Below are 249,803 nucleotides of genomic sequence, written 5' to 3' on the forward strand. Positions count from 1 at the left end.
GCAAAAATGAAGCTTATAAAATAACGTAGAGATTGGTTTTTTATTTTATTATTTTTTTCTGTATATGCATACGAACCGCGTTATGCCTCATTGAAGGGAACTTTTTGTTCACCAGAAATTAAAGTTGAACCTTTCAACGTTAAATAACGGAAAATTTTTCGAGGAAAACTAGTAGAATATTTTTCAAAGTATTTGAAAAAACATTTAAAATTAGCTTTAGTAAAATACATTAGCATGAAAACAAATGGAGTTATGATGGAAATAAAATGGTTGTCTCAATTTTTCGGAGAAAAATCAACAATGAAACAAATGAATTTTCCGCAAAAATTGGGATTGAACGTAATCCTTTTACGATTTACTTTAAGTACTAACAATATATTCTAAAAGTTTGACCGGTTTGGTATGCTAGATTTGAAAAAAATGTTAATTCAAATTTGAAAAATGTTTTGAGATTTCTTAAAAAACTTTTTTTTTCACAATAATTCAAAAACTAAAGAAAGTATGTAACAAATGCTAGAGTACAAAAATTTTGTATTTTTTTATTACTGTAGAATAAAAATTGATTGAGATATCACCGTTAGAAGTTTGAATTTGAGTGCGAGGACCACCTTCCCCAAGCCCTTTAAAGTCAAAAAACGAAGGGCTCAAGGAATCAGAACCTTACATGCCTTGTAGCTCTCAAAATTCCTTGCAAAATGGTTTTTTGAGCAATTGGATAGCTTAAAAGTTAAGGAAGTTATTATTGAAAAACCAATTTCATTTTTTCGGTGAAATTTTCGGAGCATGTAAATTTTAATCATGAGGCTGGTTTCCAAGGTTTGGGACATTGCAATAAATAATAAATTACAATAACAGCAGTAAAAAGTTTATAATTCTATATAAATGCACCGTTAAAAGATTTTAAGCTGTTGAAAACCAAGTTTTTTTTCATCATTAGGATGGATTCTAAGGGTTGCAACTTTGTAACACATTATAAATTATGTTTCAGAATATGGAACAATGTTTATTCTACACATTTAAATGATTTTGAGCTACAAAACACTTACCTCTATAATTTTAACAATCTTTTTCATACGGGGTGGTTATTAAGGGTTCAAACGTTAAAATAGATCATAAATTATATTATAAATAGTAAAGGGATTTTAATTCATTATAAATGTTTATTTCAAACTTGAAAACTAATTTTTTTTTAATTTCATCGTAAGGAGTGGTTTCTAACGGTTGAAACGTAGTAAAGCATTGTAAATTATATTCTACAACATAAAAGAGTGTTTATTCTACATATTTAAACACAATTTAATTCTGAAACGTTTAAATCTATGATTTTTGAACTTTTTTAACAAGGGGTAGTTTTTACCCCCAAAAAACAAAAAGCACACATCAGGAACATATAACTTTTGAAGTAGAGAGTTAGATAAGCTTAATTACAAATTTTCATGAAAATTATGTTGTCCGAAAGAATTCTGAGGTAATACTCTATTTTTACTGTCAAACACTGGATTACCAAAGTCATTGTATTCAAATAAAAAACCTGATGTGAACATCACATGACTTCCTTGTTAACATTTTTATTTTAATTTATATAAAAGCTCATTTTTAGTTATGTTAATCTAATTTTATTAAGTGAATTAAAATTTAACAGTAAAATTAATTATAAAGTTTGCTTTTTGAAGCTTTTTTCATTTAGATTTTGCAGATTAGTTTATTTAACTGGTAGTTAGAAAATAATTAAAAAATTAGTGTAATTAATGAAAATTATTTAATCTCTTTTTTCTTTTAATATATATTTTCAATAAAGGGGGTAAAGTCCACCCTGGTCCTTATTATCCTCTCACCGATCTTCAGTCATCATCTGCGTACTTCAGCAACATTATTATGTTTTTATTATGTATTTTGTTTGAATCAGGGCAAGCTCAAAATAGGTGAATTGAATTTGTAAATAAGATATTAAAATGTTTTAAAAATATATAATAATTTTTTTATAATTCTTTTCTTTTTCTTTAAATAAGATTATTATAAGTTGAAATAATTTCAATTTGAATTATTTGAATAAGTTCGGAATAAATCTGTTATATTTTGATACGTCTTAATTATTTTCATGTTGTTTCATGAAAATGGATTGCTTATGATCGTAAAAAAAAGAGCAAATCCTGATTTGAACTTTTAGTTTTAAGAAGGCATCATTATCCAGTTCGGCCGTACAGTGGTCTTCTTTGCAGTTCTTCAGCTTCGTATCCACCACTGCAAGTCTATATTGGTGGATACCTGGTAGTTTATCCCTTGATGTCCGGATGGTTCATAAAAGAGCTGGTCGATCATGTTTGTATAATTAGAAGAAAGAAGACGAATCAACCTGGTTGTTATCGTGAGCTGCAATTGAAGGCCTCTACCACCAGAGGGCAATAAAATTAAGGTAATTTATATTACTATTATAATTTAGGGGAAGGGGTAAGGCTGAGAAACATAATGGTATGTCAGTTAACCATAATTTTTTTTTCTATGTGAAGTTTTATCATTTTTAAACTAATTAGATTTTATATCTGGATATCTTATTTGTCAATTTATTCTAACATATATATATATATATATATATATATATATATATATAAGTAAAAGAATAAAAATATTTTGATCTCTACAGAGATTTAATTCAATAAACCTGACTTACATGTTTATGTTTCTAAGCATTTTATACGTAATATGAACTTTATTAATACTAAAACTCATGATTATCATCATCATATCAAAATATTTGCTACATCTGGTAAATTTTTATGATTTTTCTTTTTCTTATAAAATTGATCTATAATTTTTGAATTAATGCTATAAATTTTTATTATATTATATAAATATTTTCCAGTTTAACAATCATTCAGATTAATATATTATTATAATATATAATCATCAGTGGCGGATTGCATATAGGCACTGTGGAACTGCAACACCCCTATTTCCATGTGACAACATTTATATAAAAAGTTACTAATAAATATAATTAAATATTAAAACATGAAAATTCTATTCTGTTCGATTCAAAACAATAAACATAACATGACGTCATAAAGAATATTATTTTATTTCTTTTCATTAAAAAATGTCCATTTTAATATTCATTCTTCTTTCCTTTGCTCATCAGATGGTAGATTATTCATTATACTAATTTTTGTAGCGTTGATAATCTATTTTTAAAAATGTATGGCCAATCGCAAATCTTCAAAATAAATCTATTAATAATCCAACTTTCTTTTTAAATTTGGAATTTAGCCTGTAGATTTCAACAATGGAGTATGCTAAAATATTTCTTTCTTTAAATAGTTTATTACACTCGATTCATGTATTATTTTTCCTAATTTTTTTGGTCAGTCCATCTTTCTTAGTTTAATATCAATCTGAGTGAATGGAAAGTCTTTATCAGTTGTGATTTAAACAGTTTTTATACGACCATCTTCATGTTTTGTAATAGTATTTTCACTGGCATCCATTTTCAAAAAATCATAGTTGCGTGTGCTCATAAAAATTTGTTATCTTGTCTAGTACCTGTTACCTATTACCGCTTTGTAACAGTACTCTGAATGAGCTTAGGTGTTCTTGTGTCACGGCTGTATGACAGAAATTAGAACTATTAAGATACTGTGAAGGACAACATACTGTGAACTTAAAGGTCAGTTGTCACTTCCATACTTCTTTTCAGTTGTCGACAAAACTTCTTTTTGTTTCTCTTTTGTTCTGTACATGTATTGTTGAAGATAACCAATCTTTTTATTTGGCAAGTTTTATACAACTGGATTCCTTCTTGATTATTATTTTCTTGTTTCCTAACTACAATCTGTTCTATCTGTAATGTCCTCATGAAATGATGAATTTGATTTCTGGGTGTGATTTCTCTCTCTTCTTGTACTTGGAACAAATTTGTATAATCTCAAACAAAACTTAAGACCAAATGGCAAAATTTTGCTGTTACACCTGCACTGCTATTATTCAAATTAAAATGCAATATTGACAGCTCAATAAAAAATGAACATCATTGTTACTGTACTACATATTTTAAACTCGATAGAAATAATTGTGGTAATCTTTTAGACTCATTGACTTAATGAAAATCTAAAAAACCTACAGCAGGAAGCAGCTACATTACATATTGCTTCATCAGTATTTTTTTAAAGGAAAAAAGTGTTCAAATTATGAATCATAAATTCTTCACGCTTTGATTATTAATTTCTTATTTATAATGATTTGTGTTGTCCCTGCTGCCCTGCTTGAACAGAAAGCAACAAAATTTAATGTAGCTGAATAGCAAACCATTAATAACACAATAAATTAAACTGCAACATTAGTTCAGCGGTACTTGGAATATGCTACCTCTGTGTAAATGGCAGTTCACTAATACTTGTACTGAGTTTTTTCTAATGGGATTTTCATGTATTTCTTTCATGTTAGTTGCATTTGCTAAAGGTACAGAAGGAAACTTTTGGCCGTTGTGCAGAAGGACAGATTTTCAACTAATTTTGAATGAATCTATGAACAATCTTCTTTCTGTAAATTTATGTTCATTATACAGTGCATCCATCGTACAAATATTGTTACAGAACACTAAACTATTTTTTTCAGAATGTGAGTCTTGAAACTCTTCCTGACAGTAATGAAAGAAACACATTTCATGTCGGTTTGGAGAAGATTCCAGTCTTTTAGCCTAAATCCCAAAAACTTGGCTTATTTCTTTGACAAATTCAAATCCTGTATAAGGTGATATAATTCACTTTGAGTTATCTAATGAGATTCAGGGGAAGAAGATTCTAATTCAAAAGTAGGATCTTGTTGCTCCTCTTGTCAGACTTCAGTGACTACTTCATTTTCCGATTTGTCTTCTAAAGTTGAACGTATTGGAAGATGCTGTGCTGGCATATCCTCACCATGAGACGCACTCCTAATAGCAGACATTGTATGTTTGAGTTTACTAGCTCTTCTTTTATTTTTGTAATACAGAAATAAGAGTCCAAAGATCTTTTAGTTCATGCCACACATTGATATGGCAAAACTCGTGCGCCTATTATCCCTAGCACAGACTGTAAAATCTGTTCCACATAGGTTGAACAGTAGATGTGATGTGATCAATTGATCTCAAACTTTAACGCCAGAATTTATTTTGTAACCTTTTTTATTTAGTGTAGTCAAACTTAATAGTTGTTCTTCAAATGTTGAATCCCCACACTTGTAACAGAAGTTTTGGTCATTTACGCCCTTTCTTGGAATATTTATTCTCTTAACGCAACACACTTGACACAGTAACTGTAAATCACAAAACGTTCATGAATCCACTGTACGTGCATACACAGTGAATATTCAAACAATATTGGTATGATAATTGAATCGCTCTGAAGACTGCTCTGTACTGACATGTTAGAACCTACTGTACATGAATCATCATGCAAATGCAGCTGTTACTTTCATAATGTTATATTTGTATCTACCCTCGATTAGAAATCATTTAAAATATTTTTTTATATAAACAAGTTATCCCAAAAAAAATACATAGAATTCCCCTTAAAAATATTTAGAAATATATTATTTAGAAATACATAAAAAATGTACTTCAAAAAATGTTATCACATGCATATGATGGAAAAATTCTGATCGCATTTTTTCCATTCAGCATAAAAAGTTACATCAGAAAAACAATAAAACTTTTATTAACGAAAACTGTGTTTATTAGTGTAATTAGATCATGATAAACCTAACGCAATATTTGATTTTTTATTAATCATTCCGGCAAAGCTTCTTAAACCATACATCATACTACTACATTACTGTATAAGTTGTCAACATATTTATCCTACGATGCATATCTCTTACCTTCTGTATGGTAAGATATCATTAACCATATGCAGTGTTCTGACACATTATTTAATTCTAATCCACTTTTACTTAGGCATTCATGGGCTGCTTATAAATCTTTCTCATAGTATTTAGCGAGCAAATGTAAACTTTTGTCTCAAAATTTATTTGTTAATTTTCTCAATAAGTTAGTTTGAGTTTTTTATATAATGAGTTTCTTGAACTGTTTAACTATTCTATTATAATGATAAAAATGTTCTAATGAAGTATTTTGGATAAATGGTCGTGTTTTCTTAGAACAATAAATAAATAGAAACACCAGCTCTTTTTAGTCACTCTTATTCGCTCTTTTAAATCATAAAATTCCATTATAACATTGTTTTAGAATAGTTATCAATTAGGTAGTATGGTTTTTCTTAATGTTACTAAATAACTAAATTTTTGTTACTAATGGTACATATATAATACTAACATCATTTATTTTATCTTTTGTTGCAGGTACGACAACGATTACTTACATAGGTTAAGAGTGAATAGCGTTAATGTGGCTTAACTATTTAGTTTTATAATAACGATTAAAGGGAGGACTACTTACTTCGTAACTGGTGCTCCTTTTCCAGTAGGATTAAGTTTCTTTTTCAGGTAATTATATATTCTTGTTTTGTTTTGTAAACATGTGCATGTTAGAGTAAATTTGCATGTTAGAATTAAGGAAAAATTGCGTTTCCCCAGTAGGTTGTAATTGTTTTATAATTATATTATATGTGTTGTGTTTTTTTACAGGTTCATTGTACTTTAAGGTAGAATTAATTATGATAAGTCGTGTTCGCGTTCCATATCCCAATCCACAGTAGGCCCAATTATGAAGTGAAATACTATTTAAAAAATGTTTTGTTATGTTTATTTAAGGTTAGATTAAGTGCATGCTGTTAAGCCATGTTAACCTGAAGGGAATTAGCTAAGTACTGTTATATTTATTATGTATGATATATATAATTCAAGTACATCAAACTATTTTTATCAATCGCCTTGATATTTTTACTAATTTTGTTTCAGAAATTTAAGTTTGTTTCAGGAATAGATGATTGTAATATTTACACTAATCAGTGATAAAGAATAAAAAATGAAAAATAGATTCCAAAAGAATTAAAATATTGATAACTTGTTAATTTGTATTAATTTATTTTATACTAATTTTTCTCTGGAGTGTTTCAAGTTTGTTTCAGGTTCAGAAAATTGGGTTATTTTAACTAATTAATGCTGGAACAACTCGCTAAAGTGATGCTTAGAAAATTGTACATGTGATCATGATGTTTAATAAAAAATAAGATGAATAGGTTAATTTCAAAAGAGTCAAAATGATGATAATATAAAGATTAACACAATCAACATCTAAATGACATAAGTGAGTATAACTTTACATTTAATTAGATTGTAGGAAAACAGTGTAAAACCCCATGATCGCATTTCTTTCACAAAATAAGTAAAGGGTTTTTTTTTATGACAGTTTTTAATTTTTGACATCATAAATGATAATTAACCTCGTGGAACACTGCATTTGAGTTTAAATAGTTTTAAGTAAAAATAAACAAGTATAATTAATTAACCTTATTTATTAATAACACGGACTTGTGAACATTTTTACTACATGGAACATTTTATGTTTCTGAAGATGAATCAACGGTACTAGTTTTGAATTGAATTTTTTCAGTAATCATTTGTAAAGATTTTGAACAATACTATATTTTAGATGTTGTTGCTGATATCCTAATTTTAGTACTAAAAGAGTTGCTGCATTCGCCATAGACACATTATATTAATCATGTAACCATTTTAAATTTGCATTTGCCATATTCTAGTACAAGTTTTATTTTATGTCACATTAAAGATCTCTCTTTTTCTGTTTAGCTTTTGGATCTACCATAAGGTATTACTTCAGAGGATGAATGAGGATGATATGTATCAATGTAAATGAAGTGAAGTGTAGTCTAGTACAGTCTCAGGTCGACCATTTCTGAGATATATGGTTAATTGAGACCCAACCGCTAAAGAAAACCGGTATCCACAATCTCTAGTATTCAAATCCGAATAAAAGTAACTTTGTTTACTTGGCTTTGAACCTTAGAACTGCCAACTTTGAAATCGGCTGATTTGTGATGACGAGTTAACCAACTGACCAGCTTGGTAACTGTTTTCCATCAACAGCACTGCTAACCTGGTAAGTTAACAATTATTTAGCAAACTCAATGAACTCCCTCTTATAAGTAATTGTTTTCGGTTTGCATTCTGTTACACGAGTTTTTTTTGTATGGCATTAAAAATTGCTAATCTGAACAGAAGCTGAGCAAATACTTTGGACAGTGTAACAAACTTATTCCAAACAGTATGGTTGCTAACGAGGTAAAGCAACAAGAAAAAAAAACATTGTCCCTCTTATTATGAATTTTTGATCAGCATATTTTAAAATGAACTTAGGAAATAAAGAAAAATCATTGGCTCTGCGTGTCTTCTGTATATCTTGTGCAGAAAATTTAATACAGTAATACAAAGGGATTCATTCATATATGCTGTTTGGTTCAAGTGGCATATGTGTGAAAAACAAAATCATTTCAATTTTTTGTTTGAAAAATATCTGTAGTTAAAAAAAGATGCTATTCAGTTCATTAATCTGCAATTGATAATAAAACCTTTGCTTCATGGACAGGATACAAGTGTTTTAAGAATTCAATCTGTATTACCAGACAATAAAATTTCATCCCCCTAGCGTAAAGAAAAAGTTGATACAATTTCTGCAATGGCCTTTGAAGATTAGAATCTATAGCCCCCCAAAGATGAAGAATTTTGTACACAATTTGGGTCTTATTAAACAAATTAATAAACTTTTAGAATCAATATTAAAATAATATTCTAGTTTCTGGGTGAATACAGAGATAACAGGAAAAATTCTAATCGTTCAGCAGATCCTTGTCTTGATCGGTTGGTCATCTAGAAAAACTTATGACCAACACATTAATATTCTTACGGATATTCTCCTGATGAAAACAGACTTACTTCAGTATCAACTGTGCATTCAGTATCCATTAAATAAATTTACCTTAACTCTCTTACCCCACATTGACTTGGACAATCTTCTGGATTGTTAGATTCCCCTGGCAAAAATTAGTTTTGTGTTTTCCTCTCTCCAATTTTTGTACTAAATTAGTTCAAATCTTCTGATACCAGAATAATAATTAACAAACTTTGAATTCTACAGAGATTATTTATTACTGTAATTTATTTAAAAAAAATTAATAATATACTAAGAAATTCTTCTTTTTTTTGCAGGATTTTAGTTAACTGGATTATAATATTTTATACAATCAATTCAGTATTTCTGTATGAAGTTTATTTAAACTTATCAAAGAATTCTTTTGTAAATTGATAAAATATACTACTGATGGTAAAATACAATATATGTAATGAAGAACAAAGATCATATGAGAAAAAAAAGAATAATGTGAACAAACAAAACTTAGGAAGAAGCAGCCAAACATTAATATTTTTTGTTATTGACATCGAACTTGGTATAAATATTATAAATAAAGAATAAGAAATATAATGTATTATAAAAAAGAATCGTCAATACCAGTATATAGAGACAAACATCTTTAGTTAAAAATATGTCTAAATAGATCTGTGTTCATAGTTGAGGTCAGGTGGACTATATTGGCCGGTGACCAGTGGGGATGGCAAGCGGACAGCCTGTACAAGGAGGTAGTTGGGGGCCCCCCTGGGTCTTCACTACTGTCAAGGTGTGCAAGACTCTCCAACCCATCAGCTTGTGGCCGATGATGACCTCTGCGTCTTTTGGTCTGCCACTGGTGATACGAGTAGAACTCCAACACCGCCCTGTGTGTCTCACATGAGAAACATCATATCCTGAGTAATGCCAACAGTCGGGTATCGGGGCGTGTTGCCCTAGGTGGAGGTTGTTTAGTGAGTCCTCATCTCTGATGGAAATCTTCACACACCCAGTGGTGTGGGTTGCTGCATGTCTGGTCTCAGATTTTTCCTCCTGTGAAAAAAAAGTATAAACTGGTAATCAAGAGGATTTCTTTTTAAAATTCATAAAAATTTTATTTATATTTGTGAAATTCATATAAAACAAGACTATTGTTTTATATGAGTACACATTGATTCTTACTACAATATACTTGTGTCTAAATTAAGGTGGGGTACAGAAAACAAAGAAAAAATAGGATAATATAGACAAAAAAATGAAATAAAAATTGGGACAAGCATAGGATCATAATTATTACAAGAAACAAAATTTTGCAAAAAATGTATGGATAAAATTAAGAGGAGCTTTAAGCGATTTAATTTTAAGCAAGAAAGTGACTTCAAATAAATATTTCTGAACAGAATTACATATTTTACATTCACGTTTGAAATTTTTTAGCAATGTAACTGATAAACACGATGAACACTTTCCTCAACATATGTTAGAGATGGAAACATACTTCCAGGAAAAATGGTGCCTAAAGATGCTTGTCGATTACTGCTGGAGAATGAATAGGGATATTCCTGAGGATGATTCAGAAGAAAACTAAAAGAAAACAGATATTAGGTAAGGCAATATCATACTTTAGGCTATATAATTCATTAATCAGGTTTTCTTTAAATTTGTGGTACTAAATACCCTGCCTCCAATTTAGTTTTGGTTTGCAGATTTGAAATCCCACAAAAAGTACTATTCACCTTTTAAATACGTGTAATTGGAATGTTATTTGTTTTTAGAACTGTGGGAATCTGCAAGTTGTTGATGGTTATTTGGTTGTAATTTGTGCCATCTTCAAAAAGATTTTGGGGGTGAATATTAAATAACAATTCTTTGTAATTTCTCATATCGATTAAAATAAGTTTCAACTTTTGTAAGAACATTTTTGTTAAAGTGCCTCAGTAAAAATTTGACATTTTATTTCGGCCAAAACACCCTGATCATTTTTTCAAGTTTTTTTGCAAACATTTAATACATTCCCCTTCTCGAAGGTATAGCCTGTTGTCTACCATTTTAAAAAAAAATCGGTTCACAGGTTCCAGAGTTATGAGACCAAACACAAGCCAACATACATGTGCACAAATATCCGACTGACAAAAATAAATTTTGGACTTGGGACCATTGGAATAAAAAAATATTCGCAGATTATTATTTATAATTTATTTAAACGGTTTTTTTTTGTGGGGGGGAGTTAATTTTTTTTTAATGTCACCTTAAGGCACAAAACTTAAAAAAAATACTAATTTTTTTGACCGATCTACTTGTAATTTCCCGTTACAGCTGTAGCTGTTGTAGCAGCATATATATGCTGTTGCTGTAAACGTAAAAATAAAAAAGTTATAAATTGGGGAAAAAAGTTATACTTTTTTCCGAAAAAAGATTATTGTATTTTATTCCGAAATTAGATAGGGAATCTTGGAGAGCTGCATCAAACCAGTCAAATGACTGAAGACAAAAAAAAAAAAAAAAAAAAAAAAAAAAATTCCGAAATTCCGTTATATCTACGAGACGTATGACCAATTTTAAAAATTCAAACGGCTTATTTTTTACCACGTTGACTGCCAACGTTTGCATAAAAAAGATGTACACTGGTTCATTCGGTTATCCGTTATTTTTCCAAAATTTACTTATATCTCCGGAGTGGTACGACCAATTTAAAAAATTCAAACGGCGTATTTGATAGCAGTACATATCCAACGTTTAAATGATGAAATAGAAGTAGAAATCGAAATGAATAAAGTACCTGACAAACAGATAGTAAAGATATTTTAATACAGTAATTTTTCGTAATACGCCTTTAATGTGGCGCGAAAAAATTTTCAAGACTATTAAATAAAACGCACATTTGGCTTTACTTCATGAAGTGTGTGGAAAACAGTAAACAATTATTTTGTAAAATTTTAGTGAATTTTATAAAAGTTTAGTTATGTATTTTTACACGATTACGATAAATAAATCGGTTTTCAAAAACCGAATCTCTTTTTACGCCCCAAAGAGAAGAGCGAAAGGGAAATTTTTACCCACCGATTGGCTGTAATGAAATGCCTAGGTTGAAGTGTCTGTTACACAGTCTTCCTAATTGTTAATTAAATATATACAGAGTACATCACGAAGTCCTCCCGGAACTTTAATAACCAACTGTGAAAGAGGTATTCCATTTTAATTCAACAAATTTTCAAAAATGTTATCGCATCACTATTTCTGATTTTGATGATATTTGGTATATGATAACTACAAAGGTTATGCTGAGTTAGCTCTCGGATTCGCTAGGGCTAACCTGAGCCCCAAGGGTACACGTTTTGGCTAGATGGCCCGGCTGGTCTAATATATAACAGTAGAATTCCATACTTTAATGAAATTTAAAATTACAAAATGTCTTATTAACACAAAAACCAAAACTTGAATCGAACTAAAACTGTAACTACAAAAAAATTGCATCAAAACAATAAAATATTAGTCTTATTTTGACTAAATGCAGTGAAAAATATTAAACTACATAAAAAAGTATTAGAAATAAACTTTTTAGTTTGGAAATCAAATCAAAATACTGTAATAAGTTTATGAAAAATGTATATACTAATCTTGGTAACCGAGGAAGACTGATTCCCAGCTGCCTGGGTGGGGCCTTGTGCTCTTCCGAGGTAGTTTGAGAGAATGGCACCCCTTGGAGCTGAGCTTATGCTTGGTCGTGAATCCGGCTCCAAGAGGTGGGGAAATCGACACAGAAAAAAAAATCCTTGTTTATATCATTAAAAAATCCATTTCTTTTTGTGTCCTTTCAATCAGTACATGGATTTGTCAGCCTCCATGTGGATGTACTTTACCTATGGACCTATGGGTAGTTATGTAAAATATAAAAGAAGCACATCACAGCAGTCGTATTTTTGTTTACTCAAAACAGTTATCAGAACATAAAGTTATATACTCAGTGGTCGAGTTGGGAATGTTGTGATAAGCTGATCACAACATTCCCAACTCAAGAATATATTATGTTATTTAAATATAGATTATGTTATTTAAAAAATAACTAAAGCTATTTCATTCCTTCTACGTCATTTCTTAATTTCATCCCACATCATACAAAATTTGATCCCACTTAAACTATCATATATTGTGTAGTTAAAATGTCCACAACTTTCTTTTATAAAAGCTTGCTATTAAGTTAACTTGCTGTTCCTACAAATCAGCAGTCAGTACTTTGTGAGGCTGGCTGTTTTTTGCAGCCTGTATATCAATAGAATTCACTGTATATCTTTGTTCTGCATCAGAAAGGTGGTAGTCATAACTTTTTGATTCCTTTTATAACTAACTGATTCCTTCTCAACTGTATTTAACTCTGCATTCAGTTTTGCCACATAGGAATCGCAAACATCACACTTGTCTGTATTTAGCTGCTTAAATAACTTGAATTTTGTGTTAAAAATATTAGTATAAAGCCACTTTGTTCCACAATTCTTTTATCTATTTCATTTTCATCATAAAACTGAACTTAAAAACTCTTTGCTTGTCTTTACCCATCAGTAATGACTTAAATTTGGAAAAAATTTATGTACTATATCACATTCTGAATTACCAGGTCTGGAGATTTGTTACTTTGTATGTTTCATCTTCATTGATCCATTTCAATTAATCCACCAGTTTATTGTTTTTTAATCACATTAAAAAACAAGTATTAGATATGAACAGTGTTCAAAAAACATAACGTAACAAACATTTTGCCTCATTAATTTTAAAAGTATAAAGAATGGATTTTTTCTTTGGCAATGTAGCAACATTCATGCTACTTCATTCTTAGTTTTATTTTGATACTTGACAATATAGATTGCCTTTTCAGGTCATGGATCTTATTGGAACACCAGTATGAATAAATAATTCCTTTCCTTTCATTATCTAAAATTTTATTGTAGTGTTTCATTCTACACAAGCGTGAAGGTTTCATTTCTTTTGCTGGAACATTTTATCCTTTTTACTTATGTAGCTTTCACCAGCTAAGTGCCTTGTTTTTCATATATTACAAACACAACCCATTTTCCAAAATTTCTCAGTTTTTTTGCCTTGCAGTTTGATTAAAAGTTCTGTTTAATAATTTTTGTTGAAGTTTATCATATTCTGTTTTTGAACTACTGCCAGAAAGCGATTTATTTTTTTTAAATATAAAAAGTCAAGAATTATTAATATCAACTAAAATTGAGTAAAACAAAAATATTTTACTATTTGATCAAATTTTTTAGAAATTAATTAGACTAACAGTACAAGAAGTTCTAAAATACTTGATATGCGAATACGCACTAAATAACATTATAGTAGCTTAATATTAAAAACGTAAAAATGTTTTTTTGACTACTACTACAACTACTAATGTGTCGCAATGCATGTTTAAAGGTGTCTGTAAAAAATTTCATAATTTGGCTTACTTTTTAGAATAGTTACCAAATCCAAGCCATAATAATATTAATCTAAAGCACACAACATTATATGCATATGATGTGCAATATATTATTCTGTTTAGAAATAAAAATATATGAATATACTGCTGTTTATCTGTATAAAAATAGTACATGGTTCCAGTCATTTTAGCAATTATATTTATTATTATTAAACAATATTGTTTTTAACATTTAGTTAACGTTACATTCATAAAACTTACAATTTGTTTGTTTCCCGCATAGACTTTAAAAATCAAAATGTCGGCTGAATGAGGATTTTCCGGTTTATTAGTGATTTAAAAGAAACATATAATAATCTACATATTCTTATTTTGACCCCAACAGTTATCAGACCACTAAGTAATTTCATCAATGGTAGAATTTGGTATATTTGCATCAGCCCATTTTAATAATCCAATAATCCCAATGCCAACTCATTGCCTCTTTGGCCTGCCATAGATTCATCCCACTTAATACATAATGCAGATTTATCTGAACTGTGTCATATATCACATAGTTAAAAGTCCACAGCTTTCCACAACTAATCGAATTTGTAATAAGAGGAGTTCCCAGACATTTCTGTAAATCTACTGTTATTATGATTTTTATTAACTTTGGCTGCAGCTGTTTCACTTGATTTCATGTCATACCTCAGTTTTGCTTCTGCAAGGTGCATATCATGTTCACTTTGGAGTCACTCTTTCTCTAAGGAGGACATCTCGCCCTTAATTTTTGCAGCATATGAGTCACATGTATCTGAGAGGGTAGGGTATTTTAAAAGATAAATTAAATTTTGAGTTAAATATATTTTTGTATAGCCGTTTCTTAGCTCAGTACTCCAAATATGTGTATAATATATAAATAATATATATATGTAAGCATACATTTTTTCTAAATTTAGATCGTGGTTCAGATATTTTCTTTTGAGTTTTTTCACATGTATAGTGTGATTCATACGCTGGGAAAGAGGCAGTGTGCTCCACAACATTCTCTACTACAGCGTCAGGTGTTTTTGTGATTGGAGTGTGTTTTCCTCTTTCATCAGGATTTATAACACCGCCTGGTTCTTTCATTTTTAAGAACATTTTCAACAATAGTATTTGATATGCACAAGATATTAATAATCATTACTTTACACACTTTTATGATAATACCATTAACCCTAAAACTATAAATTATTGTATTTTCTTTTTGCTTTGTTCCATTCCTAGTTCTAGATCTTTCAACTGGTTTAACTTCTAGACAAGACCTTATATATTGCCGTTTAACATCATGCGATTTATTTGAAATCCCAGTATGAATTAAATATGGCTACTCTTATCATTTTCAGAAATTTTTTCTGAACATTTCATTCTACATAAACAAGGTGGCTTAAGGCCTCTAGCTGGTACATTTTTCCCCCTCTTGCTAACTTATGCATCTCCTGACAAATGGTTAATATGACACTCATTGCATAACCATTTGTCGGTATGCCTTTGGCGTTTTCTATCTGGCGGTAAAATTTGTTGTTTATTATGCACCTTCCTTTTTCTGTTGTGGCTTCTATGTCAGATGATGACTCTGTATTTGCATTTGTAGGTGGATTATAATCTTTATCATCATCTGTGTTATCAATTTCACTACTTGAACTTAAAAACAAATCCTTCTGTACCGAATGTGTTTGAATATTCAGTTTAGTAGAGATGTGTAGAAAATGTGGGCTGTTGCATTTGAAATTGACCTGCGGAACAGGTTGGTTCTTCATTACTTTTCGGTACATTAATTTGGAGAGTGTTATTTTCAGAAATTATTTCATTTTTATTCTGTTGCTTTTCAAATGAAGCAATGTCAGAACAACAACAAAAATGTGACAAAAACTAAAAAAACTGTAATTCAGTAAATAATTTACTATAGCAGCTATATTTGTTCATTTGTTATAAAGTTACCCGTAGTGTAGTGTTGTTATATTTTTGATTAACTGTTATAAATAAATAATTAATTAAACGATGTCATTGTCATTGAGAAATTACTGAGGATGAAGACTGTGGCTGTGGCGACATCTGCCTATACCGGATGGGGAGGCTGCAACTCCAGAAGCCAAAGCAATAGCGACCAAAATTACAAAAAATCAAGTGAGAGTTGCCCCAGCTCAATGTAACTTCCGATTCGGCAACCACAGAAGATGCCGCTACAAACCCAGAGTATTTAAAAATAGTTCGAGTTATAGAAAACTAAAGTTTTAATTAAAGAAATATTTGTCTCTTAGGGGTAGGCACAACGAATCAAACCAGACTTCATCTCCTTTTTTTAATTTAAATATATTAATTTATTCAACATCGTTAACCTCATTGTAAAAAGATTTTTACAATGAATTATAATTCAATAATTGTTATAATTGAATAATTATTCAATTGTTATAATTCAATAATAACAAAAAAATATCAGAAGTTTTTAATTAAATAAAATTTTATGTACTTTTCATTTTTTTTAAATGTGTAAATGTAATTTAATAGGCGTACAAGGACGTCATGTGTGTCCACATCAAATTGTTTCTTTTTTGGCGCGATTAAGCTAATGTGCACAGAGATAATGTACTGTTATTTCGTTTGGCAGCCAATTGATTTTACATTTTAAAAGCAAACAAACAGTAGTCGCTTTTTCATTTAATCATAATGGGTAAAAACATCCTAATTGAATAGTCTTACATTTTGCACTTGTTTAAAAACTATTGTACAAAATATTATGATAGTTAAAAAATGTTATACATCATTTAAACAACTTTCGGCATTCTACTTATAAAATTGTAATATTTTGTAACAGACAAATGGTACGTAGTGAGTATGAATCATTATGCAGTAACTGCTATAATTTTGTTAATGTTTTGTAAAAGTGAGGTTAGATTTTTCTCGTAGTTTTGTGGTACGTAATTCTTTGATATCAGTGATTGAATTTACCATCTTATTTGAACTAAAAGATGCTTCTTTTTTGTGAAAAAATATGATCATCTTTTATTAATTGTTTTGATAAGTGTAAACATTAAGTGATGATATTTTGGATGAGCTAATTAATACAAATTTTGAAATGACCGGTAGACAGTGACTGTATAATTAGGTTTGCGAAACAACTTCTGTTTCAGTAAGTAAACTTTGAGAGTATTAAGACAGTTAATAGTCAAAATGAGGTAACACCTAGTTTTAGTAATGTGAATTTACCAGAAGTTTTCGAAAATAAAAATAGTGAGGTTAAGTTTGAGAATCAAACAACTTGTTTTTAAAAAATGTAAACCAACAGGTTTGCAATACCGACAATATTATAAATAATACAGACATTTATGAAAAGCCACTTAGTAACAAATCCTCTAATATCCAGGTTAGACCTATCTTTTCTGTTTACCCTCTGGAACCACTGTTAGGTATTAAATTTCAGAGGAAGATATGTATGAATGTGAATGAAGTGTAGTTTTGTACAGTCTCAAGTCGCTGAGATGTGTGGCTAATTGAAACCCAACCACCAAAGCACACTGATATCCACTATCTAGTACTCAAATCCTTATAAAAGTAACTGCCTTTACTAGGATTTGAACATTACAACTCTTGATAGGTTAGACCTATCTGGAAAAACCAAAGTGTTTGAGCGACTGACTGACATCGATTTTTGTGGTTTTCCATACTTATATAATTTTAATGATTTAGACACACCTTATCAAGTCTTTTCATACTTTTTTGATAAATTTGATTACAGAAGATACACATAGGTACAGTGTACAAATTAAACCAAATAAACTGTTTATACTTTCTGACCCAGCATTGCATAAATTATTAAGTATGTTGATTGTTAAATTAGAAAATACCAGATCATATTGGTATGCTAATGTAGATAACCAATTAATAATGGAAAGAATGGGTGTAAATAAGTTTGAAGAAGTGTGAAGGTTTTTATACTTCATTAACAACACAAAAATAGTTAGATCATGATAGTCATGACAGGCTTTTCTGTTAAGAGACCTATTATTGAATTTTTAAACAAAGATTTTAGAAGTGCAGCTATGGGACCAAAATTGCCAATGATGAACAAATATGCCATGAATGTTAAGTACTAATGAAGTACAACTGTATGAAACCCCTTAAGTGGTGTTTTAAAATATTTACTAAGTGGTACCTCTGGATCACATAAAATTTTGAATCCATTCTGGTCAAGAAAATAGCCAGATGCTACCTGATGAAACCAATAGGCTTTGGTGCCAATTTTGTAGTAAGATTAGCGTATTTTGATAACTATTATACTATGCTCCCTTTCCTAGTTTATCTAGATTCATGTCATTGGTAAGAACAAATTCAAAACAACATATTTTTTGGATTGAAATTTCATTCAGAAAAAGAAATCAAAAAATCCCCTAGAGGAACATTTTTTGAAAATGTGGGAGGGGTCAATCCGTTTGAAGTAACCCATGGGTGGTTGCTTGACCAATTCAAAAAAAATTAAAACTTACCCACTTGTTTCCTAGATGTTTCAGAACCTTAACACCCTTTTTTTTTATTTAAGCAATTTACCTGTGGCGGCTATTTTTGTTATGGTGAGCACACCTATTTTTGTGATTGTAAGGGTTTATGGAAAACACCACAACTAAAAAACAGTTGATCCTGGAAGGATGAAACAAAAAGCAATTTAATCATATTTTCTCAATGTAAAAGATTGGTCCAATGGTTTATTTATCTACTCTCTTCTTTCTATGAGAAAGTTACCAATAATTACCATGAAAAATTGTGAAATTCACTTTTGGTAATTTTTTTCAAGAGGCAGGGGTGGCAAGCACAGTTTGAATTATTTTTTTATATGTAGATATATGTTACTGGTTTAACCATAAATAATTTAATGGTGATATACTTACCCTTAAATTTTTATGAGTTTTTGAAAAATAATTTTGTTTTAAAAATTCAAATTTTGGTAACTCTGGTGATAAAAATCCCAAATTTGCACAGCTTGCAGTTTTTGTAGATGTTTATGGCAAAAAAAAGTTTCTTGTGTATTGTTTAACAAAAAAAGTTAGAACTTCTCAAAAATATCAAAAAACCTGTTAAAAGTGATGCCATTTTGACTCATCAAATAAGTGCTCCAAGGGGGTTTCTTGTCTTCTTTTCACTTTACATTTTTTGTATTAGCCCCCATGTTGTTGAAATTGACGTTTTCAATATTTTTAAAATAGTTTTTTTTTAAATTATTAATGTAAGTCCTAATTTAATGATAAATTAACCAATAACAGTAGCCTAATACAATTTTGATTCAAAAATGCTTGTAATAATACTTACCCAAACTGATATTTCAATGAGTAGCCTACATCGTTTTTATAGAATTCATTTTTATTTTTGTAAACACTATAGAAGAAAAAAATAAATTGTAGCAAAATTTTAATTATTCTTCAATGATATAGCCGAATATTGTAGCAATGAAAGTTTATTATTTAGTGTGGTTAACCAACAGCTGTGATATCTCTTCTGATCATTCTCTTAAAATTGTGCGAGAATGACCCACCACTGTAGTTAGTTCAAGTGATGTCAACTTTCACAGGACTTTGCAGATTGGTACCCACACTGGTTGAGACTTTTGAAATGATGATGGTCTAGCTGGGTGGAAAAAATGTCCCTGGATAACATCATTTTTGAGGCCAATATCTACCACTTCTCCTACCCACCACTGATGGTCATATACAGAAACAATAGTATTTTTCCTTAAGTGAATGTGGTACAATACTTGGCACAGCATGGTCTTCATAGTCCTTGGAGTTTGAAGTAAAGTAACATCTTACAATACCTTCTTATGGTAGGCATTGAACATACTTATGGTAGCTTCTAGTACCAAAAACTCTTTCACAGCAGTCAAAAAGGGTTTTTTAGAGTTTCTGAAATCTTGGATATCTCACCTGATTTAATAAAAAAAATACTTTATGTTTTTCAGCTTCTGATTACAAAATGAATACATTTCATCAACGTTTAGTATCTGACTGTTTAATGGCCTTTGCAGGCTTGCCTTTGCTATCTTTTTGTTTGGGACCATTAATTATAAGATGTTCTGGTGGTGGGTGCAGACACAAAGTGTATTAGTGCCAGATTGCACTACCAAGATACATCATTTTGGATGGAGTTCGCTGAACTCTGATCTTCCAATTTTTTCCTCAGGGTTTTCACTTTTAAAGGAGAAATAAAATTCATTTAAATTTATCAAAGCAAGGCACTTTTGCTTATGCACTTTGACACCAATAACACATGTGCTAACACAGTCTTTTTTACCAGGACACAACCTGCTATTATTATCATCTTCATAAGATAACACAACTTTTTTAATTTTGTTGTTACTAATTCCTGTTTTATGTATTTTACCTAACTCTGGTAGAATGCTGTGTCATTAACTAATTCTCTAGTAACGAAACGCTCAGACACATTGAACTCTGATATTGTTTTAGATATGGTCCAAGATTGGGGAAATAAACTGATAATTTTAACCTTATCTTCTTTAGAATCAAGATTACATCTTTCTTTTGGTTTAAAATAAGACTATCATATTCGTGTGAAGAAGATTTAAGCATTTTCAGAAACTTTTGAGTCACAACACAGTACAAAATTCTTTTTTAATTTTTCAGATAGCTTATTTATTTTAAATTTTATGCTGTTGGCCTTTGTTCTTTGCTTAATTTTTTCAATTTTGATGGAGGTGGTACACCCAAAATGCCTGAAGCAGCATCCAAATGTTCAATATTGTGATGTAGAGCAATGTATCTCTTGGTCTTTGCATTCGTATAGTTCATTGTTCTGTTGAGAAAAAATATTTTTGAAACTGTTAACACAATGAGACTTTCAAATTTAAATTTAGAAAAATGTGTTCTTTTTGAGTTTGTTCCAATGTTATGTCTTAAGTTTCTCTTAACTGTTTTTTTTTTTTATGAATTCTCATAGGGTCATACTGAACTGTGCATAGATGTAACAAAATTTGTTAAAAAGTTTTTTTCATGATATGTACAAACACTAGTGACATCTGAATTAATACAAAAAAATAAATTGTTGGTTTTCATCACTAAATTCACAAATTTTAATGGGTCTTTTGGCACTGTACCACACAATGTTTTATGACATTCTTCAGTCACATATGGAACATTGTTTATTCATTGATTTATTTGAAATTACTTTAAAAAAATGTAAAAATTTAACAGATTTTAAGATTTGCTGGTGTAATACTAAGTAAAGCTTATTTATTTAATAAACACTTCCAAATACAGGATGAAATTTCACTTCACACTTAGTAAAGATGGGACACTTAGTAAAGATGGGAACAGGTCACTGACTAATGTCAGACTGACCAGTTTGTAACTGCAAAGCTAAATGATGCAACATGAATCTTCCTGACAGCTGGAAATGACTTCAAGCGCCTGTTATAACATGAACACTGCAGTTGATTGGTTCAGACAAGTCTGTTTCGACTGTAGTAATAAGTATAAAAATATTAAAGTGCCAAAAAGACAAGAAACCCCCTTGGAGCACTTATTTGGTGAGTCTAAATGGTATTACTTTCAACAGGTTTTTCATGATTTTTGAGAGGTAGTGATTTTTTTATTAGTGCAATGCACAAGAAACTTCTTTATTTGCCATAAACATCTACAAAAACACTGCAAGTTTTGCAAATTTGGGATTTTTTATCACCAGGGTTACTTGAAGCCAAAATTTGAATTTTTAAAACAAAATTATTTTTCAAAAATTCATAAAAATTTTAGGGATAAGTATATCACCATTAAAATTATTTATGGTAAAACCACTAACATATACCTACATATAAAAAAATAATTCAAACTGTATATGCCATCCCTGCCTCTTGAAAAAAATAAAAAAAAATAAAAGTGAAATTTCACCATTTTTCACGTTCAAACGTATTGGTAATTTTCTCAGAGAAAGAAGAGAGATAGGCAAATAAACCACTGGACCAATCTTTTACCTTGAGAAAATATGATTAAATTGCTTTTTGTTTCATCCTTCCAGGACCAATAGTTTTTTAGTTATGATGTTTTCTGTAAACCCTTACGATCACAAAAGTAGATGTACTCCCCACAACAAAAATGGCAGCACAGGTAAATTGCTTAAAAAAAAAGGTTGAAAGTTTAACCTTAAAGTTTAGGGTTCTGAGATATGTAGAAAACAAGTGGGTAAGTTTCAATTTTTTTGAATTGGTCAAGCAACCACCCTTGGGTCACTTCAAATGGATTGTCCCTTCTGTGTCTATCTGTACATTACAAGAAATAAATCAATTAAAATTTTTTGTAAACACTGAACCAGTGGAATTTCCAATAAGTTTTGTTGTTATTGCAAATGATCAGTGACATTCTTATTCTATACCATAACAGTGTTATACTGTACATTGTGTACACAATTTAACGTACGTTCAGTTTTATATTCACTTTCATTTTGTGAGTTTTTTGTAATGTACTGTACTTAATGTAACAGAGAATATAAATTCTACATGTTTTTCTGATTTGTATACATTCCAATTTAATGTAGAATGAGTTAAAAAAAAATAAACTATCTGTTTTGCTGATAGTAAGTAGGTAGATAAAAATGAACCACGTAAGTTATTGGCCAAAATCTCGGAATATATTCAGTAACTGTAAGGGACTGGAGACAGTTAAACTAAAGACTATTCTAAGCGTGAGATTACATTCTCTGAAGTGAAGAAATATGTATAATTTTTTTACTTTTAAGTTTTCTGATTAAAAAAAATTTAAATATCTTCACATCAAGTTTAAGACATGTTCTACTGAGTTATGCAAAATAAACTTAAAATAGGACTACCGGAGAAACTTATAAAAAAAAACTTTTAAATAATTGTCTACGTCAGTATTCAGTAAAGAAGAGTCTTTAACAAATACAAAAAATATAAATATGAGTAAAATTAAAAATCACTTCCTTTTTTAATTTGATTCATAACATTAGTTCTTCACATCTATAGATTTTATCAAAAGATACATTTTTCAAAATTCCTAAATGTAATTCCAAACACATAATAATATTAATATTAGTTTTGGAGAAATGTCTGTGTTGATTAACTGTGAAGAGATGATAAGGACATTTATCCAAGGTTATTTAAATTGATAACAATGTACTCCAGAAAGGATTTTACATTTTCAAAGATTCAAGAGAGATTCATGGGATCAATGAAATACTGCTTCAATTCCTCATCAGATCAGAATATAGCCAGAATTTCAGGAAACTTTGGCTTCCTGATTTGCATGAAGAAATTACCACTTCACTTCTCATTTTTCTAGGTATACCTTGGATGAGAAGCTTGTTCTTTTTAAAATCACTGTACCATTTTTTTTATGAGTTGTGTATCATGTCTTGTTCCATATAAACCACCACAATTTTAAATTCAGACGAGAATTAACTTTTAAATAATATTGATAGAATGGGAATTACCTGCTCTCAGTATTTAACTGAACTTGTAATTTACACTAACAAAATAAATTTTTTCTAATTTTCAGACTTTATTTAAATTTTTCATCGTCTATGTTTGCCAAACGCTTTTACAACCTTAAAAAAGAGTTATCCACTTAACTATTGTGATTATTAAAATTTTTAACTATTATACTTATTTAAATCTTTATAAGCTAATGTTTAAGTTTCTTGTTTAATTTTTATTTTTCTGAACTCGTAAAATCAAGTTACAATATGAATATGACACCAGCAATTTAAAGTTAAAATTATTAAATTAATTAATTAAAAATCCTGCCTTGATTGTAATTAATGAATGAATGAAATCCATCGGGCTTATATTCATGTAATATTTTTTACAGACCTTCACAAATTTTTTTTTATGTAAAACCTACATTTTTTTTATACTCTATTTGCTTACAACTTATAATTTCATAAGAAGGTACTAAAATATAAGGAGGTATATATGGTACATAAGAAGGTCATAAATTATAATTAATCTCATATTATCAAACAAACTTTCAGTGTGATTAGGAAAAACTACCATTTCACGGTCGTTAGAAAATATTTTAAATTCTGTAGTTGGCAAAAAGATTATAATTTCTCAATTTTTTGCCATCTCAGTAAAGTATTCAACTTAGTTCTGTATTTTTTGTCGGTGAAAACTTAATAGTTATCTTATCAGAGGAACTGCTTACTTTTGGTTAAAATCATACCTTACTAATTGTTAACAGGTAGTGAAATTTCAAATTTCAATGTCACTTGAAGATGTCTAACTCAAAGGGAAGCATCCTCGGTCATTCTTTTATATAATGATCTTCCTCAAAATCTTGAACTATTCATTATTACAGTCTTCGTAAATGATAGACCTCTATTAATATCTGAAGACAGTTATTAAAAAATAAAAAATTGAAAATAGGAGTGAAAAAGAATTATTCTGTGGATGGATATCTAAAGTATAATGTCATCACTTCCCTCAAAGTCAGAACAAATTTTTAAGATTAAAAAAAGGCTGTCTGATCAATGTCATCAGGGCTAGGAACAGGAGGGTGGTGTGGCGATCGGAAGCGTCACAAGGTGGGTGTCTTCCCCTATGGGGTTGGGATGTCTGATCAATGTTTGGCACCATAAGTATGAATTATGTGGACTAATATTTAGAAAATTAAAAATTTTATCCTTCTTTTTGTGGTAATGAAAGAGCTATCTTTTATAAACAGAAAAGTTTATTATTTTAAAAAAAAGAGAAATATTTTTAAAAATACATCTGTTCCAAACGAAGTAAAAGAACCATTTCTTTTGTAAATTAATACAGTGCTTTAATGTTCTTATTAATGTTTATATGTTTTTATTTTTTAATAAAATACCAAACAGTTTAAAAAAATCTTATAACAAATGTATTTAAAATATAATTAAAAGATTTTATTTTACAGAAAATATTAATCTGTCAATGAATTTTAAAATAAACTAATCAAACATTTTTTTTAAACTCTTGAATTTTCTGTATCCCATTCAATGTATGAGGACGGTCCAGAAAGTAACTTACGTTTGTGCCTAGCATGGAGATAGGTGGGGATAGAGTCGCCATTTTGGTGTCAAAACGTTTCTATACTCAGTACACATCAAGTTGTTGTAGTGTGTGGACTGTGAGCTTTCTACTTTGTTCATTGTGAATTATTGAAATGTGTGCTTCAATAGAAAATCCTACAATTTGAATAGAAAAACCTCATACCGATTGAAATTCATTGGCGACTTTGTGAGGTGTACGGAGATAGAATAATTAGTGAAGGTGGAGTGAGGCAGTGGTGCATTCAGTTTAAAAATGGCCGCACCAGTGTTCATGAAGAGAACCGCAGTGGTTGGCCTAGCCTTGTGACTGATGAACCGATGATGAAAATCAACTATAAAATTTGTGAAAATTACCACATTATGATTGCATAACTCTCACTTCATTTCCCCAAAATTTTACGAAGTTTATTGCATGAAATTTAATCGGGTCAAGCTTGGTTATCAGAAGTTTTGTGCAAAATGGGTTGGAAAAAATCGAAGGCAGCAGATTTCTACAGAGAAGGAACTGAAAAGCTTGTGCATGATCGTTATAAGTGCCTCAATTTAGATGGCGACTGTGTAGAAAAATATTTAAGATTATCCCGTTTAAATGTGTATATAATAAAATTTATTTTTTTTTATTTGGTTGGTTTTTTATTTCAAAACATAAGTTACTTTCCGGACAGCCCTTTTATATATAAACATGTGATTGAATAATTTTCATTGATGTCTAATGAATTGCGAATTATTTTGTAGTTAATTTTGTAATTACTATCTTCATGTAAATACATGAAGAAAAAAGAATTTAATTTTAAGATAAAGAATAATTGTATAGCCTGCGATACTACTCTGATCTAGACTTTACTGTGGTTTTCTTTTATCCATCCATGTAAATGCTAGAGCAGTTTTTTTTATTCATGTATCATGTTTACCCATCTCTGACTTGATATATGTAATGTATTGTTATGTAAACGTAAAATATGAAATATTTGTAGCAATACTAAGCCTGAGCAAGATTTGAACTAAGAACTTTCTAAATCAGAATTGAGTAATATATGACCGATTATCGATCCATGATGTATTTTATGAACTTTTATTTTGCAAATAATGTAATAAATATATGTATGCATTTCGAGATATGTTATGTTAAACCATAACATAAAAAAAAATGAACTACATTAATAATTATGACACTTAATATGATATTAAATAATCCACTGCCTGTGCATGTATTAAGGACTGAATTATATCAGTTGCATCATTCTGACTAAAGTACTGCTTGGCTGTTTTTAACCACTGATTGCAACGCATTAATAAGTCATTTAACAAACCCTGAACTTAGTATTGAACTTTGCATTAATATACATTTTAATATTTCTCACTAAAATTTTAATGAGAATGATGTAATAAAATAAACGTGTATAAAAAAATTTACTTTACTAAAAATCCTAAATCCATTATATATAAGCCAGCTGGTTCTAATTTCAGTGGCTTTTGTGTGCAGTTAATAACATTCTTATACCATGTTTGAACCATATAATGGTTTATTCTCCCATGAACATGAAGAAACTGCTTTCCATAAATCTTCACTCTACCATACAATTTCAACTTCAAAGAGTCATAATTAAAATATTTTTAATTCTTTTCTAATGATATGTAATTAATTGAAATTAAAAACAGGTGATCTTAACATTAATACGATAAAACTCATATCAGAGTTTAATTGTATAAATTTACAGTTTAATTTACTTCTCATGCACATCAGGTTACATCATTTCCCCCAAAAATTAAAAAAAACAAAACTTTTAAACATATCTCCTGATTATAATTTATTACCTTAATTATAATATAAATAACAAATCTATTGTCTTTATAAAAAGTCAGATTTTATAGTTAATAATTTGTTTAAAATTGATAACATGATACAAACTGAATTATCAGCAACTCATGCTATGTACAGCAATAATCATTTAAGTATCATGAAGTCAATAATCATTTCTAAATTACGTAAGTTTAATAATGAGAATAGATAACCTGTTTTTCCATAATTGATTGATCTGGTTTTAAGAAATATTTGCAATAATCCATCCTACATTCATGTATTGCCAATTTATTAATGATGCAACCAAAAGGGATAATCTTCATAAATCATTGGTAAAGGATCACATTATGTAGGTTTGAGAATAAGAAAGCCTGCAAAATTTGTAACATCTGGAGCTGTCAAGTCTGACTGGGATTCGAACCTGGGACCTCCGGATGATAGGCTGAGATGCTCCACCATGGAGATCAGCTTAGTTTGTAGGCATGCAGTTTACCATCTTACCTAAGATAAAATAAATTTCCTAATGTCGGTGGGTTTGAGATTTACTTCTACAAGACAATTTGTAAATATTTATTCTATATTGCTATGGAGTGCCTTTTTGGTGTTCATTGTATTATTTTCAACCTACATTCTGCTTGTTCACTTTCAAACATTTGCAGTTAGAGAAGTTTAGTTTTTTGATCTAGCAGGATTATGTTTATTTGGTTACTGTGTTTTAACTGTGCGGTTCCTTTAATGGAGTTTATTGTATAACAACAGTAGATCCCAAGGTGAAAAACAGTAACATCAATTACTGAAGATGGCCACAAAAGCAGTTGAGTACATTATGATAAGAAATTTAATGTTATTAAATGTTATATTAAAAAAAATTGGTTCAGTTTATCACTAAAAATTATGTTTTGTTAATTTTCACTTATAACCATCATGTAGCAAAAAAAACATCACTTATATCACATGGATATGATTGCTGATATATGTTAATGTTATAACCACATTGAAGAATTGTGCTGTACTTATTTTAATGGCTAACAATCGAAGTGTTCAGCTTATATTAAAAGTGTATTTTTTCTTTAAATAAATTAATCAAATGGTTATCACCATGTGACTGTCACTATAGTCTGCTCTTAATTATTATCTAACTAGAGCCATTTTCCTACAAGCATTGATGATAATTGCATTACAAAGCAATAATGATATTTATAATAATAATCCCAGTGATGATAATTAATTGAGTGAAAACAGCTATTGAGTCAATAATTGGCAATTTAAAATAGCACTCTGAGATATGTTCAAATTGAATGTTTAATGAAATTAAATATCAAATTTATTTTTTTTATTTAATTTTATTTTTTTATGTGGTTTGTCTTTTAAAACTGTAGAGCAATATATTTCCCAGATTTGCTGTAGTGTTGGTTTGTCCTTGTCACAAATATCCTCTTGATGACAAACAGCTTTTGCTTGATTTAGATTCAGTTATGAAATAACTGTCCATTTACAAGCAAAAGTGAATTATATTGTATTTGTTTTTGTTACTTCTAGCACATATCTTATTTAAATTTTATTCATTCAAATATTTAAGTCGGTAACTAATTTTGATCATTTTAACTGAGCTACTGTTTAACCTATTGAGCTTAGTAATTATGCACTAACTTTTAATTTTTATTAAAATTCTTTAAATTACTTTTTAATCATATCTTGGCCCTAAGCAATAAATTCTACAGTGATAATTTAATTTATTGTAAAAACTCTTTGGTGGTTGGGTTTCAATTAACCACACATCTCAGGAATGGTCGACTTGAGACTGTACAAGACTGCACTTTATGTACATTCATACATATCAACCTCATTCAGCCTTCAAAGAAATACCTTATGTTGGTTTCAGAGGCTAAACAAAAAAAGAAAGAAACAACTTGAAATACTTTCTGCATCGATGCATTTACTCACAGTTACTGACTATCTTGTTTTAATTGTGCAAATAAAAAGCCAACAATAATTATTACCAGCAAAACCAGCTTTGAATAAAATCTTTACTTTCAGAGTAGCCAGCCAGTTAGTAATTCACCTACAACTCCTCACTGATATGAAAGTACTGTGCTCATCATAAGACTCCCACTTTTCAAAACATATCCTTTATGAGCATTACACACCAAATTTTTGGGTTGATATATCACTCCAAATCTTATTTGATATTTTACAATAAATTTATGATATCACACACATAATGTAATTTTCCTAAAGGATCACAGAAATACTGTGCCTCTCTGCTCACAAAAATTAATTATATCGTGCACTTCACAGATGGTATGACCAGTGGGCACAAGCATTTAACAGAATGGACAGTTAATGAATGTTTAATGAAATAATAGATCACAAATGATTATTGTCTATGTGCTGTGTTGTGGTGAAAAATGATTTATTTTTAATAATGTATGGTAAGTTAATGGTACCTGAGTAATCTTCATTCATGTGTTAGATGACCTTCTTAACAGAGCTAATTAAGGACGTAATCAATTAATGATACTGAAAACTTCAAATAGTAGTGAACTTGATCTTCAATCATAACACTTTATAAAATCAGAAAACACTTTGTTTTTAGATCATTAATTAATTCTAAGTTATTTTGAATTATATTTGAAGAAACACGATAATAATAATAATAATTGAGATTTACAAATCTTTACATGAAGTATTTTTGTTCTTAAATGCGTATTTAAGAAACAGTATTCAGACAATACATCTTATAATGGTGTTTATGTTTTAATGATTTATCATTTCATAATTATTTTTTATATTAAGTTTTTTACGTTAATTTCAATGATAATCAATTGCAACATGATCTATAAAGGACAAAACTTAAGAAAACATAAAAACATTGAATAAAAAAAAAATTAAAATTAAAATCATTTTTTTAAATGATCTTCCATCATATGATATTACATAAAACAATCAGTAACGAACATTAAATATAACTACATGCTAGTAACAGTAATTATTTAAGTTTATTTTAATTGTTTATTAATGAATTAAGTTAAAAAAAAAATACAAACTAAGGTATATTACACTGCATAGTACATTTTTTATAAAAAATTACTTAATTTTGAATCTGTCAAAGACTAGTAAAGTCTAAACCTGACCTTATCTGTTCTTACATTAGTAGTACACATCATAAGGTTAGCAGTTTAGTTAAGGTAATCTCCAGTGATGTACATTTCCTACTGTAAAATAGATTTTCCCACTTGCTTCTTACATAAATGTCATCGCATCTGTTAACCTACTGTGTTCACCTTTAATAAGCAAACTTTTTAAATTTCTTTTCAACCAAAAAATATAAATATATCTTACACTTCATTCTCTTTAGAAGCATACAAATTATGATGCATGAAAAAATTTAATTTTTCTCTGTACACAAGTTTATGCATAAAAATTATTATAACAGAAATAAAACCATAAGAAAAACCAAATAAAGTAAAGAAAAAGTATGCCTGAGCTGTATGTTAATATCATACACATAAAGGCTTATAAATGCATTATACAAGATCGGTTACCAATCCCAAGAATTAAAGCTCAACTTTTTCATTTACTTAATGAATGTTATCAAAAAGATAAAAAATAAAAATAACTAAAGCAGTTAAAAAACCCCAAGAATGTGCTGCCAACGCTAGTTGCAATCAGTTAAATGAATTCACAAAATAGTGAAAGTTCACTAGCCTAAACCATCACAAAATATCCGTAAAAACATTAATATGAAAATAATATTCAGTCAACATAAGTAATTGTTCATTAAAAAAATTATTATGTTCCAAGTTTGTATCAACAGTTCCAGTTAAGTATACCTAATTGGAATGGGTAATAAACAAAGGATTTTCCATGTAAATGTGGAGTTTACATTTTATTTTCATGAAAATTACAAGTTTTTAAAATGTGATATAGATAGGAAATTTTATTAATGAATTATAAAATTCCATTAAAGAATAAGTTTTCCACCCACTGATGTTAGAGGGAAAAAAAGAAACAAAAGACTATTGTTTCAAGTACTTTACTTAAATTAATTTTATTATAATTAATCTTATTAAAAAAAAAAAAAAAAAAAAAAAAAAAAACGGAATAAAAAGACTATAAATTTAAAAGTAAATAGATATTACATAATAAAATAAATTATATAAAAGACTAGCATTTATACTTTTATGCTGTTACCAAATAAGTTAATTTTTAATAATATAAATCTTATCAGTACTCTGGTAACCCCAAAATATGACAAAATAAAAAGCTGTTAAATGAAGCAGGAGTTGTATAGTTTCTGTTTAGTTGAAAGTAAATGATGGTATATAACGTTTTCTCATATGACTTAAATAGATTAAACATGATCAAATACTTTTGTCATCCACACAAATCAATAAAGAAATAACCGTAATCAGGTTTTAAATATTCTTTACTTACAAAACTGAACAATTTCTACTTTTCTTACTCAAAAACTATTAATCAAAATACTACTTGTGAGCTAGCTACAAAATGGTACTATTTACAACAAGGATAGACCATAAATTCACCAGCATAGCTGAAGAAGCAACTGTTCTGTAGATAATATTAAAGATCACTGCATAAAAAATAATAGAAAATGAATTATTTAGATATTTAAAATTTACATTAAAATTTTTATCATCATTAAATGTATACATTTTAATTGTAATTTTTTTTTTTTTACTTTGTGTTGTCAAGGGTAAAATTTAATATCAAAATTAAAATTGTTCAAAAAAGACTATTAATGAACATTATGACAGATCACAAAGTGGTTTTGTGTGTATGTGTGTGAGTTGTTGCAATGAAGTTACTGAAAAAAATTTTTGTAGCAGAATTGGTGCTTTAAAGTACAGTTAAAATAAAATTAAGATGATTAGAAAAGTGAATGTTTTTATTTCTAATAGAGTTAATTTAGTACCAGACTAATCATATTTCTTAGTGACTTTTATTAATAATTAATGTACAAAGTGTGTTCAGTGAATGAAACTATACCTTCATATCTAGTGCCAAAGAAGTGTTTAATATCTGCATTAATATCAAAGTTGTTAACAAAATTACAGTTTTGCTAAAATAATAATTTTAATTATATAAAGGATGATAAAATCACAAATTTCAGTAGTTTTAAGTTTTGTTGTTGATTTGTATTATTCTGTAACTAATCTGTGAAGGGGATTTTTTCAGTTATAGTACATCTATTGTTTACTATCTTAAAACCCTCACATTATGTTGTATTATTGTTTGGAAATAAAGTGTATTGATTTTATTTGTATTTAAATATTTATACTTAATTGTACAACTTATTTTGATGTTTAGTTAACTACAGTTTTTTTTCTTTAAACAGACTAAAATTTACATTAACTTCCAATTTTTAGTATAGAATCACAGTAATTTTTACCTGCAGTATATATCTTTTCAGAGTTATAAGTTGGATATTTGAAGTAAGTGAAGAAATTGTGTAATAGTATAAATGCGTACCTACATCACCAATGTAAGATAAGAGACAAACCAGAAGTTGTAGAATTAATTCAACTTTAATTAATAGAGTTGGTAATTAGAGTAGGTTTTCTTTGTTATTTTATGTTATATTTATTTTTTCTAATCCTGTATATTATATATGAAGAAAGAGCTGAACTAAATGATATATGAAATAAATTTAAAAAACATAAAACGCAAAACCATTTGCAAAAAATGAATAATGTTTGTCAACTGAAATGCCCAACACATTTAACATTTAAGTGTTTTTTATAACAAAAGGAAGTTTTTCCCAGTTTTCAAATTAACTCAATACTGTATGACTAATAGTAAAATAAAGGAAAGTGTTGTAGAAAAAATCAACTAAACACATTTATTGATCTAGAAGTGGTTCATAACAACATTAAAAACACAAGACTGTTTTAATTAATTAAAATCACATAGTGCATTCTAATGAATGATCTAATGCAACATTAATGAATGATCATTAATGCAACATATGCTATATTAATGTCATGAAACACTGGTTACCTGAATTACTGAAACGCTGAATTATGAAACACTGGTTACCTTAATTCTTCCTGATTTATTACAGTCAGAAACTCTTAAGTTTCTGTTATCATTTATGACTACAGAGTCAGTAGAAAGAGTTTTACTGCTCTATGTCTACTACTATGTTTAAATAAATAAAAACTAGTAAACCAAACAGGTCCAGATTTGAGATTGTATCTTACATCAATTGAATCCGATTTCAAAAACTTAGTGTTTCATAATAGCCTTACAGCTTGTGCTGAATATGTGTAAATGTTATATAAAAAATTATTTTAAGATTAAAAGAAATGTCAAAATTAAACATTTCTATTAACAAAACTGAATTTGTTTCTTTTTTCTGCATATTTTTTAGTTTTTAATTTAAAAATATATGCACTGTGTTAATTTATTTATCCATTTGTTTTTAATCACATTATTGTCTGTCTTCTACCAATACAAAGAATAAACCTGATAAATCAGTAATTACATTTATCAGACATTTTGTAAATATGAAGTGAACTGTAAATTTATGGAAATTTTTATTAAAATAATTTATAATAATTACATTAAAATTAATCCCTATTGTCACCCACCTTCTTCAGTGGAGATTCTGGTAACACTGTCCGATAAAATTAGTATGATTTGAATTACATCGATAAAAATGTTTGTCATTCCCAAGCTAAAGAGAAATATATAATGATTAACAACAAAACTGCAAAGAAACTGACTTCCAGCTTGGAAATTATATCCAATTAATAGAAGCATTTATGAATAAAGCAAAGACCTATTTAAGCACTTTGATCAGTCACCTGTTTTAGAAGAGTCATCCCAATTATTTAATAAAAAATAAACAAAAGACTATTTAGTAAATTCAAAATCAATGACAAAAGGGCGGTCAATTCAGGTTGGGGAAGAAACTTTATACTCTTCACAACTTCTATGGATTACATCACTTTAATAATTTTAACAGTTGTAAAGGAAAAAATGTCTAGTAACACTGCTAGTAATCACTGGTTTTTGTAAAAGAGGAATGTAGTCAACTCTCACTTCACTGTGAAATAGTTTCACAGATAAATACAACACTGTCTGTACTTAATCCTAATAATCTTTTAAGGTTTTCATTGGTTTCAATTGATTTCCTTTTGCTTTCCTTCCTTTACAACCTTTTTTTCATTTCCATTGTTGAAATTATGTTTACAACATGATGGTGTAGTTAAAGCAACTGTTACGTATAAAAAAATTCTTACTTTCAAAGAAAGCTGAAAAAAGTTTATTTTACGATTGCCATATTAGAACTAACAATAAGAGAATGAAAAAAGGAACCTTAAATAACTGATAAGGTTCTGTTTGTAATCATAGTTTATATTAAATCTATTTACAAAATTATTGAAAATCGAAATTCAATGACAACAAATATGTACGTAATAATGTATGCCTAATTTTCTGTAATTCCTACAAATTTTCTTTAAATAAATTTAAACCCATGAATAACATAATAAAGACTACTACCTTCTTAAAACATATTAAATGTAGGCTGTGTAAAAACTGAGTTTTTTATCATCTAGTGGTTCCAAGATATAACTCATAAAAGACAAGCTATCTTTTTATAACAACCACCATGATCACCGGCTACAATATACTTCTGAATCATCTTAAATAGAGCTAAATGCTACAATTGAATTTAGGATGATATGTGCTTTATGTTTTTTATTTTCTATTTGTGTTTTATTATTTGTGTTTGTCATTTTACTTCTCTTTTATCTAATCAAATTGCAAATGATTGATAATTATAACTAATTATTAGTAATAGTGAATACCATATGTGTTCCATTTAAGTAATTAGAATGGTTAACTCTAACTCAAGTGTTATTGTTTTTTTATCTTTTATTAATACTTGATGGACCCAAGTATAAATATGACACTCTGTAGCATTGCTAATCTTAAAAATCTGGAAGTGGAATTTAACTGCACAGTTAGAGTATTTTGTATAATTAGTAATAAGGATCATCATTGCAGTGGCACCAACCAGGGTGACTGTTGCCTCAGTACAATTGAATAAGTATAGGGACTGGGTTAGTAGATTTCTGAAGTGGTTATCTCTCAAGACTTAAGATGTAGCTTTGATCTGTAAACTGTGGGGGCACCTAGAGTAATATATGCAAGGATAGCATCACACTCCAAATCTTGAGTTAATTAACTAAATTTTTCAAAAATATATTGATTGAATGGACACAATTAGCCATTAAATTTTTATTCTTTATCTTTACCTAAGTTACATAATAAAAGGAATAAATTCTAGAATTAGGAATATCACCATACTGAAGAAAATTTTTTAGCTGATTAGAACAAAAATGAATATATTTATTGAAAACTTTGAGCCACTCTCAATTAATTCCTGTTTTTATCTATCAGTTTTATTTGCAGGTTTGTACGTTCGTGATATTCATCTAATTAAACACAAAACAAATTATTTAGAATCAAGTAGTTAGTTCCGACTCCAATGCCAGTCAAGCATTGAATGTCTGTTTGGAAGTTGATAAAAAAAAATTATTCAGCTAGTAACAATATATTACATTACAGTTTAATAGTAAAATTTATTTTCTTTAGTTGTAGTACTTATTTCAATACAATCATTTATAAATGAAATTTTTTATAATTGTATTAGTAATTAGCTCTTAACATTCTGTTTAATCCAGTTGTAGTAATAATGTATGCTACTGATATGGTAAGAGGATTCAGATTTAAATCTGATTTTGTTTGAAAACATGTACATGCAAAATAATTCTTGATAGTCCTCCATTGCACACAAGTGGGCCACCAGAATCACCCTGTTATAAAAGAAGGCTGTATCAGTAATTGACAGTTATCCTTAAAATTATTTTTTTCTATTTACCACCAGCAGGCGTAAATTAGTAGAGCATTTAACATCTATTGACACTAATCTGGGTCATAAAACTGATACTGATATATACGAATCATTAATAAAATTAAGTTTGCAAAAATGTTTATGGAAATAACATTAATTTCTGCCAAGACTAAAAAAAAAAAAAATTGCTACTTGCATTTTTAAATTGACTGTTAGTGTCATTTAATTTCAATACCAGACGTACTCAAATTTTTTTTTCAATTTTTATATTTTACATTTGATGACAGACTTATATCATTTACATTACCTACCATCTTCATCGGTTCAAAACAAGAAAAACTACACATGAAAATATTGTTAAATTGTCAGTTAATTATAAAAGCAGATATATACATCAACTAGCGGTATGTAAACTTGACTAACAGCTGCCCCTTGCCGGCTGCTTTTTCCAATCCTAATACACATTGAGGTTATTAGTGTTGTACTGTCTGCTGTGCATGTGATTTACTTTGTGTTGTATTATAATCAAACAGTAGTATTCAACTTCTTAACAAAAATGTTTAGAAGTTATAATTTGGTATATTCAAAATGTTTAAAAGTTACAATTTGGTGTATTCAAAATGTTTAAAAGTTATAATTTGGTTTATCCAGTATCACCTTGCCCACAGATCAAGTTTATTATAAACGTTTTTAGTATTGAAAAGCAAATAAAAATTATGATATCATAGATCCCACAAAAATAACAATATTTTGAGTATGGAACTATGTAATTCTATTAATTAATTATATAATAATTTCCACTTACCAACTATTTTTATTTTTATGTCCAAACGCTTTTGGATATTAATCCATCAGCAGGAACATTTATGTGTTATGTAATATAATTTTTCCTTTAGAAATTAATATTATTAAATGAATTTTGAATTTTAAAACAAAAATTATAAATACAACAAATGATCGTCAAAAGATAGAAATAATGTTGACATTGTCTGTCATGTTAGTATGAAGTTCTCAATTGTTTTGTTGATGTATTAATATCCGAAAGCACTCGGACATAAAAATAAAAATAGTTAGCAAGTGGAAATTATTATATAATTAATTTATATCAATACCAATTCGCCATGATTAACAATAAAAGTTCTATTAGTAGAGAAATTTTTAAACTAGAAAAGTACACTTCGCAAAGTATATCATTCTTCCATTGAATGGCAATTTCAATTTAATCCAGCGAAGAATATTTTTTAAAAAAAACTGGACAGTAATGTTATAATACAAGGTGAAGTGCATCAACATTCTGAATTGGCGCAATTTAAATTGTATGTAAAGAGGGAAAGATAATTGTAATTCTTACCCATTAAAGGGAAGATATTTGAGACAAAATGCTTATCAAACTATTTTTCATTTACCATATTTTACAAAAAAGAAAATAATGATTTTGTAAATAATAAAATGTTTACAACTTCTACATTTAACAGATTTTTTCTGGTATACTGGTACTTTTTCAATAATAATTAAATTTATATTGAGTTACAAGTTCTTGACGTACATCAGTTTAGTAGTATTGACTAAAATTGTCATGTAATGAAAATAAGTAATTTTTAACAAATTTTCTTTAAAAGTTTCCATAACACTCATCTAGCTGAGGTTTGATAAAAAAAAATATGTCATTTTCTTCACAATGAATTGCTTAAGTGAGCAAATAAACAATTTCTGCTTATCATTAACAGTTCTTATACTCTCATGAGATGAAAAATTAAGATGGCTACTGTTTTTAAATTTACAAACATAAAATTACAAATCTGTTTATTTTGTAGGGAATCTGGTTTAAGATACATTACAAATTGCATTAAAATACCTCAATCCATCCTCAAGATATAAATTTCTATTTAAAAAACACAAATTTCTGGACAGAGGTAAAAAGAAGGTATTTCCATATGTATGTTTAAAGGACTTTTCTTCTTGCCCTGATGTTAGGAATTAACTACCAAAATATTTGTCAATTCTTTTTTTATAATTCTTGAATAATTCTGAATTATGGGACTAATTTTTGTAGAATTCTATGCTCAGTTAACAAATCGTGAAAAGGGGACGGCTTCTTCCAACAAGACGGAGAAACATGTGGCACATAAAAAAATTCACTCACTAGCACGCCTTCGTGCGGTTTTTTTTTTGTAGAAGAACAAACTGTCAGTCGAGGACGATGACTTCTGTGTTTCCCAGATTCTCTTCAGATTTTTGTTTGGGGTTATTTCGAGGAAAGCGTTTACGAATCAAATCCTCCACATTATCAATAAACTGAAGACGAATATTCAACAATGTTTTGTGTCAGGCGTCTCTCTCAATGTGCTCACTCAAACAAAAAAATGCATCCCTCCCTTGGGGAATGAAGTATTTCCCCGTTACCTTCTTCGCTGAACTGAATTTATTTTTACATATCAGCATGAAAACCCCGTTGAAAAGTAGATGATGTAATCAGCGCTACATGGGCTGGGTATGTAAGTGAACATTACTACTCTTAAAGAAAGCGATTCAAGTAGTAAGTAGCATTTGTACACCAGATGTTTTACATATGCCACAATCATAAGAAAGACTATGAAAGCAACACTAAATGGACACTTTTCAACGAGTTATACAATGAATCTCTACTAAGTTGGGAAACAAAATTAATTAAGTATAACAAACATATTAATTTAAGATAAATATATTAATAAAAAAAAAAGATGTTTTAGAAAATAATTTTTTCAGGAAAAAATTTTTTTAAATTTATTATTCTTTTTCTTACCATTTTTAAAGATACCCTAATTTACACAATAAAAACAAAATTTACGTTTTTTTTCTTTTGTTTTTTTAAATTATCTTCGTAGGTACAATTAATAACTAAGTTTTGTACTGATTAATCTTTAAGGAGTATTTTCAATCCCAAAACCATCTACCAGAAAAGTACTATGAAACTTTTCCCAAATCCCAGTACATTTTTCAGATTGTCTATAGATCAGTTATGAATGCAATTTAAGATAAAAAAATGCAATTTTTTTTCAATAAAAATAAATTTTTGAAATAACATTTTATTAGAACTTCTTGTGCAGTATCTTTTGTTTAAAATAAATTATACTAATAATGTTAACAAATTTTTAACAAAAGACTTTAATATTATTTAATTACTTTTTTAAATCTGTATCTTTTTCTTTTCAAATACATATGTCCTATATAAAATAAACATCTATATTGCATTTGTAACATTTTATATCGATGTGTATCTATTTGCAAGGATTGTAATATTTTTCTCTAAAAACATAAGTTGAACGTAAGCTATTTACTGCAAGTTAAGCGACAATAACCATGTGTGAAATTCTCTTTTCGTTTATTCATTTTGACATGATACCTAAAATTATTTGAAGTTGTTTCCACTAAATCTTTTCTTCTTTTGCACAAACATTGATGGGGGGGGGGGAGGTTATTTCCTACTCCCAGTACTCAGGTAAATACGTTAATATTATTAAAATCAAATTTTGTGTTTCGGTTTCAATTCGTTATTTGATGAACAATCATTTTTATTTAGGCTTATAATATTATGTCATATCGACAATATCGTCAGTAGCCATTTTATAGTTAAACTGAAATATTAATGCATTTTATCAGCTCTTTAAAAATAAAAATAAATTATTAAGATTTTTAAAAAATTACTATCTTAATTATTATTTGTACCTATCAGAATAATAGAGGTACAATTTTCTGAATCGTTAAGAATCTTTAATTAAATTCTTAATGAAACTCTTTCTTTAAATTTTAGAAACTAGTTTTCTAAGATATTTAGTAGTAGTTAATTAAACTTAAATTTAAGTTTAATTAACTACAATCACAAGAATAAGGAATACTTAGTAAGGTCATGTATCTATAAAAAACAAAGTAGACTACAGAAGAAAATACAATAATGAGTTATAAAGAAAATACAATAACAAAGAAAAAAAATATCAGATGTTATCAAACAAAGAAGAATCACCTTCTCCAATCACGAACAAATAATAAATTCTAATGTGCTGTCAAATAGGCTATTGACAAATTTTAAAAATGTAAAAAAGCGACAACAGATAGTTAGAGAACCTGAAAGATACGTAGAATAATTGAAAATAACACAATAAAATACCAAAGAAAGTTCACTATCGAGAAAGAAATTGCCAAAACATCTCAGATTTCCAGAAAAAACAAAAAGACAGAAGAAAAATACCTGGACAGAAAAAACAAAAATACTGGGAAATGATGAAAGAAATGACATATATATTTATATAACCAATGACACTCCCGGTAACATAAGGATTCCAACATGGGATCATACATATAAATCGGTTCAGCTGTTGAGCTGTTATGATGGTACAAACAAATAATGTACATATATTAAAAGCCTGATTTTATACCTGGTTTTAGTTTGTCGTTGCTAACGCTAAGCAGTATTTCCAGCTGCACCTTGCTACAGCAACTTATTTGTATGCTGTGAAATAAGTATAAAAGTTTTGAACACTTACTTCTATGATCTTATGTACTTTACTTAGACTTAGAACTGTATAGAAACTACCCCACTTCGCTACCCAAGTAAATATTCTATTCAACTGATATAAAACATGTTTATAGTTTTATTTTTATTTTCATAAGGTTCTTTTTATTGAATTCTTCAGAAAAAACTGGATAAATACTATGAAAAAGCAAGATTTCATAGATGAAGAATTCAGGGCTGCTAGTTTATATACATATATAAACTAAAAACTTGGCACAGTGGTCAGTATTTTGAATTTTGTAAAAATTTAAAAAATTATATTTATATATATAAAATATACAATATTTCAGAAGAAGGTAACACAATTGTAGATAAATTTAATTTTTTTTAGTCTAGGAGGAAGGAGTTAATAAGAGTATAATAAAGTGGGATAAATAAAATTGCTACAATGAATAATTTATAACTAAGATTGCATTTTATATAACATTTTGATGAATAGATAGAATTACCTGAAAGCTCATTTTAATTTATAACTTTATAATAAAATGAAAGAAATGCATTAAACTTATAGTATACACAAAATAATATATTGGATAAAAGAATGGTTTTAATTAAGTTTCCCATTTCAGTGTCCCAGTCTGATAGCTAAAAAGTTACTTCACCTCACAATAAAATGTATGAAATATAAACTTGACCATTAATCTAATGAACCGTTAATCTAATTATAATGTTTTACATAGTAATTTGAAATTAAATAAAATATATTCGTTGATAAAGTAACTTTTAATGGTTTATTTATTTTTTTTTTTATAATTACAAATAAAATTTACAATATTATTCAAATTTCAAATATACATGTTGTTTATAAAATAACAGATTGTTATATAAAATTTTGTTGAAGCTTATGATTTCAAGTTTTGATTTTATTTAGTAACAATATGAAAATCTAAATAATCCAAAAAGATTCTCACTTTCTTGTATTTTAAAATTACAAATACAAAACCTGATTAAAATGTATTTAAAATCTATGATTAAATCAAAAGTTAGCAAATATTTTAATTAATTTTTTAACTTGATCATGTTCTTAACTCAACTTATATCATGTCCTAAAAGAAACTTTTTTTCAGCCCCTCAAAATGTTGCATATAATATGAATTATAGATCATTATTAATGTATAACTGTTTAAATTTTAATCTAAATTGTTACAACCATCTTCAAAGAAAACTAGTTAGTGGTCTAAAAATCCTACTGCTAATTGAACCAAAACATTTAGAGTCTAGGTTGATAATCAATACATTATGGAGAGACAATCACATAGTTAAAATTTAAACTACACGAATAGTTTATCATCCATACATGAGAGGAAACAAACAATAATGTAACGAGGTGCAAATAATTCTTATTCTATACATTACACTACATTTTAGAATGCAGAAGAAATTATGAATTAGTAAATTATAAAAAAATTTTAATTAAAAATTAAAAAATATTCTTTTGTATAGCCAAAATGATAAAAATTATCATTAAACTACAACTCTTGACAATTCCCTACAGCTTTTAGAGGAGCTGTGCAATAGAGATGTAACCCGATTATATATCTTTACTTCTGTGATAATCTACAAAAGTCTTCAAGGATACCTATTTTGGTTATTAAAATACTCTTTGAATGTGTGAAAAACTGCACTTACTTCAGTAAATCATAGCACAAAATATTCAAATGTAATTCATTTAAAACTAGATAGGAAATAATCTCAATGAGAGAAACAACTAACCATTGAAGCACAGTATGACAAAATCAACTTTTTCATGTTAAAATTTCACGTCTATCATTTCCTACTAGAGATATTAGCAAAGGAGAGCATTGGTTACTTTTTAACCAGAGGTGGAGCAAAAAACTAACAAACAGTGTGTCTTAAGTTTTGTTAAATTCAATCAATGATGTTTTCTTATAAATAGATTTTTCATATATATTTACTTGTAATCGATGTTCAATATAGTCGTAGCAGTAAAACCTTTCATAAATAAAATTTAATTATTTTATTCTTTGTATCTTAAAGATGATTTACTGTGTTATGCATAATTCAATGTTTGTTGTTTAATTATAGTCATCAACTCATATAATCAGAATGATTGGGCATAAAACTTATTAGATTTGTTTTGTAGGCACTAATTCATTGAATTTTTTATTTAATTCTTAATTTCAGTTTTTAGTGAGTTTTTATTTATTTGTTCTTTGCAAAAGTTTCACTATTCTAAATGAAAGATAGATAAAGCATCTATACAAAAGTTTTCATGGAGAACTTCTTTTATTTTACACTAGCTAACCCGACAATGCTTCCCTATTGCTAGATTTGAGTGTATATGATTAAATGAACACAATTGAAAATTTGATAAAACATTAAAAAACTGAACATTACGGAACTTCACAAAATTTAACTTTTCACTTTATAAAAGTCAGAATGTGAATAAATCCAATTGTCAAAACAACAGCGCTACCTATCGGATATAATTCAGTAGTTGGTTCAAAATACCCCTTACTTTCTTTCTAATGGTCAGATCGAGGATATCAATACCTTCTCTTGACAATGTGGACCATTTTTCAAAAAACCGTGTGTAAATCAGTCCAGTAGTTTTCTAGTCTATAGCACACACACATATGAACACTACTTTATATATATATATATATTCAGATTTGGCTTAACTTTTTTATTGAAATTTTTAAAGATTTTCTCATAACTAGCAAGAGTAGGTAGTCAGCTTACAACAGAGTTTACTGATGCCCTATTGCAGGACAAAAAGAGGCAGTTTCCCTTGTTTAAATTCAATTTGGCACTATTTTCAAGTTAACTCCATTTAAGCATATTTGATTGGTTCAACTAGCTTATTTGTATATCTACATTCAAAAGCAGCAGCAACAGCCAAATGGCAAGCATTAAATTTGTGTTGTTTCTCTTTTTATTTAATTTTGTTTACATACATGCTAATGCAGATAATTTTTTTATATAGTAATTGTAATAATAATATTTATAAGAATTTATAATATTTATAGAAAAAAATTGCATATCTGTTGATTGTTTTGAATATAACAAATACCAAATTAAAAATTTTTATGGACATGTTGGAATAGGATCACATGGGAAATGAGGGATTAAGAAATGGGAAACAAACAGATACTGTATTATAAAAGTTGTAAAAATGTAAATAAATAAATTTATTTTAGTTTTCAGTATGTCTGTTACATTCGGTAGATTAATTATTTAAAAAAATCCTACATAAAAGAAAACACTTACTAAAATTTCTTAAATTTAAAATAATTTTTAAATGTGATGTGACACCACATGATTGTTAAATTACAATACACATTTTTTGCTGTACTTCATTTAAACTTACTTCATTTGAAAGTGAAATTCGATCCTCCAACTCTTTAATAAAGTGGACAATTACACAATTGTTAAAATATTAGTTATTAAGATCAAATATTTATACAATTATTAATTCAACCATCTTACATGAAATATTAGGATAAAGTAAAAGTCCCTTTATTGCTCTGTAAATAAATCTATGTCTTAAATATGTCTGTATATAAATATATGTCTTATATCTATATAACAGTATAGTTTTTTTAATTATTATGATGTAACCATCAACAAAATGAAAACATAAACGAAAAATCAGCTGTTTCACCAAATCCGATGTGGACACCACATGACTTACTTGTACACCTATTAGATTGAATGCCAAACACGCATTTTTAAAAAATTAAAAGTACATAAAATTTTATTTTATTAATAACTTCTGATTTTTTTTCATATTTTTTTTTTTTTTTATTGTTATTATTGGATTATTATTTATTGTATTTTTTTTTTTTTACAATCAGAGATTAATAATTCATTATCTATAAATCAATACATTTAAATTAAAAAAAAAAAAAACTTTAAAAATAGAAAGGAGATAAATTTCTGATACAAATCAATGTGCCTTCCCCTTATAAGATCCAAATATTTCATTAATTAAAATTTCATTTGGTTACAACTCTGGAACTAATGAGTACCACTTATGATACATTGTTGAAAAGCTTTCAATGAAGGCTTATAAAAAGTCCAAAATCCAAATTATTTTTGATTTTGGGCTTTTTTAGACTTTTTTGATTCAGTCGATTCCAATCAAAAGGGGAAGTGCACAACTAGATGTTACAACAGTCCTAAATCCAAAATTTCAACATCCTATGGCTAATCGTTTTTGAGTCATGCGCGATACGTAAGTACAGACGTCACATCGAAACTAGTGAAAATGGATTCAGGGAAGGTCAAAATGGATATTTCCATTGAAATCTGAAAACTGAAATTTTTCGTGATCACAATACTTCCTTTACTTCATACAAGGAAGTAAAAAAATAATTTTTAATTATAAAAAAAATATTTTTTGGATTGTAACAAGCAGACAATGTAGGAAAATAGATTTATTAACATTTTTTCATGTTTTATAAAACAAGATTTGTTTGTTAACCTAATAATTATTTTATTCAGGTAAAATAATAATCAGCAAACATGAGATTCATTTTATTTTGCTAAATTCTTATTACAAATAATTTAAAATAAAGATTTCATTTGCATTAGGATATGTGTAAGAAAAAAATAACATAGAGACAACATAGAAGTCTCTCTGAGTCTTCATAGAAGTCTCATAGAGGTTTGGTTTTTTTTTTTTAAAAAAACCAAAACCTCTTGATTATGAAAATGAACACTCACAACTTGGTTGCTGTGACTAGTTGTATTAATAGGCTGCTTGAACCAACAAAAAAATTTTAATTAGTTTACTTGGAAATAGGGCCTTGTTGGAAACTGCCATTTTGGATTTAAAGGAGATAGGACGTCCCCTCCTATCATCCTGTAAAAAGACTTTAATAAACTCCATTATAAGCAGACTGCCTGCCCCATGTAAGTCATAGAAATTCCAAATGATGTTTAATAATGACCAAAGTTAGTATTTTTTTATTCAAACTGTATACTCATTATAGGAGCCTGTAGTACCCAACCTTTAAATAGCAAATTTTTAAGCGTTGGACTTGCCTTTCTATCCCTTTAAAAACTGAAGTCAAATTAAATTTATCCTTACTTTTCCTAAAGACTGCTTAGGGAATAACTATGCTATTTATTCAGGAAATGGGAGAATAATTAATAAAGAGTAAGCAGTTTCATTTATATAGTTCATCATGGTTGTTTCTCAATAGACATCATTACTGATTTAAATGTTGCTCACATTCAGAATGAAAAACTGAAACACTAAACCAATTAATTTTACTCTCTAAAAACCTCAAAACACTACAGAACTTCATAATTAATATCCATGCAAAAGTTTAAGTTTCTGTCCATTTTGGAAAAAAAAATCTATTAAGTCTATGCTTATCCTGTTTCACTCTTTTACGGATGAAAACGAGAAGCCCCAATTATCTCTATGTTGTTATTTTCAAAGTTGAAAATAACAAAATAGTGGATATGTAGAAAGTTAATGTTTCACACTGTTACAAGAAGGGCTTTAAGATAGTCAAACAAAAATCATTTTTAATGACTGTAAGGGATTTGATTAAGTAGGAGCTGCCAAGACTGGAAGAGATGGAAACTTTAAACCTGGCAGTTATGTTCACTTATGCACTTACCACTATAAAATTTTTTTTTTCTCTCGCCTCCAAAAAATGTATCCTTCACTGACTCATTTATCACTATCCAACTTTTTCCTGTCATTATAGAATTGAAATTTGATATAGTTATTACAATGGGGCTTAGAAAAAGCAAGCAAAAATTAATATCTTGTGAGAAAATTCAAACACTGGCTAAACATTTGTTTTTGTACAACTCGATCAGTATTTTTGGTTCCCAGCACAAGCACAACTTTGATAATTTTAGTGTACCAACACAATTTCATAGAGAACTCTTCATGAAATTAAAGGAAATTCATTACATAATGATGAAATTAAACCATCTACTCCCATGGACTTCTCAATTAACTCTCTGCACCAGGTCATCAATAATGACACGACAGTTACCTACTCCACGCCACATCATGTATTTTTGTATGGTCCTATTTAAATGTTCTAAACCATTTTCTTACCGTTCCATCTGACATAGTATTATCCTCATACACTTCACTAATGTATCAATGAATTTTGGCCGCTTTCATACATCTTACATTTAAGAAATCAATTACTGCATATATTTCACAATTGGCGTTACTGTCTATACTCATAGATGTTTTAAACATGCACAGGGAACTGTAAACAAATAGTAACAATCACGTAATGGTATCTGTAGCAAGCCAATAAATGTAGTTAATCAATACATATATGGCAACAGCCGTGCTACAGCAGATGTATACCAAAACCATACTTAACTCATATACTGACTTACTAATAAAAATTATCTTCATATTTAACAAGATTATTTACTTAAAAAATGTCTATTGAATTAATGTAGGAAAACTTATGATAAGATATAAGAAGAACTCTATAAAAGAAAAATTTCAAAATTGTTCCATTCAATGAAGAGTAAGGCAAACATACATAAAAGAATACGTACAAATTATTGACTTTAAATTTTTTCAAAAATCAAGACGATTTTTAAGAGGAATTATTATTATGTAATATTACCACCACACCTTCAAGACAGAGCTGTCGTACATCTGACCTTGAAGGTTTCAAGGCTGTCGTACATGAAGGTTTCAGGTTTGATTACCAGTTACGCTGGGAATTCACTTGTTACATTCATAATTTAATTATCTACATATTTTGTATACATAAAATTTTTAATTTTATTAAGCTTATTTCTAAGTACAACATTTCAAGTTTTCTGTGATGAATTAATCATTAAAAAAAAACTTGGATTTTACACTACTACAAAATATTTAAAATATTTTTTCTTTAAATAACGTTTTTGTTCTATGGCCATTGCCTCTAAATTAATGCTAACAGTAATCAAATTATTTTTAAAGTGTTTATGACTAACTTTTAAAATATGTTGAAATATTGCTTCTAAAAGATCTTTCTTAATATTGTATGGCCGGAATATGGCTAGTCATATCATTTATTATTGGCATCTATAAATTTGTGTTACATCCAGGTGTGAATCTACATGAAAAAATTCAGAGATTACATACCTATGATTGTAAAAAACATCATTCTCTTCCTACTCTAGTAAATACACCTGCACACAGTTAGATAAATTAGAGATGTGTTAATTATTGATTTATTTAATATAATAATAATTATTATTACTATAACATATTAATTTAATATATATAATTGTAAGTTTAGTATTTCTTAATAGATTAATTAAATGTTGGGTTCTGTTTATTAAATTTCCTTTCCAGTACTGCTTAATTTTAAGTGTCCTGTATCATCTTGTGTATGGAGATAGAAGGTGTTCGTGTAAGCAGAGTAATTATGGCAAGAGAGGTAGTTTTCACATTTCATGTACAAAAAAACCATTGGCTAATGTATGCAGTACTTATTTCAGAGTAGTAACTCTGTAAAGGCTTTCTGGAATCAATATTTCCACTTATTTTAAAATCTATTGAGTAAATTTTGTAAAGTATTACTGTGTTTCAACATCCTAATCAAATTCCAATAATAAGCAATGAAACTACACCCAACATTCAGTTGTTTATTGACTTCTACAATGTACGCAATTCTATTACCTGAAGTATGAGATTGTAAGGAAAGAGGTTGTATAGTACAGTTGTACAGTTTTATCTAGATTCATTTTATTATTATTTTTTGTTTTTTTACTTATTCATTATATAGGCACCACATCAACATTTACTTCTACTTATTTCAGTAGGGTAAGCAAACTTAGGCGGAATAAGTAGAACTGGCAGGAAACCTTGGGTTTCAGACGATATATTGCAGCTGATGGATGAACGAAGAAAATATAAGAATGCTAGTGATGAAGAAAGGTAAAGGAACTATCGGCAATTAAGAAATGCTATAAACAGGAAGTGCAAACTGGCAAAAGAAGAGTGGATTAAAGAAAAGTGTTCAGAAGTGGAAAGAGAAATGAACATTGGTAAAATAGAAGGAGCATACAGGAAAGTTAAGGAAAATTTTGGGGTACATAAATTAAAATCTAATAATGTGTTAAACAAAGATGGTACACCAATATATAATACGAAAGGTAAAGTCGATAGATGGGTGGAATATATTGAAGAGTTATATGGAGGAAATGAATTAGAAAATGGTGTTATAGAGGAAGAAGAGGAAGTTGAGGAGGATGAAATGGGAGAAACAATACTGAGATCTGAATTTAAGAGAGCATTAAAAGATTTAAATGGCAGAAAGGCTCCTGGAATAGACAGAATACCTGTACAATTTCTGCGCAGTGCAGGTGAGGAAGCGATTGATAGATTATACGAACTGGTGTGTAATATTTATGAAAAAGGGGAATTTCCGTCTGACTTCAAAAAAAGTGTTATAGTCATGATACCAAAGAAAGCAGGGGCAGATAAATGTCAAGAATACAGAACAATTAGTTTAACTAGTCATGCATCAAAAATCTTAACTAGAATTCTATACAGAAGAATTGAGAGGAGAGTGGAGGAAGTTTTAGGAGAAGACCAATTTGGTTTCAGGAAAAGTATAGGGACAAGGGAAGCAATTTTAGGCCTCAGATTAATAGTAGAAGGAAGATTAAAGAAAAACAAACCAACATACTTGGCGTTTATAGACCTAGAAAAGGCATTCGATAACGTAGACTGGAATAAAATGTTCAGCATCAAAAAATTAGGGTTCAAATACAGAGATAGAAGAACAATTGCTAACATGTACAGGAACGAAACAGCAACAGTAACAATTGAAGAACATAAGAAAGAAGCCGTAATAAGAAAGGGAGTTCGACAAGGATGTTCCCTGTCTCCGTTACTTTTTAATCTTTACATGGAACTAGCAGTTAATGATGTTAAAGAACAATTTAGATTCAGAGTAACAGTACAAAGTGAAAAGATAAAGATGCTATGATTTGCTGATGATATAGTAATTCTAGCCGAGAGTAAAAAGGATTTAGAAGAAACAATGAACGACATAAATGAAGTCCTACACAAGAACTATCGCATGAAAATAAACAAGAACAAAACAAAAGTAATGAAATGTAGTAGAAATAACAAAGATGGACTACTGAATGTGAAAATAGGATGAGAAAAGAATATGGAGGTAGAAGAATTTTGTTATTTGGGAAGTAGAATTACTAAAGATGGACGAAGCAGGAGCGATATAAAATACCAAATAGCACAAGCTAAACGAGCCTTCAGTAAGAAATATAATTTGTTTACATCAAAAATTAATTTAAATGTCAGGAAAAGATTTTTGAAAGTGTATGTTTGGAGTGTCGCTTTATATGGAAGTGAAACTTGGCCGATCGGAGTATCTGAAAAGAAAAGATTAGATGCTTTTGAAATGTGGTGCTATAGGAGAATGTTAAAAATCAGATGGGTGGATAAAGTGACAAATGAAGAGGTATTGCGGCAAATAGATGAAGAAAGAAGCATTAGGAAAAATATAGTTAAAAGAAGAGACAGACTTATAGGCCACATACTAAGGCATCCCGGAATAGTCGCTTTAATATTGGAAGGACAGGTAGAAGGAAAAGATTGTGTAGGCAGGCCACGTTTGGAATATGTAAAACAAATTGTTAGGGATGTAGGATGTAGAGGGTATACTGAAATGAAACGACTAGCACTAGATAGGGAATCTTGGAGAGCTGCATCAAACCAATCAAACGACTGAAGACAAAAAAAAAAAAAATTAATGTTTGTTCTTGTGGACTATATGGTGCTGAAATTAATTTTTATGATTTATGACTGAGCTTGAAATTTCATATTGGACACTTGCAACTGTTTATTGTGTATTACTTATTTTGGAGGTTCCTTAAGGACTCCCTTATCACATGTTTTTGTCAGGAAACTTACTTTATGGCTCCGCAAGAGAGCCAATTGTAATTGTTATTGAGAAAAAAAATTAGATAAAGTGAAATGCCCTGGTTTACAACAAAAAAATCTGCTTTATTTTTAGTAAATGTACTTACTCAAAGTAACACTAGGTAGCATTGTTTTCGGATAACCTTTTCTACGAAACAGTTTTGTTTGTTATTTTTTAACCTCCGGGACCACCGTTATGTATTGCTTCAGAGGAGAGGATTAGATGAACGATTTGTAACGTGTATGAGAATGCCATGCCCTGACTGCGACTCGAACCCAGGATCTCTGGATGAAAGGCCGAGACAATACCACTCGTATCAAGGAGGCCGGCTACGAAACAGTTTAGGCGCCAAAAGCGTAACGAATAAATCAAAAACATAACCAATAAATCAACTGTTGGGTTTCACTCTTGTTATTCTATTGGAAATTAAAGTTGAAGTTTAGGTGATTAGTTTTGAAGCCAACATTGTATTATCTGAACATAAGTTAAATTTTTATTATGTTTGGTTTAAATTTTTGACCATGGATGATACTCGCGATTCGTTTGGAATAGTTTCTAGATGTCGTTTTATTTCTAATGGAATTAGATGTTTAAAAATAAAACATCATTTAAGGTTATTTATTGCAGTTCGGCATTCGTGTTATGTTACAATCTTTAATTGTATCGATGAAAAAAATAAAGCGTTGTTTAAAGAACAAACTGTAGAAAAGGTATGTTACAAATAATTAGTGATGTACTTATTTCAGAATGTATATAGAATATAACATGTCTTATTTAAGGGTTCAAAATAAGTTTAATGTTTTACCCAGGTACTTATATGATTCAAATTATTTTGAGTTACTTGGTAGCATGAATTGCAATTCTTGTATTCATAACTATTATAATAGACATAACTTGAGTCATTATCCTAAGAAAATTAATAATAATTAAATTACTAATTCATTTTAATTATATTTATTTTCTTTAGTAACTACATCCACATATTACCAAAAAGGAATTTTGGAGCAAGTAAAAAATTCCATGAACCTTCCAGATTAAAGACATTGTTGATATCCTAATATATCAGTTGCTAAATATCTTAATTATTCTTGTATAAAAGTGTTTTTTTCAAATTTGACATGTTTTTGCTTGACTAATGGCAGATGTAATCTAAATACTTATTTTATAACAACTAAAACAGTGCAGTAGTTTCATTTATTCTGTTACACTTTGCAAACAGGATTTCAATTAATATCTCTGTAGTGTAGTACAAGTGAAGAAGTTTTGCATTCCTATATTGTACTGGTTTACATCAGTTGAAATTTTTTGTTGGTAATATATAAATAAACATACTTGAAAAGAAAGGCCAAACTCTGTGGCAGACCAATAGATTCTTGGCCTTTAATCTGGAAGCCCCGAGTTTGAATCCCAGTTACGCATGACATTTTATTTTTTAATATGCTATAAAAGTATCGATTTTCATGTTCCCATACACATGTTTCTTTGTAAGCATCTGTGATGAATTAATTCATCAATAAAAAAAGGAAATTTTGCCAATGCTTGACTTAATGCAAAACTTGTGCTAATGCAACCAGTCAAAGTAATTTTTTGAATAAATCTCTAAGAAGTTGAAAATGATTTGTTCAATTTTATAACAAATTTGAAATTTCTAAATAACACTGCAATGATCCAAAAGGTAAACTTTAAAAATACACTGAAAGAATGAACATTATTGTAATCTATAGTTTTATCTGTAGGCTCTGAATAAAACTGCAGATGGGATTGCACAGTTTACACATAAGCATTATTACTAATTGACTAACCGTACCTTTCACTTTATTGCAGTGTATTATAATAACCATTTCTTACAAACATTCCATGCTAAGTTAACAAATGCAAAACTGTCATTTTCTACCTAATCTATTTTTCCCAAATCTGACCAATTATTGTGCATCTAAGTTTTTTTTTTTGAATGTAAAGGTTGACATTTGCTGGCATACCAGTAAAACTAAAATGTGTGTGTAAACGCTTGCTGACATCTAAGTTGCATGCAGACATAGATAAAAGCCTTTCTGTTTACTAAAATGTTATTTTATACTTATGTAGTCATATACCAAAACTTTCTGCTGTTAACATCTTATTATTGTCAGAGTTTTCTTCAAACAATTCTAATAGTCTTGTATTCTTCAGATTTTATTTAGTTATTCTGAATGAGAAAAAATGGAATAGCACACAAATTATTAACTTTTGTAGAAGAATGTAAGCATACAAGTGTAGTACTGGTCTTTATGGTAAGATTTCTTAAAAGTGCCTCACATGGCCCCAGGATTTGTCTCCAAGAAATTCATTTTCTCATTCATATAAATTCTTCACCATAATTTATTTTTTATGTTATAGATCAAATTCTTGACTTCCACCTTTACAACAATTCTGCAGCTGTTGCTATCTTCTATTATCATTTTCACACTAGTTGAACATTTAAAAAATGAACTTTCTTTGAAGACCAAGTTGTAATAAAAATATATAAATCTTTAGTGTTTGCAAGTTCCATCTTATATCACTACTGGTCACTTCTAGTCTAATTAGGTGAAAGAACATTTTGAGATGTTTAGTAAAGTTAATTGTAGTTACAATATCTGAAAAGTAAAATTGTATTGATTGAAAGTTTGTAGATTATTGAATAAAATTTACATAATCCCAAACACACTTTAAGTAACAAAACTTGTTGATTGGAAAGAAGTAGCTCTTTAAAAAAAACTGCATTCAACCCATATGTTTTAATTTATTTGTGTAGTTTTGACGACATAAATGATGTAAGATTATGACAAATCACCAATAAAGTAATGATATAGGTAAGGCAAGGTTTACACTTCTTAATACTTTATTGGTCAAATTGGCAATTTTTTTTATTCATTTAATTTATGTGGAAGATTTTTTGTTGTCGCCAAATATTGGATTGTTGTAGCATAATAATTTATAAACCCATGTCATTCTGAAAGCTAACTATTTTTGTCTAAAAATTCAAGAAAATTAATTGGAAACCTTAGAATAAAAAGCAATAAAATTCTGTTATCTTACTAGGTTTTCTCGTAGCGTTTCATCATTATGGCATCTATTACTGCAGGGTAATTCATATTTTAAATAATTATTACTAAAAAAATAATCATAAAATTAAAATCAGTATACCAAGTGGGCCAGAAGTCACTATCCATTGTAAACATTAAGATAATCTTGTTTGTGATCTTCCCATCAATTTTAAATTACCATATTTTGTTTTTATCAGGTAGTTATTGACACCAGAGTGTACTACTATTCAATCAGACATCTGTTGTATACTGCTGTTATGTTCATTGAACATTGTTGATTCTAACTTCTGAAGATGTTTACAACATCTTGTTAGATGTTTACTTAAGAAAGAGTTTTTGCTTTAAAAACCTGGTACAAAGGTGGTTATAATTGAGTGGAATAAACATTTCAACATTGTTCCTCCAACATGGAAGGCTGTCTATAATTTAGTAAAAGGTTTTGAGAGAAATGTATCTCAGCAGACTGTCCCAGGTCAGGTAGGCCATCATTAAGTGATAAAACGAAGCTTAAAATTTTACAAGCAGTTATCCAGAGTTCTAAAAATTCTACTCATAAGCTACCTCTTGAACAGAATATTTCTAGAACAGAGAATTTTACATAAGAACAAATTCAAACATTACATACCTCGTCTCATGCATAGCCTACTGTAAGACGATGGTGATCGTAGGCTTCAATTTTGCAAGACAATGTTAAATTAATTAAGAGAAGGTGATGATAATGAATTGTTTTCTAAGATAATTTGGAGTAATAAGGAGGTTTCAAATTAACGGGCCATGTCCACAGACAGCTGTACCTATTGGTATCCTATATTGGTGTACCTATTGAGAACCATGCAGCTGTTTTTAGAGGCAACTAAATGAACCTGGTGTTACTGTTTGGGGTGGTATTTCGTGTTGTGGAGTAATTGGGCCTTGATTTTTTTTTGTTGAATGGAATAGTAATTGGGAGAGGTGCACCTGAAAATATTGGCAACCTATGGCATTCTGGAGCTATAAATGAACTACGACTTCAACTTTACTTTCAAGCTGATGGAGCCTTGACCCATTATGCAACATCTGTGTGAAACATTGTGAGTTATTTGTTGGGAAAGTTACTGGATGGCGAGGAGCAATAGAAATGCTACTCAAATCTTCAGACATTACACCCATGGAGTTTTTCTTTTGGGGAATTGTTAGAGATAAAGTCTATGTACAAAACCATAAATAATTGAGGACTTGAAAGATGCTATTCAAAATATTTTTGAAGAAATAGATTCCAATACATGACTCTGCAAATAACTATGAGTGTCCCAAGTCATCTGCAGAAATGTATTGACAAAATGGGAAACAGTGTAATAAGTAATCATGTAGCTTCAATAAAGTGCTAGTTATGAATTCAATATGTTTTTGTTTTGTATTCAATGACCTTTACGAGAGTAATGAGTTGGCCCATCTGGTATAAATCCATATAAAAAGTAGAAAGACATACTTTTCCAATTTCTTTATTTAATATATTTGTTACTTAGCATCAAGTTATGGGTTTTATGAGTTTGTTAATTAGATGTCAACTTCTGAAAAATCAAAATGTTAAATTAAGAATTGAAAAAATATTATTTTATATTTTTTAGTGTGGGTTTTAAGTAAACTTAACATTCCTCTAGTATCTAAGTATACTTCAGTATCACAGTATGTGACTTACAAACTTGCATGACCTTTCTTTAACTTTATTGAATAGTTTATGCAACTCTTCTCTTACATTTACTATGTTACTTCCTCTTCTCCAAGTCTATCTAGCCGTCGTTCACCATAAATTTTGAATGCCACAATCCTCTTTCCTTTTGGGTTATTTGTACAGTCTTTGTCCGAATTTATCATTTTTCATCTCACATTCTTTGCTAATATTTTTTCTTTTAGTTAGCTATTCTTATTTAGTTGTTTATGGATTAACAGTTAGATTTTGATTTATTTTGGTGATTTAGGATGATTTAAAATTTTCACATCCTATTATCAATATATTTATGACAAATCATTGTATATATGCTGCTGATTCAATTGGTACAATTTATGACTTGCATTATAGAGTCCATCATTTGGATGAAGCTAAAAACAGGTTAGTAAAAAATATTTCATTAGTTTTATAGTCTGTTATACAGTTAATATAACCTGCTTTTACATTGTAAAACTTATTTTTAATTATAAATTAAGTAAGAATGTTTATGTCAAAGGTAATTAGTAAAAAGATTTTTGAGATACCAGAAATCTCTTGTAATATGGAGAGAGATTGATCTCAAGTATGATGAATTGAATTATAAAAATTGTCTTTATACGTTCAGTTATTTTATATAAAATAAAAAAGATCTTTTAAAACAGTTAAATAGTTTAATATAATTTTAACATTATTGTTGATCTAAAGTAAAAGTTATGAGTGGCCTATTTTTTCTGTCAAAAACTGTTTTTTTGTGTAAGCAGTGTGCATTGTTATATGTGCAACACATTTCAGTTTTTCATATCACATCTTTCAACATCTCAAAAACCATAATTCTAGATAAAAAAACGTTTTTGTAAATAGTCCGTATGAGATCACAGAACTCATAATCAAAATTCACTTAGAATCTGCTCCACCCTATTTGGTCTTGCCAATTTTAGGTTCTTAAACTTCTGTGACTGATGCATTCTCTCAGCTTTTTCCTGTTAACCTAACTTTTATCACACATTATGATAGAGATGAAATTTTGATCATAGTTATCTGTAGATTCTGTCAAACATCAATACATGGTTGTTGTTGAATGGGGGACAAATTTTGCAGCAATACAGTGTACATTCAAGTTCTCAGTTAAAGTTCTTATCAGACCCTAAACTAATTCCAGCTATTTTATAACTTTGACCTACCGGGTTGGTCTAGTGGTAAACGCGCCTTCCGAAATCAGCTGATTTGGAAGTCAAGAGTTCCAGCGTTCAAGTCCTAATAAAGCCAGTTATTTTTACACGGATTTGAATACTAGATCGTGGATACCGGTGTTCTTTGGTGATTGGGTTTCAATTAACCACACATCTCAGGAATGGTTGAACTGAGAATGTACAAGACTACACTTCATTTATACTCATACATATCCTCATTCATCCTTTGAAGTATTATCTGAACGGTAGTTACCGGAGGCAAAACAGGAAAAAGAAAGAAGCTTTTTATAACTTATGAATTGTTCAATGTTAGTCCCCATTTATGAGTGAACTTATAAATTTTTTCCATCAATTGCTTGGGTTTTTTTTTTTTTGGTTGGCTTCTTTGAGCAGTTGTCATTTTCAACTGATATTCTACGATCCTCAAAACTTTCATGTAGCTTAAAAACTTGTGTTGGAGCTGAAAAATGCCTTTTAAAACTTTACAGAATCATACAAGGTTAAGTGTTTCAAAGGTTTCGGTTGTCCTGTTTCAAGAAAAGCTGGATCACCTACAATTAATTTTTATTACATTTACCTGTAATTCTTTATCTATAATTACCCGTATTTATGATCGTTATCCAATGGAACATTCGAGGTTCTTTGGTCCCACATTGAAGATGTTAGAGTACTGACTTGCACACTTGAATCACTAATAATGTACTTCCAAGAAATGCATCTTCTCCAACAAGGTGCAGTAACGTTCAGAAACTACTTCTGCGAGAGACAGCTGTCATTTAGAGAGAATGGAAGAGTTGCTGTTTTCATGCAGAATGAGGTATCTGCTACGAATATCACTAGATATCCTCAATCCTGCGGTTGCAGTAAACATCTTTATCCCTTCAAATCGCATATCTGCAATTTTTATTTCTCGCCAAACTCTGAGTTCACTGCTCTTGATATATTAAATCTCCTTACACAAATCCTATCACCATCATTAATAGTAGGCAGGAGACTTCAGTGCCCATCATTTCCTGGGGCTCATCTTTCTGCTCCTCTTGAGGAAATATGATAAACAGAGGGAGACAAGACTTGGACCTTTGTCTACTGATTGATGGGTCATACACATTCACTTCCCTATTAGCTAGTACATTGCCCAACATCAACCTCTCCTTATGCTGACTGAGTTTACTCTAGTTTTATTTGATCTGTTTGTGATGACTTTTGCAGCAGTGACCGCAGGCCAATTATTACTGCTTTTGGTGTCGACCCCAAGGTGAACAGGAAGCCATGGAGATGGATTGTTGAAAAGGCAGATTGGAATGATTACCATAAAGCCTTCCCATCACAGTATGATTGTGCAGACGCTCTTGATCAACTTACCTCTTTTACGTTCCTGATACTTGAGAATGCTAATAGATATATCCCACAATCCTAGATGTTCTGTTCCTTGTTGGAATGATTGCCAAAATGCTATTAGCAAACTACAGCAGGCGCTGCACAAATTTAACTGCAGGCCTACAACTGAACATCTGAGTTTGTACCGAGAGGCTAGAGCAGTATGTCATCTGGTATTCTTAGACACTAAGAGGAAGTCATGGATGAAATACGTGGACACTATCTCGCACATTACTGCCACGTCTGCTGTGGAAAAAGATTCATGCAATTTGTGGATAACCAAAACAAACTATTCTTGGGCTTATTCATGAAGGAGAACTCCTTTCGTCACTTTCTGCAGTGGCTAATATCTTGGCAGATTGTTACCGTTCGGTGTTTCTCACTTCATCAAACATGTATGAATTTCAGAAGTACAAGATACAGATGGAAGTATTATTGTTAAACATTGGTGATTCGTCTGGTGAATTAAATGCTCCATTTGCATTTAATGAATTGTCACACACTAAAAAACTCATGTGACATCTCTCCTGGACCTGACAACATTTGTCTTTGTATGCTGTCACACCTTCCTAATTCAGCGCTACAACACCTATTGAATATTTATGTTTTTATTGTCCACACAAGTCTTCCCACCTGTCTGTCAGAAACCATAATTGTACCAGTACTTAAACCTGGTAAAGACAAAACATGCCCCTCAATCTACTGCCCTATTTTCTTGACAGCATTTTATTCAAAGTAACAGAGGGAATGGTGAACCACAGGCTTACATGGTACTTATAGAGACATGAACTTTTCTCTCCAGAACAGTGTGGTTTCCAACAAGGACGATCTTCCATTGACCATTTAGTGTCATTGGAAGCAGCTACTCAAAATGCTTTCCTACTCCACCAGCGCCTCATTACTATCTTCTTTGATATCAGAAAGAATACAACACAGCCTGGCCATGTGGTATTCTAAACATCCTCAAAAAATGGGGAGTCAAGGACAATATGCTTGGTTTTATTAGGGGTTTCTTAAATAACCAAACTTTCTGTGTTTCTGTTGTAGATAACTTTATAACTAAACGTCATCTTGGAAAATGGAGTGCCTCAAGGAAGTGTATTAAGTCCCACCTTATTTTCTATAACTATCAACTGTATTACTAAATATGTACAGCCACCTGTTTCATGTTCTTTATTTATTGATGATTTTGCTATATATATTACAACCCGTTCCAACAGCCACAGCAGATAGTCTACTGCAAATAACTACATCTCACTTTGAAGCTTGGTCTAGGGTTACTGACTTCACCTTTTCACCTAAGAAAACAAACTGTTTAGTTTTTCTAGCCTGCAGGACCCTTTTGCTCTGCAAGTTTCTCTCAATTGTTATTTCTCCTGAGGTCAAGTTTTTAGGTTTGTTTTTGATAGCTGCCTTATGTGGGTCAAACACATCAAACAATTAAAAACAAAATGTTCCAAACTTTGGATATGCTGCAAGTCCTTTGCATCACTAATTGGGGAGCTAATCGGTCACGTATATTGCATTTGTATTATTCATTAGTTCGTTCCCATTTAGATTATGGTTGTGTTGCCTACTCTTCAGCGCATTATACAGAGCTTAAAATACTGGATGATGTACATCATGCTTTCCTTCGGCTTAATACAGGTGCTTTTAGATTGCACTGCCCAACCCAGGTCCTACGGGTGCCATGGCACCCTTCGTTTCATCTTTAGTGCCTGTGTCCATTTACCAATTTTTAATACTAATTCATATTTTAAAGTAACATTATATGTTACATCTTGAAAAAAGGATATAAAAAATATATTTTAGCTGTTATATTTTACAGTAGTTCAACAGAAGTAATTCTGCCAGTCTTTGTAATATGTGTTAATTTCTTTGTCATTGTTGTTGACAAATCCATTTCCTTACAACCATGTTTGTAATGGAATAAGTATCTCTAAGATCCTCCTAACAAGGGGGTCTAGCTTGACAGAACAAGCTATCTAATTGTTACTCATCTGGTGGTCTGCTCTCCACTCAAGCATTCCTTGTAATAAATTTCAAACTGACATTCTTTTGAAACTTATTTTCTAAAAAAACAGTTTTTTTTTCTAGTAATTGTTGCATTATTCACAAAGCCACAGATTTTTCAGACATTAATTAAACTATTGATAGTCATTTCTGGCCAGTTAGTTGTTAATAAATATATACCTAACAGTTTTAAAAGACAGTGAATTTTCTGTTCTTTGGTAAAACTGAGTCCCTTTCATTATTTGTATTTCCTAACATCTATTTTAATAAGTTTTAATGTGATGTTTCTAAAATAGAAACATATGTTTCTCGTGAGAGAGAGTTTTTAAATTAATTTGCTTGTAGGTGTGGCCAGTGAATTTTTGGTTATTTAGGAAAACCAGTGAGTTTCTGTCTTTCAAAGTAATTAAGTCTTCAGCCAATAAGGAGATGAATTTGACCCTGATATGTTATACATTCCACATGTTATCAGTGTTTTTAAAGTGAAGTTCTTTAAATTATGAGATATTATATTAACATAGTATCTAGTGTAGTCTTAACATGGCTAAAAGAACTTACAGCTTTAACAGTGAATGGGAGAATCAATATTGTTTTATTGAATATAGGGGAAAACCTGTGTGTTTATTGTGTAATGCTAGCATGTCTGTTTCTAAAAGAAGTAATATAGAGCAAAATCTTTGACGAACCACAAACTGTTAAATAACAAATTTCCTGTGAATTGTTAACTGATTTAAGTGAAAGACCTTAAATCTAAATTACAATTGCAACAATCTGTGTTCAGGAACCTGTTCAGAACACTAGTTGACAGAAGCTTCTTACAAAATCTGTTACATATTAGCTAAAAGGAAAAAACCGTTTAGTGATTGGGAAGTAATAAAAGAAGTAATGATCACAGCTGCTGAATCTCTGCTCAAAGGTCACAAAGATAAATCTGCACTTATGTCTTCCTTTAAAGGACTACAATTGTCTCATCAAACTGTTGCTAGGTGGGTTAAGTAGATTTCTAATAATTTGTAGTCTCAATGTGAATATTTTTCACTCCAGTTTGATGAAAGTACTGACATGTCTGATATTGTCGAGTTGTATATATTTATTAGAATTATTTTCTATGATTTCAAAATGAAGGAAGCATTTCTCAAACTGTAGCCACTTCATGGTCAAACTAGGGGAGTAAGCATATTTAATGCATTCCTTAAATTTGTCAAAGATAGTAACTTTCAAAGCTTGTTGCTATAACAACAGATGTGGTGTCTTCTGTGATTGGTAGGGGTGATGGATTTCTATCTCTTTGTACTAAGGATGAATCATTTCCAAAATTTATTTCTTATCACTGCATTATCCACTAGGAAGCTTTATGTGCAAAGGTTTTAAAGTTTGATCATGTCATGAAAGTTGTAACTCGTGTGAACTATATCAGATCGTCTTCTACACATTATCGATTGTTTCAAATTATTTTGAATATATCAGATACTTGGTATGGTGACATAATTCTTCATGAAGATGTATGGTGGCTTAGTACGGGTAAAACACTGAAACAATTCTGCTGTCTGCTAGATGAAATAAGAGATTTTTGAAATTATCTCCTGGACCATATTTTCATGAACTTAATGATATATCATGACTACTAGATTTATATGTCCTGGCAGATATCATGTCAAAATTAAACAAGTTAAATCTTGAATTTCAAGAGAAATATCATAATATTTCAGATATAAGTTTTATAAATGCGTTTGTAAAGAAAGTGAAGTTATGGTTTACATATTTAAACAGAGATTCCCTTTCACACTTTCTAAATTTCAAATGAATTCTAGAAACAGTAAATGACAATGAGTCTGATCTATTATATATAATCAGATAATTATATAATAGTATAACTAATATATTATATATATATATATATATATATATATATATATATATATATACACTAAATATTAGTTATTTTTAATATTTTGTCTGTGATAGTAGTTATAAGTAATTTTTTATAGGTAGTTGTGATAGTAGTTGCATATTTTTTTATTTTTAATATTTTTGTTTAAGTTTTTATTTTTGTTATATTTTATATTTTTAATTTTTGTTTACTGGGTGATGACAACATGAAAATATTTTTCACCCCTGAAAAAAAAAAACTTATTCAGATTTATCAGCTACAGCAGATTGGTACTGAGATGAAGTTATAAAATCAAACATTGACTGAACACATCTGCCCATACTGACTCTGCAAACCTGGTAGACTGACTGAGTAGGCTTTAGACCTTAAATGCATTGCACAGCTTCATTGTTGAATATAGTCCAGGAACTTTTTGATACCACCTCATTTGCTTGGTAATATGATTCTTCATACCAGAAAGGGATGAATCTGTTGCATTACACTATCTATATCAGGCTGTTATTCTGTGATTGTGTATGAGTACCACCAAATAGAATAAAATTAAACTGATGAATCAGTCTCTGAATAATTATGATACACTTCTAAATTGAGTAGGGCCTTTTATTAACACAATTAAACTATGACTGACTTCATAGTCAAAAATAAAAACAAAAAATTCTGTTTAATCTCTGTCTTTTTGTGGGTCAATGACAATTTTAATTCACTGTCATAGAGGTTATCAGTAGTCAGTTGCTTCTTAAAATCAACTAGTGTTATATTCCACTGATCTACAAATTTGCTGGTGTCAAAGAAATTCCAACAGAAGATATCTCTGATCTTGATTAAGAGAACATTAATTTCTTCTTTGTTATTTAAGAGAAATTCATGAAAATAAAATCTTAAAAGATTTTTTAGAGTAAATTGCCGTAGTATACTACAGGTACATCACTTAGGTCTAAAGATCACTCTAGATTGTTGAAACCCTCTTTAGTGTGAATCCACAATGCCTTTAGCATCTTAGTAAGGATTTTACAGTTTGAACATGTAGGTAAAATTTTGATAAATTAAATTTACTTTTCTAAAAAAAGGTGTTTACATCTGAAAGACTGAAATCCTAAATATAAACTACTTTATATGACTCTCTATTTTATTTAAGCTTTTGTAATAAGTTCTATGTAAGCTTTCTAGCAAGCTTTTTTGTAATTTATTTTGTTCTCTGCTACTATCGCAGTACCTTAAAAATGAAAGTTTTGTCTTTTAGATTATGTTACTCCACCCAGTTTGTTTAATTTGCATATTTGTTGTTGATGACATTTACAAGAAGTATCTATTAAATAACAAGATTGATACAATAACTCATCCTTATTTATATTTATTAAAATTGTGATGTTTGTTCCCTTCATTATTGCCCCAGTTGCTCTTACATACCAATGAATTCTTGTTTTCCACTGCTTGAAGGCATGGTGCAGACCAGTTTCTGTTTAATGTTTTAACACATCTGCCGTTCTATTGTTTATTTACTGCAACTAACTCAAAATGTGTTCCTTTAAGCATAGATTAGAATAATGCTCTGGGACCATATCCAGTAAACATGGAGGTTGTTTGATTTTAGCAACGTTTGTCGATCAAAAACAGTTTTTCAAAACTGTTTCGATCTCAGAATCTACTGGAAGTTCGAGGTTTCATTAAAAGTTGTTTGGTTTTTTTTGGGTTGGTATCAAGTTGCAGCATGTCAGTGTAGATTTTCTTGTGCATTCTTTTCTCTGGTGTGTGAATCCTTGGGATCATCTTTACACAAAACGTTTTCATGTTGAGATCCTGTCCAAACATTTTCATGCAGTGTCTGTCAATATACAATGTGCGATACTGAATTGAAATATTAAGTTGTGTTACTCAAACACAAGCATGAGATACTTAGTCTGAATAAAATCATTAAACCATCAATAAAGCATTTTCAAATTCTTCAGTTTTATTAAAAATTTCAAATTTTTTAACTTAGCATTTTTCTGTTATGCAACTGTAGTAAACAATGACTCGATCAACTGAATGACCAAAAGGGTTGATGTTTATCATGTAGATTCAGACATGTCCAAGATATCTACCAAAAAGTTCGTAGTCAGTTTTCACTACTCTCTTAAGAGATAGAAACATAATCATCTTATTTAACAGATATCTTTGTGTATTACATTACTGAATTTAAGCATTGTGATACTGTATTGATAGATACCACATATCTTACGAAAGGACTGTCTCCAAAAGGAAATAAAAAATGATTGTTTTTGTAATTTTTACTTGTGTCAAGCATTAATAGCCTGGTGTATTTTTTGGCAAAATGGTTATGACAATCAAAGTCAATGCTGTTACACAAAAAAATAAGATAAGAAATTGTTTTCCAATTAAATTTTACTTAATTTGTTGTGTAAATAAATTTTGTACTTGATTATTGTAAAATCTTTTGTTATTTTTAGGTGTTCCAGTGATGTAGACATGTTTGATTTATCTCCAGGTTGTCTGTTTGGTTGGGTACAATCTAAGACAGGGATTTTTAGTCAGTGTGATACATTACTTGCTATTTCAGCTTTTAAAGAGAAGTTTATTGCCATTTCAGTTTTTTCTGAGAATTTACTAGGACATGTTTACATGCTAGATACATTTTGTTGTTTGTATACTGTTACTCTTTTAGAAGCTGCTGTTGATAAGGTAATTATTATTAATAATATTTTTAAATAAAATAATTTTTAATGAGTTCACTAATTAAAAATATGTTGTTTTTTTTTTTAAATTTACATTTCTGTTTACTTTCATATGATGAAGATAGCAGAGAAGGTAGCTTTAGTAAATTTGTAATGTTTTTGTTCGTGATGGTTGGTTGTGAAAATCATTTGAATCTATACATTTTTAATGATAAACCAAATTTATTTTCATATAACATTTTAAAAGCTCACATCATAATACATTCAGTCATTTTTGTGGCCATTTTTAGTAACTGATGCTACTGTTTTCCACTCTGGTATCAGCTGAACTGATTGATGATAGCTTCTAATATAGAATAACTGAATAATAATTGTAATGAAACAAACGGAAAAAATCATAACTAAAAATATATTGGTGCTGGAAGGATGAAACAAAAACCAATTTATTCATATTTTCTCAAGGTAAAAGATTGGTTCAGTGGTTTATTTACCTATCTCTCTTCTTTCCATGAGAAAATTACCAATAAAGTTGAACACGAAAAATGATGAAATTTCACTTTTGGTAATTTTTTTCAAGAGGCAGGAATGGCATACTCAGTTTGAATTATTTTTTTATATGTAGGTATATGTTAGTAGTTTTACGATAAATAATATTAATAGTGATATACTTTCTCCTAAATATTTATGAATTTTTTAAATTTTTTTTTTTTTTAATTCAAATTTTGAGATTTCAATGAGTAGCATACATATTTTTTCAAGAATTTGTTTTTATATTGGTTTATTTTTATAAACACTATTAAAGAAAAATAAATTGCTGCAAAATTTTAATTATTCTTCTGTGAAAGAGCCTGTTTTTGTAGCAATGGAAGTTTATTATTTTTCAGATACCTTATTTATTTTAAATTTTAATGCTGATGGTCTTTGATCTGTGCTTAATTTTTTGAATTTTGATGGAGGTGATACACCCAAAATGCTGCAAGCAGCATCCAATTGTTCAACATTATGATGTGGGGCAGTGTATTGTATTGCTCTTGGTTTTTGCATTCATATAGTACTTTGTTCTGCTTAGAAAAAATACTTTTGAAATGGTTAACATGAAGAGACTTTCCAGGAACTAAATTTAAATTTGGAAAAATATGTTATTTAAGAGCTTGCTCTAATGTTATTTGCTTTGGTTAGGTTAGGTTAGGAAGTTTTCTTAATTGTTTTTTTTTTTTATGAGTTCTCAAAAGGTCACAGCAGAACTGCCCATACAGGTGACTGAATTTTGACAAAAATGTTTTTTCATGATATTTACAAATAGTGACATTTGAATTAACATGTAAAAAAATAAGTTGGTTTTCATCACTAAATTCACAAATTCAGGTCACTGACTAATGTCAGACTGACCAATCTTTAACTGCAAAGCTAAACGTTGCAACAAGCATAAATGAGCATGTTGCAACATGAATGTTCCGGATGACTGGAAATTACTTAAAGCGCTTGTTATAACATGAACACTGCATTTGAACGGTTCAAATAAGTCTTTTTCAACTATAGTAATAAGTATAAAAATATTAAAATGCCAAGAAGACAAGAAATCCCCTTGGAGCACTTAATTATTTGAGTCAAAATGGTATCGCTTGTAACAGGTTTTTCATGATTCTTGAGAAGTTATTACTTTTTTTTAGTACAATACACAAGGAACTTTTTTATTTGTCATAAACATCTACAAAAACACTGCAAGTTGTGCAAATTTGGGATTTTTATCACCAGCCCTATCAGAGTTATTTGAAGCCAAAATTTGAATTTAAAAAAAAATTAGTTTTCAAAAATTCATAAAACTTAAGGGGTAAGTATATAAAACCAATAATACTATTTATGGTAAAACTGCTAACATACATCTACATATAAACAAATAATTTAAACTGTGTATGCCATCCCTGCCTCTTGAAAAAATTATCTAAAGTGAAATTTCATCGTTTTTCATGTTCAACTTTATTGGTAATTTTCTCATAGAAAGAAAACAGATAGGTAAATAAACCAGTGGACCAATCTTTTACATAGAATAAATTGCTTTTTGTTTCATCCTTCCAGGACCAACAGTTTTCTAGTGATGATTTTTTTCTGTAAACCCTTACAACCACAGAAATAGATGTGCACACCGTAACAAAAATGGTCACCACAGGTAAACTGCATGAATGAAAAATTAAAAAAAATAATTTTAAGGTCCTGAAACATGTAGGAAACAATTGGGTAAGTTAAAATTTTTTATGAATTGATCAAGCAATCAGCTTATGGTTTTTTGGTTCACTTCAAATGGATTGACCCTACATTGAAATGAAGTGACAATAAAAGCTGAGCAACAAACAATAATTTTAGTATATATTCATTATATTTATATATTAATAAAATCTAACAAATGTGTTCATTCTGAGGTAATAAAAAGAAGGAAGATTTGTTGATAAGTATGAAATAAAGCAGTTTTTGTAGTTTACACAAAAGTAATACTGCTATCTGTGGACTGTAGTTTCATTCCGACAGGGCATAGGTTTCATCATAATAAAATTTATCTTCCATTTAAGACTGTAAAGTTGTATTATTTCAGGTTGTGTTTACATGCATTGATGTTCCATTGTCTGAAGAATTAAAACAACAATATTTCCCATTTTTAAATGAGAATGATGTGGAAATTCCTGTTATTGGATTAAATTGTGGACAAGCTTTGGCTTTTTCCATTACACAACAGTCTGATCAGGCTCATACAGTATTTTCTTCATTACAACCTATTGTAGCTATTGATTATAACTTTGGTAATAGGTATATCCTTTTCTTTTTATGTTACTGCATGTTTAGTTTATGGAGTTTATTTTAGTTGAAAAATAAGAGCAATTGTTTCTGTGAATGTGTACTGGAAAGTCCCCTGTGTTCCAAAATTTAAAAAACAAATTATAAAAAAAATATAAAATATGTAGATTATAAAAAAATTGAAAAACATGTGCATATGTGTATGTGTGTGTGTGTTTGTGTGTAATGTAACTGACTTATTCATGACATAATTGTGGGAATTTAACTTTATGAACTTGCTTTCATCAGGAGTGGAATTGAACTGACTGTACAAAGAAACAGGAAACTGGAAGACTAGTGAAAATATAAAGTTTAAAACTATCACATTTGAAGTAAAAATTGCTAAGGTTGAATCAGATAGAGAAATAAAATTACTAAATTTAGAAAAATCCCCTTTTTGAATGATGTAGTGTGCTGATGGTGAACCCCAAGATGAAGTGCAATAATAATAATAATAGCAAAGTATAAAATTGAAATCCTGTCAAGTGATCAGAAAGCTAGATCATTTGGTCTTATGATTGACCCTTCTGATAACGGCCTAAAACATTGATATGACAATAAAAATATATGTTAATATTTTTATCGAATGTAAAAATTTTTCTATATCATACTGCAAAATTGGTTCAGTAAATAAAATCTAAATCATATATATAAATGTATGTATGGAATGAAAAGTTAGTATATTTTAACAAAGTACCTTTTAATTTTTTTCTTTCTTTATTCAGTAAAAAAAATTGAAAACCATAAAATATAATAAATTTGGAAATTTAACTGCATAATTGGCAAGTACACTCACTATCTTATAAGAAGAAGCAAACTTGAATTTCAAAAAAATTAAATCCATGGGTTCCAAGGGTTATAACCATTTAACATTTATAATAGAGATTGAAGAAATCTCTACAAACCTAATTCCTATTGAAAAAAGAATAATGACTTCTGAATTTTTTTAATTGATAGTTAACAGTATATTATTGAAATAAAATCAAAATAGAAGTAAATTTAATAAAAAAGTAATAAAGAGGGAATTCCAGCCAAAGTGAGAGTGTTTATTCCTTCACAGATTACAACCGGACATGAAGAACCAACTACCATTATAGAGGTAACCTGCACAAAATAACCTATTCTAAAACTGTATTTATGTTCTGTGTGCAACAATATAGAAGTATGTGAAATGTACCTCTACGATATTGTAGTGCATAAGGTACATTTGTACAGAGCTGGAGAGAGGATGATGTGTGTAGCATCATTTAGGATTATTGGTCTTTCTGTTATTCGTTGATCAAAAACAGATTATGTATCCACTTTTGTCTGTTTTTTTTTAACAGTACCTACTGATGAACTCGAATGCTGATCTCTTGTTTAAAAATTTTTTTACATAAATAACCAACCCAGGCCACCAAAAATTAAGTTATGATTCTTTTTTAGTATTTATTGATGTATGATAAATTCAAAACTGTCTACAAATATGAAGGTTTTTTTGGATTTTTTGCTCTGAAAGACCACTTAAGAATTTTATGCAGTATAAATTAAACACCTACATTATATCTCAGCTAAGCTGATTGTAGACAAACATTACACATGTATGGTAAGGATTTATTCCAAAGTCTATTCATATGATTGCACCACAAACTGTGATGCTGTATGTGAAATACAGCATCACAGGAAACTGAAATAATCTTGATTTACAAACTGTAATATCTATCAACTGTAATAATACCACTAAAATTATATTATTATTATTAATAATAAAGTATTCTTAATATCTTAGACAAAATGTGTTAAAATGTCTATTTATTACATTTTTTTAATGTTTAATGATACACTAATTTAAATATGTAAAGATGAAGTAAATTTTAAAATAAATATTTCCAAACATTTAATTCTTTTGATCAGAAGGAATATGCTTTTATTTTAGGTTCACTAATTTTAAGCATGTAATTAATTGTGTTGATCTATTACCTTTCTGATTCTCATTATTAGGATAGTTATCAGATTTTAACTCTTTTGCTGCTTACTTGCCGATCTTTAAGGTGGTTCCTACTTACTTTACCTGCAATTCTGTTGTTATTTGATCCTCATTTCTTTTACTTGCTAATAATAGTGATAGTTATCTGTATTAAACACTTAAATATGTACCATACAATTTATATCTCAAAATTATTCTTTTACACAGATAATCCCTCTGGATTTTAGATTGTTTGAGAAATTGTAAAACTTCTAATTAACAAAAGAAAAACAGAATAAGTAAATTGATAATTCGAACAATATTATAAATTAAAACAAAACTAAAAGTTGGCCAACAGCCAATGTTAATTATTAAACTGTTTAATAAAATAAAAGTTCATGTCTTTTTACAATTCATGTCATTTTTACAATACATGTCTTATTTTTAGAATAATTCATGTCTTTTTTACAATATTTAACTAGTTGCTACCAACTATTCCATTTTAGGTAACCCTGCAGCTCATTTTTTCCATTGTCTCTTTCAATACCACAATCTAAATTTTCATAGCTCTGGGCACATCACCAAAAATTCTGTTATATGTTCTTCCCTCACATTACATACTGAACACACTTTAGAATTACTTGTTCATGAATATTTGTTTAAATACAAAATTTCTGTTCTTGCTTTAAAACACAAATTTATTAAACTGTGATTTTAATGGCAATTACTACTATATTTATCACTTGATATAGACCATTAAAATTAGTTATGTTGAAATTGAAGGAAACTTTGATATATTTGTATCTTCATTATTTTTTTTTTTTTTATAATGGGGTAGCTCTTTTCCATCAATTTTACATCTTCTTAAATCCTTATGAGGTAGATAACCTCGTGTTTAATTTCATTATAATTTTATACTTTATATTCTGCCTGCAGAATATAAAGTATATTTTTACACTGCAGAGTGTAAAAAGAACTTACAGGATGTGTAACTCCTGTTTCCCAGAATTGTCAAACTTTTCTTATCCTTTTCTTTAACTGTTATCATTTTTCAAACATTTTCCATTGTTGAAAATGAAGTGAGGTGTAATGTAGGTGTTTTCATTGGAAAGAAAAGTAGCTGTTTTTATCACTCATATTTGTTAACCGTTATAATTGCTTACCAATAGTGGGATATTTTCCAGATAAAGAACTGCAAAAATGTTCTTCAATTCTTGTGCTGGTTTCATCTGGACTTTTAATAATGCTAACTGGAAAAAGTTCTCAACTGTTGTACATATCAGCCCCAGTATATATTGCATTATTTAACAGGAATCAATCAATTCTTGTTTCTTCTGATGGAGCAGATTTTATGTTAACCAAATAAAATTTGATGATACTGGTGTAATTCAAGAATCTAGTATAAAGTCTAAAGTGAAGGGTGAGATTTTTATATTATGTATCTTTTATTTAGCTCATTATTTTTATTCATTTTGTGAGCACCATTTCAATATTTTTTACTTACAATGGTTTTATATTAACAGAAATATGTAAAATGAACTTAAAAAAATAAAACTAACTTTAAATACACTTTTAATTATTTTAACAGTTACTAATTGCTTTAATTAAAAGTAAATATTTGTTAAAATAAAATAATTTATTAATTTTAAGGTATATTTTATCATGAATTAATTTAAATAAATATAAATATAAAATATAAATAATACTAATTTATAGTAGTATTTTTTTTCTTATTTAATTAGTGATATTAAATATTAATAATACTAATTTTAATATAATTTGGTGCTCTAATTTGACATGGATCTCAGAAATAATAAGACTAAAAATATAAAAAGTCTTATTTTCACTTTTATTTTTTAAATGTTAATGTTATTCAAAAATGTTATGTTTAACTTTTATTTAAAATATGAGTAGGGTTACTAAACAACCAACCATTCATATGTAAAAAATCATTCACAAGAAATTTAAAAATTGAGAAACCTATTTGGGTTTTAATAAAAATAAATGCAGAAATGATGTTAACATAAAATTATTTATCCCAACTAATTTTCTTGTAATATTACTGGAAATACTTTTAATATTAAAATTATTTCAGGTTATGTATGTATCATTACACTAAAACAGTCCAGTACTAATTGATTATTTATAACAAAGTATCTTCATGTTACAAGGTCTGTTCAGAAAGTAACTGAACTTCATATCTTAGAGAAATTTTAGAACTAGTAATTAACAAAAGAAAAGCAGAAAAAATGTAAAAGAAAAATTATAATTCCAACAATATTATAAAGTAACAAAACAACGATTTTTTAATTTTTATTGTTAATTTTACAAATTGTTAGTCCTTGTCCCCTTCAAAGTACTCCCATTCCCTATTCACACAATTTTTCCAGCAGTGTTTCCACTTTACGAAGCATTCCTGAAGCCAATTTAATTTTGGAAATAACAAAATATTACAAGGAGGCAGGTCTGGTGAGTAGTGAGGCTGAAGGGGGACAATCATCTCATTTTTGACATAAACTGGTGAATTGACAAAGCTGATTATGTAGGCACATTGTTGCAGTGAAGGAACCATGAGTTGTCTTGCCACAATACTGGTTTCTTTTTGTGAATTTTTTCATGTAACTGTTGTAAACGCCTTGATAGTACGCACAATTCCATTGAAATTGAAAAAACAGAGCATCACTTTGACATTGGATTGAGACGACGTCCTTTCTTGGGGCTTGGAGTTCCTTTGCTAATCCATTGTCACAATTAAACTTTTGTCTCAATTTCATAGCTGTAAACCGAGCTTTTGTCCCCCATTATGACTTTTGCATGAATGTTTCATCATCATTGGCTTGCTCAAGAAGTTGCTGTCTAACATCATCCACTTGATATTCTTTCTGCTACTTGGTCATCAAACAAGGAACAACTTTGCTGCAACTCGGTGCATGTTCAATTTTTCAGTCAAAATGTCACGGCATGATCTAAACAAGATTCTAACCTCTTTTGCAAGTTCTCTGACCATCAATCAACGATTTGCAGGCACCAGATTGTTAATTTTCTGAACAAGGGTGTCATCAGTTAAAGTTGAAGGCCTTCCTGGTTGAGGGTCATCTTCAATTAACTGATAACTTTTAAATTGTGAAAACCATTCATAGCATTGTGTTAAACCTAGAGCATCATCTCCGTAAGCTTGTTTCAAAAAGATGAAACGTTGATGTTTTTGTGAAAGTTTTCCTCAGTTTAACACAAAATTTTTATTTTGTGTCATTGCTTCCAAAAATCACACATTACCAAAATGTGTGATTTTCCTACTCCAATATCTGGAGTAGGTATTCTATATAGTATTTTATATGCTGAATCTGTATATGAATCTGAAACAACCCATCTTGTAACATTCTTAAATCTTAACCCCTTAAATTTATTTGTTCCGTCATTTGTGGAACAAACAATACAAATAAGTTAGTGTCTGTATGTTTACTTATTCACATCTGATTTATGTTGTAATGCATGCTGTAGACCTATATTTGATACATGACAGTTGAATGATATTTCATGTCAAGGCAGACATGTCAGTGAGTCAAGTAATGAGAAATTCAATGTGATGAAATTTTCTTCAGTGTGAGTTCAGCTGTAGGTATGACTTGCTATGTTCTTTAGTTGTGGTAGTGGTTTTATCATAAAGATTGTTTCATAAGTGATGCCATAAATTTAGTGAAAGTTTTTTGTGACCAAACAACTTTTGGCATTATTCTATTGAACATAAAGAATTGTTAAGTTGTGTGTGTGTTTTCCACGTTGTATTTTATTGCGCTCCATGGTGAAACAATTTTATAAAGTATTTTAAGTAATTAAGTATTTATAAATTAAAACTTAATTAATTTTCTAATTAAGTAATTACTTCTGTAATATTTCAGTTTACTTTCATTCATTAAAACATTTTGAATTTTACAGTGAATAAAAATTAGGCTAAAAATTCTCAAAATTTTTTTGTTATGTTTTTTGTAGAATTCACCATAAAAAGTCAATGAAAACCAGTATTGAATCTGCTGAAAACAGCTTTGCAAACATTATTTTAACTGTTCCTTGGGAGACCAAGATAAATCTTGGATTCCACATGTAGCATACATCAAGCGCTACGTTTAAGTAACCCAGTGGTTAAAAGGAAAAAAGGGCATCTGCTCTTTTGGCATACTTATGATTTTGCGAGAGCCTACTAACCATTATGATAACTGCTATTTTTGGTTAACAGATGTTACCAGTTTCAATTCAAACAATAAAAGCATGCGAACATTGTACACCAAATGTTCGTTCAGACACTTCATGGTATTGATTTACCGATTCTGGTTGCTACAATTACTTGGAATGAAATTTCTGATTCCCCAGAAGGCTCAACCGATGAATCCTTAATTTCAGTAAATATTAATTACATTCCAGAAAAACCAAATACTGAACCCTCACCTCATCACAAGCAGAACTGAGCAATCTAATTTGAGACTTGTATTTGTCGAAACAAGTAGCAGAACGTGTTGGTTCACGTCTTAAAGAATGGAATTTATTAAGCAAGGATATTAAAATTTCAGTTTAAAGAAATCGAAATGAAAATTTACTGAAATACTTTAGAAGAGATGGTTTAATTTGTTCCTGCCATGATGTTAGGGGGGCAAATGTCTGAACTGGATATTGAATATATTATTCATGATTGGCATTTATAGACTCATCAAAACGAGCTTGAAGACAGTGCTATTGCATAACTCGTATAAGTTGTCTTCTATACCAGTAGCACATGTTGTAGCAATGAAAGAAACATATGAAAGTATGTCAAAAATTTTAAAAGCTATTAGTATGATGAACACTCATGGCGAATCATTGTTGACCTGAAAGCAATAGGGCTTCTCGCTCTCCAGAGTGGCTTTATGAATTGTATGTGTTTCTTGTGCTTGCGGTATAGTTTGGCTACAGATACTACACAGTCAAAAAGAAATCACTTTACCCAAGGAAAGGAAATTATTTTCAATATTCCCCTTGTCAAAGCAAATCGTATTAATTTACCACCTTTATAAATAAAACTAGGCCTAATGAAGAATTTTGTAAAAGCATTAGATAAAGATGGAGACGGCTTTAAATAATTATCTGAGATTTTTCACAATTAAGTGAACCAAATTAAAAGAGGGAATATTCATTTGGCCAGATATAAGAAAATTAATTCAGGAAAATATATTTGACAGCAAACTGAATCCTAATGAACTAGCAGTATGGAAGTCATTCAAAAATGTTGTTACTGGTTGTTTTGGAAAAAAAAAGCTGAAAATCATGATCAGCTTATAAATGAACTCTTAGAAACTGCAGAATGTCATTGAAAATTCATTTTTACTTTCTCCTTTGTACTTTTTCCCTTTAAACTTGAGTGACATCAATGACAAACAAGGAGATAGGTTCCACCAAGATATATTGCAGAAAGAACAATGTTATCAAGGCAGATGGGATGAATCTATAATGAGTGAATACTGCTGGATGATAAAAAGAGAAGACTTAACTGGTCACAAAAGGAAAGTAAGAAAAAAGAAATTAAGATAAACATAAATGTCTGCAAAATAAAGGTAGGAATTATTATTTTTGTATTCTATTATTTGAGAAATTTCTCAATATTTTAAAGGTCATAAAAAAAAAATCTGAGGGTGAAGAAGAAAAACTGATTTCATTTTAACGTTCAGCATAAAAATTACATTCTAATTCACTTTTACCTCAGTTCCAAATTATTATTTTTTTTTTTTTGTTGACCTGTATTATTAATTAGATAAATATTTTAGGTTAAATATCTTCTATACAAATAAATAAATAAAATTAATTTTTTCTTATAGTTGATGTTATAAATAGTTCTATAAATTTTGAAAAATTACAAATTACACAAATAGAATTTTATTTGTTACAGTTATTATTTTTAAAACAGATTGTAAATTATTATTATTAGTAATAGTAATATTGCAATATTCAGTTTTAACTGTATGGACTAGAATTTGATTCTATATAATGTAATTTTATTTGTATTGTAAGTTACTTATATCATTATTTTTGTTTTTCTATTCATTGTTATTAAATATAAAACTACTTCCTTTGCTTATGTTGTTTAAATTATGAAATTTTTCTATTTTTACAGCTGTACAAAGTGTTTGTACGTTGTCAAGCATGTCTGATATAATTCTAGTTGGAACACAACATTGTTGTGTGTATTGGATGGACTTGTCTGAAATTTTTCTGAATTACAATGAAGATTTTTGTAAGTTTGTTCTGCCAAAAGAACAGATTTTTGATGAATTACTGTTAACTACAAAAAAGTTGGAAGAAGCTAATTTAGCTATGCAAAGAGAAGATTCTATTATGAGAGCTATATCTTTAATTTCAAGAACTACATTTTTAAATAAATATTTTACTATTTTAGTAAAATGTTATTCAGGTAATGGTGTTGATAAAATCTATTAAATTATACTAATTTAATTATATTCTTTTTTTTGTTTTACCAGAAACTGGAAATTGTTTTTCTTCTTCTTTTAAAATATTATGTATTTTGTTAGGTGCTGTTTCTGGTAGTCAAGCATGTTTTTTCCTTATCCTTTCCAGAGAAGTATTATTTCCTTAGAAACCTCATAACTTTTAAAATTACTGCTTTTTGTTATATTTCATTTTGAAATAAAATAATACGAGATATTTTTTACATATATGAGAGTTGTCCCAAAAGTAATGCACTGTTCACATGCACACCAAAGCAAAGACATAGAACAACTTGCGGCAACCAGCAGTTTATAGCCTAAAGTGTCACAAGTCAGACCGTATAGGTTTGGAGTTTATTATGTGCATGGTGATATCAATGCAGTCTGAAGACGAGGCAGAAATGAATTAAAGTTGCATAACAAAATTCAAGCAATGTGCATACATCAAAATCAAAACAAGAGAAAATATTATGCCAATAATTGATCATTTGTTACAGGAAGTGTGTAGTAATGATAATGTAGATCATACCACCGTACAGCATTAGCATAAAAAGTGTAAAGAGGGCAGAAGAAGTACTGCAGATGACCACGCTCTCGATGACCATCTACTGCTGTAGACAACTGAAGCATCACTACTGCTGTAGACAACTGAAGCATCACTACTGTTGGAATGGTGTTCGGGGCAAAGACTGTCACATGATGGTGAAGGAAATTGAAAAAACTATGGTACACCGCATTTTAACAAAACATTTGCACAAAAAAGGTTGCAGTGCAATGGGTACCAGTTCTTAAAATAGCAAACACTTTTAACAAGCATGTACTGTTCTTTAAAGGAAGCAGTTCTTGAATAGAATAATTTTTGTTGGTGAAACATAGATATGTGATTTTGAACCTGAACTGAAGTCACAAAGCAGTGCTTAGAAGTGTCAGTATTCTCTGAGACGAAAGAAATGTCATCACATGCCATAAAAAATAAGGATGTTTGTTTATGATAAAGAGGGTGTTGTTATTGTTATGAACATAATCCAAGTGAAGGGTTAGTGTGACTGCTTCTTACACAGAAATGTCATTTGGAAGGTTTTGCAAATGAAAGATTAAAAACTGTATCCAAAAAAAAAAAATCAGCAGTTGTGTACAAATTTTGCATGATAATGCACACCAATGTATTTTGAGTTCTCTTGTTGGTATTTTCATCATTTATGCTTAGGAAACATGTTGTCATCCACTATACAGCCCTCATTTGAGTCAGTTGGACTTCAGTTTTAACAAACCCAAAAGAACCACTCCAAGATTTGTTTACAGCAGTTTGAAAAAGAGTTAGCTGCCATGACAGGAAATTCTACTTCAACGAAGAATGTTTTTTGACAGGAATCCAAAATCTGCCACCTCATTGGCAAGTATGTTTACACATGGTGAGAAATTATATTACAGGGCTGTAAACTTAGTTCAGTATACAATTAAATTTTATTTGAATCCTGATGATCTGTGCATTATTTTTAGAACAACCTTTGCAAATATATAAAAAATAATTATTAAATACGTACATATTAAGAGTTATTTGTTTTTGATTACTTGCACTGGTTATATATGAATCAGTTGATGTATGTTTACTATTATTTGAATAAACATACAGTTACTGTTGTGGGAAATGATAGAATTAGTGATTACAGTTATATTTTTCATTACCCAAATTCTTTAAATTGTGTTGCATTGTACTTATTAAATTTTAACATTTGATATATGAATTAAATTGTTTTTATTTTAAAAATAAATCTTTCCTAGATTGCATTGTTTGGTTAAGTATGATATAACGAACAACTTCTTATAAGTAACAGCACTAATACATTTTTAATATAATAGGTTTTGCTACTCATATTTTACAAATCACTTAATAGTAACATATATATATATCACGTAATAGTAATATATATATATTTATATATGTAATGTTATTTATTATTGTTTAGGTGCCTTAATTTATAAATTCAGTTGCATTCATCGTCCACAGATATGTAATGCAATGTAAATGTTAAAGATTTCTAGACATCAGTCATCAGTGGAGGCTAAAAGGAAACCTTTTTTTTTTTTACTCAGAATTTCAGTAATTCATACTTATTCAATATGACTTATTCGTTATTAATGCAGATCAGGAAAAGTTTTTATTTAAATTATAATTACTTGGAAGAGTGAGATAATACACACTTAAGTGAAAGTTCAACAATTTTAAATACACATTTTATTTATTAGCTCATAATTTTTATTGCAGATTTCTAGATTTTCCTTTATTTCATCAACTTACATGTAGTTTAAATGCGAAATCTTTGTATTGTTACTTTTGTTTTTGCTTTAATTTGACAAAAGCAATTATCTCCATAGTTGTGTTTCTGGGAGAAATAAAAAAAGGATGTGAGCATATAATCAACATATTGAACAAAAGAATTTGTGTTCATTACTTGTTTACAATTATCAGACTTCTTTGCAGGTTTGAAGAATTTGTAGGCGTAGTTTACCTCTGATAATGGGGAAATAGGGATTGTGGGTACATCTTGAGAGTTTTTTTTTGACATATTAAATGACTTGTAAATTAAACTTAAAAAAGAATTCATTCAATTTTTTTTTACATACAGAAGTGTTATAAATTTTGATACCCTAAGTCTAACTTGACAGAAATTGAATTTTTAAATTAGATTGAAGTTTTTCCTCCACTTGTCTTGAACTTATTTAGTGAAAGTTGGGAATTTTTAATTTACATTTTTTTATTAGTCACTAGAAGTATTTTCCCATTTGTATCAAATTGAATTATTATTATATAAAATTATAAAATCAACCTTCTACTTATAAAGGGCAAATCCACCTAACCGTGGTTTTCTGCAGGTAAGAAAAGAAAGAGAGAAAAAAACATATATATAGACATTTCATTATTAATAAAAATCACTAATAATATATCAAAATTGCAAGCTAAATATAATTTAGTAATTTATATAAAAATTGTTTTGTCTTTTAAACTTTATATTAAGCTTGCTATTTTAGAATCTTCATTAATAATTTTAGTTTTAGTTAAAGCATACTAGACAACATATTTAAAAGAAATTTATATATGTGTATGTAAGTAATAAAAATATGGACATCTAAAATGTAGTAGATAAAAAATTGCCAACTTAGCTCCTTTTACAGTTATGAATAAAGAATGCATTCTTGTTGTTTTTGTCTTCTTCTTCTGTTCTTTAAAACTGTCCCTATTCATTTTTGAATGATAATCTGAAGAATTAACTGCAAATACTTTCTTTAATGAACCCTGTTTTAACCAAAACTGCGTGACATACTATTAAACAACTGCCTTTCTGATGACTACTTTAATTTTAATATCTCATTTTTCTTAATGATTTTCATTAACCCATGTCTAATCCATGACAAACATTTTAATTTTTTAAATGTCTTTAAAAATTCAATTCTTTTTAATACAATTTCAGGTTTCTCAATCAAGAAACATCAACCATCTTCAGTTTTTTTTTACAACAAAAACATCTACTGTGTGGAGAAAAATCCATGCAATTTTCAGGTCGCCAGGGCAATCTATTCTCGGTCTTGTCGATGAGGGAGGACTCCTTACGTCATCTTCGGCTGTAGCAAATACTTTAGCGAAATCTTTCCGATCGGGTTTCTCTCACCTCGTCGTATAGTAACGACTTTCAGAGGTACAAAGCACAGATGGAAGTATTGGAGTTGAATATTGGTGTTTCGGTTGGTGAATTGAACGCTCCATTCTTACTTAAAAAATTGTTGCACGCACTTAGGAACTCATGTGAAACTTCCCCTGGACCGGACAACGTTCGCCTTTGTATGCTTTCGCACCTTCCTGACTCAGCACTACAACATCTTTGAGTATTTACAATGGTTTATTCTCCGGACAAGTCTTTCCGCCCGACTGGTCGTTGGCATTTATTATACCGGTATTAAAGCCTGGCAAAGAGAAAACCGATCCCTTAAGCTACCGCCCTATTTCTTTAACAAGCGTGTTGTGTAAAGTAATGGAAAGGATGGTGAACCGCAGGCTTGTGTGGTACTTAGAGAAACATGGCTTCCTTTCTTCGGAACAGTGTGGTTTCTGACATGGGAGATCTTCCATTGACCATTTGGTGTCGATGGAGACAGCCATACAAAACGCCTTCCTGAACCGCCAACACCTCGTTGCTATCTTTTTCGATATAAAAAAGGCGTATGAAACGGCCTGGCGACGTGACATTCTTAACACCCTTAGGAGGTGGGGGATCACTGGCAACATGCTTGCTTTTATCTGGGTATTCTTGAATCACCAGACATTTCGTGTTCGTGTTGACGATTCGCTTTCAGACAGTGTCGTCTCAGAAAATGGGGTACCGCAAGGTAGTGTATTAAGTGCCACCTTGTTTTCTGTGGCTATAAACAGCATTACCAATTGTGTACAGGCTCCTGTCTCTTGTTGTCTTTTCGTTGATGATTTTGTTATTTACGTTGCTAGCCGCTCTACGCCCACTGTGGAGCGACTGATGCAGAACACTATATTTCGCCTTGAGGCTTGGTCAGGGACTACTGGTTTCACATTTTCACCTGACAAGACGAAATGTGTGGTCTTTTCTCGGCTACGGAACCCTTCTAATCCGCGGGTTTTTCTGAACAGGGAGCTTATTGCTGTCTCTACTTACGTCAGGTTTCTGGGTTTGCTTTTTGATAGCCGTCTTACTTGGGTCACACATATGAGGGATTTGAGGACAAAGTGTTCCAAACTTTTGGATATGATGCGGGTTCTAAGTAACACCAACTGGGGGGCCGATCGGTCGTGTATGTTACGTTTTTACTACTCCCTTGTTCGTTCCCGTTTGGATTATGGTTGTGTTGCCTATTTTTCAGCTCATCAAACCGTACTTAAGATGCTGGACGGTGTGCGTCATGCTTTTCTTCGGCTTGCTACAGGTGCGTTTAGATCGAGCCCTATCGCAAGCTTACTTGTAGACAGTGGCGAGCCATCGCTTTGGGATAGACGAGACCAGCTTTTGTTATCTTATTTTGCCCCTCTCAGCGGACAGCCAAATCACCTAGCTTTTGACCCGGTTCTTAAGAATCCTAATTTGAGGAAGTATGAGGACCATCCACGTTGTACTGTGCCTGTGGGTGTCCGTACACGACGTCTGCTGCAGCGTATGAATGTTGGCATTCCCTCGTTCTTTCCATCATGTCCGTGCTCGAATCCCCCATGGAGAATAAACCATGTAAATTTTACATTTGATCTTACAACGTATGATAAACGATCAATGCCACCTATTGTTTACCAGCAGGTGTTCCAGTTTCTCCTCACCAAGTCGAACCCAGACGTGGTGGTGTACACTGATGGGTCGAAGCATGATGACGGTAACGTTGGTTGTGCTTTTGTTTTCAATGAACAGACTTATATGTTTGGCCTACCCGGTATTACGAGTGTGTTCACCGTGGAACTACTTGCTGTGGATAGGGCTCTAAGTATCGTTGGCCCTAAATATAGGAACATTCTTATTTGCAGTGACTCGTACAATGCTCTCCAGGCGTTGGAAAACCTTTATTCCGGACATCCTGTTGTTGTTGGCATTTATGATAAAATCACTGAGTTAGAAAAACGAAACAAGGGGATAGGTTTTTGCTGGATCCCTAGCCACGTTGGGATTCTTGGTAATGTGAGGGCAGATTCTGCTGCGAAAGATGCGTGTATTCACCCTCTTTCACCACCCGCGTTACTACCTTTGATTTTATCAATCATATGAAACAATCACTGCGAGCAAGGTGGCAAAGTGGGTGGACGGCTGCCGTTGATGGTAAACTTCGACGGATTAAAGACTCAGTGTTGCTGTGGGGCTCCTCTTGCAGGAACTCTCGTCGTGAGGAAGTGGTCCTCTGCCGGTTTCGGTTGGGGCATACTAGGATCACACACGAATATCTAATGTCAGGAGGAGACCCACCCCTGTGCACACGATGCAACTGCCGCATGACTGTGCACCACATTCTTGTGGACTGCGTATGTTATGCGGCATTGCGTCGTCAGTTTAATATACCCAGCAGCATTCGTGATGTCTTGGGAAATGATGGCAGGGTTTTGGAGTGAATGTTTCTCTTTTTGCATAGTACTGGGTTACTGCAAATATACTTATATATGTTTTTCTGTTAGGAGAGTTTTTTAATAATTTTAACCTTTATTTTCGATTTGATTTTTTAGCTCTATGTGTTTAATTTTACTATCCGGGGTGGGGATTTTTGCACAACCCGTCAGAGTTAGGTAAGTTTTTATATTTTCTTTATTCTATTATTTTATCTTTAATATTTTATCAACTTTGTCTGTGATATTAGATTTGGGTTTTATTTTGCTTTGTTGGCTTGTTTTAGTAAATTTTTATTAATATTACGTTTACACCTTGTATAGCTTATTATTTTGGAGTTATATTACTGTTTTAATAATAACAACCGGCGATGATAACGCCCAGGCATTTTTCGCCCACAAACAACAAAAAAAAAAAACAAAAACCAATTTTTTTCACAATACGACGAACGGTTGTAGATGATATTTTTGTATCCAGTTTTTCCCATATTTCTTCTCTGAACTTCTTAACAGTAGGGGTAGTCCTAATATATGAGTCTGCACAATACATGATGGTTGAAATCGTCCAGTAATAGATTTACATTCCGTGTCCTATTTTCCCCTGGCATTTCATACAGAACGCAACTGTCATTACTATTGCATTCCTTACCTGTCCTACATATCCACTGTACTGACCTCCAACTAATGCGGCATGTTTCGGCAATGATTTCATGAACCACTCTTAATTGTATGGCCATGTTGACTGGAAAACTAAGGTGTTTCCATCTCATTCATATTACACTTAAGATAGTTACAGAAAAATTACAAAAAAAAAAAAATATTTAACTTATAACCTGATGAAAAAATATAAATTAACCTACTATTATAAACTGTCTTTTACAATATCTGGCACCATTAAATAAACTTGCTAAAAAACCAGCACAAACTAAACACATGAAATAAAAAATCCATACAATTTATTAGATGTCACAGCTTAAGGCCTTGATGAACCTGTCAGACTGAAGACTGGCATTGCAATTAATTTATACTAATATACAGTGACATAATATCAATATACTGTAATCAATACTGAGAATGTTCCGCTCATTGAGACTGCTTTCTTCAGTTCTTCATATTTTGCTACAATTTTAAATCGATTACTCACCATAAAACGCGAATGTATTAATTCAACTCTACAAATAAAAATTCATAATTAATGCCTGATATTAATGGAAATTTATTTTTTTCTACATCTTTGTTAACTGAAATGTGATGTTGTTACTTGAAACAACCTGTACGCTTAAACAGTAGTAGTTTTTGGCTAAATCTTAATTACAATTATTGAGAAACAATCGTTCATAATCTACTTCCAAAAGTAGAAAATTTTTATCTATTGGTTTGGATTTTATAGTATTTCAAAGTTGACATCTCAAAAAAAGTGCAAAAAATCCACATTTCATGCCTTTAATTTTCAAACAAATGTCAACTAAAATTGGCTGATCCAATTAGCGCAAAAATAATTGCAGTTTCTGATGATACTTTCATTTTTATTGTGCAATTTTAATTTTAACTGTGATGCAGTAGTTTAAACATAAGTGCCATCTTTCATAAAGACTACTGTAATACATAATTGCAATTGCTCAGCAAAAATTTCTACATCATGATCAATATCAAATTCCAGTTAGGCATGGTATTTTTCTTATGCTACAAAATTGCATTTCCAAGTTCCATACACAAGCTTCAAGCTTACATGGTGACGTAAAAATAAATAAATATTATTTAGAATCAAACTCTTGTTCATTAAAACTTAAATCTTACAAAACTTATATTTTTATAATCCGGTATGTTTTGATCAGATATAAGATTAGATTCAAAATCTAATGTTAAATTATCACTATGAAAAATTTGACCAAACAATATTAATACCAATGTTTTTAAGATTAGAAAAAACTGAATCAGGAGAATTTCCGCAACAGTTTAACAAATTATTTGATTGTAAAAGATCACAGTTTATAGAAAATAATCTGTAAGGTGAGTAGCAACATTTTTAACATTTAAATTTGGTTGATAATATTTAACAAAAGAACCTGGCACATTAAAGTCACCTATTAATAATAATAGTAATAATTTAAGTATGCCTTCTCTGTTAATGTGTGTTGAGTGAATTAGAGGTACAATTTATTTTTATTTTATAAATTATGCAAACAAATCATAAACATATTTACTTTGTAACTTTCATTTTTTTTTAAAGTAGATTTAGTACAACTGAAAGAAGAACAGGTAGTTAATGATGATATTGAAAAAGATTATTCAGCAATTGATGAAACCAACTTAGTTAAATCAGAAGATTTAAAAGTTGAATATGAAGTGGTAAGTGCATTAGATTATGCAATCTTACAGTTTAATACCAATTATGCAGATGGACCTTTGGAAGACAAAAGTCGGATAATTGGAAAAGGTAATTTAAAAAAATGTTTATTATATCATTCTTATTGTTTAGGTATCATTTTATTGGACTATCATTCTATTGTTTAACGGGTAACCTACTAAGTAAAAGATTTAAAAAAATATATATCGGTAAAATTAAAAACAAATTGGAATATATGAACAATGTTAGAAAAAAACCAGTAATGTGGTACAAAAAATGCAATATGTAGAAATTTGCTTTTATAATTAGTTTAAGAAAGTCCTAATTATATATATATATATATATGTTTTATCTATATGAATTGCAAAAAAGGTTAGTTAAAAAACCCAGTAAAATAAAGATCGATAAATAGAATTGCTGATGAAGCAGAGATTTGAGTGTACAAGACTACACCTTCTTTAGGTGTCATACATATCATCTTTATCTCATTGGGCCACGGTGGGGTGGCTTTATTATTCACTAGTTGAACAAATTGCAACTTACAAATTAAGAGAATAAAATATATATATTTAATATTTTGAATTTATTATATTTAATAACCTTTGTAATATAATAATCTTTGACAACATTGGAACCACTGCCTTCTTTCCTTTCAATATTACTTACACAGCCTAATTTGTGTTTAGTTGTCAAACACAAAACATCTGGTTTATCTTGCTACTTCAACATCATTTTTTCCTGCCTTATCACACACTGCATGAATTTCATTTTATTTAATTTCTTTTGCAATATATCTTTTGAAATACTTATGCCTCTATTTTCTAACATTACCCATAAGTCAACATTTTGCTCGCTTAAAACCAGAGCAAATTCAGAGGCTAGTTTACAGTAGGTTGCTAGCATCTAAAAAAGTCACGACAGTATTAGTGGTGCAGCCGTGATTAGCATTACAAAGCTTTGTGGTAACATCGTATGTCAACCATTCTAAACCCAATGTTTTGTCTCTTTTTTTTGGCAACAGACATTCGAGGTCTTTTACCTATTTGAACAGGAGGCTGTAAATCCTGTCCCTTATCATGCTCATTATCGGTAATATCCCCAAGAAAATGAGCAACTAACATCAGCCATGTACACAGAACCCTTCTCTAGTTATACTTGTTATAGTGCCAGTAGAGCCTGTCAAACTTTCTGGAGAAATCACGTTGTGGAATCGTCTTCAACTACTCGGTACAAGCCCTTCGGGGGGCCAGAATTTCATCGACAAAGCAGACATCCTATCGTCATCAAAATTTACAATGCAATCGCTGAGTTGAACCATCCCGACACACAAGTGAGTTTCTGTTGGATCTCTAGCCATGAGGGGATTCTGGGTAATGAATGTGCAGATTCCGCTGCTATAAAGACGCATTTAGTCAACCCGCTTTCACTACTAGTGTTAGTACATCCTAATTTATTAACTGTGTAAAACTCACACTTTGCGCAAAGTGGCTAGATGACTGGATTGCTACAGTAGACAACAAACTTTGATATCAAAGATATTGTGTTGCTATGGGACTCCTATCACAGGAAAAGTGTGAGGGCAAAAGTGTTGTTTTTAAACTTCAGTGATATCTGAAATGCATGTATTTTAACTTGTCGATAAGTTGTTTAAGTTTAACTTGTTCTCATTTTAATAAACTCTGGGTAATCGGTCGTTAATTGTATTCACTTGTCATATTTGAATATTTATCAGATTAGTAATTAAAACCTGACCTGATACAGATTAAAGATAGTTGTGACATAATTTTATTAATGAAATGAAATTAATTATGTATTTACATTAGGAAAAGTTAACTAACATATTTACCATATTATTACAAAAGATATTTGAAGTTAGTGCCCTGCAGAGCTGATGCAGCAACGCTAAAGTAATCATACTGAGAAACACCTGATGCAAAATGTTATCAGTGTAAACGTTCGTTTTTAGTTATCGATAGTGCAATTTCAAAAGTATGATAGTGTAGAAGGTTTTATATTTGTATAGTATTATAATGTTATAAAAAGTATATATTCAAAAATAGTAATTTAAACGTTTTTTTAACTTCTGTATAAAATTCCCATATTCTTGTAAGGTAAAAGGATTAATCTATTTTTTCCTCAATGAATATGTTTAATTTACAACTTCACCCACCTTGGGGGCGAAGAAATAATGAATATTTTTAATATCTTAATCTTCGAAGGAGTTACGGCCTCTGTTAATGGCTTAAAACCTTCTCTGAGATAATCTTCCTACAAATTTAAAAGTAATTGGTCAGTTGGTTCTCTGGTTCTTGCATGATGCATTAACAAACAGACAATAACATATATATATATATATATATATATTATTTTTTATTTATTTAATCAACCAAAGTACAGAATAAATAAAGTAGGATGACTTAACTTATTATACTACAGCTGCATTATATATTCATCTCAAATTACATTACAAACTTCGTAAAATATAACATATCATGCATTTATTTATTTTATTTAAAATTTAAAACCTTTAGTCTTTTTTTTAAACTTATTCAGTTAAATTAAAAATTAAAGAAAGTAGTAATTAGTAAAGTAGTTGGTGAAGTAAGTTCAGTTAAATGGACAACATGCATAATTAATTGCTTTACTTAAAATTATTTTTTTTAATTTTAATTTGATTTTTTGCCATGATGTCATATTTTTAGATATATTAAAATGTTTAAATGTTAATTTTAATTTTTCATATTTTAAATTTTGTTTAATTTTTAATTTAACCGAATAAGTTTAAAATAAAAATAAAAGGATTAAAGGTTTTAAATTTGAAATAAAATAAATAAATGCATGATATGTTATTATATTTTACGAAGTTTGTAATATAATTTGAGGTGAATATTTGCATATATAGTGGAATAAGGTAAGTTATTCTACTTTATTTATTCTCTACTTTGGTTAATCTAATAAAATAAATATATTTATATATAGTGCAGAGGAGTATAATTCTTAAAAGAATTGTTTAAAACAAAAAATTTATATATATATACATTTCTAAATAATTGTGTTCTGTTAGATTTTGAGTGTACTTTGTGCATGCAAAAGTTAGCCTTTAACCTTCTAACAAATACCCCATTTGAAAATCAAATGATTGTTTGCAGACATATTATAAGAACACAACTCTGCCCTCCCAAAACAGTACCCCAGGGACATCCCATTTGTTACCGGTTGATGGTAATGATTGGTCTAGCCTCCCACGAGGTGCTCTCATATATCTCACCACTCTAGCCTCACATGCAGTCCCCACGGAAAGCCCATTATTATTGTTAAACAGAAATTTTTGTAATATTATTTAGTTGAATGATACGAATAATTCAGTTCGAACCCAACTCACACAGTGATAGAAACTCACAGTTTAATTAAATTCAAACTCTAATTCAATTCATTAGAGTTTGTGTTTCAACCGGCAAATCATATACTTATATACTCATATATATATATATATATATATTTTTTTTTTTTGAGATTGGTATAATATCTAAAATCTTCTTAATTATGCTGAGAAATGTGGGTAAAAATCTGGTTTCATTGATCGAGTAGTTTTTTTTGTGTATCTCGAACAAACAAAAACCCTCTTCCTTTTTATATAATAGTATATAATAAATCTTTATGACTAAGAATATACTTTGTTCTTAAATAATTTTTGATAATAAGTAGATCCATATTGTTTTTGAAACCTATGGAAGTTTTTCTTATTAAAAATTGTGATAATAAGTTCACTAGAGAACCGCTTTGAAAATTACATATTTTTATGAATATTTTTGGCATGTACCAAAAATATTATAGTCATGTGACTAAAAATATTGAATAGTCATGTGACTATCAACAATATTATTTATTAATACATAGTTGCAATTCCTCAGCAAAGATTTCTATATCATGATCAATATCAAATCTCAGTCAGGTGAGATATTTTTCATATCCTGTAAAATTCCGTTTCTATGTTTCACACATGAGCTTCATGCTTATGTGGCGATATAAAAAATAATTATTATTTACAATCAAACTCTCATTAAGTAAATGCTGTATATTACAAAATGAGTATTTTTATAATTTGGTAAGTATTTATGAGAAATAAGATAGAATTCAAAATCTTAGATAACGTTATCTGTGATGATGTTTGTGATAAATGAAAAATTTCACCATAAGCAATATTAACACTAATGTCAGTAAGATGAGTAGCAGCATTTTTTGATAACGTTTAGCGAAACTTGGCATATTAAAGTCACCGAATAATAATAGTAAGCAAATTAGAGATACAATTTATTTTTATTTAATAAATTTTACAAAAAATCATAAACATATTTACTTTATAACATACATGTTTTGCTTTTTATTACAGCAAGTAAATTTACTACAACTGGAAGAGGAAGTGCTTGATATTAGTAATGGTGATATTGAAAAAGATCCATTAGCAATTGAAGAGACTGACTTAGTTAAATCAGAAAATTGAAAAGATGAAAATAAAGTGGTAAGGGTATTAGATTTTACATACAGTGGAACACCAATTATTCAGATGGACCTTTGCAAGGCCAAATTTGGATAATTGTAAAGGACAATTTAAAAAAGTTTCATCATATATACTGCAGATATCATTTTAATGTTTAATAGATAAGACACTAAGTAAAAAAAATAAAAAAGTAAATGTATTTCTGTAAAATTAAGAAGAAATTTGGAACATATGTACGATGTAAGAAAAAAGAGATATAGTAATACGGTACAATGTGTAGAAATTTGCTTTTATAATTAGTTTTACAGAGGCTGGTATCTATATGTTTTTGCTAAATGAATACAGAAACGTCAATTGAAAAACTCAGTAAAATAAATATCAATAAAAATAATTTACATTGAAGCAAAGATTTATTTTTTCAAATAATGTATTGGTTTTTTTTTTTAAATTGCCTAGTTTGGATTTAAGTAGTCCAGTTAGTTGAACATCTGGAAAATTGGCATCCTACTGTACTTTTCATTGTTATTACTTTATTTGTAAATTGTAAATTTTGGATTACATGCAGTTCATTTCTTAACTCATATATATACACATATATAAAAAATGTTTTTGGGTCCATGGCAATCTTTAATGATATTTTTTATTTAATAAATTCTTCTTTGTTTACATTTACACATTAATTTTAAGCTTTTTACATTTCATTTTTTTAAAATTGTTTGTTAATAAAATTAAAATATTTTAAAACTTTCAGAACAAATATTTTGTTCAGTCAAGAGAATGAAAACGTATTCCAATCTTATGATTAAAATTGATGTATGTATATATACACATTAATCAATTATATAATATATAAATATATTTATTTATTTATTAATATCACATTTGGGTGTAACATTTAAGATCAGACTTTCTAAATTTTCTTCAAAGTAACTTTTACAAAAGTCAGATTTAGCCTCCACAGATTGTTCCACATATGTTGGCTATATGTGGAACAAACATGAGAAAATTGTCTGGTGAACTGAATCTAAACAAACTTCATAGCTTCATTTATCATCAAATCACACCTCACTAGATCACATCTAGAGTTGTAACTCAGGACCTAGTCTCACTACAGGTGACCCCTTGACAGTCAACCATGAAAGGTCTTTTAAGAAATACTCCACCGTCTGAACTAAACAACACCAGAGTTCAGAGAAGGCAGCATTTGGATATGGTGGGCTGCCATTTAGAAGATAACATGCAATCGGAGGACTGGAATGCCTCAACACTACATACACAAATAACAAAAATACAAAGTCCAAAGTCCAAAGTCAAACCAAAGCAAATGACCTACATTTCCATACACAATCTATGCTCACTGATGCAGACTGGTAAACTAAAAATAATAACTGGCCAAATTGACCACCGCAAAATTCTCATCATGGGTCTGCAAGAAGTAAGAAACACTGACAATGGCATGGAATCTCAGTAATTATAGAGTCTACAAAGTGATACCTGGATAGAAGTGGTGAAAAATGTCCCACAGTTTGGAACAGGCTTTTTAGTCAGCCTCAAAGTAATAAACTCCATACAAGGATTCAAGTCGCAGCCCCCAAGAGCCTTACCACTCAACCCAAATAAATGTAATAAAATCGACACTATAGTAAATGCCCATGCATCCACTAATAATAAAAATAACTCTCCAAAAGACCATTAGGAAACAGAAATGTTCTTGGATCTGCTCGACCTAACTATAAATAACATCCTCAAAAATCATCTTAAACAATTAATTGCAGTTTTCAATGCTCAACTAGGCAGAGAAAGAAGATATCATGACGTCATCGGGAAATCCAAAAGAAAACAAAAATGAACAGAGGCTCGTCGATTTCTGCAGAAACTACAACCTTATCTCAAAATCCACATATTTCAAGAGGAAAACTCAAAACATGGAAAGATCTTGACTACACTAAAGGAGATTGGCAACTGGACTATGTCTTCATGGATAAACACCACCTCAAGGAGATCTGCAACATAAAAGTCCTCAGAGGAGTAGACACAGGCTTAGACCACTATGTAGTCAAAATTAAATTTACTTCTCAAAGAAAGCAACAAAACCAAGCCCCTAAAACTAAAAGAAAATTGAATCCTACCCAACTGATCAAGAGTGAAAATGACCAAAAAGCAATAGAAAAAAATAACAGTCACAGGTACACTCGAATATCTAGTTGATAACATTAAACAAATCACAGAAGAATTAGCTCCAATAAAATCCTGTAAAAAACATCAATGGTGACGAACAGTGAAAAAAGACATCGAGCATGGCTATTTTACCAATCCCAAAAATCAGAAATATACTTTTAAAATCTAGTAAAACAAAGAAAAGAAACCATCCGAACCCGAAGGAGAATAAAGAGACAATATAAGGACACACTGAAATCAATAGAAGAATTCAATTAAACACAGTCGAGAGACTAGTACAAAATCTCCAAAAATACCAACCCCAACCCCAAACCCTGCTAATAAAGAATGAAAATGGTAAGCTGGTCCTTAATAATAAAAACTGTTTGGAAATCATAGCTAAATATTTCAACAAACTCCTAAAACTGACAGAATTCCTAAATTTCAACACTAACACCCCAATAACAACACAACCATCATAACATCTACTCTCCCTCAATAAAAGAAATCTACCTAGCACTGGGTGAGATGAAGAATTACAAAGCGGCAGGAGAAGATCAAACTTTTGTAGAGATTTGGAAACTTGCCAGAAGATCAGCAAAAATTGCACTTCATCAATAGCTTGTCAACATGTGGTTCAATGAAGAATTACCAGAACACTGGACGACAACCCTCATCCATCCGCTACACAACAAAGGGGACAAAACGACCCTAACAATTACAGGGGAATGTCACTCGCAACATAAAAAATTCTTTCAAGAATAATCTTCAGCAGGATCGGTCCACAACTCGAGAAAGAACTAGGAGAATACCAGGAAGGTTTCAGAGCCTGGAGGAGTTGTCCAGACCAGATCATGAGTCTCAAGCTAATAATGGATTACAACTGGAAAATAAAAAGAGACGTGGTCATAACATTTAGAGATTTCAAGAAAGCTTGTGACTGCATCCACAGAGAATCCTTACAAAAAATCCTGAGACACCCTGGACTATTTATCAAATTAATAAACATGATAAAACTGACCCTTGCATACATTGAGTCAGAATTAAAATTTAGAGGTGACCTCTCAGAACCTTTTGAGATCAAAACAGGACTATGCCAAGGTGATGGGCTCTCACCGCTATTATTCAACTGTGCTGTAGAAGTTTTAGTGAGGGAAAAACTGTTAAGTGTAATTTTGTATTCAATTTACGGCGCATAAAAATCAAGTCTGTTAAAAAATGTGAAATTCTGTTTAGTTTTGTTTTGAAAAATGTATCTTCACTAATGCCGAATATGCCGACATGATTTTCATCTATGGATTTTGCAATTGAAGTGCCGCAGCAGCGGTTACGGAATATAGGTCTAAAATTATTGTACCGACTAGACACATCTGTTTTCTTTTTTGTAACATTTTCTTCTAAGTTTTCGTTGGTTTTGTTGTTAATTAAAGTCGACATGTTTAAAATTTTATTTCTTTTTTGTTGACATTATTTACATCAATCTTCCTTTAATTAAATTCCCTACAATTTATGTTTAAAAAATGTATGATTTATTGCAATTTAACGTAATTGTACGTCAAACGTAAAAAATGTGTTTTTTGACCCTATTTTTGGCGTTTTACACGGGATATCTTAGAAACTAAGAGAGATACAGTTCTGGGACCTATTTTTTTTGATTTCCCAGCTCAAAACCCATAAGAAACAATTGAATTTGCCCATTAATTGACCTTCCCAGAATTTCAGAAAGCCTTAATTTACCCGGAGGAACTAAAACTCGGGTGAAATGTTTCACCTGTATAACTCGTTAACGAAGCGTTTTAGGACCTATGTTTATATGATTTTTTTCTTACTTTTCAAGAATGAGTTGTCTATATATATATATATATATATATATATATATACACCATCATATGTATATTTACATAACTAATTTACCTCCTTGTTTTTTTCTCTTCAAAACATCCAATATTTAAATCCAGTAATTAAAATTGTAATTAGCTGCTATAATTTTGTTGTGCTCATGAACTAAGTATTGCATTTTCAAGGTTTCTCTTTACTGTATCTACTAGATTTATTACTATAGTTAAATTAATGTTTTTACTAACAACAAGGTCTTAAACCTTTGCTGCTGAAACTAAAATAAATTTGTAAAATAACATTAATATTTTTTTATTTTAAATGAATCAACAAAACTATATTTCTTTTAAAAATGTATAATGCTTGTATTGTATTGAATTTTGTATTATATATTTTAATGTATTTTGTTATTAAATAAATTAATAAATAAAGGTGACAGAAAAGTTAAATATTATTTGTTTATTGCCGACAAAATATACCTACATCTTAATCAACTGTCATTATCAGAAATTAATTTTTTTACAGAAATAACAGGTTGAATGAAGAAACAACGATGAAATAGACCGTTCTACAATTCAAGTAGATATAGAAATTCAGTATTTCCATTAACCTTTTCATTTTTTTAAATATGTTCCCATATAATAAGAGGTGTTGAATTATATGACAAATTGAAAACCATCTCTATTATGACCTTGTATTCTTTTAAATCTTTCATCTATTTGGGAACCAAAGTGAAAATTCATCCAAAGGAACTTGGAGAGAAGTTACATTAGATTCTACATTTTATTAATTTCACCCGGTGTTATAATGTAATTGATTTGGCCAGGTCTTGAAATTTCCTATTTATGACAGCAAGCGCAACCGTTAAGCATCATTACAATTTGTTATTCTCAATTGTGATATAACTTATATACATCACACCCTTTTTGAACTAGCATGAATAAGCTTGGTTCACTGCAAAATGACACACCAATTAGGTTGCTAATGGCAGCTTTAGAATATTATGGGCAGATATAATTTTATGTATATGCATATTATTATAAATGTAATTATGTAAAATGTATAAATAATAATTTACTAATCGAATGTTAAATGTATAAGTGCCCCTGATTTTAATATATATATATATATTTTAATTCTCTGATTGTTTTTTGTTTTTTAACATTATATATATGTTATAATTTTTTTTATTACTGTGAATTGAAACTAATCTCACTGAAGTTCTGGTTTAGTTAGTAAGAAGTAATTATGAAGAAAATAATAATAATAATAATGAAAAGAAATGTGAAGTTTTAATAATTCTTCATCGATTTGGCACAACACCTCATGTGCTACTTTATCCACCCATCTGATTTTTAACGTTCTTCTATAGCATCACCTTTCAAAAGCTTCTAATCTTTTCTTTTCAGGTACTCCAATTGCTCGAGTTTCACTTCCATATAAAGCTACGCTCCAAACATATACTTTCAAAAATACTTTCCGTATGTTTAAATTAATTTTTGATATAAGCAAATTATATTTCTCAATGAAAGTTCATTTCACCTGTGCTAATTGGTATTTTATACTGCTCCTGTTTTCAAAGCATGTGCACATAACCGTATTTAATTCACGCGTGTATGGCGGTTCTATCAGCAACGGTCAGCACTAACTAAACTAATGTAACTTAACAACTTACATAGAATAAATTTTGCTTGTACGGTCAGTAGATTGGTGTAGCCGCGAGGCTTAACACATCAGGTACCGAGTCAATCGGGTGGGTGTTCAAGTTCAAGATCCAGCCAGATCGAGTTACTATTTTACACTTTAAATATTAATCATTTATTTAATTCTACCGCTCACCTGTGACATCACAACATAACAGAGGACTATAACAACATTTTTTGGGGTGGGGGTCCGATTTTGCAAATATTGCTATTTTTTAATTCTTAACAAATTTGCCTAAGAAAAATATGACCTTAATTAGGCAAAATTTCAAAATACTGAGGGTGAGCTTGCTCTATAGGCTTACCTCCTTGACCTTTTAAGTTAAAAATTTAATGGCATCAGTGCCCCATATATAGAAGAATCTGATACAGTTTGGTCAAAATTGGTGCAGTAGTTTCTGAAATATGAGGTGAATTAGAGTAGAGGCCAACACCAAACAGATACATGTACATACAAACATTATCATCTAGAAAATTTCCATCTGGTCTTTTGGGTTCCCAGATGTCAAAACCTCAAGATCCTGTGGAAACCGGTGTATATATATTTAGACTAAAAGAGAAGAGGAACAATTTGGTCATTTAGTTTATCATATATCCTGTTGTATCTCAATGGTATAACTATGTAGGTAAAGACAGAAAAAGGATAGCCAAGAACAGTGTCCCTAAACATCAAAGGGTGACACCATGTTATTAAATCAAAGGAGATTTATTTTTTGGTGGATGATCACACTATCCATACTTCAATTTCTACCATCCCCAGCCCCAATACAATGACCTTCATGAATTCTGACCTTACTATACTCACAACTGGATCATAGATATTAATTACATACAGTGTATCTTAACGTCGATATGAATGAAATAAAAAATTACGCAACAGTATAGAGAGAGACTTTCAAATCACAACTTTGGAGGTGATTTACAACACGTTAAGGAGGACATGGAAGTATATATCATTGTGCATTCATGATGGTGGTGAATACACAGATCCACTCAACAAATAATTTGTAAATACAAATTTATATTAATGCTCATAATATATACTACGTCTGAAACATATATTTCTATAGCGGTATGGAGGCTTCTTGTACTGTGTGTTTGTTAATTTTCAATATTAAATGTACGCAAAAACATTTACGATATGCACGTACATAAATATATTTTTAAGTTGTTTTATTTACTATTGTACTACTAATTAACATTTTACAAGCTTTTTTATATTTTTCTATTATTTCACATCACGTATTATTTCAGCATAAAAGTGATTTTTATTCTTCTGTTCTAACGTTTCTTTAAGCTAAAATATCAATAAAAAAATCTTTCATCAAAAATTATAAAAAAAATAATTTCCCAAAAATATAGAAGTAATTTGTCTATATACAATGTCTGAAAATGGCTTAATTATAGAAAATGTGAGTACATTACCAGAATAAATGTAGCTGATTATTGTATCCAAGAAAGTATTCTGAGTTGTATTTGAAATTATTATCGGCCATCTTGGATCTGCTATATTAAATGCAATTTTTTTTAAATATTGGATTGAACCATTTGAATCCAACCATTTTTTTTAAATGACATGATAATAATCATCTTACACATGATTTCAATATAGATTTGAATTGGAAAACTTCAGTGAAAACTCCACATCCATAGCATCATCAGTGTTTTGATATTGACCACAAAGTGTTCAGAACAGGGTAAAACGGCCATCCCCAACCTCCATTCAAAAAAATATTTTCAGTAGAAATGGGGATAATTACACATTACCCTTGCTGTTGGATCTTTCTTATTAAATGGCAGATATTTAATTTTAGTGAAGTGTATAGATTAAGTTTATGTTGGTTTTAAGTTGAGAGAATCTGCGATTATGTTCCAATCCTTTTTAAACAGTGAGTATGATAAATTTTAACTGGGGTCATTTGTTGGAAACCCACCGGGTTGGTCTAGTGGTGAACGCGTCTTCCCAAATCAGCTGATTTGGAAATCGAGAGTTCCAGCGTTCAAGTCCTAGTAAAACCAGATATTTTTACTCGGATTTGAATACTAGATCGTGGATACCGGTGTTCTTTGGTGGTTGGGTTTCAATTAACCACACATCTCAGGAATGGTCGAACTGAGAATGTACAAGACTACACTTCATTTACACTCATACATATCATCCTCATTCATCCTCTGAAGAATTATCTTAACGGTAGTTACCGGAGGCTAAACAGGAAAAGAGAGAGGGGTCATTTGTTGGAAGTTGCAAAATTTTTGAATGCTTCTTCTGAAACAATTCCCCTTCAGTCTGTTTTCTGAAGATTTTTCTGTAAAAGTACCTTTCTGTCTAGCAAGAAATGCCTGGAGGAGCACTAGTTTGTGGAGAACGTAATGCACTCCCTTTGTAGAGAGCTGCATATATGGTGGCTGAAGGCAGTTGCTTGTTTGTTTTTAACATGAAGAAAGAAAGGGGAATCTGGGTTTTGTAAATCCTTCTTCTGGTGGTATAGGATGTGCTAACTTGGTTTTTGTCATGCTGCCTGTTTCTTTTGTTTCTTTATTCTTCTTTATAATCTTAGTCTCCATGTTTGTTGGTTGTAATTATTTACAACCTCAAGTCCTGCAAAACCCTGAAAAGGGCATCATACTGGAGAGTGCAGGTCTCTTTTTCTTTATGTTGGACAGCTGCTGAATTTTTTCTCAATTTTCTATCCTTTATTTTCCAGTGTTTTCTTCATCAGTAAAGGAATAAGGAATGTAGAAGTATTTATTACTAAATTGTGCATGTGTATGAGGCAGCAGCGATTACAATAATGAAATCTGTCAACCAAATATAAAATTCCATTTTTTTCTTCCATACATACGTATATCTTCAAAGCATTTCAGGGACTGAAAGGTGAAAAAGGTTCCAAAACATTCTATCTTCTAACATTCCACTTCTAACCATTTAACTGTCACCATTTGTATAAGCTGAAGATAAAATTTGAAAATTCTGAAGGCATTACATGTACTTCACATCAGTAAACAATTTGTTACAGAGATGTTGGTAAAGAGTTATCAAAGGTAAAAGCAAGGTTTTCATTTGGCTAGAAATACTCATAATGTAATTCCAAAAGTTTAAGTTTTAAACCAAAGTTGTTTTATCAGCCAATTGAGTTACTTCATACACTTTGTGAAAATTATTTTGACCAAAGGGTGGAATTTTGTGAGGAATTTATTATTTATTTTGTACAGATGTTCAATGACTACTTGTGCTTGTCAATCTGATGAAAATTCTCATATATGTATTAAGAAAAACTTAGCAATGCTAGACTTCTTGTTCGGTATGGGACCTTATTTCTTCCATATAAATGTAACAGGTGATTCGCATCTTATGATACATGAAATGTTAAAGAACCCTGTGTTTGATAACCACCTTCCTTTTGCTTCAAGTAGCAAAATCTTGAAAACTAGCACTTAATGTATGAGCTTTTCACATTAATGAATGTACCTCGATTAAAGTGTTTCTGAAAGGATAGAACACTGAAGAACAATTAAATAGATAAATCTATAAATATTTTATTCTGATCAGAACATAAAAATACATAAATTATACTCTTAAAATTAAATAATAGGATAAAATTTGAATGTGTTTAAAGTCCTTGCTAATTATTTAATACGAACAATGAATGCTAAGGTAAATACATTAAATATAAAAAATTACAACAAAGTAATTCAGAAGTTGCTATTTAAAACTATTTTCAGCACATATTTATGCACATATTGAACAGGATGCAGATAATTTGTGTTTTGGAGAATTTTCCAAATAGTATAGAAAAGAAAGATAACGTTTAGAATAAAAATTGTGCTCTAATTATGTGAAATATCCCAAATCATAGGCAGAAATGTTATTTTATCAACAAGGAGTACCTCCTCACTACAATAATATTATGTATGTGTTTCTGGATAAAGATTTTCAAAGTACTGGGTAGGATGGGTGGGAGGAATGACCATAATGATCATTGAACCTTAAGACTTTTAATTCTAGAATTATAAGCAATGTTTAGTGTGTGTGTTAATATTTGAAAACAAGAATTGCAGAAAATGTTGAATGAGGAGCATGCATTTTATGTATTTGATACATGATGCATTTTATCATGTGTGGTAGATTACTGTCTTAGCTGGCCTCTGTGGCACAAGTGGTAGCGTCTCGGCCTTTCATCCCGAGGTCCCAGGTTCAAATCCTGGTCAGGCATGGCATTTTCACACATGCTACAAATCATTCATCTCATTCTCTGAACCAATACCTAACGGTAGTCCCAAAGATTAAAAAAAAAGAAAAATTACTGTCTAGATGTATGCCGACAACCAACATAAGTCGCAACAAATTACAATAAACATATAAAAAAAAACTTGAGAAAAGTAGCAGTTTCATATAGTATTTATTGAAGTGATTAGTATGAGTTGTGCTCAAAGTATATCTGACTTTGGCTCGTAAAAACAATAATACTTTACCTATTTAAATCAATGATCGTTGAAAGTGAGCCCCTTCTGATGTGAGACAATTATTCAAGCAATGTTTTCATTACTGTAAGTATCTTTCAAAGTTATTTTTATTGAGACTTTTATAAGTCCTCTTACATCTCTTCTCCGTCTTCAATTCTCTTTCCTTTAAGCAGAGTTATAAGAGTCAATATAAGGAAGAGCCAATAATATATAAGGAAAGAGCCAATAATTTCAGCAATCCACGTCTAATGAGTAAGAAGCATGCTTAAGTCATTTGATCCTGTAATTTGCCAAGAATCTATGGATAAGTTGTAATGCATGAGCTGGAGCTTTGTTGAGAAAAGGCTTTATTATGTATCCATTGTCATTTTTAATAAATTGTAATTTGAAAACTTTTCCCACCGATTTATTTAAAGTAAAAAAGTTTTTCTTTTATGGAAACAAAATTACTCTGTTAATGAATTTTTAAATAAAATTATTATTAAAAAATCTGATGTGGACACCAGATGACTTCCTGGTACATGTATTAAATTACATTTACACATTTATTGCCATGTCATTGGAGTGATAAACTAAAAGATAACAATTTTTTGCAATTTATTAAAGATCAGGCACATATGCCTCAGAGTATATATAGTTTTTTTGAGGGTTTATTTTTCAATCACTCTGTAGTTAAATTTAATGCTGATAAAATTAAACAAAAATTTCAGAATAATTAAATAAAATTAAGCAGAAATTAAACTAGAAAATCCAAAAACAATACGATTCTAAATATTGATTTTCAATAAATATTAAATAATCAGATGTTTCACCAAATATTTACATATATACATATGTAATAATGCCTATTAAATTACATATACACATTTTTAAAAGTACATACAATTTTATTTCACTAATAACTTCTGATATTTTTTCAATTTTTTTTTATTTTTATTATTATTATTGAATTATTATTTACTGTAAAACCTTTTTTACAATCCCAGGTTAATAATTATTAAAACAATACATTTAAATTACAAAACAAGTTAAAAAAAAAAATTAAAAAAAAGAGATGGTCTGATTTAAACCGATGTGCCCTAACCTTGTAAGATTCAAATATTTTGTTAATAAGAATTTTATTTGGCTATAACTCTGGAATCACTGAAAATAAGTAGGACTTATGATATATAATTGAAAAGCTCTTAATAAGGGGTTATTACTGCAGTTAAGAAAAAGTCCAAAATTCAAATTTTTTTGGATTACGGGCTTTTTTGGACACTTTTGTTTCAGTCTAATGTAATCAAAAGTGGAGGTGCACAACTAGATGTTACAACATTCCTAAATATAAAATTTCAACATACTACAGCTAATCATTTTTGAGTATGTGAGATACATTCATACGTACATATATACATATGTATGTACATACAGATGTCAAGCTGAAAATGCTAAAGTCAAAATAACTAAAATACTAGTAAAATGCTAGTCAAAATGATTCAAAGATGATCAAAATGGATATTTCTGTTGAAATCTGAAAACCGTAATTTTTTGCAATCACTATACTTTTACTTTGTACAAGGAAGTAAAAAGAAACCAAACCATATGTGCAACCTGTTCAAAAAGTATATAAATGTATAAAATAACTTTAAAAAGAAAATTAAAAAATAACATTCTACGAGTCGGAGCGTGGAATGTTAGAAGCTTGAAAAAGGTTGGTAGGCTAGAAAATTTAAAAAGGGAAATGGGTAGGACAAATGTGGATATAGTAGGAATTAGTGAGGTTCGGTGGGAAGAGGAAGGCGACTTTTGGTCAGGTGATTTTAGAGTAATTAACTCAGCGTCAAATAATGGGCAGGCAGGAGTAGGTTTCGTGATGAACAAGAAGATAGGGAGGAGAGTGGAGTATTTCAAAACGCATAGCGATAGAATCATTGTAATAAGGATAAAATCAAAACCTAAACCGACAACGATTGTTAACGTCTATATGCCTACAAGCGCCCATGATGATGATGAGGTAGAGTGTGTATACGAAGAGATTGATGAAGCAATTAAACACGTAAAAGGAGATGAAAATTTAATAATAGTTGGAGATTGGAATGCAAGCATTGGAAAAGGCAAGGAAGGAAATATAGTGGGTGAATACAGGCTGGGCAAAAGGAATGAAAGAGGGGACCGACTTATAGAATTTTGCACGAAGTAAAATTTAGTAATTGCCAACACCCAATTTAAAAATCATAATAGAAGAATATACACTTGGAAAAAGCCAGGCGATACTGGAAGGTATCAGATAGATTATATCATGGTTAAGCAAAGATTTAGAAATCAACTCGTTGACTGCAAAACTTACCCTGGAGCAGACATTGATAACGACCATAATTTGGTGATAATGAAATGTAGATTGGGGTTTAAAAACCTAAGGAAAAGGTGTCAGATGAATCAGTGGAATTTAGAGAAGCTTGAGGAAGAGGAGGTAAAGAAGATTTTTGAGGAGGACATCGCAAGAGGTCTGAATAAAAAAGATAAGGTAGAAAATGTAGAAGAAGAATGGGAGAATGTTAAAAAGGAAATTCTTAAATCAGCAGAAGCAAACTTAGGCGGAATAAAGAGAACCGGTAGAAAACCTTGGGTTTCAGACGATATATTGCAGCTGATGGATGAACGTAGAAAATATAAGAATGCTAGTGATGAAGAAAGTAAAAGGAACTATTGGAAATTAAGAAATGCTATAAACAGGAAGTGCAAACTGGCAAAAGAAGAGTGGATTAAAGAAAAGTGTTCAGAAGTGGAAAGAGAAATGAACATTGGTAAAATAGACGAAGCATACAGGAAAGTTAAGGAAAATTTTGGGGTACATAAATTAAAATCTAATAATGCGTTAAACAAAGATGGTACACCAATATATAATACGAAAGGTAAAGTCGATAGATGGGTGGAATATATTGAAGAGTTATACGGAGGAAATGAATTAGAAAATGGTGTTATAGAGGAAGAAGAGGAAGTTGAGGAGGATGAAATGGGAGAAACAATACTGAGATCTGAATTTAAGAGAGCATTAAAAGATTTAAATGGCAGAAAGGCTCCTGGAATAGACGGAATACCTGTAGAATTACTGCGCAGTGCAGGTGAGGAAGCGATTGATAGATTATACAAACTGGTGTGTAATATTTATGAAAATGGGGAATTCCCATCAGACTTCAAAAAAAGTGTTATAGTTATGATACCAAAGAAAGCAGGGGCAGATAAATGTGAAGAATACAGAACAATTAGTTTAACTAGTCATGCATCAAAAATCTTAACTAGAATTTTATACAGAAGAATTGAGAGGAGAGTGGAAGAAGTGTTAGGAGAAGACCAATTTGGTTTCAGGAAAAGTGTAGGGACAAGGGAAGCAATTTTAGGCCTCAGATTAATAGTAGAAGGAAGATTAAAGAAAAACAAACCAACATACTTGGTGTTTATAGACCTAGAAAAGGCTTTCGATAACGTAGACTGGAATAAAATGTTCAGCATTTTAAAAAAATTAGGGTTCAAATACAGAGATAGAAGAACAATTGCTAACATGTACAGGAACCAAACAGCAACAATAACAATTGAAGAACATAAGAAAGAAGTCCTAATAAGAAAGGGAGTCCGACAAGGATGTTCCCTTTCTCCGTTACTTTTTAATCTTTACATGGAACTAGCAGTTAATGATGTTAAAGAACAATTTAATTCGGAGTAACAGTACAAGGTGAAAAGATAAAGATGCTACGATTTGCTGATGATATAGTAATTCTAGCCGAGAGTAAAAAGGATTTAGAAGAAACAATGAACGGCATAGATGAAGTCCTACGCAAGAACTATCGCGTGAAAATAAACAAGAACAAAACAAAAGTAATGAAATGTAGTAGAAATAACAAAGATGGACCACTGAATGTGAAAATAGGAGGAGAAAAGATTATGGAGGTAGAAGAATTTTGTTATTTGGGAAGTAAAATTACTAAAGATGGACGAAGCAGGAGCGATATAAAATGCCGAATAGCACAAGCTAAACGAGCCTTCAGTAAGAAATATAATTTGTTTACATCAAAAATTAATTTAAATGTCAGGAAAAGATTTTTGAAAGTGTATGTTTGGAGTGTCGCTTTATATGGAAGTGAAACTTGGACAATCGGAGTATCTGAGAAGAAAAGATTAGAAGCTTTTGAAATGTGGTGCTGTAGGAGAATGTTAAAAATCAGATGGGTGGATAAAGTGACAAATGAAGAGGTATTGCGGCAAATAGATGAAGAAAGAAGCATTTGGAAAAATATAGTTAAAAGAAGAGACAGACTTATAGGCCACATATTAAGGCATCCTGGAATAGTCGCTTTAATATTGGAAGGACAGGTAGAAGGGAAAAATTGTGTAGGCAGGCCACGTTTGGAGTATGTAAAACAAATTGTTGGGGATGTAGGATGTAGAGGGTATACTGAAATGAAACGACTAGCACTAGATAGGGAATCTTGGAGAGCTGCATCAAACCAGTCAAATGACTGAAGGCAAAAAAAAAAAATAAAAAAAAATAACTTTTAATATCTGCTTCTGATTGTGAATTATTTTATAGTAATTTTTTATAATCAATATATTTATTTACCTTAACATTATTTCATGTCTGTATTTAAATAATTAATAGACTTAAAACACATTCATTTTTTATCCGATAATTTAATTTTATATTTATAATTTAATTAATATTTATTTGATCTATATAATGGATTTTTGTGTACTGATCAGAACTACAATTTATTTGTACAAGAATATATGTGACAGAGATTTAATAATTTAGTAATATTCAAAATTAACAATATTCACTTGATCAAATTTGTTGTGCCAAATATTTCACTGAACCTTTTTCCCTGAGCTTTCCGCATCTAAACTGAATGGGAAATTGTTGCATTTCCATAAATCCACCAAAGTCCACTTCACTAATAAAAATTTTTTAAAGTTGATCTTCACTGCAGTTGTGGTGTAATGACTACTACATCTTGTTCAGAATTTTAGGAGTTTAAAGCTAGAACCTATCTTGATGGATTTAATATTTTTCATATTTATGGTAATAAAAACAAATAATTTCATTGATTTTCTTTTTTTCAAAAAATGTTTTATTAAAGTGTAAAAATGAAATAAAATTTTATTACAATAAAATTATGCTTATAGAATAAATAAATAAATAAATAAATACAATGTATAAATTATTATTTAATTATTAAATTTATATACCATAATACGATTATCTTAGATTAAATATCACATTAAATCCTTTCTTAGATTTTAATGTGGTTGTCATTATTACATCAATTTTATCTACGGTACTATGTTCAGGCCCTGGTTGTATATTATATCGTCGCAAAAGTGTAGATAAAACAGTCTTCATTTGTAACATACCATATTTTTGTCCTATACAATTTCTTAAACCTGCTGAAAATGGCATATATCAATATGGATGTCTTGTTCGACAATTTTCTGGAAGAAAATTATCCGGGTTAAATTTACCAGGATCTTTCCAGTGATCTGGATCACGATGTGTTTCATATATAAATATACCTATATCAGTACCTGAAACAACAAGAATGAAACATTACTTGGATTGTTTTTATTAACACTGTGTTGAACACAGTGGTTTTTACCAAATTGTAATACCTTTTTTTTACACCTTTGTACATCTTTAACTAAGAGCTTTCAAAGCTGAAAATTTGAATACTTAACAAAAATATTAATTAGTTATGAATCAAATTAAAATGTAAATAAATAAAAGAAAAAAATATTTTGTCTAGAAATAGAAAATGTGCTCTATAACTAAATTTTAATGTACCTGTTGAAGTTTCAAGGCCAGAAGAGATATGTAGATTTGATGCATATTTCACCTGCTAATGAATTATAAAATGTGAAACTTACAAAAATCTAAATAATTGAAACCTTTAAGAGCTATATATTTATTTTATGAACAATTGGAAAAAAAACATTTCCCCAAAAGAATTGATATCCTTTTGATTTTCAACATAGAGAAAGTGGAAAAACAGATTGCAAAAGAAATAATGAAGTAAATGAATATTTAATACGTTTTAATTTTGAATATGGATGAAAGTTCATCCATATACTCCAGCGAGTTCATTCTATTATTTTTATGTTCCTAAATATATATATCCTAAATACAATTATTTGAAGAGAAAAGTTCAAATGCATAAATTCCAACAGTAATAGAAAGGTAGGAATTAATAAAAGTATTTATTGATTTAAATATCCATACATAGGCATGGATCATGTTAGAAGTTTAATAACGTTTTACTGGATAAATCGATTTTGTTAAAATTTGGTTCAGAGATTCGTGTATATGGGGTAATTTTCTGGTATAATTTTGGAAGCAGAAGAAGAATTATAGCAAAAAAATAGTTCAATTTGATTTTTATAAGTAGGAGTAAATTTTAAAGGTTCATAGAATTACTTGTATATTATTTTCACTTTATTGGGATCATAACTCTGGAGATATGCTGCAAGAAGGAAAGTACAGTAATCAGTCAATAAATGTGGATTAGGTTTTTTCTGCTTCTCTTGACATTTCATGACCCAAAAAATAAAAAAATAAAAAAAAAAAATGTTGGGGATAATGTATATATGTAAGCGTGTTAACATTTTTGAAGTTCAATAACTTTTAACTGGATAAACTGATTTTGATGAAATTTGGTACAGAGATTAGTGTATATGGGATAATTTGTTGATACAATTTTGGGGACAATATCTGCAGGGGAATAAATACTTTTTTAGGGTCAATTGTATCAACATTTTGCAAACATAACCCCACTTTATATTAAGCTCAGTAGTGCGTGCTTATCTTACTGTTCTTTAAAAAAATTTGCCCCAAAATTCCTCCTTCCCCAAAATATAAAAAAAGCTATCTTTTTATTTACATTTTTTTAACAACTTCCTAGACATAGTAGTAGTAGTGCAAGTGACCCAAAAAAATACTTTGAGGACAATATTTGAGGCAGGGCAGTCTATAAAATTTTTAAAATATTGATTTCCTGAAATTTAAAATGTTTCTTGATTTGTTTAAACTTTTCATATTATTAAAACTTTAATTAATAAACTTTTAGTAATAATATTACAATAAAATTTCATTGTAATTCACCCCTACCCATAAAAAAGAGATCTTAGGTAACGTAATATTATACAATTAGAAGTTATACTGTTGTGTCAAAGTTATAATTGTAACTATGTTTTGATTTATATAATTTGCTGCACAGGGGAATGATAAGCCTAATTTTTTTGTCAATTATCATTTTACTTGATATCTTCAGACTGGATTAATTTATATTTATGAAATTTTGAATGATGATTTCTGAATGTCATTGATGTTATTCAGTTGTGGTAGCAATTGCTCAAGGTAGTGGGGAGATAAAGTAACCATCTGTCTCGTATCAAAGAATTTTACTCAAAGAGTAGAATTATTTTTTTATTTATAATTTTGTACTACCTACTTATCTTATTTACTAATTAATTAATTTACTTACTAGCTTACTTACCTTAATGTTCCATTTAACCATCCTTCTATGAAGTAGTCTATCAAAAGCAAAGACATCAGTAGCCAAAGTTGTGTAATTTTCCTGGCTTTAACAGGAAAATCTCTTTCATGGCTTTTACAAATAAATAACAAGATGCGTAAAATTTTATGGTATTATTTATTGCAAATTAAAATTATTTTTTCTAATATGTTTCAATCTTTTATTAACTTCAGCTCAAGAGAGCCAGTATTTTTTTAAAGCGCAACTTTATAATAGTAAACATTAATATTTTATATGATAAGTGTAAAACTGGCAGAATGAATGTATATAATCTATACAAAGTAAGATGAAATACTCAGCATATTTAAACATTGCATTTTTGTAAACTCCAAACGAAACATCCATTATGAACTGAGCAAAAAAATTATTATGATAGTATGGAGAAGTGAGTTAAAGAGACTTTTTTAATAAAATCAATTATACTAAGTCATAATTAATTAAATTTTTTAAATTACTTTATTTGATCATTCATTCATAATGTACCCTACTGAATACTTGTTAATGGAGTTAATGGTCATTCTCGTGCAATTCAATGTATTTTTAAAACTTAGTTTTCTTGTTTACTGTGTATAAATTTATTTCAGTCACATATTTTATTTATAATAGAAAGAAAGATTCATGAAAATCTTAACATTTTTATTCATAAAAGGTTGTATTGCCTTATAATCCCTATTAAAGAATATACTGTTAGATTTCATTATCAAATTCCTCATTCTATTGAAAAATACCATAGAAAGTATAGTTCCTCCTTAAAATATTATAGAAAGTAAAAATACTGCTTGTTCTAATGCAGATAATTGTATCAAATTTAACCCTATGGTAATTACAGTAAACTGTTATACAGTATGCTTTTGCATTAATGGTTTGATGTAATGATAATTATGAGACAGCTAGCAAGTAACGTTGGGTGTTTCATTTACATTTCATTCTTAAATGGAAATATTATGTAAATGCTACTTATATGATCAAAATATTAATCAATAAGTTGGAGGCAACAGGATTTTTACTAATAGAAAGTCATCAGGAGGATGGTTTTTAAATTATAGAATTTTTATTTTATTTTTATTATTTTTTTATTTTTATTTATATATTTTTTGTTCAAATATGAGTCAGGTTTGATTTGTAAGAAGTATTTGTCTGTAAGTAGTTAATGTAAAATATTCTCACTCAAAGAAACTTACATGTTCCTAAGCTAACATGCTTACTTGCTATACACCTGTAAATTACATAAGTTGAGTTACAACTTGTGCAATTATTTTAATAACAATAATTAATCAATTATAAGTTAGTTCAGTTATTATTTGAATATGTATATTTAGTTTATAAAAAGTCAATGCCAGTCCATTTCATTTTTTAAATTCTTAAATAAAACTTAGATTTTATTGTTATTATTATTTTAATTTAAATATTCTATGATAAAAAAAAGTAAAATTTACCTTTAGGAACTACAAAATCGCCCACTTTTACGTCCTCTTCTAATTGTCTACCAATAGCTGGTAATGCTGGAAATAATCTCATAGTCTCTTTTATAACCCGTTCTAAATATTCTAATTTATTAAGATCATATAGGCCTGGTTCTGTATACTTATCATTACCAAATATATAATTTAGCTCTTCATGAACCTGTTCAAAAAAGAACAATGAAAAATTAAAAAGTTTTTAATAATTTAGTCATTAATCCTAACTAAATATTTTACTAGATATAGAAGAATTTTATTTAATGGGCAAAGGCTAATACTAATTACGTATTAGCCTTTGCCCATAAAGAATCTTATTGTATAAGATTCTTTTCTCTAAAGAAAAAATTGATTAGAAAAATACTAAATGATTTATTAAGATGTGCGCTGATTGATTAGAAGGCTCTTCAAGAAAGTATATTTTCAAAGAAAAGGTAGAATGATAGAATAGTTGCTAGGACATTATAACATGAAACTATAGATGCATGACAGGGGAGGTAAAACAATAAACTTGTTAGTAAGTTTATCAGTCACATAACTCCATTAATTATTTTAGAGATAACTTAAAAAGTAGATGGTCATAGAGGATTTTTTAACACATTTGTTCCCATGAAAAATCACTGGTTAGGAAAAATAAGAATTATTTATAATATTTCATGTAGGCTGAGAGGGTACATACTGTGTTATTTTTTATTTGACCACTAGAAGAGGATTTGCAGAGAAAATAATGCTTGTATCAGCGTGCGAGAGAATCTTCGGAAATATAGGTAATATTTAGTATTAGGAAAACAAGAAAGAATTTTACATCTTTTTGTACATCATATGATGAAATGTAGTCAGGAGGTATATAATAAACTGATGCTTTTTTGTAGAATTCTCCAGGTTTATAGATAGTTAGGGTAGTTAATTAGAAACAGGTTCTGGTGTTAACTTTAATGATCGGGAAGTAATGGATTTTTTTTTTATTTTTGTTGTTGCAGATATACGAGGTTTATAAATAAACTAATGAGTATGGTTCAGGAAAAAATTTTTATTTACAGTCCAATTATACATCGACTCTAACACCTTTGAAATAGTTCCCTTGGGAAGCCACGCAATGCTTCAAATGGTTTCCCCATTCTTCACAGCAGTGTTGGAACTCAGAAACTGGAATATCATTCAGATGTTCAGTTACATTTTTTTAATGTTTTCTACTGTTCGAAAATGGTGTCCTTTGGTGTTTTTTTTAAGTCGCAGGGACTCAAGTCAGGTGAATAAGGTGGTTGAGGAACTACAGTAATGTTTTTCTTTGCCAAAAAATTATTAATTGTGAGTGCAGTGTGACAAGGTTCATTGTCGGGATGCAGCATCCAGTTTGGTGGCTGTTCTCATGCAGGCAACTTTTTTCCGCAGTCTTTCAAGAATTTCTCAGTAAACATATTGATTTACAGTCTGTCCTGTAGGCAAAAACTCCTTATGGACAATGTCATTACTGTCAAAGAAACAAATTAGCATGGTTTTGATTTTTGATTTGCTCAGTTTTGCTTTTTTAGGATGTGGGGAGTTTGAAGTGTGCCACTCCTTGCTGTGGCATTTTGTTTCTGGGTCGTACTCAAACATACAAGATTCATCTTCAGTAATAACATTAGTTTTAGAAAATCAGGATTAGTTCAATTCATCCAAAAAGATCACGGCACACTCCCACATTGTTGTTTTTCTGTTCAACATTGAGGTTTTTTGGGACCAATTTTGCACAAACTTTTTTCATATCCAATTCATTTGTAAAAATTTGATGGACAGTGGTATGGTTCAAATTCAATTGTTCTGCAATTATGCTGACAGTTAATCGCTGGTCTTACCATATCAAGTCAAGATTATCAAGCCATATCATATCAAGATTTGTTCAACATTGTCATCACTTTTTGACATTAATGGTCTTCCAGAGCGTGGATCGTTCGCAACTGATTCCTGGCCATTTGAACACACGTTTTAAACCACGTTGAAAATTGGGCTCATGACAGAGCATCATCTCCATACGCCATTTTCAGTAGCGTTCTCACAGAGTTTAACACAAAACTTGATTGCACAATATTGTATATAATTAATATCACTCATTTTTGTAATGCACAACAAAAACCTGTTTCACAAAAAGTTTGTTTACTCTCATGTGGTAACAATAGACTAAAAATATTAATACTGAATATAAATCAGCTGTTCATATAATTGTATGTTTACTTTGGCTGCCAAAAAAACTAGTCTCATTACTTTATTTACAGAATTTGTAAGTTGGTAATCTTATTAATATTTTCATTGATCCATTTCTGTTCTTCTTGGCTTAAAGGAATGTTCTTAATGGCTTAAGGGAATGTTTGGTAAGGCTATGGCTTATTTCTATTTTATTTTATTTTTAGTCTACATGTAATGTATGAACAACATAAATATTGCTTGGAAAAAATATTACCTGCAGTATATATGATGGATAAACCTGGTTTTTTTGTACCATTGATTATATTATAATTGTATTATCATTAATCAATTAATTTGTTATTGATAAATAAATCTATGTAGTGCTTTCTGCAACTTATTTTTGTTACATTAATTAAAATTAAAAAAAAAATCATATCTATGAAGTTGTTAAAATTCAACACTAATGATGCCTTTATTTTTTTCTGGAGGTTACACCATAATCAAAACCATAATTTCAAAATAAACATAAAAAATTAAAATGTAAAAGAAAATAGTGTTTCTTTTTATTTAGATGATTTAAAATTGAGCATATTGATCCACAGAAATTATTATTTTTATCACTATAAATGACAAAAGCAGTCTTAATTAAAATAAAATTTCTTAACTGTTTATATTTAAATTATTAAAATAATACATACCAATTCTTGTACATCTGGATGCATGGCGATTAATAAAAGTGCAAAACTCAATTCAGTAGCTGTAGTTTCTTGGCCACCAATTATAATAGTCATTGTTTCATCTCGCAATTCATTATCAGTCATTCCATTACCTAACATCAAATCTAAGAATGCCAATTTACCACCATCTTCTGTAAACGATAAAGAAAGTTTTACTTAATTACAATCTTTAAAATATCTTTTAATGAAAGGCTTACAATTTATTGTTAAGAAGAATCCTGAATAAATTATCCTGAACATAAGCAGTACCTTGGTCGATTGTCTTCTTTGTCTACTTCTTTCCTGATGAAAGATAGTATATATTGTTAAGACCTCAAACATAATAAGATGTAAATTTTGTTTCTACATAATTGTAGATCTCTATTGAGATTATCTATTGGATAAGTTTTTCACAGTTGTTCCAGTGTTTTTCAGTTGTCAGTTTTTGTCTAGTACAAAGAAAGAAAATTCAGTCATAAAAAAAGAGAAAAAAAACCATCTCTCATATAAGATTTTGAAAATTTTATTTACTTGAAGTTTTCTTCGTAAAATTTTATTTTTTGATAAAATGCCTCCTATACAAGAAACATATAAAAAACTTATGCAAGAGAACTAGAAATCTGTTTAAACTTTCTGTAATTCTTATGGAAAACAGAAATAAACAACAAAATTGCATACAGGCTAATAATACTTTAATTTAAAAAAAAAATTAATTACACTGGTCAACATAAAATTTGGAACCGAACAGGGAGTTCTATATAATAATTTGTATGCTGAATCTGAATATCTATTTTGAAACAAACCATCACGTAACATTCTTAAGTTACAAAACACCTTAAATTTATTTATTCCATTATTCTTGGAACGAACAATACAAATAAGTTAGAATCTCTGTATGTTTGCTCACATCTGATTTATATTGCAATGCATGCTGTAGAACCGTATTTGATACATAACAGTTGAATGCTGTCATTTCATGCCAAGCCAGACATGTATAGAAAAGTCAGAGAGTCAGATAATGAGCAATTCAACATGATGAAATTTTCTTCATGTTGTAGCTCTTGGTATGACTAGATACTAGGTATACTCTTGGTATTCTTTAATTGTGGTAGTGGTTTTATCATACATATATATATATATATTACAAAGATTGTTTCTAACAATCAACAAAATTGTTTATAAGTAATGCTATAGATGTAGTGAAAGATTTTTATGACAGAACAAATTTTGGTATTATTTTATTGAACATCAAGATTTGTTAAGTTGTGTGTGTGTGTGTATGTGTGTTTGTGTTTTATTGCACTCCATGGGAAACAATTTTATGAAGAATTTTGAGTAATTAAGTATTAACAAATTAAAACTTAATTATTTTTATAATTAAGTATTTTTGTAGTATTTCAGTTTACTTTCTTTCATTAAAACATTTTGAATTTTACAATAAATAAAAATCGGTTTTGTAAAAATTCTCCAAATATTTTTTGTTACTTTTGCGGAGAATTCGCCACCAAAAGTTAATAAAAACCACTATCAAATCTGCTGAAAACTGTTTACAGACATTATTTTGACTGTCCCTTGGGAGACCGAGATAAATCCTGGGGTCCACATATAGCATGTATCAAGTGCTACATTAAACTAACACAGTGGTTAAAAGGAAAAAAGAGCATTTGCGTTTTGGCATACCTATGATTTGGTGACAGCTTACTAACAATTATGATGACTGCTATTTTTGCTTAACAAATAATAAAAGCAGTATTGCATACCCAAATGTTCGTTCAGCTATAAGATCAGTACTTCATGGTGTTGATTTACTGATTCCGATTGCTCCAACTTCTTGGAAAGAAATTTCTGATTTCCCAGAAGGCTCAACCAATGAATCCTCTAGTTCAATAGATATTAATTACATTCCAGAAGAATCAAATACCTAACCTCACCTCATCACACAAGCAGAACTGAGCGACCTAATTCGTGACTTGTATTTGTTGAAACAACATACAAAATTCCTAGTTCATGTCCTAAAGAATGGAATTTATTAAACAACAAAACTAAAATTTTAGTATATAGAAATCGAAACAAAAATTTACTGAAATACTTTAGAAGAGATAGTTTAATTTGTTCCTGCCATGACGTTAGGGAGATGTCTGAATTGGACATTGAATATGTTGTTCATGATTGGCGTTTGTGCATAGATTCATCAGAAAGAAGCTTACGGGCACTATTATTGCATAGCTTGAATAAGTTTTCTTCTATACCGGTAGCACATGCTGCAGGAACGAAAGAAACATAGAGAAGTATGTCAAAAATTTTAAAAGCTACTAAGTATGATGATCATGGCAAATCATTGCTGATCTGAAAGTGATAGGGCTTCTTCTTGGTCCCCAGAGCGGCTTTACAAAATATATGTGTGTGGAATAGTTGGGCTACAGATAAACATTATTCAGTTAAAGACTGGCCAAAAAGAAATTAGTTTATCCCAGGAATGGAAAATATTGTCAATATTCCCCTTGTCAAAACAGATTGTATTATTTTACCACCTCTACACATAAAAGTAGGCCTGATGAATTTTGTATAAACATTAGATAAAGATGGAGGTGACTTTAAAAATTTAAGTGAGGTTTTTTCACAATTAAGTGAAGCCAGATCAAAAGAGGAAATATTCATCGGGCCACAAATAAGAAAATTAATTCGTGAAAATATATTTGACAACAAACTGAATCCTCAAGAAGTGGCAGCATAGAAATCATTCAAAAATGTTGTTACTGATTTTCTTGAAAACAAAAAATCATGATCAGCTTATAAATGAACTCTTAGTGAACTACAAAAACTTAGGCTGCAGAATGTCATTGAAATTCATTTTTTACATTCTCATTTGGAGTTTTTCCTTTAAACTTGTGTGACATCAGCGACGAACAAGGAGAAAGGTTCCACCAAGATATATTGCAGATGGAACGTTATCATGGCAGATGGGATGAATCTATAATGAGTGACTGCTGCTGAATGATAAAAAGAGAAGACTTCACTGAAGACAAATGGAAAATAAGAAAAAAGGAATTAAGATAAACATAAATGCCTGCAAAATAAAAGTAGGAATTTTAATTGTAATTATTATTATTTTTGTATTCTATTATTTAAGAAGTTTCTCAATAATTTAAAGGGTTATAACTAAAAATCTGAGGGTGATGAAAAAAATTGATTTCATTTTAAGATTCAGCATAAAAAATACATTTTAATTCATCTACTTTTATCTCAGTTCCAACTTATTTATTTCTTTTTCTGATGACCTGTGTTGTCTGTGTATATGTAAATTTCATATGTCTGTATGAAATTTTCTCAGTAAATCATTGTCTTTTATCCCAGATTTCTCAAAAACTACTAAAAATATAGTTGTGGGACCTATGTTTTTCTTCTATTTTTTAGGTTAGATTTCCTATAAAATCACTGAATTTATCCCTTAATTTGGGTCCCAAGAATACAATCTGGCTTAATTTTACCAAGGGTGCAGAAATCAGGACGAAATCTTAGCCTCGTTAACAAAGGATTTCTAGACCCATGTTTATATAAATATTCTTCTTTGTTTTCACTAGTAGAAAATGTCCTTATAGTTTGTTACATTGTTCATAAATCACCTTTTTCTTTTTCTTTTTTCTGTTTAGCCTTCGAAATCACTGTACGGTATTACTTCAGAGGATGAATGAGGATTATGTAAATGAATTGTAGTCTTGTACAGTCTTAGGCTGATGTGTGGTTAATTGAAACCCAACCACCAAAAAAATACCAGTATCTACAATCTAGTATTCAAATCTATATAAAAGTAATTGCCTTTACTAGGATTTGAACCTAGAAAAGAACTCTCAACTTCGAAATCAGTTGATTGGCGATGATGAGTTCACCACTAGGCAACCCGGTGTAAAATAAATTATACACTATACAGTAAATGTTTGTACAAATAATATAATTGTTGAGCTTTTTAAATATTAAACATTTAGTTTTAATCAAAAGGTTTTTCTACATAGAACTCTACTTCGATTTTAGATCTGATGTAGCATTATTGTCAGTGTCTATATTTGGTTCTATTACAATAAAAATAGCACATTAATCACTCTTGTGTTGATTTTAAATTCATATTATCATCTTAGAATCCATGATATCAACACTTTATTTCTAATTTCACAGGTAAGAGCTTACAGTAGGTCTAGATTTACACTGTGTTGTTGATGTCATTTCTAAGAAATCTCATCAATTAATAATTTTGTGAAAATTTGCTAATAATGTTGGCATAGTATAAGTTTACAATTTATATATTGTCAAAATATTATCTAATCTTCATCCTGGAAAAATTGAAAATTATAAATAATTGAAACTGGTTGTTCATACAATAAAATGTACTCCCATCATGCAATGTCAATTTTCCAGTAACATTTAAAAATTTAAAATTCCAGATCAGTTTTTAACAAAGGTTTTTCAATTTTACTTCTGACAATTTTAGACAATAAAATTATGAAGGAGAAACCATTACTTACCTAATTTTTTATAATACTCATCCTTGCTCATTTCCCATTCTTCATGTTTTTCTTTTATAACTTTTTCTGTGAACTGTAGAGTCGATTTAACTGCTTCATCATGAACTTTTTTTATATTACTTAGTGAAAATAATATTGGTATTTGTAACCATATTTGTACCATTCTTTGTTGCCAAACCTTAAACAAAAAAGTTTTTAAAATCTATTTCTTTAACATTATTACTAAGAGTAGATGACACAAGGGAGATATTAAAAGTAGATTAGCGAAAGAAAGATCCTCCAAGAAAAATAGACGTTTTACTAGTATTAAATTTAGATTTAGAATTTCTTAAAAATATTTTTTAAGTGTATCCTTTATGGTAGTAGAACATGGATGATAATTAATTTAGAAATGAAAAGAATAGATAGGTGGTTTCTGAAGTATGGGTTACAAGCGTACAAGAAAAATTAGATTGGTTGATCAGGAATAATTTCTCTATAACCCAGTAGGCTATTGTCATTAATACACCACTTTCAGGATATCAAATATTTTTAAATTGAATAGTTTTTTATTACTTCTATGTATATTATTTATTAGATTTTACAATTACACTTAATGAAAAAAACTTAATATTCTTTAAAAGAAGTAAAGTACTTCTTGATGCTTGTAATTTGTGAAACTGTCAAATAGCTGAAATGATATGTGAATGTTCTAAATATCAGCAGAATAAATTTGTTTATATATTGGTAGCTCAATATTCTATATTGTTGTGTCATATTCATTCTTAAACCTAATTTCAGAGAAAATGAAGTGATTGTATTAACATATTTTAATTATAAAGAGAACCTATGTAATAACATATCCTGAACTCATTGTGAAAAAAAATTAAATCTTGCTTAGCAAACTACATAGTTATAATTAAATTTATATAAAAATTAAACATTTTTATAAATGGGAATTAAAATTAAAATAAAATTTAAAATTATTATGTTCATAACAGTTGATTGTCAATAGTTAAAATAAGTCAACGTTAAAAGAAAACATCTTGTCAGTAAGATGTTTACAACTGTTATGTATTGATTACATTTATAAAAATTTATATGCACAACTATAAAATTCATAATTTATCAGTAATCCCTGATGATGGAGGAATAATCCGAAAGCGCTTGGATAGTTGATACTCACAATTGTTGGTAAGTGGATTCTCTATTTTTATATAAATTGTATAATACTAACAGTGCCAGATGTTAAGATAATTGGACCTTATAATTAAATGTTTATAAAGATTATAGTTTTTATATTCATCCCCACTAGTGTGATTAAGATTAAATTTACACGCAGAACATTCCAAATCAGGTTGCTCTGGATTGACAAATGTAAATTTCATAAATGTAGTCATCCATCAATCTTTATTACTGTTAGAAACAGCAGGTATCTGATGATGAATGTGTACAGTTTGGAAGTTGTTCTGGTTTCACTGAGGTTATAAAAAGATATCAGTCATTGAATTCACATCCTTTTTATATTTTCAGACATATGTGGTAATTGTAGAATAGTCTTCTGCAATTCTCTTTGCACATAATGGATTTTATTAACATGCTCTCTTTTGATTTTAACGTCTCTATTTTGACATATAATTCAATCAATACTCCGTTTGTTGTTAGGAGATGTATAATTAATAATATGCAGCAACCTTTTTACCTCTAAAAATGTACAGTCTTTAAATACCATATTTGATCTCCTAGAAACAATCTTAAACATTCTTGGAGATGTCTGGTCTAAGGACATTATGGTTTTGAATATATCTTAAGATTAAGGAACAATTTTGATTTAGATTCTGTATTTGTAGTATTAGGAGCACAGTGATAAATAAAAAGGATTCAATCATTTTTATAAAGTACCTTTGTAATTATTAACATGGCTGCAGTATTTTTTTTATGCATATAATTTTTGTGAGTTACAAGTCCCCATTGTCTGGTATTCACTTTTCCACAGGTGCATTATAAGGCACCTGCATCTTGTAAGCATTTTCCTCTTTTAATGCTAACTGTCAGTCACTGATAGAACTATTTGTAAATTTTATATTCAAATGGTGTGGTACCAATCACTCAGCAGCAATACAAATTTAATCCTTCTAATGTCGAAATTTAATCTTTAAAATTACTCATTGAGTAAATCCTGTCCTGTGGACTGGGATCCCTAGCTGTGAGCATTGGTTGTATTTCCAGGTTAAGGGAACAGGTATCAGTATGATGGTTTGCTGAGATTAAGGGGCAACCCGAATAAGCAGTAACAGGCAGCAAGGCCTGAATAAAGCTGCCTGAATAATTAGCAAGGTCTGAAGTGGTGTGGTGAGATACTGTCAAGAAAGAGGGACAGTGCACTTAAAAAATGCAACTAAGCCAAAAACAATCTTGTGAAATGGTGAGTATCAACTACCAGTAAATAATTTGACTCATCCCTCATGTGTGGCGGCAGAATAACGGCTGTGGGCCATAAAATAGCTTCCAGCAGCTTAAAAATGGCTTTGAAACAAAGCGACCTCTTTGTAAGAACAGCTTATGGAAAGTTTGATTAGGAAACAACCACGGTTAGGGCGTTCCCCTGAGGCAATGTGTAGTACTTGGACTTCCAGGGGTGCTATGAGAAATAGGTTACTAGGAAAAATGAAAGATGGGAAACAGCACAGGAAAGGTAACGAGTTAAAGATTGGAATACAAATGTGGGACATTAACTGGGAAGATAGAGGAAGTAATAGACATAGTGATTACTTAAGGTTTGGATATCCTAGGTTGAGTGAGACAAAATGGCATGGAATGGGGAATAAAAAAAAAGCAGATACTATAAATTGGCGTGGAATGGAGGTAAAGAGTGTAAAAATGGAGTAGGAATTATCCTATAAAAGGAGTGGTATAACAGACTAAAGATGTGGAATATGTAAATGATAGAATAATTAAATTAAGCTTTCCTATCAGAGGAGAGGTTAGAGAATTTATCCAACTCTATGGTCCTCAACAGGGAAATAAAGAGAATGATCAAGAAAAATTTCTGGAGGTTGTAGAAGGTTTAATAAGAAAGAATAAGGTATGAGATATGAATGCACAGATTGGTAAGAAGAGGATAGGAATGGAGGAGTTAGTTGGTTCATATGGTTAGAGAAAAAGGAATGAGGAAGGAAATATGTTACATGACTGTCAAAGGAACGAACTTGTAGAAAAGACATGGTTCAGAAAGCAAATGTGAAAGTAAACAAGGTATGGTTGGGATGATCGTTGGGAAGTCATTAATTGACTAATTCCTGATAAAATAGGATGAAAGAGAGAATTAATGGATATAGAGGCTGCCCTGGGAGAAGCATTTGATGTTAAACACAGGTAGTGAAAGTGAGAGTAAGAGGGTTTGTGAGTAATTTTAAGAAAAATACAAAACATATTATTCTAAGGAGTGAGGTAGGAGAAATGGAGAAGGAATAGAAACAGTTTAAAAATACCATGTGGTAAAATGTGCTACAGAACATTACAAATTGCACAGGGAAAGATGGAGATGTTTTGTAAGATACAAAACAGAGAGGGAAAAGAAAAGGGTGTTTCTAGAATGAAAGGTGATGTGATAGCCTAAAGAAACAAAATGTGTCAAGAAGAAAAGAGGAATTGAAAAAGGATAATAAAGGAAGATAAGGAGAGGTGTTGGAGAGAGTTTGTAAATGATTTAGAAGAGAATGTTGGTAGTAGAAAGAAACAATTGTACGGCCTGGTGAAGAAGAGGAAAAATAAAAATGAGATAGCAGCGTTGATAAAAAACAAGGATGGAAAAGATATGGTGAAGAAGAATAATAATAAAGATAGATGGAGAGAGTATTATCATGATCTGGTGAATGTGTATTGGGGTAGCCCAATGGGGAATATAATGGAGAAGTTTAGTTTAAATTTCTCTCTTAAATACGTAACTATTAAAATTTTTTGATTCATATTGATAAATAGGATGAGGATTTTACTCTTGCAGATTTTACATTCTTATTCTACATATAATAACTGGATTTAAATCCATTAAGTCCAATTAATAAATATATTTCAATCTAGTACTGATGCAAAGACAAACTTATTATCAAGATTTATACTGATTATAAAATTGCATATAAATTTACCTTGAACACAGTTTCCAAATTTTTAACAAAATCACACATCCATTTCCATGTTGAGCTTTTCTGATACACCCATTGCTGTTCTACAAATTGCATCTAATGTTACATAATGCTACATATGGATATACATCTGTACATTCACCAACTCTTGAATTGATCTGTGAAATTAGAATTAATTATTCTTAAATCCAGTTTAAAGGATTTTGAAAAAGTAAACCGATAATGAGCGTATTTAAAAAATGAATTGTATTTAGTACCAATTTGCTTAAGTTGAATTTTAAAACTTCAAAGTAAATAAATATGTTTTTCTGATCAGAAAATAATTATATATTATTTACATTATGTTAAGAATGGTGTAAATGTATTATTCCACTGATAACAAAGAACAGCTGCTTTAATATTTCACTGGAAGAGAATAGTGTGACAATGAAAAAACCAATGATCAGTTAAGCATTAAAAAGAATCATAAATGAGAAGAAAGTAAGTGTTTGCAATCCATGTATTCATATATGAATATATCTATTCATATATAAAAATAATAATTACATAAAATAATTTTGAAGAAATTATGCAAAACTTATAAATAAAATTGAAACATACAATATAAAATAACAATTTTGAAGGTTATACGTTCTAATATTGTAATAAGTAAATGTCTGTTAAGAAAGCAGAAAGTTCAAGTTTATCTAATCAGTATTACTTTTTAGGAATGTGTGTTTTATTTTTTACAGAGGAAGGATCTTAATTTAATTTTAAATAAATTATGTGAAGGTTCTTTTGTAGGTTGAAGAATGATTTATTGAAAGTAGAAATTAAGATTAATTAAATCCTTTCTCATTGGCTCAAAGTATTGCACTGCATCACTAAAAGTAATTTTGTTATCTGGTTTGATAAAAGTTAATATTATTATATTTTGTAGGAGTGATATTTAAAAAAAAAATTTGATACAATCATAAATGTAAGCGCAAGAAAATATTAAAATTTTTAATTTAGTAAAAGGTGGTTTATATGATTTTTTTTACTGGCATAAAAGATATGACTGCCCATTTTTCTTCTGATTTTTTTAAAGTAAATGTAATATTATATTTAAGACAGAAATATGTATGGGATTAACAGTTATTTATGACTAGCTTAGGGATTGAGTTAGATGCGTCAAAACAAAACAAGTGGTTTAATATTGAACTAAACAAAATCAATTTAATCATTCTATGAAAATTTACCATCTAACAAGACATCTCAAACATTTTACACAACGGTTCAAAATGTAATTCCATTATGCATTCAAGTGTAAAATGAAGAAGTTTCTAAATTCAATTGTCTCATTTTCTATTTTTATTTTTATTTATTGTAACTTAGAAAGGAGTACTATTGTTGTATATAAAATTTGTTTATAATTAAAAAAATAATAAATGGTGGTGTGGTAAGTTAATGGGGGTGTAGCCTGTAGTTGCTGGAATGAATGATTAAATATAAAAAAAAAAATATAAACAAAATCAGAGGTACTGTAATTATGGTATAACAATTAATATTATTTTAATTTTAAAATAGGACCTAAAGCTTTTATTAGTTGCAATAATAAAATTTTTCTTTATAGCATGATAAATTTCTTTTATAAATTATATTTTATAAATCATTATGTTTATATAAAAGGAACTTCACTCTTTTAAAAATCACATATTGCAAGTAGTTGCATTAAAAGCAATTAAGGGGAATGTCAGTACGGAAAGAATTCTAACATTTGATCTCCAGTTACTAATTATTTTCAAATAGATTGTAATGCTCAAAGATCGATCTTATCTAAAGTTAAATACTGCAAAACATCTTTATTAAAAAGATAATAAAATGTTTTTAATTGTTTATATACTGCATAGTAAACAAGAATGAAAATAATTTTTTCTTTACCCATAAATCTTTTAATGTAGACTCTTTTCATCATAAATTTACTTGTCCCTGACTGAGAAATACCTCACAAAAGAATTTTGGATTAATCAGAGAGGCCTCTTTGTTTACTTGTCATGTAATTTCACATTTTATTTCCAAAATTAAAATACCTTGTCTAGATTGTTCATGTAAATAACAATATGTAAAATAAAACCGGTAATGCAAATAAGGGGACTTCATAATAGGATGCTTTCTTGTTAAGCTATGAATCAATCATAAGCAAAAATCTTTACTATTGTATTAGCCCAATAGTTAATTAAAACATACGCAGGAGCAGACATTGATTCTGACTACAATTTAATAATGATGTAATGTATACTGAAGTTTTAAAAAAAGAAAAAAGTATGAGAAGGAAGAGATGGGAAATAGATAGAGAAAGATTAATTTTTGTAAACATCACATTTCAGCCACGGGCTTTTAATTCTTCTTCTTTTGTGTTTACATAATTCAGAGTCTACTTAGGTATTCTGGTATCATTAATTCTTTCTAAGTACACCCAGCCCATATCTTATAATTAATAGAATCCACATTTAACTTACTTTTTATAAATTAATTTTTACGTTCATTTGTTCAAGAAACTTCCTTCACTCTTAAAAACAGCATCTTCATGTCTATCTGATTCTTTCTTGTCACAGATATTGTTGTTCATTGCTATATAGGAGCATTGGGACAGTTATATGTTATATAATTTAATAATTGTGTCCATCTGGACTTTATTTTTTAAACAGCAAATTATAGTACCCACTTGTATGCGGAAAATGGATTATTTTATTTTTAATCCTATTAAATATTACAAGAAATATTGCACTGCATGTAATTAATTGAAATATGAGTATATAAGTTGCTCCAGAATGATTAAAATAAACAGGCACAGAATTTACTGCAACTGAAGATTTGAAAACAAATATAAAAAAAAATAATTAAAGCAGAGGTAAAGTAAAATTTAAGAGTAGTAAAAGACTTAGGATAATGAAAATGGACAAAAATGAAATTAATAACAAGAAATGTAGCAATGAAAACTGGTTGAAAGAGAGATCTATTGAAGTAACAAAATGATAGATTGTAACATACATAAAGAGATTAAAAAAAAGAATTTGGAAAAATTAAACAAAGATGTGGATGGTAATCTTTGTTACAGAGAGAAATGTATGGTAAAAATACATAGAAGAAGTATGTAGGAGAGTTTTTTTATTTAATGAAGTGCAAGAAGAGACAAAAGAAATTGATTACTTTACAGATAACTATATTTTAAATTCAATTAAATAGTATTTTGAAGGATTTAAACAAGAATAAAGTACATAAATTGGGTGACATATCACCTGAATTATTACACTGTCCGAAAGAAATAAAACTGAATAAACTGTATTTATTAGTAAACTAAATTTATGTAACTGGGAAATAACTTCTTTCTTTAAAAAAAAATGTAATTATTGCCATTTATAAGTAGATTAAGATAAATTTGAGTACCATTTCACCACTAGTTCATTATACATAAAAAACAGGGTAGATCACAGGAAAATAGAATATATGATAGAAGGCATATTAGGTTGATTTGGTTTCACAAAAAGCATTTATATAAGGAGGGGCCATTATGGCTCTTAGACTAATCTTAGGAACAGTCACCTTTTCTACTTTTCTGTATAGTTATTTGCATCTATTACTTTCCTGTTTCTTCTACCCAAGCAGTAAGGTGATTTTTGTCTATATCCTCTTTTTCCTGTTTCTGTTTTTACTGGTCTTATTATTTCTTATTCTTTTCCATTTGGATTTCATCCATAACACTGATAAATAACAAAGGTTCTGCACGGGATTTTAAACTAGTTTCCACCAAAAAAAACTGTCATTCTTTTTGAGGTTCTAATTGTGCTTTCACAATTTTCATTTCCTCTTTTATGCTGCCCTCACAATTCTTCTAGACAGGTTACTATAGGCTTTCTTAATATTTATAAAATTATAATCCACTTTTTCCACACTCCCAACTCTTCTCAATTATCAAATATTCTTTCAAGGATCTTTCTGTGTATGAGTTTAAAAAACTCTATAATTGACATCTTTTTAATAACTGGAAACATGAATATTATTAAGCTATTTACTTTTAAAAGTATTAGTTTTTAGAGTAACCTTTTTTTTCTGGGAGTGTTGGCCAAACTTAAGGGACTTATTCAGGGCATCAGAATAAACAAAAACGTTCCTGTGAACAAACTTCATTTTCCTGTGTCCGCCATTTTGTGTTTTTTTAATAAAATTGTATATCTTAAGAACAGATTGCAATATTTTAATGAATTTTGGATACATCTACTCAATGGCATCTTCTACATAATAAATGTAAAAACATAATACATATATAATAAAAAAAAAACAAAAATAAAAACATATGAATATATTTAAAACATGTATAAATATTTATACAGTAAACATATATCATTTTTTGAAAATTCCAAAATGGTGGTTATGTAACTTTTTTAATCATTAACCGCTCCAATTTTAATCATTAATAAGGGGTTATTATTAATTATTTTTAATTCAATTAGTGAAAAAAGTGAAAACAAGCACAATTATCAAATTGCATCATTTTTGTGATCCACTGTAACAATTTTAGTCATATCTCAGCTGTTTATCAATCTATTTGAACAATTGAGGTGTCTTTACAATAAAAGGCTTAACATATTTTCTAATAAAACTAATATTTATGGAATTATTAATATTTAAAGATTCAAATGGCTGCCATTTTGGAATCTTCAAAAGGTAGAATTTTCAAACTTACTTATTTTGTAGATTTTGAGTATACATGCACATTGAATTTCATTAAAATATTTCAAAGCTTTCTAAAATGCAGGATGTATTTTTTTCATCCTAAGTTTTCTATTTTGTTTTTTTAATTTTCATTTGAAAGTAATCTGCTTATCAGAACAGATCATTCTGTATTATTATACGACAAAAAATAATACTAAGTAACATTATTGCATCCTCTTAAGAATGATGAATTTCATAGTGAGTGTAAAATAATTAGTCATTGCTTCTAACCAGTGGCGGCTCTTATCTAAAATTAACGAGGGTGCTGCTCCAGAAAAGTTTTAGGCTTTGTTTTAAAATTGTGTAAATGGAAGCAAACATGTATAAAACGAAAATTTATTGAAAAACTTGATAAAACCCTAAAAGAACAAAATCAAACATTTTTTACTTACTTTAACCTAAATTGTTACAGTTCAAGATTGATCTACTCATTTAAAAATGAAATCCATTGTTGTTGCTTTAAAAAAAAGAATCAAATAGAATAGCTGGAAGCAGGATAATAATCTAATTCTACACTTTATCACATTCAAAAATATAGTACACAATTTTTAACACTTTATCATTTTTAACACACCCAGAGTAAAAAAAAAACTATCTTCCACCAGTACGCACGCCAGGGATGGCACTGCAGGAGTAACAGTGCTTTCTCTCCCTTACAGCCTCGCGCACAGCTATGTGCGCCTGTGCACAATAGCCAACACCACACTGCTCGAACTATGAAGCGCACAGTTTCATACCAAGATTTTTGTATGTTTTACGTAAACTGGGGGATGGCTACTGACATTAAGCTCAAGGATTATATACTGTACAAATATAAAGAAAAAGGATCTTATTATATTAAATGTTATCAATAAAATCAAGTGGAAATAGGGGGTGCTACAGTTCCACAGTGCCTATATGTGAACCACCACTGCTTCTAACGATCTTGTCTGTTGCCTGAAGAGGATGGTTCCTGATGAGGTGCAAAGTGACTGGAATGCTACCATGAAAAATACACTTCACTCAATTAAGAACCCTGTTTCACCATGGAGCTTCTCATGCAGAAATAACTGTCGAGAAGAGGTCATTATCTGCCATTTGTGAATAGGTTACATTAGACTCGCTCATGAATATCTGATGAAACAAATGGATGCACCAGTTTGTGCTCGCTATGACAGCTGACTGAAAACGATCACATTCTTGTGGATTGATCTGTTATGCAGCACTGCATCGCAAATTTAAACTGGGGCTAACATTCAAACTATTCTACGGATAATGAAATATTTTTGTTTTATGTTTTACGGTTTCTTAGGACCACCTGTTTATACTCAATAATTTAAATTTCTGTAATGTGTATCAGCTATTCATACCAATTGCCATATAGCAATTTGAAATTTTAGTTTTCTAATTGAGACATAAAATGTGATCTCATCTCAAAATAAAAAAAAAATGTTTAAAAACATCCTTTTTTAAAGAGGATGTTAAAAAAACTGTGAATTTAAAAAGAGTAATTATTAGGGATATACACAGATTTGTGACAAGATGGCAAGTAGCTGCTGAATCCAACCAGACATTTCTGTAAGAGGATTTTGGAAAAGCTTACTCTGTTGTTAATGGACCAGTGGCTTTTATACTGTTGATGAGTATTAAGGTAACAGTAAGAGTTTTGTGTTTTTTTTCAGGATGCTATTTCTTAATAGCATCCCGAAATGTTTATTTTTATAAAGTATAAAGAAATAACAATATAAATATAAAGAAATATAAAAAACTAAGAAATATAAATATAATATTTATATTTTTTAATAGTGTTTTTTCAGGATGCTATTAGACTTAATTATTTACAGTTTTTTTTTTTTTTTTTTTTTTTAAATAATTTTGGTCTGTGGTTTCTTTTATTAAATTTCAATGTTAATTTGTTGTCTTTGCTTCACAACCTGTATGAGAAAGTTTTTCAACTATTTTGAGTCAACATAATTGTATGTTATGATTTGTAATATAATTTTTTTTTTGTTAAAATTATGCAATTTAATTTGTTATAATTTATTTATCGTATATGAAAGAAGAATAAGTAAAGAAAATGTTTTAAAAAATTTAGTGGTGTCTTGTACAACTCATTAAATTTTAGTATGTTCATTTATTATTTTTTTGTTACAATTATTATTAATAATAATCATAACTGCATACTAACAGTTAGCACATACCTAATACTACTTAATAACCCACTTATTAAAAGACATAACACACATCACAAAGTTTAAAAAAATTTAATTAAATCATATGTACAATACAAGGTAAGATTTTGAACTCTGAATTCTTTATTTACAAACAAACTTTTTAAAATAGCAAATCAAAATATTAATAACTTTTTTTGGTGTGACTGTGAATCTTGTATGGTTACAGGTATAAAAACCTATAAAATTTGAAACTTAATATATTATTTTTAAAATTTTATTTATTTTGTTACATATTTACTTTGATTTTCTATATTATTATTTCCTGCATAAATATTTATTCGACAAAACTAATTCGAATTGGATCTGATGTAAAATTTTAGTTTTATTATTTAAAAAATATATTATTTCATATTTATCTGTATTATGATCTGTAGAATTACAATCATTTATTTTTTGTTTCTTTTCTTATTTAATGATTATGCTAATTTTATGGAGTAGGATTTTATTGCAAATATTAAATATTTCTCATTTCTGAAGGTCTTGTGATATATTTAATTTTTCTTCTGTTTAATAATGGTATATTATTATTGTTGTTGTTAAAATTATTATTACTATTAAAATTATTATTAATTGGACACCCATTTAAACTGAAACGATCCACAAGTGGAATTATGTACATGCATGGAAAGTAAGAAGAGCAAAAAGAAGGAGCAAAACTCTGAAGATAAAGAGGCTGCAAAGGAGCAATAAAAACCTCCCAGAGGCAGCACCCAGAGCAGCAATAACAAGAAAAAGAGGAAGATTCTTAAAAAAGTGATCCTCATAAAAAAGATTGAGGGGAGAACTTATGCTGAAACCCTCAGTCAATCTGGAAGGAGGTGAAACTGGAAGAGAGTGAGGTGGAATAAGAAAGGCCAGAGCAGGAGACGTTCTAATTGAGTTTGGGAGCAGCACCAAAGACAATTGAACATTCAGTGTGTCCTAAAGGCTGTACTCAGAGAAGGTGTTGCCTGCAATCTGGAACCACAGGAGACCCTGGAGATCCGAGATCCGAGATTTGAACTGTGTGACAAAGAAGGGAGGATGTGGAAGCAGTACTAAGAAGAGATCTTGGAGATATAGGAAACTGAAGGGTTAGCATTACAAATACTAATGTCAGGAAGCAGAAGGTAGTCATTATAGAGATTGGCAAGAAGGCTGCTTTCAGATTACTCAGCCAGTCTATGAAAAAGATTGGCTGGGTGTACTGCCAGATTAGGTGTAGAGCACAAGTCCCTCAGTGTTTCAGGTTCTATGGGTATGGGATCTGGCTTGTGGATTGTTGAACCCACCATGCAAGAACCAAGACCATGCGACTGATCGCTTCTGCATGTGTCGCCTCTATCCCCCACGGGAAGCCGAGGCACTGGAAGTGACCCGTTTACTGATGGACGCAGGAGATTATGGGGTTGCGCTGAGAATGTCTTATTAAGGGGTTTTAGAGAACTATTAAGTAAGAGATTGGTTGCGGCGATGAATCAGGAGGTGGTCTATCATCCTACCAGCAGGGTCGGTCGACCCTGGATGCAGTTCGAGGTTGTTGAGGCAGTGCGTCGGCGAGCAGAGGCCACAAATATTTTTCGCGCCATGTGGTCCTTCTCGTTTTGTTGGACGTGAAAAACGCGTTCAACTCTCACAATGGAACGACTTGCTTCGGGATATGGAGAATTCATTCTACGTGTTCTCGATACCTCCTCAGAATGGTGGATGCATACCTAAGGAACTGCGGTCTCATCTATAAGACAGCGGCTTTACATATTTTTGCTTAAAGAAGATTGTTTTATTTCCTTTTTTTTATATATATGTGTATTCTTTTGTTCAGTAGATATTACAAATAATGTATTCATTGTAAATAATTTTCTATGCAGTAATATTAATATTTTTCCTGGAAGAAGAACTTTAAAGAAAAAAGCTTATTCCTCTGTTACTTATGTACATTTATTTAATATTAGCCTCAATATGTTTTTCTTTCTGCATTTAATTTATTATTTCTTACAGTTCAGTAAACTGTAAAAGTTAACATATAACTATTGATTTTATTTTTTTCCTTTATTAGAAAAATTAAAATAAATTAAAAATACAGAGATTCTTTAATAATATACCAATTTTATTGTATAAAATTTTCTTTCTTGAAAATGTTTTTTCTTAAAAAAAATTACATAGAAATAGATATAAGTTGTGGTTAATATAAAATAAAATTCAAATAATTTGTGAATCTAATTGAAGAATTTACTATTATTATTTTTTAGTTTGACAAAACAAGTATTTTTAAATAACAGATTACGCTCTGATAACAAAAGAATCCGGGTACATTTAATTTAAATTCTAGTGATTACACTAAATTCTCCATTAGCTAGATTGGATGTATATTCACCCTTAAATACAAAAACAGAAATATTCATGCACTTGACACAATAACAGAATAATCTTTTGAAAATCATCTTACAGAAACAAGACATCCAGTCATCTCTTCTCTTCTTTTTCTGTTTAGCCTCCGGAACCACTGTAATGTATTACTTCAGAGGATGACATCCATTCAAACATTTTAACATGTATATAATAACTAAGAATCAACATGTTTGTACAATTTTACTGATCAATATATAAGATATTTTGGAAGTCATCTGATATCCAGAGCAGTTTTCTTGATATGGGTCCTGTAACTAGCTGTCACTTGTTCATATAATGAGAGTAAGTAACTTGTTACATGTAGATTCTCAAGCCAGGATATGTGAACTAAACAATAGAATGATGGCCTCCTCAGTTAGGAGTTACGGCTCCTATTGGGAAGCCATTATTGTTAAAATATAATTGGTATCAATTTCCTGGATAGAAAGGCTAGCTCTGACCATGTATATCACTCTGATACACATGTTTGAACAATATGAAATTATAAACGCACTAAAAATAAAATATGTAAAATAAACAAACAACATACATTGAATATATTAACTATATACTAAAGAGGTTTTCTAATCCCACTTTACAATAGATATCAATCAAACTAATTTTCTAAGAGTAATGATGTTCGATATTGTTAACAGAGTAAAGATATTGCTTGTAGGATTGAGTATCATTTACATGTCAATGAGATTAACATTCTTTGATAAGCAAAATTATACTTGGTTTTATGAAGAAAGCCTGGCGAGGGAAGTTTTTTCTTGGTGAGAATAGCTGTCATTTTTTTTGAACTGGCTTTTTTTAGTTGCATGTCATCATATATATATTTAAGCATGTATATATGTGTTTATTTTTGTTTATTCAAGTACAAGACTTGATATTGTCATTGTAGATTACAGTACAATCAAATATCATTAATTAATTGTGAGAGTAAAGTTATATTTCACTTCTTGACTTCCTAGTCAATTATAAAGAATCCTCATATGCATGTATAATCTATGAACTCAAGTACTTTGTTTTTATGAATAGGTAATGTTGTTAGAATTAATTTAACATTTTTTAAAAATCTACTTTTCCAGAATATCCCATCATTTTTATTCCTTTCCACATTCCCTTTCCTTTGTCTTGTTCTCTTGATATCCCTTTATATTTAAGTAACTAAAATTATGAAGGTTTAGTCTGTCTGCTTTAATTAGTTAACCTATTCAATTTTGAATAAATAGTATAACAAATTAGTCATATATGCCAATTGATTTAACAGCTATGTATCAAAATTTTGCTGTTCTATTTCTTATCATTTTTATTTCATATTTAGATACATGGTAAAAATTAAAAAAAAAATTAAGTTTACTGATGAAAGTTAAGTTATTTTGATGAAGTTTAAAGCGGAGGTTTCAATTTTAAGGCAAAGGAGAACTGTTTCAATTTTAAACTGAATTATAGTTGCTGAACTGAATGGTGGAGAGCTAGCGCCTGCAGTTTTTATGAGAATGTCCTAGGTTCAGATCCCAGTCAGGCTTAGTATTTTTCATATGCAACATAATTTTTATTCCACATTCCCATATAAGATGAATTAATAAACTAGTTTTTATGTTGCTTTTTCCAAACGAATCACATTTAGAATCATAAAATAAGATTTTTAGGTTACTCATCAGATGATAAATTTTCAAGTGCCAATTATATGATTTCGTTTGCAACATGGTCAAACCATATTGTTTCTCTCTGAAGCATCTTAGTCTGTAACTAAATTTGCCATCATCATTCAAGATTAACATGCCTGTGTATGATATAGTATTGCTTCTTGAGATTATTTAAAAATGTTGGAATAAGTTTTTAGAATTCAAAAATTGGATGTCCAATATTTGTTTGGTGCCAATATATGTAACCTTATATATAGCCAATAGCCTTCCTCAAAAAAAAAAAATAATACTATCTAAAAAAGGAAACTAACAATATTTACGTTCATGTATTAAATTAGATAATCAAATTATTTTGATGTTATATAGTATAAAACATTATACATACAAGAAAGGGTCTTATTTATCAGTTTCTATTTTTAATAAATTATTCAGAAATCTAACAAAATTTGTCAAGTAATTTTTTTTAAATTAAAATTTTCTTTTTATATGAACAATATTACTGAGTAGGTGAATTTTTAAATAATACTAATTACATAAATTTGAATTTTTCATATCAATATTTACTTACATCTACTTAAATTTGCATCCAAATATTTATTAATACCTTCAAAATTTGAATTTTTTCTCCAATGATTTTATTTATTTTCATTACATTGCTATGTCCATATTATTCTTATTTTTATATATTAATGTAGACAGAACTATTAATTATTTTGTATTTAATAATATTTTTTCTGATCAAACTTTCTGTATATCTTTCATCGATCCTTTCAGGAAACTGCTGGACTAAATTCTTTCTGTTATTCGTTAAATAGTACATCTAGTAATTACAAAAAATGATCTGCACGGGTAGTTATTTTATTTATTTATTTTTGTGTGTCATACACTAAAATTGATTACTCTTATATTGTCCATAAACTGTTCGTAAGTACTTTGATTCATAATTATCAATACATAAGTATTCTCATTTTAAAATCAAGGTTCTATTATCCAACGTTTCTGAGACTATTCTCTTAAAATTAGCTTGGATAAGTTAGTATTTTTACCTTCAGAACAATTGTACTGATTTCCATGAAATAAATATCAGACAGTTTATTTCAATTTCACAAGTGATTGTGATTTAAACAAATATAAAAGATTGCTTGTACTTATTCATATTCAAACAAGCTCTTTAAAAACGATAAAAAAATAGTCATCACATCAATACCGTATTTTTACATTTAGTTTATATATAAACTAAACGTCTCTAATTGAAATTTCCTATTCAATTTAATTTTCTATACTTCTCAAATGATATGCAGCTTTAAATAAAGATACAAAGAAACATTTAGAGCTACAATATATAGTCAACAAGATACAATAGAGTCAACATTTTCCAATCATTTTATCGATAAAAGAATTTACTTGAACTTTGTCAAGTATGTAAATACAAAGAGATGTACAATAATAATGTGCTACATTATATATATATATATATATGTAATTCAAATCAAACTCATTTGTCAACTACATTCATAATTGATGTCTGCCTAACTTAAAAAAAAGGTGAACATTAAAATCAACTAAAATCATTCATTTTTAAATCGCTGCATCAGTCACTGAAGATAGTTTCATGAGCGAATAAAAACATAATGATTTAAATTTTCAAAATGTTGTATTTATTAAATTTGGTATAGATAATTATTTAAAAAGTTAATTTTTTTTTTTAAAATATATCTATTGTATTAATGTACTGCAATGCTCATACAAACAATGATTAAAATATTTTTTTATTTATAAACATATCTGGGTGGTTGGTTGATGTAGACATTTAGAAAACAAAACTAAATATTTAAACAAATTTTGCTGCTTATTTCTTTGGAGGTTATTTTTTATTTTTTATAAAAAATTAATTTTGGTGTATTTATGTAATCTGGAAATTAACTGTTGATAATTACAATTGTGTAAACCCATATCTTTAATTAGATATTGTCAGTAAATTGGTTTGGGATACACTGATTATTATACCATAATCTATATTACATTAATGGAACAATATCGTTTATTCGTCCTTGCCAGAATATTAACAGTAAATATCATGTTATAGTCTCTATTGTACTGTTATATATAATGTACGAAACAGTACGTTATTCTATCTCAGTACATATAAATATATGTGTGCAGCTTTGTCTGAGCATGACATCTCTCAAAGAGATCTCTTTGACAGGTAGAGGGGTATATAGATAGATAGATAGAGAGAGAGAAAGAGTATTTGAATCCTGGTGGTATCAATTTATGTGCTGGATTAATTTATTTTTGTTTATTCATAAAATCTATTACTCTATAAATAATTTTAAAATTATAAATTTATTTACAGATGACTAAAATAAATTTATTTGTTTATTAAAAATACTAAAATAATCTCAGTAAAGCGTTTTGGCTCTTAAATAATTGTAGAATGCATGACACCTATATGTAGAAGGTAGTATTTGATTATGTAGAATCTAAAAGAAATTAAATTTTAATAAAAATATAACTGAAATATATGAAAAGAAGACTTTACAAGAATCAAATAGCATCAATAAGTGTAAAAGATGAAAAAAGGTTAGCTTTGATTTACGATAAAGGAGATAAAAGAATGTTTATCCAGTGCTTATAAACTTGTATATATAGAAGAAACAATACAGGAATTTAAGAATTCATACAAAAAAATAATAAATTTAAGAATTGAATAAATAAAAGAAGAAAAAGTTAATTTTAAGATTCACTGATGATTTTCTTCTTTTGGTAGAGACCAAAATTAGCTTACAAAAAATTCTGAATGACTTGAATTTATTGCTAGGAGAGATATTCAGCTTTAAAGAGGTTGTATAAGTATGATGGATGCCAAAAGCAGACTGGTACAACCAAACAGATCTTTCATGGCAATAAAAGTCTGATATTATTAAATATAATATCATGTAATATCATATTATGTTTAAAAATTAAATATATATTTTTAAAAATTTGTAAGGAGCAAAACATTTTGTGCTAGTGAAAGATGAAGAAAATAAAAGTGAAAAAAGAGGCTTTTTTAAAATCATGTTAATGAAGGAAGTTGAAAATTCAGTGGGTTGATAAAGTATAAAATCAAGGTATCTTAAGACAAATAAGAGGGATGGAGAAATGTGCAGTAGAATCTTATAAACAGATGAAGAAAATTGTTAGAAAGACATTCAAGTTTGGTTAATTTGATACTGGAAAGATGTTTGTATAGTAAATTTTATATAGGAAGATAAAGATTGGAATTTGTAAAACAAATAAATGAGGTCCTAGGAAGTAGAGCAATATTTATTGCTCTACTTCAGGTAGAGCTTCTATTCAGGTTATAATATTAGCACAGAATTGGAAGGGATGTAGCATAGTATTAAGCAAGTCAAATGACTGATGACTCAAGAAAAAAAAGGTTTGCATATCAATAGAAAAATTATTCTGTTCTTTTCGATTACTAATTCCTTACAAAAGGTCACAAAGCAGGTATTCAATCATATCAATCATTTGGTTATCTACCTTGAAATAATCCGTTGCCCCTTCTTGTTCAACTCCATTTCCATCTACTTCTAGTATATTTTTTGAGTTGCTGTTAGCATTATTTCCTTTCATATTATCCACAATATTTACTCTTATTCATCCTGTCTTCTTTGGATTTTCCTTCTGACACTGTTTTAATTAACCTTTATTCTCCTGAAAGTCCTAATAGTTTGCTTTCCTATTCTGGTTTCATTTAAGTTCTATTCTTCTTTACTATTTTTATTACTTCATTTTTCATCCATCTATCCATTCATAAATATTATAGATAACATCTCTCACGAGTCTGTTCGTTCGATTTTGGTGGATATTTTGGGCATGAGATGCGTCGCTGCACATCTTGTTCCAAAAGAGCTGAATTTTCTTCAGAAACAATACCATGAGCCAGTCTCTTTAGACATGCTGAATGTCGCCAATTCTGATCCCACATTCATGGAACGCATCATAACTGTTGACGAGACATGGGTCTACGAGTTTGCCATGTAGATGTAACACACGATGTGTGTTACATCAAATGGGGCCTACTTTGAAGGCGATAAAATAAATATTGATGAATAAATAAAACTTGTGCATTTTATGACAATTACCAGTACAATCCCGTACTTTTTTCACAGTACCCAGTATTTTTTTGACAGTGGAGTACGTAATCAAATTAAAAAAAAATCATTATGGGTTTGTTGTATGCATATTACCATAAATGGCATGTAAAATATAAATTTGTATTTTAAAAAGTTAAAGACTGTTACTAAAAAATAAAAATTCTTTGGTGTGCATAAAAAAAATGTTAGAAATTAATATAATTAATTCTAAGTAATCATCTGATTTATATTATCCTTTGAATAATATGTAAGCAGTTATTATAATGTAAAATATATCTCAATTATATTTCTTAATCGGGAGAAAAATAATCTAATTACACCTTCCTACAGGATTAGATATAACAAATTAATAATTTTCTAATTTTACAGAAAAATTTTCAATAAACATTTATATTCATTTGTTTATTAGATCAATAATGAAAAATCGCATGAGCTCTCTAGTGCCAATCATGGACTCTTATAAAGATTTACCCTATTGTATTTTATATAATAATTCAGCACAGATAATTCCTGTCATTAAAAATAATTACAGCTTTAATACAATCTGTTTGAAACATTAATCCTTAATACATCCCTTGATGAGTGAAATAATATAATATATAAAGTATTGTTTTACAATTGATAGGGGTACATAATTTATTGTCTTTTATTATTTATCTCATTATTTATCATGAATGAGACTAGAAAAAAACCCTGAGTTATAACCCTGTTATATAAGCTGCTTTCTTTGAATGTAATGCTACACAGTCTTGTACAAATTAATAAGAACAAGAATATATTTTCAAAAATAATCACATTTATTACATATAAAGAATGTTCAGTATTTATTGTGGTATTTTTTAATATGTCCTTCTCGCTTTTTAATAGCCATTTCAATTCTTTTAAGCATTGAACCTATAAGTATTTTTTTTACATATTTCTTGATCGTGAAACCACACCTTTATCACAGGACAAATCATCTTCTCTTTGCTAATGCAGTCAATTTTTTTTAGTCTTTTCTTCATAACTACCCACAAATTTTCAATCTGGTTCAGGTCTGGTAAATTTCCAGGCCAGTCTAAACACTGAATTTCTTTTTTAGATATGAAAACTTAACTTTTTTTGATGAGTGGCAGCGAGCCAAATCTTGTTGAAAAACAGTGTTTTTGACTCCAAGTAAATCTGCAAGTTTTTAAAGTTCTGGTAGATTTGGTTTTGGTTTGCTTGGCATTTCTCCTGCCACCACCCAATTTGGTCACCCTAGATCATAAGATTGAATGTCTGTGCCACAAACAGCTACAGAGCCTTGAAACAGTTTAGCGACTAGTGTTCTAAATAGCTCCTTGAACTTACCTAACAGCGTGAGCAGACTAAGTGTGGTGCCATACACCACCGGCTTATGTGTCTCAAATGCTCACTTGTCGTATATTTACTAAAATGGGTAGGCGCATCCCGTCAATTACTAAAAATATATATGACATACATAAATTAACATTTACTTTGTCTAGACATTTATTTGCTGCCACGCCTAGGTCGCTGAATACCAGAAAGTACCTGTCCACCATATTAAAGTACTTGAAGCCTTAATTGGCTGTGGTTAGCCATATATTTCTAGGTTAGCTTATGACAGCAGTGTGGTAGGAGTCTTCCCTTAAGTAAACTACTGATGTCGGTTGAACATAGCAACCCCATCAAGAAACTCCCACACGGTCCGACAGTGTGGCTCTCGCCACATTGACTCACCGCTTGTGAATGGTCAGTTTCCCCTTGACTTCTAAGTTCCAAGGTGGCTCCCCCGAAGAGCAGGGCAGTCAAACATCAGGTGTTCATTTGACTGGACCTCCCCACAGACGCACAGGTCATCAGCTGCCAGGCGGAACCGAAACAGATATTGGTTCAAATTAACATGGTTGGTGAGCAGAGTTCACCAACCAAAGTTCTGGTAGAGCCCTAATTTCCAATAATAGTCTGTACATTTCACTTTCATCATCCCAGTGATGGGTATTAAAGTTTTAAGTCCGAAGTAGCTGAAGCACCCTCGAATTATCTTCTTTAAAGGATACTTTACAACTTGTTTTATGTGAACGAAAACCGCTTATGTTCAAATTGGACCGATTGTAATACTTTCCCTTCTATATCTATAGCGCTATCTAGACGGGAATGTAAATTAACTACACATCTCAGGAATGGTCGAACTGACAATGTACAAGACTACACTTCATTTACACTCATACATGTCATCCTCATTCGTCTTCTGAAGTATTATCTGAACGGTAGTTACCAGAGGCTAAACAGGAAAAAGGAAAGACGGGAACGTAAAAGTAAAATCTTCTTACACGAAAAATATTCTTCAGGAAACTAGCGGATAAATCTAAATTTCCACAAAAATAGAAAAGGAAACACAGTGGATGGATAGAAAAAAGTAGAAAAAACGAAATAATGAAAGAATTTTGGAAATGAAGAAAGGTAGGATTATGCATGCCTGATTTTTAGGAGGATCGATCGGTAAAAAAGAAAAAATAAAGAAAATAAGTAAACATTTTCTAAAGTAAAATTATATGTTACCTTATCAGCAAGAATTGATGCTTCTTGATAAAATATCGATAGAAATCCTTTTAATATAGTAAAATGAAATGCTGGTATAACGAGTTTACGATTTGATTTCCACGAATTATGATTTTTTGATGTAAATAAACCGTCACCCATAAGAGATCGAAGCACGTCATATTGTTGACTTTTTGAAAATTATTTTACGTTACCTAATATTGCTTCGATATCACTTGGTTTTGATAAAATTACAGCTAGCTAATTTTTGACATAACCATACTCGAAATGGTCCTCTGTTGTACCTAAAAAAAAACAAAAAAAAAAAACAGATATTATAAAAGATGAAAAAATAAGTTGAAATAATTAAATTACGTGATAAAGTAATTCATTAATTTGTTGTTTTATACTATTTCTCAAATACTTTATTTCATTTTTTTGGTAAAACGAATCTTTGAGTTTCTTTAAGAGTTCCTATTATTTAAAAAAAAAACCTAACAAATTTCTGTAATTACTACTAACATATACCGGAGACATGGACTATTAGGAAAGGAGAGGAGAGAAGATTGGAGGAACGGAACGGAACGCAAAGATGGCGGGTTTCATTTCTCCCTTAGAAAACGCAGAGCCTGGACAATGTCCCTTGCTGCTGTATCTATCTATTATTCGGGCATGTTTATGGGTTTATTTTAATGTCGGGTATGATTTTAATGGTTTCTTTAAGTTTTATGGACGGATTTTTTATAGCGTTCCGTGTCCGTTCATGTCCAGCGTTATCATACCCGATTCTGGGTCAGTCCGCAGGAGGCTAGGCTTTTTAAAAGCCCGTGCTCCCGACGTGATTCCCCTTCAGTCCGTCCACTGAAGTCCTTTCGGTGCTAACGCTTTATTGGCTAGCAGGAACACGCCACCAGGGGGGCATTGGCTATTTGGAGGGAGCAATGCGCCCCCTTCTCCGGAGGAAGTCGCAATTGCTGATTTAATTGTAAGTTATGTAGGAAAAGGTTAAGTAGAAGCTCTTCATCCACTTCTTTGATGGCTGCCCTTCAGGACGCATCTCTGCTGGGCTTTTTCCCGGACCCCCGTCCGGGACGTTGGGTCGCGTAGAGGTCTTCTATCTTCTTCTTCTCCTTCCGATGACCTCTTCGTTCTTCTTTGGCCTGCACTTTGCGAGAATCGGCAGTAAACGAAGTTACATGCCATTAACCTTGATATTCCCGTGGCCCCGGAGGGCTGAATGGGGAAAAGTGCAGCTTTCTTCGTTCTTCTGTTCAGTAAGTGGCCGCTGGGCTGATGGCTGCTGCGCTCGTTCCCTTTTCTTCTTTCTTGAAAGGAAAGGGAATAGGGACAGTTTTTGGTGGTGCCTATTCGCGATCGCGGTTTTGGGGCGGCGATCGCCTTTTGAGAAGAAGCAAATAGCAGGTTCTTTACACAAGATAATTATTAATCTCCAGACACACGTGTGTCCGGGAAGGGTTTGGGGGGACCGGGTGGCCGCAGTGAAGAAACCATTTATGTTTGTTGTGGTGGCTGTTGTGGGTTTCTGTAACAAAAGAAACAGAACACACACACGAAAAAAAAGGAATTTATATTTTGGGATGGCGAGATTAAAAGGAAAGGCGTTTCCCTCTCTATTTCGGTGATCCAACGACCAAGACCAAGTGGGCACGAATCGCTCCACACACACGTCTCTCACGTATTTGTAACAAAAGAAACAGAACACACACACGCGAGAAAAAAAACGCGCATTCCCGAAGCCAAACTCTATTAAGGACTGAATACAGTCCTTGAGAGATTATGCCTGGAGCAGGCGTGGCAAGACCATCAAAATATCTGGCAGGACATCCCTCACTGTCATTTGTGACAGGAAATCCATGCCGGTACTCTCCTTCGGGGTAGCCGGTTTGGGTTTGCCGCTGGAGGCGCCTTTTGGTGGGGCGCGGGGCCTCAGGAGCCGCGGTTTTCTTAACTGCCTGCTTGGCCTTCCCAGCCGGAGCAGTCTTGGCCTTCCCCGCCGGAGCCGGCTTGGCCGCAGCCTTCTTAGCATGCTTTCGTTTTACCACCTTTTTGGTGGTTTGGTCTGAAGATAACTTACATATTATAGTCGAGTTAAATTTCCAACAATAATTTTCACTGAAAGTTTGGTGTGGCAATTAACAAGCTCTTTCATACTAGAACAACGTGTAACGGCGAGAAATTATATATAATTTAAAAAAAATTAATTTCTTACACCGCTTGAAAATTTCTCATACGTGAAACGAATTAAAATTTACAACCATGATGGAGCACCATCACATTTAACGAATGAGATAAGACACATTAAAAGTTTACGGTAAGTAGAAGACCTGTAAATCGGCCACCTAGATTATCGTACATTACTCCCTCAGATTATTGTTAATAGCGATCAATGAAATGCAAAGTAAATCCAAAAAGTATAAGTGTGATATGAACTGGCTACTGCCCTCATCAATGACCGCGAAGATATCATTAGATTAGCGACAGAAAATGTAAGGAAATAAGTGGAAAAGCGCATCGATGTCAATGGTGGAATTTTCGAATATTTATTTTAAATGAAAAAAAACTATAAATCACGAGTATCTTTTTAAAAGTAAATAAAAAGTATTTTATTTTTAATTTAGTGTACTGAAAACAACTGTTTATTATTTTTATAAATCCATAACATTTTTTTAAGGTTTTTTTTATAATAACAGTTGATTTTTTTCTTCATAAATCTTATTTCATCAATTTTCTCAAAATTAAATTCTCTAAAAAGATTTAATAATAAAATTAACGCTTTTATTAGTTTACAACAAAGTTATTGTAATTAAAACTTAAAGGCGAGATACTGAAGGTGATTGTGTGTTTTCATTTGTTCAAATATACCGGCTTTCTTATTCTGAAAACACTGTTACTATTATACTGTTGGATAGTGATGAATGTTCAATGTAAGATGAAATACTGAAAGGTGAATTTGTGTAGTCATTGGTATAAATATTATTGACTTCTGTATTCTGATAACACTCTTACTGAGTTATTAATGGAAGGCGATGAATATTCAGTGTGAAGAAAGATACTGAAAGGGGAAAGTGTGTTGTCATTTTTCAAATATTACCGGCTTTCTAATTCTCAAAACACTGTTACTACTTTACTATTGGATAACGATGATTGTTCAATTTAAATCGAGATTCTGAAAGGTGAACATGTGTTGTCATATGGTCAAATATTATCGTCTTTCCTATTCTGATAACTCTTACTAAGTTACTATGAGTGGTGATGAATGTTAACTGTAATTAATGTTAACTGAAAGGTGATAGTGTGTAGTAATTGGTTGAAATATTATCAAATTCCGTATTCTGATAACACTCTTACTAATTCACTATTGGATGGCGATGAATGTTAAATATAAAGCGAGATACTGAAAGGTGAATGTGTGTTGTCACTGGTTTAAATATTAACGGCTTTCTTATTCTGATAACAATGTTAGTAAGTTATTATTGGATGGCGATTATTGTTAAATGTAATACGAGATACTGAAAGATGAATAAGATCTGTCATATGTTTAAATATTACCAGCTTTCCTATTCTGATAACACTGTTACTAAGGTAATGTTTGGTGGCGTTGAATGTTAAATGTAAAGCGAGATACTAAAGGGTGAATGTGTATTGTGATTTGTTTAAATAATTTCGGCTTTCCTATTCTGATAAAATTTTTACTGAAATAATCTTACAGGTCGTTAATTGTTGCAGGTTGTCATATTGAATGGTGAATTTTTTTTGTCGTTTGTTAAATATATCGGTTTTCTATTCTGATAACACATTTTGTAAAGTAATTTTAAAGACCGTTGAATGTTAAATGTAGGGCAAGATATTTAATGGGAAATGTTTGTTGTCATTGTTTTAAATTTTATCACCTTTCCTATCTGATGATACTGTTAATGAAGAAATGTTAGAGGGCTTTGGATGTTAACTGTAAGGTGGGATATACAACGATGAATGTGTGGTCATCGGTTTAAATATTAATCCGTCTTACACAACTCAGCTAAATGACCTGTCTTACCGTAGTTGAAGGTCAGTGCTGTCTTGGCTCACTACGCCTTCCAACGATGTGATAAGTGCTCAAACGCACATAACCCCCGGCCTCCTGGTGACAGTTATTCACAACCTGCAAGTTACCTAGGCGACTATAAATTGTGGAGTTATAGTCGACGCATTTGTATGTGACGATCGCATGACCAGTCCCTTGAAGGCCTGTCTTTTTGACAAATAAAATAGTTTATTAAGGAGATAGTTTATTAAGTTTTTTATCTTAACACAAAGGTCAAAAAGGTTTTTTGTTTCACGTAAAATTTATTAAAACCAATTATGTGCAGTTTTGATATACCACCTTTTGTCTTCTCTGACTTAAAAATTGAAATCCTCTCGCTGTAGACTAACATGTTTTCTGAATGAACTTGTTTTAGTGTCTGCGGAGATTAAAACAAACGGTAGTCGGTCAAGTACCAAGTCAGGTCTCGTATATAGTGGTGCATCAAAACTTACAGTTAAGCTTTCTCAATTTTTGATGGGTCACTAATGATGTGTTGGGTTCAGTGTTGATAAAAGCTGTTACCTTTCCTATCGAACAATTCTGCTCACTATTTTTAGCTTAAAATTTCCATTTTTTGACAGCAAAGATTTAATCAGTTGTTTGACTTGATGACAGCAGCTCGTAGTCCTTTTTGATCCATCATCCATAAAACATTACTTTTCCACAGTTTGTGCAGCTTCCCCTTGCTTAAACTACAATCTCTTCCGTAAGGCCCATTTTTTTATAAAACTGCCCAAAAAGGAGTGTAATGAATTTAGGGTGTTCGTGTGTATGTTTATTCCACCATAGCGGCTGAATGGCTGAACTGATTTAGATGTATGACCCGGCATTGTAATCCTTACATTACCGGAAGTGTCATAAGCTATATAAATATGTGTATATTGTTTACTTGTAACTACAAGACCATAAAGAATCATACATATGATTCTAAATTGATAATAGCATTTTAAGTATCGATTTATTTGAATCAAAAATAGTAGTTTTATGATCTGCTGTGATATTAAATGACTGAATTATGGTAGTAAATTTTATTAATTTACTTCTGTTTAAATAAGTTTAAAAAAAATTACAAAATTGTCACTCGGACGCTTATTTATTATCCTTTATTAGTAATTTATCTTATATTAAAGGGCAATGTTTATCAGCGACGTTTTTTTTTGGCAGTCAAGTTTTTTTTATTTTTAATATTTTTTCTCTTGTTCATCACCTGTAATGAGCTATTTCAAAAACGGTTTGATTTCATTTTGTTTTAATAACAATTTGTATTAACCAATTACGTGCCATTTTGATATACCATCTTTTGTCATCTCTGACGTAAAAATTGAAATCCTCTCGCTGTAGACTAAAGTGCTTTCTGAATGAACATGTTTTAGTGTCTGCAGAGATTAAAACAAACGGTAGTCAGACAGTACTAAGTCAGGTCTCGTATATAGTGGTGCATCAGAGATGGAAATTTGATATATTTAAATTTTCATTGTTAAATCATGTGACTCAAACATTGAGTTTTTACATACATCAATGAACGGTTAAGTAAAAAAAAAATTTATTTTACAAACTTATTTTTTTAAATCAAAATAATAAACATTCTTAATTTTAATAAAAATATTTTTTTTTAGAAGGTATAATGATAATAAAATTGTGTTTAATTTTATAAACAATTTATTAAAAGAAATTTTTTTTTTTATACAATTATATTTTAATATAATAAATTATTTACAAAAACAAAAAAAAATTATGTATATATATTTATTTAATAAAAATGTATTTTTAATTATTTTTCAATGAAAAATTACTAATATATATATATATATATATATATATATATATATATACAGTAATCTGTTAATTAATTTAACAAATGTAAATTCATAGTTGTAAATTTTTAAAAATTAAGTTTGTGAAAAAGTTTTTATTTTAACTTCTACGACATATAAAGAAATAAATATCAATTTTTACATAACATAGTTCATTAATTACAGAAGCAAAGTTTAATTTTTAATAACTTATAAATAAACATAGAAATCTACATACTATCATAATAGCTGTATATATCTGTATTGCTTATGAAAAATTATCAGAGTGAGAAAAAAGGCAGAGTAGCAGCAGCAACAACATATTTCATATGCTTTATTGTAAACATTTAACATAAATCTCAGGTACAATATCTTTAAATTGGCTTCAAGTTATAAACAAATTTAAAAACAAAAATAAAGAACTGTATTTAAAAAAAAGGTGTAATAACAAACAAAAATGTGTATGTTAAAAGTACAATCCACATTATATAATCGTTAACATGTAAGAAATAATAATAATAAAAAATTTGTCCTAGGTAAACATATCCCAGTGTGTGAAGTGTGTGCTTAAGAAAAATTAAAGTTATTTTTAATACTCTGAAATCTTAGCTCAAATAAAAATAAACATACAGGCTCACCGAATAAAAATACATGAAACGATAAAGCCTAGCTCCAAAGTAGTTTTGAATAACCTAACTACACCAAAATATAACTCACAATAAGCTATTTAATTCTATAATAAAATACAGTTCATATATTCAATTTTTACAGCTTTTTGGATTTATTTATTACTTTATTTATCTAAAAAAAAAATTCACGAACTTAGATCATCATGATAGATAAGAGAACAAGAATTGTTTTATTTGATTTTTTATTTACTACTTAATGAACATCTTAATTTTACTTCAAATTAATATACTAAAAAAATAAAAATTATTTTATATCAATTCAGGTGAGGAATAGTTAAAATTGTTCAAGAAAGATTAGAAGAATTACTTAAATTTAATCTTAAAATATTTATGACATACTGCACGTGTTCTATGCATTTATAAATAATTAATAATACATTGCGGTTGATACCTTCTATGTTTATATCAATATTTAGAAAATACCAAATAAAAGAGAAACGGCTTCTAGTTATTTACATAACTATATTATCTCTATTTACATGTCACATCCTTTAACAAAATTAAACTGAATTGAACCTATTACAAAATAGAATACCATAAGAAACATAAACTTTTAACACAAAAAAAGTAATAGAAAAATATCTTACACACAATAGCATTTATGTATGACATTTAATAAAACAATGGTTATCTCGTTATTTATATAATTACAACATAATTATATATTTAATTACGCAGGTCAAATTTTTGCCATTACTGTAGTCTACATATTTATTTATATGACAATTATACTTTTAAAATGAAATCAGTCTATGACTGAAATTTGTATTATTTTTTTTTTAACTTCCATATGATCCTTTTTGAAATTAAAAAATTCCAATTTATGAGTTTTAATTAAACGAGTAACATTTCAAAGCAGTCGTTTCAAAGTTATTTTTCAAACTTACCGTTTCGGAGCTGTAGCTTGTGAAAGTGTGAAAATGTTACTATTAAGATTCTTGACCTGTGAATTGGGCACGTGTTCAAAACCGGTCTAGTCGTTGAACAATGCCGATCTCCCCGGCTACAGTAACAATAGTACTGCTGCGTTGTCATTGTACCCACTCTATAACTCTGGAATGCTAAGTCGTACAAGAAAATTGTTTGAATAAAAGTTGTCTGTTTTTTGAGATTGACTTTTCCAAATGCAATACAGACGAAAAACAATTTTTTCCGGTGAAAAAAACACGTTTTTTTACTACTTCAGCGCCACCTAGTATTTCAATTTCAAATTATACAGCATTACTTCACAGACATTAATTGTAGAGGAGAATGTCCTGTACAGTTTTTGTTTGAAAAACATTTCTCTAAAATGCATAGATTCAGAGAAAAACGCACTTCAAAAACCTTTTGAGTTTTTCAATAATCTATTGGAGGGGGATGTTAAAAATCCGGGGGTAAGCTTCCCTCATCACTCCTAACGCATGGACAAAAGATCAATCGATAGGTAAGGATTTTCAAATACAGCCTACTTTGATGACAAATTGCCTGTACTATTTTTTTTAAGTTAAAGTAATTTAAAATTTTCTTAAAGATTTGTGCATGTTCATGGAAAATCATAAACATATGAAAATGTAGCACAATATTTTTTTTTATATTAATTATACAGAAATGTAATGAATTATTAAATTCAACTGTTACCACTGTTGAAAACATGGCTGTCAAATAATGTTACTAAAGATGAAATATGAATCACTTAAGCAGTATCATAATTAGTCACTGAAACAAACTGATAAAATGTAAAAAAATAGTTTTTTTTTAAATTATAGGGTCGTCGAAAAAGGTTGCAGCAATTTAAAATAATCATATCTCAAAAATTACTACATAATTTTTTTAAAAATTCACCGACAAAAGGTTTTTTATGTATCAAAATGTTTCAATATGAGCTGCGTAGGTCACTCTGCAAACATCCAGCTGATAATCGACTTCTGCCCAGGTCTGCTGGATCATTGCAGGCACAACTACAGCAATAGCGGTGAAGTGATCCGTTGTCTTAAATGTTCTCAGTGACTCGATGAGATTATTGAGTACATCAGAGATTCCCCAAAAATAATAAACATAAGGTGCGGTTTGAGATTCGATCATGTGATCGGCCTATTCTTTTTTCATGAATCTATCACAGGGATGTTTATTTAGACGTGTTAAAACTGTATGTTTTCCCACAAGTTGACCAAATTGAACATTGGTGTAATGTTTCAACAAGATGGTGCATCCCCACACTTTATCCTAGGGGATCAACAGGTTCTTAATTGAAAGATTTCATAATAATTTCCTAAAGCACAGAGCAGTTTCTGTGCTTTGGCCTCCAAAAAGCCCAAATTTGACATCCCCTAAACATTTTGTACAAGGATATGTTTAAAACCTTGTCTACAGTAAAAAAATCAGGGATGTACAACATTTATGACAATACATCACCACCGCTATTTTGCCACAGTTAAGCCTGCGATGATCCACCAGTCCTGGGCACAAGTTGATTATCATCTGGATGTTTGCACAGCAACTGACGCAGCTCATACTGGAATATTCTAAGGTATGTAGAAAACTTTGAGTCTGTGAATTTTTAAAAAAATATTTGTTTGATTATCTTTAGAAGTTTCTGAGATATGATTTTTTTTTAAATTGAAGCAACTTTTTTCGATGACCTGTATTTCTTATGCGATAGATTTTATAATGCACAGAATAATTAGGAAAAATTACACAACCGATCTGCGTACATAACCACAGTTATTCATGCTAACCATAAATGACAGTGACTTACAAATAGTGTTGTGATTTTACACTGCTAATATTGCAGCGTATCTATGAAACATAATTACACATATAATTTAAGAAAAAATTAAGAATTTATTAAGCGATAATGATCATCAAGTAAAGAGAATGAAAAATGTGATGGTGTGACAAATTAAATGCATTAGCAGCAAATAAATATGAAGCAAAGTATTTTTAAACTTATGTATATGAATATGAAAAATATCTCAATATCAGTAGTAGCAATTTAGGGAGGTGAGTAAAATTATAAAACAGTACAATGAACTGAATTTCTTATTACTTCACAAATTTATACTTTTGTAATAACATATAATAATTTATTTGTTTTACATAACAAAATAAAACTACAAATATATATATGTGTACTATTGAGAATAATGGGCTTAAAATTACTAGGTTTTAATGATCTGCCAGTAAAGAGAATGAATAATTTAAAATTTAATCAAATATTTATATTTTCAAACAAAAATCAGTAAAATTTTGTAAAATATTACTTAAATTTTTAATGATGAAAATAATTATAATTTCATTACTATTAATATTAAAAAAAACCTTTTTTCATACCAAGCTAACACAAAAATTAAAATATATCTACAAATTTGTTTCTTTTACTTCATTATTACAATTAACTATATATATAATTTATCAATTCAAAAATGTAATTGACCCTTCTATTTTAATTCTAGGATAAATGAGTTTTTACATACCAAAAGAATGTGCAAAAACTTTTACAAAATGAAATTATTTCAAATTTAAATTTACAATTTGTTAAAAGTTGTCTATTTCTGTTTAAAATATGTTAATTTAATTTGTTCATTTATTTTGTCGATAAAATAGAACTTAAAAAAAACATTATTTTATATCAGTTGTCATTAGCTTGTTCTAATAACAGGAAGAAAGATTCTGTTAAAAAATTATCATTTCCACTAATCGTACTGTGTATAATAGGATATTTTAAAAATAATTTTATTTTTATTATTTCATTTTTTTTTTTAATTTATAATCTACAACCATGTAAATAACATATCATTCATGCTTGGAATGATTTTCTAATAAAAAAATCATTGATATACAACATTTGTATTGGAAATCTTTTATTTCAAATCAGGTGAGATGTTCACAAACTCTGATAGTTATTATAATAATATCATATGATTTACACACAATATTATTATTGACATCAATAAAATGTTAATTTGAAAGTAATGCAATATTTGGGGAAGAAATGCGAGAAAATACAAAAAATAATAATTAGCGATTAATTATTTAATTTGTAACAAATTCAGGAAATTTATTTTGTTTTTCATCAATAGCGGCTTTATTTTTAATCGCATGTAAAAATAAAGAGCACCAATAGATAGCTGAGAATTTTCTAAGAGCAAACCTAAAATTGCTAGCAAATTTTACAATAAGTACTAAAATCTTGCCACAGCTACCACACATAACTCAAGGGCATGCAATAAATAAACTTTGGTAACTCAGTTCCTATTAGATAATTTAAAAAATGAAAATGTACAGATTCATAAGACTCAAGGCTATAGATTAGTCAATCTTTTAAAGTATTTTTAATTCTGATTGCCTTTTAATCCAGATAATGTGAAAATTTGCAAGTTGCTGATAAAATTCTTATAACAATAAACAAATTGCAAAAAATTAAAAAAATTCAATATAGCATTTTGTCTTGAGCTTACTACCTATTAGTTCCATTCGGTATAACTCTTTTATTTGTTTATTTATCGTCATTTGAAAATTGTATTTTTTAAGAAAAAGTGTGTTTTGGTACCTTGGCTAATGCTCAAAACAGATCATTATTAATTCAGTTTATTCATTTAAAAAGTATTTTAATTGTTAATTGTAAGGCAAAACACATGTACTTTATGGCAGAGATGGTTTTTCAAAAAATTTCAATAGGAAGTAAAAAATATCAAATTTTTCATTTATTGAAAATCGATGAAATTATTAATTTATCCATTTAGTCTATGATGTAAGATTTATCGGTGCCTTTTATTTTTACATGCGATTAAAAATAAAGCAAAAAATTAAAACTTTTTTCCTTAATTTGTTAATAAACAAATTAAATAATTATACGCTCATGTTTGCTAGGACACACCTTTATTCTACATACTTCTTCCAAACCCATTCCAACAATTTATTTTCTGTAGTGAATTTTTTCAAGGTTGAAGCCTTTTTGAGTCTCTGTTGACTCACTATATGCTCCATGAGAATATTTGGTGCTCTATGTGCTTCTTATTCAAACATTTTCAAAAATAAAGTTACACCTCCTTTTCATGTGAATTTACATGACTGGATTTCTTTCTGTTTTCAAAAATGAAAACTACACTGAAAGGAAACTGTTTCCAAATAATGTGAGATAAAAAAAATTTACTACTGAATATATAGATATACTTCTACAGTAAAAAAAAAAAACCTATTACAGTGTGAGAACACTAGTTCAAAGGTGATAAATCTAACTAAACTGTACAAACATAAATAAAAAATTTTGTTTTGCTGTAGGCAAACTTCTTATCAATAAACAATATTATAATAGTTTAACGTTACCTGAACTCGTGTCTTTTTTTGTCTCTGGTACCACATTACAAATTAGAAATACGTATAAAGAAAATTATTTTATAAATACTTAATCATTTTACAATAATAACAGAAATCTTATTTAAAATCACAGAGATAAAATATTTATTAATATCTAATTTTATAATATAATTAACATATCGATTACGATTAACTCCTTAAGCAGGTCATTCCCAGTTCTTATACTGCAAGAATGTAATCGAGTAAAAGCTACATAAAAAAACTAACCAAACATACTACTTCTATACAATTTTAATATTAGTTTATATACCTGCCGGTTAAAAAAGTACAGGATTTAAACTTAACCAGTTTTTTATTCAAGTTACATAAACTGACTTTATTTAACAAAAATTAATTTTTTTGTACAGTATATTCTTTTAAGAAAACATTTTTCTTATTAAACCTATACCTAAATTACATACGCTATCCTTCTAGATATTTAAAAAGGATTAATCAAAGTACCTTTTTGATTTTATGGAAAAAGAAGTATGCCAAATGATTTTTTATAGTGCGAGATAATATATACAAATCTGGATCATGGACAGTCAAAGAAATAATTGTATTTTGAAATGTGATTAAGGGAAAGAGTAGCAGAAAAGAATATTATATGTAGGAATTGTCTTTAATGAAGAAAAATGGAAAAAAAGGATTGCAATATTGTAGGTAACAGAAAGCAAACAAAGAAAAATGATGATAAAAAGACTGAGAAAAATGGGTGTTCACAAAACTTATTTTTATACATCTCTTACAACATCGCAGAAAAAAATACACAACTATTACTTAAAAGTATAATTTATTCTAATTTCAAATAATGTAAAAATGTCACTACCAAAAAATATTTGAAACCATTTCTAAAATACTTTGCATTAAATTTTTTCATTCAAATTAAAAAAAATATTTTATTTAATAATTTAACCCTCTGACCAACACACTTGTACATTTATGATTTTTCAAAAATGGCACCTGACACGAAATTCACGAATATTCAACTATTGTTTTACCTGATATATTTGTAAGTTACTGTATCGATAAATGTAATGATTTATTAAAAGATTTCATTAATAAAGGTTTTTAACCCAAATGTTAAAAACTAAGTAAGGCTATTTAGAGCCACTACACGCTTTAGTCTAGTCTTTCAATCTAGTTCTCACTTACCGTACTATTCCAAAATCTTTCTGATGATGATAATGGAAAAATATTACAAAAAATTAATCATAATTTTGATGAAGCAGTATGTGAACAATGAAAATATTGAGGATATGGAACAAAACAAATCAAATGTAATGATGGATTTGTATGTAAAAAAAAAAAGTAACCAAATTTTATTCAGGATGTTTTCCATTAGATATATTTTGAAATCTACAGAGGGGTCCAAAACGATGTACTCACTGTTTGCTAGTCCATATCTCATGACAAATCTGACTTAAAGTGACAATTTTTGGCACTAAGAGAGACTTATGGTATGTGTTAGAAATGACCACCAGCAGCTTCTATACAACAACGCCCATGGTGCCAAACTGCACACCAAACTACAGCTGTTAGTGTATCTGGCATAATGGCAGCACATGACTGTGACTTTTTCACGTAGGTCATTGATTGTTGCAGATTTTTGTCAATACATGTCAGTTTTGACGGTCCCCCAGAGGTAGAAATCCGGAAGTGTCAAATCAGGAGACCAAGATGGGTATTCAACAGCTCTCAACCCATCCACCCACGTCCAGGTAGTTTTATTGAGGTACAACCTGACATCTCGATGGTAGTGAGGCGGGCCTCTGTCATGTTGCATGTAAAAACGTTCATCACCATACAGATTTTGGATGGCAGGCAAAATCCTTGTCTGAAGCATATCAAGATACGCCCACCAGTTACAGTACCCTTGAAGAAGAAGGGATCAATCAAACCATGCACTTAAAGACTACACCATACAGCAACCCCTGATAGATTCACTGCCCTGTCCACATGAGCGTGAGGATTTTCAGGAGCCCTGAAAATCCTGACGCTCCTGAATCATGTGGGCTGTGGGCTCCTGATTTTCAGGAGCCCACAGGGGTACCGTTAATTTTTAATTGCGCCTCATCAGTCCACTCAAACTTCCCTGCAAATTCCTCATCCTCACCAACCATGTGCAGAAACCATTCACAGTACTCCATCCTTCGATCTGGGTCGTCACAGTCTTGGAATGTACGCTTTCCACTCTTCAGAATGTGTCTTACACTTGACCGCCGGCTCACCCCACATTTGCGTGCTCGCTGGTTCACTGATTTTTACAGTGATCGAGCAAAATGTTGCAACACCGCAGCACTGGATGCTGGACCTGTAGCTGTTCACGTTTGGTCAGATCTATCCTTGTTCCAAACTCTATCTGCCACTGGCACTGTACCTCATGAATGTTCTTGTACTTCTAGTAACACTTCAGTACAGCCTTGCATTCAACAAATGAAAGTGAACCTCAGCCATTGTTACTACTCGACTGTCTTCTGCTGCACTAGCTAATATGACTGACTCATTCCACTACTGGCATAAATTGCCAGCTCTGCCTACCACAACAAATTTAATATCTTACAACTACACATTACATTAGTGAGTCTTTTTGTTTAGATACTATTTAATTATAAACAGTGAATACATTTTTTTGGACTCCCTCTGTATAATTGTTTCTGGTTTTCTAAACAAATTTGAAATGATTTTTTTTTAAACAAAAATGAAATTCTAAAAAACTTTGATATTACATTTTCTAACTAATATTTTTACAATTACAGTTTACATTATGAAATTATTTTAAAACAAACAAAGAAATCAGAAAATCTCTTTGAATTCATTTAACATAATTTATTCATGTATATTGTACAATAAGGATATTGTTATGTGGTATTTGCTGTAAAAAATCTTTAAAAATTAGTTTTTGTCCTGTTGGAGATAATTGTAAAAAAATAAAACGGAATTACCTAGCTTGGTTAGAAGTCAGTGTTAAAATACTAGTATTTTTATTAATAAAATTTATAGACATAATCACAGAGTTAGATATAGATTTAAAAAAGGAGAAAATATGCACAAAAAAAGAAATTAAGGTAAAAACTAATTGGTTTTTTTTGAACTAGGAATAAAATTAATAAAAAAAAAAAAAAATTAAGAACAATGACTATATTTGTATAAATACTGAATTTTCAACATTATCTTTCTACTACCAGAATCTCATTTTTAGATTATTTAACAGATAGACTACCAATGACACATTTGAATAAAGGTGGGCCATGTGAACCAAACACGAGTCACAGTTCAAGATTTACTTCCAACCCTTATGCTACATTACTGCATCGCATAACAATCCATTACAAAATATATTTCAAAATTATAATATCACAGTATATAGTAGTTTATTTACCCTGCTTTCTCCCCCGAGTGAATCATGTTAATTCTTAAATATTAATAGATATATAAGATAGAAGACTAAGGAGTAAAACAATTTTTGTTCTTTAAAAGAAAAAGTAAATTTAATGAGCTGTCATTAAAATTTTGATGATAAACAGAAACCATATTTTATTTTAAAAATTTTATTTCAATTACATTATGATTTTACAAGAAAATAGTTTCTTATTAGAAATCATTCAATTTACTGTAAAATCTAAAAAACAACTTTCTTTCCATGTTCGATAAAAATTTGAACAACAAGACTTATCAAAAGCAGTCAAAGGCTCATTTCGGCAGAATCAACAGCATTTACTGACACATTGTCATCAGGCTCATCTACATACATCAGGCAGAATATTGAACCTGTATTTAAAGTTTTAGAAGATTATGCTCATCGAGGGCTGTATTTTATTACTAGTTACTGCAATTTTAAAACGTTACAACAAAATTATTTAAATGTTCTTCAAAGATGAACCGAACAATTATCCAATTATAATTAAAATATTCAAATGCGATAGCCCGAATGGAAACGTTCACAGATATTATATGGCAGTAATTTTTTTTTATATAATAATATTACAATTTTATAAACTAATACATTTAAATCATAAATAACACTTATTTTTTTACATTCTATAACAGAGAATTTCATAAATACTGTTCTTATCATCTATTATCCACAACTTAAAATTTCCCACATCGTAGATTTCTACATATGCATACACACGTATTAAAAAAAAATAATAAATATAACTTGGGTTGGATTGTATTTATTTAATCCAGAATTTTCACACACTACTACAATTAATATTAAGAACTTAATTAAACAAAATATTATGTTAAGTGGATTTTATCCACTATTTTTTTTTTAACCATCTTGCAAATTCTATACTAAATTTAATCTTATGCATCTAATTTTAAACATAATTTTATAATACAACTTAGATTGTAAAAAAAATCAATAATTTTACATTATGCAGATGTAAATTTAAAAATTTTAGAAATCAATCCGATTTTTTTCAACTGAACAGAATTACATAATCAACAGTAATCGAATTTGACCTGGCACCATCAAATTCAAATAAACAAGTTTATAATGCAGGCCTACCTATTATTAATTCAAACTGGCTCAGCCTGAACAACATTTTTTTATTATTATTTTTTTTTTAAGTACATAATTTGTTTTTCCATGTGTTGTTTTTTTTTTACCTATTTACTACAATTTTTTTCTTCTAGTAGTTGTCATTCTATAAATAGTCAATAATTAATAATTAATTAAGAGAAATTGTACATCTATTATTTCATTATTTTTTTCTAATATATATATATACTTTACATGCATATGTATACACACCTTACTAAACAAAACACTTTGTCAATATATTATTAATTGGTCTCCTGTGCCGAAAACAACAATCTTCATTTTCATATCGATATATTTCTGATTACGTTATAAACTGGATTATGGTGTTTATAACGACGATGATGACAAAGAAGATGTTAATAATGATAGCAGCGATAAACAACGGCAATGAAGATGAATACAGCGGTTGGTACGATGATGCTGCTGGAACCACGTAGACACAGGTATTACTTACATCTGTAAAAAAAAACATTGATAAAAGAAAAATGTAAACAATAACAATCATTGTTCAATGCAACAAACGGTTATTCCAAAATTAAACTATTAAACTTCTATAATTACACCACTTAAATTTCAATGTAACAAAATGGTCATTGCAGAAGAAAGACTGTTTTTTTTTTCTCATAAAACCATAAATTAATAAACAAGGGTTCAATGATTAAAGAAATGAATGACTGTAGAAAGATAATTATTTATTCAATAACAATGGAACTAATAATACTTTTCAACATAATCCCCAGCGACACTTAAGTATTTGTCGCATATTTTTTGTCAGTTTTGTTATTCCAGTAGTAAAAAATTCTTCACCTCATTGTCTAAGACATTTCTGTACTGCAATCTTGACCGGCGTATTGTCATAAACTCGGTGTCATATAAAAACTCTTTGAAAGGACCAACCAAACAAAAGTTTATCGGTGCAAGTTTAGAATGTAAGGCCGATGTGGTAACACATCCCACCCTGACTTTTGAATAGTTTTGAGCTGTATGGGAACAAGCATTTCATGCAAAATAATAAGGCATTTTGAAAGAAAACCAGGATGTTTACTTCTATTTCGCTTTATATTTTAGATTATCACAAAAGTACTTGCTGCTGACTGTACATTGTTCTTCCAAATAATTGCAATAATTTTGGACTTTAGCAGCTTTTACTGTGAGCAGAGGACAGTGGCCTCCTTGTTCCCCAAATTTGTCTAGCTGCAATTTTTTCCTTTAGGTTATTTAAAGGATTGAAGTTTATAAATCAAACTTCTCCACTATCGATAACTGAGTGTGAAAATTCACAATAAGAGACTGAAGTCATTGAAAACATTTTGTGTCAGGTGACTCTCAGCATGACTTTACCATTGATGCATCAGCTCAACAAATAAAAAAAGATAAAAAGATTGAAGTGATTAAAGTCTATATTAATTGTTCATATAAAATAAATGAAATAATGTTAATGTAAATATATAAACATAAAAAAATCATAAAAAGACAATTCATAATTCCGAAGGCGGTAATGAAAATTAATTTTGAGCATACATTTATGTATATTTTGTTCAGAATGCAGTTCAATTGTGCTTCTTTTTTGTAATTAGTATTATTCGAAAATTTATCGACAGAGGAACGTTGTTTCTGTAAAAGAAAATTATTTAATTGTATTATAAATAAATTGGTGGGAAGATTTGTTTAAAATGATTCAGTAATTCAGAATCACAATAAGTCCCTTACTTGTAAGTTGACGTATTGTGTTTAGTTATACGAAAAGAGAACTGTTGTCTGGTTCAGTTAACAATTTTTTTTTTCAGCAAAGATTGCATATTCATAAATAGAAACACAAGAATCGAATAAGATATTAATTTTCTAAATATAGGTCTACACGATTCATACTTATAAACACCAGAGAATGATCTGACAGCCCTACAAAGAATGAACCCTAACAGACTATTTGCACACTTTAAAAACCTAAAAAATAATAACAACTGACTAGAGAAACTGAGAGAGACAGAAGAAATGAAAATAATTCAGGAAGACTACAAAGAACATTTACGTGAGAAAGAATTGCAAAATATCTGTTTCCAGGAAAACAAAAACCACGGAAGAAAAAGAAACTGAGCAAGTGAAATAACATGTATATAAAAAAAATTTGATCTAACAAGCGAGATTAGAACTACAATTTAACCAAACATAAATCATGTAAATTTTCTGATATTAATATAGTTATTTAACCCCCTTACTGGTTTTTGACAATATAATTTGTCAATAACTACCTTGATAAAAATTGCCCTTGATAAAATAATTTATCATCCGCTTTTTTGCTGAAAAGTGCTACTGACGAAATAATTTGTCAATATGAATTGACTTTATTTATTCTGTTTGTTGATATGTTGCTGCAATGTGCAAGATTAAAAAATTTTTAATCTTTTTAATTATTATGACTATGTGTTTTTATATATTTACAACTATAAGTTTTAAAATTTAATGTGTGATTTATAAAAAGAATATGTTTTATTAACTGATGATGAGGGAAACCCTCGAAAGCGCTTTTATATAATAGTGAGGCATTATTGAATTCTGTACTCTTGGTGGTAAACTTTTTATACTTTTGTCTTTGACATAATCAGTACAGAGGGGAAATACAGACAAATCCAAATCCAATAACAAAAAAAAAAACTGATTCTTCTAAGATATACATATACAGAAACAATATATATATACATATTGTTTGTCTGTTGTTAATGCATCAAGCGAGAACCAACTGACCAATTACTTTCAAATTTGCAGGATACATTCATCTTATCCCAGAGAAGCTTTTAAACCATCACCCAAGGCCCTGGCTGCCTTGTAAGTTAAAATATAACTTAACTTTGCCCCCAAGGTGGGTGAAATTATTTATTAAATATACTCATTAAGGAAAGGAAAAATAGACTAATCCTTTTACTTCATTATTATATTTCTGCACCTTGCAAAAAAATAAGAATTTTTTCATCGTCAAAGGTGTGTGTCCTTTATTTACCATAGTTCCCATTATTCTACCTTTTGTAATTTAGGTCCTTTTTCAGACTTCTGTAAAGCCTGAATACTATAACTATTATTTTTCAGTATTATTCTCATAACCATGAGAATAACATACAGTGCGGGGGAGTCTAGGATATGGAGTCATCTGGTGAGATGGAAATGGCCACCGAAGCAAAATCTGCAGGTGTCTAGGACACCAGTCCCCCTGGAAAATTGGGAATGGCAATCGAAGCGATGTCTGCAGCCATGGGGTAGACCTTGAGGTGCCCCTGAGTTGGCTCTGGGATTCTCGCATGGGTTGACCTGAGCCTCGAATGGTCCAGGTTCTGGTTAGACGGTTAGTCTCTTATAAGAGACCTAACATGTGTTATCCCTTTGGGCAACCAAGTTACAGGGTTACAAAAATTAGAAAAAGTTTTAAATAATTATATTTAAATATACACTTTAAAACATTATAATATTGTACAAATATAAAACCCTCTGCCTACTATCATATTTTTGAAATTGCACTATCAATAACTGAAGGCAAACGTTCACAACAAAAAACTGAAATTATTGACAACATTTTGCATCAGGTGACTAAGTATGATTTCTTTAGCATTGCCGCATCAGCTCCACAGAGTGCTAACTTAAAATATAATTTGTAATAATATGGTAAATATGTTAACTTTTCCTAATGTAAATACAGAATTAAATTTTATTTTATTTTCACTTCAATAATAAAATTAAATGTCACAACTCTGTTGAATCTGAATCAAGTTAGGTTTTAATTACTAACTTGATAAATATTCAAATATGACAAGTGATTGCAAATACCATCTGTTTACCCAGCGCTTATTAAAATCAGAACTCTATCAAAAAGTTAAAATACATGCATTTCAGATATCACTGAAGTTTAAAAACAACACTTTTGCCCTCAAATGTTAACCATTTATCATTCACACACAACTTAATAAGTCGATATTAATTAAATAGAAAGAGAATTAAAAATAATTTTTTTTTATAACAGAACACATGCATGCGCGCATACACACACAGAAATGAAATTAACAAGAGACTAACTCATGTTTGTTATAATATCCAATAATTATAAATACTTACATGACCCGGATAAAATTCCATCTTTTCTTCTGTCTTCACAGTGTGTAAATCATTTATTTCAAATTCAGTGGTTTTCATGTTAAGATTAATCTGCGGTGAAACTTCATCATTAAATGAGATCTCAGACTCCTTTAAATAAGATAAAAGAAAAAACCTTATAAAAAAATGTGAAAAACTAATTATTATTCGATAAATAATCTTTTTTTATTCTGACTGGAACTTAATAATACCATTATATAATTATATTATGTCATCGCAAAATAAATTAGTAATAATAAAACAAATTATAAGATAAAAAAGATGTGATTAAAGAACAGTACTGTTGTATGGTTCAGTTTAGGTGGATATTGTTATTTGTTAAGAATAAGTGACAATTGTTTTTAGTAAAGATTGCATATCCAAAAATATAAACACAAGGATAGATTCCTGCCGATCTCCATGGCAGATTAGTTAACTTTTATCAGTAGGTCTGGGCTTGAATACTGGTCAAGCATATCATTTTACAAAAACTATTTTTACAAGTATGCTACAAAATTCATTATCATCCATGAGTAAATGTAAGCAGCCATAAGCTTGTGGTTACTGTAGAAATAAAGATTAATAAATAGTATATGATTATACCATGCCGTATTAATATTTTAAAATTTTGTGTAAATCTTTGTTTAACAGATTATTAGATCTTAATTTATGTACCCCAAAATTTTCCTTTCCTGTATGCTCTATCTATTTTACCAACGTTCATTTCTCTTTCCACTTCTGAACACTTTTCTTTAATCCACTCTTCTTTCACCAGTTTGCACTTCCTGTTTATAGCATTTCTTAATTGCCGATAGTTCCTTTTACTTTCTTCATCACTATCATTCTTATATTTTCTATGTTCATCCATCAGCTGCAATATATCGTCTGAAACCCAAGGTTTTCTACCAGTTCTCTTTATTCCGCCTAAGTTTGCTTCTGCTGATTTAAGAATTTCCTTTTTAACATTCTCCCATTCTTCTTCTACATTTTCTACCCTATCTTTTTTACTCAGACCTCTTGCGATGTCCTCCTCAAAAGTCTTCTTTACCTACTCTTCCTCAAGCTTCTCTAAATTCCACCGATTCAACTGACACCTTTTCTTCAGGTTTTTAAACCCCAATCTACATTTCATTATCACCAAATTATGGTCGCTATCAATGTCTGCTCCAGGGTAAGTTTTGCAGTCAACGAGTTGATTTCTAAATCTTTGTTTAACCATGATGTAATCTATCTGATACCTTGCAGTATCGCCTGACTTTTTCCAATTGTATATTCTTCTATTATGATTTTTAAATTGGGTGTTGGCAATTACTAAATTATATTTCGTGCAAAACTCTATAAGTCTGTCCCCTCTTTCATTCCTTTTGCCCAGCCCGTATTCACCTACTATATTTCCTTCCTTGCCTTTTCCAATGCTTGCATTCCAATCTCCAACTATTATTAAATTTTCATCTCCTTTTACGTGTTTAATTGCTTCATCAATCTCTTCGTATACACACTCTACCTCTTCATCATCATGGGCGCTTGTAGGCATATAGACGTTAACAATCGTTGTCGGTTTAGGTTTTGATTTTATCCTTATTACAATGATTCTATCGCTATGCGTTTTGAAATATTCTTTCTAATAGATTATACAAAGAAATAATAAAATTAACGCAAACTCAACTTACGGAGCAATCAAAACTATGAAAACAAATACATAGTAACAGCTCTTCAGAATGATAGGAAACAAGACATAAAATAAAGAAACAATGTGCTATTAGCACTTCAGCATTAAATTAGAGTAAAAATGGAACTATACACGTGCATGTAACAGTAAACCATCAACAAACAGAATAAAACAATTAATAATGATAAATTATTTTGTCAGTCACACTTTTAAGCCAAAATGTGGATGAATAATTATTTTGTGAAAGCCAATTTTTATCAAGGTAGTTGACGAATAGTCATTTTGTCAAAAATTGTTAAGGGGTAAATAACTAACTATTACTATCAGTATTTGGTTCATAGGTTTACACGATTTGTGTTTGGTTAAATTGTAGTTTTGATGTTGCTGTTAATCAAATTGCTTTTATGTACAATTTATTTCCCTTTTTCAGTTTCTTTTTCTTCCATATCTCTTTCGTTATTTTCCAGTATTTTACTTTTTTCTTCTGTCCGGGTAAATATTTCTTCAGTGGTTTTTTTTCTCCTGGAAACCTGAAGTATTTTGCGATTCTTTCTCATAGTAAATGTTCTTTGACGACTTGATGTGTTATTTTCATTCCTAATATGTCTTTTTCCGTCAGATTTTTAAAGTGTATAAATAGGGGGTTCATTCTTTGTAGATTACCATAAAAGGTGATTCTTAATTTTCTGATTAAATGTGATAGTTTCTCCATGTTCATGTAAAGTTCATTATTGTGTTCTTTTCTGTCTTTGATGGACTGAAAGACTTTTTTTTTAGTATTCTTCGTTTTTTTTTGTCGATTAGAAGTTTGTCAAATGTCAGACATTCGGTTGGAAGTAGAGCTTCCGATGAAATGACTGTAAAGTACTGCTATAGTTTAGCATTGAGTGATATTAATTTTTTACCGCAAGTGTTCTTTGTTAATCGATAGGCTAGCCATTTTACTGATTTTGGCCATAATGGCTTCTTTTTGAGAGATGTTGACTTCAATAATCTCCCCAGGGTATTTGAATTTTCAGTTTCATTAATTTCCTGTATGTTATTGTTAGTTTTTTAAACTGCTGATTATTTATCATAAGAAATTTTGTAGAGTTTATTTTATAATGTAGTAATAATAAAAGGGAAATTTAGAAAAGTATGGTTTATATTAGTTGTTCTGAAAAATGTTCATAATTTATATACAGTTAACGTAGTTAACAAATTTACACAAAATTTAAAAATATTAATATGGCATGGTATAATCATATACTATTTATTAATCTTTATTTCTGCTTAATGCAGTCTTGCATCTATGCGTCTTGAAATACTCCACTCTCCTCCCTATCTTCTTGTTCATCACAAAACCTACTCCTGCCTGCCCATTATTTGATGCTAAAAGATAATAATAATAACTATTTAAATGATTAATTAGTTTCCTTATTTTAGAAAAATAAAAGAAATACAAATAAAAAAAAGATACTGTACGAGTTGTAATGTGGTTAAGCGTTTTTTCCACCATTTTCCAAGTATTTCTGATACTCTGGTCCCATAGCAGAGATCATATAATACGTGTACATTATTACATGTACAATGTTATTTATTAGATTTGAAAATGTACAGTGTCCTGAAATTCAAAATATAGAAATAAAATAAAAACTTTATTAGTTCAAATAGATAAATTCTTTAAAAAACTAATTATAAATTGAATTATCATTTTAATTTATTATTAAAATTTTTAGTACAAGTGTGAATTACATTTTTTTTTAAATTTTAAGTATTTTGTTGTACACTAAGTGTTAAATTATATTAAAAATTAATAACATTTGTATATCTCAATTAAATCAAAATATTTTTAGAGAACTTTTATCCATCGCTTCAGTAGAATGATGAATTCTGAGTTTCACTGATGTTGAATAGCAGCGAGATGAGTATCTTGTTGGCAACAATTATTATCTGTGTAAATAGTTGAAGACTATAGTATTTGATTTGTATTGCATTTTTTTATTTAATATATATTAATTTAATGTGTTAAGATGTTTTTATATAATATTAGGTAAATTTAGTTAGTTTTAGTTAAGGCTATGTTAGATTGATTTATAAGTAATATTTATAAACTTGAAAGAAACTTGCCATCATTTATCTGAGTAAGTCACAATTCAAGACTTACTCGCTATTTGCTGACACATATATAGTGTAAAATAATGAAATTTGGGTGGAGATACTGTGGAACTTATGAGGAACATAACTCGAGTGAAAGGTGTTTCCAACAAATAATTTCAGTTGTAATGAATAACTTACGTACTAAATAAGATATATTCCAGATTTCATCAAAATTTGTTTAGAAACAATAGTTGGTCATCTGGTTACAGTATTATAATGATAATTCAATTTTCAGTTTATGAAAAAGGTCAAGCAGTTAGAAAATAATTTTAATCGACTGTGTTCTATTACCGTAAAACTACCGGCTATAAATTTAACGCATATCCATGTTTCAATCGGCGTTAATGAGTGATGATAGAGATGTAACAATGAGATCTGGTTGTCCTTTTTTCTTAGGACAAAGAATATCTGAAACGTTTAATCATTTGACAGTAAAAGTTAACTGTAATTTCAACAAAAAATTATATTACACACCTATCAAAATTATTTTTATAAGTATAATTAAATTGTTGGTAAATGAAAAATATCTATCTATAAATTAATAAAATTTAAATTATTACAGAATTTAAAGTTACAAGAAGCAATTTGTAATACAGTATAGTTATATATTTCTTGTAACTTATTTGAGATCTTTTACATCAATATTTCAAAGAATAAACAGCCCAATAATAATGTGAAGACATTAAAAATGAAATTAAGTGAGGTTGCATCAATAATTTTGTGAAATTTATCTACGGTTTCATAAAGATATCCTGTTTATAAATAAAAATTGACTTTCACGATGAAGCGGTAGTATCTCTGCCTTTCATATTGAGATTCCAAATTCAAATCCTGGTCAGACTTGCAATTTTTTACTTTTTACAAAGATTATTTTTCATCAATCAGCAGTTGTAATAGGCTTCAGCCTGTTATTTTTATAAAAAAAAAAAAAAAAAAAACAAATGTTTTTTTTTACAATAGGGGGAATAAAATTGGTTCAAAATTCATTCTGACTTTGTACCATTTTAGAATTAGAGCACCAACCCAGCGGGTTGGTCTAGTAGTGAACTTGTCATCGCAAATCAGTTTATTTCAAAGCTGAGATATCTAAGGTTCAAATCCTAATACTTAGTTACTTTTATACGAATTTGAATACTAGATCGTGGATACCGGTGTTCTTTGGTGGTCGGGTTTCAATTAACCACACATCTCAGGAACTGTTGACCTGAGATTGTACAAGACTACACTCCGTTTACATTAATTCATATCATCCTCTGTAATACCTTATGGTGCTTCCAGAGGCTAAACAGAAAAAGAAAGAATCAGAGTACTGATATGCCAGTACATTTCTTTTATTGTTTTGAATCATATTTTAATCAGTTTATTGATTTTTTCTGAATAAAAACTAGATTATCCCAATTAAAACACAATTTATCTTGTTTAGCGGTTATAGAAAGATTAATTATTAAAAAAATTGCAATTTTGTAATTTTATTATTTATTTATTTACTCCTGAAACAACTGGCCGATGCCGATTAGAGTTTAATCGCGTTAGATGAATTTTGCAGTGTAAGAAAAATGGCCAGTCTGACCAGGATGAAAGGCAGAGATGTTACTGCTCCACAAATCAGTGGGGAGAACAGTATTTCATAAATAAAAACAATATTTTGTAAATTATAATTGAATGCTTAAGTATTCACTACCTTGCGGTACCCCATTTTCTGAGACGACACTGTCTGAAAGCGAATCGTCAACACGAACACGAAACGTCTGGTGATTCAAGAATCCCCAGATAAAAGCAAGCATGTTGCCAGTGATCCCCCACCTCCTAAGGGTGTTAAGAATGTCACGTCGCCAGGCCGTGTCATACGCCTTTTTTATATCGAAAAAGATAGCAACGAGGTGTTGGCGGTTCAGGAAGGCGTTTTGTATGGCTGTCTCCATCGACACCAAATGGTCAATGGAAGATCTCCCATGTCGGAAACCACACTGTTTCGAAGAAAGAAAGCCATGTTTCTCTAAGTACCACACAAGCCTGCGGTTCACCATCCTTTCCATTACTTTACACAACACGCTTGTTAAAGAAATAGGGCGGTAGCTTAAGGGATCGGTTTTCTCTTTGCCAGGCTTTAATACCGGTATAATAAATGCCAACGACCAGTTGGGCGGAAAGACTTGTCCAGAGAATAAACCATTGTAAATACTCAAAAGATGTTGTAGTGCTGAGTCAGGAAGGTGCGAAAGCATACAAAGGCGAACGTTGTCCGGTCCAGGGGAAGTGTCACGTGAGTTCCTAAGTGCGTGCAACAATTCTTTAAGTAAGAATGGAGCGTTCAATTCACCAACCAATATTCAACTCCAATACTTCCATCTGTGCTTTGTACCTCTGAAAGTCGTTAATATATGACGAGGTGAGAGAAACCCGATCGGAAAGATTTCGCTAAAGTATTTGCTACAGCCGAAGATGACGTAAGGAGTCCTCCCTCATCGAAGAGACCGAGAATAGATTGCCCTGGCGACCTGAAAATTGCATGGATTTTTCTCCACACAGTAGATGTTTTTGTTGTAAAAAAAAACTGAAGATGGTTGATGTTTCTTGATTGAGAAACCTGAAATTGTATTAAAAAGAATTGAATTTTTAAAGACATTTAAAAAATTAAAATGTTTGTCATGGATTAGACATGGGTTAATGAAAATCATTAAGAAAAATGAGATATTAAAATTAAAGTAGTCATCAGAAAGGCAGTTGTTTAATAGTGTGTCACGCAGTTTTGGTTAAAACAGGGTTCATTAAAGAAAGTATTTGCAGTTAATTCTTCAGATTATCATTCAAAAATGAATAGGGACAGTTTTAAAGAACAGAAGAAGAAGACAAAAACAACAAGAATGCATTCTTTATTCATAATTGTAAAAGGAGCTAAGTTGGCAATTTTTTATCTACTACATTTTAGATGTCCATATTTTTATTACTTACATACACCTATATAAATTTCTTTTAAATATGTTGTCTAGTATGCTTTAACTAAAACTAAAATTATCAATGAAGATTCTAAAATAGCAAGCTTAATATTAAGCTTAAAAATTTCGTAACATTTTATATCGGTTTATATATTAATATTACTTCACATTGCTCAAATAGATGTGTTTATAAGTGAGAACATGTTGGATCCGTAACCATCACAAATATGTTCAAATTTTTTTTAAATTTAAATATATTGATTTATTAATAATTATTACCTCTGATTGTAAACATTTCTGGATTAAAATTAAAAGTACATAAAATTTTATTTTAATAATAACGTCTGATTTTTTTTTAATATTTTTTTTTGTATTGTTATTATTGAATTATTATTTATTGTTAAATTTTTTTTTACAATCGGAGGTTAATAATTACTAATAAATTAATATATTTAAACTAAAAAAAAGTTAAAAAAATATAAGTATATGAAGTTAGAATCGAACTGATGTATCCAAATATTTCATTAATTAAAACTTGATTTGGCTATCTCTGGAACCAATGAAAATAAGTACCCCTTATTTACTTTTGAAAAGCTATCAACAAGGGCTTATTACTGCAGTAAAGAAAAAGTCCAAAATCCAATGTTTCAAAATTGAAACCCTGCTTTATTCAGATGTCTGACTGTAAACACAATTTTGGCCCAGTCAACTGCAATCAAAACAAGAGGTGCACAGCTATATGTTACAACAGTCCTAAATACAAAATTTCAACGTTCTACGGCTAACTGTTTTTGAGTTGTGCAAGATACATACGTAAGGCATCACGTTGAAACTAGTCAAAATAAATTCAGGGATGGTCGAAATGGATATTTCCATTGAAATCTGAAAACCGAAACTTTTAGCGATTACAATACTTCCTTTATTTTGTAAATGGAAGTAAAAGTAAAAATGATTAAAAACTACTTACAAAAAAAATTATTTTTTTATATGTTCAAACCACTGATACTGAATATAATTAAATACGAAAATATTACCAATAGCTCCAGTAAGTAACATGGGGTGCAGACATGCTGGACCCATTCAATAGTTGGCAACCCCGCAATGTGAAATTTGGCACAGAAGTTATGCCACCTCCAGGTGCACATATCGAAACACCTCTATCTCCATCCATAGTCGGACCCCTTGAAGTCCATGTGTAGGGCATACCAGATAATTTCTGTCGTAAAGAATACTCAGCAGCCATCATATCAGGTGATACATAAGCACCTACACCTGCAAATATTAAAAATATAATATGTAATCAAAAGTCGCTGAAGAGATTAAACTGATTAGTAGATCGGTTTTTCAAATCGACTTATTAGGTATTATTAATCTATCCAAGATCAACTGATGATAAATCTGCAGCTCACAATCATTATTTTGGAAGTAAATAATTGTCTAATTGTCACATATCTCATGCAGCCTTAGAGTAACCTGATTAAAATATTATATATGTCAAATTAGACAGTCCACTTAAAGGGGTTACTGGCCTCCAATCTTTTTCAATTTAACATTCGTTAATATGCAACTTTAAACATAAAAATAAAATTTTTTAAACAAAGAAAATGAATTAACAACGCATCTTAAATTACATTTTTTCTTTTTTTCATTGGAGGTGAAATCTTTTATAAGCACCTTATGGTCTCCAACATTCAGATTGCCCAGGGGCATAAGCAGGGTTGCTATACATTCCTCCTTTTTATATTTATCCTCCTACCTACTTTTAGTTAAATCTTTCTTTCCACCTTACTTTCTCAGTTCTCTCTCTCTTCACCAAATTTTTCAATTCTAGCACCCACAAATCTAACTTTACCATACTAAGTATGAGATTTTTCAAGATCCAAACATACCTAAACATTTCATAATTTGTTCTGTAAACATTAAAAGTGCAGACAGCTTCAAAAACTACAAATTTAAAAATTTTGAGAGGAAAAAAAGTTTTACTATAACAGAAAGTACAACTATTCAGGCTCTCATTAAGGTTTTGGATTTTGCAAGCAATGCAGATCTCTGACAGCCTATGTCAGTGAAATCTACATACGCCTTCATTACATCAGCCAGGTGAAAAAAGTGCTCTCTGCACATTTGTAGACTTGTTTTCAGACTTTTGACTGACATTCTTGCACCACGTAGTTGCCAGATTTTGCGAGCATAAACATATGAGGGTATATCAAATATAAATGAGATTTTTGTTCCTGAGAGTCTACAGTTGTAGGACTGGGCCTGCACTTCTAATATGCTGGGTGGAGTCATTAGGAGTGGGGAGAGCCGACCATCCCACACTTCCAACCAATCCACCAGTAACGCTCATGATGTTGGAGCAACAGGTGCACCCCTCTACTGCGCAATGCAAAATTATAAAATTTCTTGCTCGTAAAGGAGTTTCAAGCGACGAAAATTTTCTGGAGATTGACTGCACAGTTTGGGGACCAAACACTGTCAAGGACTCGGTTTGTTTGCCTGGCATAGAGTTCAAGGAAGGACAAGAATGAGTGGAAAATCACGAAAATGATTGCCATTCTCAATCCAGCATTACAGACGAAAACATTCACGCGGTTCAAAACATTCTTGAAGATGATTGATGGGTGAGGGTATCCAAAATTTCAGAACAGGTCGGAATAGGTTATGGGAGCTGTCAAGCAATCACCAGAAATGACCTACAGTTACAAAGTTTTTTTTTTGGGGGGGGGGGCAAAAAAACGCCTGTGTGTTAAGAAATCGTCCGGAATTTTCTTTAATAAAACGGTAAAATAATTCTAAAATAATAAAACTTACATAAAGTGTGTATCAAACAAGCCCCCTCGCCTTTTGACCACAGATCAGAAGTTGAGACATTTGGAGGTCTATCCGAAGCTTACAGCAAGGTTGCGATCAAAGGTGATGCATTGTTGAGTCAAATCATCACCTGCAATGAAACGTGGGTCCACCACTACACTCCCCAGTCAAAACAAGCCAGTAAGGAGTGGCAGAGGAAAGGGAAGGCAGCCCCAGTGAAAGCCAAGACTTGACTGTCAGCTGGCAAGGTTCTTTCAACCATTTCTTTCGACTTGCGAGGCATTTTGCTCATAGATTTTATGCATGAGCGACGCACAATCAAGACTACTTACTACTGCGAGCTGTTGAATGAGGTGAGACTGCATATCACTGTAACAGATGAAACCAATTGATTCGAGAGGCCATCCTCCTCCATGACAATGCCAGGCCCCATACTGCAGCTCCAACAGTCTCAAAACTAAAAGAAATGCACTGGACTAGCAACTTGATCATCCTTCCTACAGCCCAGACCTACCGCCCTGCGATTTTCATTTGTTTGGGCCGCTTAAAGAAGCTCTAGGAGGGCAATGATTTGAAGATGATGAGGGCTTGGAGGGATTCGTGCGCAATTGGCTCCTGATGCAACCAGCTTCATTCTAAGATGCTATGATAAAAAACCTTCCTTCTTGCTGGGAAAAATGTATTTCTAAAGCAGGAATCTATGTAGAAAAATAAATTATATTTGCCTTTTATTTTTCAATAATTTTTTTTTTTGTTTTTTTTTAAAATCCCGTTTACATTTTGTTTTCCCTTGTATTTTACCACAAATTCAACGAATGCAACATGGAAATAAGCAGACAAAATGGCTCTATCATATCTTAAATACTGTAATAGTTTTGAAAAAGCTAAACAGTAGAGCTTATGATTTCCTACTGCTTCTAGTGTATATGTTTTTACCAATTTTTATCTTTAAAAATAAAGACAAGAATATAGTTTAGATAAATAAACCATAAATAATATGAATAACCTACACAAACTAAGAAAAATTTGGCTAGAAGAATAAAAGGTCAACCAAAATTTGGAAAAGCTCAACAATTTCTATTTTCTTTTTTATAAAGAACTTCAACAAAGTTTCAAGTAGGGGGACTGAAATATACGGCATATCCATAAAGTAAGAGCCATCGGCTTATATTTAAATATTAGTGGGTCTGAAAGTAGTTTCATGGATACAGGCTCATCTATCGGCTATTTACGAAGCCACTGCAGTTGTTTTGATTCAGTAGTCATTTGCCTGTCAGTGAGTGCAGATCACAATGTCCATGACAATTGTTTCTCCCACCAGTTGTGAAGTACACACTTGATTCGATTTTTGTGTGCAAAATGATCTTCAGCTACTGAAATTCATCAGGAGTTGTGCCTAGTGTATTGGACCTGCAGTAATGTGAAGGAAAGGTTAGACAATGGTGTCGAGACTTTAAAAATGGCCGCACAAATGTGTATGATGAAGAACGGAGTGACAAGCCCAATATTCAGACTGATGAAATCGTTGAACAAGTGAACTGAAAACTATGATGTGATCGGCAATTGATGATTAGTACTCTGGCTGATGAATTTCTGCATGTTGGACACACCTCTATCTACACAACTGTCACAGAATAGCTTGGATATCAAAAATTGTGTGCAAGGTACGTACCAAAAATGCTCATCGACCAACACAGAGCAAAAGAATGTGCAGTGGACGAACATTTTTGGACTGCTACCAACAAGATGGAGATAATTTGTTTTCCCACATTGTTATGGGTGAAGAGACGTGGATATCCTACACCAATGCAAAATCAAAACAGTCAATGCACTGGCGCCATTCAAGTTCCCCAAAACCAAAAACATTTAAGTAATCTCCGTACTCAAGTTGAAAAATGTTGGCTACTGTTTTTTTGGGACAAAAAGGGCATCATATTGGTTGATTTCATAGAATGTGGATCAACAATTACAGCTGATGTGTACTGTGAATCGCTCACCAAACTGAGATATGTGATCCAAAATCAACGATGCGGGAAATTATTGTCCGGCATAATCCTCCACGACAATGCGCGTCCTCAAACCAGTGCCTTAAAGAAGAGTCAAGATTTTCGTTGGGAACTTTTTGACCACTCTCAATATAGTCCCAACCTTGCACCTAGCGACTACTTGCATTTGAAAAATGCATTTGGAGGACAACGGTTGAAAATGACAAGGAGCTCAATGTCATTGTCAACTGGTTCAATTCCCAAGCAGCGAAATTCTATGCAGAGGGGTTAAAGAAACTGGTGCAACGTTAAGAAAAATGCTTAGAACTGAATGGCAATTACGTGAAAAAGTGAAGTAGATATGTAGTAAACTAAAGCTGTTAACTAAAGTCCTTTCCTCACAAGTTAATTTTTCTTAATGACTAAATGGCTCTTACTTTATGAATATGCTTTGTACTTACCAATTCAAAACAAAAAAGGTAAAGATGTGTACTAAACCCTATGAAATGTATTTTGAATATTAACACTGTACTCTGTAGTTTCAAACATATATCTTACAGACTTCAAAGATTAATTTAAGGGCTTTTCAAACAATTTTTTTAGATTATTACATGAATGTACAGATTATCATAAAAGTAACTAACTGTATTAAAAGAAATATTTTATTAGGCTTTTCTTACAATTAACTGAAAATAAATAAAATTAAAGAGATAAAATATGAAAGTTATGTAATAAACAAACACCACTCATACAGTATACAAACACCATTATTCATGTATAAAATAAATTGCACCGATAGCATTTGACAAAATTAATTCTATTGCAACAGATGTGAAATACAGGATCATTGAAAAAGGTTGCTGCAATAAATTAGAAAAAATCATATCTCCCTGTGTAATTGAGAAAAATATCAGGATATCAAGTTTTTTTAAACATGACCAGCCGTGACCTTGAGCTGATGCAAACAACGGCACAATGGCTCTGTGCTGTCAGTGCAATGGCAACAGTTCAGCAGAAAGCACAGTGCATTTTGTGGTTTGCAGAGCATAAAGTTATAACTTTTCAATGGACTTTCCAGTATGACATATCATCCTCTGAAGAATTATCTAAACGGTAGTTACCGGAGGCTAAACAGGAAAAAGAAAGGCAACATGGAAATGAAACATTTCCCTGGACGGCTCAAAACAAGTGACGAAGCAGTTGAGCATACACATGAAAGTTGTTTAAGAGGCCCTAAAAAACCAATTTCTAGATAAAGTTTACAGTTAGGAATTCTAAAGACAACTATTCAAAATGTGTTGCACAAGTGTTTACATCTTCATTCTTAAAAAATTCAGCTTAAACATCAAATTAAACCTACAGATCATCCTAAACATGTTGAATTCACAAGTAAAAATGCTTAATTAATAACACTGATGATGATGAAACATTTTTAAAACATGTTATGTTTATGGATGAAGCGACTTTCCATATCAGTGATTGTGTCAACCAGCATAATTATAGGATATATGGATCTCAGCAACCCAATGAAATTATTGAGTATGTCAGAGACTCCCAAAAAATAAACATTTGGTGCAATTTGATGTACAATTGTATGACTGGCTCATTCTTTTTTCATGAGCCTACTATCACAGGGAATGTTTATTTAGAAATGCTACAGCTGTACATTTTCCTGCAAGTTGACCAAATTGAACAAGAACGTAATGTTGCTATAATGTTTCAACAAGATGGTGTGCCTCTACACTTTAGCCTAGGCGTTTGACGCACTCTCAATGAAAGATTCCCTAATTGTTGGATTGGTAGGGCCAGTCCTGTGTTTTGGCCTCTGAGAAGCGCATATTTGACACCCCTAGATTTTTTTCTATGAGGATATGTTAACCTTTTCAGATCATGTAGCCTTGGAACTGGGTATGTGCGGCATCAGTTTTAAAACGCTGTTACAAAATCATTTTATATGGGATCTAAGTCGGTTATTTTTTTTTATATTCACAAAGGAATCAGTTTTATTACACAATTTGAATAACATTTATATGATGTAAAATGTTTTATTTAGACTAGAAAGAATATGACCATTTTTTTCTCAGAAATGTGCTGGTGTGTGTGTGACTTGTATATTATAATTGCTATGAGGATTACGGATTTATTTATTATTTACAAAAATAGTTTATCTTACTAGCAACATATCGAAGTATTGAAACACATAATAAATACGTCACTTTTACTTGAGGTCTATAAATATCTTTTCTGACAAATGATATCGGTAAACATGTAACACACATCGATTCGTAATGAATAAGAGTACACAGTAAAAATGGTTTTTTGTCAATCTGAATAGCCTTTTGACTGGTGGAGATTTTTATAAAACGTAGTTTTCTGAATCTATTTTCACTTATACTAACATGTTACTAATCTGTGATTTATGACATGGATTTTCATCATATTTTGCCCAATTTTCAATCGATTTGCTTGAAAGAATTATTTTTAAAATCAGCAAACCATGTTTCATAAACACAAAGCAAAAAAAAAAATTACTGTTAATTAGTCGAGGTTAGCGAATGAAGCAAGCTTAGGTTAAATTTGGTTAATTTATAAGCAATAATGTTATATATTTAATACGTAAAATATGTTAATGATCCCGTAAACTTTGAACTATTTTCAAAGTTACAGGATCATTATAGTTATGGTCGATGGGCTAATACGTAAGTACCCATTATACGTAAGTAATTACTCTACATCTTTGTAATCTGTTGCAATACAACTAATAAACTTCTTGTTGAATGATTTCTTATTAAGCTACATTTATCATTACTTCTTAATATAAGTAAATTTTTTATATTCAAATATTACTAATAACATCATATTATTTAAAAAATTACAATTAAAATTAAAATTTTGCCTTTCATTTCCTTTAAACATGACAAAAGTAATAAATAAAACAATAATTGTATATTTTATTACACAAAAAAAATGTTTGTTTCTAAAAGCAAAAAGTATGAATTTCATCTGCATCATCTCCTAGAAGCTGGGATTTTAGACTTTTAAATTAAAATGAGTTCCAACAGAATTAACATTCAGCATTAACAGATCAGAAAATAACCAATTATGTAAGTCTTTATCCAACTAATGGTTCACCATAGTCCACCAAAATGGGTTCCTTTTAGATGGATTTTGAACCATGCTGAACAACATAAATACAAGTCTAACTCACAAGTATTATAGAAGAAGAAATTGTATGTCTCTATGCAAAATTTCTTCAGATAATGTATGTAAAAGATCAGTTTTTCAGAAAACAATTGGTTGTGACAAAGAAAATACATACTTGTTGACATAAGGAGAATAAAATATATTTATTATGCAGTAACCATAGTTGTTAACTTATGCGATCTGTTTCATATGTTACTTTTTCTATAGTATATTCAGTTGTCAGGAGTGACAACTCCTTTATTACAATCAATAATAATTTTATTACGGTTTTTTATTTCTTGTTTTATACAATACAAAAAGAATATACTACTTTTGAAAACTTTTCAATTTTTCTTGAAAAATAAACTAGTTTTTATAATTGGGTTCTTTAAATGTTCTATAAACCAAGGACTAAAATGAAATAATTTCACTTTCATAAAAAAAATACAATTTATATATACAAATAAATAGGTTATCCATACAGATCATTGCAAAGGACAATGCCTGTGTTACTACTCGCCATTCCTGTGTTACAGAGGGACGGCACCTTGAACACCCAAAGAGTTAAATTTGGTCGCCATTCCCGTCTACCTAGTATTCAAATCCGTATAACAGTAACTGCCTTTACTAGAATTTGAACGTTAGAAAGATCGACTTCCAAATCAGCTGAAGAGTTAACCACTGGACCGACCCCCGGTGGGTTAGAATAACAATAGCTAAAGTAACTAAAGTACACACACTTTTGACAGAAAAATTCATAACTTATTTCTTTGCCATAATAATGAAGTAAAAGAATTAATCTTTTTTTTTTCCGTAAAGAATATCTTTAATTTACAACTTCACGCTCCTTGGGGGTGAAGAAACAATACATATATTAATGTTCAAGGGAGCAAGAGCCTCGGTCTGTGGCTTAAAACCTTCCCTGGTGTAATACAAATGTATCCTGAAAATGTGAAAGCAATCGATCAGTTGGTTCTTCAGAGATTTTTTTAAATGAAATACATCAAAAAACCTTCTCAGTTATGCCCAAAAAACATGGGTAAAAATCTGGTTGCGTTTGATCAAGTGGTTTTTTGTTTATCCCGAACAAACAAAACCCCTTTTCATCTTTATGTAATAGATATAAGAGATCTAAAATAACGAGACAATTTTTTTTGACAACCACTTTAAAGTTACTAGTAAACATATGGTTATTATATGACCAGCTGATTTATATTGGGTATTAATATTTTTAGAATATTGATGCAACGTGAGACGTAAACAAACTTTTCGTGAAACGAGTTTTTATTGTGCGTTACAAAAATGAGTGATACTAATTATGAACAACGTTTTGTGTTAAACTCGGTTAGAATGCTATTGAAACTTTTTCAAAATTGAAAAGGGCAAAACAAAACACCATACGAAGGAGTGGCACACTTCAAATTCACTGCGTCCCAAAAAAGCAATAATGAGCAAATTAAAACAATGCACATTTGTTTCTTCAATAGTAATGAAATTTTCCATAACGATTGTTGCCTACAGGATAGACTGTAAATCAATATGTTTACCTAGAAATTCTTGAAAGACTCCGTAAAACAGTTGCCGGTGTAAGACCAGCCATTGAAGACAACTGGATGCTGCATCATGGCAATGCACTTTGTCACACTGCACTCTCAACAGTGCTGTAGTTCCTCAATCCCCTTATTCACCTGACTTGAATCCCTGCGACTTTTTCCTGTTCCCGACTTTAAGAAAACACCTCAAAGGACACCATTTTGGAACGGTAGAAAATATTTTTAAAAAATATAACCGACATCTGAAGGATATTCCGGTTCTGAGTTCCAACACTGCTATGAAGAGTAGGAAAACTGTTTGATGCGTTGTATAATATACCAAATAAACTATTTTGAAGATGATACGAGTCCATGTACGTAGAATTGGATTGTGAATAAAAAGTTTTTCTGAACCGGTCTCATTACTTTATTTACAGATCTCATAGATATCAACGGAAACACACATAACTGCAAATAATATTATTATACACAATTCATAATATATTTATTTATAAGTAGCAATATTTAATAGGCTAATGTAGAATTTTCAAGTCTATATAATGATTATTTTCAGATATAGATACAAATGTCATCTGTGAAAACAATAACAGTGAACAGAAAACATCAACCCTACCACAATAAAAGAAGTTTACCGAGCACTCAGTAAGATGAAGAATTAGAAAGCAGCGGGAGAAGATCAGACTTTTGTAGATATCTGGAAACATGCAGGAAGATCAGCAAAATTTGCCCTTCATCAACAGCTTTTCAACATCTTATGACTGTCTGCAGAGAATCCCTACTAAAAATTCTAAGACACCTTGGACTACATACCAAATTAATAAGCATGATAAAATTGATCGTCACAAATACTAAGTTGAAAGTAAAATTCAGAGCTGAGCTCTCAGAACCATTTCAGATCAAAACAGGACTGGACCAAGCCAATGGGTTCTCACTACCATAATTCAACTGTGCTCTAGAAGAAGTAATGAGGGAATGGCTCAAAAAATGCCCCCAAAAGTAAAAATCTGATGCGGTCACCACACGACTTCCTTGCATACCTAATTACATATACACATTTTTACTGCACTTCATTTAAACTTATTTCATTTGAAAGTGATATACGATCCTCCACTTCCTTAATAAAAGTGGACAGTTACACAGTCGCGGAAATATTACTTATTAGCATCAAATATTTATACAAATATTAATTTATGAAATATTAGGGCAGAATTAAAGTCCCTTTATTACTACTAGATCAGTATTATTCGCATCTTCATGAGTTGCTGATTAATAAAAGTTTCAGATTTCTGGTGTGTCATATAAATAAAAATTAATAATAATTAAAGTATTCCGTTTAGTGAACTCCTGTATACTGGTTATAAATGTTAATTTTTACAGGGTAAAATATTCAGTTTTTATTATTGGATTAGTCGGTGAATAATCAAAAATAATCAAAAAAAAGTAACAATCGTACAGAAACAAAAAAGATAACATGAAGAAATATATCTCAGAAAAATGACAAGAAGATGAATATGAAGAGAAAGAGTTATTAGTCTCTAAACATTAAGAAGCAATAGATTTGGATTGTATCACCATATCAGTAATTAAAAATTACACAAATTCATAATGAACCCTTATATTTAATAAATATTTCCTTTAGTCTGGAGAAATATTTTATAACAGTATATTGAAATTTACTGAATTTCATGAAAATGTACTTAAAATAAAAATTGAATTCTTACATTAGTTAATGTAGGAAATCAAAGGTACTGGACTAAAACTTCAAATTAAGAAAAGACACCATCATTTTTACTGGGCTGAATAAATTAACTGCAATTATTTACTCACGAGTATAAGTTGGAATAAGATTTTGTAAAAAAAAAAACTAGCTGGTCAGGGCTCACTTTTCTTACCCAACCGTCTAGCCAGGACCCCCAATGTGCTTCAATATCCTCATGCTTGTGAGAATAATACTGATAAATAAAACTTAAACCTCGTTCAGTTTACAAAAAAATATCATTATATGGTTGGTAGGTAAATTTCTTCAAAGCACAGTTTAGTCGGTACAGGACCCAAACTCTGAGCGATTTGAAGAGTGTGAGTTTCAAAATAGTCAGCCTTCATCTTAAAAATAGTAGTTATATCCATCCATATTTAGTCTGGTTCTTAGTATTACCCTACAAACACCAGTAGGAGGTTATCATATTTTATTTCTTATTTTTCTTATGTGTTTTTTGGTCAAGTAACTGGAGGCAGGTGCAGCCAGCTGGGTCGCACTACAGTAACCGTGGCTATTGGTTGAGCTACCAATAGCGTCCCAATAGTACACGAACAAATCCCTTAAAAAATCGAAAATAAAAAAAACAAAAAATAGTCTCAACAAAGAATAATTGCAAGCCCAAATCTACTTAATATACTGTCCAATCAGGAATGGGAAAAATTTGCAATCATTTTTCAAAATTTTTTAACTTTCTTCATCCCTTTGCAAAAAATATAAAAATTGTTTTTTAGATATTCAGATTATTACACACACACATAAGCGCATGTGCCAAAAATCAAGTTGATATCTTCATTTGTTACTGAGAAATGAAAAAAATAGTAATTTCATTGTACTCCATTTTAACCCTTTAAACCCAGAATTTAAAAAAATCCTTTCTTAATGTGCATTTACACAGTATAAAAAAAAACTTATACAATTTCTCATTAATTTACCTTCACTAGTTTTTGTTGCGCATTGGTAAATCAGTTATCAGTCAATCACGACAAGTTGCTTTATAGGTACAGATTTTCAAAATTTATAGCTGGCTTAGACATGAACCCCAAACCTATGGCACATATGGATAGTTCAAATAGAAACATACACTGCCTAGAAATACCTCTTTTCCAAAGAAATTTAACAAGGCAGCAAAATACACCGGTTTAAAGTATAAAGATGATTTCATAAAAGGTTCAGATCCTAATTTATCCCCACCAGCAAACAGTTTTATCGAGTAAACACTATCAATTATACAAAATGGTTAGCCAAAATCAGCAGAAATCATAAGTCAGTGCACGCATAGGAAGTTTTATAAATGTAAAATGATTTTACATTAGTAAAACGTAGAATGCATTTTACTAGTGTTAAACTGACTATCTCCTAAAATGGTCACAAACTGACCACCAAAAACCGAACTTTAATGTACTTTGTGGATGACTTCTAGTATATGTTTATTTTTTATAAAGAATAATTTTAAAAATAAAATATTTAAAAATCACAAAATATATCTTTTGAAAATAACTAAGATTTATAGCGCTATATAATTCATTTGATGAACTTGATTTTTATTAAATGACTTCTTAATTTACAAGATTTTTTCTGTCTTAATATCTTTTAAATATGATTATTAATCTGTCTATTGTTTTTATATTTCAGATCGACAATCTGAATAATGTAACTTGCTTGGGAGGAAAATCTACATCAGAATTAACAGTAAATGAAATTTGTCCCATATCTACAGCAGGCGTAATAATTATTATTAGCATTCTTTTGGCTGTTCTTGGGCTCATAGTAGGTCTTCTTATAGCTCTCTACTATCGATATAATCAAGAAATAAAAGTTTGGCTTTATGCACATCAGATGTTTCTTTGGCTTGTTACTGAAGATGAACTAGATCGTGATAAGCTGTATGATGCTTTCATAAGTTATTCTCACAGAGATGAAGAGATTTTGCGATAAAACATTTGGTTCCAGGGCTGGAGAATGGCACCCCGAAATTTAAGTTACATTTACATTATAGAGATTGGATTATAGGTGATTATATAACAAGTCAAATAGCAGTCAGTTGAATATTCAGGTAGAACTATTGTTGTGTATAATATTAAAATAAAAAAATAATTTTAAGTTATCTGTAAGTGTAGCTACTATATTAAAGTTTATAATAAGGCTTCATGTTTTTGTTTGAAAAGTTATTTCCAGATTTAATAAATTATTATTATACTTTTTTATTTTTCACTTAATGTTTCGTGTAGAATTTGCTGTCTTGCAAATTCTGAAAGGAATAACGCAAAAACAGATAGCTGCCTGATATGAAAAAAAACCCATAAAATCTTTACTTGTGCAGAATTTCATAAAATGTCTCTGCAAGCACGAAACAGTCAAGTCATGAAATTAAAATTGTGTCTGAATTGTTTATAAGACAAGGACATAGGGTTAAAGAATGTAAGGTTACTAGTCATTGTAAAGTATGTTCTAAAAATCATAACACTCTATTGCATAACCCACAGGATATTCAAGAAATATCAAACCAATCATCAAGTACGACAATTCCTACATCAGTTTCATGCACTTCTCAAATCAAAAACCATAATTTGTCTCAAATTATTTTAGCTACTGCTCTAATTGAAATATCAGACTCTTGTGGCACACCTTGTTGCTCCTGGTTCATCTGTTAACATTATGACAGAAGCTGAAACTCCATCGAAGCTCATGTTAGCGGAATCAATAATGTGAGTACAGTTGCTAATTCACGTGTTAGTACAACAATTAAGTTACAATTCTCTAACTTTCAAAATCAGCTAGACTTTATAGTGCTGCCTAAAGTTACTCAAATGCTACCTAGTTCAACAATTGATACTTCAAAATTGTTTATTCCGCCTAACATATATTTAGCTGACCCATTTTTCTACCAGCCGAACAAAGTTGATGCTCTCATTGGAGCAGAAGTTTTTTATCACCTTCTTTGCGTCGGACAAATACGATTGGCAGATGGGAATCCTATCCTGCAAAAAACTTCCTTAGGTTGGATAATATCCGGAAAGATACCAGAGTCTTCACATTCGGATGTTCCATCCCTACACTGCTGTCTTGCATCATCAGAAGATGTTCAACAACAAATTGAAAAATTTTGGTCTGTTGAAGAATTGCATTTCAACATGTCCGAATTCAAGTTTCATGATGCCATGAAATGCTGCAAACGGTTGAAAAATGCTGAATACTCTTTGATTATAAAGAAAGGCCAAAATTACAACCAAAGAGTTAGTTATTTACAACTCTTCTTTTGTTTTAAAATAGAAAATTTCTATTTCTCAAAACTATTACTCAGCATTTTCTACATTTATGCGTTAATAGATACTTTCAAGATAATGATTCTGCTTTTGCTATTTTTGCTGTTGAATTCAAAGATTATTCATCCCTATAAGTCTGTTGGTATAATTGTGTTGAGTTAGAATCCAATTTAATCCTTTAAAAAAGGGATTATTTATTATAACTATAATGTAATAGATTTGGATATGATTTCATTGTTCATATGTCATTTAATTTTGTTTTATCACATGGATTTCTTGAACATTTTTAACTTTATTATAAAGTTTATTATAAAGAATGTAAAAACATATCTCTTTCACTACAATAGAAGTTATAATTGAAAAACTGAGAAAAGTGAATCGGTGACTATTGTTGGGCAAAATTTGCACTACCAAAATGAAAATAATAAAAATATTAAGAAATAAAGGAAATTAATTAACTATTTAGCTATAGATTAAATACTACATAAAAAGGGCACTTTTAATTAAATCCACCCATGTATGAATTTCACGGCATGGACTATAACATGACTAATATGACATGGACATGTAGATGCACAATATGTAATTCAAACTTAGATCATCTAAAATGATAATGTTTACTTTTAACTCTTTTCATACAACAAAAAATGATCAAAATAAAACAGGGAACATTTCCTCCATTTTAAATATATGATATAAACAACACTGTCTATTCTATTCTAAATAGAGTAACCAAAATTAATTTACAGTAGTATTAAATGATGTCTATTTCAAGTTGCAGTAACTCATGTTTCATAGACGTGTCATGAAAAAAAAAATGTAAAGACAGCAAATTCTACACGAAACATTAAGTGAAAAATAAAAAAGTATAATAATAATTTATTAAATCTGGAAATAACTTTTCAAACAAAAACATGAAGCCTTATTATAAACTTTAATATAGTAGCTACACTTACAGATAACTTAAAATTCTTTTTTTATTAAGCACATACTGAAAAAAGTAACAGGAATTGATAATTAATTTAGAAAAGTTATTTTGTAAAGTTAATAAACTAGATACAACTATGAAATTAAATATTTTAAATTACTTTTTTTCTGGGTGGCATGGAGTTAGCCCAAAATATTGCCCAGAAAATAAAACATGTAAAAAACAATAATAAACGATACACTGATTGCACACTTACAGTTTGTGAAATCAAAAACTGTAATTCATTAAGAATTTAATCTCCTAAACAGAGTAGAATAATACAGATTTTAATAAATATTCAAACAGCTAGATCAACAAAAAATTCAAAAGAAAAACCCACTAATTAAAAAACAAAAAAAATAGTGTTAAATTAAAAAAAACACAAAAAAACAAAATGGAAGATTGATAAAAAAATTCTAATTATCATTTAAATAAAACTCATTATAATAATTCTTACTTAAATCTTACAACAACTTGTCTTTTGGATAATGAAGTGGAGGCATCTTGTAAAGTAGACAATTTAAAGCGCTTATAAGTTGTTATACTAAATTCATATCAGATGCCCAATTTTATTAAGTAAACCATAAAACAGAAAGAAATTTAAAGTTACTTCTGGCTTATTAAAAATGAAATAATAAAGTCATGTAAAAATTTTTAATTTCACTTATTACATTTAAATTTTATTGACATATATTACCTGAGAAGCACAAACATTTTGACAACATTGCATAACTAGAAGATATATGTAAAAATGATATTATTTTGCAAAAAAAATTAACTATAACTAAAATAAGAACTTTTATAACCCACATTATATAAACAAGCAATTAAGTACGTTTTCCTAAAGTAAATGCAAATAAAATAACAACTGACAGTGAAGGTATATTACTTAGCGATAAAAGAATCAACAATTACCATAATAAAAAAAGAAATATATTCAGTTCTAAGTAACTGGTTTATAAAAATTTATTAAAAAAAATTATTTGAATCACATATGATTATTGTAATTAGAAGACAATAGTTCAAAATTCAGAAAGAAAGAAAAAAATTCTATTCTGATGATCATATTGTGTTATGATAATTATGTTTTTTCTACCTCCTTTTCATAATTTTTAAGTTGCGACTGCATCAATTGCTTAACAATGCTACTTGACAACAACCTGCTTTGATACTGTTACCCATATATTTGAAATTCTGACTGAAAGCAGTAATGATTTCTAGTTAATTAAGAAAATTATTTTAATGATAATCTGCAAGGTGAATTTAAGCAATTTAGAAAAAAATTGGGAGCGGGTATAATAATGTAGAATTCTAATTAACTATTAAAAAGAAATAAGTAAATAAAACAAAACAACCTAAAAAAACTAATAAAAAGAATGATACTTACTCAATTTTTCTATAATTTCCATTTTTAGAAGTCAACACCAAATTATAAAAAATTAACTTATATAATTTAGTTACTAGCTTCAAAAATTTTAATTTAAATGATTAGAAAAAGATAAATTTTATATCTTAGAACCTTCTTTATGTCGATTTTATTTATTTTTTTAAATTATATAAGCCTACAAAAACTGTTACCTGTAACCAAGCCACAGGCAAGAAAAACTAAACTCAGAAACATAATATTAACAATAATAATAAATATGCAGAAAATAATGTACAAAGTCTGTTAGCAAGTGCTAAGACTATCTAAAATAGAAGACTATGAAGATCTTTTTTGGAATATTTAGGATAAAAGTACTTCTAATTTTTTCAGATTACCTCAGGCAATACGTACGTAGAATATAACAATCCAGTATTTTGCAATAATAAAACAATAAAAAACATTTTTAAATGTTTTATAGTCAGTATAATTTCTTGTTTAAAAAATTTTCAATTTAAATTATCTAGAAAAATAAAAAGGATAACTGATATTGTTCTGTTTCATTGTGAGTAGGGTTTGATGAAGCAGAATAAAAATATGCATGGGCTGAATTAAGAATGTAGGTTTTTTTAAAGTTAATAAGATTAAATTATGTATGTGTAAATAAATATCATTATCTGATTTAGTTGAAGCCACAAAATTTGTGGTAATAACACTACTGATAAAATTAAATGCCTTTCAAGGATTCCTGCTGAAAAAATTAAAAGCAGCTAGGTACAACCCCAAATCCCCTATTTCTCTGTTAACCCATATAAAACAGCCACACGAAATTATCGATTGTTTAATTTAAAATTACTGGTAATTATAAAACAATAACAGGAAACATCCAAAATGAAAAGATTTATGGCTTACTACAATAATAAATAATAACTGAAAAATCTAAACATCAGTATTGTAATTGGTTTTATTATATTATATAAATTTTTTACTTCCCTAGATGTAACCTAACATCATATGAACATTTAAAAAGTTATTTCTTATACACACATACACTCGCATATGAACATACTCGCACACATGTGACTTTGTTAATTAGTTTTAAAGTAAGGATTTATTTTATCATAATTTTGGAATAAAATAAATTATTTGTAAGTAACCCAAAATTGATTGGAACAAGAATATTGTTCAAGTAGGATCCTAAAAGTAAAAACATTACCATATTTCAAATTTCTAAATGGAATCTACATTAAATGTATGAAGTAATTATAGTTAAATAATTATTATTTCAAAGCAGTTAGTGAATTTGTTGCACGGTAGCTTTTTTTTGTAAACTGAAAGCATATTAAGGAGAGGCTAATAACTAATTATGTTTAAATTACACAAAAAAAAAAAACAGGTAGTATTCATGAGAGAAGTGAAACATAAAAATTAATACTACAGAGCAGGGCCCTAATTTTTATTTATAACGGTCCTTAACGTGATCTAAAATACTGAATTATTATATTAATGAGAGAAGTGAATTTAAAAAGGTTTGTGCCTCCAAAAGAAGATATCTTTAGTTGTAATTAAATAATACAAAACACTATTAAAAAAAAAACTTAAAAAAAAAAGTAGTAACCAAATAATAAGAAGCAAAAACATAGAACAATATTTCTAAAGGTAACTTAAAAATTGTAGCTTCTTGGATCACAAGGTTGCATTCTTTGGCTTAGACAACTAGCAGTTTTTGATAAAGAGAAATTTTATATATATATATTTTATTAAATTAAATTTTAACCACCAAAACAAAGTTAATAGATAGATAAATTGAAGTTATATAAATTTCAAAAATCAATATTTGCAGGATCCTGGATCTTCAGTCGGTATTAAATTCTATTATATATTTAATTAAACAAACGTAATTATCAATTATATTAAAACATATTTTTTTAAATCTTTTGTCATTTATTTGAAATTATGTTTTATATTTTGAAAAATATGAAGCGCGGTTTTTCAGTAAAGGCCATTTTCAATTTGCTCCCACTACATGTAGTGGAAAATGGTGCTAGTATAGCATGTTAATTTATATCAACAATCATCTGTTTGCAACAACAGGTTAACATTACTCCGGTTAGTTGCTGAGTTTAGCCGTGCTGAAATGAGTGCTACAATAAATAATCATGTGAGTTGTGAAGTACGATCAGTAATTTGTGATCTATTGGTGAAAAAAATCTGCTACTGATATTCATACAGAAATTGTTGATGTTTACAGACTCGGTGTTATGTGTAAACGTAAAGTTCGCTACTGGTGTCATTTGTTTTGTGGAAGAAGAACAAATGTTCATGATGGAGAACATAATGGATGCCTCTGATTGTCATCACCGATGAATCGACTGAAAATGTGAATGCAAAAATCCATGAAATCAGAAAGCTTACTGCTTCTCAATTATCAACTGAATTTCCTTTTGTTTTTGATCAGTAATTTATGACATTTTAACTGAAAAACTGGGTTACAGAAAGTTGCGTTCCAGATTGATACAAAAAATGTTGACAGAAACACACAAACAAAGACATCTTACTATACCTCAAATATTTTTGAGACACTACGAAAATGAAGATGGTGATTTATGGAAACACATTGCGACCGGTGATGAAACATGGATACCTTATTCAAATGTTGAAACAAAGCAGCAATCATCATTCCCAAAGCCCAAAAAGTTTATGCAAGAAAGTTCAATGAAAAAGCTTCTGTTGATTTTTTAGGGATATTGCTTGATTGAATTTCTTGAACGTGGAAGAGCTGTTAATGGCAATATATACTGTGAAACGCTTACAAAACTTAAGATGTTCAATTGAAAATAAAAGGCGCAGGAAACTAACCGACAGGATTTTGTTTCTCCATGATAACGCAAAATCTCACACGGCAAACAAAACCACTGAACTGTGACAATTTAATTGGGAAATCTGTGAACATCCACCTTAGAATTCGCATCTTGCACAAAGTGATTATTACCTTTTTCTCCATTTAAAGCAATAGCTTGCATTGCAGAAATTTGAAGTTGTGAAGAATTCCAAAACAAAGTAAATAATTGGTTTAAATCACAAGCAGGAAAATTCTTGAATAATAAAGTTGGTAAGCCGAAATCAAAAATGTATTGTGAATATGTAGCAAAATATTACATATGTGTAAATTTATTTTGTTATAAAAGTTTTTTTTAATTTCTCTTATTTTAATTTTTATATCAAAATAGCCCTTACTTAAAAAAAACATGCCTCATGTAACAAGCATATATGTAAATTTTGCTGTCCAGTACTGTTATGATGTTATCTTTAAAACGTATATTTTACTTTATTCTAATGTCATTATTTCCAAGTTTTAGACTGCATTTTTATTATGTTTTTAATTAAATCATCATGTTCAAAAGTTGATCTGGTGATTCATCATTTTATATTTTTATTTTAAATTTATAAATATAAAATTTTTCAAGTATTTCATTTTTTTATCATTATTACATAAATCTAAAATTTCTCAATTATTTTAATCAGTACGTATGTATTTCATATTTGCATATATTTCTATATTTGTATTCTAACAAACGGTCAACTACATTAAATATACTTCTCTTTTGGTTTTGTATGCTGTGTATGTTCTGTAAATCTTTTTTAAATAAGTATTGGTTTTGCCAATACTGGTATTACAGAAGGATGATGAAGATAAATCTGATGGAAAAAGTGTCAAATGAAGTATTTAAGAAATACTTCATTACACCCTCTTAATGTGTATTAGGTGAGCTAATACACATTAAGAGGGTGATACAAATACAGATAGAAGGGAGAAATTGTAGGGAAGGTCTCGGTTGGAGTTCATAAAACAGATAATGGACGATATGAATTGTGATTCTTACTGGGAGCTAATGATAAAGGCTGATAAGCGAAGAGTGGAGAGTTGCTGCCAACCAGCCTAATGGCTGTTAACCAAAGAAAAAGAAGTATTATTACATTTTTTGGATATACCTCTCAATTTCTCTCTATTACTTTTATTATTGTTATTTTTTTAATATATTTTATAATGCGATTATTTGGATTATATGCTTTTTCTATAATTATTTTTATCATGTACATTAATATTTTTTCTATTATATTTTTGTGTAATTGTATTTTAGGTTTAAGTTATTATTAATCTTTCTGTTATTTTTTTGTTGTTGAATTTTGGTATTTTTATTCTATGTTTTATAGATTTTTTCTATAATTTCACCATCAAAACCAGTAAACATTGCTGCTATTTGTTTAATTTCATATATTTCTTTCATGAATTTATTACTGTTTTTTTGTATAATTAATTGTTCTAAATATCATGTTTTCATATGTATTAATTTTTTTGACCATGGGTGGTTAGAATTTAATGTATTGTAATATTATTTTTGCTGTGGATCTTCTGTAAACTGATGTTTCTACTATATTATTTTGATTTCAATATCTAAAGAATATATTTTTTTCTTACCTTCCATTTAGTACATAAATTTTAATTGTAATTATTAAGTTTATTTAAAATGATCAAATGTTCATTGTTTAGGGTCGGGTTATATAAGATTATAATATCATCTACATACCTTATCAACAATAATATTTGGTGTATATTTAATATGCCATGAATTGTGTTCAGTTTGAATTACGCCTAATTTTAATTATGAACTACTTTATTTTCAAAATTTTATATAAATACGAGGTGTGTGAGAAAAGTAATGAGTGTTACCAACACTGTGAGTGATCTGGAAACGCTGCGTCTACCGGTCTGTGCTAGAACCAGGCATTGGCAAAATAAAAAGTTGTTTTGTAGAGCAACTTTCAGGGCAACTACTTAATCAATGGATGATCTACCCTGATAAAAAATGCATTGTTCTGGGGCAATTAGGGCATTTCTCTAAAGGTGTCGCACTAGGCCATCACGGTAAACCATCGTTTACCACTTGTTCCATCACCTTGCACAGGGTACTGGTCAAGGATATACAACGATACTGGAAGGCATGATTTACCTTTACCAGGTTTCAGTATGGGGATAACCAATGCCTCTAATCAAGAATTTGGAAACACCTGGTCAGAGAAAATGTTGTTATAGATACACAAAAGATGTCATAGTACAATATCGGAGAGGTGTGATAACATACTGAGCCTAATATTATCATTTCCAGGGAAGTTTCATGAAAATTATTCAGAGCATACGTACTTCATTATAAGAAAAGGATGTAATTCATTTTGCGAGTTTCCGGTTTCCAATTGTATATTTTCTACCTGCAACTTTATATCTCACAAACTCAGGGCAGTACGATGATGTAAGTGAAACTGCTCTAAATGACCTTCCAAATATGGTTGGTACATCAAATGGTGCAGTAACAAGGTTATCGCCACTTTGCAGTCCAATCGACTGCAATGACTACCGATCCAAACATGGTTCGAACCTTTCTCCATGCAACAGATGATGATGGTGTTATACGAGAAATGAATTTGACGTAATTCAACCAAGATTTTAGCTTAGCACACCTAAACACTCTATGAAAAACGCCTCTCATGATGCAGAAGGCGCAAAGAAATTTAATTGTCGGTCTTCGATTAAAATTACATAAAGCCCTAAGCCAGTCCCTTAGTGCAGGACTGCAGTCATCATCCCATCAAGGAACAGCAGGTTGCCTTGGCTTTCCAGATGTTAATGAGATGAATTCATTGGCACTATCGAGATTTGGGTGTGTAAACTTCACAAATTGGTGAATCGCACTACTGTTCTCGTCATAATCGCTAAAGGAATCCTTGAATCAGAGCCAGTTCACTTTCTAAACTACCCATCAGCATGGCTGAATCTGAGGCAATTCACTATTACTGACCGAGATTACAATCGGTCTATGATCACTTTCAAATAAGATTTTAGAAACGCACCATGTAAGACATGGGAGCAAGATTGCTGAACTCACTGATAGATCGATGCAAGAAAATGCACCTGATGAAGATGACATAAACTTCCATGATCAATTGTTCAATAAACAGAGATCTAAGTTCTGCCTCAGTCGATCAACAATAATACCTGCAGGAGAACATGCCAATGAGCCCCATGAATGGTGTTGGGAACTCAAATAACCAATTATTAGGGATAAAGAAATCTGGGGAACAGACTAGAAAGATCATTCTCACTAATATCAAAATTTGGAGGAATACATAAGTTGAAGATATTCATTTCGAATATCTGCAGTGAATATCTTCACTGTGATTGCAGGAATGTTTGACACTACAAGAATACGGGTGCTATTATGATTTTAGATACAGTTTTACTGTATTGTATTACCATTTATTAATAATATATTCTATGATAAAAGAATTGTGGTTAGCAAAAAAACCATGTTTTTTATCTACCATGTTTCTTCTCTAACTTCTGCTTATACTACATATGGAAAGTTAATATAATTTATCTTACGGTTAGGCAGTTTTATGTCTTTTTTTTTCAATTAATAAAAAGTTAGTTTTCCATCACTTAGAGGTCTAACACTTGACTTACAAAATTGATATTTATACATTTTATGCATTTCAGTAAACCTAACAGTAGAGTGTTTGAACCAACTTGACAGCTTACACCATTATTGAGCAATGATTATTACAAAATTTTAATTTTGACAGCTATTATGAGTAGAACCCAACGGCCGAATGCAACCATTCGTATTTTTGTAATTCCCTAACTATGCTTAATAGAATGCTGAAATCAAATCAAAATCAGAGACAAACGTGTTCACACACATACTTATTTTATTCAATAATTAACTGTTCATTTGTTGAAAGTCTAATTAATAAAACCAAAAATTCAAGATGATATAATTAATTATATAAGCTTGAAGGTTACGTTTAGGGGAAATTTTGAAGTATATTGAAAATACAAAGTACAGGTGTTTTTAAATCTAAAATATTCTGGTTGAAAAGCAAAGTTGGTCGTATTCTAAAAAAAGAAAATTTCTGATTAAATCGCTTTATTGTTCTATTTAGAATCAAAAAAATTTAACAATAAAATCCCTTTTAAATCGGTTACACTATTAATGTTATACAAAAATGAGTCAACCAGTTAACATGATACAACAAACATCAATAAAGTTTATACAATTTGGGTATTCATGATGGAAGCACGAAGAGTATCTGGTGCGTAAAGATGACATGGACATAGAATCAAAAGGTGGGATGGCGTTTACTTAAGTATATTTAAAAAAAAAAAATTAAAGCTCCAGTTAATGAACTACGCTTATGATCTCATTCTTGCCAGAGACATAATCAAAGTATTAAACTTGTTCTCCTGTTAAAACACTACTTGGTTCATCACCGGTCATAAAAAATATTAAAATATTGTTCTGATTTTTAGTACCAGAAGATATATATATATATATATATATATATATATTTATATGATTTAGAAGTTGGGGTGTCAAGTATAAATTGAAAATTCTGCAAAGATTATATGCTGACATAGTCTACTACATCACTTGATAGAAAACTGTATTTAAAAAATGAAAGATTTACTGTTAACAGAATGAATAAATCAGAATCTCCATTGCTTCAAGCTGTTGCAGACAGAAAGATATGGAAAGTAGGAAAGTAAACTGGTTGAGAAGCCGTGAAATAAAAATAGTTAAAGATGAAGGCAGCACAACTTTTTTTCAGAATGATCTGTCAAATGATTTTCAAAAAGTAAACGTTTGTAAAATAGTTAAAAAATAATCGACAGAACTTGTTTGTATTAAATGAACTTTGCCTGATGCCTAATGTCAAAAGTGAAAATTATACTTTTATTAAAATCAACGAGACTCATTCCTACTGATACATAATAATTTTAAAAGTTTTTTTGACATCAAAAGACGGGCAAACTTTTACAGATGATTTAGAAGAATTTGTTCAAGATATTGATCTTCAAGTGGAAAATTAAGATCAATTACAAATTTGTTACTCAAGACTATTCCTATTTTGAATGAAAATATTTTAGTTTCAAGAGTGAAATTTTTCCATCTATTATTAACAATCTAATATTATTTTCTTTAAAATGTTTTAAAAGATAATTCTAGTTCTTATAAATATTGTGTTTATCTTCTTATAAAAATTTAATTTTTTTAATATCATTATTATATTCAAACTAAAATTATAATTTTATAATCTTGGTGTTTGTTAAGAAATATATCAATACTGTTTAGTTTCAATTTCAATAGTTTAACTAAAAATAATTTGTTTTTCTGTAAATTATTTGTACATTTGAACTCTTGAACTTTTACATTTTTAATTCATTATCATCATTTCATAATGTAATAAAACTCGCAGACCTATTCCGACATTCCAAAGATTCCTCTTTCTGTCTCTCTCACCACCCTCTCTCACAATATCACTCTCATTCACTCTCTCTCCCTCCTTCCAAATGGCGCACAGTTTGGGAATTCTTCTTACACGTCCCTTCCATCACTCTATAATTAGTTATTACATCAATTATGGAAATAATATTAATTCTTGTAAAATCCTCATCTTCACTGGGTATTCCATTCCATTTCTTAAGGCAAATTCCATTTCCTCTTAAGAAATTCTTTTCAGAGGCTTGTAGCTTAAAATTCATTTCTCATGAAAACCCAATCCTTGCATTCATAAAACAGAAAAGATAAAGCAATGGTCTCGTACAACATAACAAAGTTTCTTTCAGCGCATTTTTTATTATAATCCCACAAACACTTCTAAATTATTAGTTTTATTGTGAGTGTTCTTACTCATAACAAAGGAGAGACTACAGCCCAAACAGTGTTATTAAGTATGTATTTAAATCTTACTGGTTTTGCTCCTTTTTTTATTTACTAATGCACATATACCATTTTTTAACTTATTAAATTTTCTAGCCAAACCATGATTTAGTTGATAGAAACATATTAAAAAATATGATATTTTTATTTTTACAAACTGTTATCGTAAAAATTAATATAAATACATATTAACTTAAATTAATTTAACAATAAAAACAAACAAAATAATTTTTCTTAATCTATTAGTGTAAAACGCCTAAAAATAATTCTCATAATAAAAACTCTGTTTTTTATTATTTTTGAGTAATAATAGAGTTTTTATTATGAGAATTATTTCTAGGGATTTTACACTAATAGATTACGAAAAATTATTTTGTTTTTTTTTTTATTGTTAAATTAATTTAAGTTAATATGTATTTATATTAATTTTTACGATAACAGTTTGTAAAAATAAAAATATCATATTTTTTAATATGTTTCTATCAACTAAATCATGATTTGGCTCATTTTATTAAACTGTATCCTTCATATTATGTTTGTAGAGCTGCAGTGTTCTTTTTGAAGCAGTTAACCATCTTTCTTTAAAAAAAATTCAATATTACAATTTTTCATTTTTTCTCATTTTTCAGTTTTTCATATATATATATATATATTATAATATACTATACTATCTATAAATATATACTAAATTTATTGAAATTTTTAATTTTTGATTTATTATTAATCTCCACTAACATAAGAGTACTAATTGTTGTCATAAACATTAATGGCTAACCCACAAGATTGGTCTAGTGGTAAACATGTCTCCCCAAATCAGCTGATTTGGAAGTCAAGAGTTTCAGCGTTCAAGTCCTAGTAAAGCCAGTTATTTTTACACGGATTTGAATACTAGATCGTGGATACCGGTGTTCTTTGGTGGTTGAGTTTCAATTAACCACACATCTCAGGAATGGTCGAACTGAGACTGTACAAGACTATACTTCATTTTAACTCATACATATCATCCTCTTAAGTATTATCTAAACGGTAATTACCAGAGGCTAAACAGGAAAAAGAAAGACACATTAATGGCTATTTTCTTGAAAGTGTAGAATGATGTTAACTCCTTATTGCATGCGTAGATGCAACTGTGTACAATTGAAAAAAAATCATGGGTTTTAATTGTTTGTAAAACAACCTATTAGAAAATTGCCCGATAAAATACATACCCAAAATATTTCATCATTAATAAGAGATGAATAAATGGGGTAGAAAAACTTCCAATAAATTGCTGAGAGTTGTGTAGTTCAAAAAGTTACATAAAACTGAATTGAAAATGAATACAAGTATAATGAGAGAGCCTGGACCTGTTGGTTTTTAGTTTCTTTGTTTTTAGAGGAATGGTAAACACATTGCGGCATATTTATTAGCCAGATAATGTAAAATTTTCAGATTTGTGTAAAAACCGTTCTGATCTGCTACAGTCAAAATACAAACACACATTTGAATGTATTTATCAAGGTAAACACCTGGTTACTAATCGAAGGGAGACTTACAGAAGTTAACATTTTTAATAATTAGGTTTACCTTCCATCAACATTTCTGCATAGATTCTCACAAACTATCTACTCTTTTGAAACTCTTAATCTCTCCGCTTTATGGATTTGGGGTTTTGTCACAAAATAGTTCCAGATTCAAAGCACATTTGTTTTACGGTATAAATTCCTACTTGTGGGATCGGTTGACAAAAGGTAGATGGACCCCCCACAGGCTGATTCCAGACCTCCAGACATGGCTGGGCCGCAAGAATAGTGAGGTTGATCCAATTATGGTATGCTTTGAAGCACACATGACCCAACTAGTCATGGATGCTTCAAAGCATAGGGTGGGTGTGGACATTGAGACCCTCTGCGAAGTGTGACTATTGTCGGGAAAAGAACAATGCAGAACACACAGTGTTTACGTGCAATCAGTTCCTGCAGCATGCTGGAGGGTGTTTATTCTTCCTCAGATAACAAATAGGAACTACATTGCAGACCAAATGGATGGGCGTCTGTGATGTTGGTAAGGATTAACCATACGAAGATGGTGGAAGAAGTGAAGTTGTGAATAATTCCCATGATTCTTTGTTGAAGCTGTGTTTATATTAAAGCAGTTCCAACCGCAATATAGATAACAGAAAAAAGCATACATTGATCAAGTTCAAAGTACGTAAATAACTTAACTAAAACTGGTCTGTTGAGGGGCCAATAGTCCATTTCTTGATTGATAATTCAGCAATCCAGGAAAATAAGATTTTGCAGTTCTGAAATGATAAGAACGGCAACGGCCACCACCAATAAGATGAAACATCTGCTTGCTAGTGAAATTTAAATAAGATACTTCTGCCACTGGATTTGATCTGCAATCATTATCTATCTCATTGTTGTATAATATGGAACACATTAAAAAGTTGTTACAGCAGATCGGATAAACAGTGCACACATTTGAGTAAATTCAATTACTGAAGTACCAAAAGCTTGCCAAAGCTTTAGAAAGAAACATATACAAAATTAAAGCTCGATTAGGACTCAAGAAATCTATAAAACATTGAAATATGTTGATAAAAGCCCGGAAAACTATGTGTAATAAAATAACCAAAGTTCTTTAAAATATGCAATAATATTTTTAACAAAATTTGGGCACAAAATTTACATCTGATAAGAAGAAACAAGATTTCAAAGCTAACAAAAAAAAAAAAATATAACAAAAGTAAGAAGCCAGGATCAACTTAATTGATATACTTTAGTGCACCTCAAGATTGACCATGGCATCCTAACTTTTATTTACATTATAAAACATGTATTAAAAACCATTTAAATTTCTTATAATCTGGTTCCAAGTACAGTAATGAAATTTTTTGTAGAATTTTCTGATTCAGTTTTAGAAAAATCTTTCATTCACATTCATTCAATAATGCAAACTATGTTTTAATGGTCAGACCGAGTATAATTCCACACATTAGTTTTACCTACAAATTTCATATTATTGATCTATGCAGTTTGTATTAATTAAAAGTCTGGACAACAATAAAAAAATTAACAGATTTGAATTGAACATTTAAAAATATTTTTAAAAGATTAAATTTAAAAATGAAAAAAAAACATTAGAAAAATCAATTTAATAAATAAACAGATGCTATAAAATATATAACACTAAACCACTGCATTCAAAAAGAAAATTATATATATTTAGCATGCTAAGACATTCATAATAAAATTAATGAAAATAATTAAAATCTGTTAAAATCTAATGCAAAAATTATTAAGGTAGAAGGTATATTCTACACAGTAATGGAATTAAAAAGAATAAATAAATATACAAGACTGACTCTCAAGACTATAATAAACATTCCATCATTGATCTCCCAGTAACAACAAATATGAAAAATTACGACTAAAAATTGAGTTCTAAAAAGGCATACAATAAATTAACAACTTCACATTTCAGAATGTAGTCGGAAAACAACCATTTTTGGTATATTTATTAATTTAGATTTTTTTAGTTACTAGCTCACAACTGCACTGATAGATTGTCGTCTTGTAAAAATACGATAGCTTAAACATTTCAAATAATTACAAAACACTTTCAAATTAATTACTTATGAATACATCCACATTTCTCTGAATTTTGCTATGTTTAGAGCATGTTTACTATAAATCTAGAAAAATTAACAAAATCAAAAGATATGTAATCTTAGTCAAATTAAAACGTTTTTTTTTTTTTTTTAATTAAAATATTTATCACGAAAGACAAAGGTTTTCTTTAAAGAGTTTTATCTCATTAATGTCTTTAAATAATTCATTAAATGTTATTACTTTCTGCATTATTATTCCTTAAAACTTGTAATAATCAATCACAAAAAGTATCTAGTTTTTAATTTGTTTTACCTTGTAGTAAATTTTTTTGTGTTCTGTAATTTTATTTAGACTTTACATATACAAAAAAATAGGCATTTTAACTAACTTTAGACTTTTATTTCTTCGGTATAAGTTTATAAAATATTCTGATAAATTAAAGTAATTAAAAACCGATCTTTTATAAAGACAATTAAGTAAATACTGCTTCTTCAAAACACATCATCCTAATTTAACTGTGCTTACAAGATACTGACATGACATTTCCAAAACAGGTAATCCAAACCTTTTGCTGAGAGTTTAATTAATAATACTAACAACAACGACAGGTTGAAAACAAGATACAACTAAATATCAAACTTCAAAACAACAACAGATTTAAAAAAATAATGAAATATTATACAGACTATACAAGTGATTTGTATATAAGGATGTTTTGACACCCCACTCTTAGTTACAACAATAATATCTATAAAATATCAATCGCTACAAAATTAAAGTTCATCAATATTATCTTAGTCTAAACTTTCAGTAACATAGCCATTAAAAATAAAGGGACAGGAATGAACATCTGTTTTCCATTTGACAAAAATTCTTCAAGCAGGTAAATAATGAAATACAATTTCACTTTAAATGTGTAACTAATACAAATTAATATAATTTTTGACACATATAACCAATTTTTTTCTAACGCTACAATCAGAAATATTGGTACTTGTTCCAGCTCCCAACAACATTTTTATTTTTGTACTTTGACATGTTAAGATAATTGGAAAAATTCAATATCTTATCGATACATATCAATAATAGATAATTAATGAGTATTGTTAATTAATAAATATTTTACAGCTTATTTTTTGCATAGGCCTTCGCTAGTTTTGTCAATCTGATAATCAGTAAATCTTTTGCCTGATATCTAACTTGAAATTATTTATATTTCAAATAGGTTATGCACAAAGAAGTGCGGGCATAACAATATTATTATAAATTCAAATAGATACCGTGCAAGAGAGATCCATTAGCTTTAACTACCGAAAAAAATGGGCGGTATTTTTAAATTTTTGCATATTACATTCGGTTAGCATATCTGATTAATATTTTACAATAAATAATATAAATTTTAGGAGATAAATTAATTGGCAGTATGGTGTACACAAATTTACAAATGGTACCGATTATCATAAAGATTACCAGAACATTTTACAGAGTATTAAATAAAAAATACATGTTTTTTAAACAAAAAAATATCTCAAATTAAGTCAGCCATGCGTTGTAACTATATGTAAATTCTAACAGGAAGTAGGTTCTAACATCTAAGCTGACATGAACATTATAAAATTAACAACAAACAATGATGAAACAATACAAATAGCTTTAAATTAATATAAAAATATTATATATATAAAATTAATATAAACTATATGTATCTAACCTATAACAAACATATGAATGTACATACAATGTAACATGACTGATAAAAAAAAATTGTATATGTACATAAAACAAATGAGTCTATAATAAAATATATATATATATATATACACGAATGAAAAAATTTATATAAATTTAAAAAAAATAAACTTCAAGCAGCACATCAAAATTAACTAACAACATTTTATACATTAATTTTATGTTAGTACTCACACGTAATGCTTGAGCAGCACTTGTAGTCTTACTAATCTTCAACCCTTATATTGCAATAAAATCACTTATTTAAATATATATAAATAAATTTATAATAAAAAAAGGGTTTTTATTTATTTTTTTTTTTGTACGTGATTAAATATTAACACATGATGAATTAAAAATATCTTGAAAAATAATTAACAAATAAAACACCAATTTAATGCACTTATAATAATTTGCAAACAGCTAGAAATTATATCTTATTAAATCTAACAGATAAAACAAGAAATAATAATAATAAATAATAAAACAAGAAATAATTTTAGGAATCTAAAATTATTATTGTTTTCAATCTATCTCACAGGTGTAGTTAACTATCATTTTCAAATCCCCCTCTGAAAATTCTTTACTGCATCCAGCCACAAGGATGAAAGTTTCCTTATATTAATTTATACATATATATATTTTTTTTTTACCTAAATGTGTTTCACAAAATATGAAGCTACTGTTCAACTACGATATCTTTCTTTAAAAAAAAATAATACAATAAAAATTAAAATACTACCAAACCTACATTACTTTTGCACAAAACATATTAAATAACTTACATTTAATATCCTAGGTTAAGTAATGGGTTACTAATGTTTAATTATTACCGATTAAAGAAAAATAGACATACATTTATTCTAGGGTACATTTTATTTATTTATATATCAACTAAGATCGACGCCCAGTAACAGTTACTGATGGATAATAATAAATCAGTAGTAGGATCGTTAAGTAATTATATGAACTAGTTAAGGCTGTACGTTCAGTAAAAAAAATCAATCACCTTTTTAGATATGTTATTTATTTATTTCCTTCAATACTTTATTACAAGCATCCAAAGCATTTTAATTATAATATAAAATATTGTCGCTTAAAAGATTCCAAAACACGCACGCATAAAAAAAATTTCTTATAATTTAATCGTATTGAAACTCCTGCTATAAACAAATAGGTTTACAAAACTACTTAAATGTTAACTCGACCGATTTTTGTTTTGCACAGAAATAATTAGATACCATCAGCATTTTCATTCTTTCAAATAATTACTTTTTTTTTTAACAAACATACAATAGTTAGAACATAAGCATCATTTTTGTGACACACAGTATGCACAGCTTCAATCAATCTGAAAAAATGTACAATTCTACAATCAATCATCTTATAATTCTTACCTTACATTAATACATTTTAAACAGAAGGAACGACCGATTAAATGAGTTCAAACGTAAAAGAAACTAAAATTAATCTGAAAACCATTTACTACACTACTAAACATCAGAGGTATACTTATTAAATCAGACTTTACCTCGTGTTCCACGAACATTCAGAAGAACTGAAACCTTTTCATAAATAAAAAAAAAAATCATACACGTTAATTAGAAAACAATAACCGCTTAGTAACAAAAAAAAAAGCATACGTTATTTACAGTTACTTTATCAGGATTCATATTAAAAGAAGCACTACTTTGTAGTATAGGTTTTTTTAAATTGCCCTGATAATATGAAACCAGATAAGTTAAGCCGGATACGACTGATCATGTCACCTTTATTTGTTGTATTGTAATAGTCACAGTATAACTTGACAACTGAGTTAAGCATGTTACTTGCAACAAAAAAAAAAAAATATATATATATATATATATATATTATAGAAAAAATATACCATAAAAATAATCAATCTAATCTCAGTAAACATATCAATAAATACATCCTGTGTTAACAGATAAAATTACTATAACCATTATTCAACAAATACTAATCAAGGTAACTTTAACAATATTAAATGATGCTCTTCATCCCATTAGTAATAAACTTGCTACATTTGGAAACATAATTCAACCGATAAGCAAATGGATTCACAGATTACAACGGTGATTCATATTGGTATTACTGAGAGATGGCAGAAACCATCATTATTCTAATTTATATGCGCTCATTATGTGTATTATATCAGACATAGTTCTTCTAATAAGTTTCAAAATATCTTACAGTAATTCAGTAAACATTTATTTTATACATACATCATGTCAGTTTCATTGTACCTTTATATCTTTTTCTTTTTTTAATTTTTTTTTTGATTTCATGTTTTTACATTAATTCTTTTTTTAGTTTAATTTTTTTTTTACGTAAGTAAATAAGTAATAATTACTATTTCAAGAATATGAACAGCCAAAGCCAGCCAGCCAATTCACTTACAAAAAAATATTTTTTTAAATGAAAAACAAGTTGTTATATTAATAATTAAGATTTAATAACGTCAATCTATAAATATAAAATTCTTCAAAAATAGTATACCATCAAAAATAGTAGAGTTCATCATTTTTAGACAGAATTAAATATTAATTATAAAGAACATATATAATATTTAATTATAAAAAAACAACACCAACAGCAAAAAAGAATAAAAAAAGGAACAATAAGAAAATCTGAAGATAAAAAAACAGTTTCTGACTAATTAAAATGAGTAAATAGATTTTATTGGTCGGTAATTGTTGTAAAACAAACTATTACACAAAAAATTAGTAATTTTTTTTTAAATCACGCTAACTCACTAGCTTAAACCATTAAAATAAATGTAGAATTTAAGTCAAAAAGCAACGAAAATATCTTGGGAAAACAGTAATAGAGTCCATCGGATTTACCAATTGCCAGTGTCTTTCAAAGAATACAATACAAGTTATCATGGCAATCCTATGTTAATTCTCACCCGTCGTTTAAAAAAAACCAACATTGTAGAAATGATTACAACAAACCCTTTCCTGTCTTAAAATATTTTTCTAATAAAGCTAGAAACACGAAGTAATAATCAAAATAATTACATAGAAATAAAAAAGTAAAAGGACAATTGACAGCAAGAAGGATTCCAATTGATGTGATGACAGATTTTCCAAATGCTTTATATAGAGTATGCTTTATGTAGTATAGCTTTATAGAACTCACCGGGTTTGTCTAGCAGTTAACTCTTCATCATTGCAAATCAGCTGATTTCAAAGTTGAGAGTTCTAAGGCTAGGATTTGAACCGTATAAAAGTAACTACTTTTATACAGATTTGAATACTAGATCGTGGATACCGGTGTATCCACCGGTAATTGGCATTCCGGTTTCAACTAATTACACGCCACAGTAATGGTTGACCTGAGACTGTACTAGACTACACTTCATTTGCATTCATACATATCATCCGCATTCATCCACTGAAGTAATAACTTACGGCGGCTCAGAAGGCTAAACAGATAAAAGTAGTAGTAGCAGCTAATAGAGTACGCTTTATATAGAGTGAACAGTCAGAAGAAGGAAGAAAAGTACTTGGATAATTTTGAAATACGATTATGGAGATAAATTACAAAAGCAAGATGGGTGGATGAAGCGTCACAAAACTACAAACTATGAAAAACTAATAAAAAAATCTTGTCAAATAAAAAAAATTAGCACAATATTAAAATTTATAAGGAATAAAATTAGTCAACACCTTCATATAGTATAATGTATACATGATAATCCAAGTAAATGATGTAGGAATCGGAAGTAGTTGAGAAAAATGTGAGAAGCAGAAAATCTGATGAAAATATGGAAGAAGTAAACAGCTTTATTGGGCATATTCTAAATAGAAATTACCTTCAGTAAAAGATAAACAAGAAAGAAGAGAAAATGTCAGTCAGTTATTTTTATTTACTAATCTAAACTTGATTTCTTCTTAAATACCAGCTCAAAAGCTGTGACGACAATAAATTATACAAAAAAACAAATTAACGATTAATGACGTAAATATTTTTTTGTTGCAAGGATTCTTTTAATAATATAAAATACACAACAGATCCCAATTTGTACTATTCACACTGTATTAATAACTTACTTGAGAGTGTGCAAGACCAATTAACAAACTGCGATTGAGTAAAGAAGAAAAATCATATTATATAATCTCAAAATACTCATAAACACTACAACCAAAATATAAGGCTATTAAATAATAATACTAATGCTGCTAGAAAAGAACTGTGTATGCGCCAAATTCACACGACTGACAGCTGTGTAGTGTGAAGCATTTTCTTTCGATTGTTGTCACTCCAATTTCTGTAGACATATTAGTCTGGCTGTGGCCTTCATTTGGATAAAATGTTTTTTTTTTTGTACTGCTGAAAGAATAATAAGTGTTTCATTAGACCAAAGAATTGTCATGAAATTTCATATGAAATTTGGAAAAACCGCTACTGAAACTTATCTTCTATTAAAAAAAGTATACGGCAATGAATATTTGTAACATGCGCTGATTTTTGAGTAGTTTAAGTGTTTCCAAGATGGCCAGGAAAACATTAAAGATGATGTTCGTCCAGGTCGCCCTTACACGTCAAAAACGGATAAAAATATTGAAAAAATTGGTAATCTGATCGTCGGTTAACTATTCTTGTCTTTATTCAAGGTCCTTGCTCAACTCTGTGAAAAATTAAGACAATAACAACCCGAATTGTGGAAAAATAAGTCACGGGTTCTTCATCAGGACAACGCACCGGCTCACACTGCATTGTCTGTCAAGAAGTTTCTAGCCAAGTATAACAATCCAGAGTTAGACCATCCACCTTATTTGCCTGACCTGACACGATGTGACTTTTATCTGTTCCTCAAAGTCAAATCTGCATTAAAAGGAACAAAATTTCAGACCACTGAAGCTGTGAAAGAAAAAGCAGAACGCATCATTAAAGCGCTCAAAGAAGAAGATTTACAGCACTGTTTTAAACAATGGAAAATTGACATAGAGCGTTGTAGAGATAGAGGAGGGATGCCTATTGAAGAGGATAATAACTAAACATGTATAAATTTAAAATAAAATATTTTACAGCACTAGTCTCATTATTTAATAAGCCACACCTCATACAACAAAAATAATTTTTCTCCTCTTTCCAGTTCCCTACCCTTTCCTCATTCTGTAGTTCCTTTTTCCTTAAACAAATCCCATGAAAATTTACTCAGCCACCCTTACTTTTTTTAGCCACGCCACCGTAAAGCTGGGTAACTTCTAGCAGTCTGCAGAGCAACCAATTCTTTATTGGAATTTAGCAAAGAACTTTTGTTGCTGTTGACTATCCAAAGACTCTACTGTACAGAGTCAAACAAAAAGCCAACCTAGTGGGTGAGGTATATACTGAGTAAATTCAGACTATCTCCGACTTCTAATCAATCTAACCAAACGATGAATAAAAAAAAAGGATCCAACAATACATGGATAATTTATTGGCATGTGACCAAATAAATCCAATAATCAATAATAAAAACAACTACATCAACCGCTTAAAACAAGTGAATTTAATTGTAAAGCGCAAATCTTTTTTTTTTGAATAGTCAAAAATGTCTATAACATAACAAAATAACCATTTCTTTTTTTTTTAAATGGTATAAACATTTTTTTCTTTTCCTTGATTTCACTACAAAGCTTGAAGCTTGTGCATGAGAATTGGAAATGTAATTTTTGTAGTATAAGAAACATGCCATGGATGAGATTGAAACCCAGGACCTTCGGGTAAAAAGCAGAGATATGCCACCACTCTGCCACGGGGATAGACATTTACTTAGTTAAACCCCTTAAAAAGCCTTGGCGTCCTGTACTACATTATTATCTACAAAAATGATCAATGTTATGGAGTGAAGTGTAATAAGCATTATTTACATCTTCAGTTATCTCTAGGCAACAAGTTCACTGAACTTGGTTTAATGTTTCGCTTTCCATCTTAATGAATTTGATTTCAAGAGACGTTCAAGGCATTGCAGAACTACAGGATTGTAAGAGTGCAGTTTACCATCTTATTTACTATATATTAAGTTATATGATTTGACTGGCAGAAGCTATTAAATTTGAAAATTAGAAATTAAAGGATCAGAACCCTATTTACCGTTGTTAAAAAAAAAATAAATAAAATAACATACATTGTAAAAAAATGTCTTTTAACACATAATCATAAAAAATTTTAAAAAGTGATAATAAGTAAGGATTTCAGCTTCTCTACTCTTTATTAAATCAGAAATACAAATATAATTGAACACTGTTCCTTTTATTTTTTATTTTTTTTTTGTCTTCAGTCATTTGACTGGTCTGATGCAGCTCTCCAAGATTCCCTATCTAGTGCTAGTCTTTTCATTTCAGTATACCCTCTACCTCCTACATCCCTAACAATTTGTTTTACATATTCCAAACGTGGCCTGCCTACACAATTTTCGCCTTCTACCTGTCCTTCCAATATTAAAGCGACTATTCCAGGATGCCTTAGTATGAGGCCTATAAGTCTGTCTCTTCTTTTAACTATATTTTTCCAAACGCTTCTTTCTTCATCTATTTGCCGCAATACCTCTTCATTTGTCACTTTATCCACCCGTCTGATTTTTAACATTCTCCTATAGCACCGCATTTCAAAAGCTTCTAATCTTTTCTTCTCAGATACTCCGATCGTCAAAGTTTCACTTCCATATAAAGTGACACTCCAAACATACACTTTCAAAAATCTTTTCCTGACATTTAATATAATTTTTGATGTAAACAAATTATATTTCTTACTGAAGGTTTGTTTAGCTTGTGCTATTCAGCAATTTATATCGCTCCTGCTTCGTCCATCTTTAGTAATTCTACTTCTCAAATAACAAAATTCTACTACCTTCATAATCTTTTCTCTTCCTATTTTCACATTCAGTGGTCCATCTTTATTATTTCTAGTACATTTCATTACTTTTGTTTTCTTCTTGTTTATTTTCACGCGATAGTTCTTGCGTAGGACTTCATCTATGCCGTTCATTGTTTCTTCTAAATCCTTTTTACTTTCGGCTTGAATTACTATATCATCAGCAAATCGTAGCATCTTTATCTTTTCACCTTGTACTGTTACTCCGAATCTAAATCGTTCTTTAACATCATTAACTGCTAGTTCCATGTAAAGACTAAAAAGTAACGGAGACAGGGAACACCCTTGTCGGACTTCCTTTCTTATTACGGCTTCTTTCTTATGTTCTTCAATTGTTACTGTTGCTGTTTGGTTCCTGTACATGTTAGCAATTGTTCTTCTATCTCTGTATTTGAACCCTAATTTTTTAAAAATGCTGAACCTTTTATACCAGTCTACGTTATCGAATGCCTTTTCTAGGTCTATAAATTCCAAGTATGTCGGTTTGTTTTTCTTTAATCTTCCTTCTACTATTAATCTGAGTCCTAAAATTGCTTCCCTTGTCCCTATACTTTTCCTGAAACCAAATTGGTCTTCTCCTAACACTTCCTCCACTCTCCTCTCAATTCTTCTGTATAGAATTCCAGTTAAGATTTTTGATGCATGACTAGTTAAACTAATTGTTCTGTATTCTTCACATTTATCTGCCCCTGCTTTCTTTGGTATTATTACTATAACACTTTTTTTTAAGTCTGACGGAAATTCTCCTTTTTCATAAATATTACACACCAGTTTGTATAATCTATCAATCGCTTCCTCAACTGCACTGCGCAGTAATTCTACAGGTATTCCGTCTATTCCAGGAGCCTTTCTGCCATATAAATCTTTTAATGCTCTCTTAAATTCAGATCTCAGTATTGTTTCTCCCATTTCATCCTCCTCAACTTCCTCTTCTTCCTCTATAACACCATTTTCTAATTCATTTCCTCCGTATAACTCTTCAATATATTCCACCCATCTATCGACTTTACCTTTCGTATTATATATTGGTGTACCATCTTTGTTTAACACATTATTAGATTTTAATTTATGTACCCCAAAATTTTCCTTAACTTTCCTGTATGCTCCGTCTATTTTACCAATGTTCATTTCTCTTTCCACTTCTGAACACTTTTCTTTAATCCACTCTTCTTTCGCCAGTTTGCACTTCCTGTTTATAGCATTTCTTAATTGCCGATAGTTCCTTTTACTTTTTTCATCACTAGCATTTGTATATTTTCTACGTTCATCCATCAGCTGCAATATATTGTCTGAAACCCAAGGTTTTCTATTAGTTCTCTTTATTCTGCCTAAGTTTGCTTCTGCTGATTTAAGAATTTCCTTTTTAACACTCTCCTATTCTTCTTCTACATTTTCTACCTTACCTTTTTTACTCAGATCTCTTGCGATGTCCTCCTCAAAAATCTTCTTTACTTCCTCTTCCTCAAGCTTCTCTAAATTCCACCGATTCATCTGACACCTTTTCTTCAGGTTTTTAAACCCCAATCTACATTTCATTATCACCAAATTATGGTCGCTATCAATGTCTGCTCCAGGGTAAGTTTTGCAGTCAACTAGTTGATTTCTAAATCTTTGCTTAACCATGATATAATCTATCTGATGCCTTGCAGTATCGCCTGGCTTTTTCCAAGTGTATATTCTTCTATTATGATTTTTAAATTGGGTGTTGGCAATTACCAAATTATACTTCGTGCAAAACTCTATAAGTCGGTCCCCTCTTTCATTCCTTTTGCCCAGCCCGTATTCACCCACTATATTTCCTTCCTTGCCTTTTCCAATGCTTGCATTCCAATCTCCAACTATTATTAAATTTTCATCTACTTTTACGTGTTTAATTGCTTCATCAATCTCTTCGAATACACACTCTACCTCCTTATCATCATCATGGGCGCTTGTAGGCATATAGACGTTAACAATCGTTGTATGATTCTATCGCTATGCATCTTGAAATACTCCACTCTCCTCCCTATCTTCTTGTTCATTACGAAACCTACTCCTGCCTGCCCATTATTTGACCATGAGTTAATTACTCAATGTTCCTTTTTATTAATATTTAACCTGTTAATCCAAAATGGAGGTAGTGAAAAATACTGTTTTTATTTATTTATTTTAATTATTAGATTATTTTTGATATTTTAGCCACAAAATTTTTATTATGAATTATATACTTAATACCTGTTGTATTTTTAAAATATACATATATTTGAATTGAGATTTTTACATTTGTTGTTTTATATCAACTGGAAAACTCATAAAAAAAAAAATATATATATATTTAATTATAAATACCTCAACAAACTGAAAATATCCCTTATAACCTGATCCGTTCATGTATACATAAAATTATCAGAAATAGCATCCTAAAAAATGAACAATATTGGAAATAAGAATAAAAGTTTTAGAAATGTTTTACAAAGATAACATAAGTAGTGTAAAAGTGCAGTTCTGCTCCACGCTATTAGCATTTTATTTCAAGTTTATGCTATTTAAATTTTAATAATAATAAATAAGAAAGAAAGAAATAGAGAAAAAAGTATAATAAATGTAGTAGAACGGAAATAATAAAAACTGAATTGATGTAATATACAAAACAAAATTTGGCATTGTGATTAGCTATGAATTTATTTTTGTGATTATCTATGTATTTATTATATAATAAATACAGCAACATTAGAAAGAAAGAAATAAAAATATTTGCACATGTTTTGTAAAATAATAAGAGTTAAAAAAAAAGACAAACATAAAAATTATTTAAAATAAAAACAATAATAAATCTCATACTTTCAAAATATATCGGAATTCTTTTGAACAATCTTTTTGTAAAATTAGTTTGTAAAGAAATCTTCTGAAGGAAAGATTTTTCAGATAGTTTGGCAAATTATTAAAGATTACAACGGAAGCATTATAAGCTTCTCTTTTTTGTAAATCCATCTGGTTTAGTAAAGATGGATATTGTTATTTTTTTAAGAATAAGTAATTATTTTTATTAGCAAAGATTGCATATTCATAAATATAAACACAAGGATAAGTTAACAAATTTAATTTTCTAAATATAAAATCCACGATTCATACTTACTGGTACCAGAAAGATTTAACAGTCCATTTTTGTATTTAAAAATTAATTTTGACTTTTTAAGGGAGTTCCAAGAGTTGGCATTATAATTTACAAGAAAATGTACATAGGCATAATAATTATGACAAATTTGATTGATTAAAATAAATCTAATGAATAATTTTTTGGGTTATCACAGTTTTTGATATATGCAAGAATTATGAATTCTCTGTACTAGGTGTGAAATTTCATTACGTAGCATGGTTTTTTCTTTTTTTTAAGTGTAAGAAGGTATTAATCTGTACCAAATATTTTATTATAATAGTGTATTACAATATGATTATTTATAAACACATAAGATTTGAAAAGAGAAAAAAATCAATATCTTACACTAAAAATATTTAACTAAATCTTTTTTAACATGGGTACCATTACTATCACTAACTCTACAAAAAAACCAGCTGTATAAATATCATAAATGTTCACTGGTAAACCAATTTTCAAGTAATTTAAAAGCAATTAAACACATAAAAGGGAATGAAAAATTAATAGTTGGATATTGGAATGCAAGTATTGAAAAGGCAAGGAACGAAATATTGTGCGTGAATATGGACTGGGAAAAAGGAATGAAAGAGGGGACTGACTCATTGAGTTTTGCACGAAGTATGATTTAGTATTTGCCTACACCCCGTTTAATAATAAAATAGAAGAATATACACATGGAAACAGCCAGGTGATAGTGCAAGGTATCACATAGATTATCACAGTTAAACAAAGATTTAGAAATCAACTCTGCGACTGCAAAGCTTATCCTGGAGCAGACATTGATAGTGAGCACAATTTAGTGATAATGAAATATAGATTAAGGTTAAAAACTGAAGAAAAGGTGTCAGATGAATCAATGGAATTTAGAGAAGCTTGAGGAAGAGGTAAAGAAGATTTTTGAGGAGAATATCACGAGAGGTTTGAGTAAAAACGTTAAGGTAGAAAATATAGAGCAGGAGAATGTTAAAAAGGAAATTCTTAAACCAACAGAAGTGAACATAGGGTAACAAAGAGAACTGGTCTTAATTATCAAAGGATATATTGGAGCTGATGGATGGATGAATGTAGAAAGTATAAGAATGCTAGTGATAAAGAAAGTAAAAGGAACTATAGACAATTAAGAAATACTATAAACAGGAAGTGTAAATTAGCAAAAGAAGAGTGGATTAAAGAAAAGTGTTCAGAAGTGGAAAGAGAAATGATCATTGGTAAAATAGACAGAACACAGGAAAGTTAAGGAAGAATTTGTGGTGCAAAAATTAAAATCGAATAATGTGTTAAACAAAGATGGTACACCGATTTATAATACAAAAGAGAAGGTCGATAGGTGAGTGGAATATATTAATAATATATTTTGGAATATATTTTTTTTTAGAGTGGAATATATTGATAAAAACAATTTGGGTTTTTAAACGGTACTCTTGTGTTTCCTCAAACAGTTGTAAACGCGTAAAGATATAAATACATGAACATACTTTCCTAAAACTGCAGTGTTCTTTGTGACATATAATAAAATTGTATTAACACAGGAAGTAGCCTGTATACAAACAAAAAATGAGAGATTATTACTGTGCCATCACTCTAAAAGTATTCAAAAAGTAATAGTTCTAGTAGTTATACTCCATTATATATACTCAATTCAGTACAGTTAAGATATTCTTGAGAGTTACATAAATATACCAAAGAAGACAACCGACTGTGAAACATGAAAACATAAAACCTCCTCAGAATCTGTGGTAACATTAAAAAAAAAATCAGCTGTTACAAATTTTTTAACAGAAACAGATTCATAAGTGTAATTATCAGTCTGGATGTCCAAATTAAATCAAACGTCTGATAAAGTTCAAACCGTCATTGAATTATCATACTTAAAAAAAGGTTCTACGCACAATTTACCATTACAAAATAAACAAATTGAAATCATATTACATTTAATACAACATAGCAATACGTTAAATACGTAATACATATACTAACACCATCAAATAACTCGCTCTTAAAGACCCCAACCTTACAGAACACATTTCTACTTGCAACTCGCAAATCATTTATCGATAATAAATTACTAAAATTCTTTCAATTACCGATAATGTATGGTATTTTTATTTGATTGTTCCAATTATTTATTTATAATTTTTTTTATTTATTGTATATAATATAATTTATAAATATTTAAAATCTATGTACAGTATAAATATATTCCATAATATTATTATTATTATATTATTGTGTTATGCTTTTACGGCCAACATGGGACCACTTAAGTCAATTTTAGTTGGATCTTTTCTGAGAAAAGCGTGTTATTTTACTCTTTCGAGCTGCCCAGTATTTCTTCATCCGTTCAGATCTTGCTTTCTTTTCTTCATCCGTAAACACCCTCTTCGTTGTATTTTGTCGTTTGTCTGTCTTTTGTTTAAATCTAATGCTTTTATCTTTTAGCTTTGTAATTTTTCCAGTTTTATTCTGTAGGTCAGTCAGGGAAATTCCCAATTCTTTCATATCTTCTCTAATTTCTTTGATCCATCCTACTTTTAGCTTTTGGAACCAGAGCTTTTCAATGATATTTCTTGACAGTCTTGTTTGCGGTGTCCTTATGAGATGACCGAAGAAAGAGATTCTTTTTTTCCGGATAGTATCGGTAACAGGCTCTATTTCTCGATACACCACCTCATTTGGCACAATCCACCATTGGCCTTCTTTTTGGTGTTTTTATTGATACACGTTCTGACAATTCTCCTCTCTATTTTCAGAATTTTTTCAATTCGGTTTTTCTGAGTGATTTTGAAAAGGGTCTCGCTTCCGTAGGTGACTTCTGGCTGTACTACAGTTTTATTATGTTTAAGTTTTGTTTTAGCAGAAAGGCATTTTTTGTTATATGTTGACCAAGTTAATTTTTGGGATTTAATAATTTTATTTGTCCTGTTTTGCCATGTCACTTTTTCATTTAAATTATAAGTTATTATTTCCCCTAGATATTAAAACTGTTTTACTATTTTAATTTTCTGATTGTTTACCGTAATGCGCTCTATTACCAGAGGATCTATGGCCATTAGTTCAGTTTTTTCGAAGGAGATATGAAGCCCTATCTTTTGTGCTAGGTTTTGAAGGCTCATGATTTGTGTTTTGGCTTCTTGAATATTATTTGCTAAAAGAGCGAGGTCATCTGCAAATCCTAGGCAATTTAGTGTGATGGAGTTTTTCTTAGTACCCATTTTTATATTTTTGGGATTTATTTCATACCATTTTCTCATGACAAATTCGAGGGCGCAGTTAAAAAGGAGTGGTGAGAGGCCGTCTCCTTGCCTCAATCCAGTTTTTATGTAGAAGGGTTGAGAGAGTTCACCTCTGAATTTCACTCTGGACTGGGTATTGGTTAAAGTTAATTTTATCATGTTTACGAGTTTAGGGTGAAGGCCCAGGTTTCTCAGAATATTCAGCATGGATGGTCGGTGTATACAATCATAGGCCCTTTAAAAGTCGACGAAGGTGATTATTAGTTGTTTTTTCCGTCTTTTATATAAGTCCATCATAAGTTTTAGGGATATTATTTGCTCCGGGCAACCTCTCCATGGCCTAAATCCCCCTTGGTATTCCCCAAGTTCCAGTTCGTTGGTCTTTGCATCGGTTGTATATGATTCTCGACAGGATTTTGTATGTGCAATCCAGGAGAGATATGCCTCTGTAGTTTTCAGGATTAGTTTTATCCCCTTTTTTATGTAATGGATGGATGAGGGCTGTGGTCCAGTGTTCTGGAAGTTTTTCTTCGTTCCATATTTTCACGAGGCATAGATGTAGGGAAGTTTTGACTGAATAAACTGATGAGTGTTTCCAGAGTTCTGCGAAAAGCTGGTCTTCTCCGCTTGCTTTGTAGTTTTTTATTTCATTTAAGGCTGCGAGAACTTCTTGAATTGTTGGCGGGTTGATATTTACTGGTGAAGTTTGAACTGGAGTTTCAGTGTCAATCTCAAAAAGCTCTGGGGGGTCGTCACAGTTGAGGAGTCTATTGAAGGTTTCTGCCAAAATTTCAGCATTTTCTTTATTGGTGTGGGCCATATTTCCTTTTTTTCCTCTCAGCATAAGGGTGGGTGGTTCATATCTTTGAAGAGCCTGACCAAAAACTTTACAATAGTCTCGGAAATTAGTTTTCTTGGAACTTTCTTCTATTTGCTGAATCAAGTTTTTTTGGGCTTGTCGTTTGGTTCCTCTTATAATTTTCTGAGTTATTTTCCTTTGTTTGGTGAATTCATAGTTAGATTCTTCAGTTTTCTGGGTTTGGTGGTTGATCCAAGCCCGGTGTCGGTCTTTGACTGCTTTGTCACATTCTTCATTCCACCATTGGTGTTTTTTTCTTGGGTTTATAGGGGCTAGTTCTTCAGCTATTTCTTTCAGTTGGGATGTCAGTTCTTTTAAATTATTAATAATTAATTTGATTTTTTTTGTTGTTTCTTCAAAGATGGCATTGTTTATTAATTTATGTGGATCATAAGCTCTTTTGTTTTTAGGTTGGGATTTTTTCTTTTTATGCGGGGTGAATTTTATTTTAACTTTAATTAAGTAATGGTCCGATCCAGTATCTGTTCCTCTCAAGACTTTTACATTATAAATCTCCTTGTGATAATTCCGGTCCATGCAAACATGATCCAGTTGCCATTCTCCTTTTTTCCAATCTGGGTGTTTCCAAGTCTTCAATTTGTTTGGTTTTCTCATAAAATAGGTGGATTTTGAGATCATATTATGGTTTCTGCAAAATTCGACAAGTCTTTGGCCGTTCTTGTTAGTTTTCTTTTGGGCAGGCCAATTTCCGATAATATCATGATATCTTCGTTCTTTACAAAGTTGGGCATTAAAGTACCCTATTAAAATCTTCGTGTGGGTCTTATTTATGTTGTTTGCAGTTTGGTCAAGAAGTTCCCAGAATTTGTCCATCTCTTCTCTATCTTTTTTAGGATTGTTTTTGTCATTGGTGGGAGCATGGACATTTATTATGGTGTAGAATTTATTGGCTGATTTTAGGGTTAAGGTTGAAATCCTGGGGGAGTAAGACTTAAATTCTACGATTGAGTCAATTATTTTAAGATTGATTGCAAATCCTGTTCCGAACTGTGGGCAATTCTTCATCACACGTTTCCCGAGGATTCCTTTGTAAATTCTGTAACACTGAGATTCAAACGGCTCTCGATCGGTGTTTCTCATTTCTTAAAGTCCTGCGATTAGGATATTTTGTTTGTCCATTATGTCTGTTAGAGTTTTTAGTTTGCCGGGTTGAGTTAAAGAATTAATGTTGTGAGTGGCAATGTAGTTTATTTGCTTGTGTCTTATCCTCAATTTTGAAGTTGTGTTGTTTTTGGGTGTTTCCAAACGCTCCGATTCATTGTTATCTTTTAAGCAGCTGCCCACCGGATTCGAGTGCAGCCTTCTCTGGTATTTACCAGACGGTGGATTTTTTCTTAAAAGACCTTCCATATTTGACTTTCAAAGGCAAGTCAGCCTTGGGTGGGAATAAATTCCCGAGTTACAACTCTGGATGTGATCCAGAGAGGTGATTCCGACTTAGTTCACCAGTAGAAATCTCCACGTTTCTAACTGGTTATCCAGACGAACCAACGTGGAGGCGCAAACCGATTTTTTTAATTGAGACTTTAAGTATGGAGAAAGTTTAAATCGGTTCCGGAATCATTTCGTCCATTATTATTATTATATATATATAATTTGAAAATAGTATGTATGTATGGGTGTACTTTTTATAATAATAAACAATATGTTTTTTCTTAAAAATTCATTGTAACTTTTTTTGGGGTTTTTTACTTATTAATTTATTTTATATATTTATATATAAATACAATTAAAAATATATAGATAAAAATAAAATATAAATAAAATAATTACACTCATTTCTTTTAAGTATTAAAATTTTATTTAAGTAAAATGAAAATAATAAATAGATTTATAAATACGTCCCGTATTAAAAATATAACAAAAGGTAATCAGAACTTACTTTTTCAGTATCTATTAAACGAAATAAAATTTTAGCCACTTCTCCGCATGGAGTTAACGTGGTATCAAAACAACGCAGAACTAAATTTTTTAATCCCACGATTATTTGCTGTACCATCTCTTTATGAAATTTCGACTGTCAATCTAAATGTACTTTCAGCAACCTCATTCTGCTCCATTTTAATAGATACAATCTTTGATTCATGTTTGCAATAAATTTTATTACTGTTCAAACTTTATTTTTTTTGCAGGAGAGGTTAAGCAGGAGTAATTTCTGTGATAGTTTTATAAGACTATCACAGTCTTATAAAACTACTTATAAACTACTTATTTATATTTTAACTACTTTTTATTTATTTTAACTACTTAAAACTACTTATAAAACTATATTTTTTCTATTTCAGGAAGGTGTCAATCTTCCTGAAATCGAAAAAATTAAATATAGAAATTTGTAGAATAAAAAATTTCACGTATTAGCAGAATCAAACCTGAAACTTATTGAATTAAAATATAGAAACAGTAGATAATAGAAATTTAGGGCATTACTATTCATCGACACAGTAAAAATAAGTATTAAACTTTAGGATTGGTTTTGCCCTTATTTGAGATGAATATTCTGATGTTTAATGAATACAAATAATAATAATTTTGTAAACTCATTCCAGTTATTTAATTATGATGAACTATTCAAACTCTGATGTATTGAAATTATCCTCAATGTGATTTTTTCTTTCTTTCTTTTAATATGTTGTCGGTGATTACGTGACAAATGAACAAAAAATACTATATAACGAACACTTTTTTCTCTTAAAAAATCTATTTTATATCCCGATTAAGGAATAGCCGGATTAGAATTTTGGTGTTAACATTATACTTTTATCATTACTGTTCGATTAACTGTGCTTTCTTGGGAATGGATGACACGAAACTGACTGTGACTAACAACTTGTGAGACGGTAGAATCTTAAAGCAAACAAAATAATTGATTATATAACAGAATACAAAAACTAAAAAAGTTTAAGATATTTAAAAATTCTGATAAATTTATCAAATTTCTACTATTATTACAACAGATAAAAATCAGTGTTTTTTTTTAGTAAGTTCTAAATTTGTTAAGAAAAATTCCAAAATAAATAATTCATTAGCATCCATTTAATTCCATACTGAAAAATTACATATAAAGAATAATACAATGATTTTAACATACGGTTAAGAAATATTTATTTGGCACCTACGCACATCAGTTCACTTTAAAAAAAGGATAATCAACAAGCACAATAAAATGTTTGGTGTACAAGTAAATATTATTTTCACTAATATATTATTTCATAAAAGATTTACATAGTTCACGTTTTACAGGAATTTTTAATTACAAATACCTTACAAACATAATTTTAAAGATAATTATTTTATTCTTCTAAAACAGTAATTGAAACAACCAAAATATCTTTTAACACATTCTAAGGAGCTGCCATTACACAAAAGTTACTTATGATGGATAACATTTAATTTGACAATGTTTTCTCTAAAAAAAAAATTCCAGTTAGTGATCTCTTACACCAAAAATTTCATTCATAAAATTCTACTGATAACAATCTATAACATATTAGTCAATAATATTAAAATAAAATAAAAATTTCATTACACTCGCACAGTAAAGAATTTATAAGATTTAAATAAAAAAAATATATAATGAAACATTATCGACTTCAGTTATATAATTTTTTTTAAATGCACTTCCTATTTAATTTTGCATACATAGTTAGTAAAAAATAATTTGCAACTTTACGACCAACATCTGGAACATTTCTGATAATATTCAGGAAGTTGAAGGATGTGAACCGAGATAAAATTCCAACAGCAAAAACCAGGTTTAATAAACCGGTTAAACACTATCCTAGTAATGCGATTTTAATAATCTCTGTTGTTACTTATTTGTGATTAATTATTACTTAAAAAATGTCATCTAACATTTATATAAAAATATATAAAATTTATTTATACGATTGTATTATTATTATGACTTACTTAAAGGATTGCTTTATAAGATAGCCTGAATGGTAGAAAACAATATTTATTTATATCGCAGACATGGAAATACAGATTCTTAAGAAAGAAAGAAAACAGGTATTGCTGTCATATGCAGACTACATTTTCTCCTATAAATTTATAACTTTATAAGTTAACCTTTAAATTATAAGTTAGCCTACCGGCCAAAATGAACTAAGCATCATTTGTCATAAACCATTCAAAATGACTTTAATTTCAACTGCAAGATACTAAAAGATTTTGAAAAATAAATAAATAAAACATTTCAAAAAATTGAAATTTAGAATTACTAGATGAATAAAAGCAATAGAAACGATTAATGTTAATAGCGATTACGCTATTAAAAGAAAATTCCTCGGGAAATAAAGTTGGATAACACTCATATAGATATATTTGATTACAATCCCTTGAAATTAAATTCACCGGTTCCAGCAGAACAAAAATCATTCGAATAATTGTTAATGAGATGACCACACTCAGTCTAGATCAACAAAATTCTGGGTTTACCGGAAGCTATTCCAACTTACAGGTAACATGTTGCAATACAACTTTTAGTTAGTGGCTCTTAATCTACATTAAACTAGTTCAAAGTACTACAACAAAACAATCTTTTATAGTTCCCCCCACCCTAAAAAATGACTTTAAATAATTAATATGGGTAAATATTGTTTAAAATGGAATAGCTTTTTTTTAATTTTATTTTTAAAATTATGAAATTTCATATAACCGGTTCAAACTAAAATCTACATAAATATATAAAGTGTATACAGTGGGACACCGATTAACCAAACGCACATTTTCTGGATGTCTAACTACTTAGACTGCTTACTTACATCAGTACTAGGCGATTTTAAAAAATTAATATGTTACTTAAAAAATCTATAATACTATTTAAACAAAGCTTTGCTTCAACAGTCAATCTTTGATTTTATTGGATTTTTAATTGACTTTTTTGCAATTTATAGTATTACATGAAGAAGAAGAAAAAACAAGTAAATTTAGGCCTATATTAAACAAATTATAAAATATACTTCTGATAAGCATATTAATTGGTCAAGCATTAATGAATTGCTGTCGTACAAAAAAGCTCGTGAATCTTTGTCTATTGCTATGGACTGGTTGAAGCGACAAAAAGAATGCGATTCTACACGCATTCTTTGTTTAAAATAATTACATGATCTTGCAGCTGACAACAGAAGATCAAATTAAAACAAATACAGATAAAAATTTTTTTTAAGAAGTAGAATTTTTAAAAGTGTTTTGATTACTAACTGTCACTAAATTTTATTCTATTACAACTGCAGTAATTTTTTTATATTTTATAATTTTTAAGAAATTATAATTTTATAACACAAGTAACTCAAATCAATTTCTATGCAACACATTTTTTGTTTACTTATAAGGTTTTTTAAATGAAATTTAAAGTATAGTAAATCTAGTATAGTAAAGCATAGTAAATTTTTAGTATAGTATAGTAAATTTTTATTCCTTTCAAATAATTTTTGTAAATTCTGATTCTTTTATAAGCAAATTTCTATTCAGTGGATTTTAGTTCCTTATCAGTTTTTTATTACACGTATGTACATTTCAAGTACCTTTTTAATTTTATTAATATTCAGTTTCTTTTTATATTTTTGTATTACTAAGTGTGATACATTAAATATTAAAATGATATTTGTAGTACATACGGTAAATCTTTTTTAATTTCCGATTATCCAGATTCAGCCTTGTAAAAACCAATCCTAATAACTGACATTCCACTGTATACAAACATCAATTGTTAAAATTACTATTTCTATAACCTTAATCAATTGGCATCTAAATCTTCTTTTTTTTGTAACATTGAAAAAACAAACTTGACAATGTTAAACAACAATGACAATAATAAAGACGGCAAAATTTTTTTCAGAATAAAAATGTTTGTACTATACCAGACTTCATTCTATATACACTACTGTCGTTTGTTCGAAAAAATAAAATACATAAACGACGCAAGACCTAACTTAAAGGATGAGGCCACCGTAAATTCTCTAATATTTAAAAGAGGAAAATAAATCATCGTTTAACTTCACACTGGAAAACCGTGTTCACAAAAACACGATTAATGAAAATATTTGAAACTGTAATTCAAACATAACAAAATTTTGGTAAGTAAATCATACAATTCAATTTAATTTTAACAAATAACTTTAACAACATCTACGTTCCTCATCCAGGGCGGTAACAGCTGTACTTATGTACAATACATATAGCTAGCTAACGGGGCTCCGAGTAAATTCCTCGGATATGCTTTTTCTTTTGACCTGTCTCACCTTCAGGTCACCATACGGATTGGATTTTTCGGCTACCTGCAGGATATGAACAATTTAGTGGACACATACCAAACTTGGTATGTGGTATGGAGCTGGGGATGTGGCGGCCAGGGTCAACGTTATTGTAGGTGTAACGGAGACCCTTCCGTTGTCCACATGCCCCCTGCGATGGCAAGCATGTAGCAATGGTGCCCATGTATGTCGGTGCATGGGAGCTCTGAAAGCTTTGGTAGGAACCTGGGGTCAGTGCAGAGACTGCGCATCCGCTCTCTGCCAGGACATATGCCGGTTCCACCGGAGTACCAAATCGGACCTCCAAGGTTAGTAGCCCTGGAGTTGGGTGTACTCTGGCGGGTAGCCTTGCTACAGAAGAGATAAATGTTCATGAATATTCCTGAACAAACTAACGTGGCAGAGGGTGCACGTAAACAGCCTCGTTTAGAAACCGCCGATTCGGCTCAAGCGAAGAGGAAAAAAAGTAAGGAGAGTGTAAGATGAGAAAAGATGCTGATAAAATCAATAAAGATTTAAGAAGAGCTTTGTTTGGAAACAATGTTCCCAAACCAAGATTTTTGGTCATTACGAAAGAGAATGGTAACTTCCAAAAGGTAAGTCCTGCTTAATTGCTAGAGAGATTACCAATTGTGCTGGTGGTCCTGTCAAGGAAATCCATAAAACGATTACATATCGAAACTATCAACGACATGCAAAGCCAGAAAGTCCAGGCGTTGAAGAAGATCGGTGAATTTGCGGTTACTGTCCAACCGCATAGTACACTTAATACATCTAGAGGAGTTGTTGTTTGCTGTTAACTTCTTAACTGTACTTAAGAAGAAATAGTGCAGGAAATGTCTAGTCAGGGAGTGACACATTGTCGCAGACTTACTATGAGATGAAATGGTGAGATTCTTCCTTCGGCCTCACATGTTTTGACATTCAATAAGCCAAATCTTCCTGAAAAGGTACGACCTTGCATCCATCGGCTTGATGTATGGGCATTTATTCCGCAGCCGATGAGATGTTTTAAGTGTCAACATTTCGGACACACTGCAGCTAGATGTGAAGCGCAGGAAATTTGAATATGCGGAATGAAGATACATGAGGGTGATCCATGTAAAGACCCTCCAGTCTGCATTAATTGTAAAGGGCACCACAACTGTCGATCTAGAAACTGCCCAGTATACAATTAGAAACAGCCATTCAGGAAGTTAAAACGCTTCAAAAAGTTAACTATCCTGAAGCGAAGAAGATTGTCAATCTACGTACACCTAGACCATCGACTACATACACAGAAGCAGCTGCTGCTCCCCCCACATCTAAAATCAACATGGAGCAGTTGCTTAATACGATGGCACCGAGTCTCGCGACAAAGATAGAAAGAATCATTGATTCCACGATCGAGTCGACTCATCAGACACAACAAAGTAAACATGAGAAGGCTCATTCCCGGACTGACGTCGTTGATATAAGACTCATACCAGCGCAGTTTAAAAAACCGGCAAAATCTTCGATTATAATGCCATCAATAGACGTAAAGAAGAAAAGTCTTGATTTATCTGACAAAGACCAAAAGATCACTCCGATGACGAGTCATAAAGCTAAAGATACCGAGACAAGAGTACAGGAAAAATCTGAGTCAACCAAAATAGAGGTGCAAGTAATTATCGAAAAAGCACCAGACACAGACGATAATAAGACTGTACGTACAGAAGCTCCAAAAGCTCAGAGAACAACTGTGGCGAGCTTCTGTATCAGCCGGCCCAAGCACAGCCTTAGACATTGAATCAAGTTCATCAGCCGCCGAAAGTGCATCGCTTGCGAGTTTAGATTCAATTGCAACGATGCTCACAGCACCATTGAAGCTTTCATCACCTGGTGTAAGCCGGCGAACGTCATTGGCATCAGAAAGAGAAGACGATGCCATGTCTGAAGCCTCAGACACACTGTCATCGGAAGTTGAGGCCGTTCGCAGAATGGAAAAACGCAAGAAAGGATGGCCGAAAGGAAAGCCTAGGCGGTAATGTGTTGGATTTAAAATTAGACGAATGTGAAATTTTAACATTTTTCCATGAAAATATGAATTATCAAACTTTTTTTTTATTTTTTTTTTTTTAAGTGGGATGGGGCTAATGACCAAAGTAGTCGATGCCCCTAAAAACCTCAAAAAAAAAAACTTAAAGAAAATGATCTACTTATTAAACATGTAACAGCGGGACTACTGTAAAAAAAAATAAAAGGAAAACAAATATGTAAAAATTTGCACACTGTTTCTCTGAACAACTAACTATAACAAACAAATTAGAAGAATAATTACTCCCAAAGGTATCTCAAAATAAAGCATAATTATGAATATATTAAGCTTCATAATCTTGTTACCTCATAAAATAAATGAATAAACAAATTATTTTATTGAACAGCAAGCAATCACCTCCATTTAAGTAGGAAATCAAAGTTTTTTCAGCATACAAGATGAAAGATTTTAACACAAAATTAGTGATAAAAAATTATAACATCATTTCATTAAAACCAGTTCTTATTCAAAATATCATGGACATATATACAAATTATTGACATTTAATTCAAACCGGTAAAGTTAAAACAGTCAAACTTTTACAAAGAAAAAAGGATTTTAACACTTATAATATACTCACAAAATAAGTCATATATACAAGAAATATGTGGGAAAAAAAAGATAATATTTTATGTTTAACAAGAAATAGAATTTTTACCAACTTTTTTAAAGATTTTATAATTGTATTTTTCCTTCATACAGCCTGGAATTTAAAGGGTGAAAGTAAAAATTTAAGGGTCACTTGTTGGAAATTCATTTAAAACTTTATTTTTTATTGTTTGGCTTCAAAGATTTATCATCAACCGAATCAGAAAGTATCATTTATAAATGCATTCTGTTGAATATTGTAAAAAAATAGTACAAATTATATCAACTAATTGAGGTTATACACTAAATTCTTCCATTACTAGCTTGTTTTCTGAAGATTAGATTATTTTTATAGAGATCTCACCTTCTTCAGAATGAATTTTTACATTAGCGCGCCAAAATATTAATTACTGGATTAAATTACCTACCTTTAATTCATATGATTTATTTCTTGTCATTTCCAGAATTACATATGGAAATGCACAGTCAGCCTGCAACTGCAGATGGGGATTTTTTTACATCAATGAAATCAACCAAAATCAAAAATACTTCAGAGCATTCTAAATTTATATTTAGAAATGTAACTAGCATATGAACTACTGCACAGACATACAAATGGTATACTTTGAAGAGGTAATGGCCACTAATGTACAGTTCTGAATGTATGTTTTTTACAGACACATTTCAGTAATTAAACTTGCACTACACCTAAAATAAATGACAAAAATCCTAGATCCTTAGCGGCCACGGTCTATGTGTTTTGGGAAAACAATCTGGATTTTATCATGATAACTGCCAACATCTATATCCTTATTTAATAAATCAATACGTGTAGGGTATTGATTAATTTAAAACAGTACTGCATACTGGCTTTATTAAGAGTTAATGATGTCAGCAGTTAATGCCGATTTTTTTTTAACAGTTTTCTACTACCCAAAATGTGAAATTGAAACCCAGATGATTTGAGTATAGTAACCGGCAATTTAACCACAACAGATATTCAAAAATAAATAAATGAGATATATTTTATGTTAACGATATAATAAAAATCAAAGATTTAAAAATGATAAATTTGAAATGAAATGCACGTATAATTTGTATAAAAGAATCAGCCGTACATAATATGTTTTAAGTCTCAAAGAACTTACATAAAAATCATCACATTAAAAATATATCATCTATTACTTACAGATTTAAAAATTAGAAAATGGCAATAAAAACTATACAAATCCAGTATAAATAATTAGCAACAGTACGTTAAGAATTGATAATCTTTGATTAGATTAGTATCAAAAAGGGATAAAGGGGGTAAATCCTGAATCAAAGAGTTACCAAACGAATGATAGAATATTCAATTACTCTCAAAAGATAAAATCTTAATCACTGTGAACAGGAGTATCCCAGGAAAGCATTCAAGAGTGATAATTGTTCTATCAACAAATTTTCACTTCCATCAAAAAATGGTTTTGGATTGTAGATCTTGTACTTACAACAAATCTTTCAACCAAAAGGGTGATTACAAAAAAAAAAAACACAGTATATATGTATCTTTTCAAAATATGTACATATATCTATAATATGAAATCATAAAAATAAACCGGTTATGAAAAACTTACTTTCTAACATTACCTCATAAAAACGATTTAATAATAAGTTGATAAAATGCTAAATGTTTTTAGGCTGGTGAATGTGGTCATCATAATTTATCTGTGATGACAGCAGAGCATAACACCCGTAACGATATGCCGGTTAACAGTTTGATTGGCCAAAAAATATGCTGCAGAGTGCAATAATATCAAAGAGCAGTTACACAAAAGATGATGCCTCACCCGGTAACCACAATTTAAAAAAATTTACATGTTACAATAAAAATATTAACCCGTTAACAATTACTACCGCTAATAATAAATTTATTTTAACTGAAACAAACTTCCTAATACTTTTTGTATTATTTCATTTTTATAAGACCTCCTGAATCTAAATTTATTTTTTAATAAAGTTTATTTCAACAAATAAAGATCAATATTGCAGATATTATAATTAAAAAAATTTTCAACTTTTTTAGTACTTAACTTACCTTCATCTTAACATGATAACTATTATTTTTTCTTACCTTTATTAATTAATTTTGTTTAATATTAACTGGTAATTAAACGATAAAATAAATTAATTAAAATTAACATACGCATACACTCAAAACATAAAAATGAATTAATAAAGAAAATAATACATACACGTGCATTTGTAAAAAAAAGCATATAAAAATTAAACGTATAGATGAAAAATATACAAAGTGGAAGAAATATAAGTTAAATAAAAATTACAACTGGAATAGTTATAAGGATAACTCCCCCTCACAGGTGGTAAATAAAATTGGTTTTCCACTTGATTTAATTTTTTCAATAAGCGTCATAAAAATAAAAGTCAATATCTCATAAAACAAGAGAAGTTTTTAACTTTTGACAATACCGATTTCTTTGATATATAAAACAAGACATTTTAAAGTTCACGGAAGAAACATTAATCATAATTTAATAAGCGTAAACAAAGTAACATTACAAAAAAAATGTAATTACATTAATTAATCAGCGCTCTGTATATTGGATCTGAAATAAACACAAATCTTGGTTAGTTGATTTTAAATCACAGAAGTCTCTCTTATTTAGTTCTTATTCCCAAAAAAAATACATGCATGAAAAATTGTTTGACAATACAGAAAGTATAAATTTAGCCAGAATTTATGAGAAACAATCCCGTGCTCATCAATAACTAAACGTATGCTACTTTAAAAAAATATATATATAAATCAGCACCAAATCAAGTATATCAAGGAACTGAGATAACGTATAATTCAAAGCTTTCTACTTTTTTTTTTAATAAATTCTGTTTATAATTTATGATGGGAATCCATCCAAATTTTACTTTTTACATTGAAACACATTACAAATTATTTTTCTGGTTGTATTTAGATTCTTATAAAACAAATTTTTATTCGTACATTATTTTGTAGAACGTGCTTTCATATCAGGAATGCATTGATGCCAGAGAGCACAGGAATGCTGTTCCAGTACAGCGCTTTTTAGGAGAAATAAAAAATTGCCCTTTCTCATAAAATTAGTTTTAACTTAAAGTCTGTCTGGCCTATGTTATTATATTTCTTAATGAAAGAAATTATCACTTCTTTAAGTCAGTCATGTATGATGAAATTTTACGTATTAAAATGTTTTTGTGGATATTAAAACTTTGCTTTAATTCTTCACCTTTGTTTTTACTGATATATTATTAACAAACTATGAGCTTATAAAAAAATATAACCTAAATTATAAAAATCAGGACAGCACGAAAAATAGTCCTTGCTTTTGGATATCAAAAGGCAAATGGCAGTAAAATAAGTCACTAAAAATCTAATTCACAAAAAACAGTTACAAATATGGCAAGAAAAAGAAAAGATTTTCAATGTAAACATAAAAATTAACATGCATTTTTCATAACGCTGTCATATAACCAGCTGCTGTGACTGTGAACCGTAATTTTGCAGTGTCCTATAGTACAAATTAAATGTTCAGTACTGGAAAATTTACAAGTGCACCCCTGTTAGACAGTTTATAAAAGAACCATTATTAAATACTTTTGTTTATTACAAGCGTATATGTACCATCATATCAAAGTACGATCATTTATTACACGGAAAGATTTTTAAATGATGTTATGTTAAAGTTCAAATACATCTTTTATTCCCTTTTATTCCAGTTTCATTAAACTGGACTTTTTAAAACATGACCTATATTCCAAATAAATTCACAATAAATTTTCATCATTCTAATTTTATTGTGATTTTATTAATCCTGTATGATAAATAAACAAAAAGTTGGATCAATGGGATGATTTCCCTCAATTATAAAAAAAATAAAAAACGTTACTCCAAGCAATCCATGCAAATATATATATATATATATATATATACTTATATTTTATTATTTTTTCAGACATTTTTCCTAATGTATCGAATAATATAATTTAATTAATTAAATTAAAATCACAAATTAGTTAAATCAAAACCGCCAGATACAGTTTATTAAAAGTAAGACGCTTACCAACTATAGCGCTTTCAAAGATTTACTTCATTGTCAGCAGTTAAAATCAGAAATTAGATGTAGAGTACAACAGAATATACAGCATTGTCATATAACATTAAAATATCTTTCTCGTACCATAGTATGCAAGTAAAAAAAAAAAAGTAAGTGTCTCTTACCTTTAATGTACTGTATCTGGTGGTTTTGATTTTATAATTAATTAAATTATGTAATTATATATATAAAACTTTAATCTTTTTATAAAGATATTCTTAATAGTGTTGGAATTCATGAATGAAAAAGTATAACAATATAACCAACTCGAGGGTTAAAACGAATAGACTTGTTCAAATAGTTCTCAGTAGGCCTACAACACTCTAAACGCTAACTTCTTAATATAAAAAAACCCCAGTAAACATCAATTTAAATATCATTAAATATTCATAAGGAACAATAAATATTTTATTCATAATCTTCAATGAATATTCAATATTTTTTTTTTTAATTGTTTAAACTAATGTAGAAATAAAATTTATTTGTAAAATTCCAGGTTAACCTATACTGTTACTGAAAATATCATTAAAATATCATCTTTTTCGTAGTTTCATTAGATAAAATTTTCTTTACAGCTAATATACAAATAATGTAACATGTAACAGATTAATTAATTATAATCTGAAATTAATATTATATATTACATTACCAGCAAAGTCAACTGATAGTGTTGTGCATATAATCTTCACCATTATCTAATTTACATGAAATTAGAAACAATAATCCATTTTTGATTTTATCAACTTCCTTCGGATAATACTATCAAATTACCAAAAAAATATTTTCATCAATTATATTAATATATTTAAGCTTTCAATTAACCAAATAGTTATATATATGCTATCCATAAATAATCCATTAAAAAAAAAAAACACTCAAAATTAAAAAATCTTTCAAAGATTTAGTACAGAGTAGAAATAGAAGCTTGATAGTATTTCATAATCTTTATTCTTAACAATTTGGTAAGTAAAATTTTCATAAAAAATTTTGTAAAATAAAGTTCAGCAGGTGACCTGGCATTTAAAATGAGCCACATTTTAATTTAAAAAAACAAGAGATGGTTTCTCAATGGCTTCATCACTAATTCCAGGGGGACATCTCACTCTGTTCACTACCAAAGACTAGTTGTTTAGTGAACAACATTATTTTCAGAAAAAGTAACTCTGCTCAGCACAGATTATACTTTCAGATTCTTTATATGCATCAAACACTTTAGATAATGTAAAAAAAAATTTATGTACGCTCCTTCTGTGGAAAAAAATATAAAATATACAATGTCATTACTCAACAGTCAATTGATAACTCTATGTTTTGTTGTAAAACACTTTTACACATAACACAACAATTACACTCACAAATTACACTGCCATCGGAGCTACCCAATGCCGGTCCGTCCTGTCTTGAGTCCCGTACTAGACTTAACTATACCATATTAAACCTTATTAAGTTCTACAAAATCCATAAATTTAAAAGATTACATTTTTAAAAAATCAATATTTAGTTATGATTAAGGACAGAGTTTTTATTCGTCATAAAAGCTTTTTTGTTCTTCAAATCATCGTTTCAGCAGAACTATATTTAAAAAAAAAAAAAAAACTGGAAAAAAACTGAAAAAATTCAGTTGTTTCAGATAGCCCCACAATATGTTTTACATAGCTGCCTTGCGGCAGACCACTGTGAAGTGACTGCATTCTTCTCCAATTGAGAACCTATTATAACTAATTATACTAACATGAACGGTATAAGATAAACATTTTATTTTTAATATTTAGTAAATTATCTATCTTTAAAAGATGTAGTTTTTGATATATAGTGTCCCACGAAAAACAGAAAAACTTTTAGTTCGTGTTCTATCAGTGAAAATAATGAAATAAGTTCATACAAACATAGGTCTGAAAATGCTTTGTTTTCGAGTTACAGCTACTGAAGATTTCTTCCAGATTTCAGATCTTCTAAAAAAAGAAACACTACTGTAATTTTTAAGAACCAAATTAAGGAGTAAATTTTACGGTATCGTATGTAATTTGAGCCGAGAAATAGGATAAAACAGGTCCCAGAACTATAACTCCAGTAGTTTTTAAAATATCAGATGTAAAATACAAAATCTGATGTTGAAAAACAACATTTTTTTACGTTTGTAAGACAACAGCTTTGTTAAATGATTAATAAATGTTAAATATTAGCAAAACTTGTAGGGAATTTAATTCTGAGAAAATTAATGTAAATGCAGCCAATAAAAACTTTTAAAGATCATTTTTTATTAAAGCAAACCAGACAGAAAATCATATTATTCTTTCAGCACCTAATAAACATTCTTTTTAAAAAATTTTTAGTTAATCAACATTTACGGACAAAAGCAAAATTTCCAACATGTACATTTTCTATTGAATGCAAGTAAATCATCGTGTTAATGATGAACACTGTGATTCAGCATATTCAACATAGCCCAGGCACTAGTACAAGTGAATTTCATGTTGCACTGGTTTGTTACAAAGTGTGGCATATCCTATAGAAAGAAATTTTTTATCCTTTCCGCCTGCAGAAGGTTCAAAATTTTGAGCCAACAGATTACTCCCAGCAGTTAAACTTCTGTCATTGGCTTCCAGACAACGCCGATGAGGTAAATTCAATTTTATTTACTGATGAAGCCACTTTTACAACAGAGAACTTTAAAAACTGAAATTCTTCTTTAGAATTCTAAAAATAGTCATTTATGGAGCGAAGACAATCCACATGTATGGTGGAACTAGTTTCCAACATAGATTTAACATCAATGTTTGGTGTGGTATTATTTATAACAAAATTCTGGACCGTTTGTTTTAAATGAAAAACCTTACGAAGATGCATACATTCATTTCTTGAGAAATAATTTCCTGGCTTTTTGGAAAACTAGATTGCAAATGATTTTCCCGCAAGATGGTGCAACGCCACAATTTCCTTTAGTTGTTCTAAATCATTTGAATGCTAATTTCTTAAACCGGATTGGATGTGATAAACAAACAATTAGACACCATAATCAGCTAACTTAACGCCACTAGATTACTTCATTTGGGGCCACATGAAAACGATACTATACCGGCAAAATGTTAATACTAAAGAAGTGTTACTCATTAAAATACAAAATGTTATTGAATTATACAAAACGATCCTGAGATTATACAGAAAGCCGCTGGAAACATTTTATGTCACGAAGAATGCTGTGTACATTGTGTAGGAGGGAATTTTGAAAAATTACTGTAACTGATGTTAATTATTCTGTTACCTTTTATCATTTCATGTATTTTATTTTTTGTTTTGCTATATTAAGGAAAATGTTAATTAGGAACAGAAAAAGTAATACGATTTTCTGTCTATTTTTGATCTGTTTTGCTTCAATAAAAAAGACTGATTTTTAAAAGTTTTTATTTACTTTTTATTGGGTTTCCCGACTCAATTTACATAAGAAACCACCAACTTTATTCCTTATTTGGGTCCAAAAAATTACAGTAGGGCTTCTTTTTATTAGAAGAGCTTAAATTTGGGTGAAATCTTTCATTAGTCATAATTTGAAAATAAAGCGTTGCCAGAATTGTTTATGTGAAGTTTTTTCATTATTTTCACCGATAGAACATATCGTGAAAATTCCTGTTTCTTCGTGGAACACCCTGCATAATAGATTATTACATTTTGCATACAATAGCTTACAAAAGTTTTGTAACTGAACAGTTATTATTGAAAAGAATACATATCTCAACAACAGTATAAGAACTGTACTATTCATCAGATATGAACTTCTACTTTAAAAAATATAAAATGCAAACAGAAAATTAAGCATTTTCACGTAAATGTATAGCACAGGTTTATACAATCTTTTTTATTATTTTAATTGGCCCAAATCGCTTTCTGAGTTGATACTGTTTATTCGCATTACAACATTTAATCGCGTTAAATTAAAAATAGTAATGAGTACCTTTTTTTATTTTAAGTATATAAAAATATAACTTGCAATTATTTTGTGTGCTTAGTTCCCTTAAAGCTGTGCAGATGCACAGCTGCGCAATGATTTTAGAAGTATTGGAATAAATTGCACACAGAAATTTATTCCCTGTGCATCTACAATCAGCTATTGCAAATATACTCAATGAAACATTTAGTTGAGACTAGGGCGTAGCATACAACGCAACTTTCTTACGGAAGATATTCTTAGGGAAGAAATAGGATTAGATGACTAGTGGAAAAATGTATCTATTATGTAGGATATAGAAAATTTGATTTCCATTTTGTACATTTGTATACAAAATGTTACATCAATCTAGTACAAACAAGAAAAATTCTAAAGAATTTGCTAAGCGTCAGATCACGATGTTATATTATTTAAACCGTTAAATGAGGTTAGATGATTGTCCAGGTATTTCACAGTTAGCGCTTCAGTAATTATGAGACAGTACATTAATTGAGTATTGTAAAAGTCAGATAGCAGAATGGAATGACCCTAATTGTAAATATTGTGAAAAGATTCTGACTAACTTACAATATCGGGTAACAATATTAGCTCTGAAAGATGTAATGGACGAGCTTACTTGTGCATATCTACAAAAAAGTAATTTAATAATTACTGATGCTCATCGGAAATTAAAATGAACAGACTAAAAATCAAATATTTGAGACAAGAAATTTTTTGGAGTGACACTGTAAGAGAAATATTATCACAGCATCAAAATTACATTGAGATTATTACTATTACTTGATTTACTGAACGTGTATGTTTGCACTTAGAGAGCAGATTTCCAGTTTATCAAATCATCATATCAGAGCAGACTTTCATTATCAAAAGGTTGGCAAGCATTTGATAATGAAATTATATGGCATCTAAGTCGGTTTTTTTTATATTCACAAAGGAATCAGTTTTATTTAACAATTTGAACCACGTTTTTACGATGTAAAAGGTTTTATTAAGACTAGAAAGAATCTGACCATTTTTTTCTCAGAAATGTGCTTGTGTGTGACTTGTGTATTATAATTGCTACGAGGGTTACGGATTTATTTATTTACAGAAATAGCTTATCTTACTAGCAACATACAGATGTATTGAAACACAATAAATTATGTTATACAGCACAAACAAAAAAAGAAAGAATTTGCGGTCATAAATATGTCACTTTTACTTGTCCAATCTTTCTGACAAAAGATGTCGGTAAATATGAAACACATACCGATTCCAAATGAATAACAGTAAACAGTAAAAATTGTTTTTGTCAATCTAAGTAGCCCTTTAAGCGGTGGGAATTTTTATAAAAGGAATTTTTTCACAAGAGGGTAGCATAAGACTATCATTGTTCAAAATATAAATAGATCTGAGAATAAAATATTACTTACGGGAAAGGAGTTTAAAGAACATGTAGCCGAGGAAATTGAAACGATTAGGAAGGAAAATTTATAAATAATAGATAACGCTAAGAGTGAGATTAGGGATGAAGTAACGAAACAAATTCAAAATTTTGAGAAAAGGTGACCGAGAAAGATTTAAACAGAGCAATTTGTCAGTCCGAAACGGGTCACTTAGATAATAAAATTGTGGGATGCGTTAGGGACTTAAGTGAAAAACAAAATGATATCAAAGACCGGTTAATTGTGACACAGGAAAAGGTAGCGTTAATGAAACAAAATTAAAGCGATTACAGAACAAACAAATAAAAGTTAATGAAAAATTTTCTAATGAAATCACCGATGTAAAAAATAAACTAGCGGGGAAAAAATCGTAGAAACTAATATTAGACGAAATATTATCTGAAACGTAATAATAGCTATTTTGTAAAACCTATTAAGACACGCTTAGACTTGAGGAACCCGATTGAATTTTTAAATTAATTAAAGGCTAGAAATATTAAAGATTGGAGTCAGATATGTTCAATATTATGTAGCATTTTTTCAACCGATTCAGAAACAAGATTGCGGTTTTCGTTCGTAGAGTCTCAGATAGGGAGTTACAGGATTTTTGTGATAGTTTTAAAGAGAAATTTTGGTCGGTAGATAAACAGAATGAGGTCAGAAGTAAGTTACACTTTGGGAAATTTAAATCAGGAAATCATACGAGTTTAAGTCGGTACTTTCATTTAAATTATAACACGGGAAAATTTCTGCAACCGGATTTATACGAGCGCTAAATTTTGTTCCTGGCCCCGAGGTTTCTAAGACGTTACTTTTAAACAACAAAATTATTCCATCTAAAATTTTTTTTCGCTTATACGTTGTCCATCCATCAAACCATCAACCGTCCTCTAATACCAAATAAGTTATTTTCAATCTTGCGGAACTTATAATTACATTAAATATTAACGAAAATAAATTTCCATTTTAACGATACACGAAAGAGTTATAACAAAATTTACGCTTATTTAATTAACCTATTACGTAACTAACTTATTACGTAATAAAGCTCAACATACAATACATGTAAAATACAGACCCGCACGCGCGCGCACATAAAATCTTGTTATTAAGTATTATTATATTTGTTTAAATATCAAATCAGGGATTAAAAAGAAATAAAATTAATTTTTTTTTAGATGCAACATGAACTCCACGCTATTAAAGAAGCAGCTGTTTACCTGCTACAATAAAACTGTGCTGCTAAAACTGAAATTACACGCTTATAAAACCCAGATACTGCAGGAAATGAAAGCCGATGATTGTGTAAAACGTTACAATTTCGCTGTTGAAATGTCGGACAGAATAAGTGAAAACGAATCGTTTTTAGACGATATAATTTTTACAGACGAAGCTACATTCCACGCGAATGGATGCGTTAACAGACACGATTCACGAATACGGGGCTCTGAAAACCCACACGCAATTATCGAGAAAAAAAGCGATTCGCCTAAAGTTAATGGTTGGTGTGGTGCGATGAAAAATCGTGTAACAGGGCCTTTCTTCTTTGCTGAAAAAACAATTAATGGAATCGCGTATCTTTACGTGTCAACCGATTATCGCTTTCCTCAGCCGGATGAACTCGAAAACATTCATAGACTTCATTTCCAACAAGATGGTGCTCCCCGCACTTCAATGCGTCGGTCACGGACGCTTTGAACGAAAAATTTGGAGATCGATGGATAGGCCGGCGAGGACCCGTACTTTGGCCTCCAAGGAGTTCAGACCTGACACCTTGCGATTTTTTTCTTGTGGACATCAAAACCGTTGTTTATTTACAAAAAAAATCGCGCCTTAAACCGCTTAAAAAACAGTATTAATGATGCGATGACAATCGTTAACGAAGAAATGTTAACTAATGTTTGGAGAGAAGTCGAGTATCGTTTGGACATTTGTCGAGCGACTAAGGGCGCACATATTGAAATTTATTAATTATGTAAAAAAATGTTTGAGACGACAAATTTGAAAAATAAAAAGCATAAAAACACACTGAAATATTTGCTGGAAGACAATAGGTAGTGTTGATTGTTTATTGTATGTCGTAAGGTCAAAAGTAAAATGTATAATGTTTATTCCCCGCGGTGGATATAAGCAAGGATACTTTGGAAAGAATGACGGTGTGTCAACATCTATATGCTGCAGTAGACGTCGGGTACGAACACCTACTAATCCAGTACGATGTGGATGGTCCTCGTACTTTCTTAAATTAGGATTTCTAAAGAACGAGTCAAAAGCCGGGTGATTTGGCTGTCCTTTGAGACGAGCAAAATAAGATAATAAAAGCTGGTTTCGTCTATCCCGAAGTGATGGTTCACCACAGTCTACACGATTTTGGGATTTCTGTGCCAAAAACTTCGTTTTGGGCACAGAAATCCCAAAATTCTACACATCCATCCAGCCCTAATCGGTCGTCAAAGCAGCCCGCTCCCGTTCCGCAAGGCGCGGCCGCAAACCACCACGAACCAACAGGAGACAGTCATCGGCGAAAGCACGAGCCGCGAACCTTTTCGGCAATGTCAGCCAATGAAATCCGTCAAATACCAAACTACAGAGCAGAGAACCGAGAACGAAACCCTGCGGGATTCCCCCGATGAGGACCTTCCACAGAGAGCAGCGCATCTACAAACAGAGCCGCACGGTTAGACAAATAGTCTCAAACTACGGCCTGCAGGGCACAGTACCATTGCGGTCCTCCTACCGATAGAGGGTACAACTCCAATACAAAGAAGAAAATGACGCCTCAATGTCAAAAAAAATTGCCAAACACATCCACAGTCGGCGCCTTCCACTTCGGCATGTGCATTCAAGATGCAATCCTCGGTGAATCCACCTTCATAAAGCCATACTGGCCTCGACTAAAAAGACATCTCACATCGATGCATCCCCAGAGCCGCCCCACAACCAGCCCCCGAAGCAACCCGCCGAAAACCATCAAGAAGCCGACAACCGCCGACCGAACCAGAACCCCTTTCCGGCTCCAAAAGCACCCTCACCAAAGCCACTTCCCGACAAGCGGAAAGAAGCCCAAACCAAGGCACCCAGAAAACCGCCCGCCAAGAGCTCCCCATGACAAGCAAAAGGCGACAGAAGACATCCGAGTCAAGCCAGCCAACACCCGGCCACCCCCAGCGCCATTCGCGAAAACAGACGGTCCACAATCACGGGACCTACAACCCGCACGCCAGGGACGGCGTCCCACCCTCCCCGACGCCGACCACCACACCATCTTTCCGAGCATCCGGAAACAGAGCATCCAGGAACGCCCGGCAAGTCGCTAAAGATGTCAACGTATCGTCCCGACCACCAAACTCGAGCGAAAACCGGACTGCACGTGCAATGGCTTGGGCCCATAACATGATTTCGCGAGCTGCCACGGGTTGCGCTGCCACTCGCGCATGGAATCTCTCCGAAACACGAGTGTGGTTTACTTGATGGCTCGTAGGTCTTCACTGCGGACGCGCCGGTAGATACGTAGGACCTCAGCGCGCACGTCATCAACGATAATCCCCGTTAGGGGGCTACGCTTGGGCCTACCTACGATCTACCCTTGTGCCCAGCACGCTACGTCTTCACTGCGGACGCGCCGATAGATACGTAGGACCTCAGCGCGCACGTCATCAACGATAATCCCCGTTAGGGGGCTACGCTTGGGCCTACCTACGATCTACCCTTGCGCCCAGCACGCTTAGGTGAGAGGACCACCATCTTTTTCCGGGCCGCCGTCTGCGATCAACAGACGGCCTCCCAAAAGCGAAGGTCATGACGGCTACAGGCACTCTCTAATCAGCGGACTGACTACGATGATGGGACCGTTCATTAGCCTTGGCCGCCGTAGGACCCTATCGCAGCCAGTCTTGATGGCCCAGCTGAATTTTTCAGCCATCAATTCCACCTGCTCACTGTGTTCCATGCGACATTACAACCCCTGTAAGGCAGCCGCCAAGCCCATGCAATTGCGCGCACCGTCCAGCCCTCGGCGCGGGCCAGGCGGTCGTGACCACACGCAAACATCCGTGGCGACTCACCAGGAGAACCCGGACAATCTGCCTCCAGGCGCTCCGGAAGATGAAGCAGTAGTCGGGGCCAGGGCGGGCGAGACCCCATCACGAGCGAGCAAGCCGCAGATCTTGTGACCACAGACCGAGTGCCCTCCCGAATGGCACCGAGAAAGGACCGAGCACTGACCAACGAGCCCCGGACACCCTCCACCACCCGCCGCCCGTCACAAGAGAGCCGCCCGGAAGGCAGCTCTCAAGGCGCCCCAGTCGGAGCGGCTATCCGACTTGCAGGAAGATGGCTTTGGTGACGGTGCTCCCAAAACCAGGAAACGACTCTAGTTAGGTCGACAGTCATCAGTCTCGAGATGGCCATCGGCAAGCCCCCCGAGAGGCTATCCGTGGAACGGCTCCGGGAATGCATCGATGTTCGATGTCTTTTTAGTTGAGGCCAGTATGGCTTCATGAAGGGGGATTCACTGAGGATTCCATCTTCAATGCACTTGCCGAAGTGGAAGGCGCCGACTGTGGATGTGTTTGGCAATTTTTTTTTTGGCATGTTGGGGTCATTTCTTTCTTTGTATTGGAGTTCTATCCTCTGTTGGTCGGAGGACCGCAACGGTCCTGTGCCCTGCAGGCCGTAGTGCGAGACTATTTGTCTAACCGTGCGGCTCTGTTTGGAGATGCGCTGCTGTCTGTGAAAGGGTCCGGGTCGTACTGGCCTATCCGTATTATACGTAAAGTAATTTAGAATAGTCAGTTGTTTGTTCGCGTACAGTAACGACCCGGACAACAGTATCACGTCTATTAGTAGACACTCGGCCTGGCGGCAACGTTCTGCCGTCTTGCCTACTACTGAATTGGCGTTCGACTGTAGCAGTCTGAGAGTTTGCCTAACCGTACCTAGATAGCATGTCACACTCTATGATGGACTGAATACCACGTCCTTCAGAGAATTTGCTTGGCACAAGCGGGGAATATTGCTAGAATTTCCGGTAGGACATCCTTAATTGTCACTTGTGACAAGAAATCCGTACCGGAACTCTCCTTCGGGAGTGCGGTTATATTTATTTTGTCGCTGGAGGGGCCGGGAGTCATTAACGCATTTTGGTGGGGCGTGGGGCTTCTCGGACCTCTTATTTGCTATAGTTTTTGTGTAACTTTACTAAATAGCTGAATAAGTGGGAAGCCACAATATACGCCTTTTGTTGTGGGTATGAAAAGATCGTTAAGGACCACTCACAGACTGTTTACTCTTGCATAATGCAAAGGCATTACAAGTAAATTTAAGAAATCTGTTTCATATTATACTCTTCCTTCAGTTATGATAGCCTATTCCAAATGAAGAGGCGTTAACTTTTCCAATCTACCAGAAACATGCAGTTTAGAAGAAAATGTTGGTGATGAAGACATAGTGACTTAGAAATTAACGAAAAAGAACAGGATCCAAATTCCCAAGATGAGAGCACTGAATCTCACAAATTACTGAACCAGAACCTTAATGATCTGTTTCGTCATGTTAATTTGTTTTAAATGTAATCTCAGAGTTCCTGACTTCAAAATTAGAAAGGTTTAACCTTTAATACAGTGGCACTCAAATATGTTTTCCTTTACTAAGCAGCAAGAATTTCGACACCTGTTCTCCTTACACGATAAAAGTGTTCTCCAATGATGTAAATTCCTTACTGGATTTACTATAGCAGTGTCACAATCCTTCAGAATTCTGACTGCATATAGATCCCTCTGAAAATGTTTGAAAACCATCCTCCTTCACATTGGAAATAAGAAAACATCAATTCTCCTTTCCTCTTTAGCACAAATGAAGAAGACATATGACAGTATGAAATTTTTACTGTTGATACAGGTGAAAGTTATTCATGGGCGTATATGTAGAGACCTAATGGTGATAGCAATTTTTTCTTAAGGCTGCATCTATCAGTTATACAAAGTACTTTGGTTTATTACACAAGCAGGACAATAGAAACAGAAAAACCATTACATTAAAACTAAAAAACCGGCCCAAGAGCTGAGCAGAAAAATATTATTTGTGAATTTTGTAAATCTAAAGAATGTCTACCTTCTACCATTACATATAAAACTTGCTTTGATGAAAAATTTTATAAAATAATAAAAAAATAAAGGTTTTACCACAATATATGGAACGACACTTCCATTGTAGTTCTTCTTTTTTTTAATAATTAAATGAACGTTGTGTTACCTGCAACAAAAGAAAAAACAATACTATATGTGACGATGATAATAAATCCTTTTTTCAACTTACTATGTTTTGGTTATGGTAGCAATTAATACATTCGTAACGTAAATATTGTACTCATATTTTTATTATGAAATACGAGGTCTGATAGTACTCATTACCATTCTTCAGCTGTAGGTTAGCTTTTTATGCAGACACTTGGGAGAAAATCACTCAAATTCAAGGACATAATATTTCTAAAGATTACCATAATCTTAAGCTGGACCTAGCAGGCATTCAGCCAAAACCTAGAGATCACTAGCAGGAAGAAAGGAATGAAGAATAAAGGAAAAGAGTAGAAGTTAGAAAAGTATGATCTAAAGAGGACTGCAAACAATTCCACTCGAAAGAATGTATCTACATCTTTTCTACACAGTGTGTATCAATTTTACTAGTAATCCATTAGATTAGGGCATCTTCATGTAGGATATAAGTAGATAATTACTGATACGGAATATCTGTAGAATTACTGCGCAGTGCAGGTGAGCAAACGATAGGTAGATTATACAAACTGGTGTGTATTATTAACGAAAAAAAAAAGTTCCGTAAGATTTCAAAAAGACTTTGGTATCAAAGTTCTGATACCAAAGAAAGCAGGGGCAGATAAATGTGAAGAATACAGAACAATTAGTTTAACTAGTCATGCATCAAAAATCTTAACTAGAATTCTATACAGAAGAATTGAGAGGAGAATGGAAGAAGTGTTAGGAGAAGACCGATTTAGTTTCAGGAAAAGTATAGGGACAAGAGAAGCAATTTTAGGCCTCAGATTAATAGTGGAAGGAAGATTAAAGTAAAACAAACCAACATACTTGGCGTTTATAGATCTAGAAAAGGCATTCGATAACGTAGACTGGAATAAAATGTTCTGCATTTTACAAAAATTAGGGTTCAAATACAGAGATAGAAGAACAATTCCTAACATGTACAGGAACCAAACAGCAACAGTAAGAATAGAAGAATATAAGAAAGAAGCCGTAATAAGAAAGGGAGTCCGACAAGGGTGTTCCCTGTCTCCGTTACTTTTTAATCTTTACATGGAACTAGCAGTTAATGATGTTAAAGAACAATTTAGATTCGGAGTAACAGTACAAGGTGAAAAGATAAAGATGCTACGATTTGCTGATGATATAGTAATTCAAGCCGAAAGTAAAAAGGATTTAGAAGAAACAATGAACGGCATAGATGAAGTCCTACGCAAGAACTATCGCGTGAAAATAAACAAGAAGAAAACAAAAGTAATGAAATGTACTAGAAATAATAAAGATGGACCACTGAATGTGAAAATAGGAAGAGAAAAGATTATGAAGGTAGTAGAATTTTGTTATTTAGGAAGTAAAATTACTAAAGATGGACGAAGCAGGAGCGATATAAAATGCCGAATAGCACAAGCTAAACGAGCCTTCAGTCAGAAATATAATTAATTTCAAAAATTAATTTAAAGGTCAGAAAAAGATTTTTGAAAGTATATTTTTGGAGCGTTGCTTTATATGGAAGTGAAACTTGGACGATCGGAGTATCTTGAGAAGAAAAGAAAAGCTTTTGAAATGCGGTGCTATAGGAGAATGTTAAAAATCAGATAGTTGGATAAAGTGACAAATGAAGACGTATTGCGGCAAATAGATGAAGAAACAAGCATTTGGAAAAATATAGCTAAAAGAAGAGACAGACTTATGAGCCACATACTAAGGCATCCTGGAATAGTCGCTTTAATATTGGACGGACAGGTAGAAGGGAAAAATTGTGTAGGCAGGCCACGTTTGGAATATGTAAAACAAATTGTTAGGGATGCAAGATGTAGGGGGTATACTGAAATGAAACAACTAGCACTAGATAGGGAATCTTGGAGAGCTGCATCAAACCAGTCAAATGACTGAAGAAAAAAAAAAATAAACAAAGCGAATCGGGCACGATTTTATACTTCCAAACAGATTACAAAAAGATAAGACTCGGAGCAAGCAAAGCAAGCAGAGGTATATTCATATTTTGTTGAGTTCAAGTGGCAAAATTTTGCAAAGGACCTGGATATAGCTATTCTTTGTACTTCATCAATAAATTAATTACAACCAAATTTTTACCCCTGTTTCTTGGAATAACTGAGGTTTTTATATATATTTCATCTACAAAAAAAAATATATATATAAATATGTATATTTATAAAACTTACATGTAACTTATTTGCCTCTTGATTGGGTAGAATTAAATATAATATCAATACATATTTTACTTAATAATATTATCTTTATTAATCTCACGGGTTAACCAATCAACTATACATACCTATAAATTAAATTCACTATTTTTTACTTGTAATTCTTTAATCTTCCTCTGGTGACAAATACACAATCATACAAAATTCTCTTACATAATAAAAAATTAAATTGTCTACCAATCCTAGATAACAAGATAACAATATTTTATCCCCACCTTTGTTGTAATAGATCCCCCTACATATATATATGATTCATCTTATCTTTAGATAATTATATGTATCTCTTTATATAACCTGATTGCTATTTCTTTATATAAAGGAAATACAAACTACTATATATGTATATATATAGTAGTTCATGAAAGTTTGTGCTTCAACCAGCAAAGCTCCAACTTTCATGAATTGAATTAATGAACTGTGAGTCTTTATTACTGTGTGGGTTGATTTTGAACTAAATGATTTTATTCAATCGAATGAATAATATTACAAAAATAATAAAATTAAATTTACATTATATAAAATAATATTAAATAAATTTAAAGAGATTTTGTTTAACAATAATGGGCTTCCCATAGAGATCGCCTGTGAGGTTGGAGTTGTAAGGTAACTCGTTAGAGGCTAGACTGATCATCACCATCAACTAATAATAAATGGGGTGCTCCTGTGGCGCTGTTTTGGGAGCACCTTCAATGTGCTCTCCACTGTCACGACATATTTAATTTCTAACTTGTTCAGTACAAACAAATAACATACCCTGTACTACATCAGAGCATATCATATTCCCTAAGCGCTCAGTAAAAATCTGAATAACACATCATTAACTATGTCATAGCATATTTTGTTTTCTAATTTTGCAGCAAAAATAAATAATACATCCTGAATGTATTACTACTTAATCAATTCCTTGCCCAAATCCTACTTGCTCGACAAAAAATTAAATACAGCATGCAATACGATAGCTTACAAGATATGCTGCAAAATCAACAAGAAGCTTGATAATGCATCCGTAACTGTGTCAAAGTATATCGCATTTGCTGCCTCATCAATAAAAGTAGTTATTACACCCTGTACTATGTGAGAGCAATATAACATTTTCTCTCGTTCAGTAAAATCATAAATAATATATAAATTATTTATATAACAGTTACCACTTACCGACAATCTTTAATAGTAATGTTCCAGCGCTTTCAGATTGTTAATCCATCCTCAGGAACAATGATGTGTTATACTTTATTTACGTCACATATCATTAATTATACTAAATTGAATTTTATAAAACTTTGAATACTTGTTTGATTAATATTATTCAAACGTATATTAAACAATAATTTTAATTCTCAGGTCGGTAATACTGCTTCATACTAATAAACATAACAATTGAGACCTTCATACTGACATGATGCATAATGTTGACTTTATTTTACCTTTAGACGATCGATTGTTATAATTACATTTTTATAAAATTTAATTTACTATAATTAATGACATGTAAAGTAAATAATTATAAAGCATAACACATCATTGTTCATGAGGATAGATTAATAATCTGAAAGCGCTGGAACATTACTATTAAAGATTGTCGGTAAGTGGTAACTGTTATATAAATAATTTATATATTAATACCAACGGGTCTTGCTTAATAAAATTCATATAAATAATATACTCTGTACTAAACCTAAGTGAGCTTATTACATTTCTTACTTTTTTTGTAAAAATACAAATAATATACTCTGCAATATGTCAGAGAATAAATAGGATGTACTTGCTGCTTGAACTGCAAGATTTGAAAGAATAAATCCTGTAATTTGCCAGAGCATACCGTACTTCCTACTTCTTCAAAAAAGTATTTAATTTTTCTTTTCACTGTGTCAAAATATAACAAGTCGGTTACCAAAAAATGTTAGTAATATACTTTGTACGATATCTAACCGCAAGACAATTTTAACTTGTTTAATAAAACCCTACATAATAACCCTGCACTGTGAAAAACTAACTGATTTTCCAACGACAAAGAAAACAGAACTCAAACTCAAAGTAAGTAACTTTCACAACCACTCAGGCCAAAATCAGAATTCAATTACTAAGCGAATTTGCAAGCAAATTTGTCTTCAAATTTCTTATGAAAAAAAACTAATTGATTTTCCAAAGACAAAGAAAACAGAACTCAATTCCTTAAAATTTCTGACATCAACAAAGTAAGTAGAGTACAAAAATGTAAATATTTGGGAGAAATCATAACATCAAATATAATTGAAAAATGTGTGGGATGAGGAATACAGTACAAAAAATTGAAACTGCCTATCATCTCATAAAGAAAGTTTATCATAAAAATTCCCTGTTATATAACTCCAAATTGAGGCACTAAAAAACTGCAGTTCTACCAGAAGCACTGTATGGGGCAGAATGTATGCATTGCTTTTTAGAACAAAAAATAGCAAAAGTAGAAATAAAAATCTTAAGAAAACTCGGGGACAAAAATATGTAAATGAAATTTATAAATTGAAAAGTAATATAGAAATTTACAAATGTACAGTAAAATTTAAGGTTCTTAATCTGAGAAAGAAGATTTTAGTTTTATGGTCATTTATACAGAATGAAAACCAAAGATTAGACAAAAATGTATGTAAAAGTATGAAGTAATAAAATCATTTATAACTGAAATTATGGCAACTTTACCTGGCAACTCTCCATTGGTCTTATTGCTCTGGTTTAGTACTTTTTTTTCATTTAAGGTACCATTCTTCTTACGATAAAGAAATTAATTGTAAATTTTCAGAATAATTCTGATAAAATACTATGCGATGTAAATTTTAAACTAAATTCATATAAAAGTTATGAATGCAATCGTTTCCTAAAGTATATTTTATTTCAGCAGCCATAAAAATAAACAGATTCAAATGTTCAAGTATTTGTAATTTTCAAGTATAATCAAATTGAAGTATTTTTCAATATATTTTTGTGCCAGAAAATATTTTTGTATAATTATTAATATTTTCATTTACATTCATATGAAAATTCAATTTTAGTTTCTATAAAATAGTACAGTAGAGACAAACAACTGCATTCTGTGCTTCATTAGAACAGCTTTTAAAAAGTAGGCTAAACATGCCTAGACAAATTTTTTTTTGTCAATTTCAAATACTCAGATTTGCTATTCAGTACCCGCTATATATGTATTGTTACAAAACTTAAAATCAAACAATTCTCATAGGGTCATTTAAAAGAAGAAAGTATTTTGTTTTTTAGTTCTCAAAACTCATTGCAGTTCCTATATAAAATTTAATTTTATAAAAATAACGCCGCCATATTGGTTAATAAAGCTAATGTAAAATGCATTATTTTTTTACTAAATAAAATGTATGTCTGAAAATAATTATTAAATAAAATTAAATGTTAGAATAGACCTTAATAAAATATAAAAATCATTCTACATATCAATAACTCGTAACAAAATATAACAGTTTAAGATTCCTGATAATAAGCTTTATAAAATTATCGGATTACATTTTCAACTCGTTTAACTAAAATTTAATAACTCCTCTTTAATTAAGTATTATTAGCTTAAAAAAAAAATTACCAAATCTATGTTTCATATATATATATATATATATATATATATATATATAAGAGTAATAAAGTTATTACTTTATTACTTACTTTAAATAACGTCCTAAATTGTGTTCATTAGTTATTTTTCTAGAATATTCTATAAAAAAAAGTTCATCATTATAAACCCACGTACATACACCAAAACGTTAACGACGAAAGTGAAATTGAGATCGGTAGATGGCATCATAAATACTTTAAAAGAAATTATTCATCATTTTACATATAAGAAATTTAATAATAATAACAAAATTATATAGCTTGAAACACACACGTTTTGCCACTGTTTGTTCAAAAAATATTTATGATAATTAATAAATAAACAGAATAAAATTGTTTCTAAATCTTATTAAGAGATTGAAAAATTTATATACATTTTTAATTATGATGCGTTTACAACAAATTATTCCTCGAATTAAGATTATTTTAAGTCAGCTAAAAATTATTGATATCAAACAAAAACAAGATCGATAAGTAATAATGTATTAGTTGTCAGCTAATTAAAAATATCGTTGAATTCAGCTTGGGCATAATTATAACAATTATTTACTAGCACAGTAAAAGTAAGAACGTGTAAAATTTTTGATTTATTAATCATGAGGTTTAATAAATTTTTGAATTTCACTCATTAAATTGCCGTTCAATAAGTCTTAATAAAAACAAACTTGGTTTTGTTTTTCTAGGTTAAAAAATTTAATCACTATCTTCCGTACAACTTAATCTTGAATTCTTAATAATATTTAAAAATGCATTCACAAAATATACAAATTTTTATAGTTAATTTTTCTTAAAGAGTGTGTGTGTGTGTGTGTTAAACTTTTAAAACTGTGTAATAAAAAGTCCTATTCTATACCGTAGCAGAATTGCAAGTGTAAAACGGTTAAACCTTCAACACGCAGCAAATCGTCTTGCCTTCCCTCTCCATGTCTAACCGCAGCATGCACGTATATCTTATATAACGTACTTTTTGCCCTGGAAAATTAACTAGAGCGCATTTTTTTGTTTCAGTCTGTTATGACTTACTTATTTCAACTACTTTTTAAAATTTGAAACCCGAAATTTTTTGCGATCACAATACTTTCTTTACTTCGTATAAGAAAGTAAAAATTCTCAGTATAAATATGACTAAAACAACAATACAAAATATTAGATACCGATGATATAATCAGTTTTGAAACTGTACAATTTTTTTTTATATTTCAAATTAGTTAGATAACCTTACTTGTCAATTTATCTTATCCATGAAACTGTACGACTCTGTGCATTTGTCATTCTTTAATATCAGACCAACTTTTAAAGCACAACTTGAAGTACAAGATTACAGTTCATCGTTAGCTTAAACGAATACCTTTATAAAATTAACAAAAAATTGTGAATATTTCTCTCTTAACTCAATGACAGAAATTTTTATCACAAATTCATTATGAAAATTTACCGATCAATTTTTTTTTTGCAATGCGTTCCAGTACATCGATCGGTCTAAAAATCGATTTTCTCCAATTACTAATAGGAAAGTAGTTAAAAAGAAAATGTTAACAAAAAAAAGGATTTTTATAATTACATGTTTAATGAATATGTTCAAAAGATCTTGCTTTCCCCCTTATGCAATCACGATGGCATTTACTACAAAATTACACATTTTTCCCCTAAAACTTTTGTCCGCTTTATGAAATGAAATAAATGAGTTTTCAATCGACTGTGAGTGGTAATTCAGGATGTTTGGATCTGAAGGAAAGTCAAATTCGTATTTGAAGATTACCTGACCAAAAATCATACGAATGCGGTTACCGTTCCAAGTTGTTTCTCGACATCCTAAACATTCAAAAAAAATTTGATCGTAGTCGTCTGTAATTTTTAAGATCGTAGCGAGTAATATTTGAAAGACATACGACTATTTCTCATGAATTGTCATCGAAATGAATTGTCAAAAATATAAACCGAAATAAAAAATATGAAATTTGCGTATACTTTTAAAAGAAAAAAAAATTATGGATAAAATACGAAACGTTTGAATAATTTAAATAAATTCTTGCACAACTGAAAGGACCTGTCGCGTTACCCCAAGTGCCAGAAAATAATTAATTATAATGTATATTCATTATTTAACTATAATATTTTGATTTTTACGTGTCAATTTTGGGATGTACCGTTCTTATTTTACGAGTTTATTTCCTTCTATTTAAATTTTACACGTAAATAATGTTATTTATTTGTGTAAGCATCGTGACAATTCAGTTGTACACTAACGTCTACATTTCACGACAAAGAAAGTCACTGGCAGATCTCTGTTCTTCCTTCTACCAGAAAAAACTAATCGTACAACATTCGTAAGGGTTTAAGCGAGTGCACGACAGGTTTCAGCGTTTGTCAACCGATGCTTTGTCGGCACCCTATAGAAGAACATGATGGCAGACGGGATTACAGACATTGCTGGCCGTTACCGTTTACACTTTGTCGAATTAATCTGCAAAACATTTACAACAGTTAGAAGGCAATTTTTAAACGGTTCTAGTGTGTATTTTGTTTCGTTTTTTGGTTAGTATTATCATAATAAACATAAAATCAATGCAAAATATAAATTAAAAACTTACTTGCAACGCGATCGAGTGAGGTACGTGCTATTTCATTCTCTGCTCTGAGCATACTCTACGACAGAAAAAGAAAATTATAACAGATCTAATAGTAACATGTTTTTTTTTTTTTGTATTTGTTCAAGAGTTATGTATATAAGATATATGTACTCTAAAGTAAAACTCTTTTTATAATTACACTGCCGCTTGTGCTAAACAAAAAAGAAATTTCAGTTAAAAGTGACAGTAGTCAAAACAAAAAACAGACGCTATTATATGTAATGATTTCAACAGTGGTCACTTGTACGTGACCACTGTGTTCATACTTGTTTGATACTAGCAGACCCGGCAATGCTTATATATATATATATATATATATATATATAGAGAGAGAGAGATATTTACTTTAACCACCTACAGCGATATTATAAAATTAATTTTTACAGAGGTCGAGAAAAGTTTTAAATAAATCGGTTATAAAATTTAAACATTTATATTTCTCTAAAGTAAACCGTTTTAAACGGTTCATACAAAATAGAAAACAATCATTTTACCAGTTCATGGACATTTACTTTGTAAATCGCTGAATATTTTCAAATAAATTTACTTTTGTTAGTTATTTTATACTAGTATTATTGGAATAAAATTTTGTTCAAACAAAATAAAATGAAGTATTTATTTTTTTTTACATTACATTTATATTACATTTTATACATTTTTTTATATTACAGCGTAGACAACAGATGCGTAGCTTATAAGTCCGTACGGGTAACCGCTCGATACAGTCCATCATACATTTATCCGTCTGGTTACAGGAGCGTTTCATTAAAGCCCTGTAAGTAAGTCTATTAGTTATTATTACCAGAATTGTAAGTAGTACTGGTAGACAGAAAGTTCTGGGTTCGAATTCCGGTCAGAATTGGTTTTTATATACGCTTTATTAAAATTAAAAATAAACGTAAGAGACGAACCGGATGTCGGTCTATTGCCGATACAAATAAATAAATATAAAAATGTATTAGGTACTAATATGTGTAATGAATAGCATTAATAAAGATAATGTGGAGCGACTTATCAACCGTTGGTAGTCGTGATGCTGTCGAGGTAACACCGCCCTTCCTCTCCGACAAACTAAACGCTAAACGCTTCACTAAATACATGCTGCAACATAACTCATATTTTGATAAGTAATTAAATCTATAACGTACATTATATTAAATTAAGTTAAAAATTCCAACGGCGACTGAGTTCGAACCCGGGACCTTCCGGAAGATTTCATTTAGGAGATCAGTCGGCAAACGGTTTAGTTGATGTTTGTTGAAGAATTAAATAACATTATATTTTCTGTTCTTATAAACATAAAAGGATTACATAAAGTAGGTCCGCTTATAGCGTCTAACTCAACATTGTATTTATGTGGACGTCTCTTACTTTTATTATTAGAACCTTAAATATAATCGAGTTAATTACAAGTTTTACATATTCATTTTTTTACCCTTTAATGCTGTATTACATTTTATAAATAAGTTTATAACGTTATATCATATTAAAAATTGATCGATCCGTCGATCAATTGTTGTTAGCATGTTGGCTACTAAATCTACCGGTCTCGTGTTTGATTCCTGGCAAAAATTTCACTTTTTTTTAATAACTCATTAATTTTATCGACCATATTCTTCGTTCGTTAAAATACACGTGTAAGGTATTACGAGGTCAAATTGTAAATAAAACTGGAAAAATTTTATCTGTTATTATGTAATATTAGAATCTTTTTTTTTTTTAAATTACTTTACAAAACAGATAAACTTTATCGTAATATTTAAAAAAAAAAAAAATTATAAATATTAAGGGAGATTAATTATTATTTTAAATAAAATGTAATAAATATAAAATAATCGACAAATCTTGATTTAATTTAATTATATCGAACGTCTATATAAGAAATGTCTTTATAAGAAAACGTCTATATTAACGTGTTACTCGCACAGCAATACTCATACGTACGCACACACACATGTATACATGTTTACGGTTGTATTTGAATTGTACAACGCTTGTTCAGTACTGTCTGACGGTAGCCAATCAGAGCGAAGGAAACCCCCGTCCCTCCCTTCCTCACACCCTCAGCACATTAGTTAGACTGACAGAAGTTTTTACTTATGCCTCATCCGAAAAAAATTAAATAAAAAAAGATTTACCTCTAAAATTCCTCTTAGCTAAAGTCCTCTGTCACTGTATAAACTATACAATTTTATAAATTATGTTATGGTATTATTTTATCATTAACTCTTGAACTATTTATTTTTCATTTATTTATTTTTTTTTATTTATTATTAAACCATTTGTTACTACAAGAAATTTATTTTATTATCATTAAACATTTCGCTTTAATCAACTGATTTTTTTTTTAAATCTAGCACAAATGAAGTATTACAATAAAAATACCTTCAAAACTAGAATGATCTAATATACCGGTGATACAGATGCGGTTGATGAAGCTTTCTATTATTTAATCAAATCTAATGTTCAATCTTGTGTAATGTCTTTATCAGTAATGCAAGATTTCGCACGCACACACACACCGCGAGCAAATGAAATCTGTTACTCCATAATTACAATTTTTGCTTTTTAATTTTTATTAAAATACGAGTAGACCCGGCAATGCTTCGCTATTGCTATATATATATATATATATATATATATATATATATATATATATATATAGAGAGAGAGAGAGAGAGAGAGAGAGAGAGAGAATTTGATAAATTTGATACACAATTGAAAATTTGATAAAAAAATTAAATATCTGAACTTCACAAATTTTACCTTTCACTTATTCTCCTTCCCCTTTTCCCTTTCCAACTTCTCCCTTTCGCTCTTCTCCATCATCGCTCACCCAGTTTCCTTTTTAGCCTTTACCGTTTTCCCCTTTTCTCTTTCCACCTTTTCCCCGTATCCCGCGCGTAAATCGGTCCATTAGTTTTTTTATCTTTAGCGGACACACATACGAACATGCGTTTTATATATATATATATATATAGAATAAAAAAGTCTATTTGAATATTTGTTTGTTTCGTAAATATGTCGACACCGGCCCCACCTAGCGGGTACAGTTTTTGCAAAAAATATTTATTTTCACGTAACTAATATTCATATTCTGAATACGAACCAAATCGGTCCATAAATATAATTTTTCTAAATATCTCAACCCCGGCGCCAACTATCGGGACCATTTTTTGGGGAGATAATTCTTTCCATTTAAGTAACACGTATTCTGAATACGAGGCAAGTCGGACCATAAATACAATTTTTGAAAATATCTCGACCAAAGCGCTACCTAGCGGGTCCAAACTAATTCAGAAACCTTCCCTGGCATGCGTCCAACCGTTCCCTAAATTTTCATAGTATCGGATGAACGGTTTAGAAAGGCTTAAGAGACACACAGACAGACAAACATTCATTTATATATATATATAATTACTTACTTAATAAACTTCTTATCAAATGTTACAATCCTCAGTATCGATGAACTGAAGGCGAACGTTCGACAGAAATCAATGCCGTTGACAACAATGTGCAAAACGTTGCTGTCAAAGTTCTTGCGACACCTGACGCAAATTCAGGTGAGACAGTCAGTATCATCGCTTGGAACATTTTTTACAAATATAAAACATATTACAAAAATATAGTATATATCCCCAACGACAAATGTTTTCCAGCGATTCATCTCAAATGAGGTCATGTTGAAATTTTTAGGGGGTCATAGGAGGAGTAAACTTTATGGGTTCTTATGATTTTGACCTGAAAAATCTAATAAATAGGTCTCAAATTTGTATCTCCCACAGGTTTAATGAAAACCACCGTAAAACGGAAAAATTCCGTGACAAAAAAAAACTCGTTTTTTTTAGGTTTGAAGCACAATAACTTTGTTAAATGACAGATAAATGCGTAAATTTGATTGATGTACCGTGTAGAGAACTTAATTTTGAGAAAATTGATGAACAACTTTTTAGTATAATAAATTTAGACCGCAAACAACAAATTGATTTGTAGAATTTAATAATCTTCGTGAGAGTAGTACACTTCGCAGCACTCGTGTTTCATCTGAACGCCGACCGTTACAAGTTGATGAAAAAAAATTCTTCAAGTAGTACGGTTTAGTTCTAAAACGGGCACGCGAATAATTTTTACGCCACTCGACATTCTACAAAGTACAGTACGGAGGACATTACACGCTCAAGGACTGAATCCTTGTCACGTCCAGATAATACAACACCTCCAGCTTGGGTGACCGTGTCGAACGAGTTTTTTTCAGCGGGTTAACATAATTACCTTTAAATCTCGTTTGTACTATTTTCGGACGAAGATACGTGTATCCGTAACGGCGTAAACAACACGTGAAATTCACGTCGGTGGTGTGAAGAAACCCACATGCTGTAGTCAGATCAAATTTCCGGCGATAATTTTCGGTGATCGTTTGATGCGGCACGATCGACCAAAAATTAGGCCCTTTCTTACTAGAACGTGTCACGGAAAGAGATTATCTGACATTTTTAAACGATGTATTTTTTTGCTTAAAAATTTGTCATCGGCGAAACAAATCTAAAAGTACTATCGACTTGATGGACTACCAACCCGTTTCTCGAATAAAGTAAGACGGTTTTTAGATGAAAAATTTACCGGTAAATGGACTGGACGTAGAGTAGAGGGTTGGTAAATTGTCCGACTAGATCGGTGAACCTTAAACCCATTAGATTATTGTTTACGGGAACGGATGAAATGAGAGGTGTACGAGAAAAACGTAGACGCACGTGACGAACTGATCGCTTGCATTCTCAGTGCTGCTGCCCTCATCAAGGAACGTCAAGGAAACGAGTTGAAAAGTGCATCGATGTCAACGGTGGAATTTTCCAACATTTATTTAAAAAAAAATATATATAAACCACAGCGAGTATTTTTTTTTTTAAAGTAAATTAAAATTATTATTTTAATTTTTCAAGGTTAAACGTATTTTACTAAAAAAAAAGAAAACTGTTGTTTTTATTTTTACTAATCCTTAAAGTTTTTTTCCATAGAGTATATTACAACGATTTTCTCAGAATTAAACTACATGTTTGTTTAACAGAGTTATTCTACATCAAACCTAAAAAAACGTGTTTTTCGTCACTGAACTTTTCTGTTCTACTCTGGATATCGTGAAAATAAGGGATGATAGTACTGTTTTTTTTTATTCTATTTTTCAGGTCCAAAACATAAGAAACGATCAATTTTACCCCTTATATAACGCCTTAAAAATTTCAGTATGACTTATTTCACAGGGGAACTGAAATCCGAGCGAAATCTACGCTAGCCGTAACTTTACAAAGAAGCGTTTTCGGACATATGTTTGTACGTGAACTTTTTCCTTTATTTCAAGATCTAGAATCGGTTCCCAAATTATTTCCCTTTCCCCCAAAATCACCCTGTATTTACGATAAATAAAATAGAACTGATAGTTACCGTTTATTTAATGTTCCATTTCGGACAAACCTCAAATCAGGTGACTTTTTATTAATACAAAAGTGCACATTAAAACAATCGCACGCGCGCGCATAGAAATTTGATATCGCATATCACTAAATATTTCATATTTTTAACTTTCTTGGTTCTACTTTACGGTTAGGATTCAGTTAACTACACATCTCTGGATGTATATATATATATATATATATATATATATACATATACACGATTAAATAAATTAAAAAATTATGCTACATACGAAAAATTGTCACTCGCACGCTCTTTATTTAATTAGAGCAATGTTTTTTTTTTTGGCAGTCGTTTTTTAATATTTATCTATTCTCTTGTTTCTGGAATCAAATTCACATCCTGTACTAATTACACGATGATCCCATTAGGTTAGTATATCACTTTGGTTATGGATTTTTTTTAGTTTTTGTTACTAAAGAGCGGGCATCAAGAGCTACAATAAATATTTATTCAATAATAACAATAAAAAAAAATCATTAGTTATTAGTGAAGTAAAATTTTAAGTACTTTTAAAAATGCACGTATGTAATTGAATAGGCATTATTACACGTACGTATATGTAACAGAGCCGGTGAAACATCTGATTATTTAATATAAATTGAAAATGATAGTATAGAATCGTATTATTTTTTAAAAGAGAGGTTGACGATTGTAAATGAAAGAGAAAGCGTAACAAAATTCGTACAAGGGATATATTTAATAAATTCAAATTATAGTCAAATATTGTATAAGGATACGATTAAAAGTTACGGGTATCCTAAATTTCATCATTAGAATGAATTAAATGCGAATGAAGTGCAACACTCTGAATTATCAATAGCCCTTAAGACGTTAAAATTAAAAAAATAAACTTAAACAATTTGTCGATGGTCACAGCTGATATATCGATCTGGATAATAATATTATATTATATATTTATTGTAATTGTTGTAAATTGAAATATCTGTAGGAAAACATACCTGTGCCTGATAATCAACCCCACGGTGTTTTATTTGTGGATGGGGGAGTTATGTTACAATAAAGTCCTGCCGCATTGCATTCCATAAACCGCGTGTGCTTCATATCACTTAATATTTAAAAATGTACCTTCGAGCTGCATCCTGTACAAAGTATACAGAATAATTCACTTCTGAATAGAATCTCGTCGAGTAAAGTTCTATCGCAGTACTCGTTCGATGCACTTTATCGTCCTATTTAATTCATAATTAATATACTCGCAAAATGATGTGTACCGTATACCGATTGTAATAATGTTAATCTTATAAATAAAGTTCACGTTTGATTTATTAACCTTTGATCGCAAAAAAACTTTTACGATAAATTAGAATTCGATAATTTGTAAACGAAATAAAATTTTATTTAGTTTTCAATTTTTAAAAATGCGTAAATGTAATTTAATAGTTGTACAAGGAAGTCGTGTGGTGTCCACATTAGAATTTTCTGTAATAATTTACATCACAAGAAAAATTGACCCCGCCTTTAATTGGCCCCATCACCTTTAAATTTCAACGGGTAAAATAACGCAGCCCTTCTTTACGAAATTATTTATTCAGCGACTAAAATTATACCGTAAAACATTGACGCTATAAAAAAACCGCAATTACGTTAAAGTTAAAGCTTCCATGATAATGGAGATATCTGGATAAGTTTCTAAATCATTCTCTCAAATTTTAATTAAAATATTGGTAAAAGTTCACATCACGTCAGTGGTTGTTGAGTTAGAAGGATAATCTGCACACGCGCGCGCCCACACACACACATGTATATATATGGTTTGTTACCGATTTAACAAAGTTATTAGGAAGAAATATGGCCTAAGTACATTAGGAAAGAATGATATGAAGCAACTATAAAAAAAAAAAAACCTGTAACCGGAAGAGAGACATAAAAGCAATGT

General features: G+C 30.1%; 4 protein-coding genes across 7 annotated transcripts; 2 read left to right on the forward strand and 2 right to left on the reverse strand.

Moving 5' to 3' along the window:
* Positions 1-50,598: 50,598 nt before the first annotated feature.
* Positions 50,599-81,828, forward strand: LOC142320388 (uncharacterized). Of its 2 annotated transcripts, XM_075358094.1 has the most exons (7): positions 50,599-51,156; positions 55,470-55,600; positions 64,117-64,348; positions 66,929-67,133; positions 70,297-70,532; positions 75,252-75,548; positions 81,803-81,828. In XM_075358094.1, the coding sequence occupies exons 1-5, from the start codon at positions 50,968-50,970 to the stop codon at positions 70,476-70,478; spliced, it is 939 nt and encodes a 312-aa protein (XP_075214209.1). In that variant the 5' UTR covers positions 50,599-50,967; the 3' UTR covers positions 70,479-70,532; positions 75,252-75,548; positions 81,803-81,828. The 2 variants fall into 2 exon arrangements, with proteins under 2 accessions (XP_075214209.1, XP_075214210.1); XM_075358095.1 differs by lacking the exons at positions 75,252-75,548; positions 81,803-81,828 and having other exon boundaries at positions 66,929-67,140; positions 70,297-70,401.
* Positions 81,829-103,985: 22,157 nt separating this feature from the next.
* Positions 103,986-136,983, reverse strand: LOC142319749 (cytochrome P450 4C1-like). Its single transcript, XM_075357373.1, has 6 exons — positions 136,882-136,983; positions 119,230-119,384; positions 115,106-115,283; positions 110,571-110,740; positions 107,686-107,872; positions 103,986-104,246 (listed from the first exon to the last, which is right to left on the reverse strand). The coding sequence occupies exons 2-6, from the start codon at positions 119,320-119,322 to the stop codon at positions 104,125-104,127; spliced, it is 750 nt and encodes a 249-aa protein (XP_075213488.1). The 5' UTR covers positions 119,323-119,384; positions 136,882-136,983; the 3' UTR covers positions 103,986-104,124.
* A 52-nt stretch (positions 136,984-137,035) lies between these two features.
* Positions 137,036-240,044, reverse strand: LOC142319750 (very long chain fatty acid elongase 1-like). 3 transcript variants are annotated; one of them, XR_012755265.1, is made up of 7 exons: positions 239,856-240,044; positions 233,881-233,950; positions 165,213-165,450; positions 161,534-161,650; positions 157,417-157,545; positions 153,529-153,774; positions 137,036-137,165 (listed from the first exon to the last, which is right to left on the reverse strand). XR_012755265.1 is itself a non-coding variant. In XM_075357374.1 (6 exons), the coding sequence occupies exons 3-6, from the start codon at positions 165,321-165,323 to the stop codon at positions 153,769-153,771; spliced, it is 363 nt and encodes a 120-aa protein (XP_075213489.1). In that variant the 5' UTR covers positions 165,324-165,450; positions 233,881-233,950; positions 239,856-240,044; the 3' UTR covers positions 149,674-153,768. The 3 variants fall into 3 exon arrangements, 2 of the variants coding, with proteins under 2 accessions (XP_075213489.1, XP_075213491.1); XM_075357374.1 differs by lacking the exon at positions 137,036-137,165 and having other exon boundaries at positions 149,674-153,774; XM_075357376.1 differs by lacking the exons at positions 137,036-137,165; positions 161,534-161,650 and having other exon boundaries at positions 149,674-153,774.
* Positions 169,912-177,407, forward strand: LOC142320089 (protein toll-like). Its single transcript, XM_075357765.1, has 2 exons — positions 169,912-170,028; positions 177,105-177,407. The coding sequence occupies exons 1-2, from the start codon at positions 169,912-169,914 to the stop codon at positions 177,405-177,407; spliced, it is 420 nt and encodes a 139-aa protein (XP_075213880.1).
* Positions 240,045-249,803: the final 9,759 nt, after the last annotated feature.

The sequence above is a fragment of the Lycorma delicatula genome, chromosome 2 (genome assembly GCF_047948215.1).
Source record: "Lycorma delicatula isolate Av1 chromosome 2, ASM4794821v1, whole genome shotgun sequence".
In the NCBI taxonomy this organism is placed as follows: domain Eukaryota; kingdom Metazoa; phylum Arthropoda; class Insecta; order Hemiptera; family Fulgoridae; genus Lycorma; species Lycorma delicatula.

Coding starts and splice junctions, on each gene's coding strand:
- LOC142320388 (XM_075358094.1), top strand. CDS start 50,968: ATGGATGATACTCGCGATTCGTTTGGAATAGTTTCTAGATGTCGTTTT. Junction 64,349..66,928: donor TAGAAGCTGCTGTTGATAAG/GTAATTATTATT, acceptor GTATTATTTCAG/GTTGTGTTTACATGCATTGA. Junction 67,134..70,296: donor AGCTATTGATTATAACTTTG/GTAATAGGTATA, acceptor GATATTTTCCAG/ATAAAGAACTGCAAAAATGT.
- LOC142319749 (XM_075357373.1), bottom strand. CDS start 119,322: ATGCAATTTGTAGAACAGCAATGGGTGTATCAGAAAAGCTCAACATGG. Junction 107,873..110,570: donor ATCCAGATGTACAAGAATTG/GTATGTATTATT, acceptor TTTTTTGAACAG/GTTCATGAAGAGCTAAATTA. Junction 104,247..107,685: donor CGATTTTGTAGTTCCTAAAG/GTAAATTTTACT, acceptor TTGTTGTTTCAG/GTACTGATATAGGTATATTT.
- LOC142319750 (XM_075357374.1), bottom strand. CDS start 165,323: ATGTGCACCTGGAGGTGGCATAACTTCTGTGCCAAATTTCACATTGCG. Junction 161,651..165,212: donor GTTACTTACTGGAGCTATTG/GTAATATTTTCG, acceptor TAAACGTTTCAG/ATATTCTTTGTCCTAAGAAA. Junction 157,546..161,533: donor TTATAGCCGGTAGTTTTACG/GTAATAGAACAC, acceptor TCTTATTTAAAG/GAGTCTGAGATCTCATTTAA.
- LOC142320089 (XM_075357765.1), top strand. CDS start 169,912: ATGACCAGCCGTGACCTTGAGCTGATGCAAACAACGGCACAATGGCTC. Junction 170,029..177,104: donor TGTGGTTTGCAGAGCATAAA/GTTATAACTTTT, acceptor TTTATATTTCAG/ATCGACAATCTGAATAATGT.